The sequence below is a fragment of the Sphaerodactylus townsendi genome, linkage group LG01 (assembly GCF_021028975.2).
Source record: "Sphaerodactylus townsendi isolate TG3544 linkage group LG01, MPM_Stown_v2.3, whole genome shotgun sequence".
NCBI classification, from domain to species: domain Eukaryota; kingdom Metazoa; phylum Chordata; class Lepidosauria; order Squamata; family Sphaerodactylidae; genus Sphaerodactylus; species Sphaerodactylus townsendi.
Window position 1 is genome coordinate 29,335,942 of NC_059425.1, and position 227,157 is coordinate 29,563,098.

Here is a 227,157-nt window from a genome sequence, read left to right on the forward strand (position 1 = left end):
GAAAATACATTTTTTATTTTCCATGATGGCTGTTGCCCTCAGCCTGGGAGCAAGTAGTCTGTGTGAGCATGACCCCTAAGGCATCCCAAAGAAAACAATCTGGTAGCAGAACAGAATCAGTACTATAGATAGATCTATGCAGTTCTATAGATAGATCTATCCATCTGCACCGCATTGTTGGGAAAAATGATTGATTGATTCCTGGCCCAGCAAACACACAGGAATGAATTATCAGGGAGAATCTCATTTATCCCAGAAATTTGTGCATGCCATTCTAGGCAGGTTTGCTTTTTAAATTCTAAGACACTCCAAGATCATGGCTGCCTCAAATGGCTTATGTCTCCATCAAGAATGCCAGCCTCCAGGTGGCGCGTGGGTATCCGCTGGAATTACATATTTCCAGATTATAGAGATCAGTTCCCCAGGAGAAAATGGATGCTTTGGAGGATGGACTCTGTGGCATTGTACCCTACTGCTGTCCCTGTCTTCCCCGGGCTCCATGTCCAGATCTATAGAAGTTCCCCAATCCTGCTCTGACAATTCTACCCCATCCATGGACAGTTGCCAGGGGGGACCTAGCAACCCTAGTATCTATACCATCATCTTCAGTTAAAAGGATCATAGGGAACAGCTCAGGGAAATATCTATGCCTTGGATTACGACTCCATTGTGCAAGATGGGCTAAGAGATTGGCTTGCTAGAAAAAACCGTTCTGTATCCAACAAGTTACTATGTGTGAATTACAGTTCTTAAGCCTCTCTGCATATGCAGCATCATAGAACAGTTTCTGCTTGCCCTGTTTTGCTGTTGTTGCAGGTGGCTCTTCACACCCTTCCTCTATGCCTGGTAGCAACTGAAGCATGAAAGAGCAATTCTGCCAAGGCAGCCAAAACAAAACAAACAACAATCTGAGAGTTAAGTGACAAGCGGTCATTGGGGATTTATTTCAGTTGGGAAGAGAGGAGAATGAAGAATTGTGTTAATCAAGCAAGGGCACCACAAGGATATGTGAGCAGCCTCTCATGTTGTCCTCCCCCATCATTTGCTCTTTCCTTTGCTCTTTCCCAAAAGCACCCATAGCCTCTCCCCTTATCCTGCTTCCTTCTCTCCTGCCCACCTACTAGCCAGCTCACCTTGATTTGCCCCCATCTTCAGTTCTCCTTCCTTTCCCTGCCTCTGGCAGGAAAAGCTCTGGCTGAATCATGTTTCTGTGTATCCCCTGGACTGGGTCATGTAGTATAGTGGGGAACCTGCAAGGATTTGTGGGGGTGGCACTATACTTTCCTCTGCATATCCCTTTCTCCACAGTATTTCTTTTTTCCCTGGCATCCCTCATATCTTCAAATTTCCCTGCTTCCTTCCCTCCTTTTCACCGGTTAACCGACCTACCTTTTATCTGTCCCCATCTTCAGCTGTTTCTTATAAATCCAATAAATATTCATTTCATTTACCGGTATATGCTTTCTCCACAATGGGGACCCAAAGCACCATATGCCATTCTCCTATTCTCCATTTTCCCCCTCACAATGCTCCTGTGAGCTGGCAGAGAGGAGGTTTGAACTGGACCTTCCATATCCTATGAAATATCTAACCACAACACCAGTAGCTGCTGTTGAACAGTAACAAGCAGCCAGGCCTAGGTAGGTTATGTAGGTCAGGTGGTAGCAAGTCACCTGTTGGTTGCTGCCAAACCTGGTCATGATGAGTCGTCCCTCAAAGGCCAGAACAGCTCTGGAAAGGACCCTTTCCCTACCTTTTTACTAATAGAACCAAGGCTTGAAGACTAATGCCTAGCAAATGGCCACCGAGGGCATTTGTTTCTTAGAGAGACAGTTGCTGTTCTGTCATGTTGTAGGGTTTTACTACTGCCCCCCCCCCCCCAAGTGTGTAAGTGTTAAGATTTCAGATTTTTCTGTAACCTTGGGGCTTTTCGCAGGTTGCTAAAAAGATCTGCCATCTGCTCATGGCTCCAGTGTCCGTATCCATAGATGGGGCCGTGTTGAGAATTAGATATACTGATGTCACCCTGACCCAACAGACAAGCGTATCATGGTTGCTTCGGGTTAGTCATCCTGGCTCATAGATTCCCAAGGGAGCATTTGGAAAGCCAACCAGAGGTCCCCCTTAAGCTGGTTTTCACAAATAATGCTTTTTAATCAGAATTCTGTCACCTCTTGTACAGAAAAAGAACCATTTCAATTCAAGTGTACATTCTAGTAAATAGTGGAAGATGGCATTGTGAACTTTTTCATTTGCTTTATAAGACAAGCATGATGAGACAGACATCAGGCTAGATGACAAAGATTTCATATTTTTCCTGATCTGTCAGTCTTTCCTTGCTCTGGATGCTCACGGGTGACTCTCCCATTATAAGCATTTCTTGGGACCTTCCACCGTGGCCACCACTGTTTCCTAGTCTTCCACTTTCTAATCCCTTGCTAGCATGTGGAGTTCCTGCTTTTTGCCTATTCATATGAGAAATTTGAGGAAACACATCAGAAGTCTTGTGTCCTGGGTTCAGCATGAACAGTTAACGGCTGTATTTATTTTTAGCCAAGGCCAATATAAATAAATAGACTGACTGGCATGAAGAACACTCAACTCTTGTGTGTTAGTAGCCTGGAATTGTTTGTTTTATCCAATAGACTCAAGAGAGGTGGGGCTGAGCAGCGGGACAGGTGGTGCAGTGCAGGAGAACAACCACAAGGTGTCCCCATAGGACCAGCAAAAGAGGCATTTCTGACGCTCTGAAGAGCAGAAGCTGGAAAGAAGTAGCTGCCCTAAGGTAGTAGGCTTGTTTTGAAAGTCAAGAGGGAAAATGTCAAAAGGGTCCCCTTGAATATGTGCAGAACGTCTTTCCGTTACACCTGAGTATATGCAGGTCTAAGGCAAGGGCTTCCAAGTTAAAGGCGTGAGCTTCTCCAGCATCATAATTCACATGAAGGGATGGCGTGTAAAGCCATACTCATCGGAATATTTTCTTCTTTATTTTAGCACTAAAGCATCAGATTTCGCAGCACATTCAGTTCCAGGTAGGCCTGCCTTGAAAATTCTACATGTGCTGCCTACAAATGTCCAAACTCTTGCTTTCAGAACCATGGGACCCCTTGGCTGGTTTTTTCTTCTTCTTAAAATGAATGTCAGACACTCACAATTAGTGGTATGTCCAAGTCAGTTGTACCAGAATTCAGAACAGAAGTCCAGAATCCCAGTTTGCCCACTCAATGTTTATTGATTGATTGATTTTATTTATTGGATTTATATCCCACCCTATGCTCGCAGGGCTCAGTGGCCTATTTTATCATTTGAAGCTGGAGCATAAGAGTGTTGTTTGTTTGTTTGTTTATGCAGTTTTTATACTGTTCTGGCACAGGGTGGTTTCCAACATGTATAAAACATCACGAAGAGATATAAATAATGAACATCTCAGAAATAAAATCTAAAACTTACATTCTACCATTTAAAACTATAAAAATTAGCAGAAACTCAATCTCATTGCATCTAAATTCAGTAAGAAATAGAGGGAGGGAAATGAGACAGAATATGGGGATGAAAGTAGGGGGAAAGGGGAAAGGGACAGCGGGAGCAGGGCAGATTAATATTACTGTAGCTGCCTCAACCATATGCCTGGTGGAACAGCTCTGGAATTGCACGAAATCCCTCAGGGCCCTGGTGTCCCCAAACAGAGCATTCTACTAAGGACCAGGATTGAAAAAGCCCTGACCCTGGTTGATGTTCACCTGCAGATTTTCATTAGCTGATTTTTGAGGGACATCTTGAGAGGTGATCCCAAAGATACACTGGCTGGGGACCATTCAGGGCTCTAAAGGTTAGAACCAATATCTTAAACCTGCAGAACTACCCAGTATACAAATGATGAATACAAATGATGGCTCAATCTGCAGGTTTAGACATATCAGATTCATCAGACAGGCAGCTCATCAGCTAGAATTCTTCCACTAGATCAGGGGTAGGGAACCTGCGGCTCTCCAGATGTTCAGGAACTACAATTCCCATCAGCCTCTGTCAGCATGGCCAATTGGCCATGCTGGTAGGGGCTGATGGGAATTGTAGTTCCTGAACATCTGGAGAGCCGCAGGTTCCCTACCCCTGCACTAGATGGTAAAACCGACATTAGCCCAGGTCCTCCCTCTAAGGTGCTAGTATAGAAAGGGATCGAGAAGGCATGAGGGACCAGTTAATAGGATAAGGCAGCAGATTCCTGGCACGTAATCATAAGAACAGCTTGTCGCCATGCCAAAACTCCAGTATCTCACAATGGGTTCAGCGTGTGAAAATAATAGCAAGAAGCAGTTGCTTCTGTGCTTGATGATAATTAAATTATTGCCTTAGACCACAGGTGTCAAACTTGCGCCCCTCCAGATGTTACAGACTACAATTCCCATCATCCCCTACCAGCATGATGCTGGCAGGGGATGATGGGAACTGTAGTCCGTAACATCTGGAGGGGCGCGAGTTTGACACCTATGCAGACTGTGTCAGACTATTGGTCTATTTAAGTCAGTACTGTCTTTTACATCAGTGCTACCACATTTTAACAGGAGATACCAAAACTGAACCTGGGGTCCATAACCCAACACCTGGAGTATGCAGCTCATTGTGTGGGAACCCGCTGGGGAAGTCTATTCTGGTCACTATGGGGTGGTGGAAAGTGGTGGTGGACACTAGGTTGCAGTCAATTTATGGTGACCTTGTGAGGCTTTCAAGACAAGACATACGAGTTGGTTTGCCACTGCCTGTGTGTGTGTAGCCCCCCTGGACTTCCTTGGTGGTCTCCCAATCAAGTACTAGCCAGGGCCAGTCCTGCTTAACTTCTGAGATCTTATGAGCTTGTGCTAGCCTGGGCTATCTCGGTCAGGTCACCCTGGCATACAGCAGAGCAAAAGTTCTTCTCCCAAAAAAGATGAGAGGTGCAAATGAAGGACAAAAGGGTTCCTTTCTCGCAACAATGCTCATTCCTTTATTGTCATGATTGAAATTTTTGGAATGGTGCTGCCAGAGCACTGGTCGGGACAGCACTAATTCAAAGCAACGTTACAGAGTACTGAAGAGCTTTACCATCCAGAACCAGAGGGGGTATGGGACAACGACCTCTGCCAGTAAATTATGTATAATATATCTATGCATAATATGTCCAGTATATTCATATGTATAGAGCGACAAGCATGGGCCACTGTACACCAACTTTTGACTTTCTAAATAAACCACCACAGCAACAGGCACAAAGATTTTGGTCCCAGTTGAGGCCCTCATCTTGCCAATCAACCAATCCCTCCCACTTTGTGACCCACCCCCTCTGGAATTTGTCCCCTCTCCAGTCATCCACATAGACAGTAATTTCATAATTTTCCCAGGGTGGACACCCGTACTCACCCACACAACATACGCATCCACCACACACATTCATATGTAAATACAGACTCGCCAACATACAAAGAACAAAGAACATCAGAAATTTACATCTGAGGTTGCCACAGCTGAGCCCTGGGAGCAACCTGACCTATTTGAAAGAGGCAGGAGGGAATCCCACAGCTAACTCAGCTGTTCTTGTCTTAAGTGAACAGAATTTCTTAATCGTTGTCCTTGGGTTTTGTGCTAGGAAGTCATCTGAGGTTATTGGCAGCACAGCAGTGGACAGAGAAACAAAATGCTAGAGATCGTCAGACACAATACGTGGCGGGAGTATCAAAGGGGCACTTTGGCGTTAGAAGTAGCTTGCTGTGCCCCTCGCCTGTGCACAAGGGCACTGCCACTGGGGAGGAACTAACTATGGAGAGACTCTGCCAAATTCCTAAAGTCAAAACCTGTAGGGCAGGAGATTCAATCTGGCCCCAACCCATTTATAGTCAATTCGAATCCAGGTTGGGTGTAAAGAGTTCTGTTCCACTGCATCTTCTATGGTGGCCGCCCCCATTGGTATAGAAAACGACTCAGACAGAACAGATGTCTCCAGCCTTGGCTACTGGGAAGGATGGGTGTCTTTTGTCCTGACTGGTCTTCTGGGCTATGTATCTCCAAATATACTCTTTTATATCCCATGGTAAACAAAGTCCAAAGGGCAGGAACAGCCCAGTTATTGGCATGTCCAAGTAGACAGCAGGGTTAGCAGGAAAATTGTTAAATCCTTAAAGGCCATGAGCAATTGGTTTGCAGATAAGACACTGGCCAGACTTAAAGTTTCAAGCCCCCTTGCTGTGTGTGGTTGTTGTGCTGTACAGTAAACCTAGAAGATCTAGAAGTGCTTGATTCGAGTTCCAGGTCAGCGCACATGTTTAAGAGAGACTAGAAATCAAAGGCGAGGAAGTATTGACTGGGTCAGTTCAAACTCCGCTGACAGAAAGATGGACGAGATGGGAGGTTTTTCTGTAACACCTGTGCTATTCTTCAGTAAGTGACCTGAAAGCATCAGACCCACTCAGACTTATCCACCAAAACTTCCAGTTCCCTTTCCATCATTGTCCCCACAACATTTCCACTTCTTGTGGTGTTCTGGTGGTCTTCCTAGTCTGGCCACCATGATTTCTACATCATGTGCAGCGTACCAAGAGGAAACAAGGCAAGCATGATTAGAGTGACAGCAGCTACAACAAACGGCAAGGGCACGGGATAAATGAGAGCCCCTGAGGCAGCCAATCAAAGACAGACTGGCACACTGTACACAGTGAAACTGCGTAACACTATACTGTGAGGGGCCTCCATGTTTTTCTTGTCTATAACATGATCCGAACATTCTAGGAAGTAGGCAGTTGTCATTTCCTTGCTAAAAGCCCCACAAGACAATACCCCCTTCCCTTCCTGTGCTCTGAGCCACCTTGCAGTGGCTTATGGCTTTCAGAAGCAGATAATACATCAGTAAAAAACCCCTGGTCCACACTAATAAATCAGGAATAACTACCACTCCCAGTTCTGTCCTCATCACAAATCAAGGATTTCAAATCCTGATGCACCCACAAGCATGCATTGTAAAAATGACAAGGACTCATCCTTCCACCACCCTCTTAGGGCAGAAAGGTAATTAAAGAAAGACCAACACAGTAATCCATGTTAAACCATCTTGAGTACACCCTGAGTGTCAACACAAGCTGAAATGTCAACAGAATCCATGGGAAGGAATATCCCAGCAATGGCTAGGCAACAGGAAGATGGGAACTGAGGCCCGCATACAATTACTGATAGCGAGGCCTAGAAAAGCAGAGCCAGTGTCTCCCCCACCCTTGCTCCAATTTTACATGCTGTGCATCTGTGTTCAGACAGGCAGATCTCTCTCTGCTATAACTTTGCTATCACTCTGAGGTATGCCCAGTAAGAAGTCCTGTTTTCACTAGGCGTCTCTGTTCCTTGGCCTCCTAATGTGGAAGAGGCCCATCGACATCATAAACTGTTGTAGGCCATGGGGTCTCTGTGCTTTCTTTCTTCCCATCTCCGAACAAGTCCAGCCACATCAGGTCCACCTTTCTTCATGTCACCGTGGCTCTTATGTTATTCTCTGATGCTCCTGGTGGTTGCTAATGGCAAACCTTGGGTGCCATATGGGATTTATATGTGCTGCATCCCACAGAAAGATGGAGGCTGCCTGGAACTGAACAGTTAGCAGCTACTGCAAGAAGCAAGTTCATGGCAAAAGCAGTAGCCACACCTTGCAGCTTGAGGACCTCTGTGCTAAAAACAGTGGCAGTTACCAACTGGATTCTAGAAACGGGTGATTACGGATTTGTACTTAATGTGCAGAATAAACAAGTGAGAGGGTAAAATGGGAGATGGAGTAAAACAAGAACAATTATTTCCTCTGGATAGTCCATTGTTCAGCGGTGACCAACAGCAACCTCCAGGAAAGAAAACATACCGAACTGTGTGGGATGTTTTAGAGCAGAATAATTCTACCTCACTTTTCCTAATTTCTCCAACTTTCCCTTCAGTGTACTGAATGAGATTGACCTGTTTTAGGGGAAACTTGTTCAGGGGTCTGGGAATTCCATATATGGAATATGCTGGCATGTGGGACTCCAGTTCAATTTGGGATTAGATGAGGGTTAAACCTTGACTTGGGAGGGACTGTGGCACAGTGCTAGAGCATCTCAATAGCATGCAGAAGGTCCCAGGTTCAATTCTTGGCATCTCTGGTTGAAAGGATAAGGCAGGAGGTGATGTGAAAACCCCTGTCTGATATCCTGGAGAGTTGCTGCCAGTCTGAGTAGCCTGTAGTGACCTTAAGGGACCAAGGGTCTGATTCAGTACCAGGCAGCTTCATGTGCTCATGTGTCCCCTTCACCATTTTCCCTACTCAAACAAACTGCACGGGATTGCTATTTGTCCTTTTGGTGCAAGCATTCCTGCAACAAATTCCGTTATGCTTGTCCAGTGAGATAATCCGCAGTTCCGTGAAGCTGTTTCAGATGGGGGAAATGATGGAAGGGAAACGCCTTAATACCTTCCTGCCATACTGTGGTCCTTGGGGGTACGCCTTGGGGACCTGCATGTCAGCTGTTTTTTAAAAAATGCTAGGAACTCCCCTCATGGAATTCCCAGTATCTCATTAGGTCTGACACTCAGTTACAGGGGATCAGTGAGTTCTGGGTTTCCTTCCTCTCTGCCAGGAAATCTCCTACGCGCTATGGCAGGGGCTGATGGGAACTGTATTTCATGAACATCTGGAGAGCCGCAGGTTGCAGACCCGCTACAGATTGTCTCATCCCCAGTAAGAATATAGAGGATATTGCTTCAAGACAGCAGATGCATAAGACCTTGACCAACTTGGTTTTAAACTCATTGGGTGGATGGAAAAGGCTGCTTATCTGAAGCTGGTGTGAGTGAGAAGGTGCCATGAAGTTATTAAGATGTTTTGGTTACCCTCTCAAAACTCAGCTTGCATAATCCATGCCCAGCCCATTTCTCTACAACATGGAGCTAGCCCTGTGAATGACAGTGGCGAACAGAAGGTGACGATGCGACCGATGCTCTTCTGGTGAGAAGAAAAGGAGTTTCTGTGATTGATGTGACCTTGTTCCTGCCACCAAGTCCTGTCCAACTGCATAGTGGGTACAACAAAGCAGACCACGACTTCTGGAATCCTGAAGAACACAGAGGGAGCTCTACACTGCTACTGGAGCTAAATGCAGATTGTTCGGCTTCCTCTCACTGATCAACGGTTTGCCACAGGGGGACTCAACAGAGCATCATTGGAGCGATGAAAAAGTAACAGTCTTCTTCAAGGGACATTGTGCGTTGTGCAGCCACTCCGACATTGGCAGGAGAGCAGTCGGCACTCTGCTTTCCACTAACTGAGGATGCTGCCCAGTCTGGAACCCCGTGTTGTCACAAAGACACAACATAAATAAATATGTTAAATAAATAGAATGACAGATCCAGAGAGGACGGGACGTGGGCCCCAGGGAAGCCGTCATCTCTTACAGACACGCAAACACACTAGAAGTAGCTAAAGACAAAGAAGAGTTAGTGCAGGCGAAGCCCGTCCCTGGAGCACACATTTTCGGAGGCAACCAGCGGCGGGAGAAGGAGCGCAGTCCTCCGTGTGCGTCGGAAGGGCAAAGGGGTGTTACTTGTGAGCCAGTGTTGTGGAGGGTTTCTGTGAGCTGGAGGCAAGGGATACATGTGTCGCTGACGATGGCAGGGAACGAGAACTCTGGCACCTGGAAAGAGGATGAAAGAGAATGAAATAATGGTAGATCTTCCTCTCCCCCTCCTCATTTTCACACGAAGTTCTACACCGTTGAAGCTATTTGTCCCCACACAAGAATTGCCGCACAGGAGAGTCTAATGATACCATTAGCCTTTCTTTCCAGATGCCACATAGAATTTCAGAGGCAGAATATGGTAATGATGATGATGATGAAGAAGAAGAAGAAGAAGAAGAGTTGGATTTATATCCCCCCTTTCTCTCCTGTAAGGAGACTCAAAAGGGCTTACAATCTCCTTTCCCTTCCCCCCTCACAACAAACACGCTGTGAGGTAGGTGGGGCTGGGAAAGCTCTGAAGAACTGTGAGTAGCCCAAGGTCACCCAGCTGGCATGTGCTGGAGTGCACAAGCTAATCTGGTTCACCAGATAAGAGTCCGCAGCTCAAGTGGCAGAGCAGGGAATCAAACCCGGTTCTCCAGATTAGAATGCACCTGCTCTTAACCACTACACCATGCTGGGTCTATGAAATGAAATGCCCATTCATTTTTGTTATTTTCCCAAATAATATTGGCCAGCCTGAAAGGCCTAACAATTTCCATGGTTGCCTGCTGTTTTTTGCCATTGGGACCCAAAGGACTCTTGGCCTGTTGTTCAGATTGCCTAAATCATTATTTCATTATTATTTGTTTATTGTTATATCAGGTAGTAAAGTAGGCAGTGCACCCCATTTACAGAGAAAACAGTCCTTGCCAGTTCTACTCAGAAGTAGATTCCATGTTAGTCAGTGAGCAAGGTTGCATCCCTTTAAACCCATTGAATCCAGTAGGGTGTAACTCTGTTTAGACTGAATGGTAAAGTGTTTGATCCAGGCTACCCACAGACAGGATAGTGTTGCGTATGAACCAAGAGGATGAAAACAGAGAAAGATGACAAAATCAACCTTCTCAATACTGGAGGATAATAATAACCATATTATAGTTATTCTCCCTGTGATTTCTTATGTGCACCAGTTTGTATTTATAGTACATAATGCCACCCTTTCTGGATCAGGGAAAACCATTCTTGAACCTTTTGTTGGTGACTGCAACCACCAGATCTATTGCCCTGCATATCTGCCAGTAGCATTGCTTAGGTCTGGGCGGACTACCCATCCCTCACCCTACAAAATGTGTCATATTCAAGAGATATCGCCATCAGTGCTAGAACCTGGAGCCTGATGAGAAAATACCCATCCATCTGTTTGACTTTCTGACTGTGTGCGCTTCTTTGTCGACCCCAACGCATGCATTTGCCCACTCACCAAGACCGTGACTTCCGCACCCGGGATGCAGCCGGCCGCTCCAAGAGGCTATCCAGGCGCATGAGCCTCTCCAGGTGCAGTGCTCGTGGGTCAAGTTCACTTGGGTCCTGCGTGATCTCGAACTCAAACACAGCTGGAGGGGAGACATCCAGTTCCAGAATCATGATGTTCTCAGCCTGTGTGAAGTTGGGAAAAGGAGACAGGATAGAAAGATGCGGATCAGAATGAGAGGTGAAGCAGATAATTCAATACATACACAAACATGTATTGAGAAAGGGGCACCTAAAATAACATCAGAACTAAGGGGGGTGGGGTTAGGGTTAGGTTTTTGTGTATATTCTTTGTAAATATTTAACTCACTTGCTGCTTTGGGATAGGGCAACCCTAGACATGGACTGGAATAAACAAAACATTCTGCAAACCTGACACTGACCAATCTTTCTCTACTGTGTGACTTGTCTCTTTGTGTCATTCAAAATGGGAGAAGGCAGATTTGGAAAGAGTTTGCCTTGCACTGTCCAAGGCTTTTGTTGAAAGCCCCCTCCCTCCATCAGATCCCTTTTCTTTACTTCTTTCAAGTCTCTTTGGCTCACCCGGTACCGAGGATGGGAGCCCACTGTCATGGCCAGGCGAGCGTATTGGCTGATTGGCCTCTTGTAGCCCACTGCAGAGGTTGGCCGCTTCTTCATCTGAGTGTTTCCGCTGCCGCTGATGCTGCAGCCGCTGTTGTGAAGGAGAGAGTCGTTTTCCAAAAAACAAAATGCAACCACAATAAAAACAGGATTTATTGTTTCACGTGTAAGACACCTCTGCCTGCCATCCTGTCTCTGAGCTGGAGGTGATTTCCCTCTAGCTCGCTACCCACTCTATAAATTTAGCCCTTCTTTTGACTGTTCCCATCTTCTTTAGTTGCTCAGGGTTTTGTATTACCTGCCTCATCAGCAGGTAATTTGCAGTCTATTTCTGCACACATTTTTCCTAGTTAACACAAATCAAAGAGGGCCCTCAATGGTAGCTACAATTTTCTACAATATCATTTGAAAACAGTTTGAAACCTTCTTAGCTGCCACATCTTTCAAGTAAAGCACCGGAGGGACTGTAATTTTGCCCCTGAAGACAGCAAGCCCTTCAAAAAGAAAAAAGTCAAAGAAGTCAAAGACTCACCCTCCTCCAGTCAGCACCAAGGGCTGGAATTTCCACTGGTCCTCCTCGCAGTCAAAGTAGAGGCGGTTCATTATCTTGTTCTTCTCCTCAGGGGGGATGAAGTTTTCAATGATTAGGTACCTGAACATGGAAGGGGAAGAGTCAGGTGGAGGAAGGCTGCCATGGCAAAATGTGCCATTTGGGACCCTACACAGATGTGACCCACATGTGACTGGGGAGGAAAGGTGGATGGAAGGCACAGCCTGAAAAAAATGATTGATTGATTGATTGATTGATTGATTGATTGATTGATTGATTGATTGATTGATTGATTGATTGATTGATTGATTGATTGTATTTATACACCGCCCTCCCCGGGAGGGCTCAGGGCAGTTCACAACAGATAAAATACAATTACCATAATTAGATTCTTAACATTAAAACCAATTCACATCTATCTAAATTTTAAAATACTACATCTAACAATAAAAATTCCTAAAACTCAGAAGCAAAAGATGGCGGCATACCCTGACGACAAAGAAGTGGCATTGCGTTTATTTTCTCATTTATTCTGAAATGTGTAGCCCCTTTAATAGTCCACGTAGGCTAACAAGTCAGTTATCAGCTTGTGCATGAAACATCTCTCTCAAGGAGTTCAGCTCAAATGGGCTGATCATATCATGGCTGACCCTTGGTACTCTGTGCTTGCCTCGTTCCCTGGAATAGCCTTTTCTATTCATCACCTCCCTCACACTTTTCCTAGAGGCACACTTCTCTGGCACCAGTTCCTGCCCTTATTCTTGCCCTTCATTTCCACCACACTCTCCCCTGTCCCTTCAACTCTTGTTAATGTGACACCCTGACTTCAGCCTCCCCCATTCAAAGTGGCCCTCCATGAAGCAAAGCAAGATGATCCCCCCTATGCAGTAGAGTTGGGTCATGTGGGAAAGATGGCAGGGACAAAGATGTGAGTGGCCCAAGGGTCACAATTCACCTGCCAAGCCCTATAGTACTAATTCATGCCACGGTTTTCCCTATTACCATGTATGGGTGTGAAAGCTGACAAGAAGACATTTGATTCCTTTGAAATATAGTATTGGGTTCTAGATCAAAGCCTGAACTCTCCCTAGAAGCTGAATTGACTAAACTAAGGCTATTGTACTTTGGCCACATTGTGAAAAAGCTCGCTGAAAAAGAAAATAATGCTGGGAAAAACTGAAGACAGCAGGAAAAGAGGAGGAGCCAAGATGAGCTCGATTGACTCTATAAAGGAAGCCACAGCTCTCAGTTTGCGAGACCTGAGTAAGGCCGTTACCAGTAGAATGTATTGGAGGACATTGATTCATGGGGTCACCATGAGTCAAAAGCAACTTTGCGGCACTTAACACACACACACAATGATGCAATATCCCTGCCTTAACTTTTGAATCGATACTAGTGATTCAAGGCAGGAAATATACCATTCTAGATAGTACAATTCAAGATAACAGAATTCAAGATAACACCATCAGGACCCATTATTTCACATTAGGAGGGTTTCGTAAGGGTGCAGGCAATGTTTTAAGATATGACTGTTTTAATTATATGCATGTTTTTAGCTGATGTTTTATTTGTACACCGCCCTGAGCCCTTCGGGGATAGGACGGTATGCTAAATTTAGTAAATAACAACAACAACAACAACAACAACAACAGCTGGTATATGCTTTGAACACTTTTCCACTGATGTAAAAGGGGAGGGGTAGGATGTTAAATCCCATAATAACAACAATGGTGTTAGAAGTCGAAGCAGAGATAAAAGATGGGAATGAATAATGGAGAGTTGGGAACGGGGATCACCGCTTAAGGCAGAAGAAAATAAACCTCAGTTTTATTTCCATAGTCCCACATAATGGTGTGACAGCGCCATCAGAAACAGTTTCTACCTCATCAGTTTTTCCTTTAAAGGGTTTTATGAATACAGTTTATTTTACCGAGCATGCTTATTTATACTGGCTTATAGTCGTAATAACATTAATCAATTAATTATCTCACTTGCTTCGCGCAGCAAATATGTCTTGCGATGAGTACTAACAAGATCCTTGACTTGGTAAAACTAGCTGCCAGTGTAAAGTTGAAGAGATAAAAATAAACTCTGAGGGAGCTCCATTCCTCACAGTCACTATTCTTCATGTAAACAGAGGAGGCCCTAGTCCAAATTCCTCTGTTTGAGACAGGTATCATCTATCAGAGGTAGACGTTTTTTCAGTCATCACCTCAGTGCTAAGGAATGATCTCACTGATGGTCAAAGCTATTAAAAACGAGGAGGAAATACAATAACCTTCTTTCTGGGAAATCTGTGTGGTAGAGTTGCTACCAGACCAACCCATGGTGTGCATGTGTTGGGGGGTCTTTACCCATCTGTCTTTACCCATCCTGCCAACTCTTGGGGTGACATTTTGGCAGTGTACTTTTCTTACACCCTTCCTAAAGGGATTAAAAGAAAACAATGCCTCTGCATTGGAAAGCATTCCCAGCTCTAGCCCTGGACAATCCACCCTGCAAAGACAAAGGACCTGTTAATGTATTTGCCCCAACTGTTCCTGCCAGTATTGTATTAACCCAAAACTCCTTCTCTGACTAATCTCTCTCTAATGACCTCCTTATTTATATTACCATTGTTTTATAGTTGCAATTGTCTCAGCGCTCTGCCCACCTCCAAGCACTCCCAGCTTAGCCCATCAGGCTAAGCACTCAAACCATTAGATTAACAATTCAACAGTTAAAGTTGATGTCTGCCTCTTGTCTTTCCCTGGAAAGGCAAGGCTCTCCTTTGTCTTGGGAAACTAAGGGCCACTGCATAACCCTGAGGGTCCCTTTTTCCCTATAAAAAGCCCCCTCTCCCAGTAGCCAGAATTCAGTATCTCTGGCACCTCTCCGTTGATATTGTCCTCAAAGCATTGCTCTTTCTCCTCCCAGAGCTGGCACAGGTCACTCAGCTCTGTTCACTGGACCTTTCTGCTCCAAAATCAGGTGACTATAACGCTTACTCCCCAAATTCCCTTCATCTATTCCAAACCTATCCTCTCAACACTGCTTATATCCTAGGACCATGATGTGTTCTGCTGCTTTGACTATTGTATGCATGTATACCCCTATTAGCCTTTAATAAAATGTGTTAAATTTCGTTTTGCTCTCCTGCAGATTTCTTGCAAAAGCTGAAATTTGTGTACATAGGCGACAAAGTTCTCAAGCTTGCCCGATGTTTTGCTAAGCCAAAATCTGCTCTTGCTAATTTGCCAACTCTAAAAAGGGACAGACTCCCACCATTTCAGGTAACATAGTGGTTAAAGTGTTAGACTATGACCAGTTTCAAATTCCTAGAAGCTTTCTGTATGACCTTGGATCTTCCTGGGCGACATTCTCTCAGCCTAACCTACCTCACAGAATTGTTATGAGGAAAAAATAAAGGACAGGAAAACTGTGTAAGCCTCTTTGGGTCCCCATAAGGAGAAAGGTAGGATATAAAGTGATATCTTTCTATCTGTTTGTCTATCTCTCTGTTCCTGGCCTGTTTTAAATAGGGTTTTTTGTATATATATTTTAAATATTTATTCTCAATAGTGTGGTAATTTACTCTTGTTTACTTTTATTGTATTTTAAATAATGCCATACTAGATGCCTTTAGGATTAAACATCAGTTGGGAGTGCAGGATTCGCATGATTAAAATTGATATTATTGGTTAATTTGCTTGTATGGAATAAAAATGGTTTACCATGTTAAATCCTACCAGCTTTCCATTGGCTGAAGCTGAGTATTCCATGCCTTTCCCTTCTCTCAGTAGCCTAGTACTACCAAAAAGGCTGTGCCAGAGATTGGAAGGGACCCACATAGATAAAAAAACACGTGGGCAAGATTATTCCTCCTCTCTCTTGTGTAGTGGTAAGAAGGCAGAATCCTACTCAGCAATCTCATAAAAAAGTGAATACATGACTCAATCTCATGTGGAAATAAAGTTCTGTGGAGGAGCAGCAGGCTCAGACCGGAGTCTTTAACAGCAGGACCCCACAGTCTTATTCTCCATACTGTTGCAGTCATTTGCTCAAAGAAGAGAGCTGTTAGGCTACTTTCTGCTGCACTTTAACATCACCGTGACGAGAGCCAGAACGAGGTACTGCAGTTACTATCTCAGCAGGGGTCAGGACCAAAATTCCTAACATTGGGCAGTTTTTCGCTCAGGTACAGGCACAGTAGCTCTTGTTCTGCTCTTTTCTGCTGGTTATGGATAACTAGAGGAGCTGGGAGCGTCAGCCTTTGCATGGGCTTTCCCAAGATTGGGCGGCCACTTCACATCACACACCATCGGCGCAAAGTACGTACTTGAGCTTCAGCTCTCGGGTCTGCTCATTCTGGGCCTCTTCCAGATCCTGTCGCACACGGATGTATTCATCATGTTGGTCCTGGATTTCTGCCTTCACAGCCTGGAGCTTGGCATAGAGCTATCACAGCAAGACCAGAGTGTTTGAATTAGGGAAAGAGCCACTGGAAGGGGGAGATTGGGAGGGGGGGGACACAAAATCCAGCGGGGCAGACAATGCACGTCTAGTGTGCAGTTATAAATACACTAGTGTTTGCACCCTTCCAATCCTTTTTTTCTTCCCCCCCATCACTCCAAAGTGCTTGCAAACTGAAGAACTAATGGGGGAGTTGCATACTCCTAGCCACTTGCCTGCTTTAAAAGAATCTTGCCCATTGGTCAAAGTGCCCCCAGACAGCAACTCAGGATCTTCATGCTAAACAGCCAATGATGCTGGAGTTTGGTCTTGGTATTATGAGAGAAGCCTAAAGAGAATCCTTGTCCTTGACTTACCGCTTCCAGCAAGGCTGCGTGCTTCACACTGGGTTGTTCTCATGGTTTGCTGTTTGCAGGAAATCTTCAGCTGCGAAGCATCCCCGAGCCGTGCACATCACCCTTTTGCCCCCACCCCCACCCTCACTTCCTTGTTCTATCCCTGCTGCTATTGGGTGGGCAGGAAAGCCAGGCAGGGTGAGAAAATCCAGGAATCAATAGGCATTTTGCTTTCGCAGTGAAGCTGAGTGGAAGAGCCACGTTCTACCAGGTTTTGGAAACCCTGACGAGAGTCTGATCTGAGACACGTTGCAGTCCGGAGGCTAAAATGTGCACATTAAGACAGAATCAATCTGGAAGGGAATGAATGCTTGCTGTGAAGCAGACCACAAGGGCATCAATGGTTTAAGGCTTTCATGGCCAGAATCAACCGGCTGTTGTGGGTTTTCCAGGCTTTGTGGCCATGGTCTGGTAGTTTTTGCTCCTAACATTTCACCTGCATCTATGGCTATTCAGAGGCATGTCCTGGTAAGATGTGATTCTCTACATGAAATGTCTCTGAAGATCTTACTGTGACATTTGAAGATGCCAACCACAGATGTGGGTGAAACGTTAGGAGAAAAACTACCAGACCATGACCACAAAGCCCAGAAAACTCACAACAGCCAGAATCTTTTTCTGTGGCTCTCAGTGGACCAGCTTGTGGCTTGACCTGTGTGATTCCACAAATCATACTCTGAGACACTTATTGAGGGGCAGACACTGAGGACGGAAGAGTCCTAGACTGCTCCCACAGGTTGCTAACTCTTTTGTCTTGAACTGTCTTTCTGGGTCATTCAGTGTTGTGGGGGCCTTGAGAAAGCATCAAACAGCTGCCAAAGATGTAACTTCTCTTTCAGTGCAATCCTAAGCAAACGTACACCTTGCTAAATCCATTAAAGTCAATGGTCTTCACAGGGTGCAACTCTGCATAGGACTTCACCATTAGATACCTGTTGTATTGGTAATAACGCTCCATTCTCAGCATCCTAATCTTTCAAAATGTCTTGATAGATAAATCGTTCTATGGCAAGTACAAATAGGATTGGGGTCACTAGGTGCAGTTCTCACATGCTGGGATCACCTAGCCTTCCTGTTCCTCTCTCCCTGGATTCCCTCAGCTCTCTCACCTTTTTCAGCTTCTTGGTTTTGATCTCCACTTCTTGCTGCAAGGAAGTAAATGTCTCCCGGAGCTCCATGGTCTCCTCATCCCGCAAGAGCATTTCCTGCTGCATCTCCCGCTCTCGCCGTTTCTGCATTACAGGAGCAAAACAGGCTTAGCCAGCGGAGAGCAACATGCACAGCTCAACAACCGCCAGCAGCCAGGGGGTTAGGACTTCCCAACCTAGCCATTCACAATCTGCTTCTCCATCCCAAAAGCAGTCTGGAAGGAGTGGCTGTTTGCATTTCCAAGGGGATACCAACTATAGTTGGAATTAGTTAGCAAAGGAAATATTTGCCTCAGGCTGGCTGGGAAGGGAGGGGCAGTGCTGGCTCTGCTCCAATCCAGCCTTTACCTGCTCTGCAATCTCCTGCCTCTTCAGCTCCAGCATCTTCTGTTGCTCATTTGTGTGGTCCATGATGTTTCTCCCACCAATCAGCAACTTGCTTTCCATTGCCTGAAAAGAGGAAGGGAAAAGTAGCAGGTTACGACTAAGAGTCCCATGGCTTTTCAAAGGTTGTGCCTGCAACTTTTAATAAGCGACGGATGAACATGATTCCACCCCCCTTGGCCTAATTCATATTATAGGACCAATGCATGATAGACACTACAACCCATTTTCAGAGACCGAAAATTTAACTCATATCATGAACACTGTTATGCTGTCCAGTGGCTATGAAGTTCCTCTTACCATTGAACCTCCTTCCACAACCCTCAGAGCAGGGGCGTACCACCCAGGGGAACATATGGGGTCAAATGTCCCCGGGCTGTGGCCATTTAGTCACATGGGGGTGGAAAATCGCCCCCACACCCCTCCTCCTTCTCCCCAGTGATAGTGACTTTGAGATGACCTGGTGCAAAGAAAAATGTTGTTTGGTTGTGGTGGGGGAGGGCAGCCACCCATACCGGGGGGAGGGGAACTCAGATTTTGCACCAGGTTACATTTTCCCTAGATACGCCTCTGCCTCAGGGTGGCTATGCTGATTTCTGGGCCTGACTACCACATACTGAGGAAGGCAGCAGGAATAACAGTATGATGCCAGCATCTCCAATTATAAGGATCAGGTAGTGGGCCATGTGAAAGACCTCTATCAGAGGTCTGAGCTGACAATACTGACTCTGATGAACCTGATTCAGTGTAAGACAGTTTCATGTGTGTCAACATGATGCGCAGAATTCAGTGCAGACCACTGCTATATGCACGTCTGTAAGAGCTTGACCACCTGCAGTGGTCAGTGGTATGCAGTCCATACTGTGGGAGCTGATCTTCCACAACTGCCTGAGAATTTTGATACCATGAAGTCAGCACAGGTGGAATCAAGCATATCAAAGAGGGCTGTGAGGAAAATCCATGATTCAACTTGGTTGCCAGTGACTAGTGACTGAAAAAATATAGTGGGAGAAACTGTTCATATCTGAATCCACACTGAGAAAAGGTTTAAAAGGAGGTGGGAAAAAGACTCCAGATTCACAGTCCAGGGTGGGAAATCATGGATGGAGATTATGAGAGGTACCAAGAGGCAAGGAGAAGTGGCAATCTCAGACAGCAGATTTGGGCGCATCAGAAGTGGCAGTCGAGTGGAAACCTGACAGGTTTTGGTTCAACTGATTCCCACGTCAGCCCCATTGAAATGAACAAGATGTGTTCCAAAGCATTATTATTTCTTATATTAATTAGGGGGATATTGGGATACTGTGTGGATTTTCTACTTGAGGCACAAGCCAACCATAAAGAGTACATATGGAAGGAATCAATTCTTACAATTTCCACCCCTAACCTCATCACACATACACAATAATAAGAAGTTAAGTCTGCTTCCTTTAAAAAAAATTGGTCTGATTGAAACTCCATTTTCCAGGCCTCAAGAAGTATCATGATAAGATGACTTTTGACATGTTCCTTCACATACTCAGATCAACATCTAGTAGAGTCGTCGCCCCCCTTCCCCCCCCCCCATCTCTTTTTCAGTATTTAGTAGAGTATTCTTAAGGTACTTATCTGCAGAATGCTTTGGTATTGAATAAATTAATATGGGGATTTTCTCGACAAAGACATACCCAGTGTGGTGTAGGTACGAGACCTGGATCTCAGAAACCAGGTTCAAGTCCCAATTTAACTCATGACCTGATTTCTGCCTCAATGCCCTCTCTGGAAAAAGAAAGCAACCTGCCTCATGGGCATGTTAAGAGAGTAAAGCAACTAAAGCTTAGAAAATGAGCCAAACACACAAAATAAACTGGGGCAGAATTACAGCCCAACCATTTCAACCAACCGCTGCAACAGTTTCTACATGAATAGATGAAGCAACAGTTGTAAACTAAAAGGAAGCATACTCAAGGCAGCACTGCGCATCTTGTCTAATTCTGTAATTATGTTCCAGGGTGTGCTGGTACCAGAGGCGTAGCTGAGCCAGAGTGCGCCTGGTGCACATTCTGTGTTTTCTGCCCCCCCCCCCCTTAATTTAGCCTGGAAAGGTGGCCTGTTCTCGTCATACTGAAAATGGCCTGGTGGGAACTACACTTCCCATGAGACCCTGGGACTCGCAAGGTCTCCTGGGAATTGTAGTTCCCACCAGCCCGTTTTCAACCTGAAGAGAACAGGCCGCTTCTCCAGCCTGCACTGTTTCACTAAGGTAAGTGTGGGGGGAGGGGGCACCACAGGGGGGGTAGCGATTTTCTGCCCCCCAGGTGCATGCCTGGTGCAACGCGTACCCCCTGCCCCTGGTAGCTCCACGTCTGAGTGGTACATGATTGCAGCTCCTTGGGACAACGTACAAATCCTTCTTAGTGGAGGTAAACATATGGCAATTTTCAATGTGAAGAAAAGCTCCTCCGCCCACCCTGCCATCAGTCTCACTCTCAAAATTACAGCACTTGCAGCTGAAATCTGTAAAAAAGAAACATCTGGGGAAACAATAACAACATTACGCATACAATGTAGTTTTGCCTTTTGGTTAAACCTCATGAAAATACGAACCACAGAACAAGCTGCCTAGGGAGATGCTTTTTGAAGGTTTTCAAGGAGACCTTTGATCAGCCTCTGTCAGAACTGCAAGGATATCCTGCCTGAGAGCAGGGGATTGATTAGAGTGTCTCCTGGTGTCGGTTTTTGTTAGTGCCAGTTTCCACCTGGCAGCAGAACTGTGAAAATGAATCAGTGTAACAGGAGAACCCCCTGCTCTGCTTTGGACATGCGTAGCTGGTTTGTGGACCCTTTGATGCTGAAGGTGTTGTGGACAACATCCTCTTGTGTCTCTGTTCCAGTACTGTGCAGTTGATGCATCCCAGATGCACTGGTGCGCTGCCAAGATCACTTCCTTCCGCACAGCTGCTGGACTCCACAGCTGCTGCTGGATGCTGGACAGCTGCACTCTCAGCTCCAAAACCATTCCTTCCTGTGTGCTTTGCAAACAGAGAGCACCTCCCTGCTCAAGCTTTGGAATCCTCTACCTGGAAGGAAGTAAATCACCCGTAGAGGTTGGAGACTTGCAGAGAACTCTTAAGCAGGTCTACTAAGAATCCTACTTAGTTTTATTCAGTGGGGCTTACTCTCAAGAAAGTATGCTTGGGATTGCACTGTTAGAGGAAAAAACAGTGGGTGGGTAGATGGAATACTTCCACTACGCCCTTCTATCTGCAAACAAACCTGCACATTTTTACCATTGCCTGACATTCTGCATTCCACATGTTTTTTTTAAAAAGGACTAGCAATATAACATTCAAGCAAATGTGCTCATTTTATTTAAATCTGATAATATATGAGCCTGTGGGGAGCAGTTCACAGAATTTTGTAAATTTTGCAAGTGACAAAGCAAGTATTAAAGATAGGGGTGATGGGAAAATCACCCTGGATCTACAAAGGCACAGGAACTGTCTTGTACTGGCTTGAATTTTCAAATTCTGTCCCCACTCATGAGAGACAGGAAGCTGCCTTTCTCACAAGAGGATCCCAGAATCCTCTGTTGGGAATGCCACAGTAGATCTCTTGCTTAGAGGATCTGTAGTATATTTACTGTGTATGTATGTAATGGAACAGTCTATTCCTGCCTGATTTAGTTTGGCCCTGTTGGGTGGAGCTCTTGGTCTCAGTTCCCGATTCTTGCACGCTAGCTAAAGCTGATGGTTTAAAGAGTTGCTCCTCTTGTAAATAAAAAGTTGTTGTTTGCGACCAGCTTGTCTCTTTTGAATGCACCTGAGAACCAGCGCTTGAGTGGATACTGTAGTCCAGGAGACACTACAGGATCTGATGCTGTATATCAGCACAAGGCGCATGAGCATTCAACATCAGCTGCAGCAGGACTGGGACCAGCCTAATTGCATAAGCCCATGATCTGAGACTTGTGCCTCTGAAGCTGCAAGCGATTTTGGGCCACACCACTCAGATTGTGTAGTGCAGCTACTGGGGTGGGAGGGAATGCCTTGGGCCTGCTTTGCACAAATGCGCCCAGCTCACAGGGACCAGCAGACTCTGCCTGTGCGGTCTCCATCTTTTCCTTCTACCCTTGAAGCAAGAGGATGGGGAGGGGACCTCTTTAAATAGCAGCAGCTTTTCCTCCGAGGGCACCCCTGCCTCCAAGCAGGAAACCATCCATAAGAACAGCAGAGGCTAATTCTAGCTCTAGAATTAACAGTGAGCATTTGGACTCACCCATGGTTTCATATTATGTTGAAAATAAACACTCTGAAAATGATATGAAGTTTTGTGGTGGTTGTTCTGTGTATTTATCAACTTGGAGATTTAGGTCAAGCATATAATCATTGTGCATCTTTTAGCTTAAGAGACTAACATTATTATTTTATTATTTTTCACGGATAGCACATCAACACATGGCAGCTGCCTTATACTGAATGAGACTATTGGGCCATCAAGGGCAGGGTTAGACTGGCAGCCGCTCTCCAGAGTCACTGGCAGAAGCCTTTCGCATCCTGCACTGCCCAGTCCTGGAGTTGCCGGGGATCAAACCGGGGCCCTTCTGCATGAAAGGCAGATGCTCTGCCACTGAGTCACAGCTCCTCCTTTTCTCAACAGAAGCTAAAGACGACTACAGGCATGATAAAATAAATATTGGTAACTCAGTAAGTGGATTACAAACTATAACATTTGAATCTAATAGCAAAGATTCCCAGTAAGACAAAAGAAGAACAGTAGGGCTGGGATTTCAGAACAAAGGGGGGAAAACTGAACAACATATGCAAACATGCCTGTTTAAGGCAACAGGAGAATCAGAGTAAGGAAAACCTTGTTGTAATAAAAGTCATCTGAATTGGACTGTTATCCCACAGTTAGAAAAGGAAGATAAACAAGTTGGGTAAACCACAAATAATGATGATAATGATGATGATGAAGAAGAAGAAGAAGAAGAAGAAGAAGAAGAAGAAGAGGAGGAGGAGGAGGAGGAAGAGGAGGAGGAAGAGGAAGAGGAAGAGGAAGAAGAAGAAGAAGAAGAAGAAGAAGAAGAAGAAGAAGAAGAAGAAGAAGAAGAAGAAGAAGAAGAAGAAGAAGAAGAAGAAGAAGAAGAAGAAGAGGAGGAGGAGGAGGAGGAGGAAGAGGAGGAGGAAGAGGAAGAGGAAGAGGAAGAGGAAGAGGAAGAAGAAGAAGAAGAAGAAGAAGAAGAAGAAGAAGAAGAAGAAGAAGAAGAAGAAGAAGAAGAAGAAGAAGAAGAAGAAGAAGAAGAAGAAGAAGAAGAAGAAGAACATAAGAACATAAGAACAAGCCAGCTGGATCAGACCAAAGTCCATCTAGTCCAGCTCTCTGCTACTCGCAGTGGCCCACCAGGTGCTTTTGGGAGCTCACATGTAGGATGTGAATGCAATGGCCTTTTGCGGATGTTGCTCCCGATCACCTGGTCTGTTAAGGCATTTGCAATCTCAGATCAAGGAGGATCAAGATTGGTAGCCATAAATCGACTTCTCCTCCATAAAGAAGAAGAAGGAGAAGGAGAAGGAGGAGGAGAAGGAGGAGGAGGAGGAGTTTGGATTTATATCTCCCCTTTCTCTCCTGTAGGAGACTCAAGGTGGCTGACAATCTCCTTGCCCTTCCCCCCTCACAACAAACACCCTGTGAGGTAGGTGGGGCTGAGAGAGGTCCAAAAAGCTGTGACTGGCCCAAGGTCACCCAGCTGGCGTGTGTGGGAGTGCACAGGCTAATTTGAATTCCCCAGATAAGCCTCCACAGCTCAGCGGGAAATCAAACCCAGTTCCTCCAGATTAGAATGCACCTGCTCTTAACCACTACGCCACTGCTTGTGATCTGTACAGAACTCTATGCAGATCTCCCCTGTGAGTCTGTTCAGAAGCCCCACTTAATGGAGAATGCTGCAGCTATGGTTTTATAGGGAAGTGGGTAGAGCATGTGTATTATTCCCATTCAGCAGTCATTCCATTGGTTGCCCATCAGTTACGAGGCTCAGTTCAAGGTGTTGGCTGTCTCATACAAAGCCCCTGGTGGCTCACATATGCAGGACTGCATCTTCCCCAACAACAGCTTCGCTCCTCTCAGCAGGACCTCCTGCAAGTGCCACACTGCAATAAGGCAAAACCAAAAAACAATAATCACCCGTATACATGAATCAATAATGAAGAATGGGAATACCTTTAATTGTGTGCAAAGTACATGCCAGTCATTATTCAGCCCACATACATCAGGTCTAAGAGGTGATTGTCAAAAGCCCCTTTAAAGCATATGCAAGAAAACCTCCCACTGAAGTGTGGCCCATTTTAAGGAATATGCATGAGGCAGGGCAGAATAATTTCTCCATCTCAGGTGTTTATAACATCTTTCCTCTATCCAAAATATATCAACATTCCAGAAACCTCAAATGCAAACCGCTAGCGGGAGGCTGAGCACTCTGACTTGGCTCCTTTAGTGGGGGAATTGGAGCGCCAGAGCTACAGATGTACCTGTGATCCAAGGGGACAGCACAGCACTCATAAGAAAGCCTGCTGTCTCCTCGAGGCACTGTACCTTGAAACATTCGCCTCCTTCCTTCCTCTATCGCAGGAGGTGGCTGTCAGCTCCTGTAATATCTCATGCACCTTGGACGGCAAACGTGCACTCTTCTGTGCACTCTTAAAAATCAGCAGCCTGTCAAAGATTCATCTTGGCTGCCTCTGGGGCCCTTTGCAACTATTAGCTGGAGCTGAGGATGGCAAATGGGGACCTCACGTGTCTCTCCTATCAAGCTGACCTTCGTCTCAGAGATCTGCTTCCCCCACTGAGATGCACCAGAGGGAGTGAGATGTATTTGGTTACAGTGTCTCCAGGGCCATGGGATGTGGCTTTGACGTTGACTTTGGAGTTCGTGGGACAGCTTTACAGTGGCTGCTCTCATTTCTCCAGGGTCGATGAGAGAGGGTAGCAATTGGTGAGAGAACCTCCACGCACCATGCACTGGTGTGCAGGGTCCCACAAGGGGTGATTCTCTCACCTATATTGTTTAACATCTACCGTGTTTCCCTGAAAATAAGACAGTGTCTTATATTAATTTTTGCTCCCAAAGATGTGCTATGTCTTATTTTCAGGGGATGTCTTATTTTTCTGTGTTCTATTCGTCAGGCATGCTTCCAAACAAAAACTTTGCTACGTCTTACTTTTGGGGGATGCCTTATATTTCACACTTCAGCAAAACCTCTACTACGTCTTATTTTCCGGGGATGTCTTATATTCGGGGAAACAGGGTATATGTGCCCTCTTGCCGGGTTGATTTGGAGGTTTGGACTGGGGTGTCATCAATAGGCTTATGGCATCCAGTTATATTTATTGATGGACGGTCATCAGGGGTGGGCCCGGAGGTGGAATTCAGCCGGTTCGCACCACTTTGGCAGAACCGGTTGTTAAAATGGTGCTTGTATGCAACCAGTTGTTAAATGATTTGAATCCCACCACTGGGTGGCCCTGATGTTTTGGCCGGTTTCTGGGAGCTGTAGTGGAATGGATGAAGGAAAGCCGACTGAAGCTGAATCCAACAAAGATGGAGGTCATGTGGCTGCATCAGGAAAAATGGAGTGAGGAGTGCCAGCTGCCAGCTCTTGATGGTGTACAACTAAAGGCTGCACCCACAGTCAAGAGCCAGTGTACTCCTTGATGCCTCTTTGACAAAGGAGATTCAAGTGCTAGACACAACTTGAGTGACATTCTTTCATCTTTGCCAAGAGAAATAGATGGCCCCTCTAGATTAGACTTCTGCATTTTGCTGTACACAGGCCTGCTCCAGAGGCTCCAACTGGTCCAAAATGCAGCAGCGAGAGTCCTTACAGGGACTTGGTGGCACACACACGTTCAACCGGTGCTCCACCAGCTGCATTGGCTCTGGTTGCAGTACTGGATCAGGTTTAAGGTTCTGGTGTTAACCTATAAGGCTCTAAATGGCCTGGGACCAGCTTATCTACAGGATCATCTCTCCTGATATGTCCCCCTTCGATCGCTGTAGCCAACGAATGGAAATCTACTGGAGGTTCCTGGCCTTAAAGGCTAACCTGGTAGAATGCTCCAACCTGGTGGAATGCTCTGTTTAATGAGACCCAGGTCCTGCAAGATATAGTACAATTTTGAAGGGCTGTAAGGCAGAGCTGTTCCATACGGTTGAGGCAGATATGGTTGTACATCTAGACCTACCCCCCTCCCCTTATTTTTCCATTTTCTCTTCCCCTTCCCCTCTCTCCAATCCTCTCCTCTCCTTCCCTCCTTTCCCCCTCAATCAAGGTTAAGCAGTCACGTGCCATCTGAGGGTCATCTCAAATGCTGTTGTAAGGGCAACAGCAGCCCCTACTGCTTCGGCTTCTGCAATAAATGGCTGAGGAATGGCGACGGGGGGAGGATTGGCCTTGTCTCTCTGCCTTTCTGCAAGATGCTCCTTTGCCTTGCTAGCCTTCTTCTCCCCATCTCACTGCTGAGCTTGGAGATTGCACCCAAGAGAGGTGTAAAGCCGGGGTAGATGGGAATGCAAGCCATAAAGACTGGGGGGGAGGAGGGGAAGAAGCCAGATGAGAGCCAGGCATCTGCCTCTGCCACTGTCTCCAGGGCCCCATTGGAGAGAGGGGATAAGACTCAGTCCTCTATTTCTCACTCTGTGTTCTTCATCTAATTGCTTTGCATATGCACAAAATTTTCCCTTTCTGGAAGAAAATCCCTCCTCCCAATTCACCCGCCCAAGCAAGATTATCAGAACAGTGCACTAGCATTGTAAGAAAACTGCCATGGCCAAGGAAGGGAGCACAGGCTGTTAAGGGGGTTGTGGTTTAATGGCAGAACATCTGTTTCACATGCAGAAGATCACAAGTTCAATCCCTGGCATCTCCCATTAAAAGGATGCACAAACTTGCAGCCCTCCAGATGTTCATGAACTACAATTCCCATCAGTCCCTCCCAGCCTGATCATTGGCTGTACTGGCAAAGGCTGATGGGAATTGTAGTTTATGGACATCTGGAGAGCCACGAGTTTGACACCTGTGCAATAGGTGATGTGAAAGACCTCAGAGCTGCTGCTAGTCTGAGCAGACAAGACTAAGCTTGGTGGACCAAGGTCCGATTCAGGATAAGGGAGCTTCACGCGGGGCTGAGCATGAGAACACCAAGGCCTGAGGTCCGGAACAGCCCTCTCCCAGAATACTCACCTGTAGGGTTGCCAACCTCCTAGGGAAGCATGGAGATCTTGTGGGGTTTCCCAAGGTGCAATTCCGTCCACCATGCTTTTAAATTTCTGTGTAAAGGTGGGTGTTTGATAAATCTGAACCCGAATCCCCCCCCCCATACCTTGTCAGTATTTTTCTGGGTTTTTTTTAACCTACACAAGGCAGTAATAAAAGGGAGTCAAGAGATCAGATTCTGAAAAATGCCAACATTTTTCAGTATTTTTCAGACCCGTTCAGCCCATTGTCTTAAAAAAAAGAAAAGAAAATCCCTCTCCGCTCTCACTCTCTCTTCCTCATTTACCTGCAGCCTGCCTGGGTCCAGAACAGAACTGCATGCACTGCTTCCAAAGTCCACGTGGACTTTGGGGGTGGACCTGCAGTTTATTGCTGTACCTGACAGGCCAAGCCATCAGTTCAATGCACGTAGGTCACGTGCACTTCCGAGGCAGAGCTGGCAGTATAAAGCTGGAGCTGACCAGGCCGAGCTTGTAGTCAAGTGCTGGGCTTGGCCAGGCAGGTCCCAGCATTCAACTCTGCACCTATCTCCAGACTCCATGTGGATCTGGGAGGCAGCAGGTGGCATGGGTCCAGCTTCGTGCCACCTCCTGCTTCCCAGACCCGTATAAGAACATAAGAACAAGCTTGCTGGATCAGACCAGAGTCCATCTAATCCAGCACTCTGCTACGCGCAGTGGCCCACCAGGTGCCTTTGGGAGCTCACATGCAGGATGTGAAAGCAATGGCTTTCTGCTGCTGCTGCTGCTCCTGAGCACCTGGTCTGCTAAGGCATTTGCAATCTGAGATCAAGGAGGATCAAGATTGGTAGCCCTACATCGACTTCTCCTTCATAAATCTGTCCAAGCCCCTTTTAAAGCTATCCAGGTTATTGGCCATCACCACCTCCTGTGGCAGCATATTCCAAACACCAATCATGCGTTGCGTGAAGAAATGTTTCCTTTTATTAGTCCTAATTATCCCCCCCCCCCCCAGCATTTTCAATGTATGCCCCCTGGCTTTAGTATTGTGAGAGAGAAAAATTTCTCTTTGTTAACATTTTCTAACCCATGCATAATTTTATAGACTTCAATCATATCCCCCCTCAGACGTCTCCTCTCCAAACTAAAGAGTCCCAAACGCTGCAGCCTCTCCTCATAAGGAAGTGCTCCAGTCCTTCAACCATCCTCGTTGCCTTCTCTGCACCTTTTCTATCTCTTCAATATCCTTTTTGAGATGTGGCGACCAGAACTGAACACAGTAGTCCAAGTGCGGTCCGGAGGCAAGCATATTTTGGGGTTCAGGTTTAATAACGCCAAAAATTTCTGAAACGTCCTAAAAAGTTTTTTTTTTAATTTCCAGGTCTAATAAACCAGAACACAAAAAATACCATTGTGAGGGGCAATATAAAGCCCTTGGGACAAATCATTCATAGTTTGGGGTTGGCTGTCATCAGTATGCTGACAATACTCAGCTCTCTATATTAGCAACCCTACACATTTGACAACTTTCCCTTTTCATAAGGCAGGGTGGAAAAAGCAGCAACAGGCCAGACTCTGGCCCAAGACAGTTCCTCTTGCTAAGTAAGCTCTTAATACAATTAGTTGGGGCTTGAATGGGGCCCTCCCCAATGTATGTGAATCAGAGCACTGGGCCATCTAGCAGTCTACTATGACAAACAGGAGGTTACTAGGGGGTCCCACAGAACATGTGAGTTTCTCTATCCATCTAAGAAGCACCTCAAAAAGCAGTTTGTTTGTTTGTTTGTTTCTCATACTTGATATACCGCCCCATCCCTAGGGGCTCTGGATGGTGTACAGATCAGTAGCAACAAATAAACAGGCCCACAATAAAACAATAAATAATAATTAAAACATTCTAAAAACATTCCAGTAACTCCAAAAACAATACAATTTCAGTAGTTTCAGTATTTCAGTAGCCCAGCTCAACGACGGTCGCTTATAGATGTAAGTCCAAAGATGAAATGGAATATAAGGGACGGCACCATCAGCGGCTGGTTCCAGGGGTAGTAAGGCTGAAGTCCTTTTTCAAAGTGTATCCAAACTGAATTGTGCATGTGAGAACTGAGACAAACCTACACACTCTTGTCCGGAGACGTACAGCCTATAGGGAAATGGGATCACACATGTCCCCAGGTGCATGCCTTTTGGTCACGTGGGGGGGTGGGGGCGGGTGTCCGGAGCAGGGGTTGTCTCCGGGCACCATTCCCTCCCATTCCCTCCCACCATTCCCTCCGGGCACCATTCCCTCCCTCCCACACAGGGAGGGACCTCAGATCCAACCTGCGTACTAGTAACACATGAATCAGCTTCGGGTAGACAAGGCAGATGCTTAAGGGGAATTTCTGCATGTAAAGCAGCTACCCTTCCACTGAACCACAGCCTCTACAAAAAGCAATCTGTTTGGCCATAAAACATGTGCAGTGGATAATGGGATCCAGAAAACTAGCTCAGTTGCAGGATAATTAAACACTCATCAGAAAATTGTGGTGGATTATAAATGCTGAGCACAGGAAAATGCCAGACGGCGTTTCCAATAGGCTCGACCAATCTTACCTTTAAAATTAATCTTTCAAAGGCAGCTGCAACCTCCGGGCAGACACAAATGGCAGCCATCAAAGGCCACAGAAGGCCAGAGAAGAGAAATATTCTAAAGAGAAAGTTCAGTTTACAAACTGAGCAGGAACAGTTTCTCAAGCAGCATTGAATAACCATTTGCCTGTAATGGTATGGTATGGTATATTTAATTTATATATCGCCCTCCCCCAAAATACCTATATTCTACCCTGGAAACCCTCCCACATATACTCAGAAGTATGGGATTTCCCTGTGAGGGAAGAAAAAGCACTCTGCATGTGCACAAAGGAACTCTTTTCTTTCCAATTGTGTTGTATAACCCAAAGGTATGGAAAGAAGGGATCAGGCACAAACTTTAGATCACATTAGATTAACCCATGGCCTGGGACCTTCAGGTAGGACTCCGCTGGGTTGCAAAACCCTCTAGACCAGGGGTCCTCAAACTATGGCCCTCCAGATGTTCATGGACTACAATTCCCATCAGCCCCTGCCAGCATGGCCAAGTGGCAGGGCTGATGGGAATTGTAGTTCATGAACATCTGGGGGGGCCCATAGTTTGAAGACCCCTGCTCTAGACCTACCCCCTTTTGCTGCCTGTTCCTAGTGTGCTTGGGTAGAGGGAAAGCATTGGGTTGCTCTTGCTTCTCATTGCACACCCTTTGGAAAGTAGTCAAGGAAATCACTATTTGCAAACCCACCAGAGTTTAATAATGCCTCATGAGGAAAATGCATCTTGCATTGTATGCACGCATGTGGCCATGCTCAAGCCATTCATAAAATTCCTGCTAGAAAACAGAATGCAGAGGTGACAATAATGTGGAGGAAGACAGTGCCAAACCATGCCCTCTGAACCAAAGAGGCACGCTGACAGTAAAGAGTCTTCACTGTTCACACAGTCAAGGGCGGATTCTGCACAGGCCAAAAACAGCAGAGTGCAGTCAGCGTAAACGGAAATGCAGCTGCCCCGGGGCATTCACAAGGTCGGGTGTCCCGTGGACAGCATGCAAAATTTAGATCAGTGATTACCCCCAATGTGACACTTGTAGGCTCTTTTTTCTGTTTCTCTACATTGGTTATTATAATAACCAGCATGGTATTGTGGTTAAGAGCAGGTGCACTCTAATCTGGAGATCTGGGTTTTTATTCCCCGCTCTGCCACTTGAGCTGTGGAGGCTTATCTGGTGAACCAGATCAGCTTGTGCAGTCCAACACACCTTGGGGTAGTCACAGTTCTTTGGAGCTCTCCCAGCCCCACCCACCTCACAGGGTGTTTGTTGGGGGGGGGGAGGGAAAGGAGATTGTAAGCCCCTTTGAATCTCCTTACAGGAGAGAAAGGGGGATATAAATCCAAACTCTTCTTCTTCTCTTTGGCTCCACATGCAAGTCACTGGAACGTTCTGTTCTATTTCTGTCACCTTTTACTTCTGCTTCTCATAAATCTTTAACAATTTTAAGAGCTTTTTTAGTCACCCATTACGGCTTTTCATTTCTTTTGGCTACAGAAATAGTATTTGAGCATTCTGCCTTGATGCTTTCTCTGGTTTTAATGCACAGTTCTTCTGGTTACCAGTCACTTGAACTCAGTAATGGAAATCTGTTGTTTACATGGTCTTTAAACTCTTCAAGAATGTTGCATTGGCACCATCACTATTTTGGTGGGGTTTTTTTCAGCTTTATTCTGATATTAACTATTCATGATCTGTACCATAATCAGCTCCTTGTCTTGTTTTAGCAAAGAAAAGAAGAGCTTTTCCATCTTCTGCTTCTGATTATGTACTCAGAGCAGCAGTGGCGTAGGAGGTTAAGAGTTTGTGTATCTAATCTGGAGGAACCAGGTTTGATTCTCCGCTCTGCCGCCTGAGCTGTGGAGGCTTATCTGGGGAATTCAGATTAGCCTGTACACTCCCACACACGCCAGCTGGGTGACCTTGGGCTAGTCACAGCTTCTCGGAGATCTCTCAGCCCCACCCGCCTCACAGGGTGTTTGTTGTGAGGGGGGAAGGGCAAGGAGATTGCAAGCCCTTTTGAGTCTCCTGCAGGAGAGAAAGAGGGGATATAAATCCAAACTCCTCCTCCTCCTCCTCCTCCTCCTCCTCCTCCTCTTCTTCTTCTTCCTCTTCCTCTTCCTCTTCTTCTTCTTCTTCTTCTTCTTCTTCTTCTTCTTCTTCTTCTTCTTCTTCTTCTTATCTAGTTGATTTCTGTATCAGCCATCTGGTGATGTCCATGTATACAACAGTCTATTCGGATGCTTGAAACATGTTTGCAAAGGATAACTTGTCTTCACAAAAGTCTTTGAGTCAGTCTCCTCCTGTATTTCATGCCCTTCACCCAAATGTTCTGACGATATTTGATTCTTTGTTTTCCAGTTTTGTGCTCCAGACACCTGTGATTATCACCACATTTGTTTAGGTGTATAACCCATGTCTTCCTAGACAATTGTATAAAAGCTTTCAATTTCTTCCTCATCAACCTCTGTAGTTGGGTTGCAGTGATCATTATATTGATAGGCTTTCCATGAAGTCTGATTGATATTATTCAGTCAGACTTTGCATTACAGCCCCCGACTGCTTGTCCTACACTATTCGAAGCTTAGTATGATTTAAAATTCATGATGGTGTTCTAAGAACTTTTAAAAATGTAAACTGCTTCGGATTCACCATGAAATTAAGAAAGTCATGACAGAATAATTTTAGTAAATAAATAAAAATAAACTCTGATATTTAATTTGAACTTTGAGTAATCCAAGTTTATATGTATTGAGGGATGCTATTTCTTTCTCTCCCTGTATTTTCTGAAATCCTATAAAGTACGGTAATAAATAAAACTATTTTTATTTGGCAGATTCACTGTGGAAACACAAACACACACAGCCTTTGGTTCATAGATCCAGCATGGTGTAGTGGTTAAGAGTGGTGGATTCTTATCTGGAGAACCGGGTTTGATTCCTCACTCCTCCACCTGAGTGGCAAAGACTTATCTGGTGAACCAGATGTGTTTCCGCACTCCTATATTCCTGCTGGGTGACCTTGGGCCAGTCACAGTTCTTCAGAGCTCTCTCAGCCCCAACCACCTGTTTGTTGTGGGAGGGGGAGGGAGGGAAGGGAGATTATAAGCCCCTTTGAGTTTCCTTACAGGAGAGAAAGGGTGAATATAAATCCAAATTCCCCCTCCTCCTCCTTCATAATTCACCTCAGCGTGAAGGTTGGGGAAGACAGCATCTATATGTTTGGGGCTGGGGCTGATTGTGCACTGTGCTGATTGGCTGCAGGCTTTGCATTCACTGCCCCCCCAGGGAGCAGTTTTTCAATGTAAAAAACCTGTGCGTCTGTCCTTTTCCAGATGCCAAGCACATTTTAAGTTGGATAATTTTGCAAGCAACATTTTTTCAAAAGACCAAAAGAAAGGGCAGCTTTCCAGAAGAAAAAAGGCAGGGCAAGTGCGAAGTAAGCCGATAAGCACGTCGGAGGCAAGACGCAGCTGGGTTTATTCCACAGGGAAAGTACTACGAGTGGCCCTTCCCTTGCGGCAAGAATTACATCTATATGTTCCTTTAGGATTAGTTCATAACTCCAGGAGAATGAGGTATAACGAACTGGCAGAAGGGCATACGCTTTTCAAGAGGCATATGGGTCCACATTTTATAATGTTCTCCTCTGATGAAATTTCCATACAGATAGAAAACGAGCACACAGAAAGAGGAGTAGGCTGCTTCTCTCAGATGTGTTAGGTTTTTTTAGTTCCATGGAATTCTTCATATGAAAAACGTTCACAACTAGAATTCTCCCCTGATGTCTGAAGGGGTATAGTCAATTCTATCACCTTATTTTCCAGCACATGTAAAGCAGGAATCCATGCCCTACCTAGGAGGAGAGGCTTAGGGAGCTGGGCATGTTTAGTCTGGAGAAGAGAAGGTTAAGGGGAAACACGATAGACATGTTTAAATATTTGAAGGGTTGTCATGTTGAAGAGGGAGCAAGCTTGTTTTCTGCTACTCAGTTCAGTTCAGAGACCTTTATTAGGCATCATGAGATAAATATAGATAAAAACTGTGTGATAGTATAATCCGGGTACAATTTGACAAAGTAAAACAAATGCTCGTATTTCATAAAGTGCAAACTTCAGGGAAATAATAATGATAATTAAAAAAAAGGAGACCCAGAAGATTATTTCACAATATTGAGCAGGAATTTGGCCACCATTTCCAAATTGCTTGGGATCCTCATTGTTTCCTGCTACTCCAGAGACTAGGGCCCTTTCCCCACTTACCTCTTAGAGCCCCGGGCGCTACTACTCCCAAGTAGGTGCAGCACGTGGGTCCCCACTGCACTCCTCTTCAACGTCAGGGACGGCAACAGCGCAGCCGCCCCGATGCTGCCGCTCTTGCGCCCAGATACGCTCCTTCTCAGCGCTACAAGGCATACCCCTGGCGCTGGCAAAAATGGCACCTTTGGATGACCCCGCGCAGAGCGCGGGGTTGTGGGGATGCCCAGACGTGCGCTAGGGATGCCGCGTGCTCAGAGCAGCGCGCAGCAACGGCGGCAGCAGGAGAAGTGGGGAAAGGCCCTAGGACAAGGAGTAATGGATTCAAGGTATAAGCAGAGAGATTCCACCAAAACATTAGGAAGAACTTCCTGACAGTAAAGGCTGTTCTATAATGGAATACACTGCCTTGGAGTGTGGTGGAGTCTCCTTCCTTGGAGGTTTTTAAAGAGAGGCTGGATGGCCATCTGTCAGGAGTGATTTGATTGTGTATTCCTGCATAGCAGGGGGTTGGACTTGATGGCCCTTGTGGTCTCTTCCAACTCTATGATTCTAGGTATTAGACCATTAGGACATATCACCCATTAGAAATGCCTGGGGCCACGAGAGGTCCAAAAAACTGTGCAGAGGGAAAGCTTAAGACCTTTCTCCCTGCATGCTGCAGTGCCAGTCTGAATCAGGCCCCTGCACACCTGGAAACTGAGTCCTGAGCATGAAACACGTAACTCATTTCTGATCACCAGGGCAAGCCTTGAGGAAGATATAATGTGTAGGCAGGCCCTCTCCACTTAGGGACAGATGAAACACCACCCTTTTGAAAGCAGCCTGATCTTTTACATTTTGCCATCCCTCTCTGCAAAAGGCCTTTTGTGTATGTATTATTTACTTGAGCTGCCATTAGGTTTGCGCTATGCATCGTCTGTACATAAAAGGCCATTTTAAGTTGCAGCGAAAGGAGCATCATTTCTAACGTGCTCAGAAAGCCAATAGTCTTTTTAAAGCAGTGGCTTTCGAGTCCAGCATCTGGTTCTGCCCACCACAGAACTGGAAAGAATACAGAAGAAAGCTCAAAGGTGGTAGAGATCTACAAGGCAAATCCTTTGAGGAAAGGCACTCCTTACTGGTTGTCCATGACCAGTCCTGGAGCTCCTGGCCTCACTCCAGGACAGCCAGATTGAACCCATAGAACCAGAGGTCATTAGGACACTGCAGGGCTGGATAGTGGAAGATTGAGTGACAGACCCGGGACTTCTCTCAAGGAGCCAGGGAAGAGGGCTTCCTTCAGTCAGCAAAACAGAAGCCAGGCTGGGGAACTGAGGGTGGGGCCCAAGCAGAGCAAAGCCAGACTCCACCTTCATCAACAGAGCCATCACGCAAACTATTGGGGGGAAATTCGGGAAGATGGTTTCAGAGAAAGCAGCACCTGGGGCTGGGAGGAGGGATAGGAAGGGAGGCGAAGACAGACAGGAGAAGGACTCAGTCCCAGGGTACTAGGGCGAGCTTGCTCCCAGCTCAGGCTATCAAGAGGACTAATAAAGGGAAGGGCAATCCCCTTAAAAGGAGCCAGAGTTTGAGGTCAGGACAGAGGAAAGCTCTGCTTCTAGCTCTTCTGAGGCTAGTGACAACTCAGTCGAGCTGGCAGAGAACACCAGCAAGGTCCCCTTGAGTGAAGCTGCGGCAGTGGAGGCGCCCACACTGGTGAACAAAAACCTGGAACGTGAGGTGGCCTACCACCAACCTGTCTCAGGATTGTCACCTTTGGGCTGCAGTGACTGGTTATAAGAACATCCCAGCTGGACCATAGCACGGGTTTATATGAAAGCCAGCTGCCAGATGCATCCAGAAACAAGCACAAGGGGGGAAAGCCATTATTGTGTGTGCACAGTGTGTTGTAGTGATTAAGAATGTCAGACTAGTAGAGTTAGCCCTGGCTTGTACTTGGATGGGTGGCCATCAAGAGAAGTCCAGGATTGCTAAGCAGAGACAGAACATGTTACATGGGAAAACAACATTAGCCTCTTGCCTTGGAAACCCTAAAAGGGACACCATAACTTGTGTCTTGGACTTGATGGTGCTTTTCATCACCACCACTATCTCATTCCGTTAACTGGCAATGCTGGGAATTGAACTTGGGACATTCTGCATGTAAAACAAATGATGCACCACTGAGCCACAGCTCCTGTCTTCCTCCATGAATTTGCCTTTGAAAGCCATCTACCCATAAGGCAGCACCTTCCACGCATTAACTTTGTAGTATGTGAAAATTGCCTTCTTTGGTTACCTCTTCTGAACCTGTTGTCCATCAACTTCATTGAGTGTTCCTAAATTCTAGTGTCAGCAGACAAGGAGAACATTTCCCTTTGACCAAAGGATGTGATATATTGCTAGAAAAGGCACGGAGGGAAAGGCACCTGCTCCTCTGGTTATCCATTTGGAGAAACTTCCCGCTGGCAGATGTACAATCCATTTAAACCAAGTACTTGGAAGTAAATCAATTTCTGCCCAGTTGTAATCTATGGGATTACCGGTTTAACTCTAACTCCGGTAAGAGCAGTTCCACAGCAGAATAAACTGTTAGGGAAATTGCCTAATTTGGAGGAATGGCCCTTGTTGGCAATGCTGAAGGGTAGATTTCTATACCCAGCTTTTCTCCACCTTTAAGGAGTCTCAAAGCAGCAGTGGCATAGTGGTTAAGAGCAGATGCATTCTAATCTGGAGGAACCGGGTTTGATTCCCCGCTCTGCCACCTGAGCTGTGGAGGCTTATCTGGGGAATTCAGATTAGCCTGTGCACTCCAACACACCAGCTGGGTGACCTTGGGCTAGTTACAGTTCTTCTGAGCTCTCTCAGCCCCACCTAGTTCACAGGGTGTTTGTTGCGAGGGGGGAAGGGGAAGGAGATTGTAAGCCCGTTTGAGTCTCCTACAGGAGAGAAAGGGGGGATATAAATCCAAACTCCTCCTCCTCCTCCTCCTCCTCCTCCTCCTCCTCCTCCTCCTCCTCCTCCTCCTCCTGTTCTTGTTCTTGTTCTTGTTCTTGTTCTTGTTCTTGTTCTTGTTCTTGTTCTTGTTCTTGTTCTTGTTCTTCTTCTTCTTCTTCTTCTTCTTCTTCTTCTTCTTCTTCTTCTTCTTCTTCTTCTTCTTCTTCTAAGCAGCTTACAGTTGACTACCCCACCCATCAACTGAAACCTTGTGAGGTAGGTGAGGCTGAAAGAACTGTGACAGTCCGAGGTCACCCAGCATGTGGAGGAGTGAGGAATCAAACTTGATTCACCAGATTAGAGTCCACTGCTCATGGGGAAGAGAAGAGAATCAAACCCAATTGTCCTCAGCTGTCAACCACTATGCCATGCTGGCTCTCAAGTATTCAGCAGAGGATGGACCAATGCTGGACTTGGAAATCCAGGAGAGATCAACTTTACCAATGGGCAAATTCTAGAGGAATTGCTGTTGCCCACTTCTGTTGTTGCTATGTGTCAGTTAGCTCTCTGTGCAGCATGTTGCAGAGTGAGCATCAATTCCAATGGTTTTGTTTCACTGCAGTGCACTAGTATTTCAGACTAGCATTGCTTTCCACCTTGGAGGGATATCCTCCATCAGCAGACCGGCCCCTTAAATTACTAGGAAAGCTCCTGGTACACCACTGCCCTGGAGGCAGAGCAAGGGAAAACTGCGCCCGGGGCACGCATGCGCCCTTGCCACGGCACCACCCACCCCCTCTACAGCACGGCCATGCCTCTGCCACGGATCCGCCTGGGGCATTGCACCCTCCCGCTCCGTTGGCACTACACCACTGCCTGGAGGATAAACTATAATTCACCCGAGCTCTAAAGCTCTAAAGCTCAGCTTAGATCCATCCAGCAAATGTTATGGGTGTTGCTGTGTCCATGGCCTCCCGCCCCACCCAGGATGAGGCGAGAAGTGAGATGGCATCATGGCCATAGCTGGGTCCAAATCAAATGGCTGCCATGACAGCGCCAGCTAGACTTTCTGCTTGGTCGTTTTAGCTTTTCTGTCCACCCTTATCTCATTCCCTCCAATATTTAGGGAAAGTCATTGAGGCTGGATCCAACCAGCTTTTCCTCTCAGTTTCACCTGCCTTAATGGCGTGTGTTTTATATGGTCGTTTTTAATTGTTAGCCTAGAGCAGGACTCTGAAGAGGCAGCACAGAAATATTCAAAATAACTATTTTTTTTCCTTATTGCAGTCCATGGCTCTTGCCCCATAATCCCAAGAATAACCTTTTTTGGTTCCTCAGCAGGGACCCTCCCTCCCTTTTTCATTGGCAGAAATGCTGGAGGGATTTACCCTACTAGCCATTCTTGCTTTATTAAGGGAGCAAGCAAGGGATTTCCAGCAGGGGCAGCTGCATCACCAAAGAATTTCGAAAACACAGCTGAACACAACATTTTGGGACAAAATGGAAATTGGGTTTTCACAATTTGGTGTCCCGGATGTGTGCATTTTGGTTACAACTGTTACAACTTTTCGCAGCCTCAAAGCCTCAAATATGCTTTTGCGTTTTGAAATTCACTACGCCCAGGCAAAAGGGTGAAATCTCATTTCCGAAGTAGTGCATCTTCGTACCAGCTCAGCAGGTGCAGTTGATAGGCAATGAAGCCTGTGTGTGCAAGACTGCAGAAAGCAAGACCACAGAGCTGGTGGGAAGGTCTGACTGATGACTGAACCATGGTTCATTTCTGCATGACAGGGACCGGGTGGGGGGAGGCGGGAATGAACAGTCATTGCCTCCCCAGTGGTGAGGCATTCTGTCCGTCTTTGCCCGCCTAATGGCTCGGCTCTGGGGACCCACTGCTCCACATACTCTGCATACATTATATTATATAGGTCACCGCAAGAAGCTTCGCTTAGCACGGCAGTAACTATGTGCATGGGAGCACACGCACACACTGCACATTGTAACCTCTCTCGACTTCTCTTTCGTGCTTCAGGCTTTCTTAGTGGGTGGTGGGCGAATGCTGGCTGTGGTGGAGGGGGGTGGGGTTAAAGCCTAGCTGCCTAATTCTTTTCATGGCCACGGTTCTGTTTTTGCAACATATGGCTCTAGGGAGGCCCCTTCAGCCAATAGCCACTAAATGGATTAAAGAACAACACTGGAAACAGATACAGCCCCCAGCCATAAATACACCTCTGCCAATTATCCAGGCACATTTAGGACACTGTCACACTCCCTGTGGAACGCACGCAGCTCCACGCAAACACCTCTCTGCCAGACAGTAAGGGTCCTTGTATTTGTTTGTTTTATTTATTTAAATCACTTGGCACCTTTGAAAGGATTTTTCCACCCTAGGAGAACTTACAGAGCAGGATGAAGTACACAACAAAACACCAAGATACATTTGTTTATTTAAATATTTTTTTCCCGCACTAGGCTCAAAGTTGCTTGCTTGCAAAGTAAAATATGGAAACAATGCACACAACCCAGCTGCTCTCCCTAAACAAGCTTAAAACACATGATGGAACGTACTGGGCTGATGTTGGGTCTGCCTGGCTTTCCCCTTCCTCCTGGGTCCAGGAGGCACTACCTCTGCCACTCAAGGATTCCCCTTTTGGAAGCAGCAGCAGCTTCCATCATGGCACGATGCTCTGCTTAGAACTTCCCAACATTTTGCAACTGACCCTGTCACGTTCCCATCCTGGGTCTATGTGTTCTCACCTACATGTTGCATGTTTGCCTGCATGAAAAAACATGTCCCTGCATGTAAAAAGCGTTGCTTCTTCCTGCCACCACTCCAACATATAAAACCTAGCCTCTCAGGGAATCTTGGTAAGGCTGCCTCTGAGCTAGTGAAAAAGGGCAAAGCTTCTAATTACCTTAGCTCCCCCTGTGAATGTGACATTTAGTATATAAGAGTGGTCTTATGTAGGGGAGATTTCAAGCAATGTCTGCTTCTTAAACATGAAAGAAACTTTATTAAAAATATTAAAATAGTGCTCATATATGGGAAACAGCCATTATAATAAGAGATATGGATCGAAGGAAATAAAAAAGGGGGGGACTGGGTATCTAACTTGGTTGCATCAAGCTAATTACCTTTAGATGGAGCAAGAACATCCCCCCCTCCCCACTATTCTCACATTTCGGGAAGAGTTCCACGTGCCTGAACTGAGCTCCCCTTCTTCTCATCTTTCATTTCATTTCATCTCATTCCTCACGTAGCCCTCGAACAAAGGAAGGGTTCACCTTCCAACCCTTCTGCCAGTTGCAGTAAAAACTTCCCTCTCCCAATCCCCCGTCAGATGTCTTGCTCACATGCCCCCCCAGCACCTCCCGCCATGCCAATAAACCCCCTGGGCAGGTAGTTCTGAGTTTTATGATGTTGATCTATCAGGTCCCCTTTGGCAGCTATGCCAAATGGTGGGTCTCAAGCTGAACTCAGTTCCTGTTTCCCATAACTTTCCCAGCTTGGGAGGTGGGGGAAAGTTTGTCATGGACTCAGGAATCCCCAATCATAACAGGTCCCACCCACATGAACGTCATATTGTGACAGGCTTGCCCACCAACTCTTTCCAAACATTCCTTAAAGTACCCAAAGACTTAAGATGGGTTCTTGGTGTAAGATAAAGGTAATAACTTCTGCAAGCACCAGGCCATTACTGACCCATGGGGTGATGTCACATCACAATGTTTAATAGCATTTTTACAAGGTGGTTTGCTATTGCCTTCCCCAGTCATCTATACTTTACCCCCAGCAAGTTGGGTACTAATTCTAACGATCTTGAAAGGGTGGAAGACTGAGTCAACCTTGAGCCAGCTACCTAAAACTGACTTCCATCGGGACTGAACTCAGGTCACCAGCACAGCTTTGACTCCAGTACTGCAGTTTACCACTCTGTGCCACAGGGCTCTGAAGGTTCTTGGGGACTCCTGAAAAACAGAGAAACGATACCCCAGCACCACTTATGAAACTGCTGGGCATGATCAGAACAGAACAATGTTGTTATTATGCTCATTATACTGGGTTATTGTTGTTTATCCTTGGTTCATGCTAGTCCTACTGTATTAATTTATTGCTGTTTATTATTGTGTTGTACACCGCCCTGAGCCCTCCGTGGGAGGGCGGAATATAAATTAAATTTCAAATCAAATTCAAATCAAACTGAGAGTGGTGCCTCCATTTTGACAGCCAGTCCAGGCGGCTACCATGATCAAGAGGTTCAGGATAACTCACAGATGCCCTCCTGTATTCTTCTGCTGTAGGTCAACAACCAGACTGACATGAGCAGTTTCAATGCTACTGAGACAGAAACCAGCCAGAAATGGATCTGAAGAATTAGCATCCTTTAGGAAAGCGTGAAACTGTAACGCCATCACTTATTCAAGCTCAAGAAGGGGAGGCCTGTGACTGGCTGATAAGTTGGCATAATCTTCAGAGTCCAGGAACAGCTGCTTTAGGAGTAGTGAAACATCTGTCTCCATGGAGATAGCCAGCCCCACTCCTGGATACAAATCTAACTGTTCTACTGCAATCCAACAGGGCTATCCTCTGAATCCCTCTCTTAAGGGGTTGCTGAGCACCTCTTGGATCCTACTGGTAATTCCCCCTCTACACAGAGTAATCAAGCATGAAAGAGAAGGGCCACTTGGAATCCAAACAAATCCATCCACAAAAACTAACACAGACACCTACACAGGGAGAGAGCGCATGCTATTTTTGTCAACCATCAGCTTCACAAGTATGTACTAAAAGGGAAAAATCCACTTTCCCCCTCTCACTGGCAGCACAATAAGGCAATTAGGAGACTAGGGAATTATCATTATGGACTACTGAATGATCCAAGGGCACCTTTTAATCTCTAGGACCGTGTCTTTTAAAGTTCATGAATGTGGCTAATGAGTAATAGAGAAAACTGACCTTTGTAAGCCAAAAAGAAGTCCCCCAAAAATCTGACCGAGGGAACTTTAACTCGTGAAAGCTTATACTCGAGATTTTGTTGGCCTTTAAGGTTGCATTGAACTCAAATCTACCTCCTGAAAATCTGGCTCTTTGGTTAAGATAATCTGATAGAAACGGATAGAGGTTTATAAAACTATGCATGGCAAGGAGAGAATGGACAGGAATGAAACTTTTCTTCTTCTTCCATAATACTAGAACTGGGCTCACCCACTGTAGCTGGAGAGCGGGGGACTCAGTACAGACAACAGGAAGTATTTCTTCACACAGCATATGGTTAATTTTGGGAATGTTGCCACAGGATGTAGTCATGGCCGCCAATTTGGAAGGCTTTAAAAGGGAAGTAGACACATTCATGGGGGGCTGGGCTATCAACAGCTACTAATCATGACGCATGTCCAGACTTTTAAATCAGTTGCTGGGGAGCACAGGCAGAATGACGCCGTGGCAGTCTTCCTGTTTGTGGGGCTTTCTAGAAGCAGTTGGTTGGCCTCTGTGTGAACAGAATGCAGGACTAGATGGGCCTTTGCCTCATCCAACAAGGCTCTTCCCATGTTCTTATAAGGATACAGCAAAGTGATCTCTGTCCAGGACAGGGTACAGCTACTCTAAGCCACTTCACACCACTGACTAGCAGGCATCCATAACTTTCAGGTGAACAGAGGTGGTCTTTGGTCTGCTAAAAATGTTTCTATTTGGAGGTGAGGGGTCATAGCAGTAGGAACTTCGGCTTGCTTTCTGTTGTTGTGGCTCTAGAACCTGCAGCAGTAGCATGATCACTATATGTGTGTAATTGAGTGGAAGGAGAGTCTTGTTGAAGGAGAGATAGCCGTGCCACAGATTTATTTATTTTTAATCACATTTTGCAACAAGGGAAATACATGCTGTTTGGCTGGTAGGAGAACAGTTCTGCAGGTGATTTTTTAAATTAAAAAAGCAAACTTGGCCTGCTGTCAAAGACATCTTCCTAAACATGGGGGTTATGTCCTTTTTGTGAACCACTTTATGTTGGTCCATGACCCAGTTCTGAGTCCAGGCCTTTCTGACGAAAAGCAACATTCTATGATGTTACAGGGGATAAAGCGAGGGGGAAGTGCCGTCCGCCGCATGCGCACTCCGCGTGCCCTTCCAAGCCCCTGGAATGCTCCGCACCCAGAATGCCCTGTCCCACCCCTGCCCCCAGAACACCTCTGCAGGGGCGCCGCCCGGTGCGTCGCACACCTCCCGCCCCCTTGGCGCTACGCTTCTGGATCCTGGGGTGCAGCCACACATTCAGCACACCTAATAAAAACTGGCACCCCAAACAGTTGCCTCTGATTCATGCAGGTTTAACCTCCCTCATAAAGGAACCAAACATCACAGATCATTTTGAAACACACTTTTACGGTGATTTGAATGTTTCTTACACTTCTATATACTTTTTAGAGATTTGGGCTTGCAATTCTGTGCCACTTACTTGGGAGTAAAACTCATTTAACAGAGGACACCTATAGTCAAGTACACAGGCACGAGTGGCAAGAGGTGTAAACAGTACATTTTGTACATCCGTGATGAAATGCAACACACCCTAAGAACATGTGGACGATTACACTGAGATGATAAAGAGCCTCCTTTGGGGATGTGACTCTGCCATCCATTACGCAAAAAAAGCTTTCCATCCACTAAACAGGGACCAATGAACAGTGATCTTTTGTACTTTACACTGGTGTTCTTGCCATTCCCATCTCCCTCTCTCTCCCTCTCTCTTTGGAATACGCTGAAAGCATCCTTATCACAAGAATATTGAGACACTCCATTTTCAGCTCAGCAATCCATCATTAAATCAGCCTGATGCCCTTGGGAAGTTTGCAAACAAAGCACATTGGAAGGCAGCCATGCCCAGCTTCTCCCCAGTATCCTGAAGTCTGAGGCATATCCTGTCTCTGATTACAGCAGCTGCATGTTTGCCTTTCATGGCTTGTCACCACTGACAGCCTGATCCTCCTCCACATATTCAGCCAGTTCTTTTTAAAAAGACTTTATACCAGTGGCTATTGCTGTCATGATGAATTTCGTAGGCTGTGTGAAGATTTTCCTTTTGATAATCTTCTTGATAATCTGTAGTCAGCTACCCACGAGATGAGTTTTGGAAGGTTTGGCTGAAAGATTTACGCTTTTATTTAGATCAGTGATTACCCCCAATGTGACACTTGTGGGCAGTGGGCACCAAAATACCCTCCCATTTTCCTCTTCAAATGGTGCTGACTTGCTGCTTCCCCAAAGCATCTCTTCTCCAAGGCAAAGACCCAATCCTGGCTTTACTTGACCTCACTGAATGCTTGAAGAAGAAATCAGGAAGTGTTAGTTTTGTTTCTGCAGGGAACATCCACACAAAAACAGCAGCCTTCACATTAAGAGGATGCTTTGCTTGCCACCATGAAAAAGTTTGTTACTGGCCCCAGCATAGGGCTGCCAGGTTTTCCTCTTTAGAGGAAGACTTCCCAACCGCCAGTCTCTGGAAGGCTTACTTCATAGAATCATAGAGTTGGAAGGGTCATCAAGTCCAACCCCTTGCAATGTAGGAACATACAATCAAAGTACTCCTTTGGAGCTCTTCACTACACAGTAAGCTTGTAGTGGGGTCTCCTCATGTTTCTCCATTTACATGCAAGGAGGCAGCCAACAGCCTACAGTGCAGTTTCTCAGCTAAACTCTGCCGGCTATCTTAACTCTGCCGATCAAAATCAGCCTTAAAGGCACAGATCTCTCCCTCTCCCCTGTCCCCCCTTCTTCTCTTCCTGCTGTTGCTGTCATGGGAGGGAAGCTTGTTTTAAAAGAAAGGCTGGTTTGAAATAAAGTTTCTTAAAGCCCTCCCAATCATTGAGGAGGATAGAAATAGAGCAGCTTGTACTATTCCTTGGAAAAGCCCTCTCTGTTATATCAAGATATTGATACCTCAATATAAACATTTAGAGAAGCAGGAAGGAGGCAGCAACACGTCCATGGTGCTGAAGGGGGAAAGCATGGACAGCACAAGTGATTAGGTAGGCTTATTCAGAGCAAAGATGTGCTCACTGGCATGTAACCTCAACTCCACTCAAGTGTTGTTAGCAAAGCAAATTAAAGTCATGCTAGAAGTGGTCTTGCTTGCCAGAGAAAATGGAAAGTGAAAGCTGGGCTCCAGAAAATATACTTATACAGTGGAACCTTGGTTATCGTTGCCATCGGTTTTCTTTGGTTTCGGTTTTCGTCGTTTTTTTTCAATGAAAAGTTGCCTCCATTTTCGTTGGTTTTTGTTTTGCGCGGGGGGGTGTGTGTGCCGCGGGGGGGGCGCAAAAGCCAGAGTGTGCACCGGGCGCACTCTGGTCTAGCTATGCCTCTGCTCTCTAGTTTAAAAACCACTGAAAGTGATGATGTTTGGGGGTGGATTCCAGCATCACAGCGGCCGACCATGGGGGTGGGGTGGGGAGGGGAGGGGAGGGGTGGGCGCAAAACTGAGGTTTTTGCACCGGGCTCCATTTTCCCTAGCTATGTCTCTGCCCAGAGGAGAGGACAGAAGGGACTGCTGGCTGCCCACTGGGAGCCCAGCTGGTGTGGGGGTGGGTGGGTGGGTGGGGCAGAGGAGTCTGCCATCCCCAGCCTCGGAGAGCTGCTTTTATAAGCACTGAGGTCAGGGCAGGGCTTGGGGAGGCGTGGCCATGCCCCCAGGCGTGGGTGGGGGCATGGCCCCACCCCCAAACCCACCTCATAAAAAATCTATACCTACATCATTGCCCTGCTGCTCCATTGCTTGCCAATGGGAGCATCAGTTTTCGTCAGTTTCAGTTTTCACCAAGGCTTCCCGGACGAATTGCCAACGAAAACCGAGGTTCCACTGTACAAGAAATCTTGAGGTGATGGACATTCACCCCCATCGCGCAGCAGACACATTGTGCATAATCAGCCTCTGTTCCATGCTACCACTTGGAAGGGCAACACCGATAAAATGGGGGTGGGGTGAGATGGAGGAATCACTTCTGGTACAAACCCAGAAGTGAGATCAGCACAATGGGGTGACACTCTATGATTCCATTGAAGTTCTACAGTCAAACTATAGAGTTGGGTGTATCCTAGGACATCACGTTAATGTAATGACATCACTTCCAGGTTTTCACCAGAAGTAATGTTGCAGAGTCAGAGAGATACCAATCTCCATGTCCCCACCCCTCAAAAGCTGGCAACTGTACCCTAGCACCATTTTGTGACTGCCTCCCATGGTAGCCTTTTGTGGCAGAGCCTACTACCCATCCTCAAAATTCCAAAATGTGCCCTTAGGCTCAACAAGATTGAAGATCTCTGATCTAGACCTTCTTACAATAATCCAGCACCTGAGTTCTGGGCTTGCTAAAGTGGAAAAGAATGCCCTTCCAGGAACAATTTCAGCTGCAATTCCAAGCATCATTGCCAGCAGAGGGTGTCATAACGATTCTGAGGCCCTTGGAAAAAATCAAGGATGAGGCCTAGAATGGCTGTCACTCCTCACTGGGGGTCCCCATCGGACCCCACTGGCAGGGCCAAGAAAGAAGCAGCCCTCAACCTGCGCGAGGCAGGCAGGAGCATTGCTGGAAACCGGTTGCCTAAGCACCAAACACAACAAGCATGAGCGACTATTGCTATGCATGGACATCTCGAGCCCTGGACAGGCAAGTAGCAGTGGCAGGAGGCTGTTCTTTTTCTTCTCCCCGTACCCCCTACACTGTTGGAGGTGAGGGCCTATGGTTGGTCAGGTCCTCCCAACAAAGGCTTGGGGCAACTGCCCTTGTTGCCCACTGGCTACAACCACTACTGAAATTGGCCAAAAGCATTTCACTAGCCCAGAGGCGTAGCTCCAACGGGACCGGAGGTGCATGATGCTCCGGGCGCCCCCCCCCCCATGGGGGCATGGTGAGGGAATGACGGGGGCGTGATGGGGCAGGGGCGGAGGACGCACCAGTGCACCAGGCGCTTTCCCCCCTTGCTATGCCTCTGTACTAGCCCAGGTTTTTGGGCACCATTGATAGGGATACAGGACAGTCCACTTGGTTGACATACAGCTGTTTCACTGAGCTTGCAAAAGGCGGTTGTTCTAAATGAAGTTGGGGTGCCTGTACTGTTTGGCTAGCCCTGTTCACACGCATGTGGTAAGTGCATGTACGAAAACAATTAATTACAGCACTGCCAAGGAAAGAGCACCAAAAAACAGACTGATCTTTCAGATATTGTTCCCAGCCAATTGTTTCCAAAAACCAAGGAGACTGCACAGCACTCCTAAGCAACAGATAACCACACCATCCCTTGATGCTCAAGTTCCCTCATTGGAATTCCAGAAACATAATGTGTCCCAAACAAGCAGCAGGAAGGAAGAGAGAAGCTGATCTGGAGAGGTGAGAGTTTAGCTTGCTTCATCCTGTTTCCTTGATTGGAAATGCCCCCATCTAGAGTTTTCAGCTCCAGGTTGGGAAATTTCTAGAGATTTGGGGGCTGGAGTCTATGGGGAAGGGTTTGGGGGAGAGAAATGAACACAGGGGGATACAGTGCCATAGAATCTACCCTTCAAAGCAGCTCTTTTCTCCAGGGAAACTGATCTCTGTCGTCTGGAAATCAACTGTAATTCCAGATCTCCAGCCCCCATCTGGAAGTTGGCAACTCTACCCTCAAGCAATGGTTTTAGAGCTGAGGGAAGTATAATGCCTGACTTTTCCGACTGGAGAAATTGCACACAGGAGGGAAAGAGTTAATCCCATCATTCCACATGACTTTTTGGGTGGGTCGGTGGGGAACCAAATCAGGGAATTGCATACTCATTTGACTTTTATTCAGTGAATGCATTTGACATATAGTTAGGGCAATTGCTAGTAATCCTGTGTGAAACACACACACTTACACACCAGCATTTCTTCACTATATGAAGCGCAGAATTAATTTTCCAGATATTACCGACTCGCTGGCCTCTCACTATGCCCCTTAAGAGAACTCTAGTGCGGCATTGTCCACAGTCTATTACGCTGAGTTCTTATGCAGTCCATGCTGATAACATTATGGAAAATTACTTTCGGCCTTTAAAAGGGCACTCCCTGCATTCAGCCAGAAATGATTCCCCCAGTTTAAACCAATCAATAGCTCTGCTACAAGGACAACAAAAAAGCTTGTGACATTTCCTTGCTATCTGAGGGTGCCTGAGATCTCACATCATGGGCATAATCTCCCCAGATCTGTGGAGGACACGAAACTAGTATCAGGGTACTGGAGAGGGATAAATGGGGGTGTACAATCCATGTATTTGATATAGAAAGCGCCCTGTAGAGGAAGTAGCCGGAGTGCATGCATGCTGAGTTATCTACATTCAGTAGATGAGTCATGAACTTCAAGAAGGTACATGCCATTCAGAGTTGCATGATCAGCTGCAAGAGAATAAGGGACAGGTCTGCTCATAGGCCTGGGCAGCCTGTCTGGAATTTACCTCAAGATGCCTCTCCCACCAACAACCTCAGCTTGCCCAGGCAGCTGCTTTGGATAAATCTGTGAAGAGGCTCACAGAAAAACTGCTTACCATTCAGAGGAATGGGTGATGAACACATTCATATAAGAGTGAGTAGAAGGAAGGAATTTAGGGAACAGAAAGCTGAGGGAAAACTTGACCGCTGTAGTGGGCGTGGCCAAACCTGCCATCATGGGGAAGTCATTACAGTAGGATAGAAGGAGGAGGAGGAGGAGAGGAGGAGGAGGAGTTTGGATTTATACCCCCCCTTCTCTCCTGTAAGAATACTTAAAGGGGCTTACAAACTCCTATCCCTCCCCCCCCACAACAAACACCTTGTTAGGTAGGTAGGGCTAAGAGCTCCTAAAAGCTGTGACTAGCCCAAGGTCACCCAGCTGGCATGTGTTGGAGTGCACGGGCTAATCCAGTTTCCCAGATAAGCCTCCACAGCTTCTGATTCCTTCCAAACTTAATGACTGAAAGGGGATTTTACCAGGATGTGGCAAGCAGAGTAGAATTATCAACATCAAGGTAGGACCTGGAGTTCTCCTGAAATTACATCCTCTCTCCAGACTACAAAAAATGAGCTCCTCTGGAGAAAAGGACACCTCTGGAGAGCAGATGGATCCTACGACATCTGTCCCCTAATCTCCATTAATTTCTTTAGCTGGAGTTGGTCCCTGTTTGACAGAGTTGCAGTTTAAACTTGTTACAATTAACTGAATATGTACATTAGATGTCAAGGCTCAGAGCAGGGACTTTGGCATTGGTGAGGCAGGAGGAGCTAAAATGTGAAGCTCAATCTAGCTCAATGGTCCATCTACAATTGAAATAAAACACCAGGGAATAGAGATTTTTGTCATCAGGCCTCACGATTGCTGCATCGTAGGCTTTTCAACCATACTATAGCTTTTTGAGCCACACTTGCCTGCCTGTCCACACAACTCTGACATCAGATTAATATTGGCTGCAAGAATAGAGAAGGACCATCCCTGGCCCAGATTTGACACTCGTGTTGAAAAGTGTAAGTTTAGACTCCTGCCAGGGATAATCCCATGTGTCTGCAAATTAAGGACAATGTGCTTACACCAGCAGCTTCGTTTGTTTGTTTTGCAGAATCTGCCACTGGGCTTTATGCAAGTAATGCACACAGTTAGCCACACACCCCAGGAGCTGTCTCTGTTTGAACTCCCCTTTATGCAAAGTCACACTTCTCATTAAAGAGGGGCAAGTGTTTTGTACTATTGGTGTGAGCACCATTGCCTATCATCCTGGCCATTCCCAGTCATTCTCCTTTACAGTCAAAGGTGTTCCCTGTGTGAATATTCACAATTACACACCTAAGAGCATTTATGCAAATGTGCTGTTTTCAAATTTGCTGTACCTCCCCATAGGTACCCATCCCCCCAAAAAACGTTGCAATTTCTGAAGTAAAAACACTTCTGTTTTGTGGGCTAAATCAATGCAGGTTGTGGGGGGCCAAAGGACTGCTTCTGAATCTTGTGTTCCCTCTGCAGTGACAGGAGAATTCCCTGTGATGCTAAGTAGAATTGGTTGCCCAGCAACAGGTCCTCCCACCATTTCCCACAGGAGAGTCACTTATTTCTGTGTTTTGTTTTCCTTGTTTTTGAGCCTCGGGATTTTCCTTCCTTGGTCGTAATACCTGCATCCCACAGGTTGCATTGCTTTGGGCGAATAGTGTTTCCTGGAGTGTGATTGTTGCGAGCCTTCTTGGCACAAGGCCTCCAAGGGGTTGGAGTGGAGCTTCCTGCCCCCTCTGCTTCACAAGCGTCCACAGCAACACACTGGCAGTCCACGAGAGACCCACCTCAGGGCTGCGCAAGCAAGGTCCACATGACCAGCAGTGGAAGGACTTGGTCTCAGCATATCCTGAGGTGGAGTAGCTGCAAGGGCCCACTGCTCCTCACTCCCTACTCATGCCCCTCCTCTAATGTCACACCCTTCCACTGCCTACTTGGGAGCACTTTGCCACTTATACATCCAGCCGCATATGCTGCTTAGCACTGCTGGAGAAGGCCATGTGTTTGGTTTGGTTCACAAAGCAACAGCATTCCGAGTGGCCATGGCACTGGCACCCCTGGCTGCACTCATCACCCAGCGCCACCAGGGAAAGGGCATGCAAACAGGATGGGCAGCTGTGACTCCAGCTGGTAGGACACCAGCGGGTAGAGGAAGGACACAGACAGGTGAGGGCAGGTGGGCAAGAAGAGGGGGCTAGAAATGGGTCTGGGCCCTCTCTGCCTAGGGCATACCAAAACCTACAACCAGCCCTGTGCAGCAGCCATCAGCACTGCAAAAGATCTTATGTTCCAGATATGCCCGTTTAACCCCTATGTTCAGAATGGGTTGACCCAGAAAGGGGTGGAGACTCAAAGCAGCAGAAGGCTGCAAAAACTGGTGAAGTTGGAGGAAGCAAGGCTACCAGGCTGGGACCTTGATTTAATTCTTTGTAAGCTCTTAACACCTTGTTTAAGGTAACTGCAAAGTTGTTGGGAACAAGTGGGAAGGGAGTTGTTTATTTTTGCTGTATTGTAAATGTTAGAATTTATTGTTTCAGGGCTTGCTATGTATGGAGTTGATGGGAGTTCTTTTGGGGACCTTCATCATCTTGAATCCCGTTCACCAAGCCTCTGAAGTCTTCATAAGCCAACCACCAGCAAAGAAAAATTTGACTTGGCATTATCAGTAGACTGTAAATATAAGGACTTGAAATGCAACCTAAAAGGGCTGTAAATTGTTAATGTTAAATGTTAATGTTAAAAATGTTATTTGTTAAGAAAGTAAACCATTTTGTTTTAAATTTAGTTCTTTGCAACTCCTTCCAAGTTCTGCCCCACAGAACCCACAGATAGAGGTTACACCCACTGTAGTTCAGATGTTCATGGACTACAATTCCCATCAGCCCCTGCTTCCTGGAAAATGTTTGCACCAGATCCTCGCTCTTATGCTTTTTCCCACCTGCTCAATGTATATATTGACTCCTGGCCTATGATTTACCCTGTGTTCTATTGTCTTAAGTTTTGTCTTGGTTTCCTCTTGAGAGTTCCTACTTATCTTCCCAGGAAAGGTATTTCTCTGCAATGACAGAGATTTACTTTTAATAATACTTGAAACCTGGGAATTCAGAGGAACCAGTAGATAGAGCATTATGTTATTATTCTACAACATGTCACTGATTTTTTTAAAAGCCTCAAAAAGCCCTCTGGTGTGATGTGGGAAATGTTCCTGGGCTGTTCCGGGGGGGGGGGGAAGGGGGCATGGTTGAGGAAGAAAAAATGGTGTGATGTGAATGGGACTGCAACAAATGCACACCCCTGGCATTCCCACACATTGAAACACACTTTGACTACAATCTTTCCACTAAAAGATCTTGCAAAACCACATTTGGGAAAGATTATAGCAAAGTCAGGGAACACAAGGAAATGGACAGGTTGGAGGATAACATTGGATAGAGGCTCAAAAACAAACAAACCCAGCTCTGCTTTGGATGCCAAACCAAAGCAAAATCCCTGTGTGCATGCACTTACAGACTTTCAGGTTCTGGACCAGGTGATCAGCAATCCTAAACAGAGTTCCTAAACATTCTTAAATCCACTGGCTTCAGCGTACCTAGAAATGGGTAACTTCACTTACGATTGCATGGTAAAAAAAAAGAAATAAAAAAACACTCAAGGACATGTACGTGTGTGCCTTTCCAAGCATTCATACCTCTGTTTTTCTTAGGAAAGTATGAATAAGGTGTGTTGCACTATAAATTCCATTATGTTGTGACCATGTCAATCCACCATCTGATATGTGAATCACTACCTCCCCCAGGCAAACAGCTGCATGTGGCAGCTGCCACCAGCCCATTCAGCACTGCCCTGTTTACCCTCTGGTACACTGCATGCATGCACAAAATGATGAGGAAATATGGTGTCCCTGATTGGAATAATAGCAGACGCTATGAGCAGCAACAAAAAGATTCAGAAATAGAAGAGGGGAGCACAGCACGAGCAAGGAAATGGCACATTAGGCCTCTTGTAGAGCTCTGATTGCTTATTGCGCAGGGCTAAAATTTTCAGTTCTTTTCAGAGGGGTGGAGGGGCAGTATTGTATAATGGTTAGAGTGTCAGACTAGGACTGGAGAGCTCAGAGTTTAATTCCTCATTGAGCCATGAAATCACTAAACGAAATAACTAGTCACTCTCTCTTGGCCACCCTCTCTTGTGAAGATAAATACAATGGAAATGAGGAGAATCATTAATTTCACCCTAAACATTTGATAAGATTAATCAGATAGAAATTCTGCTGGTAAGTGATAAAAATCCTGCAATTGGAAGAAATCCACCAAGTTTCTCCTATGTTGCATAGTTTATGTCATCTTATTTTGCACAGTTCTGGTTCTGCTTGACCTGCAGAGCAGTCCCTCAGATACGGGAATTATTTATTTACTAATTGATTTTTATATCACTTTCCCTGTTACCCCAGTCTACGAGCGATTTCCAACATGGATTCACAATAAGTATATAACATACAATACAAATATAAATACAATGCAAATACAATATAGTCAGCAAAGAATGGGACGCTGCCAGCAGGAGATGATGGGAATTGTAGTCCCTGAACATCTGAAGCGCCAGAGTTGGACACCCCTGCAATAGACAGAGCGTTCCACCAGAAATATCTTTGGATTCTCAAACTTCATTGCCCTTAAACCAGAGTTCCCAAACGTACTGCCCATTTGCACCATAATGCCCACCGGTACTTCGTTTGGTGCCCACTGAGATTTTCAGAATGTGAGTGGGTCCCTTGTAAGATATGAAAGCATTGGTTACTGGTTGCTCTCATTCTGTGTTCTGAATAGATTTGGGAGGAACTGGTGGCGCACCTGGCTTTTCTCAAACAAAGTGTGGCTCCATTCCCCCTTGGAGCTGCCCTCTTCCCAGGAAGTGTGAGGAGAGAGGTGTTCTATTTGCTTCTGCCTCTTGGATATTTAGCTCCTTCTGTGTAGGAAAGCTATTTTGGGATGCTTAATTCACCCTCAATTCTCTCATGCTGCAAGCTTGAAAAGGATGGGGACCCCTGCTCTAAACTTTCGTGCATCTCGTTCTCTTCCATGAGGAAATTTCACTCTGGTTGTGTGTTTTATACACACACAGCCCTGGTCTTGTTCAAGGAGAACATCTCATTTGTGAGACCAATTTGAAAGCTCTCCAGGACTAAATGTAACAAATGAGGAGCTATTTTGCCACCACTGCACTATCCCTACAACGTCATTAGCCGAGTGCTGCCGTCTTTTCCAACAGACCATTCTGCTAGTAAGAGTCACATCTGTAAAGCCTCGACCTCACACACATGTTCCCAGAGGAAGCCCAGCCTCGTACTGCATTTACTCTTCCTAGCCATATGATTCACAGTTCGGTTGCTATCAAAATTAGGTCAGTCTTCCCTTGCAATTGTGTTTATAAAGGCTGCTGCTCAAAATCAGGGCTTTCACACACAGCAGTGAGAATGCAGATTTGTCATCTAATCTCCACCACCGACAGATACTTTGATTTGTTTTCATACTGAAGGCGCCAACACTAAAATCATGCAAATTACAATGCAAAGGTACATAAATACTCTTTTGAAAGGCATGGAGTACGCTTTGCTGTTTCTCAAGCCCTTGCTTGGTCTGAGCCCTTTCTAAACTAGCACTCAGTGATAGAGCATTTTGCTTTGCACTGATGGGAGAAAGTGGCTCCTAGTAACGCCTGGCCCACATGAAGTCCGTTTGGCCTAAACGCGGGCCAGGGCCTTCTCAGCCTTGGCCCCTACCCAGTGGAACAGCCTCCCTGAGGAGATCAGGGTTCTGTGGAACCTCGTGGGATTCCTCAGGGCCTGCAAAACTGTGGCACTGATGTGAGAAAGGGGCTCCTAGTAACGCCTGGCCCACGTGAGATCCGTTTGGCCTAAACGCAGGCCAGGGCCTTCTCTGCCTTAGCCCCTACCCAGTGGAACAGCCTCCCTGAGGAGATCAGGGCTCTGTGGAACCTCGTGGGATTCCTCAGGGCCTGCAAAACTGTGGCACTGATGTGAGAAAGGGGCTCCTAGTAACGCCTGGCCCACGTGAGATCCGTTTGGCCTAAACGCGGGCCAGGGCCTTCTCAGCCTTAGCCCCTACCCAGTGGAACAGACTCCCTAAGGAGATCAGGGCTCTGTGGAACCTCATGGAATTCTACAGGCCCCGCAAAACTGCTGTTCTGCCCAGAGGCGTAGCAAGGGGGAAAAGCACCCGGTGCACTGGTGTGTCCTCCGCCCCCGCCCTGCCCCGGAATGCCCCCGCCACACCCCGGAACGCCCTCGCCACACCCCCATAGGGGCACGCGCCCTATGCGTCGCATGCCCCCCGCCCCCTATGGAGCTACACCTCTGGTTCCGCCAGGCATTTCGTTGAGGTCCATCTATCCCTAGTGGGTATGTGCCGCTTCACTGTAGGTGCAAAGCATTGAGATTGCGCCATCATTCATCAGTCCACCATCTGACCACTATTGGTATTTATTAAATTTTAAATATTTATTACATTTTTAATTGGACTATTTTAACAAACAGTTAATTATATTACAATTTTTAGACTGTCACTCGGTTTCCCCTTTTATGGTCTACGTAGGCTGAGACACTTTTATTGTATTTGTTGTTGATTTGTAAATTGCCCTGAGCCAGCTCTGGAAGGGGCAATTAAGAAAGTCAAAATAAATAAATAAATAATAACAGGATTCGCATTCAGGGCTAAACCAGACAAGATGCAGGAAATTTCATGAACGTAGTTTCCAGAACGTGTTACTGCACACAAATTGGAGTGGCACAAATAGATGAACTTGGCTGCTGGTTTTCTTACCATACTGCCTTATTTGCTGGGATGCAACCCAGTCCTGTAAGTTGTCGCTGACTTGCTCATTAGAACATAAGGAGGCCTCTGCTGGATCACACAAATGTTTGGCCAAATCATCTAGCATCCTGTTTCCGGCAGTGGCTGGCCACTTGCCCCCCAGTAAGGCCACAAATAAGTCAAGAGAGCCATGGTTCTCTTCCATATGGAACTGCCTAATACCATGCCAGAATCTAGCTCATTATTTCCTGACTGCATGCCAAGCAGATGCTCCCCCACTAAGCCACTCTCTCTCATCTTATCCCCCTTATCCATATGTGAGGAAAAATGGGGATGCAATTGTCTTGCTAAATAAAATAACAACAATAATGCTGGTTGACACACTCAAAGATCTCTAAAAAGCTGGTGGCGCAGGACTCACCTTTGCAGAAGCCATACATACCATTTCTTCCTCAGCAAGGCTGGTGGTTCTGTCTACGTTTACTAATTCTACCAACACTTAATAATTTTACCAACACTTTTAAGCAGTTGCTCAGCACAGAGCTTAGGCATGTAATTTTCTGGCCTCTAATCCATCCCTCTGAATACTTTTCTGGAAGTCTGTTACATTGGTTACTTTTCATTAACTCTGGTAAAAAGACCAGCTCTAGTGACATATGGACTCAGTTAATTTTTAATTTGTCAGTCTAGAATTTCCTCTCTCTTGTCACTTCTATTTGATTCAGTTCTTCAGATGCCCTCTAGATGCCTTGCTTAAGATGAGCAGCAGTTCCTCCCCGCTCCCCAGGGTGGGGGCTGCTTAGCATCATATACTCAGGTCTGTGACTTTCTTTGCTGTCACTCAGGGCCAAACCAGACATTACAACTTTAATGAGCTGAGTTGGAGGAACCTTCCAGCCATTCCCCTCAGACAGACAGCAGTTGCTGAGAACTAATTTCTCAAGTGCCACAAGAGCATGGTTCAGGGCAGGTTCCTGCAGCCCATGGGAATTTATCTATCTGCAGCTGTCATCTGATTAGGGTTGACAATCCCAGATTGGGAAAGTCCTGGAAATTTGGGGAGGAGCTTAGGAAGGGTGGGGTTTGCAGGGGTGGTGGTGGTGGTGGTGGTGGTGACATCGTGGGCTATAATGCCATAAAGCAGTGGTTCACAACCTGGGGCACGTGTACCCCCCAGCGGTATGCACCACAGCGATTGGGGTACTCAGAAAATTACCTAATGGATTTGCTAATACAGGGGGACAATTTTAGGGAAACGGGTTGTCAAGGGGTACACGAGTGAAAAAAGGTTGGGAACCACTGCCATAGCAGCCACTTCCTCCAGGGAAATGGATTTCTGCAGTGTGAAGGTCAATTGTAATTTTGAGAGATTTACATGCCCCACCTGGAGGTTGGCCACCATACATCTGACTGAGGGAATGAGAGAAGAACTTGTTAAAGAAATGTCACATCTAGTTTGGTCCTTATCCATTCACAAATTACTCCCATAAAGGTGCAGAAGACCAGCTGTTGGCCAACAGATATCGTTTGCTTTCCTCCCTCTGCTGCATTTGATGGTGATGGCAGAAAAGATCTGAAGATGTCCTTTAGTGAGACAAGACATTGGTCCATCTAGCAGCTAGATTCTAGCTCAACAGGGTCTGCTCTGAATGGCACCAGCCTGGGCAGAGGATTTGCCGGGAATGATCAGGGACTGAACCCAGAGGAGTAGCAAGGGGAGAAAGCGCCCAGTGCACTGGTGCATCCTCTGCCCCCCTGCCTGTCCCTGAACACCCGCCACTCATGCCCCCCCCGAATGCCCTTGCTGGCACACTCACTCACAGGTGTGAGCCCTCGCGTGCCCTGTGCTGCCTCGCGACTCCCCCCCGTCCCCCTTGGAGCTACGCCTCTGACTGAACCTAAGACTTTTCTTATGCGAAGCACATTCTCTACCATAAGAGACACAAGCTCTCCATGGGTGAGAAAGATAGGAGTGAACAGCTGCATCTTGTGTGCTTATTTCAATAATTTAGGTCTTGCCTCCCTTGCTCTGATTCTCCTTCAGTGACTTTTGGGTCTGAGAAACAGTTTGGCACTATATAGAACAAAGGACGGCAAGGAAAAAAAAGAAGCTGTTAAGAACAGACACTAGAAGGGAAACTTAAACTTTCCCCAGGGAACATCCTCTAAGAACAACAACACCAAGATGGGAAGGAGTAAAAAGAAAAGATCCAGCACATGGTGGGAGACCCAAATATTATGGTGACATCCTTTAAAGGTCTGAGGAAGGAGGTTGTGTATTTGGAAAGGACATATGTGCAAACCAAGGTTTTCTTTGAAAATTACATCCATAACCCCTCTACAGTCTTCTCCTATTTTCCCTGCTGTAGTAAGTAAGACTGTAAGTAAGACTATAGCTATGCACCATAGCAGGCAAAAAAAACAGGACAAGTGGACCCCTCAGCTGTGTAGGGCCCCAACTAGATGTGACAGCATCCCCCTGTCCAGACAGAGACGCTGCCTCTATTTTACAGTGATTTAAAAATGCTGCGACAGCCCAATACTGACTGGGCATGCACACAGTGACCTGAGCTGCTCTCGTTTCCCGCCCTACACACCACACACACACACACGCACACACACACCCTTTCATGTGCTGAAACAGCTGCGGGTTGTGTATGTTTGGCTGTTTTGGCACTTGAAAAGTGCAGGGGGGCAAAGAGAGCCTCCTATGCCACACAGCAATCTCGTAGCATTTAAAAACCGCTTTAAAATGGCAAACCGTCCCTATGGTGGACACAATGCCATCTCATCTAGTTTGCCATCTCATCTAGTTTGACTCTATGGCCCCTTCCGCACACACAAAATAATGCATTTTCAAACCACTTTCACAACTGTTTGCAAGAGGATTTTGCTATTCTGCACAGCTTCAAAGAGCCTAAGAGATGGGCAGAGTCACCAGGCTTTCCTCGCACGGTGCTGTGAATGTGGCTTGCTGTGCGCTGGGGCAGGGCATCATAAAATCATTGGCCCAAACATCTTTTTCTTTCTTCATTTAATTTTTTTTTGGTAACATCGAAACTGAGGGCGCGTTCTGGCCAACTGGAACGCTTGCTCACTGCTCTGTGTCTTTGTAGCTGGTCCTAATAAAAGGTATTATGTGGACTGTGGATTTTGCTTTTGGATTTTAACAACTGAGTGACTGAGACAGAAGCGTGGACGAGGAAAGCAAATTGCCCTGACCCACATATATGGGAGAAAGGAATAATCATTTCCAGAACTTCGATTCTGGTTGCTCCTTTAACTCTTAGGTCTTGTTTGCTTTCATGACATGTCCTTAAGGCCAGATTTTAAAAAGACAAACCTACAGCTTGTGCACGTGTGTGGGTTGCAGGAGGGGGGATCCCCTATGTGCCCCTCTTTCCCAGCCATCCATTTGTGGAGCTGCTTTTCTCCAGAAGACAACAGCCTTCTTTATTCTCAAGGCCTCCACTGGCCCAGGCTGCGTGGGGTGGGATGCTTGCTAATAGCATTATGTTCATTCAATAAGAAGGCGGCTGTGCTGGACAGAGGGCTCCATTCATGCAACCACCCCCTGTCCTCTTGCTGCCCCAGCTCTGCTCTGTATCCATCCAAAACTGCAAGGACTGCTAGGAGATGTAGCCACTCTCCTGGAGCTCAGTAACTCCTCCTCATAGCGCCTGGGTAAACCTTGGAGCTACCAAAGCACAGACTTTTGGATGCAGAGCTCACTCCCGGAAAGCATGCCATAATGGCATGGATGAGAATGCCTCTGAACATATGCAGAGTGTCTTTTCCTCCTTACAGAATAACCACTTATACGATTAGAGAAAATGAATTCCAAATTGACTCTCCATAGTGCAAACCAAAGGATGTCCAGGCAGTAATTTTGGTAATTTGGCAGGGAGGAAGACCTTTCTCCATATCTCACTAGAACACCAAACCACACTCTTGTTCTACACAGACCTTCTTCAATTTCACACACACCCTCACACTCCCCACCTCTCGAATCACAGAAACAAGACTGTTACCTGCCGAGATGCATAGGCAGCCCAATCCCTTTTGACTTTAACTGCTGCCCCCAAATCTCTGCTACGCAGCTGTTCCCATTTTGGTGCTAAAGAAGGTGGCTGACCTTCAAATCCAGGGGTCTTCAACCTGCGGCTCTCCAGATGTTCATGGACTACAATTCCCATCAGCCCCTGCCACCAATTGGCCGTGGTGGCAGGGGCTGATGGGAATTGTAGTCCATGAACATCTGGAGACCCACAGGTTGCAGACCCCTGATTCCCTGAACCTCATCCTCAACTATCTTTCCCTAGTGAAGTTGAGTTTGTGCATTTTTCAAGGAGGGCTCTCCAATGATCTCCAGAACAGGACCTTCCCCACAGCCCCACCACTGGAGATCCTTTTAGCTGGGGATGCTGCTGAGGATTGAACCCGGGACCTTCTGCAGGCAGAACAGCTTACTCTATCATTGAGCGATGGGCCTTTCCCAAAAGAGTATGTGTGAATGAGCGTATGAATATCATGTCATATATCACAACTGAGAGCTATAGCTGCAGACTCTGGATAGGGAAATCCCTGAAGATTTGAGGGTGGAGTCTAGGGAAGATAGATTTTAGGGATGGGAGATGGCAGGGATATTATGCCTTCTAAAGCTGCCATTTTCCTCTTGAACTGATCCTGTCATCAGTCATATTTCTGGGCCAATTCCAGGACCACTTGGAAATCAGTAATCCTAGACGTGATTGTGTCGAACATGGAAAATAAAAAGGTAGTGTGGTGTAGTGGTTATAGAACTAGGAACTAAGAGACCAAGGTTCATATCTGGCTCTGCTATGGACTTGGGTCAATCACTCCCTGTCAGCTTAATCTACCTCGCAAGGGTAAAATGGAGGAGAGGAGAACCATGTAAGCTAGCTAGCTAATATTTATCTATCTATCTATCTATCTGTCTGTCTGTCTGTCTGTCTGTCTGTCTGTCTGTCTGTCTGTCTGTCTGTCTGTCTGTCTGTCTGTCTGTCTGTCAGTCAATTAATTAGATTTTTATACCGCCCTATCCCCCGAGGGGCTTAGAGTTCCCACTGGGGAGAAAACAGGCTATAAATGTTCTTCAGGAAAGAGAGAAAGATACTTTTCACATGCTCAAATGAATTTACAGAAGTTAATTGTGGTTCCTCAGGAAAGGCAGGAAGATACTTTTCACATGCTCAGATGCATATTTCCCCACATACTTGCCATGTTTACTAATATCCATCTGGCACTAAAATCAGGTTATGGCACTGAGTCTTTCTGTTCTTCGGCTAAGCCTTATACGGCCCCTTTCCCTCCCTCCCCTAACAAGTTCAGGTATAAGAGTCGACCCTATGGGACAGGTGCATGCATCCTGAGAAGTGCTACCCCCAATAAATCCTTGCAACATCACAGAATCCCTGGAAATAGCAAAATGACATGGGGCAGCCTGTTTGGGGGCAGCAAGGAAGGCCTGCAGTCTAGAACTATCCCACTGAGTCTGGCCAGATAAAGCTGGACTCCTGTACAGAACTGAACTTCTCGAATAATATGTGCTGAGTCTCATGCCTACTCTCTGTCCTTCTCCCAATTCCCAGATGTTTGTGGGATTTTCTACCCACAGATAGATGGAGTTACCCAGAGATGAGGGGAATCTCTCTACACTAAACAAGAGAAAGCCTACAGGAGGGACAGGAAAAGCACACTCACACCGATGGTGTTGTCTTAAAAAAACATCTATTTCAATTATTTTCTGACCCTATACATCTCCACTGTGAAAGTGCTCAGATAAACCTTCTTTGCCGCTCCCTCATATGTTCAAATTATGGCCTGGTTCTTCTCTAAGTGTATGAGAGAAATAGACTGGGGGAAGGGAAACAGGATTTCTGGGAAGGAGCGTGATCCATTTTAATGCCTTACATTTGTTATCCTGCCTGCCTTCCAAGGAGCTCATACATGCCTCCCTCCCGCCTTCAATTTATCCTCACTACAAACCCCCTGAGGTAGGTTAGGCTGAGAGAAAGCAGCTGCCAACGACTGTCACAGCTAAGTAGGTCTTGGAACCCCACTCTCCTTGCTGGACTGGCTTAGAAAAGGGTGGGAGTGGTCTGGGAGTGGCATTCCCAGGTATTGGCACGGAAATTAGAAGGAAAAAAGGGTAGCCATCTGAACTGAACCCACAGAAGATCTTGTGGCTAGCACTCGGATGGGAGTGGGGTCCAGTGGAAAGGAGCAAGGATCTCTGGGATTGCGGCAGCGGGAGGCAGAACTCCACAGTTCTCTCTTGACCTTGGGCTTTTTCGCCCCTAAGAAGTGGCAGCTTGTGAGACCACAGAATTGCCAAGAGCCTGGGAAAAAATACATCCTGTCTCTTTAACAGAGGTTCGATGGCACGTTATTTACCAGTTGATGTTATTTGCCTCTGTGCCACGGAAAGGTTCAGATGCCCATTTCCACACATTAAGCTTCTGTTAAAGAGGCCTTTGTCTCCAGGCCTGTTGGCAACCCTAATCAACACGCTGGATGATCATCACAAAGCCCCAGAGGGGCTGGGGTAAAGTCAGTGGCTTAAATTCAACCACGCCCAGCTCTGCGGGATGGAGGCGCAACCTTGCCGAGCTCCCTGGTCCCACTGTGGGACAGCCCACGGCACTGTTTTTCCCACAGCAGTGGCCAGCCTGGGAGGCCCCTTAGCCTCATCCAGGGGGATACAGTTGGAGGAATACTCTCTGCAGCTCCCCCACTTTTCCAGTCAGAAGAAGGGCAAAGATAAAATGTTAGGGGATGGGAGGGGTCCTCGGCTGGAATTTGAAAGCCCCCCCAAGATGCTGCAGGCACTTTGGCCTGGCAGGCTGCCTCTCTTGGCAACACCCACTTGCGGAGACAAAAGGAAACCCCATCGTGAGAGCACGACTGGATTGGCCGGTCTCCCAGCTCTGCTGGCCAATGCGTATGGGGGAGGTCACCTCCACACGGTGATGGAGATGACATTTTCTTAGCTGCTTTTGTTGTGTGACAGGCACTTAGCCCGAGCTGCTGGCGCTGAACATCAAACACGCATACACACAAACACACACACACACAGAGCTTTGTTGGCCTACAGTTCGGCCACTCCCACCCTATGCCCAACGGAACAGTGCCTGACAGACCATGCAAAGGAATCCAGCCAACACATGACAGCACATAAACACAGCCAGGAGGCTGAATGGCCAGCACAAGCCTATAATTGCCACAAAGATCCATGGCGGTTGAGCAGATAAGATATGGCCCTGGGCTCTTTAAACTACAAGTGCAGCAAATTGAGAATAGCCACCATGTCCTGTCTGGAGACTCTGACTCAAGTAGTATGAACGAGAATCCTCTCTTCACCCATGTCAAAAAGTGGGGGTGAAATCCACTTTTTAGACCACCTGATTGGCTAAAGAACAAACATGGGGCCATGAATGCCATGCATGACATTAGGAACCCACCTTCCCTCAATTTCCCACCTTGGCAGTGCGATTATAATGCCCCACCTCACAGGACTGTTGTGGTGATGTGCAAGAATGAGTTTGTCAAACTCCAGCTACGAAAGAAAAACAATCTAGAAACGCTGCAGCAAATTCAGCTTACCTTGTACTTTGTGGCTAATAGTTCCGTGGCCTCTTGCTCTTTCCTCAGCTCCTCAATCATCTTCTCCTTCTCTTCCAACAGCTTCTGCTTGTCCTCATTCACCAAGCTGTGGTCATCCTGGATAGCCGCTTTCTCCTCCTCCAATCTCTCCTTTTGCTCCTTCAAGTAATTTTTCATGTTTTTCTCCAGACCCCCGTCCTCATTGTCCTCCAGTTCTTCAGCCTCAGGGGTTCCCTCCCAATCTAGCGTCTTCTTCCTCCGGCTGTTCCTCCTCCTCTTCTTGCTCAGCATCCCCCGTTTCTCCAGCTGGGCCTTCAAACGTATGATCTCCTCTTGGAACTCCCGCAGCAGGGTATCTTTGGGGTCCTCATTGACCCGGGGTTTGTTCTTGATATTTTTGGCCCTGTTGGCAAATCGGAGAGTAGACAAGCTCTCGTCGTAGCTATGGGAGGCTGGGCCCAGCGTGGCCACCATGATGGTCTTGGCATTGCCACCAAGGGAGTCCTGAAGAAGGCGGGTGAGCTTGGAGTCCCTGTAGGGAATATGGGTGCTCTTGCCGTCCACCAGGGCTGAGATGACGTTGCCCAAAGCAGAGAGGGAAAGGTTGATCTTGGATGCTTCTTTAGGTCTTTCCCCTTGAATCCCCATCTTACTCTGCCGCTCACTCCCAGCCAAGTCCACCAGGTTGAGCTTTCCTACCCGTATATGGTCTTCCCCATCTGGGCCGATCTCGCTGCACTCCACCGTGATGACAAAGATGGCGTGTGAGCGAGAACTGTATTCGTTCATGTTGGTGCTGCCCACTGACCGGTTCTGGTTCCCCAAGTTCATGACGTGCTCTATTTCCTTCACATTTTTCGTCACAAATGATGAAAGGTCCTTGATGTAAACACCGGTTTCAGGGTTCTCTTTGAGCTCCATCTTCTTACTCTGGTCTTTGGCCAGGAGATCTCTGATCTCCTCTTGATAGATCTCCAAGTAGGAAGCTCTGACCAAGTACTGCTGGTTCTGTGAGCGAGAGATGTGGGTGAAGATGTGCTCAAAAGAGTTGGGGATGACTCCTCTCTTCTCAGAGTCAGCCCAGGCCCCTTGCATAGTGTAAGTTTTCCCAGTGCCAGTCTGACCATAGGCAAACATGGTGCCATTGAACCCTTGCAGAACTGAATCTACCAGGGGCCGTACAGTCTCGTCATACAGGTCTGCCTGCTTGGAGCTGGCATCATAAACAGCGTCAAAGGTGAACGTCTTTGCCAGCTCGCCCAGCGAGGCTTTAGGGTTCCGGATCGTCACTTGGCCCAGCTTCACATCCATGTCCAAGATTCGCTCATAGCCAGCAGCTTCCTCCTTCCTGTGCATCGGGCGGCAGCGGACCACCACCTTCAGCGCCTCGCTAATTTTGGGCCTGTTAGCCATCTTGAACCAGTTGCTCCTGCCCACCTTCGACTAGCAGGTAAAAGTGATGGCTCTGACAGGCATGAGGGCTTCTTCCTTCCCGGGCGAATGTTGCTGTAGCAGCGACACTCACAGACTAGAGGCTGCGGTTACTTGTATTTTCTCTTCTGCACAATGGATGCAGTTCGGCAGGATCCATTCAGGGCACCTCACCCTGGACCGCAGACCACCCATCCTGGATCATCCCCGAGGGAGAGGAAGGGAAGGCTGTCGAATTTCAGTCTTCTCTCCTGATTTTTCCCCCAGATTTTTTTTTCTTTTGGCAATGAAGAGTGAGGCTTTCTTTCCTTCCTGTCTAATTCTTGAATCTTCCTAAGGGATCCATCGGCAGCTCCGGGCGACAGTGCCGGGAAGGGCTAATGTGCCCCTGCGCTTGATGCTCATTCATTGTAGCTCAGCAGCAGCTGCTGCCCGCTGTGTATGTGAGAGAATGAGGGAGGAAAACAGAAGGGGAGGGGGAGAGAGAGGGAGGGAGGGGGAGAGGGATGCTGCTGCTGATCTGATGGGGAGGGGGACTGCAGAGTGGCTGGTTTGCTGGCATGGAATGGGAAGCAGCGCACAGAAGCAAGCGCCTTCTCCTCCTCAGAGCCTGCCCACCGGACTGCGAACATCAAGCCCCTCTTGGCTGCCACGCCCATTGGACGCGAAGCACGCTGGGGGATGTAGTCCCGCCTTTGTTGCAGTCTCCACACACCAGAAGGATGCTGCCGGGAGCCCCGGATCATGGCAGAAGGGATGGCAAAGGCGGTGCGTCTTAAAGGGGCAGGCAGCTGGTACCCAGAGCGCCCAGGAATACAGAGCTACCCTCCTGGCCTCTTGCGACAAGGCACCAGAAAGCCAAGCTGGGAATGGCTCGTCTAAAAAAACACCCCAGATCCTTTTGGTACAGATTGTGGCACCTCCAAACATGAGACTTTTGTAGAAGGCTGGGGAGCCCAGCGTCCGGTTTCTGTAACTCGAAGCTTTTCCCGATTTCCTCTCTGTAATGACAGGCATGTGAGTGACTGCAGGCTGTCAGACACTGAGTGTAATTTGAACACCCCAGTTCTTTCTAGTGCACCATTTTAAAGGCTCTTTGCCTTATGTCTCTAGGGATGGTGCAGGCACTGAGGTGAGCATAAAGCCAAGACTCTGGTCTATGCAGCTGCCTGCAGCTGTGCCCTGCGGCAAGAGCTGACTCATTTCAGTGGGGCATCTGCCTTCCTGAGAGATTGTGCCCCATGTTAATAAAAGGGTTAATAACTAAGTAGGGTATGGTTGGAAGGGACCTGGCTGAAGCTAAATAGTTCTAGATCTGGTCAGTGTTTGGAGAGGCATGCCGCCAAATAGGCAAAGCGGGGTGCCGTTCGGATTTTCCATTTTTATACCATCCCTGGAACTATTGTGTGGTTGCAAAAGTGCTTAGGGGTGCACAGTACATTTGAGCTTTGCGGAGAAATGTCACAGATAGTATTTCTTGTATTTTGACACCACTGTTTACATTCATTCCTTGTCTGTCTGTCTGTCTATCTATTTGTATCTGCCAACAAATTATGGACTCGCTGCCCTCATAACCTGGACTAGTCTGATCTTTTAAGAGTTCAGAAGCTAGGGAGGGTTGAGACTTCCTACTTGGACAAGAAGTCACCAAAGAAGGGGGGCTGATGTGCACAGGAAGGTCATGGCAATCCACCTCTGCTTTCCTGTTGCTTTGAAACCCCTGTGAGTTGGAACCCCTGTGAATTGGAACAAACCCCTGTGAATATGCTGCCACAGGAGGTGGTGATGGCCACTAACCTGGATAGCTTTAAAATGGGCTTGGACAGATTTATGGAGGAAAAGTCGATCTATGGCTACCAATCTTGATCCTCTTTGATCTGAGATTGCAAAGGCCTTAGCAGACCAGGTGCTCGGAAGCAGCAGCAGCAGCAGAAGGCCATTGCTTTCACCTCCTGCATGTGAGCTCCCAAAGGCACCTGGTGGGCCACTGCGAGTAGCAGAGTGCTGGACTAGATGGACTCTGGTCTGATCCAGCAGGCTAGTTCTTATGTTCTTATGTTCTTATAAATTGGAACTTCATGGCCTTTAATTGATTGTGAGCTGACTTAGGTTTGCCAACTGCAGGGTGTAAAATTCCGGAAGATTTGTGGGAGGAGCCTGGGGGAGGCAGGGTTTGGGGCGGTACCTCAGAAATGCCAAGGAATTCATGTAATGCCAGAGTCCACCCTCCACAGCAGCCGTTTTCTCCTGGGGAAGTGATGTTCTTGGTCTGAAGATCAACTGCAAGAGCGGGAAGACAGGCTTGCACTGCAGCTGCTGTTCCTCGAGGTATTCTGTGCAGACACACACTAAGGCTGTGCAGAGGCGCAGTCCCAATGTGGGGCTGCACTGGAGACTGAAGACGACCTTCTTTTCTTTTTTCCAATAGCTTGTGAAATATTGTAAACAAAGGTTTCAAAAGAAGCATTCGATTTATTGGCAGAGGATACGGACCAAGGGGAAAACTGCCAAGATCATTCAGCTGCTCAATTTTGCAGAAAAGTCTTTCCTGAACTCCAAAAGGTGACAAGGGTGTTTAGCCATGGCATCTCAATCCTGTCTGCCCCCTAAAGTGTGTGTTGCTGTGGTACAGGTGTTAGAGTGTTGGATTACAGAGGCCTGGATTCAAATCCTTAAGTGTGAAGCTCAGTGGGCAACTCATTTCTTTTGGACTGACCTATCTCACAGGAGTGTTGTGATGATAAAGGAAGAAGAAGAAGAGTTGGGTTGATATCCCCCCTTTCTCTCCTGTAAGGAGACTCAAAGGAGCTTACAAACTCCTTTCCCTTCCTCCCTCACAACAAACACCCTGTGAGGTAGGTAGGGCTGAGAGAGCTCAGAAGAACTAGCCCAAGGTCACCCAGCTGGCATGTGTTGGAGTGCACAAGCTAATCTAGTGCACAAGCTAATCTAAGCCTCCACAACTCAAGTGGCAGAGCGGGGGATCAAACCCGGTTCTCCAGATCAGAGCGCTCTTAACCACTACGCCACGCTGGCTCTCTGGAAGAAGTGTGGTCTTTGGAAGAGATACAGAATGAAGACATGACATATTTATGTACCCTTTAACGTCAGGTGCTCCCCTCTTTGATTTTCAAAGCAAAAAAAGTAAGTCTACCTTTTGTGCAGATCAAATTTTCTTTGTTTCCATGTGTGTAAGTAATGCCAGGGAAAATGAGCCAGCCACCACTGTGAGAGCAGGCTGTCATATTTACAGGCAACACTGCAGTAGCATCACACTGTGAACAATAATAATAGTAATAAAAAGGCATTTCAATCAGAGCTGCTGGTGATTTGAATTACAAAACAGAAGGGTAGGGGAGAGTACAGGGAGGACCTTACCCCCTTTGCCATGCACAGTTAAGCCAGTGAGACGCAGTGTTTTTCCCAGCTGAGTCAGCACTTTGGGAAACGGAACAAGGGTACAATTGCTCCCGCCTCCTTGCTAAGTGGAACAAAAGACAGTACAAGGCCTCTCCTGCCAGTCAACTTCCCATGGGTATGAAACAACAGCTATTTCTAGAGACTAGAGAGCCCTGGATGATGCATTCCTTGGCCACTCACCCATCCCTGGGTCAGAGTTCTTGTTCCTACCTTGTGCTGAGGCCAGATAAAGCTTTTGAACATAAGAAGCTGCCTTGGTCTATCAGGGTCATTAACTGTCTACTCTGCCTGCCAGTAACCAAATCCCCAGACAGATAACTGAACTGTAAAAAGCATCCTTGGGGTTTATGGATGGGGTCCACAGCACTGCAGAAGGTGGTACAGTAGAAGTACACGCCTGGAGCTTGAAGGAAGCTGGGGAACAGGGAAACAGCCACCTTCTTTAGCACCAAAGCTCTAACATTACCCCCCCCCCCTCCACTGCAGGCTGCTTTTTTGCAGCTTATATTATACATTTGGGGGTCTGAATGTAAATGCCGTCATCACATTTGGCTTGACTGTGGTTTCTGCAGATCAAGCTGCTCTTAAAGAGACAGCAGCAGGAGAATATCTAAGAACGTCAGAAAGAGCCTGCTGGATCAGACCAGACACCAGAGTCCATCCAGTCCAGCACTCTACTACTTGCAGTGGCCCACCAGATCCCTTTGGGAGCTCACATGCAGAATGTGAAAGCAATGGCCTGCTGCTGCTGCTGCTGCTGCTGCTGCTGCTGCTGCTGCTGCTGCTGCTGCTGCTGCTGCTCCCGAGCACCTGGTCTGCTAAGGCCTTTGCAATCTCAGATCAAGGAGGATCAAGATTGGTAGCCATAGATCGACTTCTCCATAAATCTGTCCAAGTCCATTTTAAAGCTATCCAGGTTAGTGGCCATCACCACCTCCTGTGGCAGAATATTCCACACACCAATCACGCGTTGCGTGAAGAAATGTTTCCTTTTATTAGTCCTAATTCTTCCCCCCAGCATTTTCAATGGATGCCCCCTGGTTCTAGTATTGTGAGAAAGAGAGAAACATTTCTCTCTCTTGACATTTTCCACCCCATGCATAACTTTATAGACTTCAATCATATCCCCTCTCAGACGTCTCTTCTCCAAACTAAAGAGTCCCAAACGCTGCAGCCTCTCCTCATAAGGAAGGTGCTCCCGTCCCTCAACCATCCTTGTTGCCCTTCTCTGCACCTTTTCTATCTCTTCGATATCCTTTTTGAGATGTGGCGACCTAGTTCCGGCAACACCCATCCCTGTCCCAAGCTTAATCAAAAGGCCTTTTAAGACACCCCCTTCCAGGAATGAATGGTAACAGAGGCTGTATGAGAAGCTCTTCCCCATCACCCACCAGGTGCTACAGCAAGCCAAGACTGAAGCAAATGGGGACAGGCAGTTGAGAAGGAAGGGCTCTGCCAAGGGGTAGGGTTAGTGTTTATGTTGGAAGGAAAAGAGCCTTTTGCTTCTTTTGTGTCAGAACAGGGTCAGTTCTGCTGGGCCTTCAGTGCAGGTTCAAGTTACATAGGAAGGTATCTCTGCCCACATCTATCCCATTTACATGAAAACTATGACATATTTGTTTGCGTAATAAAATGCAGCCGTGAAGTTCAGACTAGAGTCTGGGAGTCCCAGATTCAAATTCCCATTTTGCCGTGGAAGCTTTCTGGGAATCTTGGGCTAGTCGCTTTCTCTCAGCCCAACCTACATTGCAGGATTGTTGTGATGATGAAAGACCGGAGAACAATATTATAAATCTGCTTGGGTCCCCATTGGGGAGAAAAGCAGAATACAAATAAACGAAACCATGATGGATTTGTATATGTGTGCGTGCATATATGGAATTAAAGAGCAAATGGGTGCAGGAGCTGGTCATACTACAGCTCACCTGAACACTCTCTTGCTTTTTAAATCAGGATCCTTTCCACACCTTGTACGACGTTGCTGGAGATTTAAACACTCTAATCTGCCACTGTCAAAACTCAGCTGCCCACCAGTACCTTCTGCAGGACTGAGAATCCTGTTCCTCTGCCAGAACTGACTGTATAGGTAAGGCCACCAAAGCAGCTAACAATTCATATATATCATTAAAGCAATTAAAACAGAGCTATAAATACATTCCTATAACGAAGGATAGCAAATTTATCAGGCAGGAAGGAAGAATCAGTGAGGGAATGTCCCAGTAAACATGTTTTCACCTGCTGGCAGAAAATAGTGATGGGAGGAACCAAATGGAAATCCCTAGAGACAGAGTTATGCAGTTTTGATGCCACAGCCAAGAAGGGCCTCTCTTAGGTTAACGCATAATGGCATTTGATAGTTGGTGGCCCGCTGGCTGCTGCTCAGGTAGGCTGAAGGAGGCAAGTGGGCTTTAGAAAAAGAGCCATTTGCAAATGAAGTCCAAACAGATATAAAGAGGAGCTGATGTTACAGTACAGGCTGGCAGGGTTGTTGTTGTTGTTATTGTTGTAGTAGTAGTAGTAGTAGTAGTAGTAGTAGTAGTAGTAGTAGTAGTAGTAGTAGTAGTAGTAGTAATATTCGGCTTAATAGACCGCCCAACCCCCAAAGGGCTCTGGGCGGTGTACAATGAGACAAAACAAATACAATTTAAGGTCTCATAAATACAATATAACGATAAAACATTAAAATTCATTAAAATACATTATAGCAGCAATTCCAGAAATTACAAATAAAAATACATGCCCAGATGCATGCACAGATGGCGCCCAACCCAAAGGCCAGGAGGGCCAGCATTGCCCAAAAATGGATGGTATCAGCGATCAGGCAATGCTGAAGATGGCAAAACTGTCGTGGGGGCTACAGATCTGGCATTGTTGTGGATGCCAGATCACTACCATCTGCACAACTTGTATATTTGTATAGGTATGACAAAAAATCCCACCATCTCTAGAGCCTTCTCTTGACAAGATCATATGACAAACTGGGCTGAATTGGAACAACGGTGACCATAGCATAGTCAGGAGCAGGTCCAAGAGCGGCTGGATTGCCGATTGTGGCTGTTTGGGGAAGTGATTGTGGTTGAGTCCGAGGAGGGTCTGCCGGCCTGGGGCTGACTGCTGGCCCTGCCCTCTGCTGGTTGAATCTTGAACTGTGTTAAGGCACCTTGTCAGAGGTGTGAGCTGTGGTTCTTTGCCAGGGACCCGTAAAAGGTGAGGAGTTTGTTCATCCTTCTTCCAGCAGTGAGGCAGTTTGGCAGGGGAGTTCAAGAAAAACTGAGCCACGCCCACTTCTATAATGGATCAAAGCAGCATGACTGCTGAGGGAGTTGAGGCAGTGACATGCAAAGTTGGTGGCATGTTTGTATTCTTACCTGAGGGTAACAGCAATTATACTTGCAGCAAATGTAAGTTGGAAGCCCTACTGGAAGAGAAGGTACAGGGACTCGAGGCATGCTTGTCCACACTCCGTTTTACAAGGGGAAAGTGAAGAGTTTGTGAACAGCACATGAAGCATTCTTGAGAGGGCAACAGGAGAAGGAGGGAAAGGTAATCTCAGGAAATGGTGCAGCGCCCAACACAAGTGGAGCTGTGTGGAAGAATGTCACCCTCAGGAGCAGGAAAACCAGGAGACATTCCGAACCTCTGTTGCTAAGCAATCGGTTCCAGGATCTCCCCACAGATACTGATTCTGGACCAATGCTGAATGAAATCTCTCAGGCCCCTACAGATGAGAGGACTTGAGTTTTTGCTCCTCAATATATGAGGAGAGATATGCTGGTAATTGGGGATTCCCTACTGAGAGGGGTAGAGGCTAAAGTGTGCCGACCTAGCCTTGACATCTCGAGAGGTATGCTATCTACCAGGTGCCCTTATCCAGGATGTAACAGAAAGGCTTGAGAGACTCATCAAGCCCACGGATTATTACCCCTTTTTTGCTCAAACGTGGGAAGAAATGATACTGCCTGGCGCAGCCCAAAACATATTTAAAAAAACTATGCAGCTCTGGGTAAAAAAGCGAAGGACCTGGAAGTGCAAGTTGTGTTTTCATCCGTTCTTCCTATGGCTTAGAAAAATACTGTAAATAAACGACTGGTTACACAGGTGGTGTCATCAGGAAAGGTTTAGGTTTTTGGACCATGGCTTACATTTTTGAGATGAAGCTCTGCTATTGGGAGGTGGTTTGCCCCTTGTAGGGGAAGGAAAAATTTGTTTGGTAAAAGCCTTGCAGACCTGATTTTTGGGGTGGGGGGTGGGGCGCTTTAGACTAAACCCTATGAGGGAGCAAGGCAAAAATTCAAAATATAGCATAATGCCAATAACTGGAGATAAGAACAATAAAGTTGTGCAGGGAGTGGCACATATGCAAGGAAACATTAACCCAAAGGTAAGTACAGTGTCAACGGGTGACACTGTGCAAGGCTGCACTGTCCACCCAAATCGGGTGTTTTTTTACCCACTAATAATTAGCCATCGCAGTTACCATCTTTGCTCCACTGCCTCTTATAACAGTGCAGCTTGGGATAACTCCACAAATAAAATAAATAAGCAAATAACTCCCCTAGTTAATTATTAGCAGCAGGTTAACCCCCTCTTCTGAGAAAGCAGGCAGGGTGCTGAAATTTGACAGTTAATCCACCTCTAAAGCCACTTACTGAGCACACTCTCTACTGAAAAATGGATTGCTACATTTCAGTACAGCAACCGGCCTAAATAATGGCCACATTCCAAAGCCATGGTACAATTCTGGCCATTCAATCATGCATAAGGGGAGACTGCAGTATGCTGGTGCAATGCCAGTTCCTCTATCCACTCCACCCCAATTTTGCTCCCATTGCTTCACCAAACAGTGGCGAGATTGGCAGAGTTCGGTGCATCCTAGCTGGTGTATGTACTTGTTCCATTCTCACTTTACATTTGTAGGTGCACACTTAGGAAGGCCGAGTTGTTCACCTTCAAATGTGATTGTGTATAGGCCTTTTGACCAGAATCTAAATTAAAAGATATTTTCTCTGAGGTCCTGTAAGCCTAATTATTTTCACGATAAATGCAAAGAGGACAAACACTGCAACCAGAGGCAGAAAAACAAACCAGGATGTCAGATGTTTTCTTTTGTCTGCTTTGGCAACACTGCTAGTCCATCCGACAGCATCTGCCATTCAAGAGTTCATTCATTTCCACATCAAATGTCATCACCTGCCGGCAACACTCTTTGGCAGTTTACTTCAGTCAAGCAGAACAATCTCTATGCAAACAAAAAGAAAAAAGAAAACCCAACAACATACCGTTAGAGGAACACTTGAAAACTCTCTCTCTCTCTCTGGGCGTACAATACAGCCCAAGCAAATCACACTCATTTAAATAGTCCCGTTATTATTAATGGTGGGAAGTGACGTCAAGTTATACCCAACTCATGGTGACCCCATAGGATTTTCAAGGCAAGAGACAAAACAACGGTGGTTTGCCATTGCCTCTCTTTGCGGCAACCCTAGAATTTCTTTGTGGTTACCCATCCAAGGAATAAGCAGGGTTTTTATTCATTTATTTATTTCATTTTGTTGGATTTATATCTCGCCCCAGCCTCAAAGTGCTCTGGGCGGGTTACAACAGAAGTTAAAAAACATTCTATACACATTAAAACATAAATCCAACCTATTTGACCATTTAAAAAACGCTGAGATGGTAATCCAGTAAAGTCACCATTCCCACCTTTCACCCTACCCTCCTCCCCCTCCTAAACAGGGTTGACCCGTTTAGCTTCCAAGATCCAAGAGACTGGGCTAGACTGGGCCATCCAGGCAACTAAAATTAAGGAGATTGACAGTGCAATTCTTAGGGGAGGAGGCAAAGCATCCAGGGAGCCAATTTGACCTTAGTGGAAGTCACTTGCAGAAATCAGTGACAAAATTCACATTATGTCTCACTAAGATTTTCCTGCTCCTCAAAACCCACCCTCCCCCAGCTCCATTCCCAAATCTCCTGAATTTTCTCTTCTCAGAGTTGGCAACCCTGCTGGACCAGCTGATTTAATTTCATACTTGTTTTGTGATAGGAACCCATAATTGCTATTGAGTCATAAGTGAACGGAGTCAAACTTTCTGAAGAGTTCTGATTCAGCAGTTTCATGCTAGTGACTCCCCTGATGTTCTTTTGTTGAAGAAGAGTGAATTTTGTCACTGATTTCTGCAAGTGACTTCCACTGAGGTCAAATTCCTGCCCAGTTAGTCTTTTGTGGAAAAGCTTAAAGATGACTATCCTATGTAGAGAGCAGAAGGACATTGTTAACAGGTAATGGCATATACCAGGATGGATGATACAAAAGTCTGAATGATCCCTAAATGGCTGATGTTCTCAAGACTGACATTAGTGCTGCCTGACTGACTGGCTCCGGAAACCCAAAGCTGATCTCTGGTTCTGCTTCCAGAAGCATGCCCCATTCACTTGAAACAAAGGCCCCTTCCGCACATGCAGAATAAACTTTCAATCCGCTTTCAATGCATTTTGCAGCAGGATTTTACTGTGCGGAATAACAAAATCCACTTGCAAACAATTGTGAAAGTGGATTGAAAGTGCATGTGCGGAAAGGGCCTTAAATAGTACTGACAAAAATCTCAAGGAAATGGTTGTAACTTGTTTTCACTGGCACAACTCTGAATTTATGTTTTCTATATTTTATGCTTGGTTTTGTAAAAATTTGACTGCACTTTTTCCTACATTTATTTTAATTTTTGCAACATCCCAAACTTATGAATGTTGTTGTTGATTAGAAAAGCAAAGCTCAAAACACTGAATTCAGCAATTAGTTATTTAATACAATATACATATTAACAAGCTTTGCTGCTGGGCATGATCCAGCCAAAGGAAAGTGCTTTTCAGGCCATGGGTAGTGGCACTGAGTGAGTAATACTTCTGGGCACACAGATAAAGACTTATCAGAATGTGGAGTGGCTCACAACAGCTTTAATGAGTATAGCAACCAAGACATCTTGTCTATCTTAATTCAGGTCAAGAGATCTTAGGATAAATCTCTCAGTTCCTTAATTGAGCGGGGTGTCTCACGGCCTTTCCTTGCTTACAGACATATCCTATTTGCATCAATAATGGTAGGCCACGTAACAAATAAATTAGCCCAGGATCCAGACACTGCAACAACCCAGTCTCTTGCTCCTGCCGTATATCACTTTTTAATGCATTTATTATCCATTTATTTGTTGACATATTTTTAAAAATTGCCCGTATTTTCTAGAAAAGATATAGTACTCAAAGGAAGAAAATATAAGGGAGGGGGATTTCATGATGGTGGCACAAGTATCAACCAATCAGTACTATGTCAGACAGCTTCTACTGCAAATTTGGCAGCCGGATTCTCTGCCCACCCCCCCAAGCTTGGCCTTGAAAATAAAACTACATTTAGAGTCAAGGCACTGAAATTGCTTCCAAATTAGCTCCTCTGCTATCAAAATGTGACATCTGTCTTCATACAAAGCCAACTTGAAAATGCATAGGCCAGTGTTTTATATTGCTCATCAGCCCTCAGGATACGTTAATTATTTCCTTCTACTGTCTCCTTGGTCATTTCCGCACAGCAGAAATAAAACATCCTGCAGACATTTTTAAAGGATTCTTTTCGGCATTTTGTGTTCCCACAATGTAGAGAACACAAGCGTTGCCAGCTAAAACAGCAGTTCTTTTCCCCCATCTGCTGGCTGGTGGAGCTCTGATCAATTTCAGAGTTGCGGCCACCATTTTCTGTGCTGCTGCAAAGATTCTCCAGCCTCTGTCATTTCGTGAAGGTTTTCACGGAGGTTACCTCTGCTTACAGCTCATCCATGCAAGATTTCTATGTAAAAAGTCGATGAATAAAGTTTGTTTTGCCTAGCGATCCTGTCCACGTGTTGTTTTGAAGGGTTTGTCTGCAAAGCTACAACACAATTTGTTTTGAAGGGTTTGTCTGCAAAGCTACAACACAAATATGTGGACATTGTGACTTCTCTAATGGCAACATCATAGCTTTGCAGACATCCCCCTCAAAACAAAATAAAAAAGGAAAAACAACACGTGAGGTGGATCGCTAGGCAAAACAAACTTTATTCATCAACTTTTTACATGGAAAGAAGTGAGCAAGATGGTATCACACAGGTGTTCAGGAAGCAATTCCCTCTGCCCGTCACTTGCAGGCAGAAATAACAGAATTGTTGGAGAAAGCAGGAGCTTTTTGGATGCTTGAAGTGGTACAGCTGGAGGAAACAGGATCATGTTACCGTGCAAACACCACAGGAGCAGAAACAGTTTCTGGTCTGGTCTGCCCCCCTTTGCAGCGTGGGGGGGGGGGAGGTTTGTGTCTCCCTGTGGCTGGCAAGCCATGAAAAAGATGGGAGCAATCTTTCCACCTCCCTATGGCCTGGCAGAAGTTGGAGGGCAAAGACAGCGATGCTGCTTTCTTGTGGAGGGGGTCAGTTTTGGTGCCCTCCCCTAAGATGCCCAAATGGCTTTGGCCCACCCTGATAGCCCTTTAATTTTTTTGAAAAAGTTCACTATGGTCTGTTGCCCAGGAGGGCTGAGGCCGGTAGCCTGGAGAAACCCAAACAGAGCCCTGTTGGCCATCAAGGGCCACAGTTGGTGACAGCAGAGGAGAAAGCAATGGGCTAGCCTACATCTTGTGATCATTGCAGCTGGGTGTCTCTCAGCCAAGTGGCCTCTGTGCTGTTTTGATGGCCTACCCCTAGACTGTAGGGTAGAGGGATAGCAAGGGGGGAAAGCGCCCGGTGCACTGGTGCATCCTCTGTCCCTGCCCCGCTCCAAAATGCCCACACCACGCCCCCACAGGGGCATGCGCCTGGTGCGTCCCCCCTGTCCCCTTGAATCTACGCCTCTGCTGTAGGGGAAAATGTTTGCCAGCAAGGCTGACACTGGAAGAATGGAGAATATAGGCAACTACAGAGAAACCAGGGCAAGAGATGCAGAAATTGTCGGAGACAATATGAAGAGAGGATGCCAGACAGCTGACTGACTGACTGACAGACAGACAGACAGACAAAGAAAGGAAAAGAAAGAAAGAAAGAAAGAAAGAAAGAAAGAAAGAAAGAAAGAAAGAAAGAAAGAAAGAAAGAAAGAAAGAAAGAAAGAAAGAAAGAAAGAAAGAAAGAAAGAAAGAAAGAAAGTAAGTAAGTAAGTAAGTCATGGTCATAGTAATACCATTGTGCAAGAGAAATCAGGGAGGCTGAGACCAAGGTCTTAAAACAGTGAAAGAAAGCCAAGATAATAAAATCCTGCCAAGTCCTCGATGTACAGAAGAAGTTGATAAAAAGTTTTTGCTGAGTCAGTGGAAAGAAAAGAGACAGAAGGAAATAAGCATCCAAAGGAGAAAAGGGAGGATCCAAGAGAATGCCCAAGTGGTGAGCCCTGCAGAGAAAAAAGAAGGGGAAGATTACCAAGGAAAAGAAAAAGGAAGGCAACACATAATGGCTTAACGGGGAAGACTAGGCCAATGCCACTGAAACTCTTGTGATTCAGGAGATGCAAAAGTTTCATGAAGTTATTAACAGGGTGGAGATAGATTCATGGAATCAAAGAATCATAGACTTGGAAGAGGCCACAGGGGCCATCCAGTCCAACCCCCTGCCATGCAGGAACTCACAACCAAAGCACTCCCGACAGATGACCATCCACCTCTGTTTAAAAACCTCCAAGGAAGGAGACTCCCACTACCCTCTGAGGCAACATCCTTACTGTCAACAGTCCTTACTGTCAGGAAGTTCTTCCTAATGTTTAGATGGAATCTCTTTTCTCGTAGTCTGAATTCTAAGGATGTATGCCCTCCCCCTACTGAAATATTATGCAACAGCACATGATGACTTCCCAGTGTTTTCATTTTTTACATCAGAGAAGCTGTGGGGGAAAGGGTTGCCAATTTCAGAAGAGCAGCATTGTTTAACCCTTAGTCCTTATATTTTCCTGGTCTGAATTCCCCTCTAATTGCTGTTCAACCCACAAGAGGGGGAATTTAAACATGTTTTTAAGGCATGAAAGATGAAAAGGTTAACATCTCTTTCCAAGGCTACCAACAGACCTGGGGAAAAAAATGCCCTGTCTTTTAAATAGAGGTTTAATGAGTAGAATTTTGAAGCTGGAGCTCTTCATGGCATGGAGACAAATAATATTGCTTGGTAAATAACATCCTATTAAGTTTCTATTCAAGGAACCGGATGTCTCTTCAGCAGGCAGTTGCCACTCGTAACCCTTTCTCCAGCTGGACTGCTCTGATCAAATGCTCTCCAGTAGAAAATGATGATGTCAATCACATATCCCCCATGTAATTTGTTATTTGGGTTTGATTGGTAGTAACCATGTTAAAGTGTGATTCAACCTGTACTCACTGAGAAATAAAAGGCATTAATAAAAATATGTTAAGAGCCAGCTGTGAAAACCATTGTAAAAATTAAATTTTAACAGTTAACAGAGCCAGGATAGGCTTGCTATTTGTACCCTCAGACCAAATCCTTGCTTTCAATGATTAGATAAGCAGGAGAATAAAATGAGGGGAGCCAGTCTCCAGGTAGGACCTGGAGATCCCCAAGAATTGCCGCGAATCTCCAAACTAGAGAGATCAGCTCCCTTGAAGGAAATTGATTCTTTGGAGGGTGGACTCTATGGACTTGTACTCCACTGAGGGCCCTCTCCTCCCCAGCCACTACCACCAAATCTCTAGGAGTTTCCCAGGTAGGGAGGACCAGGACCCTAGTGGAAATAGTATTGATGGTGACACTCTAGGAATTTCCCAGTCTCTGTGATTTAAAAAACCCCATAGAGATTGTAGGTTGCATAGATTCCTAGAATGTCACCTGAAAGTGTCATCACTTTCAGCTGGGCAGCTGTAGAATGTGAAGTCACTTCTTTAATGCAATTCACAAATACCTACAATCTCTATAGTCTTTCTAGATCATGGAAGATGTCACATTCCCTGAAAACTGACCCTCCACAAGTACCATCCCAAAAATGTCCTGGCATTTACTGGCAAACCTATCCTAGGTTATTACTTCCCCACAATGGGGAAGGAACCCCCACTCATGCTATGCTTACTGGGGCTGTGGCTTGTTGCTATGTAGCATTTCCTAATGGAACAGATAGGGAGGGAAAAGTGGCCCTTTTCTCTATTGTTTAGAGACTGGAGATCAGTTGCAGTTCTAGATTTCCAGGCCCCAGATTTCCAGGAGATTGGCAACCCTAGATGTACATCCTCCATTACACAGGAAGGCCAGCCTAGGCCAGAGGAGGACCGAGCGCCTCAGGATAAGAGCTCAGGTTGTATAGTGGTTGGAATACAGTGGGAGACCTGAATTCAGATCTTCACTCTATCATCAAACTCTCTAGACGACCTTGGACCAGTCCTTCTCTTGATCTCTCTCAGCCTATCTGAACTCACAGAGTTATTAAACAACACAGGTAGGAGGATAAGAGCAAAGTATGCCTGGGGCCCATGAAGGAAGCATGGGACAAAAGTGTGACAGGCAGGAAACTATAATGGCTACTGTTCTGCAGTGATCAAGGGAGATTATTTCCTGAGGCAAATTATTGTCAGATGGGTTGCTGTAAGCATGGGATAAAGCTGTGTTCTCTGGACTGTGCTGAATTGAGGCTCATTCCAAACTGACTTGTGGGCCTTGGGGAGGAGGGGGTGTCCGCTTTGTGCAATAGCTACTTCAAAACCGTCCTGGGCACTTGGCCTCAGTGAACCATGCCCAGCAGCAGATGGCACTGCAGCCCACAAAATGAGGTGGGAAATGTCCAGGAAGCCTGTTGAGTGGAGAAATTTGAGTTGCCAACAGGGAAATCCCTGGAGATTGTTTGGGAAGGGGAGGGAACTCAACAGGGATGTGTGATACCATGGAGTATAGTTTCTGAAGCTGCCATTTTCTCCAGGGGAACTGATATCTATCTGCATGTGTAGCACCTCAGGGTGCTTCTTCAGGGACCATATCTATCAGCTCACCAGCATGGCCAATTGGCCATGCTGACAGAGGCTGATGGGAATTGTAGTTCCTGAACATCTGGAGAGCCGCAGGTTCCCTACCCCTGTTCTAGAAGATCTTCAGCCTCCACTTCGAGGTTAATAACCATAGAAGAGAGATAGGCTACTATTTGCCAGAGATAAAGCTCTACGCTGGGGTGGGCCGGGAGATCCAGGAGCTGGAAAAGCCTGAGAAGGAAGTTCAATACTTGCCTTACCCATCAAACCACTACCCAGCCCCAAGCAAGATCCCACTTTCTGATCTATAAAACAGGGGTAACAATTGCTGACCTTCCAAGGATTACTGAGATAGTGGATTGTTCTTATGACTCAAAATATGCTATATGAATTCGAATTATTATTATTCTCACCACAGGAACATCTGCCCACATTCTAGCACAGACCTGGGCATTATACGGCCCGGGGGCCACATCCGGTCCCACCTGTGATGACCCTCTGACTGCCCGCCCTGCAGAGTTTGGGAGCTGGTGTTTTGAGAAAGCCGTGAGAAGCCATTGCCCTGGCTGCCTGCTCCATGGGGCTTCTCAAAAGCGCCTCTCCCCTGCTCTCCCCGGCCCGCCACAATATTTTCTGTTTCTTATGCGGCCCCATGGAAAAAATAATTGCCCACCCCTGTTCTAGCACGAGGGACTCGAGTGACAGTCAAAGGCACTATCAGGGCCAGAGAGTTGAGACAGAGAAGTCTGGAGATCTAGTTCATAGGCTCTGGCAAATGCAGCTAGTAAACTCTTCAGAATAAGGATTACAGAATCAAATTACCACACCTGTGTTTATCTATGATAAACTGGGTTGAGACAAGGTGCTTGAATGTTCATTCTGTGCCTCACATTTGAAGTTTTTATTGTCCAAAGAAGCATACCCATAACACTAGTAATCCCAGAGTTTAAAATTACCTAATTGGACAACTGCATGCTAAACAGTCCCTGGTAGGAAAATGGGAAAGTTACACAGCTTCCACTTTTCCATTGGGCCAACTGTAATCCCAGTTGCCCTGCATTCCTGGAACCAGATTCAGCCATAATTCTCACAGAGCATGGGTTTTTCTCCCCTCTGTGCACAAATACTTCTAAAACTCGCGGCCCTCCAGATGTTATGGACTACCGTTCCCACCATCCCCTGCCAGCATCATGCTGGCAGGGGATGTTGGGAACTGTAGTCCATAACATCTGGAAGGCCGCGAGTTTGACACCTGTGTTCTAAAATAAAAGCACCTAAAATAAGGGCAGGAATGCAAATGAATTGCATGACAGAGAAGATACTTTTTTCCAAACAAAAGGTTCAGCCAGCAATAGCAAACCAGATCATGACACTGCTGGGACCCATCTGATGATGTACTAATGCAAGGTGTTCTCATATTTCCCTTAGGGAAACATTTCCATTTCCCAAAGAGCAAATGCTTAAAGGGGGGATTTGGGAGCAAGCAAGGCAGGCCAGAAGTATAGGCCTGGAATTGCTGAGTATTCTGGTGTTGTTTTTTTAAAAAAATGTTTGTTTTACAAGACTAATGAAAAATACAGTTCCATTCATTACCCTAACTACTGTACATCTTGAAACAAATCACAAATCTGTAACCAAATAATATCAATACAAATTCGGCACAAATAGGATCCTATTTACAATGTGTTATACACAGCAGTATAGACCACAGTACCTGATCATTTATCCAAGCAAGTTTCTAAAATCATTTTGTATAGTGCAGCCCTATTACCTGTGCAGAAAAGCCTGCTTGAATAGTTTGTAAAAATCCAGGAGAGCTTTCCTGATCTCCTTGAGCAAGCCATTCCACAAGGAAGGAGCCACAATAGAGAGAAAGTGCATGTACCTGTAGTTGCTGATTTTGCCCATTTGCAGGTGGGGGCTTGCAGAAGCCCCCCCACCCCCCCCACCCCCCCGACCTGTATAAAAGTTGTCATGGTGGAACCTAGGGAGAGTACCAGTCCTGCAAATAAGAGGGGCCAAGACCAAGAGCTTTATATTTGATAGCTAATACCTTAAACTGAGCTTGATAACAGATGAGCAGCTGATGGAGTATCTACAGAAGGGGAATTATATGCATGCTCTGTCTGATTCCAGTTAATAGCTGAGGCGCTGCAGCATCCTGGTCCAGTTGAAGTTTCTGGATTGAAGTCCTTACAGAACAAATGTTGGTTGTGCTATTCTTTGCCTGGAGACATTTTACGCATTTTCAGTTCTGCCCTAAGATTTAATACTTTCGGAAATTTGTGGTCCACTTTGTGTATTAAGTGTTACATAATAATATACGTTTGAGCCTAAGCTTATCAGAGTATTTAACAGGTTATGTTGACTCCTAATACATGGAGTTTACTTATTCTGAGTCTACTTACAATTGTAGAAATGGCTGTAGCTGCAAACTGGGAAACTCAGAGTGCCCCCCCTCCCCCCGGGTAAGTGAAAGCCGCAATAAACATCTGAAGCTTTGGAGTACTGCTTCATTGCTTTATTGATAAAATTAGCATTCTATCAAAAAGCTTGCACAAGCAGTCTTCAGATTAGCAGCAAATAGTGGATATTAATTATTATGTTTTGTAATCAAAAATATAGATTTTGCCATTTGCTGTTCATGAACTATTCTATATAGCTTTTTGGCTAATAATTGCATAATAAACATTTCTTCTGAATAAAAATTGAAAAATGATCTGGTAAAAAAATTGCATTGCCACCATTAGGGTTTTCCACAAATATGCATGCTGTCTCTTCTCCGCACTGTGCAAAGGGAATATGAAAGGGAATATTTGTCCAGAATCTGCAAATATGGTGTGAGTCCATTCTGTACTTGGATGGGGTTTCTCTGTTCCAAATATTTAGCACAGGCTGGCTGTTCTTTTGTCATAGAAAGATCATTCTGGACAGGAATGACAGCAGCAGAAAAAATAATGGTCAGTAGATTACTGTTTATTTATGGATTTATGAGTCATGTTCTCTGGAAAGAAGTGCTTGGACTGAGGTGCAAAATTATAACAAAGGATGTCAGAAGGCTGTAAACACAGAACACTTGCACTGAACTGGCTCGTGGCAAATGAACAAACGGCATGAAAATAACACTCTTGACTGGCTCTTGCAATGAACTGGTTTCAATCATCTCTCCGTAGGCAGGGCTGCCAACTTCAGGTCAGGACATTCCTGGAGATTTTGGGGTGGAGTCTTGGGAGAGTGGAAATATCTCAGTAGGATATAATGCTGCAGAGAACACCCTGCAAAGATGTAATTTTATCCAGCGTAATGAATGGATCTCTGTAATCTGAAGGCATCTGAAATTCCAAGGTATCTTCAGGCATCACCTGGAGGCTAGCAACCTTACCTCTCTCCTATCCCTGCCTTCTGTTCTTTGTATCCTCCAGCATGGTGTAGTGCAGTGGTGGTGAACCTATGGCACTCCAAATTTCATGGACTACAATTTCCATCAGCCCCTGCCACCATGGCCAATTGGTTCGCCACCACGGGTGTAGTGGCTAACAGCAATGGACTCTAATCTGGAGAACTGGGTTTGATTCCCCCCCTGTTCCATGTGTGTGGCGGACTCTAATTTGGTGAACTGGATTTGTTTTTCTGCTCTTCCACATGAAGGCTACTGCGTGACCTTGGTCTAGTAGTCACAGTTCTCTGGGAACTCTCTCAGCCTCACGTACCTCACAAGGAGGAGACAAAGGGAAAGAGTTTGTAAGTCGCTTTGAGACTCCTTATGAATGAAAAAAGCAGGGTACAAATCCAAACTCTTCTTCTTTTAAAATCAATTGGCTTTATAAATACATGCTTCATGCATCTGATGAAGTGACTCACTATCTGACTCACAGTAGGTTGTGCTAGAATAAATTTGCTTAGTCTCCAAAGTAGCATTGGACTCCTGTTGAATTTTCCTGAAAACAGTGGGAGCCAATCAAAGCCAGCCATTTCCAACCAGAAAATGCCTACCAAGCAACCCGGCCCCCCAAATTCTCTTGTAAGCAGAAATGGCAGGCAGTGAGGTGGTGGTGCTGGTCACAGTATCCTTTGTCCAGTCACAGCTTGGCTAGGCTCATGTTGAGAAGAATAAGAAGACTTAGGCAGATGTTTCATTGTTCCTGTTTCAGTTAAGTAAGTGTGAACAGCTGGACAAATGGGATCCTCCTTGCTGAGTTGCTGGCTTACTGCAGAATCCTATAATCTTATCATTTTAGGAACAAGGTTGCTGGGGGTCCCCATTGCCAGGTTGGTGAGTGCCCTATTGGTTAGAACAGCACAAAAGCTGGGTGTTGGCCTGGCTGATTCATCCCAAACCATAGTGGGAGGCACCAGGCGTGTCTGCTAGATGGGTGAGTGGCCTGAGGTCAGGGGTGTGTCAGCTTTGTGCAGCTTTTCTCCTTTTTCTCTATAAACACAACTTTTGTTCTTTGCTGTCCTCGCTCTCATGAGTGACGTGGCTGGGCACCGATAGGGCCATTTCTATACAAAGACTTTTTACCCATGGGGGCTGCTGCTCCACATTTTGCCCCAGTACCCATTCCCGGCAGCCTGCCCATTAGCTCACTTGCGAACAATCCATGCAAGTCCCCTCCCTATAAGAAGACTGGGTTTATCAGGCAATATGCATGCTAGGGCATGAAGGGTTAAGCCACTTCCTGGATGACAAGTTCCTGCAGTGCCCTATTGATGAAAGCGGGAGGATGGGTATGAATGGGCAGCTGTGAAGGACAATGGGTCCTTGTGTTCCAGGGGAAGCAGGGAGAGCAATGCTGGGGAGGGGTCAGTGCAGGAGCGAGTACATGGCTTGCCCACCCAAGCAGAGCATTAGATGACATGGCCAGTTGACGCAATCAGCCAAGCACTCAAGCTTTTGCTGGATTGTTCCACTTGGGCTGCCGCTGGTGATTCCATTTTCCTTTGTGAAGGTTGTAAGAGGGTGGAGACAGCGCAGTGGGGTTATACTAAGAATCAAGCAGCGGCAGCCCTACCCCAAGGCATCAATGGATGCTGGACCACATCGTGAGTAACACAGTGTGAAACACAACCATCTCACAGGGCACAGGGCACTGAGAAATGTGCGCTCTGTGAGCCATGCTGAAATAAACTGAAGTTGTGGAAGAACACAGCTCCCACGTATTTGATTTATTTATATCCTTCCTTCCTTTCATGATACTCAAGGAAGTTCATTCATTTTAATGAAACTTGAACCAGGAGAAAATTTAGGTGGATTGTGCCACATGTTCATTACCATGTATTTGCAAGGGATGTTGTTTTACTCCCCACCCCCCACCCCTAGACATGACAGTTACAGACTTATACGATCTGGGGGACTGCCTTTCCCGGCGTGAACCCACATGGCAACTTACATCCACACAAAAGAGGATACTGGCTGTGCCCTCTGTTTACCAGGTATGGCCATCTACAGGAAAGGCCATGGTTTGTTGGTGGTAACCCCAATTCTACAGAATGGGCTGCCACTGGACGTAAAGAAGCTTTTCTCAGATATTGCAAACCCGCTGTCTTTCAGAGGGCTTTCTCAGATGAATGTGAAAGTCAGTCACTATCGCGACAAGACAACGTGGCTGCACACATCATGATTTTGCTAAATGGACATGTTCTCACAACCTTCCTTCCTGCCTCAGCCTTCTTTAACAGTTTGGCATAGCAGTTAAAAGTATCAGACAAAGATCTAGGACACTCTGGTTCCAGTTCCCACTCGGCCATGGATCTCACTAGGTGATCTTGGGCCAGTCACTCCCTCTGAGCTTAACCTACCTCACAAGTTGGTTCTGTGAGGATAAAATGAAGGACAGGATAACAATGCTGTAAGATGCTTTGTGGGATATACATATGCGGTTAAATAAAGGACCATGTCCACCTATGTTTGTTCTCTCTCTCTCTCCTCCCCCCCCCCCCTCCCAGTGTATCTGTGGTGATCATCCTACTTATTTCTAAGTTTGCTTGTGTGTGTATGGGGGATAGATTTTACCTTGAGGGGGACTTGCTCTCATTTCTAATTCTGTTTTCAATCAACAGAATTTGAACTATTGTCATCTTTGGGTTATTGTCTTATTACGCTGCCAAACAGGGTTGCCAATCTCCAGTTGTGGCCTGGAGATCACCTGGAATTACAACTGCTCTCCCAATTACAGAGATCTGGCAGCTTTGTAGGATAGACTTCACATAGAATTATACTTCATAGAATTATGTATATCTCCACTTTCCAAATGCCATCCAGCCTCTTCCCTCAAAATCTTTAGGTATTAGCCAGTCCGGAGTTGGCAACTCCCTCTGCCAACTCTGGGAGATTTTTGCAAGGTAGTCTGCAAAGGGTGGGATTTGGGGAAGAGAGGGACCTCAGCAGGGTATAACTCATGTTCACTCTGCAATCATTTCTTCTGGGAGAACTAGTCTCTGCAGTCTGGAGATCAGTTCCAATTCTGAGGTCTCCAGGTCCCATCTGGAGATTGGTAACCCTGAGTTTTATTTTCTATGCCAGCCAGATGCTCTTTTTGAAAAGTAGCTCTTGAGGAATTGCAGCAGAGACGGTCTGGAAGTCTCCTCTGCCCTCCAGAAATGCTGCTCTTGGGTTCATAAATTCTCAGGGGCTTGTGCGGGTTTTCATCTGGTTTCCCCCTCCTTAATTGGCAGGGCCACGGCACACCACAGCTTCACAAGTTCACTAAATGCACGGGGAAGGAGAGCAGCTTTCAGCTCACAGACTGATTGATTCAGTGTGACCAAGTGCAGAGATGGGCGGGTGGGGAAGTCACCTTGCAAACTCAACTCTCTGCAAGCAGTGATTCTTGAAAAACCGTGTCACTGAGTATAGGGAAGAGCTTGTGTGGCCCTTCCTCTGTGCAGACACTGCTGGACTCTGTGCAGACACCCCCGTAGGCAGCCAGGTGACAGTGTGAAGGCAGGAGGTGGGGCCAGTCTGCTCACGCCTGCTTTCCCTCCCTGTGCATTCAGTAAAACCTGAAAGTGACATCATACCTCTCTAGGAATCAACAGAAGCTTTGGAGGTCCAACAGGAAGTGATAGCACTCTGTTAGCCCTGTCCATTTTAAATTTAATTTTTCTCCTCCTGCCGGCTGTTTAGAACAGCATTGGGAAATGAGTGTGGGGGAGGGGGGCTGGCCCAACCCAATGGGGGCTGAGAAATGTTTGTTAATTTACTACACTGTGGTTTGCAGCAGACCTCGGGAATCCCCCCAAACATACAGAGACCTCAGGCCTACCTTGTACGTGAGGGGCTGGATTTTGCTTCTTTCCTGACTAGCATATGCCAATAAGTTTACTATTAAATATAATGGTTGCCTTTACTCTAAAGTGTACTTTACTCTAAAGTGCCTTTACTCACAAGTTCACTAAATGCGTGGGGAAGGAGAGCAGGTTTCAGCTCACAGGCTGATTGATTCAGCGTGATCAAGCGCAGAGATGGAAGTCACCTTGCAAACTCTTGAATACATTTGTAGAAAGGCAGTATGAAAGTATTTCACATAAGTTAAATAACACATAAATAAATCACTGCTTTGATGCCTGGAGTTGCGCCCCACAATCTTAACATGAAAATGTATCTTTTCCTGCTCTCCAGGAAACTCTGAGTCATCCAGATTTAGCAAGAAAGAGGCTGGAGCAGCTTAGCAGCAAGACTACTGGAACTGCAAACGTCTGCAAATATTAGCCAAACTAATAGTAATGCACAGAAACTGGTATTTTATCAGCTAAAGTGACACAACCTGTGAACTACATTTAATTATTAGTAAAAAGTTAGGCATAGCCAATACCTAGTACACAGTGGGGGGGAAAAGAACTGCAATTGAACGATGTCGGCTTCATTTATTTAAAGAAAAGGAGATTCAGACTAAGAGAAATTATATTTTATGGTTCTTTTCAGGTTGATATAGGTACATACAAGCTTTTGGGTTTCACAGGACCTTTCAGTAGATGTGGGTCTGAGCTTGATGAAGAATCGTTTGAAACACAAAAGTTTGCACACTGCTATATATTCAGAGGTAGTCCTCTGAATATATAATCTTGCCTACTTTGGGTTTTCCTTCTGTGTCCCAGCCAGCCAGTAAAATCAACAATCTGAACAGACTCTTGTCCTATCAAACCATGCTGATCTTCAAATGTTCTGTAGTTATCACAGTGAAAACATCCCCTCCAGCCTTGATGAGAACAGATGAAGGTTGACAGCTCCTTGGGGATATGGAATGCTAAACAGGCTTTTTCCTTGCTAGAGAACATTTCAGCAAGGCCAGCCAAGGACTTCCCGTGAACAGTGGCTATTTGCTAAAACTGGGCGCTTGATGAGGAAATGATCCAGGGCTTCTAGCTCTGGTGCTTCTCTTTAATGTAAACGTTGAAGGCAGAGCTGAGGGTGTGAGTCATAAAAATCCTGGGCACACCCAACACTGCATGAACCGGAATTTGGTGGCGGCTGTAAGTACTTAAGGTCTAGGTGGGGCTTTACAGGCAGAGTTGACCGTGATGTGAGATGTTACATGTTCTTTGAAAGCAATCACAGATATTCAACGTCTCCACTTGTCAACGTGTGTCTTTGTGGGACCCTCTCTTTTGTCCTTGGTGTTTCTCTTTTTATTGGATTGCTTGCCCTTGTGTTTGGTACATAGCAACAACATTACACACCTGTGCATCAGCAGCAGGAATAGTTCATACTCATAGATCATTTAAATTCAGGCCTGAATATAAGAATGTTTTAGTCGCGGTATTCATTACCTGGCCTTGCATGGCACCACCTCCTCTTTCTTTCTCTCCTGAAACCTCCAATAGTTCATTGTTGCCTTGAATCCCTGCCTCTGTGGTTGGCCTTGAGACCAGGGGGCCATAAATCAGTGGGGCTGATGTATCATCCAGCCAGCTGACACATTATCCTGTGCATGGGACTGGTGGTGGTGGAGGGAAGAAACAATAGGATGTCTTTGCTGTCCTGAACACAAAGGCCTCTTTCAAGTTGTCATTCTGCTCCCTAGGAGAAAATATGAGGAGAACAAATTAAAATAGCTCCTGTAACCAAGTTACATGGCAAAGGGCTTGAGGAAATATGGGAAGGAAGTGTGCAGGTGCACAGAACTAAGAGGGAGGGGAGATTCGTGTGTTTACAGAGTTGAACTCAAAGTCTCCACTAGCTGAACTGTTCTGTAAACAGCAATTAGCATATAACTCAATATCTGTGTCTCAACAGTGCATGCTGTGTTTGGAATTAGAAATTTCAATTGGACCAGAAGTACAAACCAGGAGCGTGCTTAAACTTGGATACCTTGGTGACCTGTTAGAGCTGTTTTCTCTCTTCCTTCTTGGGGAACTAAGAGGATGGAGACAGTGCAGTAGAAATATACTAAGAATCAAGCCAGGGGAGCCCTGCCACAAGGCATCAGTGGGTTCTGAGCATTATTAAGAGTATCAGAGTGGGAAACAGATAGATCTGACTCATAGGGCATAATCCAGTGAGAAATCCTCCTCTGTGAGCCTTCCTGAAATGAGCAGAATCTGCAAGAAAACAGCTCCCATGTGTTTGATGTGTTTGCATCCTTCCTTCTTTTCACAACACTCAAGAAAGTTCATTCATTTCAATGAAGCTTGCACCAGGAGAACTCCAGGTGGATTGTGCCTCATGTTAATTACCATGTACAGTGGAACCTCGGTTTTCGTTGGTAATCCGTCTGAAAAGAATCGATGAAAACCGAAACCAATGAAAACCGAGGCAAACTTTTCCATAGGAATCAATGTACCGGTAAATCCAATTAATCCGTTCTAGGCACTCCAAAAAACATACCAAAAACACATTTTTGGGTGAATAAACAGAGTGTTTAATGCTGAAAACAGTAACAAACAACAACACTAGGACCAGCTTCAGAGCCAGTGGACCAATGTCGCACCAGGAAGCTGTCCAAAGAGGTCTGTTTCTGACACCTCTTTAAGAGTTGTCTGAAATGGGACAAGACGTTGTCATTAAACAAGTTGCAGACATGGCCTGCAACAGCTTTGTCCAGGTGATTTTTCTCCACAAACCCCTGCACCTTACTGCAAATTGATGAAAACCGAGGCAAATTTTTCACTGAAAAAAATCGATGAAAACCGAAACCAATTAAAACCGAAGGCAATGAAAACCGAGGTTCCACTGTATGTGCAAGGGATGATGTTTAATCCCCCACCCGCAATGGCCATGACAACTATGGACTTGAACGCTCTGGGGGACTGCCTTTCCTGGCATGATCCAACATGGCAACTTACGTCCACACAAGAGGGGATGCTGGCTGTACCCTTTGCATACCAGGTGTGGACATCCATAACAAAGGCTTTGTTGGTGGTGGCCTAAGCTTCATGGAAGGGGCTGTGGATGTGGAAAAGGCTTTTCTCAGGAATCACAAAACCATCTCCTTTTCCGAGGCCTTTCTCTGAATAATTTTGCCTTTCCGGTCTCTCTCCTGATGAGACAACTGTGTTGCGTGCATAATGTGATGGCTAAGAGCCATCTGCCATCAGAGCCTTTTTCCTTCTTCAGCCCCACAGTCAGTGTGGCGGAAGGATAAAAGTGTCAAACTAGGATCTAGGAGACCCAGGTTTGAATCCCTGCTCTGCCTTGGAGACTTGCTGGTTGACTTTGGACCAGTCACACACTCTCAGCCCAAGCTACCTCACAGGGTTGTTGATGTGAGGATAGGGTAGAAGGGGGGAGAACAATGCAAGCTGCTTTGTGTCCCTATTGGAGATAAAGGCATGGTATCAATGAAGTGAATAACAGATATAATAGATAGCAGCACAAAACCAATGGTAGCCAGTGTTAAAGTACAAAAAAACTGTGGGTGGAAAAAGGGGCTCAGGGGAGGGAGAATTACCAGAAATGCACTTGGAGGCCTTTAGGTAATTGGTCTGAAAATCAAGGGCAAGGTGGAGAAGAAGGAACGAAGTATTTCAGAGACAGTTAATTGGTGCATTTTCTCTGCTTCCAAGCTCAGGGGCTGAGAGTACAAACTGGAAAGTGTCTTATAGAAGTGCATTATGCCAAGAATGCCCCCACCTTTACCCATTCCTTTGCCTGGGTGTCAAGAATAGTCGTGGTGAGAAGGTTATTCCAAGGTCAACTATGGAATGCAGCAACTGAAAGCTTTAGTCACAGCAGCATCCAGTTCTCTGTGTGGGTGCAGAAATCATCCACTGTGAGACAAAGCTGCTGCTGAATAATTAAGCCACTGAGATATCTGATCCCATCCCTTCTTTTGCCTTTTGAATGGGCTAGATGACTCAGTAATATGCATGCATGCCTCAGTCCATCCAAGCCCTACCAACAATCCACTTTACATTTCCCTTCCCACCTCATGTCTCCACACCTTTTTGTGTTGCTCTCAGTAGTGGCCAGTACCTCGTTGGCTGCAGGATACTGAAAAATACTGAAGATGGCTTGAGCAAGTAAGCCATGCTACAGGAAAAACAAAATCCTGCAAAAGAATAGGTCGCTGCATTGAAGTCCCGGCATCTAGTTTTATATAATTTGTTTGTGCAATGACCAATTTTACCAACTCCAGATTATGAGCCTGGAATGAAATTCAAGTCTTAGGTTTCTGTTAGTGGTTCTTAGCTATCACTACCTTATTACCAATCAGGCCAATATATTTGGTTATATACATACACATACACACATATATACACCCATTTAAACACATTTTTAAACAGATCAAAACATGCAGGAGACAAAAAAAGATGATTGTAACTTAAGCATTTAAGAAACAGAAATAACAGCAAAATTAAATTTAGACAGATCAGCTTTGCAATTTTTGCTACAGCCACTTAAAAAGAACTTTAGTTTGTGAACAACTCGGTAGCTGAGTATTTTAGTAGCCACTTTGCAAGGAGTTTCTCCCTAGCTATGGTATGTTTTGGGCAATAACAAAGACATGTAACAATGAATCAAATAAAGGGTTCCCAAGTGCCCGCTAATGGCAGGCAATCTCCTGGTGATTCCTGCAGCTGCCCGCCAACACTCTGCTTTTTAGCAGGTGGAAGCAGGCCAGTCAAAAAAGGGGGGGGGAGGGAGCAATCTGCATCTGTGCACATTGATATCCTTTCCAGCACAATACCGAAGCACAGGCATCATACGGGGACAGTGAATCACTCTCCCCAAAACCACAGTTTTAGGGCAAGCGTCCCCCTGGTGCAATGCCAGCACTTCTGCATCATACCGCAAGTGATGTCATTGTGCATGGATAGAGTTGCCAACCTTCAAGTGGTAACTGGGGATCACCTGGGATTACAACTGCTCTCCAGGGGACAGATATCAAGTTGCCTGAAGAAAATGGCCACTTTGGAAAGTGGATTCTATGGCATTATACCTACTGAAATCCCTTGCCTTCCCAAACCCCAACCTCTTCAGGCTCCACCCACAAAATCTCTAGGTATTTCCCAGCCTGGATCCTATGCACAAATCATGGCACAGGTGCAGATCAACACCCCTTATACTTGCCTCCCAACACCTCCCGCCAGTTGCCAGGAAGGACCTGGAAACCCTAAGGAAGGGCCTGGCAGCCACTAGTTTAAAACTGTCACAAAGATGCTGTTCTGGAGGCATCAAGGAAACAACTTTTCATCTGAGCTATAGGTAATGTACAGTAGTGTGTTATCGTGCCTGACCATCAGCACACAAAAGTATTGTGGGAGTTCAAATTCAGCTGGGTATTTCATTCCCACCTAAAGCAGGGAACATTTCCTTTCAGCATCTTAAAGCAAAAGGGCCCAGTCCTGTTGAGAAGTTTCTCAATAATTTTCCTTTCCTTCCTTCCTCTCTGCTATAAGGTTCAAAGGCCTCCATTAGCTCAACTGAGTAATTTTGTAATCCACAGCTCTGTTCCACAGGGACCAACTGTGCCCATGGGCTGCTCACTGAGTAAATACCAAAAGATCTTTGGCACTGAGCAGCCTAAACTTGTAGCTGTCCATATCAGGGCTCAAAAGTTTGGGAGGCCCATTTCAAGTCATATGACTGAAGAAGCTATACCCAGTGGCAGAGTGAGGATTTTATTTATTTTTTAATTTATTTATTTAGTTTTCTATACTGCCCTATCCCCAGGGGGCTCTGGGCAGTGTACAACATAAAATTCCATCATAATTACAAGCAAATAAAAGGAGCAAAGATTAGATACCAATAAATAGTTTGCACATCATATAGGCTCCGACAATTATATAATAGAATGAATGAATCCCTTTAAAATTCCCTTTAAAACAGTGGTTAATTCAATGAGAGGCGTCCAGCGAAACCCATTTTTAAAACCCTCCCCAAGAGGGAGGGAATGGTGGGTCCCATAGATGGTAAGGGACCCCTAATATGGTGGAGCAAACAAGAGGGGGCACTTCACTCAGCGGCTGGTTTCCCCAAAGGCCCGGTGGAATAACTCAGTCTTACAGTCCCTGTGGAACTCACCGAGATCCTGCAGGGCCCGGACAGCTGGAGGAAGAGTGTTCCACCAGGCCGGGGCCAGAGCTGTAAAGGCCCTGGCCCGCGTGGAGGCCAGCCGCATCATTGAGGGGCCAGGAACCACCAGCAAATTGGCCTCTGCTGAAAAAAAGAAGTCATCTGAAGCTTGTCAAATAGTTTAACTGAAAACCAAACTGATGAACAACAGAACATGTGTGGTATCATGAACATCCTATAAACTTTTGGGTGTTGGTATATACTGAATGTCTTGGGTAAAGAAAATTTTCCTCAATGCTAGCAATGTTAATTCAGTTTTTTTAAATTTGGCATACTGGATATGTTTAGATCATGAACAGTTGGACTGGAACACAATTCCCAGCTATCTAAATCCATCAACCACTTGCACTGAGTATACACCAATGTTTCCGTTTTTAATTAGTTGCTTTTCAAATTTTGTAAATATTATAATTTTAGCTTTGTCATATCTAACCTCTAAAACTCTGTTGCATAGTAAGAGCTTTTATAGCTTGCTGTAGCCCAGTCTTTCTAGACAGAGACCAAAAAAATGCATGAATGTCCAGTGGATTGTTTTTAGTAAAAATGGCAAATATCACTTCTACAAACTCAGAAATTCACCAGCATCGTCAAAAATGAAAATTACAGGCATGCCAGGAAAAAAAAACACATTTAATGCTGCAGTTTTGCTCAGCTTCTTGTGAGTCCAGGAAGGGTGAAAAGTTGCCACCAAACTCAGTGGTAAGCAGGACTGGGGGGTAGTCATTCAAACAGGCGGTCAAGGGAACGGAGATTGGGGTCAGTGACTTGATGTGATATAGAGTGAATGGTCTTGACACAGTCATTTCTAGAGCAGGCACTGTAAATCCAGTTCAGTTTTTTTTAAAGTGCAATTGCACAGCGGAAACACTTATTTCTGTCTTCCCCTTCATCATTTGCCACGGGCGGGGAGCTGTAGTGACTCTTCAGAGATGCATCTGCCTTGGAACAAATACTTCCTTTGGGCTCCTTCCCCTTCCCTTTTTTCCTTTCACCCTCCTCTCCCCTTTTCTGCACATTCTCTTTCCTCCCCCTCCCGTCTCTTTTCCCCCCTTTTCTTTCTCATTCCCATCTTCCACTCTCCCTTGTGGTTCTATTCTTCCCCAGTCCTTCTTGATGCACCCAAATCAAGCCTTATGCATCCCCGTTGTCTCCTAGGTCACCCTGCTATCCCCTTCTGGTAGCAATCTCACCCTGATTCAGAATGATTCCCTCATTTAACCTGCCCACACTAAAGATGAACACCACTCCTAGGGCTCTATTTGTAACTATTTGGTTTTAAGGCTAATATTGTTGATGCTAATTTTATATACCCACAGGTTTTTATTGTGATGTTTTAACAAATGTAAACTAAACTGTTGTTAGTCACCCTGAGCTCGGCCCTGGTCGGGAAAGGGCTGCGTAGAAATTAAATGTAAAAATTACAACTTCCTCCTTACATTTTGCTATATCTGGCCACTTGGCCTTGTAGCCTACTGCCTTTTAAAAAATTGTTTCTTTTTTCCCCATTAGGTGGGCTCAGACAGGGAAAGAGAAGTGAAGAATGATTAATCTCAATTTGACTAATTTTAATCAGAGTAATACAAACCATAACTTAAGTCACCACCTCATCCCAAGATGTTGTGATTATTGTTAGCCTAGATGACTATGCACCTTTACAGGCAAGATGAATATGGACCTTGACATAGAACGTCCAGGGTCAGAGGCACTGTACCTCTGAATACCAGGTGCGGGGGATGAGTTACAACTCTGGGAAGTAGGCTGGGCTGAGATCGAGAGTTGGGAGTTCATGGCCAGTGTATGAGTTGCCCAACTCACCCAAGTTTTGAAGTGGGGACAGATAGAGGCCGTGGCAGTAAAGGCTTTTGACCCCAGACTGTTGGCGTGCAATTCTGTTGCAGCTGCCCCTTGAAACTCTGGTTGTGTGTGCAGAGGGCAAAAGTTTTAAATATGTATCAGACCAAAAAGCTGCTGATTTCCTCAGTACTGGAACTGACAAATTACAGCCAGAAACAATATAGCTCAATCCAATCTCATCTGTGAGGATATCATCTCTCAGGCTGCCACTGGCACTGAGACAGCAGGACCCTTTTCTAGCATGTGCAATTAATTTCCTTGCTCCTTTGTTTCCAGCTCAGCATTCTTTCCATTCACAGATGGCTGATGTCACTTTTAAAAGAGAATGAGGCAGCTTAATGTGAAGGGAAGGCTTACTTTAAAGGTGCTTTGGGGGGAAAATACATAAATAAAAAAGAGGTAGGAAGATTAAAATTGTTTTTTTGATGCATAATAGAGCTGCAGGAAAGCACAGTTTGCAAAACTCCCAAAGGATGAGATGCTTATGGCCAGCATTCTGTCACAATGTTTGCTTGGAAGCAATGAAGACACACCCTCTTAGCAATGGAGGTGGCCAAGAGGAAGACAATTAACAGTTGGTTCTTCACTGAGCCAAGTCCCTGCTTGATATCAGAAGTAGGAACATTGCTTGCTCCTGTGTTCCTGTGCTCCCTGCCTTCCTGCCACCTCCCTTTGCATGCAGCTTGTGATTGGAGGCTTCCAGGTTTGGATCAAGCTCCAGTTTGCTGTGACATCTGAATGCAGGTGCCTGGATAAACCGGAGTTTGTTTCCTCTCCACCAACTGGGATTCTAAACTGGGGAGGAAAGAGACTTCAGTTCACCCAGGCTCCTGCGCTTGGATGTGAAGGTAAAGTGGGAACTGATTCAAGGTTCCCCAATCCCACAAACCTTTAACTGTGTGCCAACTGTAAGAGAGTACGGTAGCAGGATTTGTTTGTGCTTATTGGTGACATCTTAACATTTTTCCTGAAGAAAAACAAAAGATCCTGCAGTAATATTTGTATTAATAAAGTATATTTTCCATGCTTTAAAAATACACTTGCAGGATATAGGGCAAAATGTGGCCTCCCATATTATCTATGTGGGAACATGTCTCTTGCAGAGAGTATGGGGTCTGCAACCTGTGGCTCTCCAATTGGCCAGGCTGGCAGGGGCTGATGGGATTTGTAGTCCATGAACATCTGGAGAGCCGCAGGTTGCAGACCGCACTATAGGCTGTGGCACATAACATTAAAAAAATAGTTCACTTACACCCAACCTTTATTTGCAAAGGGGACACAAATGTTCTTCCCTTTTGTCCTCACATTATAATGTTCTTCCCTTTTGTCCTCACATTCCTGGGAGGTGTGTGTGTGTGTGTGACTTCTCTAAGGTCATCTGGGGTATGCTTCCATGGCACACCAGGGATTCTAGCCTGGGTCTCTCAGATCCTAGTCCAGTGCTTTAGCTCCTAAGCCTTATATCTACAGGAAGCAGCTTTTTGCAGACTCAAACTACTGGTCTCTTTGTTACCGCGCTACCTGGGTAACTTTTAATGCTTTCAGTGTGATTCCAGCCCTCGGTAGCACGGAGGAACAGAAATCGGGACCCAACACAGCGAGTATAGTAAAACAGCAAAAGATTCTTTATTGCGATGCTGACCTAAGTGTCAGCACCTTCGTTCCATAGCAACTGTGCTGCCTAGCAGCTTTACAAGGCATTTTAAAACACTTTCTCCCACCGGGAAAACCGGGAGATCACGGTACAAGCCACCGCCATTTATTAACAAAAAGAAGAACCAATCACATTCCGGAGGGCAGTCTCTTCTTGAATTTCGTGGTGGATTCAGAGAGAGGCACTGACATAGGCGCGGTCAAATCCAAGGCGGGAAAAAACACAAAGGATTTACTGGGTGATGAGAGCAGGAAACGAAACCTAAGGGTGCAGCACCCATTATCGGCTGGGTGATGAGATTAAGGCAGGCTGATGTCCATCTTCCGGGGTTTCCTTTGTTACAGGTCTGGTCTCAGTTTTGTGAATGAAAAGGGTATTCCAAGGTGGGGCAGGGCTGGGCTGTCACCAGCATTGCTGCCTTGAGGAGAGTATATACAAGCACAGAACAAATCATATCTTCTATCTAATACAGCAATTATTTCTGTCTAAACTACAGAAAAATAAAATAAAGTTCATTTTATTTGGAAACAAAGATCAGAAATGGATTTCTTTATTTCTGACACCTTTAGTATTGTCTGATCTTAGTGGTAGTCATCCCTGTTCTCAGTCAAAGGAAGAACTCTTCCCACAGCTGCTGTCTGTGATTGTTTCAAGCAGTCATGGACAAGCATGAAAACTGAGACCTCCTGCTTGCAAAGCGGGTGCTCTGGCACAATTCCTCTTCTTGCCATGCTCAAACCACCCAAACTTCCCTTTCTGATAATACCTTTCCTTACTTATGTTCTGAAAATGCCTTTCTAAGGATGTTAAAAACAGATGCTTGCATTCTATGAAGATAAGTCTGAGGCCCATGTGCATTCAACTTAATGTAACACTATTTTTAAAAGGTAAATTCTCCCTTTCTGAGTACTGATCTGTTGAAAAACAATGTTGCTCTTTCAGTTCTGCTGAGCATGAGCAACGCCCATAAATTTTGTATCAAAAAGGACTTGCCTGATGATAAAAGCCTGGAGAGTTGGAAAAAATACTGCTGTTTTCTGGACAACAGCCCATTTCCAGACAGTGAAGTGATCAAACGTCCACAATCATTCTAGCAGCAGTACTATGCTTGGCAGTTTTCTTTTCAAGGGTATCGGGGGGAAAACCATGAATCACAGCAATCCTTGGCCAGAAGTCATGCACAAATAAAGTAGCCTCTTGCTGGGGTGGGGGGAAGAACTTCAGAAAATACTATTATTGAGACTATTGAGAGTCTGTGTAGTGTAGTGGTTAAGAGCATGTGGACTCTGATCTAGAGAACCGGGTTTGATTCCCCATTTCTTTGCATGAGCAATGGGCTCTAATGTGATGAACCAGGTTTGTTTCCTGCTTCTACGCATGGAAGGATGCTGGATGACCTTGGGCCAGTCACAGTTCTCTCAGACCTCTCACCCTCACCTACCTCACAAGAGGCTTGTTGTAGGGAGAGGAAGAGAGTGTGTAAGTCACTTTGAGACTCCTTATGGTTGAGAAAAGCAGGGTATAAAACCAAGCTCTCCTGTTATCTAATATTGTGTGGCTGAAGTAACTTGATGTAAAGCCTCTAGACCTGCTACAATTGGAGGAAATGTTGTGGTTAATTGTAGACTGTGAATGAAAGACCGAGATCTACGGACCTCATTAAGGACTAGAGAAGTGATGGCAAACCTTTTCGAGACTGAGTGCCCAAATTGCAACCCAAAACCCACTTATTTATCGCAACGCGCCAACACGGCAATTTAACCTGAATACTGAGGTTTTAGTTTAGAAAAAATGGTTGGCTCTGAGGCACACGTTACTCAGGATTAAGCTTGATGAAGCAACCGTGCAACACTTCAAATGGGTGAATCACGATCCTAGGAGGGTTTACTCAGAAGCAAGCCCCATTGCCAGCAACTGAGCTTACTCCCAGGTAAAGGATCATGCCCAGGCCAGCCTAGATGTGTGTGTATGGGGGGGTGATTTCCCCCCCCCCCACATGATGAACTCTGTACGAGTGCCCACAGAGAGGGCTCTGAGTGCCACCTCTGGCACCCGTGCCATAGGTTCGCCACCATTGGACTAGAGGGCTGAATAACTCTGTACAAATAAATCCAGAGTAAGCATGTCTCGTTTTCACGGTGGACAAGCTTTTAACTCGGAGTGATCTCACCAGGAGACTCCTCGCAGCCAGTTTTAAGCGAGTGAAACCCACCCTCAGTAAACCACTAAGTGCGCAGTTTACACAAACAAGTAAACTACCGGAGGGGGGGCCGGGGGCGGAGATCAGGTCGAGAACACGCTGGTTCGAGTCGGTTTGCGCATCTCCAATGCCTCTCTTCCTCTAGAGCTACGTCATCGCCCCTTCGCATAGAGCCACTCAACGTCAAGGTCAGTTGGCCAATCCAGGACGCGGAAGGGCGGGAGTTCATCCCGTCATCTCTGCCCTTCCCACAACAGGCCTCATTAAGGGCGCGTGCGTGAGCGATCAGGGAAGAAAGAGGAAAAAAGGGAGCGGACAAGACCAACCCTTTCTTTCGTGCTTTCTCGTTCCCTGATTGGGCACGTCGCACGCCTCCCTCGTTACGTATGTGTAACGGCCGGCTCGTTTGCCTCACCGCGCGAGCGCCGCAATTTTGACAGAGAGCGACAGCCCTACGTGCGCGATCCCTGCCGGTCACGTGGTACAGACTGCTGCGTCCGCTGCCTTTTGCTATAGTGGGGAAAGAAAGGGAGCGGCCGGCGCGCGCACTCCCACCCTGCTGCTTGCCCGGCCTTGGGCGTATGTAAGCCCCGCCCCCCCGCCGTTCAGTCAGTCAGGCCTGGCAGTGCGGCCTGCCTGAGCGGGTGAAGAGCTGCGCGCGTCGCCTGAGGGACGAAGCTGAGGAGTGGCATGAAGCCGAATTTAGCAGTTACTGCTCACCTCGGCCCGTGAGGAGGCCCGACCCTCGGCGCCGCCGCTCCTGCCTCTATCCCGCCCTCCTCTGTTCTCTGCCACCCACCAACTCGGCCGCCGCCTGGGCCGCCATTTTGTACCTCCCGCCCCCCCTCCTTCCCTTTGCCGGCCCGGCCTGCGTGGAGTGTCTCGTGCTGAGGGGAGACTCGGAGAAACGGGCGGCGGCGGCGGCGGCGGCGGCGGCGGGGAGGCCTTTTGAGGCGGAGCCTGGCGAGGGAGGGGCGCGCGGCGCGGGGGGGCCCCCATGGCGAAGAAAACCTACGACCTGCTCTTCAAGCTGCTGCTGATCGGCGACTCGGGCGTCGGCAAGACCTGCGTGCTCTTCCGTTTCTCCGACGATGCCTTCAACACCACCTTCATCTCCACTATCGGTGAGGAAGCGCCCAAGACTTTGCCACCCCACCCACTGAGCGGCCATTGACATGGCAGGGGGAGGGGAACCCCCTTCCCTTGGATCCTGATGGGACTTCTCTGCCCAGCTTTCTCCCCTTGTCCTCAGTGCCCCCCTCCCCGTGGTGGATGCTTCTCTCTCTCAGCGGAGACATATCCGCCTTAATGCACTATGAAGCGGGATGAGGGTAATTTTATGGCCTCAAACCCCCCCCCCCCGGATGGTCTTATTACTATATTTATTTTAATAGGGTAATTGCCACTGGCTGCCTTGTGATGCGATGCACTGCTCCTGTCGTCTCCACTTTCTACTTTATTCTTCATTTCTCTGTCATGTCTCTCCTTCATTCCATCTCCTCCCCCCCAATACATTTTTCTTTTCCCTAGTGAAGAAACTTGACTACTGTAAAACACTTAAGCCTTGTTTGTATTGTGTGGATGTGTTGGAATACTTGTCCTTTGCCCCTTGATGAGAATAGCCACATCTGTCGTCGCTGTTGCACAGTGGGGGCTTCTGCCAAGCCCCTGCTGTTGGCTTACTTTATCATGTTAATACAAGGCATGGTTGTGGTTCTGTTGTACTTGCCTGCTCTTGCTTGTCTTCACCAGACAAGCGCCTGCTAGAGCTGTCAGTTCTTTTGCTGATTAGCAGCACCATACTATTCCTTTACTTCATGTTGTCACCTGGAGTGTGTTGAAGTACCATTATTGCCTCCCAATACAGGTTGGCTGTGATTTGATGGCACTTTCTCCCACCACTATCTCAGTTACTCGTTGGGGTGACATCACTGTAGTCTGAGCTTCTTATTCACACCATGAGTCTCCTTCTCTAGCATGTCACACCCTGGCCTGTCATAATCTTTGTCATGGGGGGATTTAATGCATGCTTTCAGCTGGTTTAGGACAATGTCTTTCTCTTCTTTTAGATTTTGCAGATTGACCAAACTGGAAATAGGAGGTGCAGTGGGCTTATCAGAAACTGAGAAAACCTAACCTTGGAGACAGCTGATGTTTAGATTGTGCTTTGTTGCCTTATTTTACATTAGGCAAATGTAACTTCAGCCATTTTATGTCATCTCAGAATTATTTGCAGAACTGTATATCTTCTGTCTACATGTTTGCTCTCTATCTTTCTCTTTTTTGAAAAAAAGGTGAGCTCTGACTTGTCTAAATTATGAACATTTCTACTTTGCTTGGTCTGAAAGTATCTCAAGAAAACCTTAACAGCCAAAACCTTTTGGATGAGGATTGAGGTTATCAATAGGCTGAGCACAATTTTTGCACTGGAATGCTGTTCAGGCAGCAATGGCTTTGGGCACCAAGTGACAAGTGATTTTCCTTAAGGCATATCTGGTCACTTACTTTGCCTTGCTTACAAGGTACTTCTTTTCCCTAAGCTGGCTACTTTTTTAGCAATTAAACAATATAAGTGTAATATCATTCTCCTAACATGTAAGCAGAGGAATCAACTATGGAAGTTTGGTGAACTTCTCTATTTGTAAATTTTTCTACCAACATATATCTGTTAAAATTGGAACTGTTAAATAACATGGTTCCCATATTCTACTCATTATACAAGAAAAAATTCCCTGAAGATCTCAAATTACGAGCAGAGGTTTTGCTTTATTATTTCCTGGCCAGTGCAGCACCCCCTATTAGTGATACTGATGTGCTGGGATCTCTCAGCTGTATCAGCTAGTTGAACTGCTCCATGATAATAACTGATTTGCTTCAGTCCACATGCTGTAGTGTACCACCATTTATACTGGATTAAGCCCCACTCTGTAGTGCTTTGTATTGCCAGTACTTTTTAGATGTTCTCATGACCTATATTGTGAGAGAAGAGATGTGAGTTATTATTCCCAATGACTTTGCCTAGGTCATTCTAAGAGTAAGACTTAAAGAAGGCAGCACCATGGGAAAATATAAAGTCTTAACTAACTCCAGGTAATTCTGGATTTTTTTTCTCTGTTTAGAATCTAACAAATTGTTTAGCATAATCCTAATATTTCAGGTTTATGCTTAAAATATTTCAGGTTATGGCAATTTATATTCATTCATTATTTTGTGTGAATTTACTGTAAACAACTTGTTGTGGTTATAGAATGTTTGGTCAAGGTGCTGTGGAGTAGTTTGCCTTAAAGCCATTTCACATGCAACATCAAGATACATGTATGTTTTTTAAGAACTGCATGATCAATACAAAGGAACAGCCAGTTAAATTTTTTAGATGTATTCATACATATGCAGTATTCACACCTAGAACATTTAATAGATTAGGTGGGTTAATCTTCTGTACCAAAAACAAATCCTGTGGCACCTTATGCCCGAAGTGTTATCATAGCACGACATTTAATAGGCTGAAACCCACTTTGTTAGATGCACAAAAGTTGGCATTGTATTGTATTATGGAATTTAGTACTACTTTTGAGGATTTTCTACAGACTGCTGGCTTTTCTGAATTGAACTTCTGATGTTTTGATTTTACAGTCCTTCCTAGTTGCAATCTAGTATTCACTTAGAGGAGTGCTTAGAATATAAATAGCCACTTATTTGGTCACCTATGGCAGAGAAGAATCCTCTTTTTATGTTGAGGTAGGGAAGCCTTGTACGGTAAAAGTTGTCTTCTAGATCCTTACAATAATGTATTTCAAGTGTATGTGTGGGCTCACAGGCTAGCATCTTTAGAGTGATTTGCAAAGTTGGGAGTGGTTATTTATAGACCGTCAGTCTTCAGCAAACCTCTGTGGCATGTTATTTAAATAGTGGAGACCTCTTGTGTGACTACTATTGCAGGCACCAGCAAACTGCAGAATAACTTCCCCGAAATATAGGTAATCTCAACTTCAGATATTACTTAAAAACTGTAGTAAGGTTTAATATCTTTGTCTACTGGCAGGTGAGTCATGGGCACTCTTTCTCCCTTGTATTGCAGCCTTCAAGTTTTCTTTTGTAGCCCTTAAACAAGTCCTGACAAATCTGCTAATTTCCAAGTGCAGCAGCATTTCACAAGTGTTTGCCTCATTTAACAAAGCTTCAGTATGAATACTTAGATTTTGTGACACTGATCTGGTACAAGGATCAGATACATTTACTTCAGGGGATAATGGATGTTCAAAATTAAGGGTGTTTTGACAGTGTTGGTACACTTCTGGCCAGTGATGTATAACACTTGGTTATTTTTAGTTGTGGCTTCACTTCTGCTTGAAAAAGAAGTTACTGGGTGGAGGGCAGATGAATTCAGTACCCTGGCTAGGGGTGCTATAAATATACCCCAGTCCTAAAATTCCCAAGTCATCATAAGTTCCCTGAATAGAGCAAGGGTTCTGCCTTCAAAGGCAAGCTGTGACATTTAAATTAATCCAAGGAAGCACAGTAAATTAAAATACAAACTACTTCTGCATTTGGGTGTTAGCTTGAGCTTTTGATTTGAATGTATTCAACTGGACTTGCAAGACTCTTCTTTCAAGTTTCTCTTCCTGCCTTCCATTCCACTCTGTCTCTCTTGTGATTAGTTTCAGCAACAACAGCTCTGTTCAGAAGTACTGATGGTGCTTATAGGAAGAGTTGCTAGAGTTGATGAGCCAAGAAGTATTCACATATTAATTTCACATGGGCCAAAGAACTGCTCCCAAGACAGCTGCAATTAAAACACACTAGATCTATCACCTGGCTTCCTTGCCATTCAAAAATTATTTTAGATAGCCTGCTGTGAACTTGACTGAGCTACTTGGCCGGTTATTACTACCACCAAATATATGACCTGATGGCTTTAATTTGTACATGTGTGTAAAATATTATTTTGTTTGATACAGTTGAACAAAGCAAAAGATAAGTTCACAAGTTCTTGTTTCTTTCTTTTGCATATACAGGGGTTCTGCTGTGTTCAGTTTCCCACCTTGCAAGTGTTAGCTATAGCAACTCAGTGCAGAAAGAGAATGAATGGAATACAGCAGCACTGGGTAGGAACAGCATCCCACTGTTATGTTCTGCTCTGACACACTTCCCACCAGTCTCCTGCTGGCTGTGAATCAGAACAAGACTACATTTTGACTACATTTTTGCTGTAGCCGTTATAGATGGAAATAGCTCTGTCTCTGTGCTTCTGCTTGAATAGTCAAAACTTCTTTCAGATAGCAAGATGCTTTTTCAAGCCCAACCATCATTCTTTTCCTGTGCTAACAAATTTTGACATAGTCGTCTAGCTTCCTAAAATAACTCTTTAGTCACTTTACAGAACTATTTCATCATTGTTAGATCTCAAATGTCTGGCTTAAAGGTGATGAAGAATTTAAGAAATAATAACATTCTACAGAAGTTGCAGGATTTTGTTTTGCAGTGATTCCATGTCTTACAGGTTCAGTGCCAATTCCATATCTTCCCATTTCAGTATATACAAATAACCAGATCCTTATATACAGCAAGCAGTTAAACTGACTAGTCATATGGCTCATTTTTTCCTTGTGTAGTATAAGCTCGAAGAAAACTATAGGACTAGATATTTTCTTCTTGAAGTAGGAGGATAAAGAAACAAAGGGTGGCATTACTGGCAAGATAGCAGAGCAGACTCTTTGAACACAATAAAACTTGCAGTTCACTCTTTGCAGCTGCTAGTCTGGCTGTCCCCTTTTAAACACTAGTGGATTAAGGTAATTAAATGTTGTTACATTAGTCCCAGAACAGTGAGGCACGCAGGATTCTTGATTGTTCTGCTTTGGACAGTAATTGGAAAACAATTACTTTCCCCCATCTTTCATGATTTATTGCATCACAGGTAATCAACCAAATTATTCCTTCTTGACTTGAAGCCATTCCAAACACCATTGCCATGGGCAGAATCAACATAGGAATTATCTTGCTGAATCCAACCGAGGGTTCATCAAGATATCCATGAGGAACCTGCATGTCTGGGATAATCAGAAATACACCACCTCCGGAGTTGCTATTATGATACGCTTTTATTCCATGACTTTTTCATGGAAAGGTGTGTATAATTGACTAGTACCTGTTAATCTGCTGAAGATATCTTCATTAAAGGTTTGATAACTTGCCTCTTCCAGGGACCTCAAAAGAGCAGCTCCAGTAAAGAAGAATTGACAGTTTTCTGGATCAGGGTACTCATTACCTTGCCATAAGATCTTACAAGCTACGGAGGGCATGAGTCTGGATTGCAGATGCTAACTTTCACACACATTGAGATCTAGTTGGCATCACATAGGGAAGTTAAATTGAACTGACAAAGGCTACATGGTGCTAAGAGCACCTCATGCAATCCATTCACAGACTAAAAGGCATCTTCCTCACATCCCTGAGGATGGGCAGAAAATTAAAAGGGCAGTGACCTACCAGTACCATTCTGTTAATTTGTTTATATTGTACCGTCATCTTACTTGTTGCTTTACTTATCCCTTGCTAGTGTTAAATAGATCTTACCAACTTATGTGCAGGTAAGATTTTTTTCCATTGTGCAGCAGCTCACACTGAATTTCATTTGCCATTGTGTTTCCCATTCACTTGGTTTGTAGTAAATGTTTTGGAGCCTTTCAAACTTTGCTTGTATTTCCTCTTCCTGAATTGTTTGATGTAATCAGTAAATCTGTCTTGATAATTTCTTGAGTCCAAATTACTCTTGAATGTTAAATAAGCATCTCTCCCCAAACTGACCCCTGTATGACTCTGTTGTTTCCTTCTGTTGTGAAAACTGTTCCTTGTTTTTCAGCTGTTCATTCATAAGAGTCCATATTTATCTCATGACTATTGAATTTGCTTAAGAGCCTTTCATGAGGCCCTTTGCCAAATGCTTCTTGGAAATCCAAAGATAACTTTAACTCTGGGATGGGTGGGAGTTTTTAGTGCTTACTATAAACTTAAGTCACAGTATAAGCTACTAAAACTGACATTTGTGTGTAGCATAAACATTTGATCCACTGATGTAAAATATGATGTTGCTTTTCTCAGATACATAGGCTTTTCTATGTCCATAGGCTTATCTTCTCAGATTGTAGTGATTAATGTACGCAGTTCCCTTCTGTTAAATTTAAAAAAGATGATTTATAGGTGTGTATAATTTCTAGGAATCATGGTGCAATATGATATCATTTTATATGTTCTAAGGATAAAATTTTAAAGGCTGTTCTTTATGGTTTTGAGTTGTGATGGCACCACAAATGAAAGCTTTCTGTTATGTTCAAACTGGATGAAACATTACGTTTCTTAAAACCCAGATACTATGTAGCACTTCATGAATTCTATAAAATATTCTGAGCATATCTGAGCAAGAATAGATGGGATGGACTCTCATAAATTGTTTAACTGGGCTTGCTTTCTCTGATAAAATTTATTAAGTCCCCTTGCAACCATCTATACTGAAAATTTCAGTGTACTACATCTCAGACATTGCATTGATGGGTTTGAGTTTCATTCACTTCATATTAAAAACCTGTGAAGGCTGACTTACAGAAGACTTATTTCTTTACCTCACTATACTTTCAGGTAAGCATCTGGTTGTCTTGAATTCCAGATAGAGATGTGTAGGCCTGGAAAATAGTATGCGCTTTGTGTTTTGAGTACTTTGTGTTTTGAGTTTTTCTGAGGGAAAATTTGGAGGGAATTTCCTATGGAAAAACATTCTCTTTTTGAAATGAATAAGTTACTTTTTAAGGCAGCGTCTTACTCAAAATGTATTGCATGAGAAAATTGTATAGGACAGTCTGCGGCATTAGCTTCTGATAATCCTTGTGTTTGTGGTAAAGTTCAAACAAAAGGTTGATCTGAGGTTGCAAATGCCTTCGCAGACCAGGTGCTCGGGAGCAGCAGCAGCAGAAGGCCATTGCTTTTGCATCCTGCATGTGAGCTCCCAAAGGCATCTGGTGGGCCACTGTGAGTAGCAAAATGCTGGACTAGATGGACTCTGGTCTGATCCAGCAGGCTCTTTCTTATGTTCTTATGTTTTTTTAAATGAATATTTCTGACAAGTACTAATATGCTGTACATGTTTCAGTGTTTTCAATATTCTCAGTCTTCTTTGATATCTAGATATGCTCCTAATCTGTTGTGACTGTATGAGTTTGTTTTCTCATTTCAACTTTTATTTTTTCCTTACCTCTTAGATAGCAGATATTGTGAAACACACGCTAATGTTACACAGCGTGCAGCGGTTCCCATCAGTCTGAAATGTTGCAGTCGTGCTTATAGAAACAAAGACATTTATACTTTTGAATTACATGAAGATGCCAATTAGTACCATTTTATATGATAACGAAGTTATAAATTATGCATTTTACATTGCTAAAGTAGTGAAATATTTAATTTGATAGGAAAGCAAGTATTGCATGTTTGAATTGCCCTGTGAATTTACACACATCCAACCATAAAAAAGAGAACCAAGGGTTCATAATCTCCAGAAGCGTGATATCTTTAATTCCAAACAATGACCCAGCTCTATCTGATCTCATGTTCATTGTGTGGGTTCAGATGGGCATTTCTGTTCCTTTTGTTGCCCAGACTGAAACTTAAGTTGATCACTCAAAAGATTCATACTCTTTCTGAAGATGTACATAAGCATTGGGGTGTGATTGGAGCTGCAGTATGATGGTGAATAACAGTCTGCCTTGCTTTTTCATGTTGAAATTTTGCTTCTGCAGGCTAAAGATTTGGATAACAGTTAAGTGGCAAAGTGTCCAAAATCAATACATACTAATTATGAAAAATATGAGAATTTAGAACTAGTAATACAAAAGCATTTTTATCTTACAGACCAGTGGTGTTGCTTAGTGTTCTAACAAAGACCAGAGCCAAATATGTTCTGTTTGTACAGACAAAGTTACAGGTTTTTGTAACAATTTGTTCACTTCTAGTTCTTTCTGCTAAAGTAGCCTTGATTCCTTACCGGTAGTATTTCCTGCTTCAACAGGATATGTTCACCCCCCTTGCTCACGGGAATTGATAAGCTATTACTTGTAAACATTGCGGTCAGACCCTGTGTAAAAGTCTTGTGACAACAGAATCATGGTCAGGCAACCTGAGTAGTACTGCAGCTTGTCTCTTTCAGGAGTGGATTTCTAGAGCTGCATTGCTGTTTCAGCATCTACAGTCTTTCCTGGCACAAAGAATTAATTTTTACCCTATTAATCCACAAATTGCTTGGACATAGGATGTGAGAATTGGCCTCCTTCAACAAGGCAGAACACCATCTAATCTGCTGGTCTTTGGCAGTACCCAGTCTGATGCTCATTAAGTTCACAAGCAGCATCATGGAGGTGTCTGTCTTTCTTCATTTAGTAACCAAAGGTAAAATGCCTCAAATTATGGAGATCAGGCTGAAAGCTATCTTGGCAAGTATATCTGAATGGTTTATAAAGCCATCTATCCCAGAAGTGATCTCTATTGTTTCAAGTAAAACGACCTTGAATAAGAAGATCCTGGAGGGGAGTTCACAATAGTTTCCCCCAGCTCTGAAGCTGACTTCTAATGCAGTTTGCTAAAGATCTTAATCAGGCATGTCAAGCATATGGTCTGTGGGCTGCATTCAGTTTGCCAAGGGCGCTCATGCAACCCATGAGACAACTTCCATCAAGAAAATGGGTGATTTTTTTTAAAGCTGCATGTTGAGTAACCATGTATTTCAGCTGTGAAGGGTGGCTTAGAAGAGTCAGCTTCTGTTTGTTGTCAGCCTGCCTGGGACTTACCTCCGAAGGCAGTTGTTCTGACTTGTAGGTTTAGGAGCTCAAAGTCTACACTGTAGTTGTTCAGGGGTAATCCCTGCTTCTGAGAAAAATGAGTTTTCCAGTTTTGCTTTCTCCTTCAGCTATGGTCTATAAGAACTTCCATGAGAGGAAGCCATGATCATCACTTTGCTGAGCAAAACTGCCAAGCTTACTCAAGTAGTCGAAAATTGTTGCCTGTCAGTCTTGTTGTGAATGAATCTAACTTGGCTCTTTTAGGACTGGCACAGCACAGGGTTGCTTTTTTGGTTTTCATCTCTCTGGGTGGCAGTGGGATCCTCAGGCAGGTGAGGCGAGTGAACAGAGCCTCAGCTACGTGCCACATTGGCCGCAGTGAGTGACAGCATTGCATGCTGCTACCATCTTTTCCTTGTCACCTCCTGGTCTTTTTCCCCTCCACACCTGATTTCTTCTTCTTTCCTCCTTTCCTCCCTTACTATCTTGTGGGGAGGGGTGGGCCACCATGAGAGAACCCAGGACTGAGTCAGGTGGCAGGACTAGACATGCTTACCAATATCAGGGCAGAGTTAACAATAGGATGTTTTGGAGGAGATTTATTCATAGGTTCGCCATGAGTGGGAAGTGATGTGGAGCTTATGGAAGATTACCAAACTGATGGTGGTAGGTGATGTGACTCAGAGGTTGGAACCATGAATATAACCCCAAATGTCTTTTGGGTAGGAAATTCGGTCCTTCTTCAATTTGAATTTGACATCCCTGGTCTTAATGGTACATCTGACTGAGTATGTGTTTAACGGGCAGCAGTAGGCGTTAATTTTAGTAAGGTATTTTAAGATGTACTTTTAATTAATCACTTTGTTTTGATATGTTGCTTACCCTGAGGCTCTTTGACTGGAAATGGCTAAGAAGATAAATTGTTACCCTGCAATAAATTGGTTTCTTGGGGAGCGTGATGGGAACACCACTTGCCCTTCAGAAAAGAAGCAGCCATTATTAAAATATTCTTGAGCATTCCTCCCAGGATTCTTTAAACTGTTGAAGAGGATCCCCTTCTCAATTTAAAAGGGGTCTTTAGTAGGTGGTTACTTGGAATCAGAATCAGAAGGAAAAGCTCTTCTTCCAGTTCAGGTTAAAATATATGGACTGTCATTAAGTGCCAAGGGGACAGCCCCACTCGAGCCTAAAGAATCTGGGCAGGGGAAGCATTGACCCCATCCCCAACTTACTGTCCTATATGAGGCACTAAGTTTGAGAAACAGACTGCTGGATCATTCTTCTCTTCATCGTAACAACTGTCTGCCACACTGAACCTTTGCACCTGTGCTCTGCTCCACTATGATGAAAGGGCTCTGTGGCAGTGCAAAGGCAGTGTGCATACCCAGCCCTATCTCTTCTTTTCTTTTCCTTTTGGGCAGTTTGTCCCTTGAATATACAGAAGCTGCCTGTTTTTGTTGTTGTCATGGTTGGTTGGGTGTAGCTGATGTACTAAAAGAAATAATTAGCGACAGCCAATGCTGAGTGTGGTAGTGTATTTCATAAGCAACTGTTCTCCATCCATGTGGCTACATAATTTTGGAACTTTTCCACCTTTGTAACAGATTCTGTTGTGTTTTAATGTTCATTGAGAAAGGATAAAGAAGAGCTCCCTGTGGCCTCATCTGTAGAAGCTCTCAAGGAAAGATTCTCCTGCCATCTTTGAATTACTAACTGAATGTTTCATCCTCTGGAATGACTTGAGAAAAACTTGGAATAACCGTTATTGTTAGTATTGGGGCGTGGGGTGGAAGATTCTTTAGAGCAGCTATATGGATGTTGCCAGACGCAGTGACTTGAGGACCATATAATCAGAAAGACCTGGACCAGGATGTATTTGTCTAAATCACTTTATGTATCAGCTAAAGAAGGTTGCTGGCTAAGCTTCTTCCTGAACTGAATTTCATTTCTAGATCTGAAGTCCTGAAGGAAGCAAATTACTGCCATAACAGTTTCACATTAGACATTCCAAAGAAATTCCAGGCACTAAGATTCTTAGTAATATGAACAATAATAAAATCAACATAAGAAATTTAGAAACAAGGTCTTAAAAAATGAAGCTAACTACAAAATGTTGAGGTTAAAAGTGGGGTGAATTTGATTTAAATCACTACTCTGTAAGACTATGCTTATCAAAAGGTTTCACTTTCATTTTTACTGTCCCTCCCTTCTCTCACTTCCTTCCTATTCCACTCCAAACAGGCCTCTGTTCTTTGAACTTATTGAAACTTGGCACTTGTAAGGAATATGGATTTGCAAAGGAACAATGGGAATAAGGACTTTTTTTCAGCTGCGTATTTATTTTATAACATTTTTACTGGGAAGAAGAGGCATTTTACCTCTGCATACACAAATTCACCATTTTGAGAATTACAAAACCAAGCATGTGTGATAATATCTTCTAGATCAGTGGTTCTCAACCTTCCTAATGCTGCAACCCTTTAATACAGTTCCTCATGTTGTGGTGACCCCCAACCCTAACATTTATCCTTTTTACAGATGGAGGACACTGATTCAGAGAGTCTTAGGTGACCCCTGTGAAAGGGTCGTTCTACCCCCAAAGGGGTCCCGACCCACAGGTTGAGAACCACTGTTCTTGATGGAAAAACTGCCTGAAATAATCTTAAAGAAACCTCTGGAAGAGCTGACATAGTGAATGGATTAATTACATTCATTTACCAAAGATTTGAACATTGGATGACTATATAGTTTAATGTTACATAATTAAAGATTAATTCTTGTTTCATTATGAATAACTTTTGGATTATAATGTATATTATAATTTAAACTATCTCTAGGTAGATTTTTCCCCTCAAATGGCCTATTCTTTTTTAAAAAATCCTATTTAATTTTAAAATCCAGTTTTTAATTTTTTTAATCCACCCTGGTTAAAAGACCCCAGAAGATTAAAAATTAACTAAAGGTCTGGGTGAGGAGATATTTCTGACTGACACTTGAAAGCCGGTAAGGTAGGTATCATGTAGGCATCAGGATGGTTGTCCTTCAGCTGGGGAGCCACCACTGTGAATGGTGTCCCCTCCATTGTCCTCACTTATGTGGATGATGACTCTGAGATCAGGTTTGATTATTTTGGGTACCAGGAATGATAGTACATTTGGGTGAAGGCACTCGATGGAAGTTTACAGGAGGGGCAGCAGAAACTTGTCAAAGAATCATGTGTGTATTTTGTATATAACACGGTTAGAGTTGTACCAGCTTTTCCCTCCCTAAACAGGTTTGTTTTACTTAGGATCCGCATTTTGATGACAATGCATCAGTGAAACAAAATTGTCATTGGTTCTGGTGGGTTTTTCGAGCTGTGTGGCCATGGTCTGGTGGATCTTGTTCCTAATAGGCGAAACATTCAGAACAAGGTGCACCAGATGCAGGCGAAACCTTAGGAACAAGATCCACCAGACCATGGCCACACAGCCCGGAAAACCCACCAGAACCAGTTAAATCCGGCCGTGAAAGCCTTCGAAAATTATCATTGGTGGGTGAGCTAACTGTCCATGTGAATCAACTATATCAGCACAGAATTGGAAATCCTTGATTACTTCAGATCCTGTCTTACAACTTTGCCTTAATTTTCACATGAAATGTACATTGGCCCATCCTTTCTTCTTGGGGCATTATTTTGCTCAGCCTTGCTAGGGTGTGGGACAGAACAGCTATACTAGGTGTGGCACATACAGTTTAATATGTGGTGGCTTTTCTTTCAAATATTTTAGATTACTTTAAAAATATGGTAGAAATGAAAGACACCGATTGCTGCGATGACTTCAATCAGTAATTTAGAAGTTATACATATAGAGAGACTAATTATCATGTCCATCTTACTCAGCATTTGTTCCCAACATTCCCTAGTCAGCCTGGAATAATTAAGTGGGTTATTGCAGGCATATCAGTTCTATCCCTGGCATCTCCCATTAAAAGTATCAGGTGGGGATTAGTGTTGTGGAAAACCTCTTCCTAAGAGAAAGGAAGTGAGCTCCAGGATCTTTCATTTCCTTTTTCCTCTGTTCATGATCTCCTGATTCTGAATACAGCTGAAATTCATGGGCGTGAAAGTTACTTCGTTCCATTTTAACAGGGTTTGAAGCTAATCGGCAATCAGTTATTTTATTGTTCTAATGTTTGTTGGTTACTGCTGTTTGAATTGGTAATTTTATAGTTGTTCGCCACCCTGAGCACAGCTGGGAAGGGTGAGGTATAAATATAAAAGTAAAAAACAAAAAAATTAAGATGTAAATTGCAGCTAAGATTGTGGCAGGAATTCTCACTAGGTGGCTAGCAAAATATTTTCCTTTTTTTAACTTGGTCAGAACAATCTCTGAAATGTCGTTTGTTCACTGATTTGAGATTGATTCGATCAGTGTAAGGGTACTAACTTATGACTGTTTTCTGCCCAAAATGAAAAAATATCCACTTAGCAAACAGGAATGGAGAGAAACATATCTTACCAAGACATGGTTCTGAAGATGTCATCTAAAGATATGGGTGAAATATTAGGAGCAAAAACTACCAGACTATGGTCACACAGCCCAGAAAACCCACAACAACCAGTCAGGAATTGTTCCTTTTCCCCAAAAATGTAGCGAAGAAAGCCTTGGTCAGCTGTGTTATGTTTCTAGGTTCTGAGCTGCAAGTTAATACATTAACAATGTAATCTCATGTAGCACAGCAGTCTAAATCAATTGAAATAATCTAATTTAGGCCGGAGTAATTCTATTTTGTTCTACTACTGAAAGCCATGGTCAGTTTCATCTTCCATGTGGTGGATGAGCAGTGCTATTAATGCATATATTGGAAGGTGCACAGTATTGGGCCTAGGAACTGTGACTTTTCTTTGTGCATTTTCTTTGCATGTAGAAAGTCCCAGGCAGTATATTTGGCATCTCAATTGAAAGGATCTGGTGTTAGATGATGTGAAAAACCTCTACCAAAGATCCTGGAGAGCTGTGGCTGGTCAGAGTAGATAAGGCCACATCTTGATGGACAAGTGGTTTGGTTTGGTATTAGGCAGCATCATACATTTGTGAACTTGAATTGAAATTGACAAAGCCTGGAGCTGTACATTTGGGTCTTGACTGTGAAGAGCAAAGGCAGGGACGTAGGTATAGATTTTTTATGGGGGGGTTCGGGGGTGGGGCCACACCCCCCCCCCCCCCCAGGGCATGGCCATGCCTCCCCAAGCCCCCCCCCCCAGCCTAGCACTTATAAAAGCAGCTCTCTGAGGCCGGGGATGGCAGACTCCCCTCCCCTGCCCCCCACCAGCTGGGCTCCCAGCCGGCAGCTCCTTCTGCCCTCCCCTCTGGGCAGAGGCATAGAGGGAAAATGGAGCCCGGTGCAAAATCTGAGCCCCCCCCCGCCCCGGCAGCCGCTGTGATGCTGGAATCCACCCCCAAACAGCATCACTTTCAATGGTGTTTAAACTAGAGAGCCCAAATTCTCCTTTTAAATCCACCTTAAAGGGAGAATCTGGGATCCCCACTTAAACAACATTGAAATCGATGCTGTTTTGGGGTGGATTATCCCCCACCCTGAAACAGCATCACTTTCAATGTGGCGTAGTGGTTAAGAGCAGGGGCATTCTAATCTGGAGAAACCGGGTTTGATTCCCTGCTCTGCCGCTTGAGCTGTGGAGGCTTATCTGGGGAATTCAGATTAGCCTGTGCACCCCCACACACAGCAGCTGGGTGACCTTGGGCTAGTCACAGCTTTTTGGAGCTCTCAGCCCCACCCACCTCACAGGGTGTTTGTTGTGAGGGGGGAAGGCAAAGGAGATTGTAAGCTCCTTTGAGTCTCCTACAGAAGAGAAAGGGGGGATATAAAGCCAAACTCTTCTTCTTCTAAACTGAGAACCTCAGATTCTCCCTTTAAATCCATGCCGAATGTGGTGGATTTAAAAGGAGAATCTGGGGAAATTTGGAGGGTGCCTGCTGTCAGGGGTGCAATTGTTAAGCTAGAAGCACCAAACTTTCCAGGTATCTTTAAGAGACTCTTCTAATGATACCACCCATGTTTGGTGAAGTTCGGTTCAGGGGGTCCAAAGTTATGGACCCTCAAAAGTGTAGCCCTCATTGGAAACAATGGAGGATGGGGACACCCCCTTTGGGAGTCCATAACTTTGGACCCCCTGAACCAAACCGCACCAAACCCGGGTAGTATCATTAGGAGGGTCCCCCAAACAATCCCTGAAAGTTTGGTGAATGCGCCCCCTGCAGGCCAAAAACCAAAAAAACCAGTAAAAATGTTTTAAAAACCCACAAACGGGGGGCGGAGCTTCGGACATGAATGGGGCGGTTTGAACCCAAGAACCCCCCCTTACCTACGTCCTTGACCAAGGGGTAGAGGAGGAGAAAGAATGCTGCCATTTGATTGAACAGCACCTGCAAGCTAACATGTCTTCTTTTAAAAGAAATGGCTGTGATAACTAAGACTACTTGATCTTCATTTACCCAGCTGCCATTACAAATAATTCTGCTGTGCAGATATGAAACTCCTCACTATACTGCCTAAAAGTCTTTCACAGAGTCTTTCTCACAGAGAAACTCCTCACTATACTGCCTAAAAATCTTTCACTCTACAAAAAAAATTCAGCCTGAACAAAGTAAGTTCTCAACATCCTCCTAATAACAGCTAGGATTTCCAGCTAGTCATTCAACTGTGTCTATTTCCAGACTTCCTACAGTCTACGTAAAGAGGGCATCAGGTGACTTCTCATGATGCAAAAGGTTTTATCTTATTTTGCTGTTCAGTGTTCTTCAACTGTTGCTTATCATATCTCTGTATCCTCTTTAACACATCATATTTCAGTTCAGATAGACACTTCCATGCCTAGTCTGGTTGTTCTGTAATTCTAGCTGTTATGTTTAGTTGATATTGGCATAGCAGTGTAACAGTTAACAGCACTTGTGGAAGGTTCATTTAGAAGGTTCATAACTTCTGTTTTAATTTAAAACTGATGAGGTACTGTAATTCTTCATATTTTCTACATTTAAGGATGAAGTTTTGTTGAAATACTGTGACTGTACTTATCTGAGTCCTCATTAGATGCTATGGAATGTGGAGATACCTTTTCTCATGTAAGTGATTAGAGAGCAGCGGTGGCTGGCACATGGGTCTGATCTATATGTGTGTGCAAGGTACCCTTGAATGCTGGTGGCCTATTTTATTTATTTAAATATTTATACTTCACTTTTCCTCTTGGCTGTAGAGGAAAGGTAGATATAACTGTTTAAGGAGTAAAGACTGTGCCCCTGCATGCTTCTTGTCTCTTCCTAGAGAGGCATGTGGCTGGCCACAGTTGCATCAGACTGCTGTCTTACCAGAGCTGTAATTTTGGTTGTGAATTGAGTGGGGGAGGAATCACAAGGGACCTGATGTACATGACAGTGAAATGCTCATGGTTCCATGTGACTCATGATTTGACATGTAGAATGGAAGATTTCCATTAATTTGCAACCGGATAGAACTTGCACATGACATTACAGAGACTGGATAGGACTTGCAAATGACATCAAAGGGGCTCAAGAAGAAGACTGAAGCTATGCAGAATAGGATTACCCTACTGAACTGGAATGCTAAAAATAGAATGAAATTTTAATGGCACTAAATGCATTTGGGAAACAGCTGAACTGATTGACTGGGATTTCGTGACAGTGAAAGAATGATTTCTGGAGACTGTGAGGAAATCATTAATTCTGAGATGCACACTAATACACATTTAGACAAGTCTGAGGTTTTGTTTTGTTTTCTGCATAATTCAGATTTTGCTAGTTCAGGAGGCCCATTATCACCACTATGTGACCAGTGCTGGAATGCTTATTTTAAAACGAGATTTGGTGTTCTGTTTTGTATTGTACATTTTAAATATTGATTTGTAAGCTGCCTTGAACCATGAAGAAAGGTGGGTTATAAATATAAATATTCGGCTACACATTCTAGCCCTTACGATTGCATACGGGAAGTTGAATTCTCCCTGTCTGTGGGAGTATAATGTGTATATAGCTGTAATGGTCAGCCATGAACCTGAGCCAGGAAAGGCTACTGACTGTATTGAATGAAATCCTTCTACCACATATGAAGAAGTACAAATCCTTTGTACATCGTACCAGTGAGGCCACATCTGGAATTTGTTCATGGAAAATGAATCCAATTAGAACAAAAAACTTTTAAAGAGCCCTGCTGGATCCAGGAAAATATTGCAAACAATGTCCAGTGAGATCCTCCGTGGAAGACATAAGCCTTTCTTGCTCCATGGATGTTTTAGTAAGAGTTTAGAGGAGGATGGACTAAAAAACTCTTTTAAATATTTGTGCCAGTTTTCCAGTAAAAAAAACTGGAAAGGTTGGGGAGCACTTAAAAAAATAAGAATCTTTTTTTCTTTGGGGAATGAATAAAAGGCTTTTAAACACAATTATGAAAGAATCTACAGCATTAGATAATTCCTGAATCTACTATGTGCATATGCAACATATTTTAAAGGGTATATTTAAATGTGCTTAATTTGTTCTCACTTAACATTCTGTAATGCATGGAACAATAAAATATTGAAGAGTTCATTATTTTTAGTGTTATGCAGTTTAACTCTGTATCTAAATAAAATGAGATTATGGGGACAAACTTGTTTTCTATTAAACTTTTATTCTGACTTTTCAGGAAAGAAAAACCTCAAGTGTTTAACCTTTCCATGTGCGTGTTTATTTCATTTATGTTCCACTTTTCTCCCCAATGGAGAAACAAGGTGGCTTATAACATTCTGCCGACCTTCATTTTATGGTTGTTATTACCCTGTCAGGTTAAGAGTGTGACTGGCCCAAGGTCACCCAGCAATCCAGAGTAGGATTTCAGCCAGGGTCTGCCTGATACTAAACCAACACAATAACCACTAAATCATGCCGGCTGTCACACAGGGAAGATTCTCAACCCATTGTGTTAGTTGCTGTTTTCTTGCATCCTTCTCAGTTCTTATATATCTCTCTTTCTTCATAATGATCCTATACAAGGGATAAAAGATTTGCCTTTTCTCACTATTGTGAACTAGTGCTGACTTTTCCATCGAGCTATTCATCATAATATCCAAGCAGATTACAGAGCATTCCCAAGATTATAAGAGCAAAAGCTGGCCTACATTGGGGGAAAGGGATTTCTGTTCTGTTTATCTTAAAAGGATGTCCCCTGGGAAGGTTTAAGAATGTGGTTTTAGATCTTGGCTAACAAGAGCTGTGTATGCTGATCACCAGCATAGAGTAGTGATGGTGTGGTAGTTTGCATATGTATGTATACAAGAGGTTAGACAGTTAAATAGTTTTTCTGGGCCTGCTGTAATACTTTATCGCTAAATCTGCCTTTTGCTTATTTTCACAGGGATAGATTTCAAGATCAAAACAGTTGAATTGCAAGGAAAGAAGATCAAGCTACAGATATGGTAAGTGACACTGCTGAATTTGCTATGTAAAGGGCTAAGCCAAAAGAAAGGAGATAGGCTACTTAAGCACTCCTGGCAGTATCAAAAAGAACACACTCTTGCCACAGTGAGATTTTGGTGGATTTCATTGAAGAGGATGAAAATGTTCACCTATTCAGGTAGAAGGCTTCACTTTCTAAATTGACTTTGTCTTCTGTGACTCATCAGACTAATTGTACAACCGTTGTGGTTTCTTGCTTGTTACAAGATGTCAGATTGGCTGAGGGGAAACAATTCAAACAAAATAGCAACCATTCTCACCATAAACCTACACCCTCCCCGCCCCCCATCCTCAATTTTGCTTCCTTCCTCAAAGTACTACTTTGGACCACAAAATGAGAAATCTTTTGGTGTGGCCTTGCTTGCCTATTGGACATAGGTCATGTTAACAGAAAATTGCATTAGCTAAAGGAATGAAAATGACCATGTATCTAGGTTTAGTTTTATGTGCGTGTTGGTATTTGAGAAACAGAATGGCCATATGTCATTGCCTAATATCCCTGTAAGGTCAGGTGCTTTATCAAATTGCTTGATGGTACTTAAATTTACTAGCAAGTAGTAAGGGCGTAAAAATATGGTATGGTATGGTAATTTAATTTCTATACCACTCTCCCCCGAAGGGCTCAGTGTTAAATTAGTGTTAAATTAAACCATAACATTTTGGAAATACAACCTCTGCTTTTCCCATGCGCAGCCTTCTTGAATCATCTGAGAAGCACTCCCTTCTGGGTCAGTGTTTTCTTTTTCTTCTAGGTAAGCAGTTAACAAGTTCACGGGTGTTTTGTTTTCTGAATGATCATTTTCTGCAATATAAAGGTTTTCCTTTTTTATAATTATAGAAGAGAAGAGAATTATTCAGAGGCCAAACATTAGATAATTGCTTACCCAGAAGAAAAAGGGTAAATTGGCTCATGATAGTTCCTAAGAAGGCTTTTGGTTCCAGTATACTATTTTGGTTGTTGCTGATTCAGCAAATCATATATGTCAAGTTGAATCAGGGCAGCTTCTTTAAACTTATTGGTTCTGGTGGGTTTTCCGGGCTGTGTGGCCATGGTCTGTAGATCTTGTTTCTAAGGTTTTGCATGCATCTGTGGCTGGCATCTTCAGAGGTGTATCACAGAGGGAAGTCTGTTACACTGTGTCCAGAGAGAAGGGAATGTTTGGTGTATATATCTTTAAACTTAGTTCCCCATCAGCATCTTAGGTTGGAAGATAGAGTCTCTGATAGAAGGTGTTTTTGCTGCTTATCTGCAGCATTTAATTGTCCAGCCACAGTTTCCAGTTTAAGGACTGGGTCCTGGAATAAATAAGGCACTGGGAAGTACGAGCCAAGTGTTGCGCCAGCTGCATTGGCTCCCGTTTGAATTCCGAATCATCTTCAAGGTGTGGATTCTGACCTTCAAGGCATTACGCGGTCTGGGACCCTCGTACCTTCGGGACCGCATCACCCCATATGTCCCTACTCGGCCTCTGCGTTCAGCAGAGGCCAATTTGCTGGTGGTCCCCGGCCCCTCAATGATGCGGCTGGCCTCTACACGGGCCAGGACTTTCACAGCGCTGGCCCCGGCCTGGTGGAACACCCTCCCACCAACTGTCCGGGCCCTGCGGGACCTTGGTGAGTTACGCAGGGCCTGTAAGACTGTGTTGTTCCACCGGGCCTTTGGAGTGTCCAGCCACTGATATGGTGCCCCCCCCACTGCTCCTGCTTTGGCACTGATACAACAGAGCTCCTCATATTGAGGGGCCTGCCGTCCCCCCCTCTTGGGGTGGGTTTTTAAATTGAGCCTGGACGCCTCTTGTTTAATTTGCTAACTGTTAGCCGCTGTTTTTATGTATTTTAAGATGTTTTATTGACGGAGCCTATGTTTGTATTGTACTGGATTTGCTCCTTTTTATTGTTTATATATTATGTTGTTCACCGCCCGGAGCCCTTTGGGGATCGGGCGGTATAGAAATTGAATTAATAATAATAATAATAATAATAATAATAATAATAATAATAATAATAATAATAATAATAATAATAATACTTGTCCATTGTAACTGCATACAGCCTAAGAAAATAAGGAACTGTCTTATCCACAGTTAATTTTAAAATATTTTGAAACATTTTGTCCTTCTCAGAGTTTAAGACTAACATCAATTAAAAACCCTCGTTTTTAAACCATCACAATGCATAAAAATGTCAGATAGAAAAATGTTCATAAACTTCATCTGAACGTCTAAAGGTTTTTTTGACCCTGCTAAAAGCTAACATCAATGAGATCCAACAGACTTTCAGCAGGAACTCATTCCGCAATTAAGAGGCAGCTGCATCAAGGGCATGTCAGTGGGTCATGACAAGCTGTGCCATGACATTTTGATCAGCATATCCTAACTGGCGTGTGAGTTCATAAGGGGAGAGATGGTCCTTCAAATGTATGTGTCCTTGAGTCATGAAGGGCTTTAAAGTTAAGCACCAGCACCTTGAAATCAACTTGGAAGCAGCTTTTCCCATTTAACAAATAGGTGGTCATATTCTGAGCATGTTATCATATACCAGCCTAGAAGTTTTATAAGTACAGCAAATTCAACTTTGTCCTGGAGGGTTGATAGGCTATGAATGTGATACAGAGGAAAAAATATTTTGTGGCAGTCACTGTTTTTTTCTAGCAACAATACAGGATCTAAGAGGACCCATAAGCCTGGAGTTTGCTAAAGGTAACTTGGCACCACAGATTGGATCCCTTCCAGTAACTCAGACTTCCGTAACAGCCTCTCTTTGTCTGGATTTGGCTACAACACCCCCCCCCCCCCCCCCGGCTATTAACTTGATCACAGCATCCTGACACTGGCAGACTGCAGTTTCTAGTGGCTTAGCCAAAGAAATATATAGCTGTATGTCATCAGCATATTGGTGACATCTAATTCCTGAGGTTTCAGTTAGTGGTTGAACTTTATTGAAGAGCACAGAACAAAATTCGCATTCCATATTCAAAGTCTAGATCAGATTATTCAAGGTCTCTAGTACTGAAATCTTTCGTTTGTTTAAACTACAAACTGAAGCCAGAAAAGCCTTTCTTTTCATCCCCATAAGCCTCTCCATCCATTGTAATAGAATTATGTGATCTATAAAATCAAAGGTCGCAGATAGTCTCAACAGTTACGGAACGCCTCTGTACAAATGGAGATCATTTACCAGAACAGCTATAGTCATCTCTGTCTTACAGGCAAGCCTGATCCCAGACTGAAACAGTGAAAGGTGTGTTCTTGTTTTATAAGTCCTTACCCCTTCTGTTCTGCCACCTGCTCAGTCACATAGCCTAAAACGTGGAGCTTTGAAACAGGCCAAATTGTAGTTGAGTAATAAATGTTTCTTCAAAGAAAAACTGACCACTACTTCCTTCATGGGGGAAGGATATTTGCTCTCTATCAAACAAGACTTCACAATCCTCCAGTTTCTCGATGCATGATTTAATTGGCCAGGAGGGAGGAGTTATATTGCAGATGGTGGGCTGCACTGCCTCAAGCAATTCCATCCGCATCAGTCAGTGAGACCAAACCAGAACTCTTCATGCAACCCTGATGATAAGCAGGTGCTTCTGCAATCAAAGAATCTACTATCAAAACAGCTTCTAAATCCATCCAGATTATAGGAATCATCCATAAAGAACCTAGCAAAAGCATCACATCTCAACTGAATTTTCCTCTCCAAGGAAATCAGATCTCATTATTAACAGTTCACAAACCACCTTGAACAGTTTTGTAAGAGACAATTCAGCTGTTGTAATAGTAGTAGAGAAAAACACTTTTTCTACTGGAGGCAGGGAACTATGCCAAATGTGTGCATTTCCACTGAGCTATGGCCTCAGTGATAGAAGTTCTCACACAGCCATGGTTGTTACTCAGTAAATGGCTATTTCTTGATATTGTAGAGAACAGATGTCTGCCTTTGCAAAGAGGCTAAGGAGCTGGAGACAAAGTTATCAATGTTAACAGTGTTATCAAAGGCAGTGGCTCTGCGGTAGAATGTCTACTTTGCATACAAAAGGCCCCAGGTTCAATCCCTGACATCTCCTGTTAAAAGGATAATGTGGCAGATGATGTAATAAACTCTGAGACCCAGCAGAGTTGCTTCCACTCAGAGTAGACAGTAGCCTTGGTACGTGAGTGATCTGAGTTGGTATAAGACAGCTTCATGTATTCCAAGATGGCAGGATGAAAAACCAGCAAGTAAGTCTCCTGGGTACGGATGAAAGCATGGAAGGATTTGCAATACAAGTGCCTTCATACTATCTGAGCGCTTTTTCTTGCTTATGTAATGAATCCCTTTATGAGACATAAAGTACCAAATTTCTAGATTTTTAAGATTCTACACCACATACTTTTTAAGATGCTACATGTAGTCCAGGCTTGCTGAGCAGGGTTGGCCCTGGTTAGTACTTAGATGGAAGACCACCAAAGAAGTACCATGGTTATTATGCACAGGCAGGCAATGGCAAATTGTCTCTGTACATCTCTTGCCTTGAAAACCCTACAGGGCTGCCATAAGTCAACTGCAACTTGACAGTAGTTTCCTTCTCCTCCTCCTCCACTACCACCACACAAAAGGTTCTGTAGAGTGGTATCTCTTTTTATCTGCCTTTTCTCAAACCTTTCTTTAAATCTTTTCGGTCACCCGCATACTTCCATCCTTTCCCTCTGTCTTGGTCATTGGCTTGAAGAGAGATTCCAGAAGCTACAAGCAAGAAAAGCTCTTTTCCTTAACTGAGTGCGTTTGAATAAAAACAGGGAGGAATCTTTTCAAAACTGGTGAACAGATAATTTGTCTAATTTTAAGATTGTTTTGGTACATAATTCTTTACAGAGAAGAAGTTGGAGCAAGCATGGGTAAATGTCAATAGCTTGCTTTTTAAAAGGCCACAGTAGATCGACTCTGGTGAAATTCCATGAGTGAAAATGGTGAAAGCTTTTGTTGCTGAGGGAAATAATTCCCCTCAGTGCAGGAAGGACTACGTAGTGTTTCATGGCATTGCAGCACATCATAGTTGTTATATGATCCTCCTGCTATTAATATAAAAGCATTACGATAACAAAACCGCTTCCCTTCTAAAAGCATTACTCCCTTGGGTGGTTGCTGAACTTATGACAAAATTTCCAACTTACCGCTCACCCTTTCAGTATTACTGTCTTGATTTCTCCACCTTAATGTTTATTATGTGCTACAAATGCGGTGCAAACAGATTGGCTGTCTTAAGACTAGCTGAAACAAGTACGGAGATGGGACTCTTCCTAAAGGGGGTGGGAGTGGAGTGGCGGCAGGGAATGGGGAAGCGTGTTGCTGGGAAGCAGTTGGTGTAGCTCAGATTCTTGTCAGAGGAATGCATGAAACTGCCTTATACAGAATCAGACACTTGATCTGTGACAATCATTGTCTGCTTTGGCAGTAGCTCTCCAGGTGAAGGTAAATACCTTCATTTCCTGCCTGATCTTTTTAACTAGATACAGTTTCAGTTGAACCTGGAACCTTCTGTGTGCAAAGCGGATGCTCTGTCACTGAGCCATCATCCCTCCCCTGGTCAGCTTTGATTCTGCAGCGGAAGACAGTGTTATAGGCCAGGCCCAGCCCTGGATTCAGCTCCTACCTCCCATTGAGAGCCACGCTCCCGGGCAGTGAAATCTCCTCCAGCATCACAAGGATCAAATGCAGTGCAACTAAAGATGCAAACAGGCTCAGTGAGATCAACACCATTAATCAGCTGTTGGGTGGGGTCATATCTAGTCCATCTTTCAGGACTGGGAAGCTATTGGGGGCAGTAGAGAGCCCCAGAGAAGAGGTTCAAGGGATAAATCTAGATTCATGAAACTTGCAGGCCTCAGAAAAAGAAAACCAAAAGTGTGGGGCCGAGGGGAGTGGCCAAGGATATTTAAGGTTCATCAATCCCGAGCTCTGGTGGAGGTGGTTGGGACTGCTCCTCTACTGTCATCCAAGCTACAGAGAAAGGGCCAGCAGGCACAGGAGAAACCAAATGGGGAAACAGGGTGATGGTGATTTAAACCTCCCCCCTCACTCCAGAGCTGAGGCTCCAACAAGAGAACCTGGCAGCCACACACACCTTCGTCTACTTGGCAACTGGAGGATACTTGGCGAACCTTCCATGAATGGTCCAGCAGCACAGCCCCACATTGTCCACAGATGACGTTACAAAAAGAGATTTCTCTATCCTATGTACTTAATATGCCTGTTTTGTGGGCATTTCTGAAACCTGTGAGGAACAGCTTTCTGTGAGTTCTTGGAAAATGCTGCAGTCAGGATAGTGGAGAAGCATTGTATTTAATTTGTAGTAAAAATTACTTTACGTTGAAAGTCTTAATTACTTGGGGGGGGTTGTGGGGTGGGAGCAGGCAGGTGACATTGCAGATACAGTAAACTAGCTGAGACTCCCCTGTATTATTGTTATTCCCCTGTATTAACTATTCTGTGTCCAATCCAGTCAGAGGTGGTGCCGACGCAGTCAAAAGATTTTGATTCCTCACTGCAGTACTCTGTGTTCATAAGAAAGATTTCCTTCAAGCAGTGCTTTGTCACCTACTTATACATGCTGTGCTCTTGCACTGCAGTTATGGGTTGGTGTGAAATTTCTTGACAGACTGGAGCTGTCCTCTGGGCTTTGTTTCTATACTGGTAAAATGTCAATCATTGTCATGAGTGTTCTGTGGATGAGGGCCTCTGGATTGCAGGGACCCCTGAGATGTGCAGAGCACACAGTGAAACATACACCCTCTAGAGTCCATGTCAGTGGAGGCCCCCTGCTGCACAAAGTTAGTTAACCAGGGAACAGTCTTCCCTGCACTGAAATCAGAGCCATGGGACATATTCCCCCACTGCCTTCTGGTAGGTAAGAGGTTCCTGAGGTTTTTTCTGTGTGGATTCTGCATTTTGCATTCACAGGCTGCCTTGAGCTTTGGAATGGCAGCCTATAGATGTTTAAAGTCAACATCCAAGTGACTCACTGTGTATTTACTCAGTTCTTACTAAGGAGCTTTTCCTGCTTGCATATTCTAGATATGTATCTATATATCCACAGGACCAGTAGCTGGGCCCAAACCAGCAACTCTTAGCTGCTTCACTGTGTACAGAGGGCCATGTGAATCTGCTTGCAGTCCAGAAATTTCAGGGTTACTGGCTATTGGATAAAGAGGCCTTTATGTTAGGTTCTCTCCTCCCCCCAACATTGCTTATTGAGTAACTCAGTGGCCATCTTATGGAGGTTGGGAGGTATAGAATCTGCCATGGTAAGGGTACTTGTCAACCTACTGTGAATGCATCTACTGGACATAATGTAAGAGAGTAAAATTCTATAGTACATGATCCTTAGAAACATAGAGTTGGAAGGGTCTCCCTAGGTCATCTAGTCCAATCCCATGCAAATGGTAGACTGTATTAAATGGTTCTACGTGAAAAATGATCCGATCTCTCTTTTGATACTGAAGTGCAGCTCAGTTCTTTGTCACTCCCAGCTGCCTGAAATCGCTATTTGGCTGCACTGTTCTAACCTAAGGCGTGGCTACACTGTATTTGAATGTGTCTTTGCTTTCTTTCACAGGGACACAGCAGGGCAGGAGCGGTTTCACACCATCACCACCTCCTACTACAGGGGTGCCATGGGAATCATGCTAGTGTATGACATCACCAATGCCAAAAGCTTTGAAAACATCAGTAAATGGCTCAGAAACATAGATGAGGTGAGAAAAAAAATCAGTGCACAGCAGAAAGTGACCTTTTGGAACCAATCAGAATGTGTTTTTTGCCTGTGCCTGCTGTATATGAAGTCCCTGCCTAAGAGTGTGGCATGATGCTCAGCAGCAAGAATTCATTTAATGTCGTCTTTTATCTAAAGGAGAGAATAATTAGCTCAGATGCTTAGGTAATATTTGTGATATAGAGCTGCTGATGAATTTGGAGTGCAGGGTGCTTGGGTGTCAAATGGGGCGGAAGAAACTGACCCAACTGAAAATGGCTGAGCTCTAATGAACACAAGGGCTTCTGTAAGTGATGACACTTTAATTGCCAGCCTCCTCGGCTTCTTTCTGTTTGACTGTTCTTCATTCATTGACATATTTCCAGATGGACTCCCTGTGGAGGCCAGAGGCTAATAAGTAAGACTGGAGTACAGGGTGCCAGAAGTCTAAAAATGATTTACAAGCCAAATACAGCAAATAATAGGTTCAGTACAGGTATTATATACAACTTCAATAGGGAAATTCTGTAAAGCTTACAAGCAAGAGAAAAACACACAAGAAAAGTGCAGGTTTTCATTTTGTCCCCAGCTTATAAACTTGTTTATGGAATTGCCATGTTGAAATTGTATATGATATCTGTATTGAAATTATTTGCTATATCTGACTTGTAAATCTTTTAATAGTCTTTTTTGTTGTCATTTTTGATTTATGGACATGTTATGGTACAGTCTTGTACTTTCGTTATTACAATAATATTTTGTGTTTCCCATCACATTTATACACACACATATCTTTTGGTATTTTTTATGGTTTTACTGTTATTTTTTAGACTTCTGGTACTCTGTGCCCCTTGTTCTTGTCTTTGAAAGGTCTACTCCTTTTTTGTTTAAAAAAAGACTCAGCACCATGTTTGGCTCCAGGAGAATTTAAATTACTTCTGCTTACTAAAATTTCTTTCTTACCTTCTACTGACCACGGTCTGGAAAGTGGCTTTGGAATCCACAGAACAGCCATAAATAAACTCAGACAGCAGATAATTAGGAGCAACTAGTATTAATTAACCAGATTAATATCAGAGCTGGCTAAAAGTCTTTTTTTGTTTGTTTTTTCTGTAATGACTGCCACACTGGCTTAAGGAAAAATGAGGTAGCACGAGGTATAAGGTGATACTTACTTGGGAAGGAGTCTCTTAATTGATGTGCAGCAGCTAATTACCCCCTCCCCCCCCACTCACTATTACATTAGGGATTTCACCGACTCTCAGCTGCTGAGCAAATTCAGAAGGCAGACTATGCTCAGGATTTAAAGGGCAGGTGTGACTTAAATGGGCATCCCAATATCTGAATTATTGCAGATTTTAGAAGAGAATGGAAGATTGAGAAAAATCATTCAGGGACTCAGAGTCCTGGCTTCCAAAAGCAGTACTTGAGGCAAAACTTGATCCTTGAGCTTCAGTAGAAATGCACCAACTGTTTCTTGTGGAAGTTTTTGTTTTCATTAGTCTAGTGCAACTTTAAGCAACTAAATTTTGGAATGAAACCCTCCTTCACTGTTAGAGACTCACATATGTACCTAGCTACCCACATAGTTATCATTGTTTGGGCGTATCATTTTTCCTGAAAGTTTCTGGAGTCTTTCCACATCTGTATGCGGCGTGTAAGCAAAGATGATGGCCGGGACATCAGGCATTAGCACTGCATTAAGGCCACAACGGGAGAGGCTTTGTTGGAAGGCTGCCTAGAGTTGCTGGAGAGGCCTGATGTTACTTGTGCTGTCAGTCTGAAAAACCTGGGGGAGGGGGTGCGATGGGGCCAACTTAGTGATCTTAGAATTGTTTGAATTTTGGCTACCTGGTAACAGCAGTTCTCACCTCATATTCAATTTCCTGCCAGTTGTTTTCAGACTTCTGAGTTTTATTTGACAATAGACCCCTTCAACAAGCAGGATATATCACTATTTAGAGCACAGGTGTCAAACTCGTGGCCCTCCAGATGTTACAGACTACAGTTCCCATCATCCCCTGCCAGCATGATGCTGGCAGGGGATGATGGGAACTGTAGTCCATAACATCTGGAGGGCTGCGAGTTCGACACCTATGATTTAGAGGCTATTTAGAGAACTTCAGTTCAGTCCATGGAGCAGAACCTTGAGGAGGAAGTGTTTGGATTTATATCTCCCTTTTCTCCTTTCCCTTCCCCCCTCACAACAAACACCTTCTGAGATGGGTGGGGCTGAGAGAGCTCAGAAGAACTGTGACTAGCCCAAGGTCACCCAGCTGGCAGGCGTTGGAGTGCATAAGCTAATCTCGTTCACCAGATTAGCTTCCACAGCTCAAGCGGCAGAGCAGGGAATCAAACCCAATTCCCCAGATTCGAGTGGACCTGCTCTTAACCACTATACCATGCTAGGAAAAGGATTTAATTAGCATGATGTAGCTGCAACTGTGAAAAACATTCCCTCCCAGTAAACCCCCCTCCCCCTCAAAAAAAAATCCCCACCCTGCTGCTGCATTGACTCTTGATACACACCTCTTACTTGCAAGACTTCAGTAGGTATTAATTCTCCTTCAAAGAATAATTTATTTGATTTCAGAGGTTAGGTTTGACATAGGAGCCCTGAAGGAACAGGCCAACGGTCCTTCTAGTCCAACATCCTGTCTCACATAGTGACCAGCCAGTTGCCCTGGAGGTTCAGCAACAGAGCATAGAGGTCTCTGTCAGGTTGCTTTGCTTAAATGTAACTTAAGAACATAAGAACTAGTCTGCTGGATCAGACCAGAGTCCATCTAGTCCTGCACTCTGCTACTCGCAGTGGCCCACCAGGTGCCTTTGGGAGTTCACATGCAGGATGTGAAAGCAATGGCCTGCTGCTGCTCCCGAGCACCTGGTCTGCTAAGGCATTTGCAATCTCAGATCAAGGAGGATCAAGATTGGTAGCCATAGATCAACTTCTTCTCCATAAATCTGTCCAAGCCCTTTTTAAAGCTATCCAGGTTAGTGGCCATCACCAGCTCCTGTGGCAGCATATTCCAAACACCAATCACACGTTGCGTGAAGAAGTGTTTCCTTTTATTAGTTCTAATTCTTCCCCCTAGCATTTTCAGTGAATGGCCCCTGGTTCTAGTATTGTGAGAAAGAGAGAAAAATTTCTCTCTGTTAACATTTTCTACCCGATGTATAATTTTATATTCAATCATATCCCCCCTCAGACGTCTCCTCTCCAAATTAAAGAATCCCAAACACTGCAGCCTCTCCTAAGGAAGGTGCTCCAATCCCTCAATCATCCTCATTGCCCTTCTCTGCACGTTTTCTATCTCTTCGATATCCTTTTTGAGATGTGGTGACCAGAACTGAACACAGTTACTTTCGAGAGATGCGGTGGCTGCAATGTCTTTATAGGGCGCATGCCAAGTGCTACGGTTTATTATCAATTCCTTTCCTAATTATCCCCAGCATAGAGTTTGCCTTTTTCACAGCTGCCATTCAGTGAGTTGACATTCCCATGGAACTATCAACTAAGATGCCCAAATCCACTTCCTGGTCTGTGACTGATATATTACCCTGGCAGCTTGTATGTGAAGTTTGGATTTTTTGCCCCTATGTGCATCACTTTGCATTTTGCTACATTGAACTGCATTTACCATTTCTTAGCCCACTCACCTAATTTATCAAGGTCCGCTTGGAGCTCTTTGCAATCCTTTGTGATTCTCACCACCCTACATAATTTGGTATCATCTGCAAACTTGGTCACCACGCTACCCACCCCTACTTCCAGGTCATTTATGAATAGGTTAAAGAGCACTGGTCCCAAAACGGATCCTTGGGGGACACCACTCCCTACATCTCTCCATTGTGAGAACTTCCCATTTACACCCACCCTTTGTTTCCTGTTCCTCAACCAGTTTTTAATCCATAGGAGGACTTCCCCTCTTATTCCTTCATTGCTGAGTTTTCTCAATTGTGTCTGGTGAGGAACTTTGTCAAAAGCCTTTTGGAAATCCAGGGGTTTGCTAAAAAAACATCCCTTTACATGTGTCATTCTCCCATCTTCTAGCTCTGATTGGTATCCTGCAGCACATTAGATACTTGTTTCATGGCTCCCTTTGTGCCATACTGCAGGACCACAGAGGTGCCTAGATTTGGATTCAGAGCCATTGTGGTGTGGTAGGGAGGAACATAGTATAGTGAGCAGTGGACTCTAATTTGGAGAACTGGGTTTGATTCCCCACTCCTCCACATGAGTGGCAGAATCTTTATGTGGTGAACCGGGTTTGTTTCCCTGCTCTTCCACATGAAAGGTCACTGCTGGGCCCTTGGCCTCGTAAAAGTTCTCTCAGCCCCACCTACCTCACAAGGAGTCTGTTGTAGGGAGAGGAAGGGAGAGGAGTTTGTAAGCTGAAAGGGGTTATAAATCCAAACTACTCTTCTTAACTGTGTGTCAGCACTTGGCAAGCAAAGACTTGAGGCAGGATACTATTTGGGTTTATGTGACTGCCTGACAGTTGACACATCAGTTGCTGAATTCACTTCTGCTGAGTAACTAGGCATAACTAGAGCAGTACTGTTCTCTTGTACTTATTTGCATGAGGTGTTAGCTTGCCTTCAGTCTTTTTAATTATTTGATTTATACCCCTCCCTTTTCCGACAGAATCAGACTCAGGGTAGGAAAATGTTACAATTTAAATTCATATAATAAATTAAAACATTCATCAATAAAAAATCCCTCAATATACAAGACTGGGGAGGCCAGACTGATAGGGTAGAAGACAACAACTAACCAATTTATAGGGACTATAGGAATAGGAAAAAGGGTTTAATAATAAACATAGAGGGGAAAAGCAAAGAAAAAAACAAGTTTGAGGGGAGGGGGAGACAAAATAGGTCAGATTGATGTAACCATTGTTGTCTTCAACCAAAGGCCCAGTGGAACATCTCTGTCTGATTGACCCTGTGAAACTGCAGCAAATCCCTCAGGGCTCTGGTGTCACTTGATTGATAGTTCTATCAAGCCAGGAGCAGAGCTGAAAACGCCCTGGCTCTGGTTGAGGACAGCTAGATGGTCTTTGGGCCAAGGACTACCAGTAAATTGTTTCCAGCTGAGCCGAACATTTCTGATAGGTGTTATCGGAGAGACAGTCCCACAGATACGAAGATCCCAGATCATAGCGGGTTTTAAAGGTTAGAACAAATACTTTGACCTTGATTTGGTATTCCACTTGGAGCCCTAGTGCACCTGACGGAGCATTGGTTGGACATGTGCTCTCCTTGGGGCTATGTGAGGACTCATGCCACTGCATTTCAGACCAGCTGGAGTTTCTGGAGCAGTCTCAAGGGTAGCCCTGCATAGAGTGAGTAACATACAGTGTCAAGGACAGGGTGAGATAGGCAGGGAAACAGTGGCCTGATCTGGCGGAGATGAAAAAAAACACTCTGGCAACATTCATGACCTGTGCCTCCATTGATAAGGATCACACCTAAACTCTTGACAGACAGTGCTGATATTAACTGCACACCGTCAAGCGTGGGAAGAGGGAATCCCAACCCCAGCCCAGCCCAGCACATCAAGTTCATCTTTGATTAATTTAGCTTCTAGTGGCTATGATTGGGTAGCTGAGCCCTTCACCTTTCGCAGTGTTTGCTTGATGGAGCTGAAGCTGACTTGGGGAGGGGGTTAATTCATTCTTGCTTTCAAATAGGAGCGGGTATAGGATTGTGTACAGGCATTGAGGGCAGTTTTCTGGTTCTGCTTCAAGTTAAGGGCTTCAGGGAGCTCATTTGATCCCTTGTAGTGCTGATGTGAAAGTTTCTAAATTGTGCATTTTTCTAAACAACTTTGATTCGTCTTCAGGAAAGCTAGCTTATACTGTACATTAGCAACTCTTGACAATTGCCCGTTCCTTGCCTCTGGAAAAGGACATAGCTGTAATTTGTGTCTTAAGGAAACAGGAAATTAAACTAATTGAAACTAGTGAATAACCTGGTATCTTTAACAGAGCAGAAATTTCTAAGGCACTAAAAGCGCCTTAGCAAAGACCTGTCAAAACTGTTTGTATCTGATTCTGTCCATAGAATATTTTCTCTATTGTAGCAGCCTAAAAATATTATGCAGCCTTGAGTAACAGGTGTGGTCCTCACAAACACTGCAGGATGTGATGGCTTGCACATACCTACATTAATTAATATCTGCTTTCAAATTGGTATGGGGCTGTGCGCAGGCATTAAGAGTTGTTTTCTGATTCCACTCTAGCATGCCAATGAAGATGTGGAGAGGATGCTGCTAGGAAATAAGTGTGACATGGAAGACAAGAGAGTGGTACCAAAAGCAAAAGGCGAGCAGGTGAGTAGAGGCCTGTCCTGAGCCAAGGAGGCTCTAGGCCAGACGTTTCCCCCTCAAGCAATGGAAAGTCTCTGGTCTCTCCTTTGATCGTCAAGCTTGCTGGGGAATTTCTCCCGGAAAAGTGCATTGGGCATCTGCCACATAGGGTGACCTCACTTGAATGGTCACCAAGGGCAGGCAGTTCAGCCATGTCTGGAGGGCTGCAGTGGACTTGTCTGCGTTGAAATTGTTCACAGACACAGCAGCTGTCTGGCTCAGCTCAGTAGGGGTGTTCTACTGGACGTGGAAGGACGTCTTGAATGGGTGTTTCCCAACCCGTTCTCAGGGAGGCAGGATGTAGTTTTTCATCACTTCCTGTGAACTGCTTGGTCACCCAATTCTCCAGTTTAATTCCCTGCCTAACAGGGAGAGCAGCAACTTTTTGAGGCTCTGCAAAAATTTCTGTCTAGTCTCTGTAGTGTCTGTCCTTGTCGTATCTTGACTATCTAAACCTTTCCTGTCTCCCGTTGTTCCCTTCCCCCTCAGTTTTCTTCACTTTTCTCGGCGGGAGAGTCCTGGTCTACCGGACTCTTCCCGCCAAAAAAGGGAGCCCAAAATGGCCGACCGCTTCTCCCCTCCCAGGGAGACCTTCACAAGGTCCTCGGCCGAAAACACCAGGGCTTCCTCCCGCAACAAGAAGGAAGGAAAGCAGCCTCTCCCCCCGAGGGGAGAAAGTTCCCAGCCGCAAAACAAAAAGCCGCGAACGGAGGAACCGCGCGGCAAGAAGAAACGGACGGCGGAGCGTCAGACCCCGGCAGCCGGCGGCGGTGGAGCTAGCCTCGCCGGAGGGCGGTTCTCCCGCACGGGTCTCCCTTGCCCAGCACCGGCATCCTCCTTCCCCTCAGGGGGCCGTTGAGCTTGCCGAGGACCCGGGAGCCTCCGCTTCGCGGACGGATGCCTCAGACCGCCCACCTCCTTCGGCAACGGAGGGCGCCGCCGCGGAGGCTCGCAAGCGTGGCGCGCACAGCTGACTCTTCGGATGAGGAAGGGGAGGAGAGCGATGCCTTCTCCACCAGGCAAGATCGCGCCCACGGCAACGGGAGAAGGGAGAAGGGCTTAGAGTCCTATTCTGCCCATAACCCCAATTCTTGGCATGACGCTTCCCCAGATCAGTTAGTAAGCCTATTCAGGAAAGCCATGAGGGAGGAGATCCAGACCTACCATAGGAGGGAACACGGGGCAAGGAGGAGGAGACGCTCCCCATCTCCCTCCAATCGCTCCGGCTCATCCATAGACCCCAATAGGAGGGGCAGGTCTAAACATAGAGCCATAACCTTCCCAGGGGAAACCGATGAGGAACTAACCAGTGTAGAAGGGTCAGAGGAGGAGTCCGAGCATTTCTCTGAACCAGATGAGGCAGAGGCAGATGCGCAAGAGCAACCCTCCAAATTCTTTAATGTGGAGAACATCTCCAACCTCATCTCCAAGGCCATTGCAGCGTTAGATCTCAGGGATTCCTCTGACGCTGTAGACCCCATAGCCACACCTAATGAGGGCAAACCCCTTAAGGGCGTCCCTAAAGGGAGGAAGGAGATCTTCCCACATCAGGACCGCAACCCAGATTTTTTTGCCAGTCCCGGAATTCTTCCACCGGGGCATTCTCAGAGAATGGGCTTCTCCCACCTCAGGCAAAAACCTATCCTCATCATTCAAAAAATTATATCTGGTTCCTGAATATATCAATAACATGCTCAAGTTCCCCCTGGTCGACGCCCCGGTCGCCGCCCTGCAATCAGGGGGCCTGGTCTCAAAGGACGGAGTAGGCACCATTAAAGACCAATTAGATAAACGTACCGAAGCCATTCTTAGGAAGGCCCATGATAGCCTGGCAGCCTTAACCAAGCTCCTCCTCTCCTCAGCCACTATGGCAAGGGCATCCATCGTTTGGCTGCGTAGAATCATAGAGATGCTACCCCCTGAATCTAAAGCCATCAGAGAGGGGGTGGAAAGAATTCTACAAACTTCCTCCTACCTAGCCGACTCTAACCATGAGGGGCTCCTCCTCACGGCCAAAATCATGGCCAATAACATAGTGGCCAGAAGACATGCATGGCTCAGGGCCTGGCCTGCCGACATGCTATCCAAACATCTGGTGGCAGGCTATTCCTTTCAGGGCAACACGCTCTTCGGACAGGAACTAGAGCAAGTTCTCATCCAGACAAAAGACAATAAAAAGGCCATGCCCAAGTCCATCAGACCAGACCACCCAAATCAGAGTTCAAAAACCCACACCAGTTTCAGATCTCACAAAACTCTTCCTAGGTTCAACCGAGACGGTAACCGTTGGCAAGCCAAGCAAGGTTTTCGCAAACGCACGGGAAACTTCAACAGTTCCTTTCGCAACTACAACAACACCAAACCGGGCAAGACCTTCCGCAACGACAATCCAACCAAACAATGACTACCCGCACATTCCAGTAGGGGGTCGTCTTCAATTCTTCACACATCAGTGGCAAGGAGACCATGTCGATCGGTGGTCCCAGGAGGTCATACAATCAGGGTACTCAATCGAGTTCGCACGCCTTCCCCCTCAACGTTTCCGGGCCTTCCCAATCAACGCCAACATAACCAAGGCACAAAGGACGAGATGCGCTATCCAACATCTGCTCAGCATCAGGGCGATAGAGCCAGTGCCCAAATCGGAGAGATACTCGGGTGTTTTCTCTCACTTTTTCACCGTGCCCAAACGCAACGGGGACTGGCGGGCGATCCTGAACCTAAAATTCATCAATCAACATCTGCAACTTCATCGGTTCAGAATGGAGACCCTTCGATCCATAGTAGAAAACCTCAGACCCGGAGATTTCCTGACCTCCTTGGATCTAACCGAAGCATATCTACATATTCCGATTCACCACACACACAAAAAATTCCTACGCTTCGCGATAGGCCAACAACAGTTCCAGTTCAGGGCACTCCCATTCGGATTGGCCACAGCGCCCCGAGTTTTTTCCAAAATCCTTCTATGCCCCATCACAGCACTGCGACAACAGAAGATCCATGCATATCCATATCTCGACGACATCCTGATCCGCTCGGGTTCGGCCCAGCAAGCAACTCAGGACGTCCAGACCGCTCAACAGGTTCTTCAGAACCACGGATTCATAGTCAACTTGGAAAAGAGCACGATCCTTCCATCCCAAACCATGGAGCACTTAGGAGCTCTCATCGACTGGCACTAAATTCCCTCTTCATCCCAGCGGCCAAAGTTTATGTCGCTTCCAACAGACTCTTGACCTCCATCATCTCAGGGGGAACAGCACTCCCTCCTCCTCTTGGCCCGAGCCTGATGGGATTGATGGTGTCCGTTTTTGGAGCATGCTACATTTGGGCCAGATTCCACATGCAAGACCCACTGCAAATTTTTCTAAGCCCATTCCAATACCAGATCATAATGAAGCAAAGATCGAACTGTGAGGCCACCCCCTCGACTAAAGAAGGAGCTCAGATGGTGGACCAACGAACTCCAACCTCTCCAAAGGCAAAGTTTATCTCCACTCAGACAGGAGTCAACCCCAATCACCGATGCCAGCCTCCAGAGGATGGGGAGCAACCCTAGGAACCCAGGTAGCCCAAGGTCTCTGGACAGAGGAAGAATCCCTCCTGACCATCAACATCCTGGAGACAAGATCCATTTTCAACGCACTCCTCACTTCCAAACAGCTTATCTTCAGGGGAAACATGTCCTAGTTCGCTTACGGACAACACCACGACCAAAGGCGTACCTCAACAATCAAGGGGGGTCCAGGTCAACACAAATGCACCGGGAAGTTTCCCGGATCCTCTCCTGGGCCGAGAATCACCTGCTATCCATACTCAGAGGAACACATCAGAGGCTGGTTGAATGTCACTGCCCGTTGGCTAAACCAGAAAAAATCCATGGCAGAAGCAGAATGGAAGCTGAAACCGACCATCTTCCAGTGGATTAGCGGGAGAGCTGGGTCACCCCGCCTTGGACCTCTTTGCATCAACAGAAAACCATCAAACTCCCCAGTTCATGTCACGCTTCTTCCACCCCAGAGCATCCAGGAGTAAGACTGGCGCTGCTAACACCATGGCCAAAGGCCCTGCTATATACCTTCCCTCCTCTTCCAATCATTCCGAAAGTCTTGAGGAAAATAGCAGCAGAACAGGCCCGGCGGTATTACTGAGTAGCCCCAAATTAGCCCATGACCACAGCTATCATCAATCCTGGAGATGGCATCCTCCCCGGGCCTTCAACTTCCCACACCACCGGACATGCTAACGCACTTGGGGTCCCAATGCGCCCACCCCAAACCACAGTGGTACAAGCTGACCGCGTAGCGCAGAGCGGGAACCTCCGAAGGGGAGTAAGGGGAGTTACTCCTGAACTAAGTTTTCCAAGCACCATCCCTAGCATCCAGAAGGACTTCCACCCAGGAACATCTACAACTCGCCGTGGAAGGCCTTGCATTGAGATAGTCTTGGAAGGAAATCAATCACGACCCCCCCTTAGCCAACCCTGCTGCATAAATCTCTTAGCCGTTCCTACAGGATGGATTTAGCCAGGGCCTACATGGTGCATAACCTTGAGGCGCCAGGTCGCCTTGACCCTCAACTTTGTCCTGCCAACCTTTCAGGACTACCCCATCTCTAGACATCCCAATGTCATCAGATTCCTTACAGGTGTCAAACAAATTCTGCCACTGACTGTTCACAGGTTTCCAGAGCTTAGCGGTTGCATCTGGTCCCTGCTCGGCTCTTACCAAAGCCCCTTGCGAGGCCCATACAAACAATCCATCTGAAGTTGTTCTTGAGATGAAAGCTCTTTTTCTTCTAGCAATTACATCAGCCCGAAGAGTTTCAGAAATTCCAGCCCCTCTCCATAGAGTCAGAATTCTGCATCTTTCACAAGGGCCCAGTTGGTCCTCAGACTGGACCCGCCGCCGTGCCCCAAAGTCAGCTCCAAGTTTCACCTGTCTCAACAAATAGTCATACCATCTTTTTGTGCAACTCCGTCACACCCAGCTGAAAAACTGGTGGCAGCTTGGGCGTCCGTGGGAGCTCTAAAAGCCTTCATAGTTAGGGCAAGAGTCCATTAAGCGTGTCACATAGCCTCTTCATCGAAAATGTTTCCCCCCCCAACCTGGGGGGGAGGGCATGATAAGGCAGCCATCAGCAGAACTATCAAAGCTTGCATCATTGAAGCATATAAGGCGTCGAACCATCCTCTCCCACATGGGATCACTGCTCACTCCACGCGCCCAGTGCGGCGTGATAACGCCGCCCTTTCAGGAAACAAGGTTCCCCTTATAGACATCTGTAGGGCTGCCACCTGTGGTCTTCTCAGTATCAGCCTTTGTCAGGCACTACAAACTTCACTCCTTAGCAGCATCAGAGGCCACCTTTGGTAGGCGAGTGCTGGAACACATCATCGAGGGGTGATCTGACCCACCCATTTGGGACTGCTCTGGGAGTTCCCCATTCAAGGCGTCCTTCCGCGTCCGGTAGAGGCGGTCCATTAGTTTACTTACCGAGAAGGGTCCTTCTACTGGGCGTTGGAAGGACGTCTTGGCATTAACTGGATCAGCGTTATCCCCCGATTGATGGATTCCTACATTGTACATATTCTTCAAAAAGTTAGCGCAGAGCCTGTCCTTTCACTGTTGTCACGTTGGCTGATGTTTATAAGTTTATTAAGACGTTGTGAAATTAGTGGGCTTCCCTGTTACTATTATACTATGCCTTAGTGGCTCTCACTGCTCTCGTCAGTCATCTACTGGAGAATTGGGTGACCAAGCAGTTCACAGGAAGTGATGAAAAACTACATCCTGCCTCCCTGAGAACGGGTTGGGAAACACCCATTCAAGACGTCCTTCCAACGCCCAGTAGAAGGACCCTTCTCGGTAAGTAACCAATGGACCGTTTCATTTGCTTTGCAGAATCATCCATTTGATACTATAATGAAATGTGAAAGACCCAGCTTTGTCTTTTTCTGTTTATTTTTAAATCTCAAGATAGGAGCTTGAAGTTGAAAACAAATGGGACTGAATATTTTCTTCCTTGATGTTGACCGCTTATAGTATTGCTCCTTAATCTGGTCACATTGAGAATCGCAGATGATTTCTTTCCTCCTTGACTTCAAAGACTGAGGCCTCTCCCTTAGGTTCCTGCAGGCCTATTGGAAATCTAGTGTGTTAGGGTAGTGGAGCCTTATCTTTCAGCACGATAACCTGCTTTCTGCATGGCAAGTGGCATGGCCATTTTGAAAGGGCACCCCTTCAGTTGCTGGAGTGGGTTTCATTATTTACTAAGCTTGCCTTTTGCTGCTGTGGTTAAATGGTGTTCTATATACAATGCTGAGTGGGGAATCTTAAGGCAGCGGAGGTCCTGTTACCCTTTGCCCACATGTACCAGCTGCAGGATGCATTTGCCAAATTAACAGACTTTGCTTTCTTTTTCTTTTTCTAGATTTCAAGGGAGCATGGGATTAGGTTTTTCGAAACTAGCGCAAAAGCAAATATAAACATTGAGAAGGCATTCCTTACGTTAGCAGAAGACATTCTTCGAAAGGTAACTGCGAACAATTTCTCACTTAGAGAACTGTTGTGGCCCAGGGTGTAAAATTTAATTCTCACCACCTGGGCCGGTGCAAATGGGGGGTCGGAAATTTCCCCTCAAAGAGGCGAAACCGCCTCCCACTCACCCACCCACCCACTCGCTCGCATGTCCCCCTCTGCTCCCCCGCCCACTTGCTTGCTCGCGCCCCCCCCCGCCCCGCTTGCTTGGCATACCACGCCTGTGGCAGGCGAAGATGGAGTCCGGCAGCTTTCGGCCTGGCCGACGCGGAAAAACACCTGCCATAGCAACCAGCGGGGCGGAACAGCGAGGCAAAAGCCGCAGCGCAGCCTGGCCGGCAGCCGTGGTGAGAGATGCACCTTTCGCATACCTGCTCTGCGTGCAGAAGCGGGTGAAAGATGAACGGCATTTCGGCTCGGCTCATGGAAGCGTGCAGAACAATTAGGCGGGAAGAGCCCATCGCGGCTTCATGAGCAGCGGGTTCCAGGAACCCCTGGTGTAGGCCATCTTGTTTGGGTTATTCTCCACCATCAATGAAGGAGGCAGGAAATATACTTTGGTCCCTTCCTGTAGGCTGGTCATAGCCATCTCGCCCCAGTATCTCCCCCCCAAAACTATAGGATATTATGCCTGCCTCCGTTCCCCCCAACGGTAGCCTATTTTGCAGCATTGTTGTGAGATCCATGAGTGTAAAACCAGAAGTAGTTAATTGTTCCCCAAACCTCTTGGAAATCAGCACAAAGGCGAACACGTCTCTGAGTTAAAAATACCATATTATTTCAGTATGGCTTCCACCTCCCTGCTCACCCAACCCCACTGTCCTGTTTCATTAAGAGTGTAAAACAAATTCTCGACCCTGAGTGCTCTGAAGAACATCCTTATCTTCCACTTGACTTGTTTGAGAAATGGCTTTGGAATCTTGAGATGCCTAGTAACTCTTCTGTGTTGCTTCTTTGTTGTAGACCCCTGTAAAAGAGCCCAACAGTGAAAATGTAGATATCAGCAGTGGAGGAGGAGTGACAGGCTGGAAGAGCAAGTGTTGCTGAATGTGTTCCCCTCACCAAGCGCCATCCACCACCCCTCCTCTTTTTGCTGTGGAGTAAACCACTTTGCCCATTTTAACCTTAAATATTTTTTGTTCCTCATCTTAACACGGCTCCCTTTATTCTTCTTCTGTTTTAGGAGAGCTCGCTGACTATAACGTTCTTGAAACAAACTGTATTAAAAAGAAAATCATGTCTCAATTCCTTTTTTTCCCTTTCTTTTTTTTTTAAATGTACCAGCTGCAACTCAGCATCACGTTCTGGTTGTATTATAGTCCGGTCTTAACATTAAAACTTAGAGCAAATCATTTCAGCTCCAGCCTGCAAATTGTATGAGAATAAAACTTTAGCATTAACAGTTTCTTTTGTACAACAGTGGGGTTTTTGTTATGAATAATGTGCTTAAGTCACTATATTTGCATCAGAAAAAAAAAAATCATTCGCCTTGAGTATGTAAATGGGGTTTATTTTGTCCTGTGCCTTATGTGGAAAGGAACTTTGGTTCTCCCCCCCTCCCCCTTTCTGTATTCTGGTTGAAGCATGAGCAGGAGATTATGCCACATTTTAAAAACAACAGCCCTAAACTCTCTTGCCATGACTTTACAGTGATTGATGTAGTGAATTGAGGACGAAGGGGATAGAGCAAGGTATTCCAACATGCTTGGTGTCTCCTTGTTCCTTGGAGGCTTAATCTCTGACCAGTATCTGCTGCCATTTTCTTTCTCACTACCACTTTTTCTTTCCCCCTCCCTTTCTTTTTTGTTGCCTGCATGCCAGTTTTGTGTTCTTTTTTAAATGGTGTGATATGTTATGAGACAGCAGTACAGTATGTATGCCCAATTAAATACAAAGCACTGATCTAGCTTTCTAAGGTAAAACATTAAGTATCTAATCTTTGTCTAGCAACTGTCAGACCAACTACTATTCCTTCCCCTCCCTTCCTTCCCACGTAGTCATTGGGGTCTGTGGTAATGGAAGCGGTAATTGCATGCATTAGTTTTCTCTATGGAGGATGATGTGGCTGTCTTTCTTCATGTATGCCATGTGGTTCCCAAATCAACAACATGAGTAAATATGAATTTGGTTCTCTTGTTTGCTGTTCCAGGCAGATGACTTGGTAGCCTAGAAAATATTTAAAATTTGGGTGGGGAGAAAGGGGTAAGATGATCACCACCCCCATAATGCTCTCCTTCTGTGTTAAGTTCTTCATAATAATAAAAAAATCCCTTGTTTACAACCATGGGCAATTGTTAATTCTTTCAATGGATGCTATAGTAAGCAAAAAATAAAATGGTTTTTTTGGTTGGGGGGGGGGGGTAAACAGAAAAGCTTTATCTGTTGGGGGAGCTTGGTTATGTGAGTGGCTTTTCCAGCTTGTGTTTTGCTTCTCCTGTCATCAGTGAGACACCTGTCTTGAAACAAGGGGCTTCACAATTCACATATTGCAGAGCTGGGATCAGAGGGGAAGGAGCCGTTTCTCTTGAGACTCAAGCTGAAATTGGGAGCCTTGCTGGGATAGCATTATTCCTGCCACTTGGTTCACCTACACATACGGCAGGAGGGCTCACGCAACAGAGTTTTCTTGCAGTTTCCCCCCTCCCCTCCAGAAAACATGCTCCAGAGATTATCTTGAGGCGGACCTTTTTGCACTTGTTTTTTAAGAAAGGTCCTCTGCTAATTGTCACAGCCAGTGATGCTGAATGGATTTTCATAAAAGGAAAGTGTTTGGAACTCTAGCTTTGATCTGGTGTCACCAGTGTAGGAACACTCCCCTCCTTTCTCTAGTGCTTGGCAGTCTGTCATTCTGTGCTTGTCTAACCTTTCCCACCTGAGTGGCTGTTGAAGCAAGGGGCAAAACGCTGGGACTTGAGGTGACAAATCAGCCAAGTTTTGTTCCTTGCATATTGATGTACTGATTAGCATTGTAAATAGGAATTACTACCTTTTCAGACCTGCACTTTCTAACATTATCAAAAAAGGGAATATGGAGTACGAGTCATTTTTTTGTATAATCTCTGTTTAAAACATGCACTCATTTTCTTCCTGGGGCGTGGCCCTTCTGTATCTCTTTGAGATCCTTTGTAAAATTGTGTTCATTAAGCACCAAGCAGTCAAAACAAACAAACAAAAACAGTCCACTCTTCTGGTACTACTCACTAAAAATTCATATTCTACTTAACAAGTTAAATAAACTGAAATATTTCTAGTTTGTCTATTTCTGTTGATATTGAAGTGTGATCGGAGTCTCATTGATTTCTCAGAGTATGTGAGCATGCCTGTTTATTTGTCTAGTATCACAGCGTTCCTTATAAACACATTTCAGTTCTGTTCCAAGACCAAACCCAAGAGGAGGGAGAGAAATAGCTGCAACTGCACCAGTCTCCTAGTATCAGCATCTACATCCCTATTCCTATTTCTTTGTTAGAGCAGTAGTAATCACTTTGCCGCTCACAGTCATATTTACAGTTGCTATTACCTTTCATCTTTGACATGAGACCTGCACCTCTGGGTGGCTTCACCTGGTTTCAAGGTGGGAACTACCTGCCTACCAGAAATCCTATTAAGCAAGGTTCACCCACGGTTCACCCACTTTCACATGAGTCCCATACTGGGGAGTGGTGTTCAGAAGAGCCACATGTTAAACCACAACATATTACAAAATCCATTGACAGCACTGTACTATTGACAACTGTGCCTAGAAACTGTGCCCATCACTTCTTCATCACACCGACCATATTTACTCATAGGCAGGGTAAGCTGCAAAGCTGACGAATAAGCATAAGCATTTTTTATTGTCATTGTGCACGCACAACAAAATTTACAGCAGCATTCCTCGATGCACACAATTTCAGACTCATATCCCATCCTCACTTTCCCCTTCCTCCACCCATCCCTACACAGCCCCAAACACATCAACACGAAGCCATGGAGTTCAGCATAGCCACAGCTCTAGAGTAGAAGCTGTCTCTAAGCCTCTTTGTCCTAGTTTTTATAGACCTGTATCGTCTGCCAGATGGTAACAGTTCAAAAAGAGAGTGTGCTGGATGAGACGGGTCTCAGAATATTTTGGGCTTTCTTTAGGCTTCGGGAATTATAGAGTTCTTCCAAGGAGGGGAGAGGGCAGCCGATAATCCTCTGTGCAGTAGTGATCACCCTTTGGAGTGCCTTCCTATCTGCCACTGTGCAACTGGAGAACCATACACAGATGCTGGTAGGTTAAAGAGACACTATAGCACAAGTAAAAGGACACTTTTCAGGAGTTTTCCATCCAGTTGTTGTTTCCTTAAAAATCTCAGACCAGGTACAGTAGTCTTTGCTGGGCCTTCTTAACTCCCTGCCAACCAGTCTAGATACTTTGGAGTCAAGTCCTCTTTAATCATAACACCCAGAAATTTAAAACTAGCCACCCGCTCTACTTGATTTCCATTTATAGTCAAGGGCTGAATTTCTAAGCTATTCCTTCTATAGTCCACTATAAGCTCCTTTGTCTTGTTAGTATTAAGAACCAGGTTATTTTCCCTGCACCATGAGAGCAATCAGTCCACCTCACTCCGATAGGCAGACTCATCCCCTCCAGAGATGAGCCCCACCACCGTTGTGTCATTGGCAAATTTGATAATGGTGTTACTATGATAGACGGGTACAATCATATGTATAAAGGGTGAACAATAAAGGACTCAACACACAGCCCTGTGGCGTTCCCATATTTAGAGTAAGAACTGAGGAAACCCGATTTCCCAGTCTAACCCTCTGGGAACGTCCAGACAAGAAGTCCCTAATCCACAAACAGTGGATTTGTGGAATGCCAGTGTTCCTTAAGTTCACAGTATACGTCTATCACTTCCACATCAAAACCGGTCTATAACTACAATTTTCAGCATAACTAAGTAGTATACCTGAGTGGTGTACTTTCAGTGAAAGTTTTGCAAATTTATGGAGAAATACTGTAGGCATTTTGCCTAGAGAGATTTGTAAAAGTTCAGAATGCTGTAATGTGAGTAAGGAAGCTGGGGTTCAGACTTTGCTGTATATTCTTGACTTCTGATATTTAGTGGGAGCATTCACCCCTGTCCTGTTCAGCAGGCCTTGTGTCTTCCATATCCTCTCTCCCTTTGGAGATATGAGCAACTAAAAATGACTCTCAGTAGATTCCCTAAGCTGCCCATTGGGGTGAGAGGACTGCACTGTTTGTATCCTTGATGCATACTTTGAAGTGCAACTTTGCCTTCTAGAAGGGTCATCTATCTCTGGAGGAGTCTCTTCCTGCCATTTTGTCCCACTGGGACCTAGCCTAGTGTTTGTTTGTTTTTAAATTATTGTGATGATTTAAAAAACTTAGAGGAAACGTTCAGAATTTGCGGCATTATGGCTATAAGGTGGTTAGTTCCTTCTTTCTGCTTACAATGGCTTCTTCCAGCCACAGGGTAAAAGTTGTCTTATGTTTATCTCGTGTGAAGGATGAAATCCTAGATTTCTTCAAGGCATTTAAAAAAGCAGCAGACAATAAAGAGCAAATATTTGCATCTCTTCCCCAAAATAATGTAAACAAACCAATTCTTTGTCAACAGTGTGTCAGAACTGCCGGAAAGAAAATAATAGAGGGGCCATTGTAATAATAGCAAAGACAAGGTGGAAACACCTTATTCTCTACAAATAACTAGTTGGACTCAAAAACGGGCAATTTGAAAGAACCGTTTCTCTTCTTGTTTGCCTGTGTCATGTAAGTTGCCTAGTCTGGAGTGCTGTTTTCAGAGTCCTTAGAGCCAGCGTGGCATAATGGTTAAGAGCGGTGGACTCTGATCCGGTGAACCTGATTTGTTTGCCCACTCCTTCACATGCAGCCTGCTGGGTGACCTTGGGCTAGTCACCGTACTCTTCGAGCTCTCTCAGACCCACCTACCTTACAAGGTGTCTCTTGTGGGAAGGGGAAAGGTAAGACAATTGGAAGCTGCTTAAAAGTGGAGAACAGCAGGGTGTAAAACCCAACTCTTCTACTGTGGGAGCAACTGATATGGATTTGTATAGAAGGATGGGATGTGCCATTTTTTAGGGTGGTTTTCCCCCACAGATGTTGTGTGCCCTGCCCTCTCCTCCAGCCCTGACTTTGCATACAACTATTTCTGTGCATTTGCGATTTTTCTGCTAGGAGCTTTAGTTCCTGTGGAATGGAAAAGCAAGGTCCCATCCACGTTCTCTGGAAGATTTCAGCAGCTTTTGTACTGGGAGTGCATGTAGAAACTGTAGTGGGGGCTGATAACAGGTCAGAGCAAACATTTATCCATGGGCCATGATTAAGCCATTCTCCAAGGCTCTGACTTGGTTCCTCCGGATGATATAGTCTTCATAAAGGACAATTTTGATGACCACAAGGGAAACTACCACGTTTTCACACTTCATTGTCTGAATACCCTTTTGGAGAGAACACAAGACCACAGAGCACACATCAGTCCTTGTGTACACCACAGACAAATGCTGATTTCCCCCTTCCCAGTTGGTGGCTATTGAGCCCAAAAGTTAAATGTTGTGGTTCTTAAGCAGCTGTTATTTGATTTTTCTTTTAGTTTTTAAATGCTTTTCAATGTGCTGCCCCAATGCAAGGAAGATAGTCTGGAAATCGGACAGAAGAATCTATTACATATTCCTTGAGCTTGCATCTTCCTTTTCTGCAAGAGAACTTGCACTGATGTACATAGGATTCAAGTGATCTGTCATACCGACATTGGCTGGCTCCACTTCACTTGTACCATCAAATACATTTCTCTAGAAGATTTCCATTTCAGCTGCATAATTATCTTCCTATTATGATTTCTATTTCAGTTGCATTTCTAAATTCATCCCATGCCCTCCAATGCTCTGACCCAGAGATCTATTTATTGTTAAGAGTAAGTTCTATTGGTTTCAACAGAGCCTGACCAATAAAATTTCAGCCAGGCTCATTCTTTCTGCCTGCAGAACCTCTGTTAGCCAGCAGAGGGTGGTACAATTAAATTTATCACAAGGCAAACGTTTGCATCTGGCCATGATTTAATTTTTTTAAATGGAATGTTAATGGGGTTTCAAATCTTCCTCTAAACCACACTCTCTAATATAGAAACCACAGACCCCAATCTCATCACAAAACCATGAAAATTTGGTAGTGAGGCAAAGTCATTGTAGGATTAGGATATTTCTTCAGTTTTCAAACTTGTATCCAATTGATTTCATCCTAATTCAGTTAACAATCTTGCTGTCAAACTGGTAAACCTCACCAACAGCAAACACCTTTTAGAGCAAGGAGCAACCCATGGACAATATTCCCCTTCAGTTATGGAGCTAACCATTCAAATACCACCAACCATATGAAAAATATAGGGAGGAAGGGGGCATCTTAAAATGGAAATATAGATTTCATATACTATTTTGTACTCTCCATCCTAGGTGTCTCCTCCTTAACACAGAAAATACAATTTATTGACAAGATCTACACCAGAAGTAGATCAGAAGAGAGCCTGAGGTCTTACAAGCAACAAGCAGCTTGGGTTCTGCAAAGTTGCATGTGTTGTCTTGCAAAGTGATTTGCTTTGCTTTAGCAAACTCAACTTTTGGGTAAGCTCTGAGGAAATTAAACTAACATGAATCAAGGCAAAATGAGATCCTCCAACAGGAGAGGGTGGGAGAACAACAGCTGTCAAACAGTGGTAGTATTGAGGGCAAGATCTGTTTATTTACTCTGTTGATAACCCACTTTTCTCTCCACAGGAATCCAGAGTGGCTTACAGTGTGCTCCCTTCCTCCATTTGATCTTCATAATTATTCTGTGATGTAGGGTAAGCTGAGAGGGTGTGAATGGTCCAAGGTCATCCAGCAAACCTGTATACCAGAGTGGGAATTCGGACTCTGGTCCCAGGATTGTAGGCTGAGACACTAACCACCACACTGGTGTGTTGTGCTTATTGGTCTGTTCCAAACAGCTTTATTTTTGTGGGTTTGACTATGTCCTTTAATTTGTACTGTTGAAAAGAACAAGAAAATGTAAGCAACAAGTAGAGAATCTACAAGGACTTGCAGGGGGCATCTCATTTCCCCCTCCACCACTATTTTCTCTTTCCTTGCCCTGAAAGCCCCCATAGACTGTCCCTGACCTTCATGTTCCTTGCTGCCTTCAGCTGTCTCTCCCCCTGGCAATCTCTTCCTGAGAAAAGCCTGCTTGGTTCCAGTGGCTGGGCATTTGCCTCTGTATCCCGTTCCTCACATTATTTCTTCTTTTTGACCTACTGGCAACCCTTATGTCTTTCCCATGCTTCTTTTTTTCCCTTATCCACCCACCAGTCTTTTATCTACCCCCTCATCTTCAGCTATATTTATTATTTACTGCATTTGTACCTCATCTTTCTCTACTATGGGCTTGCCAAGCAGCTTGCAGCATTCTTCTCTTCATTTTATTCTCACAGCAATCCTGTGAGATAGGATAGGCTGCATGTGTGAGACTAGCTCAATGTTATCCAATGAGCTTCCACAGCAGAATGGGGATTTGAACTTGGGTCTCCCAGATTCTAGTCTGAAACCACTACACCACAGTGGCTTTTGTGTGGTGACTGCTACTGAAAAGTAGCAGGCAGCCTAGGTTGGTGAGGCACTCAAGTGGAATGGTAGGAAGTCCCAAGCTTTAAAAGGGGCTTGAACAGATTTATGAAGGAGAAGTCGATCTTTGGCTACCAATCTTGATCCTCCCTGATCTCAGATTGCAAATGCCTTAGCAGACCAGGTGCTCAGGAGCAGCAGGAGCAGCAGAAGGCTATTGCTTTCACATCCTGCATGTGAGCTCCCAAAGGCATCTGGTGGGCCACTGCGAGTAGCAGAGTGCTGGACTAGATGGACTCTGGTCTGATCCAGCAGGCTCTTTCTTATGTTCTTAAGTGGTTGCTGCAGAGCCTAACCCAGATGAGTCCACCCTCAAAGGGGGAGTGCAGGTGGAAAAGATCTGAGGTTGACTGTTTGCTTCTCACTGAAAATATTCTGGCGGGCGGCCAGCATGAAAATATTCTTAACTAATATTGAAAGCTGCCTTGAACCATGAGGAAAAACAGGATATGTACACTTAAATAAATAGATGGATGGATGGATGGATGGATGGATGGATGGATGGATGGATGGATGGATGGATGGATGGATGGATGGATGGATGGATGGATGGATATGGATGGATGGATGGATGGATGGATGGATGGATGGATGGATGGATATGGATGGATGGATGGATGGATGGATGGATGGATGGATGGATGGATGGATGGATGGATGGATGGATGGATGGATGGATGGATGGATGGATGGATGGATGGATGGATGGATGGATGGATGGATGGATGGATGGATGGATGGATGGATGGATGGATGGATGGATGGAGATGGATGGATGGATGGATATGGATGGATGGATGGATGGATGGATGGATGGATAGATATGGATGGATGGATGGATGGATGGATGGGGATGGATGGATGGAGATGGGGATGGATGGAGTAGGTGGATGGATGGATGAGATGGATGGATATATATGGATGGATGGTAGGCCAAAACAGCCCTGCCTTTTAGTGACAGGGACCAAGGCTTTCATTGGCAATGCTGTTGTGGTTGCCTAGGAATGGCCCACTGAGGGCATTTGGTTCTTAAAGCTAAAAGTGCTGCTTCTATTAATTGGTGGTTGTTTTTCAGATTTCAGATGTTTCAGCAACCCTGGGTCTTTTTGTAGAAAGATCAGTCTTGTTTGTTCATGGCCCCTAACTCCAGATCTAAGTATCCACATATGGGGCCAAGTTGAGAATGAGATATATTAATAGGTAAAGCAATCCCAAGCAGTATCTCCTTGTCTTGCAAGGATAAAACACAAGTGGCGACTCTCTTCTGCCAGAGTCCTTGCTGAGTGGGTGGGAACAGCTTCACAAAGGATAGTGAGCAATCAGTGAAGCAATACATTTACAGTGATTGAAAAGTAAGCATGTAAGGTTCTGAATCATACAGAACCCTAACCCTCCTTTAGATTAAAAAAGGAAAATAAAATATATTCCGTCTGAGATAAGAATCAAGGGGCTTTTTATAAATCAGTAATTGGCTAAGTCATAATGGTTCGTGATCCCAACAGAGAAGTAAACAATGGAATCTCCCCTCAAGATGTGTATTAAAACTTGTGATGTGGGTGTTCTGGGAATTATTTCTGATTTAATTTTAAATAATAATGTAAGCACTTAATGTTAACAGAAGGCAAATACAAGCCTGTACAATGTACAAGCTGTGTGAGTGTGTGTGTTTCCATTCTTTCATACTCCACATCTATCCCATCTAACATGATTTATTTGCAGCAGTGGCAAGTATAGATAAACAGACTATTATTTACATCTGTGGGACAGACATTTTTCTACAGAAAACTATAGCATCAGAACATTTTCCATTTTGGAACATTTTCTGCCTCACACCACTGATTAGGACCAGGTCAATTAAATTTGACTCCACCCAGACACAGGATTTGCATTCACTAAGACTGTTGCTGCTCCAGGGAATGCAAATGCGAATCACACCCTGGACTGAAAAACCCTACCCGCATTACAATGCAGTCAACCACACATTTGAATAGCAAGTTCCACCCAAACACTTACTGATTGATTCCCCACCCTGGGACATGGACGATATAAACCCCACTAACATTCCCTTCTCACTAGACACAGTGTGTAACAGACTTCCCTCTGTGATACACCTCTGAAGATGCCAGCCACAGATGCAGGCGAAACGTTAGGAACAAGATCTACCAGACCACAGCCACACAGCCCTGAAAACCCACAACAACCAGTTGAATCTTGCTGTGAAAGCCTTTGAGAATACATCAATTTAATTTGTTTATCAGCACCAGTGGCATAGTGGTTAAGAACATGTGTACTCTAATCTGAAGGAACCAGGTTTGATTTCCCGCTCTGCCACCTGAGCTGTGGAGGCTTATCTGGGGAATTCAGATTAGTCTGTGCATTCCAACCCATGCCAGCTGGGTGACCTTGGGCTAGTCACAGTTCTTCAGAGCTCTCAGCCCCACCTACCTCACAGGGTGTTTGTTGTGAGGGTGTGAAGGGAAAGAAGTTTGTAAGCTCCTTTGAGTCTCCTATAGGAGAGAAAGGGCGGATATAAATCCAACTCTTCTTCTTATAGATGATCCTATAGTCATAGCATCCATGAAGCAGCATCTGAAAGAAAAGAAAAAAATGAGTAAGCATTGGAAGACGTAACTAACCAGAAAAAGTTCTTGGGGTCATGGTGGTCAGCTCAATGAAAATCTTCATTCAGCGCATAGAAAGCAGTGAAGAAGGCAGATTCCATGTTCCAGAAGCATTAGGAGAATGAAAATAAAATCATGTATTGTAATACCCTTGAAACAATCTACACCAGGGTTCCCCAATATGATACCCATGGACGCCATGGTGTTGCCATTACTTTCCTTGATGCCTGCCAAGCTCTTCAGAAAGTGGGTGGGGCCATTGTAAAGCAGGGCTTATTCTTAGCTGACCTCATTCAAACGAAAGGGTTTTCTACAGCTGCAATAGTAACCACAGGCACTGGGACACCCAGGCTTTCCTTAGTTAATTAGATCCCTTCCTTCCTTCCTTCCTTCCTTCCTTCCTTCCTTCCTTCCTTCCTTCCTTCCTTCCTTCCTTCCTTCCTTCCTTCCTTCCTTCCTTCCTTCCTTCCTTCCTTCCTTCCTTCCTTCCTTCCTTCCTTCCTTCCTTCCTTCCTTCCTTCCTTCCTTCCTTCCTTCCTTCCTTCCTTCCTTCCTTCCTTCCTTCCTTCCTTCCTTCCTTCCTTCCTTCCTTCCTTTTATTCCTCTTCTGCAATTTTTTCCCAAAGTGGTGGGGAGGAGGTATCATGTTTGGATCTGCCTCCTAAGGCTGACATTTTGGGTTTGGCTCCACCTATTCTGGCAGACATTTTGGGGTGTTGCCCACCATCACTGCTGAAAATTCCAAAGGTGTCTGCAAGATCAAAATGGTTGTGGACTCCTGTGTGGTCTACAGTGTGGCCACCCGTATAATTCTGGCTAAACTTCTCTTTTTTAAATCACAGAGCTGGAAAGGTACAACCCAAAATGAAGGCAAAGGGATTTGAGGTCTTGTTACTTAAGAGAAAAATGATTGTTGAAGGGGAAAGGTAATAGAGATTTGTAGAAGTATGCCTGCTCGATTGCAAGAATTTCTTCTTCCTGTTTCATAATATATCAGACTTGGGGGCACTAAATTAATTGACAGAATAGGACAGATGAAATAGAGTATTTTACTCAGATAAAATAGAGTATTTAATTAATACATGGAATTCACTGCTACAAGCTTTGATGCTGGCCTCTAGCTTAAACTGTTTCTAAAATGGGGCTGGACACAATTCATTGTCTAGCAGTTGTGATCAGCCCTGTAGGGACTTCTGTGTTCAGAAGCATTATATCTTCAAATATCATTTGTGAAAGGACAAATATTTTTTTGGGGGGGGGAGCTGCTACTTTCATGCCTGGCTTGTAGACTTCCAAGGAGTTTCTGCCTAGCCACTCTAGGAAACCAAAAGCTGGACTTGATGACCACTAATCTGAGACAACTGGGCTCTTCTGATGTGTTTTCCCCTGATGCTTTCCTCCCATGAAAAATAAACCAGATGGTAGCTCACACACACACCAGTCCATGCCAGTGAGACAGCAAACAGGCCCTGACTGATCAGCGTTTAATTACAAAAGATGCCTTCAGAGACAAAGGGCTACATGAGCCTTATCCATTCCAAAATTGGAAATATAACTCCTCCTAGTAAGGCAAGTCTAACTCCAGGATCATCCCAGTGTCAGAGGGGAGGGGGGCACAGAGTTTGTGCTTACAAAGGTTTCTGGGATTTATTCTGCTAATACTACTTATGACTACCAGAGGTATTTAATGGTTTCTTTATAGGTCACTGTGGAAGACCTGCCCAAGTCCAGCAAATCTCCCACAGGTCTCAGTGAGACAAGAGGGTTTTTTCTTAACCTTTGTTCTCCTCCTTTTTCCTGGCCCGGCTCCTTTCAACTTATTCATTTATACCCCACCCTGTCGAACAAGTCAGGCTCAAGGTGGCCATTTTCCTTTTGCCTCATGAAGGGCCTGTCCTGAGACCACCTCTTTGGTATCTCCATTCCGCCTGGAATTACCATGAGATGTGACCCTCCTCCTGGTTCCAGGTTGCTTCCCAGCTGATTGTCCCGCCATGGACTGTTAAAAGGCTAGTCACTGCAAATTAGATAACTAGCAGGCATGTTTGTTGCCGGTTTGAAGGATCCGTGAGTCCTTGGAGCCCCTCCGGTTCCTCAGGTCCCTGAAGCAGGCCTTTATACAGGGATTATACAATGTGAGACAATGCATTCAAATAGCAGGAGACATGTAACAAAATACAATAAGACTACAATAACAAATGTTAGAAATAATGCCAAAACTGTATCAGTCATATCCCATAAATAGCGCAAAAGCAGAATTGCTAAAGTAATAAACCATAGCAGAAACAGCAAGATAATACATACAGTGAACAGTAGAATGAATTACAATCCTGCCCCCCTTGTAAAAGCACCAAACTAAACCATTCTATTATAATAGGAGTTCCCAGTGTGATACCTATGGGTGCTATGGGGCCTGCCCACTCCTTCCTGCCCCCCCCCAATGGTGGTGCCAGAGCAGGCTGTTGCCCTGCAAGGATCCTGGTTCATCACTGGAGGTTCAAGCGATAGCAGGGGTGTACCGCCCAGGGGAACATATTGGGGTCAAATGTCCCCAGGCTGTGGCCTTTTAGTCACATGGGGGGCAGAAAATCCTCCCCCCAGTGCAAAAAAGTTGTTTGGTCATGGTGGGGAGGGCGGCTGCCCATATGGGGGAGGGGGGGGGACTCAGATTTTGCACCAGGCTACATTTTTCCTAGATACGCCTCTGAGTGATAGTTCAGTTTTTTAAAAAAAATGTTGCTTTGGCACAGCTGCCACCACAACACAAGGATCTTCATGACAGAAGTCAGGCTGCAGCAGCTGTGTTTGGGCTGGCTCTGCCTGCTGAGGTGGCTGGTTGGTGGCTGTGCCCAGCATGCTGGGTCAGAATTCTCAAAATGCCCACAGTCTTAAAAGGACTGGGGCCCTTACATTATTCTGTAGTCTTATAGCAAGCTTGGTGTAGTGGTTAAGAGCAGGTGGACTCTAATCTGGGGAACCAGGTTTGATTCTCCACTCCTCCACATGAGTGGCGAAGTCTTATCTGGTGAACCCACCTACCTCACAAGGTGTCTGTTGTGGGGAAAGGAAGGGAAAGGAGTTTGTAAGCCACTACAGGAGAGAAAAGGGGGCATAAATCCAAACTACTCATCATCATCATCCTTCTCCTTTTCCTCCTCCTCCTCTTCTTCCCCCCATTATAAACATTTCCTCCCGAGTTCTGAACAATTCAGTTTAACAGTTCGCAGAAATGTAGACTCCTGAGTTCCTCAACCTGGTCATTCCACAAGGTGAGAGCCACATCAAAGAAAGCATGTCTATAAAGCAGTGGTTCTCAACCTGTGGGTCGGGACCCCTTTGGTGGTCAAACGACCCTTTCACAGTATTCTCCATCTATAAAATGGATAAATGTTAGGGTTGGGGGTCACCACAACATGAGGAACTGTATTAAAGGGTTGCGGCACTAGGAAGGTTGAGAACCACTGCTATAAAGTATGCATGTCAATCTCACACTTTCATGCAGTGGTGGCTTGGGTGAGTGGAGTCCTGGTGGAGCATAGCAGAAGAAGTGGTCCTATAGATATTAATTTTCAAGGCGGTGAAGGGCTTTGCAGGTGATACGATATCGCTTTAAGGGCTGAACACCATGAAGAGCAACAGAGCAGAGGAGAAGACCACATCTGGATCATTCCCAGCTTTGAAGGCTCTGAGTTGGATACTGTCTCTTTTTGAAACAGGGACTGGGCCAAATGAAAACATCCAACACAAACTGGGAGGAAAGAGTCCTTTGCTCTCAGTTTAGAACATTGACTAAGCTCGCGTCCATTCACAACTCTCCAAAGCACTATATAAACTCTCTACGAGATCACACACAATTCAAGTGATATAGGGCATGTAGGGCTGCCAACATTTAAATCAGTCCTTCTAGCTGTCTGTCTAATGCCAGTATGATCTGCAGCAGTTGTCAGATGGCTGGTATTTAGTTCCATGTCAGGAAAACCTTTCAATCCATTGCCTCCAAAAAGATATTTTGCAGGAACAGCCAAGCATGAGAACACACATAAGCATGTTGCTAGCACTAGTCTGCTCAGGAGCCTTGCCTGTATCCCACCTCCTGTCACAACCACCACCACCACCCCTGCACTTCAAAGGATGCACAGACAATGCAGGCCACACAGGTAAGCAAAGACTGAAGATCCTGGCTGCAAACTGACAGCTGGCAGCAGCATCTCCCCTCCCAGAACACATTAAGTCACTTCCAACTTAATTAAAGACCTCCAGAACATCCCATCATCAACAGCCTTGCGCAGGTCCTGCAAACTGAGGGCTGTGGTTTCCTTTGTAGAGCCAATCCATCTGGAGAACTGGGTTTGATTCCACACCCCTGTACATGCGCCAGAAACTCTTATCTGGTGAATCAGGTGTGTTTCCGCACTCCTACATTCCAGCTGGGTGACCTTGGGCTCTTTGGGATGCCCTCAGCCCCACCTACCTCACAAAGTGTTTGTTGTGGGGAGAGGAGGGGAAAGGAGTTTGTAAGCCCCTCTGAGTCTCTTACAGGAGAGAAGAGGGGGGCTAGAAATCCTTCTTATTCTTTTAAAACTACAGATGAAACATAAGTCAACAGGGTAGAAACCTACACCTTGCAGAAACAAGGTAATGATTGATTACCATGTCACTGGCATCTTTAGCTTTCCAGTCATATTAATTCATAGTCCAAGAAGACCACAGTGATGACACATGCAGAGACACAGCGAGCATCCTCCTTTATGAATGGGCCCACAACTGTGACTCTGGGTCTGGTCATTCGCCCGCATCTCTGCATGGGTACCATCGGCTCAGTAAAGTGATCCCATTTACAGAGATGCCGCGGCATTCCTTGCCTGACTTCCGAAAGGCTGAGCGTTGTGCCTCTGACCGAGTCACCGTTCCGTGCCCGGAGGCCGAAGCTGTTCGTGGGCGAAAGCAGTGGGCGATGCCGCTAGCGGGAGGGCGAAGTGGCCCGTGTCTGCTGAGAGGCCTCCCGCGGGGCCACGGCGGCAGGCCGGGGCCCCGAAGGCGTCTGGCCGGCTGCCTCGAAGGGGCGTGTGAGCGCCGCCGGGCCGTCCCACCCTCCGGGGGCGGGCCCGAGCAGCCGGCAAAGGCGGGCGAGGGACGGAGGCGGGGATGGTGCCAGCCGGGGGACGAGCAGCCTGCCGCTTGCGCGCCGGGGCGCCGAGCCCGGGAGCGGGCCCTGCGGCTGGACGGGGCGGACGCCGCCCTCCTCGGCTGGAGCGGCCCCACGAGCGGCGGCGGCGGCGGCGGCGGAGGGGCGTCGTGGCCGGGGCTGCCGAGCGGGTGCCCGGCCGGAGCGGGCGAGGCTGAGGGCGATGCCGCTGCGACGGGGCGGGCGGCCAGCATGGAGAGGCTGGCGGCGGCGCTGGGGCGCGTGGCGTGGAGCCCGGGACCGCCGCTGCCGCTCGACCTCATCGTGGCCAAGTGTCGCCTGCCCGCCCTCGTGCGCCCCGGGCCTGGTGGGTCAGCTCCGTCGTTTCGCGGGGGGGGGGGGGGGCTTCGAAGGCTGCTCTGGGGGGCTCTGGGGGGAGGGCTCCAGAGGGGGCGCTGACTTTCTGGGGGGGCCCTGGACGGAGCAGGTGGGGGAGGAGGCCATTTTCAGGGCCTGGGGAAGGCCTCCACTTCTCCCAGCGGAGCTCATCTGTTTTGGGGCGGTTGGGACGAAACTTTCCCGTCGAGTCAAAGCATGTCGGTGCCTCAGGTGTCAGGGGTGGGGGTGCGACCCTCAGAAGGGTCTGCTGCGCCAGTTCCATTGAAATGAAGGGCAGCTTCCCAAGAGCACCCTTTCGGTGTGTTTGGCGGAGGTGGGTTAGCCCTTCTCGTTGAGATCTGTTTCCCACCCTGTCACCCATAGTGGCACCCTGGTGCATTTACCTGCTGCTTCACATTGTCTCGAGGTAAGGCTGCCTTTGTTTTATGAGTCCCTGAGAGTGCATCTTCACTGAAGTCACCACTGTTCTCTTTGGGGGAAAGGTACTTTGGGGAGTGATCCCTAGTGGCACCTGAAAGAATGAGCTACATCAGCTCAGTCAAATGCCCCAAGACATCATCTTTTTGCGTCCAGTGCGTTTGCCTTATTGCCTGGGTGGGGGAGAGAGCTCAGTGCTGTGCGTTTGTGCCGGGAGCGTGTTTTGTAGGGCAGAGAAAGGAAGCATCTGTCCCTTCTGTGGGATTCAGTAATCTATTGGGGGTAAACCTCATGGGGTGTGTGTGTGTTATTTTAAGCCTTCTGCAGTTGCTTTTATGGGGCTCTTTTCAGATGTGAAAATGTGTTCCACAATAGGAGGGGGAGGGGGCGGCTTTTCCAACCAGAGTCTCGCCTACCTTAGCAACTGGTATCTCTCCCATCGCTCCCCCCCCCCCACCGCCCCAATTTCTGTCGCTCTGATTACTGAGGAAGGATTGGTTGCAGATGGCACTCATTCTGTTCCCGCAAACCCCTGGCAGAGGGGAGTGTTTCAGTGGCAAGCTGCCCAGCTTGGGTTTTGTACACCGTGAGAAGAATGGGGATTTTTTCCATCCGTGGTCCGTGTGATGCCTTGAATACTAATGGAAGGGGAAACGAGTGTCTCTCCCCTCCTCCTGTATCTTTTTGTGAATGAGTTTGGGGAGGGGAGAAGCCCTAGCAGCTCTTGATGCTGGATTTCCCCTCCCTGACGCTTCAATTGCTGAGAAAGCTTAATGAGACAGCCGGGACCTGACCCCCATCCAGGAGCATAAACGACATCCATGCAACAGACAGCTGTCAGTTTGGCCTCTTTTTTCATTTCAGAGGGACGGGGGAGGGAGCCCTCCTCTGGCAACCATGCCTCGCCCACCCCCTACATGCATGCAGGCAGCCGTGTGCCAGCTGGGTAAACCTGCGTTGTTGTTATCTTGCAAAAAGCGTGAACTCCAAGACACTGTCTTTCCCCCAGACCGGCACTGTGGTTTCTCTCTAGATCCTGTGGAGTTTGTTGATTGGTAGAACTGGAGAACCTGGAAGAAAACCCAGGAGGCACCTGTGCCAAGCCAAGTTGATTCTTTGAATCTGCACTGGCAGCCTGGGGGCTGTATCAGGCCCACTGAGATTCTTCTCTTGATGGTTGCAGAGCCGTTAGGTGCAGGTTGTGGCGGCTACCAGCATCCTAGTTTTTGCAGCCTTGTTTTCCTTACTGCGCACAGATGCAGGGATTCAATGCCAGCAGCCAGCACAGAAGCAACTATTTTTTAAATTCATTTGTACAGTAATTGAGTTTTTGGAACAAGTTTGCCTCAAAAGAGGTAGATGACAGGTGAAAATGGTTTCAGGTGGATCGGCATGTTAGTCTGGAACAGTAGGACAACATTTGAATCCACTGGCCTCTTAAAGACCACTCAACATTTTTAGGTGTAAGCTTTTGGGAGTCAAAACTCCCTTTGTCAATACTGCATGACAAAATTAATTCGAACCCCTGAAAGTGGGTGCCTCAGCTGGTTTTTGCTTTGTGTGTGCCCGTTATTTGAAAATAAATTCAAAGATAGAAATTTGTTGGAAAGTTGTTTTGAAAACTGTTGCAAGGGTTTGGGAGGTAGATGGCTGGCCTTCTCCCACTGTGCCCATGTAATAACCTGGCAAGTGGCCCAGCTTGGATGAAAATCATTTGTGACTGAACTTCACAGCAGCATCATTTGTGACTGAACTTCACAGCGTGCCACGTGCAGCTGGCTGGCCAAGAGTTCTCTACAAGAGTTGCCTGCACACTGTGATGTGATCTTGGTGGAGCAGAAGAGAAATGTAGGTGACCCAAAGAGAGATGCTATGAGTGAATTTCAGTGGGGGTTTCTAACCTGTTCTTTGCAGGATCAGGAGTCCCAAAATAGACACATGAACGCATGAAACTGCCTTATGTTGAGTCTGTCAAGATCAGTGTTGTCTACTCTGACTGGCAGCAACTTCCCAGAATCTCAGGTAGAGGTCTTTCAAATTCATCTACCACTGAGCTATGATTCCTCTCCAAGACTGGACTTCATTCCTTGAGTGATCTGTTCTATTCCAATAGCATCATAGGGTGATCCTGGTAATCTTGGCCTTGCTGCCGTTATTGTTGGTGGAATACACAGAGGAGAAATCAATCCCTGTGGCTTGCACATGGTGGTTTGAATTATGTAGGCTAATGTGTTATAGGCTGATTGTATGGGAACCCTTCCTTGGGTCAGGGAACCTTCTGGTTCTTTCAGGCCATAATTTAGATTCTGATGCATCTGTTGCTTGTTTGCAGTATGTGCAGATCCCTGGAAAGTTTGACAGATGGGACAGTTTCGAAGGAATTTGGAGTCTGTTCAGAGTGGGAAGAGAGGAGGTTGATGAGCGGAGAACCGTTTTTAAGTTGGGCTGCCTGAAGTAGGAAGGGGGATATGGGTCTGTATAATTACAGTATGAGCCAGTCTAAAATGTTTAGGAACTAGGAAGCACTCTAGGAACCGTAGGTATTGGGGTGGAAGAGAGTACGACCCGTGTTTCCCCAAAAACAAGACAGGGCCTTATATTAATTTTTGCTCCAAAAGATGCGTTAGGGCTTATTTTTAGGGGATGTCTTATTTTTCCCCATGATTTTGCGCCCCCCACGTGACCAGATCAGCTGTGCCGGGGAATCTGCAACTAGGGCTTATTTTTGGAGTAGGGCTTATATTTCAAGCATCCTCCAAAAATCCTGAAAAATCATGCTAGGGTTTATTTTCAGGGTAGGTCTAATTTTCGGGGAAACAGGGTATATTAGAATTGGTTTCATGGAAGTGTGGAGAAGCCACAGTACTATGATGGAGCAGACATTTGTTCTGCATATTGAAGGTCTCAGGTTCAATTTCTGGCATCTCTAGCTGGGAAGTACTTTGGACTGGAAAGCCACTGACAATCAGATCAGACCGCCTGAGTTAGAAGAACTGATGTTCTGATATTATAAGGTGAGGTCTTCAAAAGTAAACATTCCTTTCTTCTTTCAACCAGACATTTGTGTCCTGAATTTTTAAGGAAGGGGGTTAAAATAACTGTCTAACGCCGATTAAAATAATTCTACAAAAATAGAAGTATTATTATGAACTCTGCAAAACACTTGTGCCTCCATCTGTTTCAGTCAGATGCTTCCTTGAAAAACATTTAATTGGGTTAATACAGCAAAACTTGCAGTGTAATCCTGGGCAGACTTACTGCAGTTGCAGAGTTACCCCAGATTCAGGGCTGAAAGTAGATCAAGTTTCTTCCTTTTACTGCCTCACTTCAGATGTGGAATGGCCTGGTGTAACCCAATCCTGTCATATTTCAGAACTAAGCAGGGCTGGCACTTGGGTGGGAGCCCACCAAGGAAGACTCTGCAGAGGCGAACCACCTCTGCTTCTCACTTGCCTTGAAAGCTCCTTGCTCTGGTTGCCATGAATTGCCTGTTCCTCTGCGAGTAGCAGAGTGCTGGACTAGATGGACTCTGGTCTGATCCAGCAGGCTTGTTCTTATGTTCCTTGATGGCATGTATGCTCATCCATATTATCTCTGTTGGCAGTGCATGAAGCAGAAGTTGGGAGATATCACATCTTGCCCAATCTGTCCTGGCTTCTTTTCACTGGCTTAGACTGGAGAAGCTGCAACTGGAGTCTATAATTGGTCCTTGAGGCTGGAGGGCTCAGATAATGTGCAGTGCAGAGATGGGAATGAAATTTCTCTTAGCTGTGTGATGCACTGTTAAGTACCTGATGTTTTCAAGCATGTTCAATACATTATGAGATAAAAGCAGGAGATGAGTGTGGACAGGAAATTTCCCCTCCTCCCAGCAAAGATGCTTTAGGTGTGGGATTGCCTGCTGCTGTTGCTGCTGCGGGTTGGCCAGATGGCTGTGTGATAGCTAAGGAAGCCAGGCTGGATGCTTTCAGGACTGGATGCTTTGAGGTAGAACATGCCATGCAGGAAACTACCAATTCATTCTTTTCTGTGCAAAATCCTCTCCAAATTCATAATGAAAGACATTGTCAAGAAGAGTTTAGCGTTCATATTGGGAAGGAGCATGTCTAACTCCCAGCTGTCCTTTCTACTTTTTTTTAATTAAGGATTTCCAGCTTAGGATGGAAGGACCTTGGATTCTAGCTATGTCTCCACCGGTGTGTTTCTGGATGCCAGGTTTTTGGTTTCCTTATGAACAACTTGCATCAAGAGACTGGTTGGGATAGCGCTTTTTATTTGGAAGCTTTGCCATCCCATTCTCTACCTCCACCCCCTTCATGGCTTGGTGTTGGCTCTGATCTGTGCTTTATGAATGCTGAGAAAGAATTAGCCCTGATCACCTTGGAGAAGTTGCAGAACTGAGAAGGGGGCCGGAGATCAACTGGGCACAGCACAGAAATAAAACAAAGGGACAGGACACACAAATGAGGATGACTATCCAGGGTTTCTACACGGAGAATGATACCTTGCCATGCAGTGTCCGTGGGTTTACTTGGGAGCAACCCTGCCCCCTCCGATTCCTGAGGAATATGTTTCATAAGTTTGCAAAGTGTGTCAACGCAGCTACCGTGTCCACTTTGGTAGCGTTTTCTGGGAAGCCCTAGGTTCAGGTACCACTTTTTCTGTGGATGGATTGTTTCTCTACACACATGATGTTTTAACAGTTGTGCGTTTTCATGTGTATGGGAGAGGGGTTTTGCCCAGGAATGGAGTTTGGGATTTTATTCCCTGCCACATGCCTGCATGGTGCACAACATGTGTGTGCTGGCACATCATACATATATGAACTGATAGATTCTTTCATCTGTCTTTCAGCTGTGATCCGTGAAAGCTGTTCCCACAGAACTGAGACTTAGACACTTGTTTGGGAACACACCACGTATGAAGTGACTCTTGGCTGCTTTGACAAGTTTCCATCTTTGAGCTTTGACTTACCCCTTCCCCAACACATACAACACATTCCTTGAGCCCTTTGGGGGAGGGTGGTTTATTAAGTCGAATACTGAATAATGATAATGATGATGATGATGATGATAGTAATAGTAATAGTAGTAGTAATAATAATAATAATAATAATAATAATAATAATAATAATAAAGCCATCCCAAAAACACTAGGGCAGCACTTAAAACATCTTCGAATTGACAAAATTAACATCTGTCAAATTCAGAAGGCAGCCCTGCTGGGATCCGCACAAATACTACGCCGATACATTACAACTTCCTAGGCCTCTGGGTGAGGCTCGAATTGTAATGAAGGCCAACAACCAGCTAAAGATCTGGCAGCTGTGAAATCTACAATAGTAATAAAATAGCAGCAGTTGTCATGTATCTGCTCAAGGAAGTGCTGGAAAACCCAGTCAAAATACTTGTTATTCCTTATAAATGGCTGTCAAAGGAGAGTCAAATTAGGCTGAGAGAGTGACAGGACCCTGGTCACCCAGCAAGCTTCCATGGTAGAAAGGGGACTTGAACCTGAGAGAAAGTTGATTTCCACAGGCTGAGAGTATGCTGGTGGTGGGTAAGGCTTAGGGACTTACGGGAAAGGTGAGTTTTGGAAGCTGGAGAAACGTTTTGGAAATTTGACATTCTGCTTATAAGAAATGTCCTTGTGGCAAACATCTCTGTGTAGGTTTGTTGAGACCACATTAATATTCTCCTTTGCCAGAAGGAAGAAACAATAACAAAAGATAATTAGTTCCAAAATGATCTAGGCAGGTTCAGATATTGTAATGAGAAGGAAGCCATAGTGCTGGGCACTCTTGGCCAAGTAAAGCAGTGCTCAGGCCTTGTTTTCACGGCCTTGAGTCAGGTCAGTGGGAGAATCCCCTAGAACATAGGTGTCAAACTCGTGGCCCTCCAGATGTTATGGACTACAGTTCCCATCATCCCCTGCCAGCATTATGCTGTTTGACACCTGTGCCCTAGAGCATAGGTGTCAAACTCAGGCCCTCCAGATGTTCATGGACTACAATTCCCAGCAGCCTCTGCTAGCATGGCCAATTGGCCCTGCTGGCATGGGCTGATGGGAATCGTAGTCCATGAACACCTGGAGGGCCTGAGTTTGACACCTATGCCCTAGAACCATTCTAGGCCATGTCTTTCTTTGTAGGGCAGAATGGGTCAGTTGGCTGGGAAGGGGTGCCCCCACCTGCCAGGTAATGTACAGCTAATGGAAGCCTGACTTACAGGTAGGTCAGGTTGAAGGAGCTTCCTGCCAGTAGACGGTTGTCTGGGAGAAGCTAAGTTGAAGGAGCTGGAAATTCAAGGTTCTTTAAGGGTGAATGGACAGCTAATTTGGTGTGGCAGGGAATTCAATGTCTTGTCTTTGGGGGGAAAGCAAAAGTTTCAAAGCAGCTATTGGCATTTCATGTGAACACAATGGACCCTGCTGGCAACAGGGCAGAGAGAAAGGGTGCTGCATACAAAGCTAGTGGCTTTTCTCTTGCATAAGGCAAGGTAAAACTTCTCATACGGCAGAAATGTGCTTCCCTTTCCTGGTAACTTCCAGCCCAAGAGGCCCAGGCCAGTTCTTGCCCATAAGGCCTTGCCCATAAGGCCACTCAGGCAATCCTTTGGCTCATTGGAAGAGAGTGTGATGCAGCCCTGGCACATGTGAACCAGGGAGAAGGCACTATGAGGTGTGTGTAGTTAGCTCTTTTCTGGATGTCTTCAACTCCTTTCCTGCATGGACAGAGAAATGCTGTGAGAAACTTTGCACGGTGATGTTCACAGAGAGGGAACACTTACGAGGAACGTTGGCATCATTCCTGGATACAAACTGAGTTACAAACTTTTAAAGCAGCGAATTCAGGGCTGGCCCCCAGGCATCTGTCCTCCTGCAGTGGTAACAAAGGGATCCTCTTTTTGTTGCTTTCTGCCAAGAATGCTTATTTTTGACTGTAAAGGCCTTGGAACCTAGCAGATTACCTTGGTAACCATTCCCGGCATTTGCAGGGGGCTGATTGGGAAAGTGGAGCACCCGTGGCCTGCCTCCTGATACCCATTGGCTCATGCCCTAGTTGCAGCCATGCAATCCAAACAAAAAACATTGGGCAAAGCCCCGCCTTCCCTGGACTGACCTTCGTGGAACACAGTTGCTAAGAGTGGTCTAGGAAACAGGGAGTCTCTGGTTGACATCTTACCTCTGCAGTTAACTCAGTAATTCATTTGGAGTAGGGGTCTGCAACCTGCTGCTCTCCAGATGTTCATGGACTGATGGGAATTGTAGTCCATGAACATCTGGAGGAGCTGCAGGTTGCAGACCCCTGATTTGGGAAAAGAGAAGTAGAGCATCTGCTTCACATGTAGATGAGCCCCTGTCCAATCTCCAGCATCTCCAGATGAAAGCATCAAGTAGGAGGTGATGTAAAAGGTCTTTGCCTGAGACCTTGGAGAGCTGCTGCCAGACAAGGTTGATGTCGCAGTGGTCTGTCTCAGTATAAGGCAGCTTCTTATGTTTTCAGCAGTAGAACATGGCTCAGCTGTAGAACATCTGCTTTGCATGCAGAAGTTCCCAGGTTCAATCCATCCAGTTTAAGGATCAGGTAACAGAGGATGTAAAAGGCTGTTGCCTGAGACCCTGGATAGCCACTGCCAGTCAAGGGTAGACAGTACTGAATTAGACCTCTGGTCTAACACAGTAGAAGGTGGCTTCATGCATTCAATAAATGACCTTAGCTAAGCCACTATTTTCTCAGCTAATGAACATGCAATCACACCTGCCATGTGCAAATAATAATGCAGATGTACATCACAAACCTGTTGTAAAGATGGCTGACAGTCCATGTGAATTGCTCTGAGCACTCCAAAGCATCATATAAATGCTAAGGGTTGTTTACATTTTCCATGTTAAGTAGAATTCTGTGGATTATCTTGCACAACTATAATCTTCTGTTCCTGGAAGTCATAGAAAGAATACGAATAAACTTCTTGATGTTCTTGCAGACCTGAGGGTTGGCCAAAAACATTTTGGTATTTGATGTGGAAAATACACATGGTCACTTGCCCATTAGCATGATCCACTGTGGAATTCTTCTGCACAAGCTTCGGAGCAACTCTTGATCATTTCAGTGGCATTGTGCAAGAGAACATCCTGAGAGTTTGTAAGATCACCAAACTCAAGGCAGGGCCTAGAATTCTCCTGGGATTACAATTGATCTTCACACCTCAGAGGTCAATTGCCGTGGAGAAAATGGCAGCTTCAGAGGTTGGACCTCGTCCTCACTGAATTCCGTTCCTCCCCAAACTTCCCCTTTCCCAGGCACTGCTCTCAAATGTCCAGGAATTTCTCAAGGTGGAGTTGACAACTTTAAATGGGTTGCACCTCCTGGGTCAGAGCTAGTGAGTCACTGTCTGCCACCCTCAATGACGCTGCAGATCTCCTGCTGGACAGTTTTCTCCAGAAAGCAAGCAAATAAACAGCACCAGAAGCAAAACAAATAAAAGTTAGTAGCAGTATGATGTCCTATTGTGTGTTTTTTAAAGATGTCCAGCTGTGGGAACAGAGTGTGTTTTATTAATCACAGAAGTTTTTTTTTCAGGCAGAGGAAGATATCTTCATATAATGTTACTTATCAGGAATCTTTTTGTGTATGGCTGCTCCCTGGCCTACTGCTGAGCCTTTTAGCAGCAGCTTGTGTCACTTAAATTAAACAAATTAAGTTTGTCCTGGCTTTGAGAGCAATGGTGGGGCAAAACTTCAGTGACTGTCAGGTTGTTTTTCAAGGCACAGAAGCAAGGCAAGTAAAAAGAGACAGTAATCCAATCTAGGATTCATTGTTGAGGAGCATTCAACCTTCCAGCAGCATTCCTATCATGTCACAAAACCAGGTTTGTCTTGCTTCAGAGAAAGGGGCCTTGAATTGGCTTTCTGTACTAGACAGTAGCAATCCTCTGGCCCAGTTCTGCAGGCCAGATCAGCAGACTTTGAACTGCAGGGAAAGGAAGGCAAAGCAAACTCCTTATTCCCTTCACTTCCAACTTCTCCCTGTGTGAAGAAGGGAGTTGAAAGGAGGACGAGGTTGCTAATTGGGGCACAAAATCAGCCTTTTCATGCAAAATAGAATAGAATAGAATAGAATCTTTATTGGCCAAGTGTGATTGGACTGCCTGTGTAATTGTCTCCGGTGGGTATGCTCTTTCTGTGCACATAAAAAAGAAAATGCTCTTTCCGGCATCTTGGGTACAGCACTTAATGATTGTCATATAAGGTCCTACTGAGGAGGGCTCCCACAGGAAACAATCAATAGTAATAAAACTCCTGAGATGAGGCCTAGTGGGAAGGTCTCACAGAAACCTAGATTCCCGGTGAGCACTGGTTCACCTGTCTTCACCTGACCATCGCATCATGCATGCTTTCACAAATGAGCTTTTGTGTTTCTAAGGTTCAAAATCAATCTTTCCCCTCATGTTTGTATCAGGGAACAGGGATTTAGAGTTCCCAGGGAGGATTATGCCCTGTTTGCACCAGTCTGGCTCCAAGGGAGGTGGGGATGTCGTCATTTGTTCAGCTGTTGCCCTTTTGGGGGGAAACCCTCGTGCTGTTCAGCCTAGGCCCACAGGGGTGTTTGTCCACTCTGCTTGCCCACAGCAGACCCAGCTTGAACCCCCACAGGCCAGATTCAGTGTCAATAAAAGTGGTTGCTCCAGATGGGCATTAGGGCTTGCGGCTCTGGCCATTTAGCACGAACAAAGGGTTGTTTCCAGGGCAACCTGTCACTCTTGGCAGCACAGGCCTGCCTGGCTTGTGTTGCTTGGGAAGGAGAACAGAGAACAGAGGATGTTGCCCTGTTTAAAGAGCCATCTCGAGGGATCTCTTGGTTGGAGCGGGGGAGGTGAAAGTGATTCCTCTACCAGTTCCAGCTGCCTGCGATCATCATGTATACTTTCAAGCACTTTGCTGCGTGATACTAAAATGTGACACTTTCCCATGCCTGTCAATGGGATGAATGGGCCATAGTCATGAGAACGTACCTTTGTTGCAAAAATGTCTCCTTGGTGCCTGATGGCGTAGTGACATAGAACCACGGATGGAACATGTTGTGTCCCTGCTGGATCTCTGTGTATCTGTAGATTGCAATGAATATTTGGCGAGAAAGACTTAAGAACATAAAACATAAGAACTAGCCTGCTGGATCAGACCAGAGTCCATCTAGTCCAGCATTCTGCTACTCGCAGTGGCCCACCAGGTGCCTTTGGGAGCTCACATGCAGGATGTGAAAACAATGGCCTTCTGCTGCTGCTGCTCCTGAGCACCTGGTCTGCTAAGGCATTTGCAATCTCAGATCAAGAAGGATCAAGATTGGTAGCCATAGATCAGGGGTAGGGAACCTGCGGCTCTCCAGATGTTCAGGAACTACAATTCCCATCAGCCCCTACCAGCATGGCCAATTGGCCATACTGACAGAGGCTGTGGGTGCTAGTTCCAGGCTGGAAGGACTGCTGGGATAGATCGACTTCTCTTCCATAAATCTGTCCAAGCCCTTTTTAAAGCTATCCAGGTTAGTGGCCATCACCACCTCCTGTGGCAGCATATTCCAAACACCAATCCGCCACAGCGTTGTGTGGCAGAAGAAGTGTTTCCTTTTATTAGTCCTAATTCTTCCCCCCAGCATTTTCAATCAATATCCCCTGGTTCTAGTATTGTGAGAAAGAGAGAAAATTTCTCTCTGTCAACATTTTCTACCCCATGCATAATTTTATAGACTTCAATCATATCCCCCCTCAGACGTCTCCTCTCCAAACTAAAGAGTCCCAAACGCTGCAGCCTCTCCTCATAAGGAAGGTGCTCCATTCCTTCAATCATCCTCATTGCCCTTCTCTGCACTTTTTCTATTTCTTCGATATTCTTTTTGAGATGTGGCGACCAGAACTGAACCCAGTACTCCAAGTACACGTAAGAACTAGCCTGCTCCAACCAGAACTGAACCCAGTACTCCAACCACGGCTTTATATAAGGGCATGACAATCCTTGCAGTTTTATTATCAACTCCTTTCTAATTATCCCCAGCATAGAGTTTGCCTTTTTCACAGCTGTCATGCATTGAGTTGACATTCCCATGGAATTATCAACTAAGACTTGAGAAACTTGGCGAAGTCAAGTGTATGTATGTATGTATGTATGTATGTATGTATGTATGTATGTATGTATGTATGTATGTATGTATGTATGTATGTATGTATGTATGTATGTATGTATGTGTATTGACTTTTGTGGAGTTACTTACCAATTTTTGTACAGAGGGACATGACATGATACGGGTTTTCAGCAAAAAGGAAACAACCCTCTGAAAGTATGGCTAAGTCTCTGTGAGCATGTTGGGGGAAGGTGGGCTAGGCTTCTCTGAGGGGTAAGATGGCAAGGAAATGGGGAGGGGAGGCTGCTCAAAGTCTTTGCTGAACTCTCATGCCCTTCCCTACTTCTCCTTTGCAGGAGAATCCATGGAGGGGGTGAATGAACAGGATGTGCTTTTCGTTCATTCCTGCCGCCAGTGGACCACAGTGACAGCTCACAGCCTCGAGGAGGGTCACTACGTCATTGGGCCCAAGATTGACATCCCTCTCCAATATCCAGGTAACATGATGTGAAAGTTGGGGTGTGCAATTAAGGAAGGGGCTCAGGAGTAGAGCACCTGCTTCATATATAAAAGGTTCCAGATTCAATTCCTGGTGCCACAGGTTGCAAAATCGGTACAGCCAGTTCTGCACTGCGGAGAGCTTCTGTCAGTTAGCAAAATCAGTATTCAGGTATATGGAATAATTGTCTGACTCAAGACAAAAGAGCTTCATGTATTCAAATTTTGGTGGGAGGATCCCATTCTAAGAAATGAAAGAAGAATGGATAAGCAAAGGATAATAGTCTAATTAGTACCGCATATCTCAGGCACAAACTTGGATACTTTTTGTGAATCTTGGGTTGGATTCATGATTTTCAAATTCTGAATTCTTCTGTAAATTGTAGAAGAAGAAGAGTTGGTTTTTATATCCCATTTTTCTACCTTTAAGAAGTCTCAAAGTGGGTTAAAATTACCTCCCCTTCTCCTCATAATATATACCTTGTGAGGTAGGTGGATACTGAGAGAGCTCTGAGAGAACTGTGACTAGTCCAAGGTGACCCAGCTGGCTTCATGTGGAGACGTGTGGAAACAAACCCTGTTCACCAGAATAGAGTCCACACCTCATGTAAAGGAGTGGGGAATCAAACCTGATTCTCCAGATTAGAGTCTGCTGCTCTTAACCACTGCACCACACTGGCTCCAGTGTGTTCCAGTACATTTTCCAGCAAAATGTTGTTGCTTTTGTGAAGTGTTCCTACCATTCTTAATGCATGAATGAAAATTAGCAGTAAATTGCCATCAGTGTGTATGGTGGTTTACCCTTTGGTCCTGGAGCTTACAAACTAAAGTTCTGTGGTTGAGAGGGAAAGGAGAAGCAGACAGGTCCAGTATTCCTGAATCTAGGCATGCCTCGCTCTCTGCCTCTTATGGTGGACCCCCTTAAACTATTCTGTTAGACTTTAGGGAGACATGATTCCCCTCTCCACACCTCTGTTCAGGGGCCCCCTTTGGCCCTTTTGCATGGATCTTGTGAGCCTGGCTGAGGTGGGCAGACAGGAATCCAACTCTGCATTGCTTTTTTTGACTCTCTCCAGATCCAACAATAAAAGATAAAGGTAATCCCTGTGCAAGCTGTCTTAAGGTTGACTCAGCCTTCTTTCCTTCTGAAAGAAGGAGTACCCAGCTTGCTTGGGGTAAAGTGTAGATGATTGGAGAAGGCAATGGAAAGCCACCCTGTAAACATGGTTTGCCTAGTAATGTTGTGATGCGACATCACCCCATTGTCAGTAATGACCTGGTGCTTGCCAAGAGGTCTGTCTTTGCTTTTCCTGGATCCAACTATTTTATATCCCCAGATAGAATCTCTTTTTAGCCTGCCCTCCTACTCATTTAGCTTGGCCAATATAATCTGCTATCCATCACTGTCATACCCCAAGAGTCCCAGCTGCCCCCCCCCCCCCCATATACTGCACCCACAAGTTTAGGGAATTTTCTAGCTAACCAAAATACCTCATTAATTAAAAACTTAAAACATTGTCAGGGTCAAAAAGAATCCTAACCAGCCCTGGGGGAGCTGTGCACACATTTCAACTCCAGCAAAGGAATCCGTAGGAGAATGTTGGTGGGAGTCCCACTCACATGGTCATTAGAAGCTGCCCAGCAAAGGATTGGATTCTTTTTGTATCGGCTGGAACTGCTACTGGTGGAGAGACAGAAGCGCAGAAGAAATACTGAGGCCTTGCAGGTCTCTTTGCTTTGTGAAGCTCGCTAACGCAATGAACAAACAAATTCCCTTTTGGCATTAAGGGCGTGTCAGGTGGATAGGTTCCAGCCCTGAACAAAAAGAGGCCCCTGGATTTGTCACAGTGTGGAGATAAAGGTTCATTGGCTAAGAGGGAGTTTGGTTTGTGAAAGGAATTGCCCATGGTACATCATTGCCATCCACTCTGTATCTAAATGGATAACCCTTTCCTGGGGAAACCTCTGAGTAATTGGATGTAGTTTACTTTCTGGACCTTACATTCCCCAAGTATGGTGAGAATAAAGGAAAAAAAGGTTATTGTTCAAGTCTGTGGGGTTTTTTGTGGGGGGGGGGAGGAGTTATAAAAAAATCCCCAAAATAGTGCTAACAAGAATGTGAAATTTGTTCTCTCATTTCACAGCAGTTATAAACTAGACGAATAGGAGGTTGTTGGTCTAAGGACAGTTTGTAGCCTGAACTGAAGAGGGCTTTGGGTTTCTAAGCACTTTCCTGATTGTTGTGCAAATGCACTCATAAACCTGGCTCACAATGACCCCTGTCTCCCTACTGCTTTTCCATCTTGCTCCCCTGTGAATTTGCATCTTCTGTTTGTAGAAAGAGCCACCAGGGAAAAAGAAATCCAAGAAGAGTTTATTCTGTTCTTTTGGGACAACTTGTCTGCCTGTTTTGAATGCCACTACCCAAGCTAAGCCCATGCATAATTCTTTACAGCCATCCCATAAAGGAATGCTTTCTTTGTACAACTGTTTTGTTTAGCAACCTGTAGGAACAGAATTGGGGTGTGTGGCTTATGAGGATGAGATGGGGGGCTCAAATGGAGGGGAGTGACAAGGGCTGTGTGTGTGCAAATGAAAGCATTTGTGTGCAAATGAAAGCATGGTGAGGAAGACTTGAGAGTTAATGGGTTTCTAAGGCCCTCTTCTGATACTCCTTTTTTGGGAAGCTGTCTCATTATTTCTTCTTCCCAACACCTGGAGATAACGTGAGGATTCCATACTGTATCTCCTCCTTGTGCAAGCGTTTTCCCCAGGTTCTGTGAAACGAACACAGGAAGGGGGTTTCTGATGCTTGTCACTGGTAGAGTCTGCATCGTGGGATCTTGTTGCCAGTTGTTTCCTTTTCCTCTCCCATCATCATTTGGCAGTTCTTTGCATTTTAGAGGGATGTGTATGTGTGATGGGAGACTTACTTGAAACCTTGAAAACATCCCATGAAGTGTGTACCCAGCGAGAGTCTTGACTGACAAAACCACTTTGGCTGTTTCCGCACAGCACAATTATACCAGATTACAACCGGTATCTTTACAAATCGGATCTATTTTATCCCGGTTTCTCCCTCCGCACAGCTGCCCATTTCTTTCCAGGAGCCGAGTTAGGACCAGAAGGTAATTCTCCAGTTTGTTCTGCACGAGCCCGGGTCTTCTGTATTTACACCACAAGTGCATCCCTGCATGCACAAACCTTTGTAAATCTGAGTCTTGGCCAGAGTGGCAAGGCGGGAAAAATAAACTGTTTCTGCTCCTGTGGCGTTTGCACGGTAGTGGGATCATCCCGGGAATCCCAGGCTATGGGAAATATCGTGGGGCAACACCGGAGCAGGCCCGCTTTAGCTCTGGGAACCGTGCGGAAAACTTGCACAAACCGGGATATTTTCACTTGCCCATCCTGGGATATTTGGACCATGCAGAAACGGCCTTACTGTGGGAGTGTTTGTTCCAGGGCCAGCACGACTTTCTTGAGTGTTGTCACTCCACTGTTCCAGGCTATTTTGGAAGGACAAATCAGTTTGTGACCCTTTGCGTTGCATGGGAGTTGAAGGAGCAAACATAACTCATGATGACGAAAGCTGAGAGGGTTAGCTGGACTGACTAAACTACAGCTGAGGCCAGGAACATCATGAAAAAATGAAAGGAGGGGGATTTGTGGCTGTTTTAGGGATCCCTAAGGAAGCAATTGCACTGGAGATAAATAACCCCACCTCCAAAACTTGCAATGATGAGTTTCTCATGGTACTGTTTTGGTCATGGAAACGGAGATCCAAACAGCTCTAACTCCTCCATAGTGCAGATTGAGTGTCCCAAAGCATACCAAATAGTCCCTCTGTGCAAAGTGCTTCCTGCCCAGATTGGGAGGGAGTTACCTTTGTCCCTACTTGGCTGGGGGAAGCTGGCCTCGGTTGATCTAGGCTTTTCTTTGCTTAGTTTCTGATTGCACTGGTGGTTTTGCTTGCCTGTTGTCTTTTCCCTTTCCAACCGTTGCGGGTTTAAGCATTTGAGGCAAAAGTTTATTTCCGAGATGATTTTATTTATTTGCTTGTTTATGTTGAACCATTTTTATGTTGCCTTTCCACCTAATCAAGGCCCACAAAGCAGCAAACATAAAGATATTTTAAAACGTAAACAAATAAAATTCAGATAAAAATATTAAATTCCATTTTAAGAACTGAAACAAGAATAGAAAGAGGGTCAGTAAGAGTTATTGGCAGTATGCCAGATGAAAACAAAACAAACAAACAAAACTTAATTGCTGGTGAAAGACATCAGGTGGAAGGAGACAGACAAATCTCTCTAGGGAAGGAGTCTTGGTGCCATGAAGGAGAAGCCCTTCCTTGGGTTGCCACCTGCCTGGGTTCAAATGGTGGAGACAACCGAATCAGGGCCTTTGTGGATGACCACAGTGAGCAGGTAGGTTCATATGGCAAAAGGCTGTCCTTAAAGTATGTTTTTCCCAGTCTGTACAGGGCTTTAAAGATCAATACCAGCATCTTGAATTGAGCCCTGGCCACCTAAAAAAGTTCTGCAGGTCTACAAGTGGTGGCAGAAAAATGTTGCTGTTCACAGTGTCATGCAGTGCTTGCTGTTTGTTTCTTCTAAGTCTCAGACAGCTCCCTAAGCACCGCTAGTGGGAATCCTGGCAACGTGCTTGTCAAAGATGCGGCGAGGGCAAACCCACAATTAAGAATATAGTGGTTGTAGGTGGCCTGTGCTTGTGCAAAGAGGTGCTTGGACTCAAGGGTCAAAGATTGGAAAGGGACACATTGGCGCCTTGCTGGGAGGCAGCGGAAGGGGCTGGACAGATGGTGCAGTAGGAGGGGAGTGACCAGAGCTTTGAATTAACAGGGCTGAGATCATCCCTGGCCCATAATGAGCCCACTAAGTGCTTCCCATCTTGGGTAATGATGTGCAAGAATGAATAAATAATGGGAGATGGGCCAGCAGGGGCTGCTAATCGCTGTTCCTGGGGGAGATGAATGGGACAGGGAAAGAGGAGAGGCGTGTGTTAACCTGCTTTGCTGGCCCCATTCATAAAATCAGAGCAGCTGGTTCCTGCCTCAGCTTGCAGGGAAAGGGATGGGGCTTCTGGATTCTCTATAGCATGGGTAATGGAGTCCGTTTCGACAGGGAGGCGCACAAAGAGATGATCGACCCGGAGTAGGAGTATTGGTGTGTTCCTCGTACTTGGAGATGGTCCTACTGCAGGGCAAGGAGATAATTTATTAGTGAAAAGAGATCCTCCGGAAGTCCTCACATGAAATAAATGGGAGGTGCAGCAGTCCTTTTGTTTCAATGTGGTCTGAGCAACAGGACTTGGGTGGATTGGGGGGCCCATGATAATTTGGAGGGGAAAAGGTGCCAATTGGATTTTCTATCTTGAGCCAGCCTGCGCATAATCTCTCATCATTTCTCCATAAACTCCCTGTCCTTCTTTTACATTTTTTTACCCAACTCTTCTTTTTAGGTTCTCTCTTGCCTCCTCTTTATCCTTGCAAGAAATTGTATTACTTAGGCTAGGCTGAGAAAGAGTCACTGGCCAAATCAGGATCTTTCCAATTCTGGTTCAACTCTCTTATCACTGTTCCTAAGCTTCCCAAACTGTGGCCCAGAAGTCCTCTCTAACAACAGAGGATGTGTCCTCCTCAAGCTCTTTTGGCTAATGTTAAAATAGAATCCTCTAATTTTTCTAGGAATTGAGCTGAGTGTCTCTGGCTCAGGAGAAGGGGATGGGATCAAGTTCCCCCTTATGAAGGTTACCTCCAGCTGCAGGTTCCTGTGTCACTTTGGGGCACTAGCCTACTAATGTTCTGATTGGTTATCACTAACTCAGTTCTAGGAGCTCTATTTGTTTGAGTGGCAGTGGCGCTACTTACTAGAGAGCCAACTAGGTGTAGTGATTGGGAGCAGCAGAACCAGGTTTGATTCCCTACTCCTCTACGTGAGAGGCAGACTCTAATCTGGTAAATTGGATTTATTTCCCTGCTCTTCCACATGAAGCCTGCTTGGTGCCCTTGAGCTAGTCACAGTTTTCTTCAAACACTCTCACCCCCACCTACCTCACAAGGTGTCTATTGTAGTGAGAGGAAAGGAAAGGAGTTTGCAAGCCACCATGAGACAAAGGGGTGGGGGGGATAAACCCAAACCCTTCTTCTTCTTCTTCTTCTTCTTCTTCTTCTTCTTCTTCTTCTTCTTCTTCTTCTTCTTCTTCTTCTTCTTCTTCTTCTTCTTCTTCTTCTTCTTCTTCTTCTTCTTCTTCTTCTTCTTCTTCTTCTTCTTCTTCTTCTTCTTCTTCTTCTTCTTCTTCTTCTTCTTCTTCTTCTTCTTCTTCTTCTTCTTCTTCTTCTTCTTCTTCTTCTTCTTCTTCTTCTTCTTCTTCTTCTTCTTCTTCTTCTTCTTCTTCTTCTTCTTCTTCTTCTTCTTCTTCTTCTTCTTCTTCTTCTTCTTCTTCTTCTTCTTCTTCTTCTTCTTCTTCTTCTTCTTCTTCTTCTTCTTCTTCTTCTTCTTCTTCTTCTTATTATTATTATTATTATTATTATTATTATTATTATTAAATTGCCTTGGATATTTATTTACATTTAGTGACAATTTTAACAGTTGTGACTGAATTATGACAACACTCTGGGCTTCCCTTAATTAATTCTGTTTTCTCTTTAGCACCCTTCGACACCTACACTATTGTGTTTGCAATCAGTATTTTAAGTGCAGTAAAGTGTGACTTAGTTTTCCTCACATTTCACTGGTACTGGTGGATGAAACTGATGATCTAGTATGAACTGTAGATTGCAAGTATGGAAATGGGGTTGCAGGTAATCCAGTTTAACTAATATAGAATAGCTATGTGAACTTATTACAGCATGTGGCATCAGAAAGCAAGGGGAAGGAGAGATAATAACATTTTATTTATTTATTTATTTATTTATTGAATTTTTATACCGCCCCATCCCCGAAGGGCTCTGGGCGGTGTACAATACAAAAGAACAACATAATCAATTAAAACATTTCTCCTTGTCTTTAGCGATTCTTGAGAGTTGAGAGTACCTTGGCATACATTATCTTGGAAATCTTTGCAGCAACCCACATTCTGGAGCTGGGAAGTCTGAGGAGACAGTGGCCTCCAAAGACACTTAAAGAGTTTGTGGCAGTGGTAGGATTTGAATCTGGGATGTTTAGGTCACAGCTCATGACTGGGCCACCAAAAGGGGAAGTAGGAAGACGGGGACTCTGGCCACCCGGGCAGGGAGGCGTAATGCAGAGCAAAGCATGTGATTTGCTTCCTTGTGATATTTGCATTGGTTCAGGGTGGTATGTAGATGTGGGTGTGTGCAGAAGGATACTGTCTGGGGCCTGGGGTGGTTCTTGATGGTCCTGAGTCACTAACATTGGTTTGCTGTCTTCTGACTTACAAAATCACAAGGGAAGATTTGGTGGCTACATCCAGTGGTGGGATTCAGCAGGTTCGCACCACTTCAGCAGAACCGGTTGTTAACATGGTGCTTGTAATCAACCAATTGTTAAATTATTTGAATCCCACCACCGGAACCGATTGTTAAATTATTTGAATCCCACCACTGGCTACATCTAAGGCACCTGTTTATTATCTGATACCCAGTCTCTCCCTGTTTTGGTTGCAACAGAGGGAGGGGATATAGAAGAGGCCACAGGTACCACGGTTGCACATTTCCATCTGTTGTAAATCTCCCCTACCACTTCTAGCTGGTGCATTGAGGACGTTCTTCCCCTCCCCACCCCCTATTGCTGCCACACGTCATCCCTGCCTTAGGGTGGAGTGGTGGGGTGACCTTAATGTACACTGCTGTTTGTAGAATGATAGACTGGGGTATACATGCAATGCTGGCTCTCTGCCTACGTCGCTTCATCTGCTTGTCACAGGGGGCCTCATTTTGGGCTCTTGTCTGCATAGCCCATCTTCCCAAGGCATTCTTGGTTGCTGTATTTCAGGATGTTGCTGAGCAAACAGGGACTGTTTGAAGAAGTGTTTGCAGATGGGGCACCGTCTCCCTGGAGCAAAGGGGGGGCGGGGTGTACTTCCCCTTCTTCCCTAGTAGCCGCTTGAAAGATGTGCTATTGTTGGAATAGAGAGTTTAGGCAACTGAACTGGAGCTTGGTTAAAGCTGGAACTTGCTGGGATATTTTTTACAGCAGCTGATCTCTTCATGGAACATGCAGATGGATCCAACCCGTAGTTCTTATTGGATTCATACACCACAGCTAGATTATTTCAGTGGCAGTGGGTAAAACTCCTTTAATAATCCTGAACAAATACACAGAAGGAAAGATCTTGAAGATCTTGGAAAAGCATCCATCATACCCCAGTTACAACTGCAGTCTCTTTGTCAAATGGAAGTTTACAGAAATATTTGAATGATCTTTTTAGGTTTTTATCTGTGTTTTTGCGGAGGGGTTAGGCTTAGGGAAGGGTGCTTCAAAACTTCGTTTGCCTTTAGGGACTGACTTTCAAAACATTGCTGCTGAAAATTGCTAGATGGGGATATTCCTCAGATTTCTGAAGCTCCCACATGGACTCTGAAGCAATCAAGCTAGGTAGTTGGTTTTGTTCTTTTAGATTCTGTCTCAAAGGAAGACAATCAGAGCCCTAGAAGTCACATCCATCCCTCAAATTGCTTACTGTCAGGAGCATCTGCTCATTGGGTTGGGTATCAGCTAGTAAATGATGCTTCTGAAAAATTGTTAAGCATTTGAGATTCCAGGATGAGAGTGGGAGAGAGTGCCACTTAATGGAAGCCAGTATTGTATGGTGATTGTTAAGAGCAGTGGACTCTAATCTGGTGAATCAGGTTTGATTCTCTGCTCCTACACATGAAGCCTGCTGAGTGGCCTTGGGCTAATCACAGAACTCTCTCAGCCCCACCTACCTCATAAGGTGTTTATTGTGGGGAGGGGAAAGGAAGGTGATTGTAAGCCATTTTGAGACACCTTACAGGAGAGAAAAGAGGGGTATAAATCCAAACTCCTCCTCCTGTTCATCTTCTTTGTCTTCATCACCGTCTGTCTGCCGTGGAGGGTTTGAATTCCCAGCACCCCAGGGAAGGTGGAGATCCAGATGTGGTTGGTCTCAAACCTTGCTCACAGATGTTCCACCTCTCTTTTTCATTCTTGTTTTAATGTTTCTTTATTGGTAAGTTTTTGAAGTGTTTATTGTTTTATTGTTTCAGTTTGAGTGATATAAACCATTTGGGGAGTCGAAAGAGCTAGATATTCAGTGAACTGGGTAGATAGAAAAGGGGTGTATAGACTGCCTCTCAAGAGGCCTGCCTAAAATATACTTCATACAATATTATAATGGATGAAACACTAGAAATTCTGTGACTAGATCTCCATTCCTCCCCCAAATATACATTTGTTACATGGGAGTTAGGAGGCAGGTGCTTAATGTTTCCCCCGGACACACAACTGTTCCTACCTGTCAAACAACTGTTGCCTCACTGGGGGTACACATACAGGCAATGTGCAATTGAGGATGAGAGAGAAGACCGATCTAAGGCTCGCTGGGTGTGGACCTTCAAACAGCCGGATCCCTGCCTGGTAAATTAATCTTTATCCAAAGCTGAGCTCAATTTAAATCAAAAGGCCAGTGTCTCATGGAGGAAGGGAGGGAGGGATGAAAGGGGGGTGGGAGAGAGAAGATAATCCATTAAGGTCTGCCTATAGCTCACAGAGGGGACAGGCCCTGGCGATCAATCCCTAATCTTTGATTTATCCCTTAATGCTCCTGACTGTCTGCATGCTCCATTTGCAGTCCTCTGTGGGAAGTGACTGGCCAGGGGCTCTTTGTGCCCTTGTCAGGAGAGAGAGAGCAGGGAAACTGGGCCAGGTAGGTGAGTTTGGCCACCAGTTATAGGAAACCACAGGAATGGGCTGCACCCAGGGTCTCCAGGGTGGGATCTTGGGTACCTGCCAGCCCAGGTGCTTCTTGTAAGCCTGCAAAGGTGAAAGAGAAACGGCAGGTTCTGCAGCTTCCGAAGTGTTCTGCAGGTTGCCCTCCGTGACTTAAAGTCTTCTGCTGCTTCCCATCCTTGGAAGATGGGATGAATTGTCGCTTCCTCGTCTTCTGGCTGAATGAAATCCTTTTGAACGTTGGGAAACGGCTTGCAAGTCATTCTTGTTATTTCGTTTTCTCCAAGCTGAGCATTTCCTGGCTCTTTTCCCTATAAAGACCAGCTTCTGCCATTCTGTCACACCGTAGTGTGACCCAAGCAAATGAATCCAAGATGAAGCTATGTGGATGAAAGGCTAGGACTACGCAGATGGGAGCAGGCTGGCTTGATTCTCTAAAATGAGGGTCACCAAGGATCATCAGAAGCAAGCCAAGCCCCTCTCCTAAATTCTCCAGGGCGTTACTTTCTTTCATGTAATTAAGAACATAAGGAATGCCATGCTGGATCAGGGCAACGGTCCACCAAGTCTGGCATCCTGTTTCTAATCGTGGGCAGACTGATACTTCCAGGAAGCCCAGGAAGATGAGGGGGTGAGGTAGAGGTGGAGGAATAGCTTTCCACATTATTTTAGTACCAGCTAGTGGCAGGTAGAGTAATCCTACCTCTGAATTATCCATTATGACTAATAGCCAGAGATGGACTTTCCTTCTAATTGGTTGGACCACCAGAAGATTGTTGGCTGGCCCAAACCTTGCAGAAGAAAGTCATTTCTCCCTTACAACTATGGCCTTCCTCCACGTACATCTCACCCACATTTATCTGCCAGTCTGAGTGGTGAACAGTCCTGGGTTTGATGGACTACTGGTTTGACTTTGTTGAATGCATAGGTTTTAGCCCAGTAGCACCTTAGAGACCGCAAGATTTTCAGAGTGTAAACTTTTGAGTATCAAAGCTCAAGGTACAAGATAACAGGAGCTTTGATTCTTGAAAGCTTGTAACTTGGAAATCTTGTCGATCTCCAAGATGCTACTGGGCTTGAATCTACTGCAGACCAACTTGGCTGCCGTCTTAAAACTCTGAATGCATGTTCATGAAGACTGGGGCATCAGTTGCCCACTATAAATAAGTGACCGTGACCAGGCTCAGAGGGTGAGTTAAGCCCACTTTGGTGAATTCCTAGGAAAGTATTGGGAGAGCCACTGACTACATCTGAAGGCTGCTAGGCACTTTGGAGGGAGTGCTGACTGTCTGATGCTATGAAACATCTGTGTCTGCTCTGCTGTATGGTCAGAGAGTCTGAGGAGCCAGCCGTGATGGATTGGAAAGCAATTGACACATTGATTTGGCCTTTTCTTGCTGGCTTCCTCTCTAACCTGGGATTTCTATGGCTTTCTGTCTTCAGGAACTTTCTGACGTGAGGGCAGAAAAGGGGACGGAGCCTTCCCATAAACGGAGCTGATCTCACCCTGCGTCTTTTTGGCACCTCCTCTTCTTTTCCATGGCTACAAGGGCCCCACAGGGAGAAAAGGAAGCTGATTTAATTCATCATGCTGGCTTTCTCCAAAGGCAGATATAAATGTTGGGGGATGCATACAGTGGGGCTCACCCCCAGAGCCTGTCTTGATTCTCAAAGCTCAGCTGTGGAAAAGACCACTGAGTGTCACCCAGTTGAATTTGGGAAGTGACAATATGTGTAACTTCATTTTGAGAGAAGGAATAAGAAAAGAGGACTTTTGAGATGTGTAGAGTGTCATTTCCCTCACCGTTGTTTAATCACAGTTGGACTCAGTAGGGAGAATGGGTTGGATCGTATGGACTCATTCCGTTAATGGGAGCAGCTTTATTCAGAACATTCCTCTGATGCAGGAGCCGGCATATTGTAGTGGTTAAGAGCAGCAGACTCTCATCTGGTGAACCAGGCTTGATTCTCCGCTCCTCCACATGAGCAGCTAACTCTAATCTAGTGAACTGGGTTTGTTTTACACACACCACCCCATGAAGCCTGCTGGATGACTTTGGGCTAAGTCCCAGCCCCACTTACCTCACAAGGTGTCTGTGGTGCAGAGGAGAAGGGATTGTAAGCCATTTTGAGACTCCTGAAAGCAGAGAAAAGCAAGGTGTAGAACCCAACTCTTCTTCTCCTTGAGGTCCTTTCATTTGGGGAAGGCTCAGCTGCTAGCAGAATGGGTTTGTGGGATCCAACTCAGTCTTTCTGATGTGAGAGTCTGACTTAACAGGCCAGCTTGAGCTGCTTGAGCTCATTTCTGCCCCATGTCCCTTCTGTGTGTGTGTGTGTGTGTGTGTGTGTGTGTGAGAGAGAGAGAGAGAGAGAGAGAGAGAGAGAGAGAGAGAGACTGGCCTAGGGGAAGAGAATCAACTTGGGTGGGGATGAGCTCTGATTGTCTATGGCCCTCTTAACGGCTGCATCATACTGATGAATACACAAGAGAATGCAAATGAGGAACATGGGCCTCTGGGGAGAAGGCGAAAGAATGCAAAATAAAGCACAGCATCCGTTTTTTTGTGTCAGGAAAATGGCATGGGACAGAGGCTGAATCCTATCCTGCACCATACTCCTGAGAGTCTCTGGCATGCTTGGGGATTTTAGTTTCTCAGTGTCACACTTGTCTGTAAAATGGGTTGGGGAATCCTGACCACTCTTGTGGCAGAGGTTCATAGCTGGGGTGGCCTAAAGTCCATTGACCTCAGCAGACTTAGAAGGGTATACCTCTGAGGAGTATGATGACAGTACTGCTAGTAACCCTAATCCAGGCACAAGTTTCCTAGCATCATGTTGTAACTTGGTCGGCGTTGTGCCAAGTGGAGGCTTGTGTAGAGCCGAATGACCACAGTAAGACACTAATTACTTAAGAAGAAAATTGCTTACTACTTGTAAATAAACCCATCCAATACAGAAAGGGGGGAAACCCGGAAGAGAACAAAAATGACTGAGGGAATGACTGAGAATAAAAAAGGAGCTACCTCATGAGGTCCTCTTTCCCTAGTTCTATATGTATTTCCTTGTTAAGAGAGAGCCTGAATAAGCTAAGGTTATCAGATTTCTGTTTCCATTTTTTGAACTATTTCTATTGAAGCCATGTTCTTGAAGGCAAGTTTCTTTCTCTCTGTGGGGTGAAAGAACCATCCCACCTCACCCTTTCTTTTGTCCCCCCTTCCTGCAGTGGTTCTCAACCTGTGGGTCACGACCCCTTGGGGGTCAAATGACCCTTTCACAGGAGTCGCCTAAGACTCTCTGCATCAGTGTTCTCCATCTGTAAAATAGATAAATGTTAGGGTTGGGGGTCACCACAACATAAGGAACTGTATTAAAGGGTCGCAGCATTAGGAAGGTTGAGAACCACTGCTTTAGAGCATAGGTGTCAAACTTGCGGCCCTCCAGATGTTATAGACTACAGTTCCCATCATCCCCTGCCAGCATACTTGGCAGGGGATTATGGGAACTGTAGTCTATAACATCTGGAGGGCTGCAAGTTAGAGTCTGTGAGACGCTTACCTGGAAGGTCTTCCTTTTATGCCCATCTGGAACCCACTCCTCCTTTTGTGGAAAATTCTGGTCTCAGCCCCTGAATATTCTTGGGTGTCTTGTGAGGATGTGAGGCTCCTGGTGCACTTTTGCACTGTTGGGTACCCATGATTAAAATACTATTTGCCATACATCTAGGTAGGCAGCTGGTGGTGAACAAGATGAACTTGTCCTGCAGCTGGAAAGACCATGTTAAACTAGCCTCTGACCATCAGCAGAGTGCAAATTAAATGTTGCTCTTCCCAAGCTGCAATTCTGATATGAGTTACCAAGAGGGGAAGTAGGGGGTGTTTTTTCACCACAGCTTTGTCCTTCCCTTGTTGTTACCTGCGGCGATGATCTCTGCAGCTGGTTTCCCAGCAAGCCCCTCCCAGAACTGAACTAATGTTTTTTGGTTTCCAATCTTGCAGGTAAATTTAAGCTGCTGGATCAGGACAGGGACGTCCGAGAGCCAGTCCAGTACTTCAACAGTGTGGAGGAAGTGGCCAGCATCTTCCCAGATCGAGTGTTTGTGATGGAGGCCATCACCTTCAGCGTCAAGGTCAGCGGTGCTTCCGCAGGGTGAGCGTATCTTCTCCCAAGCACAGTTTATTATATATTTATTTCATTTATACCTGCCTTTCCCCCCAGTGGGGACCCGAAGGGGCTGTACATTATTCTTCTCTTTTCCATTTTATGTTTATAATAATAACTCTGTGAGGTAGGTTATACTGAAAGTGGGGTGTGTGTGAGAATTCTCCTGGAAGCTCTCTCAATTTGAGAGGGAGTTCCAGATCTCCCTTTCTGTATTGGGAGTTCAGTTTCTTGAACTCGGCTGTTCTGTTTATTAATCCTAAATGGCATTATTGGTTGTTAACAAAGGACTGAGCTGTTCAGAGCCTGCTCTTAGCAGTGATGCTGGTTTGTAAGGTGTTTCAAAACCTCATATTCGGCTGAGGCAACATTACTCCTCTTCGTGCGTTTTTCAAATTAACTTTGCAAAACTTTAGCTGCCACGTCACAACCTGTTTACTCAAGCTGTTTACCCAAGACCTGGCTTTCTGCCACTGGCAGTACCGTCCTAAGCATAAATCCCTTGAAATTAGGGCTACCAACCTCAAGGATATGAGGTAGGAAAATTAAATTGAAAAGTTGAATTTTGATGGAAGTGATCTTAGCGGTAGGGAAGGGGTTTGAAGAGATGCCCTTTAACATGGACATCAGCCATCCCAACTCTGCTGAACCCAGAGGTGTAGCTGGGCCAGAGTGCGCCCGGTGCGCACTCTGTGTTTTCCGCTCCCCACTGCGGCGCCCTGCCCCCTCACCCCCATTCCTTACCTTAGTGCAGGCTGGAGAAGCTGCCTGTTCCCTTCAGGCTGAAAACGGCCTTGTGGGAACTACACTTCCCATAAGACCCTGGGAAGTGTAATTCCCACCAGGGTGTTTTCAGCCTGAAGGGAACAGGCAGCTTTCCCAGACTGCACTGTTTGATGAAGGTAAGTGTGATGAAGGTAAAGGGGGGTGCCGTGGGGTGGCGGTGATTTTCTGCACCCCCACCCCCAGTCGCGCGCCTGGTGCAACGCCCACCCCCGTCCCCCCAGTAGCTCCACCTCTGCTTGAACCCCTTCCACTCTGTAAATTCCACACTCCTCAGAGACCTCCAGATGTCCAGGAGCTTCCCAAACCCAAGATGAAGTCAGTGGGCTTAAAATGGGATGTAATTGTATTAAGGGGGGCCCTTTTAAGTAACTTCTTGGTAAAAAACTGAGATCTTATGAATAGAGTGAAAGAGTAAAGATCCTTTCTGTGATAAAACCCTGCCATACCTGAGTTGCTCAGGTGGCTCAAATATAAGCCTGTGCAAGCAGATCAAAGCTTGTTTGCTAAACTAAGGATGGGAATCTATCCTTTGGCTTTAAAGCAGGGCAGTCTGTTTTCTTCATTCCCTTCTTCTGGCCTTCCTAGAAGGGCCTGGCTGTTATTTGGAACAAGACACCATATTTGGAAAGGCCTTTCTGAGCTGGCCTGGCGGGGCTGCTCATTTGTTTCTGAATATTAAACATCTTAATAGACTTGTTTTTGAGAAATCTGACTGCAGATGTTTTAAATATCTCCCCCTGGCTTTATTGGCTCCACTTCAATATTCAGTGGAGGCCAGAAGATTAGGGGAAGGATCATTTCAATGCCTTGTTGACCTTCTTAAAGCTTCATGGTCCAGTTTCCTATCTACCCCTAACCCCCACGGTGCCCTGTGCAAGCCTGGCAGGGCCCCCAGTGTAGAGGTGTTTGCTCTCTTCCTTTTCTGTGTTTATCTGAGGCCCGATTTAAACTTGAAACTGGCCAGGCAAACTCTTCCACTGTTCACACAGCAGGTCTCATTCAGATTGGGCTGTCAGCTGTGCAAAGCCGCAGTGTGGGCTGCAGCAAAGTTTCCAAGTGTGAAGTGCAAAGCCCGCCCCACTGAGTTCTTTTGCTCTGCCAACATCACATTTAGATCAGACCTTGGCAATTTCCTGTCAAGCAATTAACCAATCAGACATTTCTGGAGGTCCAGCTCTTGGTTTTTCACAGCTATGAGTTCTTGCCACTAAGTCTTGTCCCTTTTGCCTTCCCCACAGTTATCTGTGCAGAGGACCGCCTTCTGTTTGGCTTCTGGGGCAGGCCTAACTCACAATAATAAAACCAGGGGGCATTCATTGAAAATGCTGGGGGGAAGAATTAGGACTAATAAAAGGAAACACTTCTTCACGCAGCGCATGACTGGTGTTTGGAATATGCTGCCACAAGAGGGGGTGATGGCCACTAGCCTGGATAGCTTTTAAAAAGGGTTTGGACAGATTTATGGAGGAGAAGTCGATCTATGGCTACCAATCTTGATCCTCCTTGATCTCAGATTGCAAATGCCTTAGCAGACCAGGTGCTCAGGAGCAGGAGCAGCCGCAGAAGGCCATTGCTTTCACATCCTGCATGTGAGCTCCCCAAGGCACCTGGTGGGCCACTGCGAGTAGCAGAGTGCTGGACTAGATGGACTCTGGTCTGATCCAGCAGGCTCTTTCTTATGTACTTATGTTCTAACCCTCCATGTTAAATGCTGGCCTTATGGAGACCTGAGCAGTCCCTCTATACCCACATCCACCACCCCACACACATATGACTTTTTTTTTTTTGCAATCCCTCGCTAGGATAACAGAAGGATTATTGTGCTGCTTATACTTTGCCATGTGTAGCTGCTGAAATGTGATGCTTTGAAATACAGACCCTGAGGTGCAGTGGTTAGAGGGTATCTGAGGAGGGCTAGATTTTACTCTGCCATGCAAGCTTACTGGATGAACTTGGGCCATTCACTCTCTGTCAGATTGACCTACCTCACAGGGTTGTTGTAGAATGAAGGGGGAGAAGGGAGAATTGCATGTGTCACCCCAAGGTCTTTGGTGGAGAAATGGGAAAAATAAAGAAAAGGGAAAACTGGTTGCTGCAGTCATAGCAAAATTAAATGGAGGCCAAATGAAACCACCCCGCTATAGAGACTCCCTTTGACTTTTACTTTCTCCGACTTGTGGTTTCCCTTCACTTGGAGTTGTAGCCGGGTGGGATTCCAGAAAGCTGAGTTAGCCCGAGGTGTACAACTTCACGTTACACGCGGGGGATGAGCTAACGCTCATGGGGCAGGCAGAGATCCTGTGTGCCAAGGCTGCGAAGGAGAAGTCACGCTTCAATACGCTGCTTCGCAAGCTGGGGAAAGTGGGAGGCCCCGGCGGCGGCAGCGGTGGCAGCGGCGGGAACGGCAGTGGAGGTGGCGGCAGCAAGCAGCTGAAAGGCAAGATGCCCTGCCTGATCTGCATGAACCACCGGACCAACGAAAGCCTCAGCCTGCCCTTCCAGTGCAAGGGGCGCTTCAGCACACGCTCCCCGCTGGAGCTGCAGATGCAGGAGGGAGAGCACACCATCCGCAGCATCATCGAGAAGGTGCGGCTGCCCGTCAATGTGACCGTCCCCAGCCGGCCGCCTCGCAACCCCTACGACTTGCACGTCATCCGCGAGGGCCACTGTTACAAGCTGGTGAGCATCATCTCCAAGACGGTGGTGCTGTGCTGCATCCTCCGCAGGGACGAGGTGGCGCCCTTCCACTTCCTTCTGCTCACGGACATGCCCCGCTTCCTGCTGCCGGAGGGGATGTTGCGCGGGGGTGGAGATCCCCAGCTCGAAAAGCTCTTGCATGAGTGTGCTGCCCTCTGCCAGGAATGCTTTGACCCCAATGAATACTCCAAGGCTGTGCGCGAGGCCAAACCGGACTTCTCGGAAGAGTGCGCGAGCCCACGCCGTGTGCGGCTCTGTTTGCAGGGCTATGCCCATGACGAACTGGCCCAGTCCCTCCAGCGTCTCTCGCTCTGCCTCTATAGCGCCACCGAAAGTGGCCGCCAGGACCCTGCCCCGGGAGGGCGGAGTCAGCGATTGCTCCTCCCCTCCTACCAGGAGCACCCCACCCTTACTGAGGCTTCAGACTCTGAGCGCGAGTACATGACGCCCGACTGGGCTGAACCCACATTCCGGACTCCGGAGCTCCCGTACGAGGAACTGTGGACCAATCAAAGCGCTGAGAACTACTCAGAGCCCAGCAGCAACCTGCCAGGATTGGAGAGTGCCAGCAAGGGCCAACGTGATCTCATCTCCTTTGCAAGCATCTCCTCCCCGTTTGGTTCCCCACGTTGCCAAGGCCACCTGAAGGCCGAGCCTTTGGGGGAGATTCCTCCCCCTGTCCCACCCAAATCTGAAGCAGTAAGTGAGTCTGGCCCTGGCAGCCAATGTTGAGCATGTGTCTTGTAGGGTGCCAGAGGTTCATACTTGGACTGGAGTACCTGCGGAAGTGGTGGGGCCTTTTGATCCAGGCAGTATTTGCCCCCTGCTTTTTCTCCACACCTGGTGGCTTCCCACTTCCCCCCTCACTCACCCGCCACTTTTCTTCTTTGCCTGTGCCTTCTGCTACCCACCCACCTAACCCCAATGTCCCCCTCACTTACCTGCTGCTCTTCCCCTGTGCCTGTGGCTTCTGTTGCCCAGCTGCCTCCCCCACAACTCCCCGCTCACTCCTTTCTCTTTAACGAGGGCTCACCATTTTACATGCCCAACTCTGCCATTGGTGTAAGGCACAGGTGTCAAACTCGCGGCCCTCCAGATGTTATGGACTACAGTTCCCATCATCCCCTGCCAGCATGATGCTGGCGGGGGATGATGGGAACTGTAGTCCATGACATCTGGAGGGCTGCGGGTTTGACACCTATGATGTAAGGTAAGGTGCGGCTTATTTTATTGGGGGGGGTTGTGAGTTCAATCAGGAATCTCTCAAGTGGTTTCACAGGACATGGCTTTCTTTCAGTGGGGTTAGCTTTTAGCTTTAAAAAGGGCTTGGACAGATTTATGGAGGAGAAGTCAATCTATGGCTACCAATCTTGATCCTCCTTGATCTCAGATTGCAAATGCCTTAGCAGACCAGGTGCTCAGGAGCAGCAGCAGCAGCAGCAGAAGGCCATTGTTTTCACATCCTGCATGTGAGCTCCCAAAGGCACCTGGTGGGCCACTGCAGAATGCTGGACTAGATGGACTCTGGTCTGATCCAGCAGGCTAGTTCTTATGTTCTTATGGGGTTGGGCTTGGGAGGGCTGGTGGGCACTAGGACCCACCTGTAGCAACAAAGAAGGCCCAGGAAGTGGAGGCGGATGACTTCAAACTCTCCTGAGATCTTTTGATGAGACACAGTATAGTCTGTAAGAGGTCAGGCGGAACAGAATGATGGGCTGAGGACACAGCTGTGAGCTGTAAGGAGTCTGAAACTGCACTTAAAATGGGAGCCCCATTTCAATTTTTCCCCTCCCTCCAATTACATCTAACTTAACTTGCTACGCCTCCTGCTGTTGCTGTGGGTGTAAAATGCTATCAAATCACAGCTGACTTATGGCAACCCATGAGATTTTTAAGGCGAGTGATTAAACAGAATGGTTGGCCGTCGCCTTCCTTCACAAAGTCCTCCTTGGTAGTCCCCTGTTGAAGGGCTGACCTGGCTTAGCTTCCGAGAACTGACAAGATTGGGCAATACCACACTATTCCACGTCCCCCACCCCTGCTATTATTAGGAAGTGTATTTTTCTGCCCCACCAACACCTGTTGGTGATGTGGAGCAGAAGCAGGGAACAATACATCCTAAAGTTAGGATGCAGGGTAAGTTCGAGGGCCAGTGTGATGCAATGGTTAGAGTGTTGGAGTAGGACCTTTGAGATCTGGGTTCAAATCTCCACTTTCCATGGGACGTGCTGGTTGCCCTTGGGCCAGTCACTCTCTCTCTCAACCTAGCCTACCTCACTGGGTAGTTGTGAAGATAAATCATAGGCAAAACAGACCATGTAACAGACCTTGAGGAAAGGCAGGATTATACGACACTAAACAAAATAAGTTGAACTGGATGTTATGGAGAAAGCAGCTTGACATAGTGCTGTTAGTTGTGTCTTGTTCAGTCCTTGAAGGCCAGTCTAGTCCAGGGCTGCTTCCACACAGAGGTGATATTCTGGTTAGCTCTCATTGCAGTTGACAGTATTTACCTTGGGCTATCGTCATGGCAGGTTTCTCCATACTTTCCTCGCCACAACCACCATTTCTTCCCTCTTTCTGCCAAAAATCAGGAACTACTTGATCACTGCAGCACTAAACTGCTTGTTCACCACACTCTATAACTCTGGGGGCGGGAAAGCTACAAGCTTGATCTTGAAAAATGAGAGAAAACTAATACAGCACTGAATGATCACATTGTAATGCTACAGTGATCTAGCCGTTCCTGATTTCTTTCGCAGCCTTCTGCTGTGTCTGGAGGGAGATGGTTGTCATGGGGGATGAGACAAGGAAAATGGCACCAATCTGGGCAGGACCAAACCTTCCTGCTCACCTGGCACTCAAAGGCACTGTAGCACCAATTTTTTCAAAAAGGTGGAATTTAAGTAGGTTTGGGGAAGAGTGCATCAAAGCAGGGACAAAACACAGAAACAGGATGAATTAAGGATGACCTCACGTGGATGCTTTTGAAAACAGCATAGCGGTAAGGAAGCCAAGGGAGAGCAAGACATTTGTGTGGAAGTTGCTCGAGGCAGATCAGGAAGATTTTTCCATATCTAACTTAAAGTCACATAAATCTGGGTTTGTCTGTGGCATAGTGGTTAAGAGCAGGTGTACTCTAATGTGGAGGAACCGGGTTTGATTCCCCACTCTGCTGCCTGAGCCATGGAGGCTTATCTGGGGAATTCAGATTAGCCTGTGCAGTCCAACACATGCCAGCTGGGTGACCTTGGGTTCTTCTGAGCTCTCTCAGCCCCACCTACCTCACAGGATGTTTGTTGTGAGGGAGGAAGGGAAAGGAGTGTAAGCCCCTTTGAGTCTCCTATAGGAGAGAAAGGTGGGATATAAATCCAACTCTTCTTCTCTTTGGTGCATGGCTTAAATTACCAGCTGGTAGGTGACCTGAACTCTTAATGCTTTTTGGGCACACTCACTGTTGGACATAAATTCATTTGAATGTATACAGTGTCTTTTCAGAATTGCACACCACCCGATAGCAAAAACCTGTGTTTTGAACTAGTTGGAAGTCAACTGACTCCATATAAAATATCACTTTGGTTAGTGGCTGCCTTTCATAGGAGCTGAACCCTTAAGGGCAATTACGCTGTCATTGGTATCCTGTTACTATGGTTCTGTGTAAAGGGATGTGGCAAGACTACAGTGATCCTGCAGTTGTCTCCTGATGTCTTTGAGGCCCTGTGCGGGTCAGTTCAGGCTTTATGATTAGCTCACATGGATCATCTTCATGGGAGGCCGTGCAAGTTTCAGGCAGTGTGTATCTTAGGCAGGAGAGGGAAGAGAAGATATAATTTTGCCGGGCAAGATGCCTCCCCAATATTGCCTCTGCACCTTGCAGCCCTCCAGACATGCCACAAATCCCTCCAGGGGCTGTCCTTGCACATTTCCTGCCTAGTGCGTGCACAAGGAATAGTGAATGCAAGAAGGATAAAGAACTTAGACTGGGGCCTGGGAAATATTTGGAACACCTCCCCCACCCGAGGTGATCTTGCTGCCAAATTTCCTGCCCAGCCATTCTAGTTAAAAATAATTAATCAGAATTGCTGCGGAAGAAAGAGATCAGAAATAAAATGCCATCTCATAATACCATTGATTAAGGGCAGCATATACCAAAGTCAAAACATCAAAATCTAGCATTTTCTGAGTAGGGTAAATAGAGGAGAAGAGGGGCACTTTGCAGGGGCGAAATTGCACGCGGTAGTGATTTTTTTGCTCTTTCCTTCCTCCCTGCAAGTGCTGCCTTTTAAAAGCCTCCTTATTACCCCCCTGTGATCTCCAAGGTGGGACATAAACTCTGCAACAGGAAGAACACTTGCGGGTGGGGGAGGGGGGACTGGACATCATGAGGAATGATCAGCGGGAGGCCTTAAGTACCCTTCCTTCCTTCCACCACTGATTAGACTTCTACAGGATCCCCCCAGCATTCTGCCGGAACCCAACTTGGGCTTCTGTGTTCGCCATGCCCATTAGACTCTGATGCATCCAAACTCAAATTGTTGACCATTGCTGCATCTTAAAGAAGGATCTTGAATGGTCCCTGTGAGGCATCCATCTCTCCACCTTTGCCTCCCCAACAGCAGATGACAATCCATACCACTTTATCTTTTCCAGGTGAGGGAGGAGTGCCGCCTTCTCATTGCACCCCCAGTGCCTCCACGAGGTGGCCACCCGCCCGCCTCTGCCAGCCCTCCAGTGCCTCTGCGCTTCCCCAAGCTCCAGCCAGCTGCTTCGCCCAGCTCCAGCCTCTCCTACTACTCATCTGGACTTCACGACATTGTGTGAGTAAGGGCAGCAGTTGACGTATCTAGAGACACAGGCAGTCTGGGGGCCTCATCTCAGGATCAAGATTTCAGGAATGGTCTCCCTCTGATCTTTGTGTCCTGGAGGATGGCAGATGGTTTGATCGTTCTTCTTTGGTTGCTCTTGAGGCATTTACAGTACAATACTAAAGAAAATTACTCCGGTCTAAGGCCGTTCATTTCAGGTGTAACTCTCCTTAAGATTGTACTGTAAGTCTGCTGGAAGCTTTCAGGACTCAAAGTATCTAATATCCAGAAATGATAGTTATTTTGAAGGATGCAAAGAAAGCATTGTCTTTGGCAATTAACAGCTGTGTTGCTACAGAGAGAAGGAAGCGGGATTTTCCGTCTCACTGGCTCCAGGTAAAAAAAACACCAAGAATTGCACCTTGCTTCTCCTTATGACCATCCTTCACGGAAGAATCATGGGAGTCAAAAGAGTTACAGCTCCAGTAACGCCACTTTAATGTTCCCAGAGATAGCTACTTGACAGCCCCTTTGCTTATAAGCAAGGACACCAGAGCCCAGGAATGAACCCTTGCACAGGGATCTGCTCCAGATACGGGACCCATCCTTCCACCTTTCCACCACACTAGCATTTATCTTGGCCCTTCTTCCCCCCTTTCCTTCATACACCATCACATCATTAATGTTATCTGTTATGCTGTTTTAACCCTGTCGTAGGCTACCTTGAGCCTGGCCTTTGACAGGAATGAGATGGGTACAAATATAATAAAACAATAAATAAAATAAACACTGAAGTTTAAGGTTGGTCGCTTCATGCCAGCCTTTTGTGTTGAGGGTGGATTGCCTTGACTTTGTGCTGAGCGCCCAAGGCCTGTGCTACATGTGACGTTCCCGGAAGCCCACTAGAAAGTCATCTGGGGAGGGGTTCTGCAGAGACTGTTGTCCCTGTGGAGTTGCCCAGCCCTGCTGTCAACCGGCACTAGCTGTTGCCAGAGTCCCAAGAAGTCATGTTGAACTGTGCAGCTGCAGCACATGGGAGAGGCTTTGCAAATAACAGACAAGCCTCACCCACCAAGACTGGAACCTGGCTGCACTTCTGCGATGACTGATGTAGGGCTTGGTGGGGGGTGCTGGAGCTTCTGACTTCTTCCAGCTGTTCTTTATGGACCTTAAGAACACTTAACTGACTGTTCCTCCCTGCTTCAGCTAACCCCTGGACTCTCTTCTTCCCCCTCCACCCAGGTCAAGGCCACGGAGTGGCAGCTGCTCCCCGTCTCCCGACTCCTACTCCCTCTACTGCTATCCCTGTACATGGGGTGACTGCAAAGCTACTGAGCCCTCCACCCGCCAGCTTTCTAGCCCCCAGGCACAATCGCAGTCTCCATCGCAACCCACACAGGTGTCTTCGTGGTCAGATCCATGGGCCTACAGTGACCTGGGATCCAGTGTGGCAACAGGGCGATCCACCCCGCTGCTGGGAAGTGGTGACTCCACCACCATCAAGAGCTACCACAGCTGCCCCCGCCTGAAACCTCCCCACCCTCAGAAACGCTTTGCCCCCTTTGGGGCTCTCAACCCCTTCGCCAATCCAGCCTATTCATCCAGCCCGGCTTCCTCTGGCTCCTCAGACTGGTTGGAGTCTCTTGAGTGGCAGAAGCCCGCTGCGTCCTCTCCAGAGAACTTTGACCCCTTTGAGGGCACTTCCTCCCCAGAGGGGGAGCCACACTACAGCCCTGCACCCCCTCCTCGGCTGACAAAAGCCTTTGAGCCAACTGAAAATATTGTCATCCGCACGGCTGTGGCTCCATTGTCTCCTACGGTTGTTCATGGTGCTGAAGGAGGGCTCCCTCGCTTATATTTGGCCCAAGGGGTCATTGAGGTGCCACCTGCCCGGCTCAATGGGGATGGCTCGCCCTGGCAGCCCCCGGCAGACCTTTCCACTCTATCACTTGAGGAAGTGTCCCGGTGCCTACGTTTCATTGGCCTCTCTGAGGACGTGGTTAGCTTCTTTGCCCGTGAGCGTATCGACGGCAGTATTTTTGTACAGCTCACGGAGGAGATCCTATCGGAGGACTTCCACCTCACCAAACTTCAGGTCAAGAAAATCATGCAGTTTATCAAGGGCTGGAGGCCTAAGATCTAGAATGTACAGAAGAACCAGAGAGCAGCACAGATGGTTCCTCCTTGGAACTGAGGGACATAGATGGTCTTCAGCAAAGACACCAGATTCACAGCAGAAGCTAGGAAGGGTGGGGGACCAAGCTCTAGCATGGGGGGACTGCATGTATCCTTAGACGAATCTGTTGGGCTAAGACTAATGAAGAGGGCTGGGTAAGCCTTACCCATAATCTTGTGACTGAGGAGTGGGAGAGAGGATTAATGTCAAGAGAGATGGGATAACAGGATTCTTCTCACACATAGGGGGCAATGACAAGGCCTCACCCATAGCCAGCCTGGCTGCCACTCAGTAAAGAATGGTACAACCCTACCTGCCTTTGTGAGCAATCACAACTGCAGAAGGTTGGCTTGCTGGTTTCTAGCAAGGCTTCAGCTAGAACTCGGAGCTTCTGGTTCAACAGGCAGAACCCAAGAACTAACAATTGCCACCCGCCTCGACGGGGACATAGTCCTGCCAGGCACCTGGACCTGGTGTTGGGGCCACAGGCATTGCCGTCCACTCCTCCTGTAGAGGGACAGCCTGTGGCTTCTCTGTTGAGACTGCACAAGAGACTGTTGCTCAGCTCCCCACTCCCAATGCAACTATTGAGCACCCAGAGCACACATATTGTAAACAAAGGGCTGGAGCGTCCTTGCATGGTAGAGGCCATGCAGTGATTTTGCCTGCTCACAGGAAGGCCTGGTGCTAGTGCAGCCTTAAGGAATGGGATCTTTCACCCTCCCTATGCTGGTGGCAGGGTAGGGAACATTCCACTTCCTGGCCATGGCCTTTACAAGGTTGGTTCCAGCAGCTTCTACCAATGGGATGGGTGGGAAAGGTAGGTAGGTAGTGCGTATCAGTTCACTGTTTCCGCAGCAGGGAGAGCAACAGTTCAGTAGTTTAATTCTGCCTTGCACTACAAGTTTAAAATCAGGGCATCCTAGCTGCCTCCTTATCTTCTAGCGGCTTTTGAACTTGCAAGGGCTGATGAGGGACACTCCAAGTCCAGGAAATACTTAAAGAGTCTTAAAGAAACACTCTTGGGACAAAAAAACACTTTCATGCTCTTGAAACACTTCCCCGTAAAGTCTGGAGAAATTGCTCCTAGGTTCTTGTAGCTAGTTCCCCTCTTGTGGCAGAAATTAGTGCACTTGTGTCTGGACTGTACCCCTGCAACATGCAGGAGTGGTGTGGAAGAATGGTCTGTTTGAAAACTCCCCTACAGAAGAATTTCTCACCTGTTGAAAGATAGCCTGCCAGTGAGGACTCTAGCATAGCCATTTGCCTTAAGTATGCTTCCTGTGTGCAGAGAATTTTTATACATATAGAAGAGTAGCAGTAAATCTCCCTCACAAAAACCCCCAACCCTACAGTTCTCTGTTGTGAGACAGGCCACCAGATGTTGCACCATTTAATTCAGCAGCAGACTTTGTGGAACACTGAAGCCTTTTCCCAAATACTTGAAGCTCCTTATGTACCCTGTCCTCTTTTCCAAGCACATCTCCACTGCCACGATGCCTAGTACTGAGGGTGGGACAGAGGCGTAGCTCCCAGGGGACTGGGGGGTGTATGTTGCACCGGGCGCACTTGGGGGGTGGGTGGGCAATCACACGCACACACCCCACAGCGCCCCTCCCCCCTCGTCTCACACACTTACCTTTGATAAACAGTGCAGGCTGGAGAAGCGGCCTCTTCCCTTCAGGCTGAAAATGGCCTGGTGGGAACTACATTTCCCATGAGACCTTGGGGCTCGCAAAGTCTCATGGAAAGTATAGTTCCCACCAGGCGTTTCAACCTGAAGAAAAACGCTTCTCAACCTACTGTTATCGAAAATGAAGTATATTAATGTGTTGGGGGGGTGCCGTGGAGGGGGACGGAAAACACAGAGTGCGTACCAGGTGCACTCTGGCCCAGCTACGCCTCTGGGGTGGGGCATGGAGGGAAATCAATGGCAAGCGGTGTGTTATAAATATCACACTCATCTGATTGGAGCAGACGATCTCCACATTTCACATGACCAAAAGGAAGAAGTTGAAGCATATTTTCTGGCCCTTGCCAACCCTGCCTGAGCAGCACATGGTCACTTCTTCCAGACAAGAGAGCCAGGCAGAGTCCAATGTGGCCTTTTGTATGTCAGTAATTTCAACTACACCTCAGCACAATGTGTAGACAACCGGTTGTTTTCTTTTGAACCCATCCTGCAAGTTTCAACATCTTACTGCTCTTTGCCTCTCTGCCAGGGCCAAGTGGAATCTGCTGGCATCTGGGTAAATTCCCTGCTGAAATGATGCCCCATTTCTGCCAAGTGCTACCCACTTTATTCTTAAGAATACCACTTTATTCTTAAGACAGGAGCGGGTGTGTATGTGTGTGTGTGATTCAGGCCTAGAGGATGGCAAAGTATTTGTATTCATTTCTACTTTAGTCCTTGCCAATTAGTGAAATAAAACCAGTTTATTTAAAAAAAGAAATGCATGCAGAGGTGGTGGTGTTTAGGTGGGCACAGAACTCCACTGCTGGACTGGCTGCTTTATGGGGGTGGGAGGCGATGGGGACGGCACTCAGAGCCATGAAAAGCCAGCCACACAGAACAGAGCCTGGACAGCACTGACCCCCCCCCCCCCCCCCAATATTAGACATAGTTCACTTTTTTCTCTTTCGAATAATATCCACTAAAGGTGATGAGGAGAAGAGTAAGAAGCTGGGCGTAGCCCTAGAGGCCCTTCATTTGCTGCAAGAGCTCTCAAGCAGGGATATCCCACAAATGGGTATATTTTCCCCACAATGAAGACTACGCATTTTAAAAGCGTGAGGCTAGCAAGAAGCCAAGTCCTGTGCCTGACATCACACAGGAGAAGCCTCATAATATACTGCACCAGTAGCAGAGGTGGAGAGCAGACTTGACCCTGTAGTGGTTCAGCTGAGTGAATGTTTCAACCACTAAGCATTGCTGGATGCTGCAGGGGAAAACAAACACCTCTGAACATTGCTTGGTGTCCAGAGAGGCCAGGCTGAGACAGCAGGAAGTTCACAAGGAGAAGGCACGAAGGTGGGGAGAGCAGGAAATATTAGGGACGGAAAAGCCAAACCACTTGTGGTTGGGGACGCAGTGAGCAGTGCTAATCCTGCTCTAAAGCAGCACAGCCCTGCAAAGAGGAAAGGCTGGGAGGATCACTGCACAAGAGCAGTGTTGCTCAGTGGTACTTTACATGCTGAAGGTCCCGGGTTCTATCCTTGGTGTCTCCAGAGAATAGGCTAAGGTAGGAAATGATGCGAAAGGCCCTGGGGAGCTGCTGCCAGTCAAGAGTAGACCGTATTGTCCATGATATATCGAGGGTCTGATTGGGTACGAGGCAGCTTTATTTGTTCACATGAGATGAACTAAAAGCAGCAATTGCTGGACTTGTCTCACCTGAAATGCCACGGTGGCAGCTGCCCCTTGAACTGAGGGGTCCTGACACTAAATCAGAATTACTTCAGCGTATCTAGTCTCCACTCCCCAGCCTTCTTCCTTTTTATGATTATACTAGGCTCTTAAAAAAAGTGTCAGTAGAGGCTGTTGTGGGCTTTCCAGGCTGTGTGGCCATGGTTGTCACCTGCATCCAGAGCTGGCATATCGCAGTAAGATGTGTTTCTCTCAATGGGGCCGTCCCACTGTGACATGCCTCAGAAGATGCCAGCCACAAATGTCGGCAAAACATTAGGAGCAAAAACTACCAGACCACGGCTACATAGCCCAGAAAAACCACAACAGCCATTTGATTCTGGCCGTGAAAGCCGTCAATAATACATATAAGTACAGGTCTGGTGAATAAGCAAAGCTTCTATTAAGTAACTTGCCCAGGAGGAATGCGCTCCCCTTCCCAAGTCCAGTGTTCATCGGATCCTTCCTAAACTGAGTAGGCACATACTACCCTTTGACCCACGCTTGGCGGAAACTTCAAATACATCTTTTACACACGGCTCCTAGAAATTGCATTTGTATGATCAAAGCTGCTGGAACTAAAACACTTCACCCAAGGAGGAATACTGATTCATTTTGAATTTCAACCTGAGCAATGACTTGGTGTCAACCCTAGCAATAAACCACACAAAGAATCCACTGAACAAGACACCAGGATTTATTCTGCACAACTCTTTTTTTGCATATATGGATGATGCCTTCACATCTGTCCTGGACATGGAAAGAGCTGTGTATTCATCACTAGTGGCCCCTACTGGCACTGGAACTGCAGGGTGTCAGGCGCAGGCCTATGAGAAACCGCTGATTCCCTCTCCAGATAAGGAGAGGCCAACATCTGCTCAATGAAAGGTGGGCCGGGGAGAGGTAGTGCCCGAGCACCAAAGGCACTTAAAGGGTTAATACCCGTGACCCCCTGGGCCTTAGGGCAAGTGACTCTCTTCCTAGACAGCAGGCCTCCCTCTTCCTTTGGCTGGGAGGGGGCTTATGCATCAGTGGACAGAGGCACAAACAAGTTCACTTGTGGAATTTCTTGCTGGAGTCCTTGGCATGGTCGAGCAGCAACTGGCACGGCGTGAACTGGCTCCCGTAGACAGCCTCATACTTTCTCATGCGGTCCACCAGCCGCTGGGCCCCATAGTAGTCTGCGAACCGGAAGGGACCTGCCACAATATTTGAAGAATTGGGAGTGGGAGAGGAAAGAGTAAGACAGGGCAAAGAAGTTGGTTTAAAAAAGCAGCAACTGGGAGGTAAACGGATGCAAATAAAATAAAAATGCACCCCACCGCAGCACAAAGGAGGTCACTGATCCTGTTAAGGAACTACCTAAAAGCCTGGGCTGCACATTTTTTACAAGGTAAGTAATGGGTTCAAGATGAAGGAAAAGAGATTCCACCTAAACATTAGGAACAACTTCCTGACAGTAAGGGCTGTCTGACAGTGGAATGCACTACCTCGGAGTGTGGTGGAGTCTCCTTCTTTGGAGGTTCTTAAAGAGAGGCTGGATGGCCATCTGTCAGGAGTGCTTTGATTGTGTGTTCCTGCATTGCAGGGGGTTGGACTTGGTGGTCCTTGGGGTCTCTTCCAACTCTATGATTCTATGATTTGATTCTGAGATAAGGTATGAATTAGCAAAACTGCTTACCTCCCAGACATGGTGGGAAGCCCAGGCCAAAAACGGCCCCAATGTCTCCCTCTACGGGGTTGCTGAGGATTCCTTCTTGCAGGGTCAAGACAGCCTCATTCACAAACCTGGCCACCAAGCGCATCTGGATGTCTTCCTCTGTGGAGCTGCACACATAGAGAACAGAGCAGTCGTTCATTAAGCCACCCAATGGAAGAGATACACGCAGCTGGACCCAACCACAACAGTCTAGAGTGCAGGCTCCCATGCATACTTCCCATGGGTTGCTGTCCTCTCACAAATGGGGCTTCACAGCCCCATTCTACAAAGCCAGGACGGCCACGCCCACAGGCCCACCTCACCCTCAAAATCCTTACATTTACGCACAACTTACACCTCAGGGTTGGCTGGTATCTTGAACCTTTCCAGGATTTCACCCATGCCGGTGTTGATGTTCCGGTTCTTCACACCTTGCTGATAAATGTAGAACCCCTTCCCAGCTTTGCGACCTGCCAGAGAAAGGCAAAGGGGAACAAGGGAGGAGTTTGGTATGAAGGTTAATGAGGGTGTTCATCCTTCCTGGAAAGCACTGAGATTAGGACAGGATGCACAGATGCTCACTGGGGGGGGGGGGGGGGGTGGGGAGAAAGGAGGAGGCATAACCGAGAGTTCATGAGATTACATGAGCTGCAAATATGAATCCTTTAAAAAAGCAATATGAAATCATGGTCACAATGGAAACTATCACCATGGGCTTTTAAAAAAACTCTGGATAAGTGTATGAGGAATAGTTTAGTTTAATGTGGTATCTGGTCAAATATATATGAGGAACAGATTTATCAGGGGCTGGCAGCCATGATCACCAGAAGCATCAAATTCTACTGCTGAGGCTTATCGCACAACAGACATCTCTCCCCAACTCTGCAATGTTTCCACCTGTTTAACAGGCAGTGTTGCTAGACTCTACCCTCACATCCATGCCAAACAATAGAAACACCCCAAGATCAAAAAGGCAGTTCTTCACACCCACAGTTTGCACTGTGAGTTTTGTGAGTCTCTTAGTTTTGCTTTGGTCCTGCTGGTCCACAACAGAGGCTGGACTGGGGAGATTCTGGAAAGGCCTGTGAGCCTCTTTGCTGCAGACAGGTGGCACCTAGTGGTCAGGAGCTGCCTCTGCATTAAATATTATGATCACCTGCCAGAAACAGGTACTGGTGCCAATCCAAGGCGAGACCTTGCCAAACTACAGGGTGGGGCACACCTGCTGACAATGGCAGATTTTATGCAACTGAGAGAGCAAGAGAAAGAGAGAGATCTACCCCAGGGCAGCCCAACACACCAGAAACTTCTCCCACAAAACACCTGTTAGAATGAATGGGAACTGCAAAGAGCAAAGTTCCATGAGACATTCCCATTTGGGCTCTGATGTTCCCATTTGTGGGGGAGAGGAGGGGTCACACAGCACCATCCTTTTCATCTCTAAGCCACTGGGAAGCTGCTATTATGGTCATTGTAAGAGGAAGAAAAATTATTAGAGGAGGGACAATTACGGAGCCATTCATCCCAAATTCTTTCCAGAGCCTTGAGCCTGGGGGGCAATGCAGAGGCTTGCTGAAAGTAAGATCTGGTGATTCACAACCAGGTTTTCCCCAGTATCAACATAGGCCACTGTAATAGCTGAAAAACAATTGGCCATGATAAGGGCTGCTGGAAAAAGATGCCTGGAACAAGAGTTTGCCACACCTAAAAAGTGGGTCCCCCCCCCCCCCCCAATTCCTTTTTGCTGTCTGGTTGATTCATGGCTGGTGCAGACCTCTGAAATTCCTTCTTCCAGAGCAGCTATCTGGAGAAGCAAAGTCCAACCCAGCATGTTCAATACTGCCGATTCAACTCCTTGGTAGAAACATGGCTTCTGTGGATCCACCAGGTCAGACATTCCACCCAGCTGCTCATTCTTTCTTTAAAACATATATATTTTATTGTTTTCTAACAACTAGGATTACATCAACTATAACAAAGGAAAAAACCCAAAAGTGATCCAGCCACTCTAATCTACTTACCAAAGGAGAAAAACTACACATATGACTTCCCGTCTAAACCCTGCTGTCAAATTTATCTATTCTCTTTTTACATTTGTAAAACATCAAGCCCAACATCATTTCTTCCTTATTTCTAAACATTTATTAATATAATAGGAAGCAATACAAAAAGAGGGGGAACACCTATCTTCCTAACTTAATTTCCCAGTTTAAGACTTCTGCCATAAATTTTACCCTCCATCCTTTATCCCCACTTTCTTAATCTTGTGTCAAACTTTATCATCTTTAACTATCACTAATCTCTCCCACAACAGTTAATTAAACACCCTTAATTATGTTAACTGCCAACTTTTAAGTAAGCTCTTTCTTCATCTTCTTGAAGATCTTTGGCACTTGCTATAGCCTACAGCATCTGGTATTCCAAGGCTGTCTCCCATGCAACTACTAACCAGGCCCAACCCAGCTTAGCTTCTGAGATCGGACGAGATCAGGCATGTTCAGGGTGGTATGGCCATAGGCAGAACTTGCTACAGAAATAATTCCTTGCTACTGTTACTTGTAGGCAAAAAAAAAGGGGGGGGGGAGCCCTTCCCATTTTAACCGAGAGAATTTTTATTTATTTATTTATTATTTATTTATTTATTATTTCGATTTTTATACCGCCCTGTCCCCGAGGGGCTCCGGGCGGTGTACAACAATTAATACAGATAAATACAGATAAAATAAAACAACAACAGCCCATAAAACTCCGACATAAAAACATACTGAATTTCATTAAAACAGCGGTAATTTCATAATAAAGGCACCCGGAGAATCCTTTCCTTTAAAACCCTTCCCTGGGGAGTAATCGGACTCCTCCATAGGAGGATAATCTTGATGGTATCGAACAGGGGCGCCATACTCAGCGGCTGGTTGCTCCAAAGGCCCGGCGGAACAACTCGGTCTTACAGGCCCTGCGGAACTCACCGAGATCCTGCAGGGCCCGGACAGCTGGAGGAAGAGTGTTCCACCAGGCCGGGGCCAGGACCGTAAAGGCCCTGGCCCGCGTGGAGGCCAGCCGCGTCACGGAGGGGCCGGGGACTACCAGTAAATTCGCCTCTGCTGAACGCAGAGGGCGAGTGGGGACATATGGGGTAATGCGGTCCCGAAGGTTTTTCTTAAAAATGTCCACCAAAAACCTGTATTCTTTCCTTTTCTGTAGAACTATCAAGGGAATCTCTCTCATCAAAATGATGTTCATGTCTTCTATCTTGATAGTTGACTTCCTGTTTTGTTGTGTCATTTCTTTGAAATCAAAATATATGACAATGTCTCCACATAGTCCTTTCCCTTTTGATTTTTTGATAAGACTCTTTGATGAGTTTTTTGTCAGTCCTTGATGCCAGTTTTTCTTTCTTCATCTTTAAATAGTTGGCTAAAGCTGAGGATATTTTCTCCTTCAAATCTTCCTTTATTGGATCTCTATCCTCTGCAATTTTTCTCAGCCTTAAGGCCTTATCTCTTATCTGGTACTCCAAATGAAGAATAGCTTGATCATTCAATCTGACTTCTGTTTGTACAGAGTCCACAGCTTTTTTCCACACTTTTGATTTCCTCCTTAGTCTTCTCTATATTTTCTTCCAATTGTACAACTTTTAAAAAAATCATTTCAGTTCTCTACTTACTTTCATACTTTCAGACATCATTGATGGAATATTCTTGTTAACATTGTCCTTAATAGAGTCCATTTCTGATCTAAGAGTCTGCAGATTGGTGGTCAACATTTTTGCTGTTGATAACTTCAGCAAGATCAGTCAATAAGCCTTTGCATGTAGTTGCCCTTTTTGCCCACTAGATGTCAGTACTTCTGCAGTTACCCAGGATTCACAAAGCATTACTTCCCACAGTACATCAACCCATCAACTTCAGACAAAGTGGGCAGTGTCAGGTGCACAAAATTGCACTTGTTTACCTTCTACTGAAGGGCTGATCAGACTTTGGACAAGGGTTTTGGGACCATGGTCCTTGTATTGCCAGGGAAAGCTTTGGCAACATTAATCCTGTAGCTCTTTTCAGGTGCCACAGAACGATGTCTTCTTCCTCCAAGCAATCAGAATAAGGTCATTACCCTTCAAGGGAAGAAGAGTTTAGAGACCCAAAACCATGTGCGTGTGTGGAGATGTTGTGTGGTCAGCTCATCCTGAGGATCTACTGGTGTGGACATAGCATTTCTGAACACCTGGACAAGCAAAAAGATATCCTAATCCTCCCTTCCTTAACCAACTTTAGCAGCACAGACAATTCTGCAAGTGAAAAGCTGGGATCTGCAAGCCCTCTTTGCATAAGCTGCAGTGGGACCAAGCCCTCACATCTAGCTTTGACACTCTCTTGGGACCAGTGGTCCACTAGTTGCCTGTCACTCATGAGAAACAGCCGTTTTCTTTGTGCTTCTTGTACCTACTGCCAGTGTGCAGGGCTTCTCCATGCTATTCACCAAGAGGATGGCTTGGAAATGGATGCAAGGCACTGTTTTCTTACAGGATACAGAGAGACCAGCGAGGAGAGGATAGACCCAGAAAGACAGCAACAGTCCTTGTCAGGACACAGCCACTTACCCAGAAAGCCTTTGGCCACCATGGCTTTCATCAACTCCACATTTCCACCTTTGAACCGTTCACCGAAGGCTTTGCCAAGATCCTCTGCAACGTGAGTGGCAACATCGACGCCTACTTCATCAATCAGAGTGGCAGCGCCAACTGGGAAGCCAAAGTTTGTGGACAGAGTGTCCACTTTCTTTGGATCAGTACCTTCCTGTGGAACACAGGGCTGGGGTTAACAGTGTCAGAGGGGAGGGGGTCAGGTATGAAACTTTTGGGCACGCCATTGTTTACTGCCCTGGATGCTCTAGGCTAGCCTGAACTCATCAGATCTCAGAAGCTGAGCAGGGTCATCCCTGGTTAGAACTCGGATGGGAAACCACCAAGGAAGTCCAGGATGGCTATGCAGAGGCAGGCAGTAGTAAACTACTTCTGTTCATCTATTACCATGAAAACCTTACAGGGTCACTAAAAGTTGACTGTGGTGTGACAGCCTTTTACAGGTTGTTTGCTATAAGATGGACTTCTGTCAGTCCACTCCCTAGGAGGTATATCTTTTTCAGCATAAAGCTGACAGGAGATTTGAGAATTAATCTGCCATTTCCTGGACCATCTTTGTTCTAGAATGCTCCGCTTGGGTCCCAGTGTCTTGGGGACATAACTTAGGACAGGGGTGGGCAATTATTTTTTCCATGGGGCCACATAAGAAACAGAAAATATTGTGGAGGGCCGGGCCAAAAGGCTGAACTCAATTCTGCATAATAGGGGCTGATAAGTGACAGACAAGTGCATAGATCAACTTGGAATCAGTGGCAACAGTTCTGCATACAACACTATTTGGCACAAAGAATCACAGGCTTAACCTACCTGCATAGTTGTCCATTGTGACAATCAAGCAAGTGGGGAAACTTAAGTCCCTTGACCTACTTTTTTCATCGACTGGTGCTTTTGAAAGCCCCGCAGAAGCAGGCAGCCAAGGCAACTGGCTTCTGCAGGGCTTTCAAATGAGGGGATCGCCCCAGAAGCCACTGCACGAGGGGGGAAGGGGGAGGGTTAGCGTGAGCAGCATGGTTCTAAACAGGTCCTCTTAGGCCAGGGCCAAGTCTGTCATAAGGGCCAGTCAGGGTCATCCGGCGGGCCGGATGTGGCCCCCGGGCCGTATAATGCCCAGGTCTGACTTAGGAGGAATCAGGACCCAAACGGAGAATTCTAGAACAAAGATGGTCCAGGAAATGCTAGATGATTCTTTAAATTGAAAAAGGTGTAGAAACTGGAGGATCTGAGAGCTTTTGCAATGAATTCTAGGAGCTTGAACCTGACTTAAGACTGGCTCAGGGAGAGGGCTCAAAGTCACAGTGAGAAAGGCAGCTATGTTTAAGCACAGACACCCTGGAATAATGTGAGGAGGTTCATTCCCACAACACTAAGATTACCAATGGCCATGCTGGCAGGGCCTGATGGGAATTGTAGTCCATGAACATCTGGAGAGCAGCAGGTTGCAGACCCCTGCATAGCCAATGGAAGGCTCATGGGCTTCTTCCATGTTCCTCTTTCCCTCTATGATCCACTGCAAACCCTGGAACAATTATTCCTGGGGTGGTGAGACCCAGGAGAACAAACCCTCTTAGGAGGCAGGAGGCTATTGTAAGGGGATGAAGGGACTGAAATTACCTGCTCTTCTTCCCACCACATTCCATTAGCAGTTTACTGGATACAAGCCAGTGTTTACTGCAGAGGTCCCCAACCTTTTTGAGCCTGTGGGCACCTCTGGAATTCTGACAAAGGGTGGTAAGCCCAATCACAAAAGTAGGTGCCGCAAGAGGCAAAGCCAACCGCAAAAAGCTGCCCTGGGCACATGAGAGCTTGGGCAGTCAATAAGTTGCAATCAATCAGTAAGATATCAGGGATCAAGACTATATGCAAGTCGATAGTAACATTTCAGCATTTCAGACGGAAGTTTTGGTTTAACAAGATGCCTCTGCACAACCTGCTAGGAGGAAGCCACACCTAGCTGCTCCCATTTTAAAAAAAATACTTGGGAGGGCAACAGGAAAAGGTTGACAAGCAACACATTAGGGCCCCTGGTTTATTGCATCTTTTTGAGGTTTGCCAGTGTGGTTTTTGTGTGCTGCCCCATTTCCTTTCGGCCACTGAGCAGCTTCTGCATTGCAAAGGGGGAAGTGCTCCACAAGCCCAGCTATTCGGACTGACACTAACCTGGAGAACTCGGACGATTTCAGCCAACATGGGCGCAAGACACCTGGTTGTGTAGAAACCTGGGCCATCCTGTAGAGGAGGAAGCAGAACATTGAAGAAACTCCTGGCAAGGAGAACACCAAGAAAACAATCCAATCACACTTCTCTCTACTTCCCTTCCCTTCGCAGAATCTGTTGCTCAGAATCGGGAGGATTTCTGCACTGATTGTGACAAATAAGTTTCCTCTATATTTGCTATAACACATCTTGCCGGAGAAGTATTTTAATGACTGGGGCTAAGTTGGAATCAAGCTTATCTAACAAAGATGGATATGCTGCTTCCCCAGAGACCTGCTCAAGGTGGGATCAAATTAAAAACTGTGCAATGAAACCTTTAAAACAGGGCAAGAGTTAATAATTTAAAAAAACTTAACAGAACAAGCCATAACACAGGCCAAGGGATACAAACAACATTCAGCAGCCGAAAATTATATTCAGACTCGAATGTGATGATGAAAACAGCTTAACAAAGATGCAAATGGCTCAGCAGTAGTGAACTTTCCCTAAACTCTCCTATGGATTGGGGGAAGGGGGTTACTGGTGCACAAAAGGAGTGATTCTGCACCCTCCCAGTTATGTGCAGAGCTTGAGCATCTTTGGCTCCTGTGAGGACATGAATCGGCCCCTGCAGCTAACTCCCCGCTGAGCTGCTTTGCCTTGCTCCCCTGCCGCATAGGATTTTCAGAGGATGAGGTTCCTTCTTGCTATTCTTGCAGTTGCACCCAGAAATATTTTTTTAAGTCAGCCCCTCACCTTAACCACAATGATGACCTTGCCCTGCTTGAGGCCCACAGCAACAGCAGAGGCAGCTGTTTCCGGCGACGTCTTGTCCGTGGTGATGATTTCGAGCAGCTGCATCTTGTCTACGGGAGAGAAGTAGTGCATCCCAATCACCTGGAATAAGTAAGCAGGAGAATTGGAACAGGATCGGCTCCTCTTTCACAGCAAAACACTGATGTGCTCTGCAGGGGACAGTGATTCCTTGTTAGGGCTGTCTTTGGCATAACTCTGAATCCAGAAGTTGGGGTTTCAGTGGGGCCTCTGGAGCACTAACAGGAGGGGAATATGAATGATGGATTTGCCCCAAGTGTATTTCAGGGGAAGGAAGTTCAGCCAGGGGCCATTTTTGTCCCTTGCAACTGTACCACAGTTATTATCCTTTAACCCCAAGTATAAGTCTCTCACAGTTGGATGCCAGCCCCCAGCACTCGTCTGCATTCCCTTGCTGTCTACTGCACTGGGGAAAGATGCACTCTTGGGTTATCTTGGGGTTTGCAAAAGAGAGTGAAAGGAAGGTGGTCTTCTAGTACCCATATAAAGCATCTCCTCCTCATGGAGCTCAGTTGGAGAAGACATGGGGACCTCAGGGACCAGGTGCTGGGAAAGACCTCTCTCTGACCAAAACCTCTGAGAATTGCAGCCAGCCAGGACAGACAAAACTGAGATACGTGGACCAACAGGACAACTTGGTTTAAGGGCTACACACAGTCTAACAAGTGCAACCCGATGCATAGTTACTGATGTTTAAGCTCAGTGAAAATTAATGGGCACAGATAGGAGTAACTCTGCACTCAACCATCCAGAACTTTTTTCATTTGTGCTTTAACAGATCAATAGTATCTTTGCATACTTGCTAAAGCTGCATTGTATAGTTTTAAGAAGTTTATAACCTTAACAGCTGGGCTGTCTCACGGTTAGAAGGAAGGTCCATCTCTAACATTCCCTTGTGCAAGTGTCAGCTTTTGGACCTGATTGCAGAAATGATGTGCAGAAAGAAGTACAGGAGAACGGACCACCTTCACTGCCCCGACTCATTTTAAAGTACGAGAATAATCAAAAGCACTCAAACTCGTGGAAGGTAAAGTACTGACATTCTAACAAATCCAAGTGATAACAAAGCACATCCTGCTGGAGAGGCAGGCCCCTCAAAGACCCACGTTACACTTGTACAAGAAGAATTCCTCTGTTAACATTCAGCAATGGCAGGATGGGTTTCAGAGCTTCTTTTCCGACAAGTAGAACTTGGCAGGTCCCAAGACTCACCTTCTCTGGCCTTTTACTGGCTGCTGCTATCTGATTGATGGGGAGCGCAGACGTATTGCTGGCAAAGATGCAGTGAGGAGGGACCACCTGGGGAGACAGAGGTAAGCACTGTATGAGAAGGGAGGGCACCTGTGGTGGTCTTAGTTCTCTACAAATATCAACCTTTCCAGCGAAGTCACTGAACACACTAAGGTTACCAATGGCTGCAGAATAATAGCCTCCACTTTGAGAACAACTCAAAGTTCAGAAGTGGCTACAGAATGAATTGAAGTTGCTTTACATCATCTGTACCCCACAGAACTACAACAGCCACAGCCCAGCGTCAGCAGTAATTTTTGGTTGGCTACTACTTCCCACAGGGTCACTGTCAAAAGAAGAACATCAGGGCACAGGGAAGAGAGGCAGAAAGTCTGCATGTTCCAACACCATGTGGTCTTTATGGGCCATTAAGAAATGGATCAGCCCACTGCTTAGAGGAAGCCACCCTGTTGTAGTGTACAGCTATTTGTGCAGAGGCCACCCCTAATATAGTAACTAGTAAAACACAGAGAGACTGTACACGATATTAATCGTGGAGCTTTTAAAATTAATTCATTTATTTATATTTTAAACTTTTAGACTGCCCTCCCCCGAAGGGTTCAGGGCAGTGAACAATGGTCATAAAACAATAAAATCACAAATAGATATACAATATAAAACAGATGTACATTGTAAACAGACTAGCTCAGATGGCGACATTTACTTAAGTGACTGTCATGTTCTGAGGTTTAAGAAGAACCCTGAGGACTGAAGTCAGTTCAGTTAAGAAGCTGCATGTACCCCATTCATACCTATGTACAGCTTGCTTTTCCTTTCCTGTTCTTTCCCAAAACCTTCAGACTGTATGCTGCTCAGGGCAGAGACCAGATCTTTTTTTAATTACTGCATTCAGAGCCATGAAGTGATGGTGCCATAAAGACAACTACACAACGATACTCATTTTCAGCAAGAAGCAGCTTGGCTGGAGCTGTTCTGTACCCTCCCAGCACAACTAACTGTTTACCTTATTTGTAATCATTTGTTCTCTTTAACCTGTTCTGGGGTGCCTCACCCCACAACAACACTCACACACCCAGGGGTTCTGCCACTGCACATGCAGATGTACTACAAAATGGTAAGCAACAGTGTGCAAGTGCGTTCCACCTGGACATATGCAAATGCACCTCACCCCCCCCTTCCAACTGTGAGGTGGACAAAACATATACCCCACCCCACAACCACGCCACACTGTGCCACAGAGAGAAACACATCTCACCAGGACATGCCTCTGAAGATGCCAGCCATAGATGCAGGTGAAACGTTAGGAGCTAAAACTACAGGACCACGGTTGCACAGCCCAGAAAACCCACAACAGCCAGCTGATTCCAGCTTTGAAAGCCTTTGACAATACTACAGTGTGACATCAAAGGATTTCACGGCTGGATTCAACTGACTGTGGTGGGTTTTCTGGGCTATGTGGTCGTGGTCTGGTAGATCTTGTTCCTAATGTTTCACCTGCATCTGTGGCTGGCATCTTCAGAGGTGTATCACTACATCTCTTGTGATACACCTCTGAAGATGCCAGCCACAGATGCAGGTGAAACGTTAGGAACAAGATCTACCAGACCACGGCCACACAGCCCAGAAAACCCACCACAACCAACAATGTGACGTTTCCCAAATGATCTCCTCTTGAGCCCTCAGCACTAGTTCATATTAGGACTGAAAAGTCCACAACTCCAAGTACCTATCATATTGCCTGCAGGGGTATTCTTAGGGTTGCCATGTGTCTGGGTGTATGCAGTGAGCCCCCCCCCCCCAATCTAATCCCATCACATGGCCATGCTCCAAATGTCAAACAAGGCTGGCAAGTTTTGCATGGGGAGCCAGTGTCTGGAGAAGCTCTGCTGCCTTCAAGGCAAGCCGGGCTGAGAGGCATCTCAAACACACGCGACACACCCTCAGTGCCATCAAGCCAGTTACGACTGAAGCCCCACTTACCGCTTCCACCTCCTTCATCACTTTGTGCTTGATGTTGATGTCCTCGAAGACAGCTTCAATCACCATATCAGCCTTTGAGAAGTCCTTGTAATCCAGCTGCCCCGTCATGTTACTGAGGATCATGTCCCTCTCAAACGATGTCAAGTTCCTCTTCTTCACTTTGTCATTAAAACTGGGGAGGAGCCGGAATGCGTGAGTCGAAAGAGAGGCAGGGAGGAGGTTCAGCACCAAGGACAGGTCTGGGGTTGGGCCCTAGTTCAAAGTAAGTGGTCTAAGTTCCCTAACTTCCTTACAACCGGGAGGGGCGGGAACTTGATTTTACAGATTCTGGCATTCCAAGAGTTAACGCTTCCATAGCCTCGGCCACATGCAAGAGCTGGACCTAGCCCCTTACCTGAGCAGTGACTGTCAGCCCTCCACACAGCTGAAGGGAATGGGGTGGGGGGAGGGGAAGCAAAGCCAAAAATTACACCTGGAAGAGGAACTTCCATTGGAAAACATATTGAAAAGTGATGATTACTACATTCTAGTAGCCTACTCTTCCATTCTTAACTTCACTGCTTGCAGGATATTACATCAGAACATGGACATCAGCCAGCCCAAATCAAGCTGGCAGAAGATATGCCGCTTTCCATGGGAGAGGCAGTCCAAGTTCAGAGTCAACAGCTCATCAAATCAAATCTAATAAGTACCATCTTAGATCAGAAGTATTACTATAATACATAAAAAGGAGAATACGTAATCACTACATACAGTTAAAACATTCATCAAACACTCATCAAACTAATTACAAAGTTTACGAAGTATGAAAACAGCCACGATAATTTTATGATGAGACACCTGCCTGGTTTACCATGACACTGCATTTTTTACATGAAAATGAACAGAATTTTTTCCACAGCAGGGTGATAGAAGCTAAATAGAGAGCAGAAGCAGTACCTTCCTGTGTTTTTAGAGATCTGTATAGGGGAGGGAGGAGTGCAATTGCTAAGATACTGAAAAATCAAGGACTTGGCTTTATGCTGATCGAGCTCCAATAAACTGAATAAGATCCAACCCAATCAGTCTGAGCTTTTGTATTACCCCAGAATACCATGATGAATAGGGTGCAGCCAACAGAAACTGGGGCAATAAATCAAATAGATTTAAATGAATATTTAGCCAATCTCCACACCTGTATTTCAACCATAGATAACCCGATATTCTTGCAGCAGTTAGCCATTTAATGTCCCCCTTGGCCCAGAACTTTGGGCACAAGCACATCAGGCTGTACTTTGAGAATATTAAACAAGGCCCCAAGGAAGCTGGATAGCATTCTCTCTAATGGTGTGAAACTGTGAATGAACTCCAACTGAGCACCATAGGTGAGTTGGGCATGGGATTTAGCCATAAATAGCTTTATAGCTGCTGGTTTATAACCACCTCCATGAGATCAGAAATACCTGCTCCATGAGATCAGAAATACCTGCTCCATGAGATCAGAAATACCTGCTCAGACTGAGAGCTCTGTATGGCCCACAAGTGTCCCGTGACTGGACTGAGAACCTACCCTTTGTAGACTTGCTGCTGTCCTCTGCTCAAGGCCTGCAGGGTGGTGTCTTTCAGCAGCGTTTTCATCCCTTTATCCACAGAGACCTGAGCAATTCCTGCACCCATCAAGCCGGCTCCCAGGATAGCAAGAGTTCTGCACAGAGAAAAGGATTGAGGAAAACAAGAGAGAGTCCATTTGCTTTGGAAAAAAGTAACTTGAGAGCCCCCTTGCTGCTTTTTTCACTCCACTAGAAGTAGCCTTATCTTCTGTTTCCAGTCCCCAAAGGCCTCAGTGGCATATAAGGTTCCCAATATTCTTGAAGCAGTTAGCCATTTAATGTTCTCCTTGGCCCAGAACTTTGGGCACAAGTACATCAGACTATGCTGCTTTGATCTGCTTGCCCTTCAGATGGGGTCTTGGAGCGGCAAAGCTCTAACCTATCTGAAGATGGACTTACTGGACCTGCTGTTTTGGTTGTCCAAATTTGTTCTTCTTGCACTGCACTTGTCCATGGTACAGCCCAATTAGAGCCTTGGATTCAGAGGTCATCCCGAGGTCCCCAAATTTCTGTAAGAGGCACACAGAAGGAAGGGAGGAAAAGACAATGGGATTAGAAGCTTAAGTCACTGGATCACAGTGCTGTGGCATTTTCCTTACAGTTCCTTTATGGGACTGCACCCCAGAGTATCAGTCACGGCGCTGCAGTTGAGGCAGCAGCTTTGCTAGATAACATTTGCCTAGATCTGGAGTGCTGGTATAGTAGAGGCAGCAGCTCAGCAAACCTGGCTGCCTATGCGTAAACCTTCAGCATTTTCTCCCCATTCACTCCTTGCTCTTCTAACTGCACAAGGGAAGAAGGTTCTGCACTTAACTGAGCAGAATAGTGAACCAACCCAAGGTCAAGGATATGCACTGCCAGACACCTGGCTGCTAGACCTGGAGTGTGGAATGGCTCATGAGTTTCCCATCATAGAGAAGTGCTCACATATTTGCAAGAGTGGACAGTTTCCACAAGTGGCAATAGAGACACAGGTGAGAGCGTGAACCTTGCCTCCTAGCCCCAGTATGCTTCTGAGGCAGGGGCTTCATCCAGGAAGTCAGATCCTTGGAGGACTCCAGAGTTACTGTTAGAGCATTCTCAAATGAAATGCAGGCAGCCAACAGATTCAGAACCCAGAGCAGAGAATTTGAGGGGTGCCATCAACAGAAACAGGCTCTGGGTATTACCAGTCCAGCCACTGTCCAGCTACTCTGAAAAGAAGCTGCTGTAATAAAGGGAATTGTGCTAAATGAAGTGATCAGAAGGGTTATTAGTCAGCTGCTTTAGCCATCCCTGTGGACGTTTTAATGCTCCTTATGTCCCCGACGAACTGAGACCAAGATGTGGAGATGGACAAGGTTTTGGATCCAACATAGGATCTCAAAAGATAAACTGAACAACTCACTGAGAGCATCTGACTTGCCCATCAGTGGTCAAGAAATGTCAGTCAAATGTTAAAGCACTCAAGAGAAAAATACGCAAAACTTGAGATAATGCCTTCAAGTGGGACCAGCACAACACAGCTGAGGGACAAAACATTCGACAATACATTGGACAAAACATTGTTTTCACCCTCATCCCAAGTTTGCTTGATTTCACAGCCTGCCAGAGCTTTCTTTCATTCTTAAGTGGCTGGGGAAAGTGACTATCCCACTGAACTCCAGTGTAAGGAAAAGGGCCCAGGACAGGTAGAAGAAGAGTTGCTTTTTATACCTCACTTTTCTTCTACACATTAGGAGTCTCAAAGTGGCTTCCAATCGCTTTCCCTTCTCCTCCCAACAAGACACCTTGTGAGGTGGGTGAGAGAGTTTTGAGACAACTGCAACTAGCACAAGGTCACCTGGCAGGAGAAACAAACTGAGTTCACCAGGTTAGAGTCTGTTGTTCACGTGGAGGAGTGGGGAATCAAACCCGATTCTCCAGATTAGAGTGCGGCACTCTTAACCACCATGCTGGTAGTGTAGAGAGATATGGAGAGGGGTAGGCCCACAATGGACAGGAGGATGCTGCAGAATAACTCTATTGCTAGGAGGCAGCAGCAATTTCCCTTGACCAAGTCAAACTGGAGAGCCACATCCCATCATGACCCTGAAGTATCTGAGCCCCAAATCATGCCCCTTCTCATCTTCTGTCTGAAGCAGCAGCAGCTCTGGGTGCTCTTGGTTTCCTTTGCTCACTGCTCCTCCAATAAATGTCCCCTTAAGAGCCATGTCTTCCGCAAAGGCTCTCTGACCATTCCACCCTTACCTTTGCTTTGCCCTATCCATTCTTTCCCTTAGTAGCCCTTTAACAAACGGTTGGCTAGCAGAACCCAAAATGGCAAGGAAGGTGTTCCAGGAAAGTGCAGGGTTACGAAGGAAGCCATGAGCACGTCCCCAGATCTCCCCAACCCCAGTGACCCAGTCCAGGCCAATCACTATTTCACATGACATTCTCCAAGGGATTGGAGGTGAAATTCTGCACAGCTTTGAGGGCTCCCCACTTCTGCGCCCTCCGTCCAAAGTTCAGTCCCCCTTAAGCACAGTCTGTAACCTTTTCACAGTTCAAGCTGGAGACCAAAAGATCCTTTACCTGTGATTCGAGAAGGTAGCCAGCTTCATTGCCCTGCTCCAGGCCAGTCTTCACAACCTACATCAGAGAGGTAAGAGTGAATCATTTTTTCACCACACTTCCCGCTTTCTTTCAGCTGCTGAATGCTGAGCAGGTCTGGCTGATAATCCCTCTGGGCCTAGAAGACCTGCAACACCACTCCAGGCTATCTGTTTAGGATACACTAGTCAGGGGTGGCCAACCTATGGCACCCCAGATGTTCATGGACTACAATTCCCATCAGCCCTTGTCAGCACAGCCAATTGGCCATGCTGGCAAGGGCTGATGGGAATTGTAGTCCATGAACATCTGGGGTGCCATAGGTTGGCCACCCCTGCACTAGGTTAAAAATAAATAAGAACTCTTGGAGATGACACACACACACAGCTGGAACTCTTGATTTTTTAACTTCCTCAGAGCAGCAAAGGCAGAGAAAGTTAACACCATTGCCCTTGCACCATTTTCTTGATGTAAATCACACAAAGGCATACACGTTATTCAACCCTTTCTACCAGCAGGTTCATATATATATCCTTGTTTAACAAGAGAAGGGTTCAGCAGCATTCCTGCAGAACCTCCTTCCACCCCACCCACTCATGAGCAGAGAATTAGTATGGCTTTAAGGAAGAACGCCTCACCTCAATGATATTCAGAGGAGCCGGATACAGCCCTTTGGTTTGCTTCCGCACCTTCCCCTCCACCGTCTTGTAGACTTGTTGCCTCACAAATGCGATACTCATGGCATAGTCTGTTACCTCTGCAAGATAACAGGAGTGGAAAAAAATCAATCCCTCAGCTACCTCAACGTCTCGGAAACCAAAACTTGACCAAAGGGACCCCTGGAAGAACTAAGTCAAAGCAACTTCTCCAAGGTCCAACGTCCAAAGAGGTCGCCTGCTTACACTGCAAGCATCACTCACTCTGGATCAACCCCTTGTCCTTCTTCCGAGAAACTGTCTTGTTGGCTAGCCCCTTGGCAAAGAAGATCGCCACCTCCTCCAGGTATTCAATGGTCCGCTCCGCAGGGCTCTTTATACCTGGTCCTAAACAAATACAAAGCGAAACTTCTTGAAGGAACTGAAAGTGTCATCAGAAGAATCTGTACTTTCAGCAACACAAGCAGCCAACCTCCCAACAGAAAAGTGACTCTGGGAGGGATGGAACCTGGAAAGCAGAAGCATCCTGCTGTGCTTGTGCAAGCCTTCCTTGGCTTCCAAGGACCTTCTCCCAGCAGGGTGTAGTGGTTAACAGAGGTGGACTCTCATCTGGTCCACCTCCTCTACATGAAGCCTGATGTGCAACATTGGGCTAGACACAGTTCTCTGAACTCTCTCAGCCCCACCTACCTCACAAAGGTGTCTGTTGTGGGGAGGAGAAGGGAAGACGATTGTAAGCTGCTTTGAGAAAAGCAGGATATAAATCCAAACTCTTCTTCTTCCTGGTCTCGTATTTCTATTAACCACAGAAGCCCAAAGAAAGGCAGCTGGCGCATTATTACACAATATCGCAGATTGGGTGATGGTCTGAGCACAGGTGTCAAATTTGCAGCCCTCCCGATATTATGGACGACAGTTCCCATCATCCCCTGCCAGCATCATACTGGCAGGGGATGATGGGAACTGTAGTCCATAATATCTGGAGGGCTGCGAGTTTGACACCTATGGGAAGGATGGCTTCAGTCCCATTTCCAAACTGACACTCACCCTTCTCCAGTAATCACATGGCTGAAACTAACTTCTGCCGTCACTCTTCTCAACCCCTGCCGCCCAAAGTTCTGTCTCCCACCACCCATTTTTTATTTCTTTGGTTCCTTAACTTTGTCCCAGTTTCTCCCCCATCAATGTCATTCCTTCCCCTCCCAAAGGCTGCCTTTTTTCCTTCTGTTGTCATGAACCAGGATATTCATCCCCACTTCAATAATGGGTCTTGTGCAGTCTTGTTCTCAACCTGTGGGTTGCGATCCCTTTGAGGGTCGAACGACCCTTTCACAGGGGTCGCCTAAGACTCTCTGCATCAGTGTTCTCCATCTGTAAAACGGATAAATGTTAGGGTTGGGAGTCACCACAACATGAGGAATTGTATTAAAGGGTCGCGGCATTAGGAAGGTTGAGAACCACTGGTCTTGCGGGTTACAGTGAGAGGGAGGAAAAATACATTCCTGCCTCCTGCCCTATTTGGTTTGGTCAGAGAGGAGAAATGTCCCTGAGGCATGGCTTCCCTGCACCGCTACTCCAAACTACAGCCCCCACCATGTTATTTCCAGTCATGCTCATTATGATGCAAACAGTATTGGGAATTGGGTTTGGTACGTACAGATGGATATTTTTAGTGCTTTTAAGGCACTTTGGTAATAAAAAGGAAGTTGTTAATGACTTCATCCAGCGACTCAGAAATGTGAGCAGGTTCAGCAGGCCACCTTGCCTGCCTCTTCCACAAGCCCTCTGGAAGGAGGCCCTCCAGCCTCTACTGGCTTCTCTGCTGTGATGTAAGAAGGACTGAACACTAAAACAGGATGACACAGCTCCTTCTACTAACTGTTCTTAGAATCAGGAAGTCTTTCGTAATTGTACAATTCCATTTCCCTCCAGTATTTCCTGCCTCGTCCTGACAATGATAACTGTTTCCCCTTCTTCCTTTCAGTATATATATTTTTTTATGTTAGAGAATTGTTAGAATTTACATCAAAGGATCAGACTTCAAATTCCCCACTCGGCTGTAAAGTTCACTGATGGCTATACAAGTCACCATCTCTCAGCACCATCTATTTCACGGGGCTGCTGGATAATCCTGCACCCTTAATTCCTCCGAGAAAGACGCAAATGCAACCAGTGACATTAACTTCGGCTGTTTGAGGCTGAATGTGCTGCTCAGAGCCTCGTGCATTTTGCCTCCAAGTGCCCTTTACTGTTCTTGAAACTCTCCTTTCTATCTTTTCCAGTCTGTCAGTTGTCCTGGTGACCAAAAGATGAACCCAAGTGAAGGTGAAACAATGACCAAAAAAATCACATCTCATCACAGCACTATGCTAGAGCTTGTGGTCATTTGGTCACTCACAACATGCTCCAATTTCCTTCTCAGTGCTGCCATGAGAAAAGCAGTCACTTTCCATCATGTACGGCACAGATCAAACTTGCAGCCCTTCAGATATTATGGACTACAGTTCCCATCACCCCCCCGCTGCGCATGCCGATGCTGGCAGGGGGTGATGGGAACTGTAGTCCATAACATGTGAAAGGCCGTGAGTTTGACACCTATGAATGTACGCACTGAAATCTTTCTTGCTCCCCACGCATGAATTCATGCTTCTTCCATTTCCTTTTAGTGATGCTAGGCCAGCTCTCAAATCCATCCAACCACAGAATCTGGAAGCCTCTGAAGAGGCTCTTTAATCCTTATAACTGCAATCAAATGACCAGTTCCACTGCCTTTCAGGCTAGCTTAATAGTTTGCCATGTTTTTTAGACAGCTGTTTTTGTTGGTTTCTCAGGGTGGGCGGAGCAGGAGCAAAACTTTTAACATAATGTGACTTATTAAGTAATTTAAAAAGTTGGGGTGTTGTGGGGCTTCCATGTTGTATGGCCATGATCCAGTAGCATTTTCTCCTGACGTTTCCTCTGAAGATGCCAGCCACAGATGCAGGCAAAACGTCAGGAGAAAATGCTACTGGAACACGGAAACCCCACAACACCCCAGTGATTCCAGTCATGAAAGCCTTTGACAATACAGTTTAAAAAGTTATTAGTGATGTGTGGTTATATTGCAGGCTGTATCTGGGTGAATTCCTCCATGAAAAGTTAATACGTGCACCGATGGCATTTTTCTGCATTGAACAATTACCCACTGTAAATGGGAGCAAAATGTTTATCTGAAGTTACAGGAATTGTTACCACCAGTACTATTGGTTGGTTAAATGATGAGGATTCCTACAGACTACACAATCAACATTTCTTAAATATGGCAACAACGTCACAACCCCTGTCCATCAAGGAACTCTCCTACAAGGCAGAAGCATGGGTATATTCTGGATCTAACCTAGGGGATCCACCAGCTGGTCAACCAGCCCCATCTTTTTTGCTTTGTCAGCACGGATGTTTCTTCCCGTCAACATCATGTCAAAGGCAGCAGGAATTCCCACCTGAAAACACAGAGAAACCAATTTCACCAGCCAGAAACCATGAGACTGGACAACCAAAATCTTCTCCTTTAATCAAGCTGGATGTGTACAAGGCATTTACTCACCATCTTTGGGAGTCTTTGAGTGCCTCCAGCTCCTGGAAGCAACCCTAGTAGCACCTCAGGCGTGCCCAGGACTGTCTTTCTGTCCTTGGTTGCTATTCTGTACTGGCAAGCAATGGCAACCTAAAGACAACAATAAAGAAAGCACCAGCAAATATAACCACTTCTTCCCAAGCACTCTGGTCTACAGAGAATGGAAGGGCCCACCAACTTTTCAGGCTGCAGAACTGCTCTGGGGTCAGCAGTCTATGCTACAGGCCTGCAAAGAGAACTTCTTCATTTGAATCTGCATTGTCCTTCTCAAATGCCTAATGAAGCAGCCACAACCCTTGGTTTAATCTGTTAGAGACTGGAGTATTGGTGTTGGTGGTCAGCCTTAGTTTGAGTCAGCAAATGAGACCAGCTGGACTTCTAGCCTGTTCTCAGCTGTGATCTGCCCTCCCCTCCTGGAAACCAGTCACTGTACCTCCAGTCCTCCACCAAGGCAGGAACCACTGATAGCAGCAACGATTGGCTTTGGAGACTTTTCAAGATTTGCCAACATTTTTTGTCCTTCCTGAGAAAGTTGGGTGATTTCCTGACTGGAGGTGCAGGCCTCGATCATGCTGCAAGTAGAACAAAAAGAGGAAGATTTTTTGATAGGTTGTGAAAAGGGCCAAGGTTTCTCCTCCTGTTTGCACCACATTTACAAAGCTCCATTTGCACAGCTTTGGACCTACCAAAATGTGAGTTGAGTAAACACAACCTAGTGCAGGGGTGGCCAACCTATGGCACCCCAGATGTTCATGGACTACAATTCCCATGAGCATGACAAGGCAATCATCTACTCACTTCACTGTGTGCTTCATTACCACACAAATCAACTTAACCTCTAGATTTGAGTCCAGTGGCACCTTAGAGATCAACAAGGTTTTTGGGGGTATAAGCTTTCAAGAATCAAAGCAGATGCTTGTGCTCTGACTCCATATGATCCTCCATTTATAAAGTCTACTAGCCATTAGTATAACTGAATTGGAGAGGACAGCCATCCTGATTGGCTGTAACAATTCCAGTTCTTTAACAGTGCGATCCTTCCTTGAAAGGGGCTGCGTGCTTGCTCTTGGGTTACCTTCTCCTAAAGTCTGAAATGCCCTGATCTGGATAGGCCAGGTTAGCCCGATTTTGTCAGATGTCAGAAGTTAAGTAAGGTTGTCCCTGGTTAGCACTGGGAAGGGAGACCACCAAGGAAGTCCAAGGTTGCTATGCAGAGACAGGCAAAGGAAAACATACCTCTTGTTTGTCTCTGGCATCAAAATCCCTACAGGGGCTTCCAGAGGGCATTAAATGTGCAAAAAGCACATTTAATACATTAGACCAGAGGTGTCCAACTCTGGTGCTTCAGATGTTCATGGACTACAATTCCTGTCAGCCCCTGCTGGCATGGCCAATTGGCCATGCCAGCAGGGGCTGACAGGAATTGTAGTCCATGAACAGCTGAAGCACCAGAGTTGGACACCCCTGCACTAGATCTTCAGTTGCTAGAAGAGAACATACCTCTCTTTGCTCACCCAGTTACTAAAAGAGAACATACCTCTCTTTGCTCACTTACTTGATGTCGGCCCCAGCAATGAAGCAACCAAGCCTGCCGTAGATGAGCGATCTTTACCTCTTTGACAGCATAAGCATCATTGGACCAGATTTCATTCATAACTTGTACGAATTCGGCTTGCAGCTGCTTGGACAGAGTGTTAACCTGGAGGGAAACAAAATGAGGGAAACACAGAGCTCCAGGTGTGGATGGAAATCATCCAGTGCCTGTAGCTGCACGTCTCATCCTGATGTGCAAAGAAGAGGCAACGCTCATTCAGAAGCCCAACACAAAATGCTCTGGCACTTCAAATGAAATCCAAAACAGACTGAACATATAAAGGAGGGCTTGTGTTTTTTTTTCTTCAGCTGAAAACTTTCCTTGCACCATAATCCAGAAGGATTTACTCTGATCAGATTTTGGAATTTTGTAGGGAGCTAGAAAGCACCTTGCAAAGGTGGTCGTAAGAGAATCTCGACCTATTCAGAGGGTGTGGAACAAATTGCTGAGCAAAGTATTCACAAGCACAGTGCCTTGTGGCATGGAAGAGTTGCATAACCAGGCATTAATTGTCTTTTGCCATCTGTTTCTTTTCCATAGTTATAGTCTGAGTAACCCACAAAGCTGATGGTATCTGCTAAAGATGAGGGTCAGAGAGGTCTGCTGACTGATGCCTGGACTGGATCCTGGAGCTCTGGATCTCTCTTCTGCCCCAGTTCCCAAAAAAGAACTACTGCCTCACAGCATCATTACAGAGAAGAACTAAATAGCAGCTAAGTGATTTATAATTAAGAGATTAAGTGTTCCTCTTTTTCCTTTTACTACCTGCTTCCTTATTCAGGGGACATCAGAACTCTGATTGAGCCTGACAGACCACTCGACCGTCATTTTAAGCAAGTCCCTTTAAACACAAGGACACCCTCTCTCCACACAAAGTCTTCATGGGTGCCTTGATTTAGTGCACTCTGAGGATACTCTTTATATCCACCTTGCAGCAACTTATGCCTAAAAAGAACAGGTAGGAAAAACTTACCTTGGAGTTTGGTGAGTTAAAGCGTACCACCGCAACATCTCCTTTGATGTCATAATTAACATGGGTCCTAGCTGGAGAGAAAGAAAGATGCATCATCACTCATGAAGTGTAGAATGGCTCTTTTTACCCAATACTAGACCTCAACAAAGCTTAATGGACCAGGACCAGGGGTTAGGAATGGGCATGGCCATAAGCCTTTAGCTGAATGTATTCTATATAACCCAGTGAACATGTAGCAACTTAAATTACACACGCAAACTTTATGGAACTGGGAAGTGAAAGGTTAGAAACCAGAAGAAGGAATAGTCCTACTGCACATGAACTGGCCAATCCTATACTTTACAGCTGTGCTTTATTTCCAGGGGATTATATTTGTTTTAATTTTCATAGCTGTTACACATTTCAGCCTATTCTCTAAAATGCACCCCCTATTCACACTTTCCCAGACCTAGAGATCCAGCACTCATGAGGGCAAGAAGAACCAAACTAGTTGCAAGATGAGGGGAATCTGAGAGGGATTGCTGACCTCAGTCTACATCCCACAACCATATGCACACTTATTGGTCCTCAAACATTCTGTACCCCTTTCCTGCATCCACTATTCTTACTACAAGTGTATGAAGAAAGTAGATTCTACCACATCTGACTGAATTAAATTAAAATTAAAGCCAAACTGAAAGGACATCAAGAGTAAGATGGAAGTACAGTCATGCACATTAGCCTGCACCAGCTAATTTATTTCAGTCAGCACGGAGTTCCAAATCCCTCCCCAATCAGACCCAAGAGTTTATACTTACATTGAAGGGGTGAAGAGGTACTGATGTTTCGGCAGGCATAACCTACAAGAGAAGGATTCCAGTTAACAGTAAGGGCTGCAAAAGTTTTTTCAGATTTTTTACATTATTATTTATACTTTGTCTTTCTCCCCAGTGGGGATCCAGAGGTCATACTTCTCACATTCATTGTATCCTCAGAACCACCCTATGAATTAGGTTGGGCTGGAGTATGTGATTGGCCACCCAGCAAGCTTCCATAGCAGAGTGTGGATTCAAACCTGGGTCTGCCAGATCTTAGTCGGACACTCTACACACTATACCCCACTGCTTCTATGATTTCTAAAAGCAACATTTAGGCACAGAAGTGAGGCACCCAAACACCAGGTTTTCTGCCATCCCCAAGTTACAGGCCTTCCAAAGCAGTAGCTGTCCCTTATAAAATTAACTTCTGTCTACTGCCAGTATTTCAGCTGAGGCTCTCCCTGATCACTTCGAATGGTGCTCAACCACAGCACAAGATCTGTACTAGTTAGCAAAAAAGAACAATTCCCACAGCAAGCCCTGAGCTTTCAGTTCCCCAAATACCTGACAGCAACATGACAAAGCAGGATGGATTAATTTAGTTAATCAATTTTACTTAATTATTTACATCCTGGGGGTTTTCTGCAATGGGAATCCAAACCAGCTTACAAGGGAAAAAAGGAACCGAACACACAACCATAATAGAAAGGGCAAGAAGGCTTCTGATTCCAAATACATGGCAGGATTTCCTCTCTCTGATAGCTGATCTTACAGCTGTAGGCTAAGAGTCAAAGGCCAAGAACCCTTTGACCCTTGCCCTTTGGCTTCTGCATCTAGGCAAACCCATGACTTAAGTGCCCATGGACAGAGGAAAAACAAACGCAACAACGACTTACTCGGTGTGCCAATATCTATTATTTAACAGCACAGAATGGCTTCTCCCAAAGTGAGGGTGCTGGTTTGAAAACACCAGTAATGCCTTCAAGATTCACAACACACAAACTGCCATCATTTGTTTTATTTTGCAACAACAGACTAACATGGCTACCCCTTTGAAAACACCAACCTTAGCTATAAGTAGTAAAAGCAGCCCCCAGTAACATCATGCCCAATACAATGTTTTAAATAATAAAAGTATTTCACAATGCATTCTATCAGACTGATGGAACTTTTGACTTTTTCTGAAGATTTCCATTTCCTCATGTACGTGTGACACAGAGTACTGGCTCACAAATATACTGGCCCCAATACATTTGTCAATCTTTATGCTGCCTCAGGGAGCCTAGTATGCTCAAACTGATACATGTTAGTTTCACCAGAGAACCACAACACTTCACCTTCCACTCTTAGACTTAAAAGTTTTAATTATTCAATTTTTACTTAATTATTTATATCCCGGGGTTTCCTCCCAATGGGAACCCAAACCAGCTTACAAATACATGCTTTAAATGCGCCAAGACACACAATAATAATACACCCCACATACAGAAAGGAGAAAGTTTCTGATTCTGAACAGAGAAGGGTTTCCTTTCTCTCTCTCTGCTAGTTGATCTTACAGCTTCTAGGCCAAGAGCCAAAAGCCAAGAACCCTTTGACCCTTACCCTTCGGTTTCTGCCTCTAGGCTCAACAATAACTTACTCAATTGGTGCTAGACAGTTAGCAGGGTCTTCCCCACTTCCTCCCTTGCCAGAGATGTTAGAAAAGTTCTGCTCATCCTTGTTCCCACTGAAAAGATCAGATGAGTTGTTCCCACTCCAAAACCCCTTCACAATATCAAACCAATAAAAATTGCTGGGTGTGTGTGTGCGGAATTAATACATCAGAAATAGTAGCCCTTTTAAAACAGGCTGCATATGTTCTTTACCTTGCCATGCTGAACTATACTATGAGAAACTGAGATTATCTACATAGTACACACATTGCAGGACAAAACAAAAACACTTCACTGCATTATCACCTGAGCACCTCAAAACTGTTAGAAGTTCTTCTGTCGCTTTAAACAACGGAAGGCAAGTAAGCCAGTTAATATTTGCCTAACCCAGGAGACTAACAGGTGCATATAAATGCCTGACGACAACTGCTCTTTTGGATATAGACTGCTTATCCTGTTGCCAACTGAAGAAACCCTGGATATAACTTCTGGCAGGAATGCTGGCAACATTAAGCAGAAGTCCACTGTAGCATCACATGCCGTGGAAATATAGTCCTATTTCAGTTCGTGATGTAAAGCACCATGCTATTCACGTTAACAAAGAAACATAGCTGTACAGTGTCCAGTGGGCTCATTCTCAAATGCAAAGCTGCAACATCACCAGCACAAACCTAAACTGATCAGTGTGCATTGTTTGTTTGTTTGTTTATTCTTTAGATTTATTAGCTGCCCTCCCCCGAACAGCTCAGGGTGGCGTACAACATAAATAATATTTAATATTTAATAATAATAAAATATGATCAATACGATAGCAAACAGCATTAAAACCTGTGAGAAAACAATATATTTAAACTCAATATAACTCAGATGGCGATCACCCCCTGCCCCCCCTGAGCCCACCGGAGGCCAGGTCGATGGAATAACATGAAACCCAAACAAAGTCCTGTCAGTGACATCTCTTCCTGACCAAACATTCCATCTAAGGCCCACAGGTGTCAAACTCGCGGCCCTCCAGATGTTATGGACTACAGTTCCCATCATCCCCTGCCAGCAGGCAGGGGATGATGGGAACTGTAGTCCATAACATCTGGAGGGCTGCAAGTTTGACACTATCAGCCTATGGAACTTATGAGCCCTTGATGCAGAGTGGTAAGCTGCAGTGCTACAGTCAAGCTTTGCTCACAACTGGAGTTCAATCCAGACGGAAGACAGTTTCAGGTAGCCAACTCAAGGTTGACTCAGCCTTTCATTTTCCCAAGGTTAGTAAAATGAATACCCAGCTTGCTGGGGGTAAGCGTAGAAGACTGGGGAAGGCAATGGCAAACCACCCCGTAAACACAGTCTGCCTAGTAAACGTTGGGATGTGATGTCACCTCATGGGTCAGTAATGAGCCGGTGCTTGCACAGGAAATTATCTTTTTTTTTATATGAAACTTGGAGCAATGAAAAATTGCCTTACTCATTTTATTGTATTAGCCCCTGCCCCTGGAAATCAGCAACAGTAAATCTCTTGGAACAAAGCATTCCCTTGGCATGTTACAGTGCTGTGCCTTTTCTAGACATAGGTTCCTGAAATTCTGAAACACAAGGCATGCCAATTTAAAACTCTGTAACTTGGCCTTCATTCAAATGCTGTTAACAAAATATGGAAGCAGCAAAGGCTAGCCTGGCCTAAAGAGAATAGCCACACAAATCAACGTGACAGCAAGGAAGACCATTTTAAGCAGCTGGCAAGTCAGGCTTCCCTAGAACGAAAGCACTTCACTTTATGAGTTAAGCACGTTCCCTGCTCACATGATCTGTGCCCAGAGCTGGAAGTGCGCTGTGCCCTTTGGCCCAAATTTCCACAGTAGACAGGAAAGTAGACCTTTCACCTACATTTCTGCATGCTCAGGCCCGCAGGCACTTTGGAGCCTGGACTGTACTTCCTGCCCGTTTAAATTCCACATGAGTTTCTTCTGGACAAAGCCAGACTCCCGATCTCTCCACAAGGGCCAGGGTTTGTACTTCTGAGAACACACAGCTCAGTGAGGCTTCCAAGGACATTTTCTTGCCCAGGCTTTCAAGCAAGTGTCACAAAATAGAGCCTTTAGCTCCTTGAATAACACAGCCAGCAATGCCCCACTTTTTATAAGCTAGATGCATCCAAGTGAATTGCAACATAGGGCTCATGGTGTGCCTAAATGGCAGAGAGCAGCCTTGTCTTGTTTTCTGAATTCCTACCATTGAACTGTGTGGCTCTTTATATGCTCAGATGTAGCAGGGAATATGAATGCACAGCAGCTTACAGGCAAGTCAGAACACAAGCTGTCCACGATTAATATCATTTCCTTGCTTGAATCAGATACCAAGACACGATCCTGTAAATTAGCTAAGAACCCATCTTTCCACCCACCCTCCCAACCTCTTTCTTGCACTGTTGGATTTCATGTTGATTTGCTCCTATCTGACTTAACTGGGATTTAAGACAGTTTGCAAACAAGTAGGAGGTGTTTCTTCTTACAGTTTTACGTTCACTATTTCGGGTTCACCCAACTTTGCCCATTTATCAATCGGTTGGGGCCACACCCAGTCTGAATGGATCGTTTGATCTTGACTGGATCCTATATTCATTTGTATTCTGCAATGTAGTGTCAAACACCTTGTTGGGAAGGACACATCTCTCTCTCAACTGAATGTGAGCTTTGACTCAAGATAAAACCCAAGATAAAAAGGGTTGTACCAGCATGCCACAGGCAAAATGCACCACCCTCTGCAATTTATCTTCAGTTTGCAGTTATCCAAAAGACTAGGAGGGAGCCCATGATGTTCAGGTGACTAATTTACACAGGAGTGGATTATATTGACAAATGACTCCCCTGAATAAAAGCAAGTTTGAAAAGGAATAGTAGTGGTTGTATTGTTTTTAAAAATGCCAACAGTTTAAATTCTGATCCACCACCAACACTAATGTTAAATTCAGCAGACAGCATACTATCATTTTTGAAAAAAAGACTAAAAGAAAGAAACCAGGCCCTCTAGCCAGAAGAAGAACTGTACATCCTTGACGACAACTACTTGTTCAAAAGAAAAATGCAGGAACCAAGAAGCACACAGCCTGTTTGGCGCATGAACTTTAGCCTCAGGGCCCCTCACAGTGTGGAGGAAATTATTGCTTATCTCCTTCTTGCAACATGTTGACTCAAGCCTGGAGGAACATCAGAAGCCTGAAACTGTCCCATGGCTAGAAAAAACTCATACACAGATTTCCTTTTAAGAAAAGGCTCCCACCACTCACACAGAGCCAGCGTGGCATAGTGGTTAAGAGAGGTAGTTCTAGACTGGGGAGCCAGGATTGTTTCCCCGCTCCTCCACATGAAGCCTGTTGGGTGACCTCGGGTCAGTCACAGATATCTCAGCCCACACAGAGGCAGGCAATGTCAAGCCACCCTGCAGATCAATACTGTCTTTAAATCCATACAATATTGTTCCAATAAAAATAATTTCCACATAAAAGCTTGAATTTGTTTAAATAAAAAACTTAAACTACACTTGATTTGCTTTTGTTTTCCCCTAATCAAATATTCCAGTTCAAATGTTTATCGCTACTGGGACATAACATTAACGTGATGTCCTTATATATAGTTGTATTATTTTGAATTATTTTAAATGTTTGAAGCGCTTTAATATTTTGTTTTCACATTCATCATCTTGGGGACTCAGAATTTGGTGGACATGTGACAAAGAAATATTTTAAATAAAATAAATAAGAATTTCAAGTAAGAGTACTCTCTAGGGGGGCTGGATAATTTCCCAAAAAGTTTTTCAATTCTAATTCTTCTGGAGACCCCACCCCAATATCCACTAAGTGGAATGGAGCCCAGCAAAGGCTCGTGAAAACTGTTTTTGCCATCTGCTCATGCCAAGATGAACAGGAGTGATAAACAGCGTTTTGGGCAACCCAAAGCAGTAGCCTCTCAAACACTGCCATCATTATCTTCTGGATGGTATTGAAAGAAGGTAAGAACCAGAAAAAGAAAATCTAGCTAAGACAGATGTAACAAAGGTAAAAATTGGGGACAAATGACAGGTTCAGAGTCTAGAAACGATGACTACTACTGGCAAAGAGGGATCCAGTGTGCACACCTGCAAGGATAAATATTTCTATTAGAATCAACACAATTTAATTTACAACCATTTGGCCAGCAGAACCTTCACACATCAAAAAATCATGCTACAGTTTCTAGACTGTAAGATACATGGCCACTTATCTTCTAGAGTCCCTGTCACAAGGAGAGTGAAATGAGGCTGCATTCTGCATTTTTAATTTACGAAATTAACTCCTACATTGTGGAACTGGTAACTCAAGGTGTAGCCAGCCGGGATTAAGCAACAAAGCCACGCTTTAGTAAATGTATCATTCAAAATGAAACTATAACCAAGATCTAAAAAACAAGTTGCTCAAGCATTATGACCCGGAGTTTGCTAACAACCCTTGAATCAGGGTTAGAAGCAGTAAAGCTGCAAAAGTGCATCACTGAAACAGAACAGCCAGTCAGAATACACAACAGTGGACAGAAGAGACGAGTGATTTGTCTCTATGTAAGGTGGCTTCATATCCTTGGTTCCAGTGCATCCACTATATATATTCCAAACCCCTGGGCATCAGCCAACATCAGTTTTGCACAAGCCCTGCACAGGAATAATCAAAGCTTTTAAAATGTGCAGATACTAGCAACAACAACAAAACACCCATTGAACATACTTGGTTTTAAGATGCAGCTCCCTATGAAAGCTTTTCCCATTCTCTTACAAAAATAAACAAATCCTTTCCAAACCTTCACACTCACTTTGCCTGTACAGTACTACTATTAGCACTG

General features: G+C 45.7%; 4 protein-coding genes, 1 long non-coding RNA gene and 1 pseudogene across 5 annotated transcripts; 2 read left to right on the forward strand and 4 right to left on the reverse strand.

Moving 5' to 3' along the window:
- Window positions 1-4,961: 4,961 nt before the first annotated feature.
- Window positions 4,962-65,531, reverse strand: KIF3C (kinesin family member 3C). Its single transcript, XM_048516307.1, has 8 exons — window positions 63,498-65,531; window positions 18,485-18,586; window positions 18,098-18,220; window positions 16,460-16,578; window positions 12,121-12,240; window positions 11,550-11,679; window positions 10,957-11,132; window positions 4,962-9,668 (listed from the first exon to the last, which is right to left on the reverse strand). The coding sequence occupies exons 1-8, from the start codon at window positions 64,908-64,910 to the stop codon at window positions 9,575-9,577; spliced, it is 2,277 nt and encodes a 758-aa protein (XP_048372264.1). The 5' UTR covers window positions 64,911-65,531; the 3' UTR covers window positions 4,962-9,574.
- A 34,466-nt stretch (window positions 65,532-99,997) lies between these two features.
- RAB10 (RAB10, member RAS oncogene family) lies at window positions 99,998-141,780 on the forward strand. Its single transcript, XM_048516318.1, has 6 exons — window positions 99,998-100,655; window positions 118,764-118,824; window positions 126,450-126,588; window positions 132,832-132,921; window positions 139,393-139,494; window positions 140,463-141,780. Exons 1-6 carry the CDS (start codon window positions 100,529-100,531, stop codon window positions 140,544-140,546), a joined length of 603 nt encoding a protein of 200 aa, XP_048372275.1. The 5' UTR covers window positions 99,998-100,528; the 3' UTR covers window positions 140,547-141,780.
- Window positions 141,781-150,655: 8,875 nt separating this feature from the next.
- Window positions 150,656-155,819, reverse strand: LOC125443942. The gene is made up of 3 exons (XR_007246208.1): window positions 155,435-155,819; window positions 152,723-152,897; window positions 150,656-150,752 (listed from the first exon to the last, which is right to left on the reverse strand). It is a non-coding gene; the product is annotated as an uncharacterized LOC125443942 (long non-coding RNA).
- A 126-nt stretch (window positions 155,820-155,945) lies between these two features.
- On the forward strand, window positions 155,946-194,428 carry GAREM2 (GRB2 associated regulator of MAPK1 subtype 2). The gene is given in 6 exon segments (XM_048516330.1): window positions 155,946-156,276; window positions 168,198-168,338; window positions 182,228-182,378; window positions 185,405-186,572; window positions 190,524-190,690; window positions 191,921-194,428. Coding segments are annotated over 6 exon segments (2,643 nt in total). The 5' UTR covers window positions 155,946-156,161; the 3' UTR covers window positions 192,822-194,428.
- A 2,511-nt stretch (window positions 194,429-196,939) lies between these two features.
- Window positions 196,940-218,983, reverse strand: HADHA (hydroxyacyl-CoA dehydrogenase trifunctional multienzyme complex subunit alpha). The gene is made up of 17 exons (XM_048516355.1): window positions 218,838-218,983; window positions 217,716-217,854; window positions 217,253-217,372; window positions 217,046-217,148; window positions 213,934-214,056; window positions 213,652-213,770; window positions 212,996-213,052; window positions 210,842-210,951; window positions 210,403-210,537; window positions 208,854-209,025; window positions 206,835-206,921; window positions 205,545-205,685; window positions 204,753-204,821; window positions 202,554-202,749; window positions 198,315-198,429; window positions 197,942-198,087; window positions 196,940-197,459 (listed from the first exon to the last, which is right to left on the reverse strand). Exons 2-17 carry the CDS (start codon window positions 217,851-217,853, stop codon window positions 197,314-197,316), a joined length of 1,977 nt encoding a protein of 658 aa, XP_048372312.1. The 5' UTR covers window position 217,854; window positions 218,838-218,983; the 3' UTR covers window positions 196,940-197,313.
- On the reverse strand, window positions 200,360-200,478 carry LOC125425659 (annotated as a pseudogene).
- Window positions 218,984-227,157: the final 8,174 nt, after the last annotated feature.

What these genes read in the sequence shown, in the direction of transcription:
- KIF3C (XM_048516307.1), bottom strand. Translation starts at nt 64,910, where the DNA reads ATGGCTAACAGGCCCAAAATTAGCGAGGCGCTGAAGGTGGTGGTCCGC. An exon ending in ACCCGAGAGCTGAAGCTCAA is followed by an intron (nt 12,241 to 16,459) that starts GTACGTACTTTG and finishes TTCCATGTTCAG; the next exon opens with GTACCTAATCATTGAAAACT. An exon ending in GTGCGGAAGTCACGGTCTTG is followed by an intron (nt 9,669 to 10,956) that starts GTGAGTGGGCAA and finishes TCCTCTTTCCAG; the next exon opens with GTGCCAGAGTTCTCGTTCCC.
- RAB10 (XM_048516318.1), top strand. Translation starts at nt 100,529, where the DNA reads ATGGCGAAGAAAACCTACGACCTGCTCTTCAAGCTGCTGCTGATCGGC. An exon ending in GGCTCAGAAACATAGATGAG is followed by an intron (nt 126,589 to 132,831) that starts GTGAGAAAAAAA and finishes ATTCCACTCTAG; the next exon opens with CATGCCAATGAAGATGTGGA. An exon ending in CAGAAGACATTCTTCGAAAG is followed by an intron (nt 139,495 to 140,462) that starts GTAACTGCGAAC and finishes TCTTTGTTGTAG; the next exon opens with ACCCCTGTAAAAGAGCCCAA.
- HADHA (XM_048516355.1), bottom strand. Translation starts at nt 217,853, where the DNA reads ATGATCGAGGCCTGCACCTCCAGTCAGGAAATCACCCAACTTTCTCAG. An exon ending in CAGCAGCAAGTCTACAAAGG is followed by an intron (nt 209,026 to 210,402) that starts GTAGGTTCTCAG and finishes GCTCCTCCCCAG; the next exon opens with TTTTAATGACAAAGTGAAGA. An exon ending in AGGTCATCATTGTGGTTAAG is followed by an intron (nt 204,822 to 205,544) that starts GTGAGGGGCTGA and finishes CCTCCTCTACAG; the next exon opens with GATGGCCCAGGTTTCTACAC.